Raw genomic sequence first — 288,358 nt, forward strand, 5'->3', positions numbered from 1 at the left:
GATTTCCAGCAGGTGCCCTGTAAATAGCCAGAACAATAACAGTTGCACTGTCTGCTGTTAACTCGATGCCACACACCTCAAAATGTTGTTCATCACAGTATTTGCTTAAACCTAGGGATTTATACACTATACTATTTTTTATTAATATTGCAACACCACCTTCCTCCATAACAGATCTACAGTAATGAGTAGCTAAACTAAAGTTCTCAACCTGTAGCATGTGGATTCCACTCATAACGTGATGTTCTGAGAAACACAGTATATCAGGCTCACTATCACACTCATCTTTTAAATTTATTAGCAACTGGCCTATTTTATTCTTGAGGCTACATATATTTTGGTGGAATAAAGACAAAGTTTGATTTTTTCTCACCTCTGCATTTGCGTGATGTTTGCTAGGAGTGGCTTTTTTCAGTACATTAGTTCATAGTATTGCTTGAGGTGTGGAAAATTCATATTGAACACATAAGAGAGATGCTTCACACAACTTTGAATCCTCATCTCTCATGTTATTTACCATAAAAAACGCTGAGTTTGTTTTCTGTTGCGTGTAGGACGGGCAATAGTTACCACTGAATATTTTGTTTTGGCTGTTGGTTCCGCCACTGACGATTCTGCTGCTTTTGCGGATGCTTCTTTTTCTTTTGCTGAGACTGGTCTCATACCGGTACATGGAATTTTTCTGTTCGCTGTCTCTCTGTTTGCAATGATTTCATTTATCATTTTACATACAAAGTTTTATTAACACAAATCAAAAAGGAAAGGAGGTAGATTAGGGTTTAAAGTCATGTCGAAATTGTGGTCATTAGAGACGGAACACACAAGTGTAGATACAACTCAGGTTTCTGATCACTACACAGAATCACTTGGATGCCATTTGGATCAGCTCGGATCTCTTAAACATGAGTAAGACCCCTACTGTCATCTTTCTTTTTAAATCATGAGTTTCAATGTTCACTACCATATATGGAATAGTACCCAAATCTTTCATATCGATCAGCACTGCCCAAGAAGCCTGTTACTTTGCAGCTCTGTCATCTGTGTCACCAGATATCACATGCATAACATCCCCCTCTCTTCACTTTGGATACACTAATACTGTCAGGGAAGTGTCAGAGACAACTACCACTTTTGCTCCAATTCAGTATGACACCATAACATTTCAGCAGCTGAATATGCTACATTTTTTTCTGCTAGAATTATGCTTGCTAAGTATCTGCTGAAAGAACTACTAATGCTCACATTTCTGTACTTGTGTTGACATAAATATATGAATTGTAGTCCCTATAGATTTGATTTGATTTGAGTTATTATTGTTCCTGTAGATCATACAATTTGTACAGCAAAGCACATCATGATATAGGACCAGTCAATTTGAAAAATTATGTTAAGATGGTATATGACGAGAGATGACAGTAGTGGCACATAACTCACATAGCAGAATACATATAGGATATATAGACAAAATATAAAAAAGGTGGTGTGTGATGAGATATGACAGTGGTGCATACTGCACATAGGAGAATACATATAAGAGATACGGACAGAATATGAGTAACAAACAATAATTAAATTATCTTACTAAGTAGAAATATCTACAAGTGAATATACAGCTTATTACAAGTAATTAAAATATTGTGGTACATAGTTCACATAGCAGAATACATATATGAGATACAGACAGAATATAGATGAGATACAATAATTAAATTATCTTACTAAGTAGAAACATCTACAACTGAATAAACAGCTTATTGCAAGTAATTAAAATTTTGTTTCAAGAAATTCATGTACGGAATAGAAACAGTGATTAGTAAATGACAAGTAGTATCATTAACTGCATCTTGCAATGTGTCACCTCTACTGGTTATCAGGATATTTGTGTCATGTGCATTCAGAAGGAGCTGGCATTTGGTATGTGTTCTGAGAGATCATTTATGAACAATATGAAAAGAACAGGGCCAAGGACAGATCCCTCAGGGACGCCATTTGTTGTATGTAGTATATCTGACATGCAGTGCCTGAATGTCTCTGAGTTTCTTATTTCTGCTTATTGCTTTCTTTGACTAAGGTAGCTATGGAACCAATTGTGGGCTACACTTCTAATCCCATACTTATGGAGTTTCATAAGCAACAGCTTGTGGTCGACCATGTCAAAGGCTTTGGACTGATCAAGAAATATACTGACAGCAGGTTGTTTATGGTCAACGAAACTTGAGCACTTTTCTAGAAATGCATATAGAGCATGTATGGTGGACTTATTTTTCTGAAATCCGTATTGGGAAGATGTGATTATGTTGTTAGAATTTAAACATATTTCTAATCTAATTAACATACAGTATTCAAATGTTTTTGAGAAGGCAGATAGTATAGCAATTGGCCCATAGTTTGTCATGTCTGTTTTCTCTCCCTTCTTGTAGAGAGGTATAATTTTAGCAAGTTTTAGCTGGTTTGGAAATGTTCCCTCTAGAAATGAGGTATTTATGATATTTGACAGGGAGTCCACTGATGTAATTTGAACACTTATGAAGTAAGAAGCAGGGTATCAGATCATGCACTGCAGAATAAATCTTTTTGACTCTTTTTTTAATAATATCTTCAATTTCATATGGTGTTGTAGGAGATAGGAAAAAGGAGTTCAGAGGAGTATTATTTTTGAGACGAGTGTGCAGTGTTTGGAGAGTTAGTCAGGAGATTTGTGAGAGAAGAGTGAACAGTATTTGAAGAGTTGGTTAGGAGATTTGTGGAAATTTCTGAAAAATAGCTGTTGAATTTATTGGCAATTTTATGTGCATTTTCAGTCTTTTGTCCTTCTATATTTAGTGTTATTTTATCCTCTGTCCTTAACTTTCTACCAGTCTGTTCATTTACTATACCCTAGATGGTCTTACATTTGTTGGAAGGGCACCTAATTCTTTTATCATTATGAGCTTTTTTAGCCCATTTGATAACTCTCTTGTATGTGTTTTTGTAATTTTTATAGTAGACTTTGAACTCTTTGGATTTTCCACTGTCCAGTTTGCTAAGTGTGTGCAGCACATGGAGATAAAAATAACCTCCATGGTGCAGCAGCCTCATCTTTTCTGATGAAACTTTTGAAACCTTTTGTGACCCAAGCATTTTGTTTTTTGTTAGTGATAGTCTTTGTTTTCTCTGGGAAGTGGCAATTAAAGTAATATTCAAATATCTGCAGAAAACTGTCATATTTCTCATTAGTCACGCACTGACCCTACATCATCGATATGCTGATTCCATGGATACATTGGGAATCTTCAAAAGTTCTCTGAATAGTACACATGGCTGCTGCTGTGCCCTCAGCATGTCTTCCACCTTCAGTCTCCAAGACAACTGCTATGTTTGCTGCATAACATGTGTTAAATTCAAACTGCCATGTGCATTTCTTTTGTTTTGGCTAATAAAATAAATACAGGGTGAAAGTGAAGCTAAACAGCATTGTAAGAATAAAACGAAATGTAACTTTCATTATTGGCATATTTAATTTTAATATTTATTTTCCCCAATTCAGTTTTCTCAGAAACTTCTTTTTGGACACAACACACTTCATGCAGCAAACACAGTGATTTGGTGAATTTATGAAAGATAGAGGCTATTGAAGGAGAATAAGTGCCAAATGTAATCGCTCAGTGAGCTGACACCAATTCAGACCCACTTCTAACTTGAAAATCGTCACTGTGTGACCAAGCTTTCATCTGAACTCGTTAGCTGACATAAAAAAAACCTGAAGAAAATGACAATGTGAAGCCTTTCAGGTTTTCTACACAGCTTATTATTAGCTAGTGGTGACTGCATTGGTGATCAAAAAGTCAGTATAAATTTGAAAACTTAATAAACCATGGAATAATGTAGATAGAGAGGTAAAAATTGACACACATGCTTGGATTGACATGGGTTTTTATTAGAAAAAAAAAAAAAAAACAATATTGCTAGAGGCGTGAGAGATCTCTTGCGCGCGTCGTTTGGTGATGATCGTGTGCTTAGCCGCCACTTTCGTCATGCTTGGCCTCCCAGGTCACCAGACCTCAGCCCATGCGATTATTGGCTTTGGAGTTACCTGAAGTCGCAAGTGTATCGTGATCGACCGACATCTCTAGAGATGTTGAAAGACAACATCCGACGCCAATGCCTTACCGTAACTCCGGAGATGCTTTACAATGCTGTTCACAACATTATTCCTCGACTACAGCTATTATTGAGGAATGATGGTGGACATATTGAGCATTTCCTGTAAAGAACATCATCTTTGCTTTGTCTTACTTTGTTATGCTAATTATTGCTATTCTGATCAGATGAAGCGCCATCTGTCGGACATTTTTTGAAAGTTTGTATTTTTTTGGTTCTAATAAATCCCCATGTCATTCCAAGCATGTGTGTCAATTTGTAACTCTCTATCTACATTATTCCGTAATTTATTCAGTTTTCAAATTTATACTAACTTTTTGATAACCCGGTACAATGGCTGGTGACTCGAGTAGTTGGTTGGTTGATTTGGGGGAGGGACCAAACAGAAAGGTCATCGATGCCATTGGATTATGGAAGTCGGCTGTGCCATTTCAAAGGAACCATACTGGCATTTCCCTGAAGCAGTTTAGGGAAATCATGGAAAACCTAAATGAGGTTGGCCTCCCGTATGTGAGTCCAGTGTGCTGAACATCATGCGACTTCATTTGTAGTGATAACAATGTTCTAATACAGTACCCAAAGACATTCTGTGCTCGTATGTGAAGTATATTAGTGACAAGAACTTCGACCATAAATATATTATATATATATATAGTATCTATAGTCGAAGCAGCAAGGCCAGTCTACTAGTATCTATGGTCGAAGGACAAGAAACAATCAATGCCTTCTCTGCGCGATAGGAATGGAGATACTATCGAAGACAGTGCTGCCAAATCAGATTTACTAAACACAGCCTTCTGAAATGCCTTCACAAAAGAAGACGAAGTAAATTTTCCAGAATTCGAATCGAGAACAGTTGACAACATGAGTAAAGTAGAAGTAAATATCCTCGGAGCAGTGAAGCAACTTAAATCACTTAATAAAAGCAGGTCTTCTGGTCCAGACTATATACCAATCCCAGCTAGCACTCAAGCTTATTTCAAGGTGGATATTGAGTTTAGGTTCAGTTGAAAATTCAAGATTGAAAAATCAACCTGTTACTCAGTTTACATCAAGCTGTAAAAATTTAGCTTGAATTAAAATAATTTTCCAAAGCTTGAAATAAACTGTAATTTCCCTGGAAGGCTGTACAGCAGATGCCCGCGCAGCATAGCTTCCATAGACGTCCACGGGAAGCGCCACAAGCGTTTATAAGCCTTGCACTGACTCTGCTAGGTTGGCGGCCATTTTATTTTTGTAACGTGCGTTAATGATTGTTGACTGTTGTGAAGTTTGTTTTATACTGGAAAATAGTTCGGAAAGTGTGTGGCGTCCCCTGCCTTACTGCTACACCGTGTCTGAAGAAGATATATAGTGTATTACAGGTACGCTGGTGCATTTTTCTCTAGTGGTATGTTAATATTACAAATGTTAAATATTATTACGTAACGTAAAGAAAGTGAAATGGATTACCAGTTAAAAAACATATTACAAGTTGTTCAGCAAAAAGAGGTCATTTTAAACTAGCTCTCTAGTACGTGGCACCAATAAATTAAAACTTAATGTTATTTTACCTTTTTAAAATCTCGCCTTTTTATATATATCGCCCTATTACATTTGTTTACTTGTAAATACTCGCGTGTGTCACACCATGAATGAATAATCGTGAAGTGTGAAAAGTTTCTTTGCGAATACAAATAGTAATGACATGGTGAACGGGAAAAAGTGCATCAAGAACCAGTCACTACATAGGTGTCAGTCTTTTTTATTTGCGTAGCTGTGACTGGTCTTCAATTGCTCTTAATTTTGTTGTTCCCTAGGTGAAATAATACTGCAAGGCCTACTGGTACGTCTTACTTTTATTGTTATTTGTAATGTGGCTGAAATCTAATAAAAGGCAATAATAAACCATGACAAGGAGAACATTTTTTTGTTCTTTTACATTTCGGTTCCACTGAACTGGTAATTTCTTAAATTCATTTCGATTTCATCTTTTATTTAATTTTGATTCAGTTTTACTCACCAAAAAATAATTGTGGATAGAATAAAAGTCTACGTTTTTCTAAACAGTAGTTTCCTTACAAGCTTACAGTATGAGGTGTATATGATTTCAAGTAATTGTTTCTTTATAATTCAGATTAAATGGCCCTGAAACTGTTAGAAATAGTGATGTGTAGCTTCTTCACGAAGTCATCGCAAAATTAAACAAATGTCATCTTTACTTTAAAAATTTCAAACAAAAAGTTATTTCAAATTACTTCAAAAACTCTTTGGAATGAAGTCACCAGAAGCAGCTGCTTACTCAGTGACGTTTATACTAGTTAATGATTCTTACTACATCAGTGAGTTTGAAGTTATTTTGCTAATCTGGGGCATAAAATATATTTAGGTTGATCAGTTTCAACTTTTTACATTTTTTATGTTTGGGTATGGCTAACATTTTCTTCTACCTGTTACAGGATCATTATACCAGCAGAAGTCAGCGATATTTGATCCTGCTCTGGTCTGTGTGCTGGGGCTGGAGGGGCTTCAGAATATTTAATTTTTAAAATAAAACAGTTTTAAACACTTTGAAAATAAAAATTTTGAAACATACATGTCTTGATAATTTTTTTACACCATTTTCATTGTGATATTTATTTAATTAATTAGGTTCAATAAATTCAGATTAATAATTATGTAGCTTAAAATAGGCTGTACATACCAGGCTGTATTCCACGTGTGTAGATACAGCTGGAGCCAAACTTCATACGTCAAGCTTGAAATATAGCTTGAACTCTGCCAACTTTGATGTTTGTTTCAAGCTTGAATCCAAGTAACAGGCATGAATATTCCAGCTTTGATCAAGTTTATATACTTGAATTTTACATCTGGAAACTAGTTTGAAACCGGCTTACTGTGCTATCTGGGATTAATTTCCTTTCAGAATATGCTGATGCATTAGCACCATACTTAACAATCATATACAACCGTTCGTTTGACTAAAGATCCGTACCCAAAGACTGTAAAGTAGCACAGGTCACACCACTATTCAAGAAAGGTAGTAGGCGTAATCCACTAAATTACAGGCCCATATCGTTGACGTCGACATGCAGCAGGATTTTGGAACGTATATTGTGTTCAAACATTATGAATCACCTCAAAGAAAACGGTCTATTGACACAAAGCCAAAATGGGTTTAGAAAACATCGTTTCTGTGAAACACAACTAGCTCTTCATTCACATGAAGTGTTGAGTGCTATTGACAAGGTAGTTCAGATCGATTCCGTATTTCTGGAGTTCCAGAAGGTTTTTGACACTGCACCGCACAAGCGGCTCATATTAAAATTGCGTGCTTACGGAATATCGTCTCAGTTAAATGACTGGATTAGTGATTTCCTGTCAGAGATGTCACAGTTCGTAGTAATTGACGTAAAGTCATCGATTAAAACAGAAGCGACTTCTGGCATTCCCCAAGGTAGTGTTATAGATCCTTTGATGTTCCTCATCTATATAAACGATTTGGGAGACAATCTGAGCAGCCGTCTTCGGTTGTTTGCAGATGAAACTGTTGTTTATCGACTAATAAAGTCATCAGAAGATCAAAACAAACTGCAAAACGATTTTAAAAAAATATCTGAATGATGCGAAAAGTGGCAGTTGACCCTAAATAACGAAAAGTGTGAGGTCATCCACATGAGTTCTAAAAGGAACTCGTTAAACTTCGGTTACACGATAAATCAGTCTAATCTAAAAGCTGCAAATTCAACTAAATACCTAGGTATTACAATTACGAACAACTTTAATTGGAAGGAAGACATAGAAAATGTTGTGGGGAAGGCTAACGAAAGGCGAAAATACGATTATTTTGTTGACACCGACCTACGTAGGGGGAAATGATCACCATGATAAAATAAGGGAAATCATAGCTCGTACGGAAAGACGTAGGTGTTCATTCTTTCCGCGCGCTATACGAGATTGGAATAATCGAGAATTGTAAAGGTGGTTCGCTGAACCCTCTGCCAGGCACTTAAATGTGATTTGCAGAGTATCCATGTAGAAGTAGATGTAGAGCCACATGACATTTCATTTTTTATCATCAGTAATAGATTCACTGAACTTTGTACTACTGGAGCCGTGGCATGCTACATAGGTCCTTTCCCCACAGCCAACGAAACTGATTTAATTTTCTATTCACACTGCAAGTGACCTAGCAGCACAGAAGACTCATGTCGTGCCTTTTTGAAGGTGATCGGCTACTCGAGTCATCCAGTCTCTCAGTATCTTGGTTTACAGGTACCTGGAGACCTGATTTGAGTATCCCCATGTGAATAGGGGCTAACATGCATACGTTACTGCAGTTCCAGTAACGGGTTAAATTGGCTGTTAAAATCACTTGTTTTTCTTTTATGTTTGACAGTGAACATTTTTTTCAACATCTCGTTCACTCAAGAAATTTCTTAAAGGTCGCTACTTGTGTCAATCTCTTATTATCTGCTGGACAAATCTGTATAGCTACAACATGAGAAAAGTTACGAGTGTGCATTGTTGTTAAAGCTTTTTCTTGATCTGGGATATGTATAGGAAACGCTCTCGTACAATATCAATCCATTTGACAAACTTTTCTATCGTTGTCAAATATTTGACAGTGAGTGCTGTTCGTCATGTTTGTCAAATGTAGCACGTAGGCTATCTGACGTGTTTACAAGAAATTTTGATTGACGAAAAATTTGACAAGTTGATGAGCATTGTATGTTTTTATGTTTCGCTTTATATGTTTAGTGAGAAAAAGTTTTATTACAATTTATCTCATGGTATCGAGAGTTTCCACAACTATGAAACTACGATCAGGGATAAAAACAAAATAGCACTGGCAATTACAAAAATGGTAGTGGTGCCGTATCTTTCCTGAACGTATACACTGAAGCACCAAAAAATTGTTATAGGCATGCATATTCAAGTACAGAGATTGTGTTTTCCGTCCATCTGCCTCGTTCTTCACTCTTGCGCTTCACGAGTGAGCTAGCTTTCCAGACCTTGGTTTACTATTTCGAATTACCTCATCTCTCAACTGTCTTAAATGTAAGTAGTCCCTAGACGGTCAGTATCACAGTACAATAATAATATTGTGCAATATTATCGAAGTTCTTCCTAGACCGATCAATGATACTGGAAGTTCACAGTAGAAGCGTATTTATGTTTAGACGACCTATGGGATGTGGTAGATGGGACAATGAAATCCACAGATCAGAATTATTCAAGTAAGGATAGGAAAGCAAAATCAAAATTGATATTACTGATTGATTCGGTGAATTATGTTTAGGTTGAAAAAGCTGCTACAGCGAAAGAAGTCTGGGACAATTTACGAAGTGCATTCGAGGATGGTGGTCTTACGAGAAAAGTATGATTATTACGCGAGTTAATTACCACTCGTCTGGACAAATGTAAGAGTGTAGACGAATACGTTAACAAAATAATAACCACGTCGAACCGACTGAGAAACATCAGATTCGAGATCGCTGACGAATGGATAGGAACATTGCTGTTGGCAGGACTGCCCGAAAGGTATGCACCTATGATTATGGGACTTGAAAGCTCGTGTATACCAATCACAGGCGACAGTGTTAAGGTGAAAATCCTGCAGAACGTAAAGAGTGCTCCAAGCTGTTGTACATTGGAGAAGGAAGGTGCGTCTGCTCTCTACTCAAACAACAAAAAGAAGAAATCGGTGAGGTGCTATAAATGTCAGAAGCTGGGACATATTGCGTCTCAGCGCAAAGAAAAAGTAAGCCCAAGATCAGACACTCAGCAAAAGAGGTATGTTACTGATAGCCCAGAGAGAAGGACCAATAACAAAGGTAAGGCACTCTCATGTTTTTATTCTTTTGGTGGGATGAGTAATCGTAATATGGAATGGATTTTAGACTCAGGTGCATCTGTGCATATTGTTAAAGATAAATCACTTCTTTATGACATCAAAGATAAGACTCATATGGGAATATCTACTGCTGATGGCAACAAGCTCCAGTGTCACCTGGCTGGGAAACTAGATCTACATGTAAGTGTAAATGGTGAATCAGATATGGTTGCAGCACACAATGTTCATTATGTGAGAAATGTGGCAACTAACCTGCTGTCTGTAGGGGAAATTGTCAAGAAAGGAAATACAGTCACTTTTGACATGCAGGGTGCAAGAGTAATCAGTGAAAGTGGTGAAGTTATAGCTACAGCAAGTAACGAAAGGGGCATTTTTAAGTTGGATACCATTGACAGTAAACATAAAAATGTTAGTGATTCAGTATATTCATCAGAAGGTTTTTTATGGCACCAGAGGCTTGGACATCTAAATAGAAAGAGTATGTCTATAATAAAGGATATGGTAAAGGGAATACAGAATTTTAGTGTGTCCAAGGATCCTTGTGAGACATGTGTAAAGGGAAAACAAGCAAGGTTACCCTTCAAGACTAGTAAGAGCAAATCCACAGAAGTCTTACAGTTAATCCACACAGATGTATGTGGCGCGATGGAGTGTGAATCCATAGGTGGAAGTAATTATTTTCTTACATTTATTGATGATTACTCACGATATACTCATGTTTATTTTCTTAGTTCTAAAGACCAAGTGAGAGATATATTTGAGGAATATTGCAATATGGTTGAAAGATGGATGGGAAAGAAGATCAAGATCATCAGGCCTGATAATGGGAGAGAATATATTAACCAGAAATTGTAGAAACTTCTGGCAGAAAAGGGAATCAGGCATCAAACTACCATAAGGTACAGCCCATCTCAAAATGGGGTTGCTGAGAGGGCTAATAGGACCATTGTTGAGCAAGCAAGGAGCATGATGACTGACACTGAATTATCCAAAGATTTTTGGGCAGAGGCAGTGTCAACAGCTGTATATTTGAACAATAGATCACCTACAAAAGCATTAAAGAATAGAACCCCTTATGAGATATGGATAGGAAAGAAACCTGATCTAAGTAATATAAGGGTTTCTGGGTGTGATGCAGTGGCACATATTCCAAAACAGCTAAGAGGAAAATGGGATCCGAAAGCTAAAAAGTATATTTTTGTAGGCTATTGTGAAAATTCAAAGGGCTACCGATTAATGGATCCATTGACTAAAAAGATTGTCACAAGTGGAGATGTAATATTCTTTGAACATAGAAAAGACTCAAAAGAGAGCAAAACCACTAAGTCAACTGGACCTAGTTCAGAAGGTGAAACCTTGTGTGAGGAAATAGAAAGTGAAGAAGAGGAAGATGACAGCCAAGGACAAATGGATACAATTTATGATGACAATGAGTTAGAGGATGAAAAAAAAAAAAAAAAAATGTAAGGCGTTCTTCTCGTGTACCAAAACCGAAGGAATATCCGGATTTTGAGATGTATACAGCACAGTCTTTTAACGATGAGCCAAGAACAGCAGAAGAAGCAATGAGTGGCCCAAACTCTCAAGAATGGAAAGAAGCGATGAAGAGAGAATTAGAATCTTTATATCAGAATGAAACCTTTGAATGGGTAGATATGCCAGGAGATAAGAAACCACTGCAAGCAAGACGGGTATTCAATTTGAAGAACCCTGAAAGCTCATCACCAAAATACAAAGCAAGACTTGTGGTAAAAGGATATTCACAAAAACAAGGGGTAGATTACGAAGAAACTTTTTCACCTGTAGTCAAGTATGCATCATTGAGATATCTTTTAGCCTTGGCAGTAAAACGAAATTTAATAATTCATCATATGGATGTTAAAACGGCATATTTAAATGGGAAATTGGAGGAGGAGATATATGTCATTCCACCAAGGGAAGGCATAAAAACCAGATCAGAAAGTAAAAAGATTTGGCGTTTGAGAAAAAGTATTTATGGACTTAAACAAAGTGGACGTTGCTAGAATCGATGTCTACATGAAATTCTAATAAATATGAATATGAAGCAATCCAAGGCAGATCCCAGCATTTACTATAAGGGGAGAAAAGAAGAAATAATAATAATGGCGATAAGGGTGGACGATTTCTTTAACCTGACTTAAAGTGAAGGCCAAATGAGAATTTTCAAGAAGCAGCTGCAAACCAAGTTTAAGGTGCATGATTTGGGAGAAGTCAAACGTTATTTAGATATGCAGATTACTAAGGATGAAGAAAGACAAGAATTGAGCATAAGTGAATCATCATACACGGAAAAAATATTAAAGAAATTTGGCATGAGTGATTGCAAACCCATAAGTACTCCAATGGAAGTAGGAGTGAAGTTAAGTGTAAATGAGACTGATGTGGAATGTGACAAGAATGTTCCTTATTTAGAAGCAGTAGGGAGTCTGTTATATTTGTCTCAAACGTCACGACCCGACGTTGCTTTTGCCACCAATGCAGTGAGCAGATACTGCAGAGACCCAAAGGAAAAGCACTGGAAAGCTGTAAAGAGGATATTCCGATACCTAAGAGGAACCTCAAACTATGAGCTAAAATACCATAGAGATGGTAACGCAAATCTAGAGGGATATAGTGATGCGGACTGGGGGAGTGAATTGGGAGACAGATACTCCACCACTGGCTGCTGTTTTAAATTAATGGGGGGCCTCACATCATGGTCCTGTCAAAAGCAAAAAACTGTTGCATTGAGCACCGTAGAGGCCGAGTATGTGGCACTATCTTACACCACACAGGAAGCATTATGGCTACGAACATTAATAAGTGAAATAGAACCAAATTTAATTGAGGAACCTACAACCATCTTCTGTGACAATAAGGGAGCCATAAGCCTAGCTAAAATGATGTTACTAGTCCTAGGACAAAGCATATTGATATACGGCACCATTTCATTCGGGACCACATAGAGCGACAGAACATTGCCGTGGACTATCTGCGCACAGAAGACATGTTAGCTGACTTTCTGACCAAACCCTTGGAAAGGGAGAAGTTTGAGAAGATTGTGGGACTATTTGGTTTATCTTGTGGAAGCAACACAGAAAATATAAGTTCAAGGAGGGGTGTTGGAATTGTGTGAACAATATATTTCGTGTGTGACGGCGCAAAGTGCACTGTGTAAAATAGACCTCTTTGGCATTGTCTAACACACTTTCTGTGCGCTAATTATTCTGTTGTGTTCGCTGTAAATTATTTGTTCTTGAATGTGCAAATATAGTTATTAGTAAAATGTCCTTTTTTTCTCCTTAATACTTATTCAGCTGCGCAAATTCCAATAGATACTAAGCAATGTTTAGCCTGGTTCCAAATGTTGGACGATCAAGACGTTGTTGCTATAGTAATTGGTCTCGTATGCTGCAAAGAAGAGAAGAAGAGGTGAGCAAAAAAAACTGGTAGAAGCAGCATCAAGAATTCACACACGAAAACTTGTTGAGGATACAGAGGTTGAAACGATGTAAAGGATGATCAGAAATTTTTACGTATGGGTCGTCTAACATTACATTACTGTAAATGGTTGTCCCTGTGATCAAAAAACAAAACGCTTTCTTTGACTCTCTTATCCTTCTATTTTCCTTCGTGAGGTTTCGTTTTAAATAATTACTTGAAAGGTCTACCCTTTGTGTAAACCAAGGATTATTTCATTATTCAGACGTTGGTGGAACTGCTTCGGCACGCGTGTATTCGACGTCTGTTTGTTTATTAAATCGTTTATGGTAACGTGATTGTTGTGGACTGTACTTCTTGTTGTGTAATAAATATTTCTTAAGGCCGTCAGTGGTAATGTGTCGCAGTGAGTATATGTTGGAATTTAAAAAAGCTTGTTAATGTCTCGTGGGTTTTTTGATAACATAAATATGTAATGAACTTCAGTTGCATTACCCTAAAAATATTACCACGCATGTCAAGAAATAACTAAAATGTTTAAAGTGTGCCAATGCCTCCACATACTCATGTTTGCCGTAGGATGGTTTGGTTGATTAGTTTCATGTTCCATGGATCATTTTGCACGATAGATCTTGTGGAATGAGTCATTTTACAGTCACATCCCAAATTCATATGGTTACATTCTGAACATTGTTAATTTTTTTCAAGAAGAGTAAAAGATTATGAATGTTGTGAGTTAGTAAGTCATACCCATCACTTTTTAGACTTACGATACTAAAAATTCTTCCACGGAATAGGAGGAGTTGTCAAAGGGAAACTTTATCAGGTATCAAATTTTACTTTGCTGTGTGCCAGGCATTTGTACATCACTGTGTAAGTGATCGAAAAATTTTGTTGCAGCATTGTGCACACTGTTTTGTGCTAAAGACAACCTTAATGTGGCGTAATGAATGTATCTTTCCTTCTGTTATTGTAATTATTTGCGTTATTGTTACTGTTGAACTGTAGTGGACTATTGACAACAAACTTCACGAGGGAGTAAATATACTGTGAAGCAGTAGTCAGAATGCCAAACTCCTTAAACAGATGTCTGCAAGACAGTAGTGAGTGATTGCGCCGTATTGTTCTTACAGCTCACATTTTTGAGCAATGAAGACTTTCTTTCTTAAAGAAGAGTTACCCCAGATCATTATTCTGTGTGACGTTATTGAATGAAAATATGTCAATTTAACAAATTTGTCTGTCCCCGAGATTTTCAACGATTTTAAGTTCAAATGTGGCTGAAGTAAGTTGTTTTAGGTATTTCAAAATGTGCTTTTTCCAATTCATTGATATGGACACTTAAGAATATTGAATTAATTATTTCCTTTATGTTAACTCTCATCATTGGTGTAGTACCCATAGATTGGCTGAACTGATTGTGTTGTGTCATTTTAAAACTGAGGGCGACACCATTTGCAGACAATTGCTCAATGATTTGTTTAACCCTGTGGTGCATGTTCACTGCAGTGGAAAACTTTAATGGTCAATTCTCTGGCGGTTTCAGTCATGAGGCTGCAAATGCATGCAGGACACAACACCATTAGGGAGTGCCCACTGCAGTGAACTGTGTGCATTTGCAGTCTCAGAACTGATTGAAAGTGTCAAAGAAGCGACCATTAACAGCTGTCCACTGTAGTGGACACTATGCGCCACAGAGTTAAGAACTTTGTTTACCATTTCTTCTGTTTATGCACAGATGCTTAGGTTCATTACAATACTAGTGTCATCGGCAAAAAGAACCAATTGTTCGTGTTATATATTATATGGAAAATCATTTTCTTATATTAGGAATAATAGTGGACCTAAGATTGAGCCGTGGCAAACCCTGTACTTGATTTCTCCCCAGTCAGAATTGTGTGTCCAGACTATATTGGTTGAATTACTGAGTACAACTTTCTGCATTCTTTTGGTTAGATATGCCGTTATCCATTGGTTGGCTATACCGTCAGTCCCATAAAACTTCTACTAACAAGGAGAATACTGAGATTCACACAGTCAAATGCCTTAGATAGGTCTCAGAAAAAAGTGTCTGGCGCTATTTTATTATTTAATGCTTGTAAAATCTGTTGAGTGAACATGTATTCTCTGTGAGCAACACTTCTCTGAAACACAAACTGTGATTTGCTGAGGGTATTATTGTTGCTAAGGGAAGATACTATTTGAGAATACATTCTTCTCTAAATAATTTTGGAAAATGATGTCAGCAGTGAAATAGGTCAGTAGTTATTGACATCTCTTGTCACCTTTCTTAAATAGGGGTTTAACAACAGCATATTTCAGTCTCTCTTGAAAAATGCCTTGAGTTAATGACGCATTGTGAATTTCAGATAAGACTGGGCTTATTATATGGGAACAAAGCTTTAGTACTCTTCTGGAAACACCATCAAAACTAGATGAGCTCTTATTTTTGAAAGAATGTATTATTTTCTTAATTTCAGAAGGAGAATTTAGTGATACATTCATATGATTGAATTTTATGAGAGTTACTTAATTTCAACCTACTGCTACGATTTTCCTCTTGAACTTCATGTCTGTATGGTTGTCTACTATGTAGGCCTATAAGAAATGATTAGCAAATACATATGCTGCCTGTGACTCATCATTTATAGCCCTTCCATTACGTTCAAAAGTGACATTATTCTGCTCTGTGGCTGATTGCCATGCTCTTTTTTCAATACATTTTATATCGGTATAGGCTTAAGTCTGTTGTCGGAATGATTTCTGAGATTATGTGCATGTTTCTTGATTTTTTAATAAACTTTCTTAGTAATTTTGAGTAGTTTTTCTCATGTGCAACTACTGCAGGATCCCTACTTCTTCTTGCTAAAGGCTATATTTCCTTTTTCCTTTCACAATATACTTAAATCCCCTCTGTGATCCAAAGTTTTTTACATAGCTGTTTAGTGTCCTTTTTTGATTAGATTCTGTGGGGAGCTGTTTTCAAGCAATGATCTGAATTTATCATGGAATAGATTAAATCATGTGTTAAGCATTTGGTTCATTATAAATTTCATTCCAGATCATCTCATGTAAATTATTCTTGAGCTACACCAAAGAAATATTATCAGTTAGGGTCTTTTTGTCTTTATCCATCTGTGTTAGAAAGTTAATTACTGAGATCAAATTTTAGGATCCAAATAAGGTTTCCAGATCATTTTCCTATCAGAATCCTTTAGAAAATCTGCATTTTAGTCGCCATTAATTGCTTGCTGCTGTGTGACAGATTCCTCATAAACAGTTCAAAATTTCTCATTGAAGCTCAGTATACAGTTACAATTAAAAGTGAGGGTCAACATTGTATTACGTATCAAAGGCTGGTTGAAACCAGAAATAAATAGGAATGAAATTTCGAACTCGTATTGGACAATGTTTAGGAAGGATAGGACTGATTCTATGAGAGGTGGTGTGCTCATTGCAGTTGAAAGCTGTTTAAACACAGTTGAGATCTTGACTGGGTCGGACTGTGAAATAGTCTGCACAAAGCTGTCAATCAAACAAGGATTGACAATTGTATTAGGATGTTTTTATAGACTGCCAGTATCCGCAACAAATGTTTCAGGGAAAGTCTTGAGTACATAGGAAATAAATATCCAAATTAGCCATTAGTTATAGGTGGAGACTTTAATCTGGTGTCTGTTGACTTCGAAAATTACATATTTATCACAGGGGGCAGAAGCAAAGACTCATGTGAAGTTATTCTAGGAGTACTCTCAACATACAACCTTGTGCAATTGGTTAGCAAAAAACCAGCTTAACATGGGAACATATGAGATATCTTGGTGACAGAACAGCCTGATCTTTTTGAGGAGTTAGTCTAGTAGAGTTTTCTTGTTTGGGAGTGCAAATAAAAGTGTCATTAATGAATATCTTCATAGTCAGCTCCAAGCATTCATCGCAGGACTCAAAGATATTGAGCATCTTTGGTCGGAATTTTAAGGTATTGTCCGTCACGTGCTAGAGAAATATGTGCCTAGCAAAAATATAGGGGAACATAGTCACTGCCTCACTGACAAACAGAAATTATGTCAGATGAAAGCAGCTGTCAAAAGGTCAATGAGAGATTCTTTTAACGAATTTGAAAGCAGTACTTTATCTGCAGATTCTGAAAATAACCCCAAAAAATTTTGGTCATACGTAAAATCTGTGAACGCTACAAATAATTCAATACCTTCTCTTGCTGACAGTACGGGTAATGTAACGGATGATGATAAACAGAAGGCTGAAATTCTAAACCTGGCTTTCAAAAACTCGTTTACGGTAGAGAACTGCAGCACCATTCCCCCTTTCAATTATTGAACAAACGCAAGGGTTGCTATCATAGAGTTTAGTGTATCTGGGATTGTAAAACAGTTAAGATTATTTGATGCCAGGAAGGCATCTGGCCCAGACAGTATCCCCGTAACATTTTATGTTGACTATGTCACAAATATAGCACCATTCTTATCCATCATCTATCAGAGATCATTGGAGCAGTGGAAAGTTCCACAGGACTGGAATAAGACCCAGGTCATAGCAATCTATAAAAAGGGTAGAAAATCGGATGCATGTAATTACCGGCCAATTTCACTGACATCGATTTGTTGTAGAATCGTAAAATGTATTTTGTGTTCAGACATAATAACCTTTCTAGACTCTGAGAAGCTCATCTGCAGAAACTAACATGGTTTTACGAAACAGCGGTCATGCGAGACATAGCTGGCCCTCTTTGTGCATGATATACAACAGGCTCTAGATACTGGCTCCCAGGTTGATGCCATATTCCTCGACTTTCGAAAGGCATTTGACTCAGATCCACACTGTCGTTTGCTCCATAAAGTGCCCGCTTACGGTCTATCTGATCACATTTGTGGTTGGATAGAAAGTTTTCTGACAGACAGAGAACAGTGTCATCCTGAATGGGGAGACTTCAGCAGGAACAAGCGTAACATCAGGTGTGCCCCTGGGCAGCGTAATGGGTCCGCTGCTTTTTACAATTTACGTCAACAATCTGGCTGATGACAGCAGCGTTAGACTGTTTGCCAATGATGCTGTAGTCTACAGGTAAGTAGTATCACATGAAAGTTGTGATCAAACCAATGAGGATTTGTCGAAAATAAATGCTTGGTGTAATGACTAGCTGTTATCTGTCAATATTAGTAATTGTAACCTACTGCATATAACAAAGTGAAAATCCCCATTAACGTAAGAGTACAGAATAAATGCCCAGTCTTTGGAAGCAGTAACATCCGTCAAGTATCTGGGTGTGACTATTCGAAATGATCTCAAATGGAACGATCAAATTACACAAGTAACGGGTAAGGCGACCTCTAGATTGTGGTTTGTAGGTAGAATCCTGCATTGATTCAGTCCTTCAATAAAGGTAATTGCTTACAATCCAGTCTTAGAGTATTGTTCTTCTATATGGGACTCTTACCAGTTTGGTCTGATTCAGGAGATTGAGAAGGTCCAAATACGAGTGACAAGATTCATGACTGGTACATTTAGCCATCGTGAGAGCATTACAAGTCTCATAGAAAGTTTGAAGTGGGACACACTTGCAAATAGACGACGCACTAAACGGAAGGGGCTGTTCACTAAATTCCAAATCCGATCTTTGCCGAGGATGTAGAGCATATATTATTACCACCAACTTTCATATCGTGCAATGATCACCATTCAAAGGTAAAAAGGTAAGGGAAATTAGAGCTCGTACTGCAGCGTTCCGACAGTCAATTTTGCCTCGCGCTATTCATGACTGAAACAGTGTGGGGGGGGGGGGGGGGGGATATGATGACTTTGGCGCAAATAGTGCCCTCCGCTACACACCGCTTGGTGGCTAGCAGAGTATGTAGATATAGATTAATTCACAAGCATTCATTTCCATGTGCTAATAACTACAGAATCTACGTCTCGGTGTTTTTGAACTTGTGTTCTGTCTTAACATATGTAACGAATACTCTTTTTCCCATTGTTAGCTCTGCATGCATAAGCTGCTGTGGTGTAATCTTTTATGTCACTTATCTAACCCTGTGGTTATATTGTGCTTATACAGGTGTAGCATGCCCATTTTTTCAGAACACACTAAATTTTCCTAACAGACAAGAAGCTGAGGGTGTAAATTCAAGAACGTCATGTAGAAACCTGTTCGAGAAATTGGAAATTTTAAACACTGCTTCTCAGTATATTTATTCCTTAATGAAATTTGTTGCAAATAATATGTCTCTGTTTCCAATCAATAGCTCAGTACAGGTTATCAATTCTGAGGATAACATTCTACATAAAGACCTAAAAATCACTTCCCTTGGTCCAAAAAGGGTCCAGTATTTGTGAACTCCCATTTTCAATAAATTGCCAGTAACCATTAAAAATTTGGTTTCCAATAAAGCACAGTTTAAACAGCACTTGAAGGACTTTTTGACAGACAACTTCTTCTACTCTATAGCTGAATATCTGAATAAGGACTGCTAGACCAGTTTAGGGTAGGTCCATGAGTAATGGAATGACGCTCAGTGATTGTTTTTACACTTTAAGCAAAGAAAAGACCAAGAATCACGATAAAAGACGAAAAATTTAATATTTTATTTTCTACATAAGCAAAGGAACACAATTTATTTAATTTAATAGTTTAAGTTTCATTGATATAATGAGACTTTGTCTTTTAATAAATGTATGTTGTAAGAATTGGGCTAGCATGTTTGAAAGAGCATCAAGAGACTGACCAACAGCACCATGAATCTCTTTCATAGCGATTCGCTGGTTCACTGTTTGCCATTGGGTCCATTTTCCATTTGATCACCTTTTTCCTCAAGTTCTCTTCGCTTAATAAAACTCCATGAGCAGCAGCTAATTCCAAGACAACTTTCTTGCACTTATAGATAAACAAGTTTCCACACGTTTAACTGCTTTCCTTAACATGCCGGGAGATTTATATGGACTGTTGGTGTAGATGAAGCAAGCATCTCCACCATTACCTTCACTGCCATCTCTAACTATGCAGTGACGTTTTCTGCACTGGTGATGACCATGGAATTGTTTGCACCTCATACCCAGCATGATAGACAGTCCATTGTGGTGGGGCTGCCATGTACCCTGTTGACTGTAGCCCCCCTGACTACACAGGGATCGCTCTGCTGATGCCTGCACCATTATTAACTCTCCTCGTATGCGAAGGAGTAGATGCTCTCACCCTGGGGCATTGGGACTCCTGGCAATGGCCATCCTGCCAGGTGGCTGCAATTGCCATCTTGCCAGGCAGCCTTTGCTGCAGCTGGGTGGGACCCTTGGGGAGGGCCCCTGGTCGGAGTGGGTGGCACCAGGGCGGATGACACACGGTGAAGCGTACCACGTCATCCCTTGCTGGTGATCAAACACCAGCAGTCTCTAAGTGTTCCAAGTCTCAGTACAATGAAAGGAAGTATGATCCTAAATCATTCCCCTCCCTGGCCACACCATAGGAGGAAAACCAGGCTAAGGATGGCAGCGAAACTTATTCGCCCCAGTACCTTGTATGTACGAGTGCTGATGGGGACTCCTTTATCTCGATGAAGCCTCAGTTTTTTGTAGAGCATTTAATGGACAAGTTTGGGGAGTTGGAGGGCTTGTCCGAAATGCGCTCAGTCGCTCTTGATAAAAACGGCATTGCTTGTGATAAGTTGGGGGATGTCTCCATTACCACCACACCTCATAAGAGCTTAAATATGGTCCAAGGTATTATATTCAACAGGGACCTTCTAACGACGAGCTGCGCGCCAACTTAAGAGTGACAAGGAGTTCATTACGTCTGGTGTGTCCTCCGGGGTCCGAGGGATAATCAGGTGCCACCAGTGCCTTCAGCTTGGCTTTCAAGGGTGACACATTACATGAGAAGGTCAAGGTGATGGTCTACCACACATTGATCTCAAGCCATATATCTCTCCCCCAATGCGGTGGTGGAAGTTCGGCCATGCACTTCCAGCATCACATGTCGAGATTGTGGACGTCTATCCCATCCCAATACTCCATGTACCCTGCCTCCCATCTGTGTCAACTGCGGAGAGCATCATTCCCCTTGCTCACCAGACTGCAGGATTTTACAGCGACAAAAGAAAATCATGAAACACAAGACCCTGGACCGACTGACCAAGAGGCCAAGAGGAAATTTGAGCTCATACGTCCTGTGGCTATGACCTCCTCTTATGCCGCTGCTACGAGAACAGGTGTAGCCCCATCAGTTCTGCGAGTTCCAGTTGGCTCCCAGAGCCGGAAGACTACACCTGCCCCCTTGATGGTGGGGGCATTTCCCTCCCTGTTGCTCCCGCACCACCTACCTCAGGAGCACTATTCCCCCAACCATCGGAGAAGCGTAAGTCTTCATCGGCTCCTCTTGCTAGGAAGTGGTCCGTTGGGTCACTCCCTGCTAGCGGGGAAGATGACACCCCAGTGGCTGAAGTGCCCAAAAGCAGCTGGTTGTAGGGCTTCACGATCAGCCTCAGTCTTGGAGACTGAATCAGTGGAGTCCTCCCAGCCAGAGAAACCCAAGGATCAGTGAAAGAAGTCAAGAAAGAAGACCCCAAGCCCAAGGGATGTGTGGTGGCACCCACATCACTGCTGGCTACAAGCTCTGCATCTGGGGATGAGGTGAAGATTCTGGTGTCCACTGAGGACCTAGATCTCACCAGACCCTCAGACACAATATAGCCTGTGCAGGAAATAAGTTGGTGGCAGCAGGTGACTCTGAGGCATAGACTGCCTCGTTCAATGTTTCGTGCCTTCCCAGCCTCACGATCATGTCGTCCTCCAGTGGAATTGCGTTGGTTTTTTCTGCCACCTTGCGGAGCTATGGCAACTGTTAAGCTTTACTCCTGTTTTCTGCATTGCCCTCCAGGAAACCTGGTTCCCGGCAATGCAGACCCCTGCTCTTCGCGGCTACAGGGGATATTACAAGAACTGTAGCGAATATAACAGTGTGTCAGGTGGAGTTTGCTTTTATGTCGTGAACTCGGTATGTAGTGAGCCTGTGCCCCTTCAAACTCCTCTTGAAGCTGTGGCTGTCAGGATATGGACGACGCAGAAAATAACTGTCTGCAACGTATATCTCTCTCCAGATGGTGCGGTACCCCTGAATGTATTGACTGAACTGATTGATAAACTCCCTAAAACTTTCCAACTTTTGGGAGATTTTAATGCCCATAACCCTCGTGGGGTAGCACCATGCTTACTGGCTGTGGCAGAGATGTCAAAAATTTACTGTCCCAACTCGACCTCTGCCTCTTAAATACTGGGGCCGCCACACATTTCAGTGTGGCTCGTGGTAGTTACTCATCCATTGATTTATCAATTTGCAGCCCAGGACTTCTCTCATCTATCAACTGGAGAGATCATTGTTGGCGACTGGAATAAAATAATAATTGGATCCTTTTACTGACCTCCCAGTTCAGATGATACAGTTGCTGAAAGGTTCAAAGAAAACTTGAATTTGATTTCAAACATGTACCCGACTCATACGATAGTAGTTGGTGGTGACTTTAATTTACCCTCGATATGTTGGCGAAAATACATGTTTAATTCCAGAGGTATGCATAAAATATCATCCGAAATTGTGCTAAACACATTCTCTGAAAATTATTTCGAGCAGTTAGTTCATGAGCCCACGCGAATAGTAAACGGTTGTGAAAACACACTTGACCTATTAGCAACAAATAATCCTGAGTTAATAACCAGCATCAAAACCGTTATAGGGATTAGTGAACCCAGGGTTGTTGTAGTGAGATTGAATATTGTAATCCCCAAATCCTCGAAAAACAAGCGAAAAATATACCTATTCAAAAAAGCAGATAAAAATTCACTTGACACTTTCCTGAGAGACAATCTTCACTCATTTCTTAATAATATTATAAGTGTAGACCAGATGTGGCTTAAATTCAAAGAAACAGTTTCAGCAGCAATTGAGAGGTTTATACCAAATAAACTAACAAACAACATCGCTGATCCTCCTTGGTACACAAAATGGGTTACAACACTGTTGCAGAAACAGCAAAACAAACATGCCAAATTTAAACAGACGCAAAATCCCCAATTTTGTCGATCCTTTACAGAAGCTCGAAACATAGCGCGGAGTTCAATGCGAGACACCTATAACAGTTTCCACAATGAAACTTTGTCTCAAAACCTGGCAGAAAATCCAAAGAGATGCTGGTCGTATGTGAAGTATGTTAGCGGCAAGAAACAATCAATGCCTTCTCTGCACAATAACAATGGAGATATTATCGAAGACAGTGCTGCCAAAGCAGATTTACTAAACATAGCCTTCCGAAATGCCTTCACAAAAGAAGACGAAGTAAATATTCCAGAATTCGAATCAAGAACATGTGCCAACATAAGTAACATAGAAGTAAATATCCTCGGAGTAGTGAAGCAACTTAAATCACTTAATAAAAGCAAGTATTCTGGTCCAGACTGTACACCAATTAGGTTCCTTTCGGAGTATGCTGATGCATTAGTTCCATACTTAACAATCATATACAACCGTTCACTCGACGAAAGATCCGTACCCAAAGACTGGAAAGTTGCACAGGTCACACCAATATTCAGGAAAGGTAGTAGGAGTAATCCACTATATTACAGGCCAATATTGTTAACATTGATGTGCAGCAGGATTTTAGAACATATATTGTGTTCAAACATTATGAATTACCTCGAAGGAAATGGTCTATTGACACACAGTCAATATGGGTTTAGAAAACATCGTTCTTGTGAAACACAACTAGCTCTTTATTCTCATGAAGTGTTGAGTGCTATTGACAAGGGATTTCAGATCAATTCCGTATTGCTGGATTTTCGGACGACTTTTGACACTGTACCACACAAACGGCTCGTAGTAAAATTGCGTGCTTATGGAATATCGTCTCAGTTATATGACTGGATTTGTGATTTCCTGCCAGAGAGGTCACAGTTTGTAGTAATTGATGGAAAATCATCGAGTAAAACAGAAGTGATTTCAGGTGTTCCCCAAGGTAGTGTTATAGGCCCTTTGCTGTTACTTATCTATATAAACGATTTGGGAGACAATCTGAGCAGCCATCTTCAGTTGTTTGCAGATGACGCTGTCGTTTATCGACTAATAAAGTCATCAGAAGATCAAAACAAACTGCAAAACGATTTAGAAAAAAATATCTGAATGATGTGAAAAGTGGCAATTGACCCTAAATAACGAAAACTGTGAGATCATCCACATGAGTGCTAAAAGGAACTCGTTAAACTTCGGTTACACGATAAATCAGTCTAATCTAAAAGCCGTAAATTCAACTAAATACCTAGGTATTACAATTACGAACAACTTAAATTGGAAAAAACACATAGAAAATGTTGTGGGGAAGGCTAACCACAGGCTGCGTTTTATTGGCAGGACACTTAGAAAATGTAACACACCTACTAAGGAGACAGCCTACACTACGCTTGCCCGTCCTCTTTTAGAATACTGCTGCGCGGTGTGGGCTCCTTACCAGATAGGACTGACGAAGTCTATCAGAAAAGTTCAAAGAACGGCAGCCCGTTTAGTATTATTACGAAATGCGGGAGAGAGTGTTACAGAAATGATACAGGATTTGGGCTGGAAATCATTAAAAGAAAGATGTTTTTCGTTGCAACGGAATCTTCTCACGAAATTCCAATCACCAACTTTCTCCTCCAAATGCAAAAATATTTTGTTGGCCCGACCTACATAGGGCAGAATGATCACCATGATAAAATAAGGGAAATCAGAGCTCGTACGGAAAGATATAGGTGTTCATTCTTTCCGTGCGCTGTACAAGATTGAAATAATTGAGAATTGTGAAGGTGGTTCGATGAACCCTCTGCCAGGCACTTAAATGTGATTTGCAGAGTATCCATGTAGATGTAGACATGATGACCTGTGTGGTAGTGACCATTTCCGCATTTTTCTGTTGCTCCCTCGGCATCATGCCCATGGATGCCTACCCAGATGGGCTTTAAACAAGGCAGACTGGGTAGGATTCACTTCTGCTGTCCCTTTTGAATTTCCCCCACATGGTGCCATCGATGTTTTGATTGAGCAGGTCACTACAACGATAATTTCTGTGGTGGAAAACGCGATCCCTCGTTCTCTTGGGTGCCCCCGGTGAAAGACAGTATCTTGGTGGTCGCCGGAAGTCATTGAGGCAATTAAAGAGCATCAGTGAGCTCTACAGCGACATAAGCAGCACCCTTCCTTAGATCACCTAATAACCTTTTTTTTTAAAAGAAAAAAAGTGGCTCTGTGCCCGCGTTCGCTTGCTTATAAAACGATGGAAATAGGAGTGTTGGGAGAGGTTCGTGTCGACCATTGGGTGCCATACGTCACCTTCCGAAGTCTGGACGAAGATCAGACTTCTTTTTTGGTACCAGACCCCAACATGTGTCCCTGGATTTAACATCAATGGCGTGCTCTCTACCAATGCAAACGCGATTGCCGAGCACTATGCTTGAGCCTCTGTGTTGGAGAACTACCTCCCAGCCTTTTGCGCCCTCAAATGGCAGATGGAAAGGAAAGTCCTCTCGTTCACTGCATGCCACAGTGAGCGCTATAACGCCCCATTTACAGAGTGGGAGCTCCTCAGCACCCTTGCACATTGCCCCGATACAGCTCCTGGGCTGGATCAGATCCACAGTCAGATGATTGAACGTCTCTCATTTGACTACAAGCGGTAACTCCTCATCATCTTCATCCAGATATGGTGCGATGGCGTCCTTCCATCGCAATGGCAGGATAGCACCTTCATTCTGGTGCTAAAATGCACTATTAATCCACACGATGTGGATAGCTGTCGCCCCATCAGCCTCACCAACATTCTCTGTAAGCTGCTGGAACATATGGTGTGTAGGCAGTTGGGTTGGGTCCTGGAGTCACGTGGACTACTGGCTCCATGTCAGAGCAGCTTCCGTCAGGGTCACTCTACGACTGATAATCTTGTGTCCCTCGAGTCTGCCATCCGAACAGCCTTTTCTTGATGCCAACACCTGTTTGCCATCTTTTTTGACTTACAGCATACGACATGACTTGGCGACACCACATCCTTGCCACGTGTATGAGTGGGGCCTCTGGGGCCCCCTCCCAAATATTACCAAAACTTCGTATCGCTCCTTACTTTCCATGTCCAGGTTGGTGCCTCCCATAGTTCCCCTCGTCTTCAGGGGAATGGCGTTCCGCATGTCTCCGTGTTGAGTGTATCTCTATCTTTAGTGGCTATTAACAGCCTAGCAACAGCTGTAGAGCCGTCGGTCTCCCCTTCTCTGTATGTTGATGACTTCTGTCTTTTGTACTGCTCCTCCAGTACTGGTGTTGCCGAGCGACACATACAGGGAGCCATTCACAAGGCGCAGTCATGGGCTGTAGCCCACGGCTTCCAATTTTCAGCCGTGAAATTGTGTGTCATTCACTTCTGTTGGCATTGTACCATTCATCCTGATCCTGAACTTTATCTTAATGACGATCCACTCACTGTAGTAGAGACGTATCGATTCTTAGGACTGGTTTTCGATGTCCGATTGACTTGGCTACCTCACCTTCGTCAGCTTAAATGGGAGTGCTGGCAGCACCTGAATGCTCTACACTGCCTGAGTAACACCAACTGGGGTGCAGATCGCTCTATGCTGCTGCAGCTCTACAGAGCCCTTTTTCAATTCTGCCTTGACTATGGGAGTCTGGTTTACGGTTCGGTGGCACCCTCAGTGTTGCGTTTACTCAACCCAGTGCACCACTGTGGCGTTCGCGTAGCGACAGGAGGTTTTAGAATGAGTCCGGTGACCAGTGTCTTGATGGAGGCCAGAGTCCCTTGATTGTGGATCCGATGTGCACAACTGCTCGTCAGTTATGTTGCACACATTCATAGCCCTCCTGAGCGTCCAAATTACCGTCTCCTTTTCCCACCTGTGGGAGTTTATCTCTCGCATCGGCAGCCCAAGTCAGGGCTCACGATCTACATCTACATCTACATCTACATCCATACTCTGCAAGCCACCTGACGGTGTGTGGCGGAGGGTACCTTGAGTACCTCTATCGGTTCTCCCTTCTACTCCAGTCTCGTATTGTTCATGGAAAGAAGGATTGTCAGTATGCTTCTGTGTGGGCTCTAATCTCTCTGATTTTATCCTCATGGTCTCTTCGCGAGATATACTTAGGAGGGAGCAATATACTGTGTGACTCTTCGGTGAAGGTATGTTCTCGAAACTTTAACAAAAGCCCGTACCGAGCTACTGAGCATCTCTCCTGCAGAGTCTTCCACTCGAGTTTACCTGTCATCTCTGTAACGCTTTCACGATTACTAAATGATCCTGTAACGAAGCGTGCTGGTCTCCGTTGGATCTTCTCTCTCTCTTCTATCAACCCTATCTGGTACGGATCCCACACTGCCGAGCAGTATTCAAGCAGTGGGCGAACAAGCGTACTGTAACCTACTTCCTTTGTTTTCGGATTGCATTTCCTTAGGATTCTTCCAATGAATCTCAGTCTGCCATCTGCTTTACCAACGATCAACTTTATATGATCATTCCATTTTAAATCACTCCTAATGCGTACTCCCAGATAATCTATGGAATTAACTGCTTCCAGTTGCTGACCTGCTATTTTGTAGCTAAATGATAAGGGATCTATCTTTCTATGTATTCGCAGCATATTACACTTGTCTACATTGAGATTCAATTGCCATTCCCTGAACCTTGCGTCAATTCGCTGCAGATCCTCCTGCATTTCAGTACAATTTTCCATTGTTACAACCTCTCGATACACCACAGCATCGTCTGCAAAAAGCCTCTGTGAACTTCCTATGTCATCCACAAGGTCATTTATGTATATTGTGAATAGCAACGGTCCTATGACAGTCCCCTGCGGCACACCTGAAATCACTCTTACTTCGGAAGACTTCTCTCCATTGAGAATGACGTGCTGCGTTCTGTTATCTAGGAACTCTTCAATCCAATCACACAATTGGTCTGATAGTCCATATGCTCTTATTTTTTTCATTAAACGACTGTGGGGAACTGTATCGAACGCCTTGCGGAAGTCAAGAAACACGGCATCTACCTGTGAACCCATGTCTATGGCCCTCTGAGTCTCGTGGACGAATAGCGCGAGCTGGGTTTCACACGACTGTCTTTTTCGAAACTCATGCTGATTCCTGCAGAGTAGATTTCTAGTCTCCAGAAAAGTCATTATACTCGAACATAATACATGTTCCAAAATTCTACAACTGATCGACGTTAGAGATATAGGACTATAGTTCTGCACATCTGTTTGACGTCCCTTCTTGAAAACGGGGATGACCTGTGCCCTTTTCCAATCCTTTGGAACGCTACGCTCTTCTAGAGACCTACGGTACACCGTGGTTGCGGTTTGCGTGGGAGCCCTTGTCTCCGAACTGGAGTCTGTCCCTTCAAGTGCACCTCTATGGTGTACACCTTGGCCAAAGCTTCATCTGGAATTTTTGCGTGGCCTTAAGGACTCCATTAATCCCACCGCTCTCCGCTGTCACTTTGTCTCAATTCTTGACATGTTCTGGGGCTCTGAAGTTTTTTACACCGACAGCTTGATGGCTGATGGTAATGTTGGCTTTGCCTACGCTCGCTGAGGCCATATTGAACAGCATTCCTTGCCTGCTGGCTGCAGAGGTTGTGGCCATATCTTATGCACTTCAGTACATCCGTTTCTTCTCTGTTCTGACTCCCTGAGTGGCTGGCTTCTCCTTTTTTATTCTCATGGTGAGCCAGCCATGATAATCTGCTGTATTGTTTTTTTTTGTACTGTTTTGCCCATTGTAGTGTTTGTTGTCCTTCTGTCATTCTTCTGGTTCTTCCTTTCTCCTGTTATTGTGCCGTATGTCGTCTTCATTTTCTTCTTTCCCTTGTGTAATTGCTCTACTGGGAACGAGGGACTGATGACCTTGCAGTTTGGTCCCTCCCCCCCTCCCCTCCCCTCCCCCACTCCCTTTTAAACCAACTTTTCCTTGTCCTTCCCCTTAATCTCATCATTAACCCTTTCTCATTGAGTTGCTTCCAGTATTCTCTCATTTTCTCAGCTGATGTGAGAGGCATGATAACAACTGTAAAAATGAAATATCTTGTTTGAGAATTATCGTGGAAACAGTGAAATTGCTAGTGATAAGCCAACATCTGTTTTAAATAAAAAATTCTATTCAATATAGTGATCTTATAACAATACAATACATAAAAATGTCTATTATTTAGGCGTAATACATAGTGACCTTCAAAGATAGTCGACACCCTGTTGCAGTACATAGGAACTCAGTAACTTCTTTTTTTATTAGCAATATTGAGGTTTTCTTATAATTTGGCATTGCTATTGTTTCCCAGAGAAAGAATGGGTTATGGGACAATAAATACTGTTTATCAAAATAATTAACTCCATTCTACATGTTGTGTGCAGCCATTTAGTCATTTCATTGTAATTTTTACTGAAGAAGCTTATTAACTCACCTTGCAGCAGTTACCCTTCAGACTCACTGAATGTAAATTTCTTCTCTCTAAAAAGTACATTGTTGGTTTGTAGGCCTTCATCATTTTCCCTCCATTATTTACTAACATTGTAGCCAACATATAGAATTGCAGTATAGCCAACATATAAATGTATTTGACGTACATCAGCTTAAGGAATGGCAGTCAAATACAGTTATAAAATTATTGTTATTCCATTACTCCATTTATGTTATTCCATTACTGCAAGTGTGTCATTCCATTACCTCTAAAAATGTTGTTTATACTGAATATTTTTTTCTCTGCTGTGAGGCTGTTATCTATCTCATAAATCTGTATTTGCATGCCTATTTCAAGCTTTCTGTGAAATTGCATTGACCCTAAAAGACAAATTTCAGGCTTCTTTTCAGTAACAGAATGACAGGAGATAAGAATAAAAAATAAATCAACCTGGGAACTTCACTAATTAAATAAAATCAATATAAGCTATCGAAATGGGTTGGTCGTAGCACTCCGCTGTCACTTTGTCTCAATTCTTGACATGTTCTGGGGCTCTGAAGTTTTTTACACCGACAGCTTGATGGCTGATGGTAATGTTGGCTTTGCCTATGCCCGCTGAGGCCATATTGAACAGCATTCCTTGCCTGCTGGCTGCAGAGGTTGTGGCCATATCTTATGCACTTCAGTACATCCGTTTCTTCTCTGTTCTGACTCCCTGGCCAGCTTACAACCTATCAACCAGTGCTAACCTCGCCATCCTTTGGTATTGAACATCCAGGAGTCCATTTCTGCCCCGGAACAGTCGTCATTCAGTAGTGCTTGTGTGGACCTCAGGACACATTGTAATCCCAGGCAACGAACTTGCCGACAGGCTGGTGAAACAGGCTATGCAGAAACCGCTCCTGGCGATGGGCATCTCTGAAACTGACGTGCATTCTGTCTTACGCCGCAAGTTTTTCGACTTTGGGAGACGGAGTGGCGTAACAGTATGCACAACAAACTACATGTCATTAAGGAGACCGCAAATGTCGTAGATACTTGTAAAGTTTTTGAGATATATTCTGTTAATAAATTACTTTACAGTGCATCATTGTAGTATTTTTGAAAAGCTGAAATTTTAGACAAGCTAAAAAACCATTCATTCAGTTCCAGCACTTCTTAAGATGAAAATGAAACTTCAAATTAAAAAATTTTGCATTTCATCCAACAGAACTGATAAGCAGATTTGTAATAAGAATATTTTTAGTTTTTAAGGTTTGTGTCCATGTTCTCATGGAACAGCCCCTTAAGTAAAAATGTCTATTAGATTTCCGTCCTGACAGCACTTGTTCTCATCAGTCAAGATTAGGTATTTTGTGTATGATAAATTTGTTAACAGTGCATCACTGTTTCTTTCTGATAGTGTGTTAATTCGTAGCAGTTCCAGTTTACATTAATGTATTCACATACTATGACAATATCCTGACAAATGGACAGGGAAGTGTGTATTATATTCAAATGCTGTGTGTTTCTTTTTATGTTATACATTCATCTCATTTTTGGGTGTATGGAATGAAAACTGAATTTGATCTAATCGTCTCTGAGCCACTGCTAATGCTAGGCATTTTTCATAATTTATAAATGACATTTATGAGGATAACTCAATTATTATCCGCAAAGCAGTTATAAAATTTTATTGTAATCAAATAGGAAACTTACAAGGACATCATTTTTCGACATAGTCTCCTTGCGTTTCAACACACTTGGTCCATCATTGTACAAGCTTCCTGACGCTCTCATAAGAGAAGGTTCTTGGTTGAGCTACGAGCCAGGAATGCACTGCTTCTTTCACTGCTTCGTCCAAGGCAAATCGACGGCCCCTTAGTGCCTGTTTGAGTGGAACAAAAAAGTGATAGTCAGAAGAGGCAAGATTGGGACTATATGGAGGATGATCTGGTACTTCAAATTTGAGTTTCTGGAGCGTTTTAACAGTATGGGCAGCAATATGCGGACGAGCATTGTCGTGGAACAACACAACACCTTTTGACAGCAATCCTCATCGTTTGCTTCGAATTGCAGGCTTTAGCCTGGCAGTAGCATCTCACTGTAATGTACACTGTTTATTGTTGTGCCCCTTTCCCCATAATGTTCCAGTACTGGACGTTGTGCGTCCCAAAAAATCGTAAGCATCAGTTTTCCTGCGAACGGTTGGGTCTTGAACTTTTTCTTGCACGGCGGCGAATGTGGATGTTTCCATTCCATAGTCTGCTGTTTACTCTCCGGCTCGTGATGATGGATCCGTGTTTTGTCACCAGTAATGATCCTGTCTAAGAAGTTGTCCCCTTCGTTACCATTGCGATCCAAAAAGTTGTTGCAGATGTCCAAGCGCGTTTGTTTATGCAACTGTGTGAGTTGTTTTGGGACCCATCTTGCACAGACTATATGAAATCCAAGTCCGTTGCGGATGATTTCGTAGGCATAACCTTGACTAATTTGCAGTCGATTTGCCACTTTGTCAATAGTTAATCGTCTAAGAGAACCATTTCACATGAATGCTCAATGGTTTCTCCATTTGTGGCGGTAAACGGTCGTCCGGCCCCTCCATCGTGCGTAACTCTTGTGCTACCATTTTGGAATTTTTCAATCCATTTGTAGACACCCTGTTGTGGCGAAACACTGTTCCCGTACTGTACCTAAAGTCTTCGATGAATTTCGGTCCCTGATATGCTTTCCGACCACAAAAAATGGATCACTGAACATTGCTCTTCTTTGGTGCAAGTAGACAGCGGAGCAGCCTTGGTTAACAGCACTGCAGCAATAACAAAACTAATCTAGCAGCTTGAAAATTGCAAAGATGTAACAACAAATAAAGCATGCGTCATCAACGTAAAATCACAGTACTACCAAAATAAACAAAAATACAACTAAATTGCGGATAATAATTGATTTACTCTCATAGAAGATAGTTGTGACGATTTCTGTCACTTCTCAGAAGATTTCTGTCACTTCTCAATGAGTTGAAGGCAAAGTCAATGAGAAGTGCTAGAAATCTTTGTGACTGTCATGCAAATGCCATTGATAAAGTTATGAAAAAAAAAAAACAGCATCAACTGTGGCTCAGAGAACCATCTGAAAAAGTGGATGAATGCTTATTTTTCTGCTTATTTGATTAACAGTATAAGATAAGATGTAGAATTTTGTACATCATATAATAATTTAAGCCTGCTGTCTACATAACATTTTTAGAAAATGTTAGTGTTGTAGTAGGACTATATGTTTCTCATCTTTTCCTGTACAATCAGTATGTTTTTCAGGTACTTTCACACAGAGCTCACAACAGTATGTTGATTAGTACCTGTTATACAGTGCATAAATAACCAAAAATTTGTTGACTTTTACAGAGAGAAGAATGGAGTCAGATTCTAGTGACTCAAGTGATGACTATGACAGTGATTATTCTGAAAGCTCAGCAGGTGATTCAAGTATGGGCAGTGGACATAGCAGTGAAGATGAACAGAACAGGGGGAGTTCCTCAGGAATGGCTATAGATGCATCTAATCCTGAAGAAGCTGCAGATGAAGAAGAAGAAGAAGAGGAAGATGATCTTGTGAAAGCTATAAAACGTGAAAAGGAAAAAGTTAGAGAACATCCTCCAGACATACAGTGTGAGGATTATGTAGTTGATATTTCGTTTCACCCTCAAGAAAACATATTAGCTGCAGGAAGTATAACGGGTGATGTTCTACTGTAAGTAATATTTCAGCAGTACTGTTAGATAATGATTGTATTCTGTGCAGAATTCACACTTTTATGCTGAATAAGACAGTGATATGTACTATTCGTGGACTTGTCATGTAAAAATAAATTTATTTGTGCACACAACATAACAGTTAATTACAAGTAATCATAATCGCAAGACTGCTAAAATTGTCTACATCAATACCTTGTTTTTAGCTCAGAGACAGTGAGGAGAATCAAAGAGTTTACACAGCACACATGAATTATTTAGCAGATGATTCACTATTCGCATCACTCCCCCCCCCCCCCCCCCCCCCCCCAATCCGCCACCCTCACCCCATGTGTCAACAGTCTCTGGGGCTGAAACGTATGCTGCACCCAAAATGTGTAGACGGTGGCAGTGGAAGACTAGGTGGGCCCAGTGTCCTCGTAGAGCTAGTCATAGATGGCATCTTGGTGTTAGCTCAGGTGAAGGGCAGCTTGAGTCAGTGAATGGCTATTGTGACAGAGGAAACATTGATATTAACGTCAAAACTTTTGTTGTGACTGCTAATAATGCTCTATGGACCATCATGTGGTGGTCAGAGAGGTTTTCGAATAGCAGCGTGCTCGATGAAAGCCTGTGTGCATGACTTTAAGGCACAGAAAATGAATAGTCAATGGGTAAAATGTTCTTTGAAATCACACGACAGAGCTTGTAGGTCTGTGAATGTAGATGTTGCATATAATCTGAGCCTTCAATTACATTGTTGGTAAACAGCTCTCGCCAAGTGACGTGGCACATTGCTTAGCACACTGGACTCTCATTCGGGAGGAATAAGGTTGAAACCCATGTCCGGCCATCTTGATTTAGGTTTTCCGTGGTTTCCCTAAATCACTTCAGGCAAATGCTGGGATGGTTCTTTTGAAAGGCCACAGCTGACTTCCTTACCTACCCTTCCCTAACCTGATGGGACCGATGACCTTGCTGTTTGGTCTCCTCTCCCAAATCAACCAACCAACCAAACAGCTCTCCCGGTAGTCAAAGTGTCCACCTGTACACTAATTCAACTGTTATTAGACGGCCTAGTAGAAAATAGGTAGACTTTCAGCCCAGTGCTCTGTGGCATGGTATCTGATGGAGGACTTAAACTGCTTACGAAGCCATTCCACAAAACCATTAGCAGCGAGATGGTAGATGCAGGGTTAAATACGGTTCATGCTGAACAATGCTGAGTGCTTTAAAGAGGTATTACTCGATTTGCTTGCCCTGATTGGTAATGACACGGGGAGGAACAGTGAAGCGTAGGATTAACTCATGGAAGAAGGTTGTGGCTACAGTTACTGTTGTTGTGTCTTTCGGAGGCTAGAGTTCAGGCCAACAGGAAAATGGTCAGCTGCTGTGGAACAATATTGGGAACCTTCTGATGGTGGCAAAGGTCCAATGATGTTGATGGGAACATGTCCAAAGCGTTGACTTGGAGAGGCAGGGGTACCGAGTGGAGTCGTTACGGGCTGAGTTACTTTGTTGAGAACTTGGAGACATGTTAAAGTGGTTTAGCATGTCTCCAAGTTTAGGTGAACCTTCTAAACTTTCATTGAGAGGTGCTGCCAACAATGCTTGATTACACACAAAAGTCTATGAAAGTATTTTAAGCCCAAGAAATGACATAATTCTCATACTGTAGTGGGCTGGGGAAGCTGAAGAATACCTTCCACTCTGGCTTAAGGTGGCAGTTTTCCTTGTGCATTGATAAGGTACCGTAGGAATTTTACTTCCATTGCTTTGAAGAAACATTTTTGCTGATTAATCACTAAAACAAGTTCTTGTAGTATAGTGAATAGTTGCTGTAGATCTGCTAGATGCTCTTCCATTTTCTTCTGAGGAACTGTATAGACTAGAGGCCCTGCTACTATTTCAAGGGTGACATATCCCTTGTGCTAACATAGAAGTTTTGTTTTGTGACCTTTAGTTTTTCCAGATGCAGATGATAAAGCTGTGAATGAACTGGCTGTCCTGGGTGTAGTAGTGTTGTGTGTCTTACTGGTAATGGAGTAGGCAATGGACTCGTGACTTCAGGATACTGATGAAGCAATTTTTTTGTATGGTGAATCATCTGCAATCACTTTGATGCCAGCATGGTTGGTATGGCATAGGTACCCATTACTAGCTGTGTTGTAGAACCAAACAGGACTCGATTGTCCCCCCAGGGGGCTCATCGCTCTTTGGTGAGTATGTGCTTGGTGACCACGGGGCCCCAGCCCTCGCAGCACTGCTTTTCTTTTAGTGCTGCTTGTCTCCTCTTCTTCTGTTACTTTCCCTCCTCGTGGGGAGATGTCTCGTGCCTCCATGGGCTCTTGAAACTCATTTGTGTTGGTTTACTTGCCGGACTCTTCTCTCCTGTACTGCCCTTTTCCTGGACTGCCCTCCTTTTCCTCCGGTGTGGCGTTTGAGGCCATCCTTTCTTTCTTCCTTTCCTTCTTATCTCTTCTTCTCCTCCCTTTGTGTGCCTGACAGCCATCCACGCGTTTAACGCGTAGCAGGAGACTGGGTAAAGGGTATTTCCCAGCCCCGGGTTGGCATGTAGGGCCTGCACATACCCCCTGGTACAGGCCATGCCCAGGGAGGGGTGATTACCTGAGCTGTTACCTTCTCTGTCGATTGGTCCCTCTGTCTGTCGTTCGGGAGGTGTGACCTGAGGTGTGGACAGACACCTAAGGCGGGCGGCTCCCCTTTGGAGGGCCCTTGCTGGAAGGAGCACGCCTTCGGAGACACTGGCAATCATGGGGTACTTCTTCCCAATGACTGATTTTCCTTCTCTTTCTCCGAGTCTTTCACATAAAAGAAAGTGGAATGAGGCTCCTGCCTCAATGTCTCTTCCTGTTGCACCTCGATATCTAGTGGTCTCACATTTAGACAAAAACCAGACTTTTGCTTCTATAAACCCCTTTGTTATACAGAAAGGTGTGGATGGCATCACCAGCCCTGTGAAGCCATGCTCTCGTCTCTGCAAGGGGACGCTGCTTTTGTAAATTGATAGTGTTCTCCAGGCCCAGAAACTACTCAAGGCCTAAATCCTCCACGAATATCCTATAAAAGTGGAGGCTCACAAGACACTTAACTCGTTTCGCAGTGTTATCTACACCTGGCTGTTGGATGGCTTGACAGAGGATGAAAGAACTAATTATCTATTGGAACAGGGCGTTACTGCTGTTCGTCGAGTTATGAAGAAGGAAGATAAAGGCAGGCTATGAAGTCGTCTCTGTGCGCCCTTACATTCCCAATCTGTTGAGGTGTAACAAATGCCACCAGTTCAATCATACTAGCACGTCATGTAAAAACGCGGCCAAATGTGTCACTTGTAGCAGGGATGCACACGAGGGCGCCTCTCCACCTCCTTCCCCCCCCCCCCCCCCCCCCCCCCCCCCCACTGCATTAATTGTCATGGAAAACACGCTGCTTCTTCTCATTCTTGTCCCGTCTATCAAGATAAGCGAGCTGTCCAGGAGATAATGCTGAAGGAGAAGGTACCTTTTCCTGTTGCCCGGGAACTGTTGGCAAGTCGTAAACCGAATGTCCCTTCGTCTGGAAGCTACAGCACCGTGTTAGCCTCTCCCCGACCCACAAAAAACATGGCTACACACACTTGTGTGAGATTTATCTTTACCAGGCGTAGGTAGGGGAACAATAATAGCTTCACGCCAAAGCGTGGGAAATACACCATCAGTCCAAATACGATTGTAGGTATTGAGGAGAAAGCATCTTCCCACAGGAGGAAGATTCTGCAGCATGAGGACGTGGATTGTATCGGGCCCAGGAGCAGAAGACCTGGATGATAGGAGAGCACGTTCGAGATCCCTCATAGTAAAAGGAGGATTGTAGCATTCTCGATTCAAAGAGAGAAAAGAAATTGCACGAGCTTCCTCCACCAGTTTCCGAGGAAGGAAGGCAGGATGGTAGTGTGGTAGTGGGTGGAGCTTGAAACCTCCACAAACTACTGGCCCAAAGCGTTGGAAACATCTAGAGGGTCGACTATGACTTTTCCCGCCACAGTCAGACCAGGGATTGGGGAGTGGGCGGTAGTCCCAGAAAGCTGGCGCAGGCCACCCCAAATGAGAGAGGACGGAGTAAAACTGTTGAATGAGCTGGTGAAGGAAACCCAGCATGCTTTCTTGCTTTCCTTATAGTGCGATGGCACTGCGCACGTAGTTACGTGTAGCAGATTCTGTGTATTGACGTATCCTGTCAGGTGGAAGTGTGCTTCATCTGTCCACAAAACCTTCCATGCGAGCAAGAAATTCTAAAGCAAAGGTCTCTCTTATTGGCAGATCAACAGGAAGCAACTCGTGCACATGGGTAATTTTGAATGAGTTGCAAAGAAGTATGTTTCGTAGCATTTTATGCACCGTGCTCACAGGTATCTCCAGTGTTCAGGCAATTCTCCGTGCACTACATGTTTGTACGCCACCACTCGTCTCCTCCTGCATTGCTGTGGCTACTGCTTCCACTGATGTTGAATCAATTTGTTTCGTCCCTCTACCAGGTTGCACACCAAAAGAACCCGTCTTTTCGAATTTCCGAATCATTTTCTCCAGGCCCACGGGAGTCATCGGACCAATGCCTTTTTCCCAACGCTTCAGTGTTAGGAACTTCCGCAGAGTGACGTGTACAATACAGCTTTACAAGAGAGTGCGATCCTGCATTGAGACAGTCACGGCGAACGTCGCATATGCAAAAGGAAGAAAAACCGTGTACTCTGCCTGTTTATACCAACTTCAATGGGTCATGTGCATGACAAATGTTTTCATTTATGTATTCTGACACATACAGCGCCAATCTATTGATCAATGTTCATACTATTTTTTTTTTTCTTCTGCCGTACGTTTTCCCCCTTCTTCAATGTTATTCCGTAGCAATTTGACGTCATTCTGACCAGTGGTGTTATTTCTATAGTGCTTTGAAAACTTAACTTTAATTGTAATCACCCTGTATATATTGTATTAGTATATACATAATATACTAAGGAGAAATGTTGTTATCAAAAATCTTGAAAAGTTCTTCATCAGTTACGTGCAATTTTTAGAGCATACTGTAATAAACATTCATAAAGACATAAGCTATAAATTTCTTTAGAAAACAATGTACAGGTTTTCTGATAAAACCAACTGTGGGAAATAAAATACTATGCTGTGCTCTGCCGTGAATATGCGTGGTTTTGCTTCCTTTCTTTTTGCCTTTCTTGCAGTTTTAACAAAGATAGTAGGGCATTTCAACCATTAGAGAACTTATTTCTCCCGCACATATTGTTCCTCAATATATATATATTTTTAAACAAAAATTGTATACGCAACAATGTGCTGTTATGTTTTCTTCCTTGCAGTCGATTTTCACAGGAAAGAGGAAAGTTGTAGTTGTTGCTTATTGGCTTATTATTATGGAATCTGAATTTCCAAAAACAATAACCGAGGCTCAAGGTCAGAGAGAGAGAGGGGGAGGGGTAGATGGATACAGTTTGGGGGGGGGGGGGAGGAAATGGACTGAGAGGGGGAAGGAAGAGGTGGACAGAGAGGGTAACTAGATGGACAGAGAGCATGTGGGGAAGGATATAAATAGGGAATGTGTGGGGAAAGGATGGACAGAGAGTGTATGGGGAAGGAGTTGAACAGAGATGAGAGTCGGGTGGTAGATGAACATAGTTGGTGTAGGTGGTGATGGACAGAGGTAAAAAGGAGGATGAGGAAATGGACAAAGAGGAGATTGAGAAATAGAGGGGGGAGAAGAAAATTAGAACAGATCTCCAACTCCCAAACAAGTTTAGCAATTGTGAAGCATTGCTGGGTTCAGTTGTACACTAGAAAACATTTTTCTAGTTAAGGAGGAATTTGTCCTATCTTCATTGAACCATCACCAGTGTTCAAACCATTGTTTCCTTTCAATACTGGAGGGAGCCCAACCATCACCAGTGTTCAAACCGTTGTTTTCGTTCAATACTGGAGGGAGCCATAATGTAACTTTTGCTTAGAAGGGTGTGGAAGCTCAAAAACTAAGAGATTATGTATATATCATCTTTTTAATTATACTTGTGGTGGTGAGCGGTTGTCAGCTCTCATTTTTGTATACAGCAAAGGTTTAAGATATCATCTGTGTACAACACAGTGGCTTGTGAAGTGTAAGTGTCAATTTTTTCACACTTATAACATTTATTATGCTTGTTATTGAAGACTCTTTTAATGTAATGTTTGATGACTTTTAGTTGTTACTTTGGGCATATTTCCATGGAATGATATTTTTTCCATAGGTACAAGTACACCAATGAGAATGTTGAAGTATCTGAGACATGTGAATTGCATACTAAAGGATGCAGAAGTATTCAGTTTAGTGAAGATGGAAACACAATATTTTCTTGTTCGAAAGACAAGTCTATAGTACTTACTGACGTGAAAAGTGTAAAAATGAAAAAATTTTATGACAATGCTCATGAGTAAGTAGTTTTATGGTGGTATTATGAGCATGCATCATGAAATATAGTTGTACAATTTGTAATATTTATGCTCATGTACTGTTTTTCAGAGATGCACCATATTGTTTATATGTGATGGACGAAAACTTATTTGCTTCAGGAGATGAAAGTGGTACAGTGAAGGGTGAGTACAGTTACATTAAGCATTTGAAATTTGGTGTATTATGACATACTTTCAGTTTAATTTTTGTTTTGAAAGAGGAACTGTAGAGATCGCTAAGAGATGTGTTAAATAGGTCAAGGATGGGAGTGAAAATAATATGCACCAACATCTACATAAAGTGATTTAGAGAAACCAAAATTTGGATGACTGGGAGAGCTGAGGAGCAAATTCATGTCCAAACACTTCTCAGTGTTCAAAACATAGCTCCACCTCATTTTGCAGATGCTTCATTCTGTTCTAACCACTGTATTGTGATGACTTACTGTCATGTTCCTAGACAAGTATTTATCATTATACAGAGTCCGCCAGGAAAATGTATACGCTCTTTGTCAGGCTCTATCGTGATATCGATATTGTTGTTCGATTTGAGTTACGAGTGTGTTGTAGTATGTTCTTTGGCTCAACAGATGTTAGTACTTTCATCTTGGTATTGAGAAAACAAGATGGCTGGAGCACACTTGACATTTGAGCAATGAAAATTTATTGTAAAGTGGTTTTTCGAGTTTGATAATGCCATTGAAATGCCACGTCAGTGGAGGCGTGAGTTTGAAACAGAATTGCCAACCCGCTTAGCAATTAAACGCGTCATTGAGAAGTTTGAATTGCATGGAACGATTTGTGATATTCACAAAGGAAGATCCGGAAGACAGCGTACAGCTACAAGTCCTGCTTTGTCGGCTCTTGTGTTGGAAATGTTAGTTAATTCTCCACAGAAGTCTACTATACAATGTGCACGTGAAGTGGGGGTTAGCAGTACAAATGTACGAGGCATTCTGAAAAGTGGAAACTTTACATTCCACAATTACTGAACACGATTAATGATGACGTTCCTGATCGGTGAATGTAATGTTGCGAATGGTATTAGCAAATGGTAACTGATGAACAGTGTGTGACGAAGGTAGTGTGAAGTGACGAGGCACAATTTAAACTTAATGGAACTGTGAATTGGCATAACAGTGTGTACTGGGCACTGGAAAATCTGCATGTTTATGTGGATAAAGCGGTCAATCTACCAGGGGTTCATGTGTAGTGTGGACTATTATCTAGGGCTTAGTTGGACCCTTTCTCTTTGATGCTATTGTCACTGGAGAAGTGTTCCTGTAAATATTATGCACATCAGTTTTGCCAGGTATATGTGTGCTTTATGGATCTGATGAAGAGCTCGTCCACCAACAGGACAGGGCCCCATCACACTACCACCTAGCAGTATGAGCTTTCCTGGATTACAAGTTTCCAGGGCATTGGATTGGACAAAGAGCCCCCATCGAGTTCCCTCCACGGTCGCCAGATCTAACACCAATGGACTTTTACTTGTGGGAAACTGTGAAAGATAATGTCTATCGATGTAAGTCACATACGCTGGAGGAACTTCACTAGGAGGTTACGGTGACATGTGCAGCGGTCTCCACTGTAACACTGACTGACGCAGTTGCTGCGACCGCTCGTCATTCTGTTATCTGTATAGCTGTCAACAGTGAACATTTTGAACATGTCAAGTAACCATGTGCTAAACTGAATGTTGTACAACATGTGTGATCAAATATTAAATATAAAATAAACACATAAGTAATAATTTTTGTTACTTAAAGTGTGTGTACATTTTTCTGGCAGACTCTGTATATATTCTGATTTAACCCATATGCTCTTTGCATTTTGCCTGTTTGCTAATTTATTGCAGATCTTTATAATTCATTTTCATGTGTTATTGCTCCAAGATTTTCTTGCAGTATTGTTCTAAGGTATTTAAGTTTCTGACCTTGTGCATTTTACTTACTTTTACATGTGCGTATTTGTGTATAATTGTGTATTATTCACAAACACACACACTTTTTTCATCTGAGATTCTGGAAAATGTATCACTTTTATACTGTAAATGTTTCTGGTGCCAGTACTCAGCATTTTGTCTCGTGAAGGCCTCTTTGTGATTTAGTTTTTGCAGTTGAATTTTCTGTTTCGTATATGCTGTTCAGAAAGTTGTGCAGTTACAACATATGTTGGAAGTGACGTCCATGGGCAGCAATACAAGCCTGAACCTACTTAATTCTATTGGAAAATACGTTCTGCAGATCCGATTGTGATACACTTTGTAAGTCACAGACTGTGTGTGGGTGATTGTGATACACTACAGATTTTGCTGCTTCCAAAAGAAACAAGTCTGGTGGATAAGGTCCGGTGAGTGAGGTGAACATAGGTTTTTTGAGTTGACACATTTCCCAAAAAACTCTTCCAGAAAGTGCATAGTGTTGTTAGCTGTGTGTGCAGTAGCACTATTTTGTTACTATGAGTAGATGATTTCACGTTCCTTTAGCTGGCCAATGAAATCATGGATCATTAAATGATAACTTTCATTGTTAACAGGTTTTCAAAAACTAAAGGCTCAGTAATACAGTGTCCGGAAACTGCTACCTACACTTCATTTTTCTGAGTATGGAATGGTATTTCAAGCACAGCACGTTGAATGTGAAAGTGTGTTCTATGTTTTTGTTTTATATGTTAACATTACCGTAGATGTGGAACCTGTCCATGTCTGTATAGAAGGTGACATCAAGAATATCTGTGATATTCTTCTCAATAAAGGATGTAAAGCATTTACAGCAATGCATTCGGTTTTCATGATCTGCATCTTTCAATTCAAGCACTGCTGTCACTTTATACAAGAAAAATTTTGTTTTTGACTAACCACTTTATGTACAGTTGTAAGCCTGATATGTTTTTTGTGCAAACTCGCACAATGATTTTGCTGGATTCTCCTTCATAGAGTCAGAGATACCCAAAAACTTCCTGCATTATGAAACTTCCTGGCAGATTAAAACTGTGTACCCGACCGAGACTCAAACTCGGGACCTTTGCCTTTCGCGGGCAAGTGCTCTACCAAATGAGCTACCGAAGCACGACTCACGCCCAGTACTCACAGCTTTACATCTGCCAGTATCTTGTCTCCTACCTTCCAAACAGGAGAGCTTCTGTAAAGTTTGGAAGGTAGGAGACGAGATACTGGCAGATGTAAAGCTGTGAGTACCGGGCGTGAGTCGTGATCCGGTAGCTCAGTTGGTAGAGCACTTGCCCGCGAAAGGCAAAGGTCCCGAGTTCGAGTCTCGGTTGGGCACACAGTTTTAATCTGCCAGGAAGTTTCATATCAGCGCACACTCCGCTGCAGAGTGAAAATCTCATTCTGGGAACTGCATTATGATGAGGTACATCTAACGGGGTCTTTTGGATGGACGAGTAAAATGTTATTGCGTCCATTTGCCATTAAGATGGGATGCGTGGGCGGTAGTTTCGGGTAGTGCAGAATGTGGAACACGGAAAACTTAGTTTTACCATTTATTAATAAAGATGGCGCGACAATGCATTACGCGCGTCTGGTAACTCGTCATCACTGTGTCGAGAGCAATACATGTTCGCAACTGGGTGGTCTCAGACTGCTCTGTGTAGCCAGTGGCTGTGTACACGCCACGTCGTGCGACTCAGATTGCATTTCCCGTCAGCATTCTGCGTGATGAGCGCACAGTGCGGTGGCTCTCCCGCTGTGCGCTACTGCCGTACAATTCTGCCGTTACAATCATCCTCTCTCATGAAAATGAGCTACCGAAGATTGTTCGAGACGACCTCCTGGACGTCATGCGTTTGTCTCGCCAATGGCGGCATTGGGGGGCACTTCAACATTTATTCTGTTTGTAGACACAGTGACGATGGGCACTGATGAGCGGGTTTTCAGGACAACAATTTCATACATTACATAGGCTGTACATACAGGAGCCATCAATAAAAGCACAAAGAACGCAACACTGACAATCAAATATGGATTAGCATTATTGGAAGATTAAATAGACTTAATTTTAGTTGCTACTTCTAAGAAATTTAACTGATTATTAGTATTTATTACACTTTCATGGATATCTGCAGTTAAATTGTCATCCTCGGGTAAGCTGGACAGAGAATGATTTGCATAGGTCAGTAAGTATGATTCATTGTAATAAACAGGTGCTAAAATCTTCTGATAATCAGCTGACAAATGGTCAATCTTCTTCCAAATTTTGTTCTTTAATTCAATTTCATTTTCAGCTCCTTGTTTCAATGTTTCAATATCACTACAAGAATCTGTTTCCGTGAATGCTACATCTGCTGCTTCGTTTGGAATCGGTATTACATCATCTTTACTTATGCCCGACACTTCAGCAACCTTTGTTCCTCGTGGCAAAATTACATCTGTATTGCTCATATTCGTTATTGTTATTGGGACTCTCGCCACGGTCGGCCTCACCATTGTAGCTACACCTATACTTCGGGCAACATAACAATGCATTGTGTCCAATAATTCACAGTTTTCCGACCGCTCGGTCAACAACAGAGCTCCTTTCCTGATCAGGGGCGACTTTACTTCAACATGGATTGTCTTCCCTGTTCCCTGAGGAACTTGCTGTGGCTGAGTAATTTGTGCTTCGACTCGGAGGGTTCCAACTGATGCGTCGGTCGGGCTGATCGGTCCCTCGACGTCAGAATTTTGGCTCCTTTTGAGTGCGACGTGAAGAATTATTTTCCAGGTTGTAATTGTTACAACCTAGTCTGAACCTTCCTTCTGTGACAAATATCTCTGCCCCGTTATCAGATAAGAAATCAAATAAAAGTACACCATCGTAGCGCGTTTCATTATTAGAAACCACTTGCACCATTGCTGTGTATTTGTCCTGGCCTAGGCACTATTCTACGTCAACTTCTCCATGGTTATGTAGTTTCCCACCGTTCAGCCCCCGCACATTAAACATTGGCGGTCTCAGCTTGTCTCTTTTGTCTATAGAACACCACATCAATGAGGTCTGTGCTCCTGTGTCGATCAATAATTTAATAATTTTTCCGTGATAAACAGCACCTATCACAAAGTCATTATTGAATTGATTTTCAGGTGCATTAACAGGAATCACTGTCTCGGGCAAGGGGCGGCTGCTGTGGTGGCATGTACGTCCCCGCACTCATTTAAAGATCTGCCGAGTTGTCTGCTGCTCACATTTGGTTTCTTTTTGTTGTGAAAGTTCCTCACTAAGTGACCCTGTATCCCACAGTTGTGGCAGGTCTCGTTCTCCTTACAGTCCTTGCGCTTGTGACTGGGCCTATTGCATCGGAAACATTCCGCGTTTGAGTTGAACACGCAATGTTCTTCTTTTTGCATGACATTTTTGCATCTCAATGCTTCGACAAAACCAACAGCTGCCTCTACTGCTTCTTGAAATCTTTTACAGCGTGCGAGTCTTACTGCTTTGTTTACTTCTTCCCCCATACAACCCATGGATGAATGTGTCAAGTGCTCTCTGATTGGCATCGAGAAGCTGGATCCGGTTTTCATTTTCGTCCTCTACAAGCTCGTAAGTCTGAGCATTTATGTTTCGGATTCTATCAACGAATTGCTTGATAGATTCGTCACACTGCATGTGCAAACTATGAAGTTGGAAGGAGAAACAGCCTTGGTCGTATTTTTTTTGTTTTATTATCCGCAAAATCGATTTTCGGTCACTTAGTGACCATCCTCAGTGCTGTAAGATACAATTAAAATTGGTAGACAATTTTAATTGTATCTTACAGCACTGAGGATGGTCACTAAGTGACCGAAAATCGATTTTGCGGATAATAAAATTGTTAGGCCTAACAATTTTAATTGTATCTTACAGCACTGAGGATGGTCACTAAGTGACCGAAAATCGATTTTGCGGATAATAAAACAAAAAAATACGACCAAGGCTGTTTCTCCTTCCAATTATATCCATTATCTGGTCGTGGTGCACAGAACACTCCATGGAGTTGCCAATCAACTATGAAGTTGTTCACGGTAGAATCTGGCTGCATTTTTGCGTTTGAACCTCTGAACCACTACCGTTTTAAAATCATTGTAAACTTCTGTTTTCACGCAAATTGGCTCCGTGCTAATGAAATCTTGTGCGGCTCCTTGGATTCTCAATTTAGCAACTGCTAGCTTATCTGAATCAGTCCACGAGCCCAACAGTTTCGAGTTTCTGAAAAAATACTTTCACATCTTCTTCAGGTTTTCCAATGAACACTGGTACAGATGGCAACAGTCATGAACTGGCTTAAACCACTCTCCTCATTCTGCAGCGTTGTTACATCATGTACTTTATTACTCGCTTTCTCACCATGATGGATTATACAACATTTTGAGGGAAGTATTTTTGATTTAGAACCCAGTACCACATCACATGATGAAGAATTTGGGCAGGATCTGCAGGATAACACTTAAATATTCAACACCTAAATATTCTTATGCTCGTTGGTGTTGCCACCTGTGATAGGTTCTCTGGGGAAGTGTATACTTGTTGTAGTGTTATGAATCAAAATGAAAATAAAAACACCAAGCTAATTTGAAAAGTTATTCTGTGTCTTTTATATGTCATTAATACAAAAGAATCGTATGTTTTCAAAACCATATCCACAGAGCATCAACAAAACGTTTTGCTGTTATATTATTCCTTGTCCCAAGTCAGAGACCACACAATGCATAATTTATATGGAACAAATAATGTGGAGAAAGTCTCAGAAGAATTCAAAATAATAAAAAGGGACAAAAATTTAGGGAATACTATAGGGTAGTGGCCATGTTCAAGACCCAGTGTGGTGTCAGTCAGACTTTACCTCGTGTAACCTACAGAACTTAATTGATAATCACCTCTGTTTACAAAGCCAACATTGGTCCTTATTTTGATGTTGTCCATTATTATGCTGTCCAAATATTCACAAGAATCCAAAATTAAACATACAGCTTTTTTTCAAGCTGTGTTCAGTGACCACTGATTTGTCTTTCTGCCCCATCTGTATGCACCTGGATTGCCGCTGAATGCAACATTGTATCTGTCTGGTGTACCAGAGCCCACACTCACATTGAATGCTGTAGATAATGCAAGTGCAGTCCCACTGAATCCTTGGCTAAGTCAACTAGATCTTTAACCTTCTGCCTCACCCAGAAGACAGTTGTAAGATCATCTTTCATCAGAATCTTTGCTGTCGGTGGTCCCACATATAGGGGAAAAAGCCAGTTCCATGTCTTCTTCCTGCCATTTCAGGGCAGCACATTGTATGCAATGCCTTCTTAATTTATGTGTCACTGTAGCCATGTCTTTCCAAGTCTTCCCTCAGGTGTTTCAGTTTGGTCCCGATGGTGGCAGCTAGATGTATGGAAATACAGATCAGTGCGTGTCAGTTTCCTGTATACATAGCGACATAGTGTTCCATTTTACTTCTTCCATACCAAATATTGAGGAATGGCAGACAGCTGTCTTTCTCTACAACCATGGTGAATTTTGTTCCCATGAGTTCTATTGATATGTTTCTGAGAAATTTTTTGTGTTTTTTCCTGTCATGTGGCAACACGAAGAGTCACCCATGCATCTGTAGAAGCATCTGTGTTTTAGGCTTGCAGTCTCTGAAGTCATTTCCTCCAAATATTTTGTATTTAGATTGGTTATAGCTGCTGCCAGGGGAGATCCTCCCCTCCTCCCCCAATCACACTGTCCACCTGCTTATAAAAATATGCATCACTCTGAAAGTCAGTGGTAGTGAGAGCTTGTAGAAAAAGTCTCATTGTCTGTGGCTCAAAATTTTATGCCATCAGTTCCAAAGAAACTTTTAGCACCACATGGATGAGCAATGTCATAATGTCAATGCTGACTAGCAGATTGTAAGTTTGAAGTTTAAAATCCTTGTTTCACAAACTCTTGGAAGAGTTCTTCACATGGTTGATACAGTGCCCTGCTAAAGGATTTAGTAATCTTGCCAGATATTTGTCCAGTTCATACATAGGTGAACTGTTTACTGGCAGAAGCCCATACAAGCAAGAAAGTGCTGATGCTTCCGAGGTTATAGATGTTTTACCCTCCCCATCGGCAAGTCAGAGTTCTTCAAAAGAATGACAGTCTTCTTTGTTGCTGCTTTGTGAGTTCCGTGTGTGCTGGATCCTGCAACAGTGCAGAGATTTTCTGATGTCCGCTGCCTTATAATTAAACCGCTGCAGTTGCAGGTTGCAAAATACTTCACATTCTTCTGCTGTTATTTTCATTTAGTACATTTCCCACCATATCTCTTCTACTGCCTCCACAGACAGGCAGACCTTGAATGGTCTGTTCTATACTACTGCTGATCTCATTTTGGCGTGCTTCTTGAAGTTGATGTGAAATGAAGGCTCTTTGCCAGCAAAGTTTACAGTAATAGTGTGGGCAGAAAGATATACTCTTATGTGACCCACTGCACTGCAGTAGCTATGTAAGGATAACAAAGACACCATCTCAACATTTGCCATTGCTATAAATACGTTGTGCCATTGCAATGAACTCACTCCGCTGAAACCCAAGGGCTGTGCAATAAAATTCAAAAGGAAGGGTAACGTAGAAAAACTTCACTGATAAAATGATTCCTGTACTAAAGGTGGGAAATCTAATTGTTTTAGAATGCATGTGCACGAAACTGAGGAATCCTACCTTGTCTGTAAGAAATTATTTCAAATGAATGTGATGCTTCTGTACTAATTGATTATAGCTTCCACTCAATTTAGGAATGTAGCAAGGGGGAGGAGAGAATGGATTGATATACATCACTCCCTGTAAGTCCCTGGTGAAGCAAATTCAGGATTATCAGTGAATAATCAAATAGGGCAAAACAGTTGGAGAACTGATATTGTATAGGAAAATAGGAATACAGGTGAACTACTATGAACAGCATAGTAAACAAGTTACCATGGTCAACATAAATCCAGTCCGCTCTTGCCACAGTGGTGCAAGTGTATACACCTTCCAACTCTAGCAGATGATGATGCTGAAAAAAAGGTATGATAAAATTAAAGAAATTATTCAGTTGGTTAAGGGTGATAAAAATGTAATTGTGGTGGGGGACTAGAGCTTAATGTAGGAAAAGGAACAGAAAGAAAAACAGTAGGAAATCAAGGACTGGGAGAAAGGTATGAAAGGGGGAAATAACCTTGTAATACTTTGAACAAAGTGCAGTTATAGCAAATACTTGGTTCATGAATCGTGGAAATAGGTTGTGTGTGTGTGGAAGAGACCAGGAGATATTGGAAGGTTTCCAGATAGATATTATATAATGATAAACCAGATTTATACTGCAAAACATTTTTAGGGTCAGATTCGAGCTCTGACCATAATTTATTTGTAATTTACAGATTGAAACTGATGAAACTGCAGAAAGGTAGGAAATCAAGGAGATGTGACTTGGATAAATGGAAAGAATCAAGGATGGCTCAAGAGTGTCAAAGGGAACATTAGGCAACAATTGACTGAAAATGGTGGAAAGGAGTGCAGTAGAAGGCAAATGGATAGCAGTGAAAAATGCAGTAGTGAAGTCACAAGCAAATAAAATAGGCAAATTGACAAGACACAGTAGAAATCATTGGAGAACACACAGGATATTGGATAGAACTGATAAAGGGAGAAAATATAAAAATTCAGCAAATAAAGCATGCGAAAGGGAATACAGACGCCTAAAAAAAATGAAATTGTCAGGAACGGCTAGAGTGGAAATATGTAAAGCTGAAGCCGTGTACATGGCTATGGGGAAAATAAGTGTCACATATAAAAAAAAAAAAGAAATCTTTTGAGAAAAGAGAAGCAGCTGTGTGAATCAAGAGCTCTGACATAAGCTGGGACTAAAAGGTGGAAGGACTATGTTGAATGGCAATACAAAGGAAATGAACTTAATACAATACTATGGAAAGGAATTGGGAGATGTGGCATTTGTGAGAAGAATTTGACTGAGCAGTGAAAGATCGAAGTCAAAAAACGGTAGTACTGGGATTCTGGGTATTCTGTCGAGTTGTTGTTCCTATTTTATGCACAGTATTTCGATGAATGATGCAGCCCTCTTCTTCAGGTGGTACGAGTTTTGTTGTTATGTGTACTTGCTGCCTGTACTCTAACCGTACTGCACTATTGTTGGTCTCTCACTACTATTAAAGAGCAGAGTTTAATTCCTGACGCTTGCTATGCCTTTGATCCACTTTCGTTTTGCAGAGCTTGCACTGATATTCCACGAAATGCAAATTCTCTCAGCATTTCCCAATGCTGGTGGATGTTACGGTCGACAAGATTGTAATAAATTGAGTGCCAGAACCCAGGCACTATTTAAATTGAAACCACCATCCCTGTTCATCAGGTTTTTTGACACCTTTATTTCCATTAACTTCAGAACTACAAATAAAACTGAGATGAAGGTGATGACTTTTCTCAATGAGACAAGTTTACCATGTAACATCATTAAGGGTCTTAAAACACGGCTTTCTTAAGGTACACAAGGAAAGAAGTCCTCTAAGACCCATAGTTACTAATGTTGGCAAACCTACAAAATACCTGAACTGCATTCTCAACAAATATGTGGGGAAGTTCAAACATCACATCCGCAACTCCACCACCTCAGTCAGGATACAGATATTATGGTCAGTTTTGATGTCATCTCCTGCTTTACGAGAGTTCCACTTTCTGATTTCTTTGAACTTATTATAGAAAAGTTTGATGATTGATTCACAGAACTTTTTCACACATGTTCTGACATCTACTCATTTTGTATTTGAGGGAAAATGTTATCTACAAATCAATGATGTGACTATGGATAGTAGTTATGACAAATTTATACATGGAACACTTTGAAATGAAGAGACTAGAATCTGCCAAGTTGAAACCACATGTTTCTGAAGCTTCCTGGCAGATTAAAACTATGTGCCTGACCGAGACTCGAACTCGGGACCTTTGCCTTTCGCGGGCAAGTGCTCTACCAACTGAGCTACCGAAGCACAACTCATGCCCGGTACTCACAGCTTTACTTCTGCCAGTACCTCGTCTCCTACCTTCCAAACTTTACAGAAGCTCTCCTGCGAACCTTGCAGAACTAGCACTTCTGAAAGAAAGGATGTTTCTATCGGTAAGTCAGTGACACATTTGTAGTGTGGTCACACGGAATATATAAGCTTCAAGAGTTCCTGGAACATTTAAACTCTGTCCATCGTTAAATATGTGATGGGACTTGAAAAAGATGACCAACTATCTTTTCCCAACATATTATTTAGAGAATAACAGACGGATTCCTGGGTCTGGGTGTATATAAAAAGCGTATACACACTGACCTCTCTGCATACTTGAACACTTTCAGATAAGAGGAGCCTCGCCGAATATTTACAGCACCTAAGAATAGTGTTATGAAGGAATGGGTACTCAGATCATCAAACAGAACGGGCAATGCAGAAAAAAATCAAGAATGTGGGGGAGATGCAAGGAACATCAGCGACATACCCAACTAAAACAATGAAGCAAATCAGCTTGGCTATAAATAGTGGTGTGAGACCAGCAGTAGTTCAGTCTGATTGTAGTCCAGGCAGCAAGTGCACATAACAGAAAAACTTGCAGCACCTGAAGAAGATGGCTGGGTCAATTCATTGAAATGTTATGCTTAAAATGGAAATAACAACTCGACAGAACATCCAGAACAACAGTATTAATCAATTGCACCAAGAAAACCTGAATGATCATGAAGAAAGGTATCTGGAGTAGATAATATTCCCTCAGAAGTGTCGAGCTCTTTGGGAGAATCAATTATGATAAAACTATTCTATCTGATAAGCATGATAATCCTAATTTGAAAGAAGGCTCATGCTGGCATATATGAATGTTATTGACCATCAGTTTACTAAGTCATGGTTGCAAATACTGGCACAAATTATTTATAGAAGGATGTAAAAATTGGAGGAAATTAACCTTAGCTTTGTAGCTCATCTGTTATTCAGCATGTACATTGGAGAATCAGTGAAAGAAACCAAGAAGAATTATGGAAAAGGAATTGAATTTCAGGGAGAAGAAATAAAACTCAATTTGTTGATGACATTGTAATTCTGTTAGAGACAGCAGCAAAGGGCCTGGGAAGATTTGTTGAACTGAATGGATAATGTCTTAGAAGCCGGCTATAAGATGAACCTATAAGATGAACATCAACAAAAGTAAAAAAATATTAATGGAATAAAGGCAAATTAAATCAGGTGATTATGAGGGACTGAGACATCTATGAGTAATAGATGAGTTTCACAAATTGAGCAGTAAACAACTGAGGATGGCTGAAGTAGAGAGAATAGAAACTGACAATTGCAAGAAAAGCATTTCTGAAAAGGCAAAATTTGCTGACATTGAGTATAAATTTAAGTGTTAGAAGAACATTTCTCAAAGTATTTGTCTGTAGTATAGTGTTGGTCTGGAAACAAAATGTGGTCACTAAACAGTACAGATACCAGGGGAATAGGAGCTCTAGAAGTATGGTGCTTAATGCTTAAGGATAGATGGGTATATTGGATAACTAATGAAGAAGTAGGGAATTGAACTGGATAAAAAAGAAACTTGTGGTAGAAATTGAGTGAAAGAAAGGATTTATTTAAAGGGTTACATCCTGGGCCATGTGTAAGATAAAACTTGTAGAGAGCGAAGAGGGCTTTGTGAAAGTCAGCAGGTTCAGGTGGATATAAGTAGTAATCGTTATGGAGATATGAAGGGGCTCTCACAGGATAGAATAATGTGGAGGACTGCATCAAACCAGTTTTCAAACTGAAGGCCACCACCACCACCATCACCACCACCACCAGCAACATAAAACAAACAGAGGGTCCAAGGAAAGGAAGTGTTCAAAAAGATGATGTTTGGTGGAAATGGACTGGCCACTGAAGGAAGAAGTCCATTGCTCAGATAGATGGTGCTTGGCCAAAGCAAGAATTGGAACTTTTTGAGTGTGGGGCACAAACAGAATACATGCAAATGGCTGTAGAACACTACAAGGAACTTTTGCGAAATGTGCCTTCTGGATACTACTGTGAACCAGCAGCTGAAGTATTTGGGAGGGAAAAAGAATTGATAAGGTTGGAAACTGTCTGACTAAATGTATTGATGTAAAAATAAATGATACAGCAAGTGACAGCTGGTGTAGTGTACTGTTTCTAAAAAATGTTTCCTGAGGGAGATGAAGTGTGGAGATTTCTCTTAATTACTATTTTTTTTTTTTTTTTTTTTTTTTAAGTGATATATTTTCAAAGTATTCTTGCTGATATTTTATCCACCTCTGCATCCCTTCAAACCATGAGGTGAAAGCTTTATGGTAGGCATCTCATGTGAGGTACTTTGGCACATATCATACACAGACAGGTGATTCTCAATACTCATTAGCACACTGAACTTGTATTCGGGAAGACGACAGTTCAGGCCCGTGTCCAGCCATCCTGATTTAGGTTTTCTGTGATTTCCCTAAATCACTTCTTGCAAATGCTGGGATGGTTCCTGTGAAAGGGCAATGGCGGATTTGCGTCCCCATCTCATCCTGATCTGATCCTGTACTCTGTCTGTAATGACCTCGTTGTTGATGGGATGTTGAACACTCATCTCCTCCTCTGAGTAGTCAAATTGATGGTTCTGAATGGTTTCTTTCAGATTGAGGAACAGGAAGAAATTGTGCAAACTTAGATTAGGGCTGTAATGTGGTTGAAGAAGTTCTGGGCCAGTTATCAATGAGAGAGGTGATTTGTACCATCTGGTGAGCTGATGTGTGTGTATGTTGGGGCCAATATCTAGCTCAGACCTGATTTTGGACTTTTTTTTGGGGGGGGGGGGGGGGACACACTTCAATAAATCTTGAAACTTCCAGACTCTCCAATTTTTTTTTATTTTTATTTTTATTTATTTATTTATTTATTTATTTTTTTTTTTTTTTGGGGGGGGGGGGGGGGGAGACACACTTCAATAAATCTTGAAACTTCCAGACTCTCCAAGTATTGAACTTTGTGACAAACATAGTATGTGGGACATAACTGATTTATTCTGCTTATACAACAGGAGTCTTTATTTTTCAGTGTGGGATGTACGAAGGTCTGATCCAGTATTCTCAATAAAAGAAACAGATGACTATGTCACAAGTATGATTACAAATGAAGATAAACAGTTCTTAGTTTATTCAAGCGGTGAGGGTACTATCACATCAGTGAACCTACGAAGCAGAAAATTGCACTTGCAGGTATTTATGAGGCAACAAATTAAGATGGTAATTAATTAAATGTCTGCTTGTGTTTGCATATGTGTGGATGGATATGTGTGTGTGTGCGAGTGTATACCCGTCCTTTTTTCCCCCTAAGGTAAGTCTTTCCGCTCCCGGGATTGGAATGACTCCTTACCCTCTCCCTTAAAACCCACTTCCTTTTGTCTTTCCCTCTCCTTCCCTCTTTCCTGATGAGGCAACAGTTTGTTGCGAAAGCTTGAATTTTGTGTGTATGTATGTGTCTGTTTGTGTTTCTATCGACCTGCCAGCGCTTTCGTATGGTAAGTCACATCATCTTTGTTTTTAATAAACAAAGATGTGTATATGTGTGGATGGATATGTGTGTGTGTGCACGAGTGTATACCCATCCTCTTTTTTCCCCCTAAGGTAAGTCTTTCTGCTCCCGGTTTGGACTGACTCCTCACCCTCTGCCTTAAAACCCACATCCTTTCTTCTGTCCCTCTCCTTCCCTCTTTCCTGATGAAGCAACCTTTGGTTGCGAAAGCTTGAAATTTGTTTATGTGTGTTTTTATAGTCTCTGTCAACATAGCAACGCTTTCTCATTTGGTAAGTTACAGCATCTTTGTTTTTATATATATTTTTTCCCACGTGGAATGTTTCCCTCTATTATATATTTTAATGTCTTTTCAGTCAGAACCATATGAAGAGGAACTAAATTGTGTTGGGCTTATGAGAAGTGAAACAAAACTTATTACTGGCACCTCTAAAGGCAAGATTTACATATTTAACTGGGGAGAGTTTGGTTATCATAGTGATGAGTTTCCCGGCCCTAAGCAGGCAATAAACTGCCTAATTCCTGTAAGTGAGAACATTGTGGTGACAGCTGGCGAAGATGGACTTCTGAGGTAGATGAAATTGTAAAAAAGTCTGAAAGGTTGCTGTATTACTTGACACTGTATCTAATCAAGCTTTTATTGACTTTCAGAGCTACACATTTGTTTCCGCATCGTCATTTGGGCATAGTTGGCCAGCATAAGCTAAATATTGAGGCAGCTGACATATCAGGGAATGGAGAACTTCTGGCCTCGAGCTCCCTTGATCACACAATAAAGTTCTGGAATATAAAATATTTTGAAGATGTGCAGGTAGATGAAAAAAAGAAAGCAAGAAAGAAGGAAATGAATCACAATCTACCATCATCAAAATTTAGGAATTCATCAGATTTTTTTGCTGGTCTGGCATAAAAAATGTGAGATTTGCACATTGTATATATTGTGATTTTTTACAAGTGTACAATTCATGAGTAAAGTTTATTTATTCTTGAGGTTTGTTTTAATTACATTATTGGAAAACAGTGTGCAGTCTTTAAGATCAATGTTTTAATTTTTTTTAAATCTGTAAGCTTTACTCTTTGAACTGATTCCAGCAACCCAGCCTCAGTTTAGATGTCTCAAGTTATAAAAATGGAAAAGGAATTGGCAAGAATCCCAAAGATGAGTTTAATTCAAATTCATCATTAGGTATATTAAATGTTGCTTTTCCAAGAGAGAGAGAGAGAGAGAGAGAGAGAGAGAGAGAGAGTGTTTAATAAATTAGACAACTTTTAACACTAGCCTTTGTGTTAAAAGCTACAGTAATATGGAAAAGGGCAAGTAATATCAGCAGCCAATAATGTTTGTTTCCAAAGAAGGGAAAAAATGTGTAAACAGATGTCTTGTATGAGGATAACAAAAACTGTTCTTTACCCACTCTATCAAACAACTTTTTGTTGTAAATCAGTAGCTTGCACTTGCTAGGTACAATATGCTTGAAACAGTCTCTGTCATTTCCCTTTCTAATCCCTTAGGTTTGGTTTCTCAACTTCATATTTTTATCCAGTTTAAAGATCCTCTTGACTCCGAAAGCTAAAATTTGTCTTGTTTGGCATGATTTCAATTCCTGTTATTTCCCAAACTGTGTTCTACACGATATTCACCTCATGGTGTGCTTTCTGGGATCCTGTATGTCAGTCGGTAAAAACTGACCCCTTATACAATGAAGCACCAAAGAAACTGGTATAGGCAGGCGTATTCAAATACAGAGATATGTAAACAGGCAGAATACGGTGCTGCAGTTGGCAACGGCTACATAAGACAGTTAATGTCTGCCGCAGTTGTTGAATCAGTTACTGCTGCTACAATGGCAGGTTATCAAGATTTAAGTGAGTTTGAATGTGGTGTTATAGTCAATGCATGAGCGATGGGACACAGCATCTCAGAGGTAGCGATGAAGTGGGGATTTTCCCATATGACCATTTCATGAATGTACTGTGAATATCAGGATCCGGTGAAACATCAAATCTCCTGTGGCCGAAAAAGGTCCCGCAAGATCGGGACCAACGACAACTGAAGAGAATTGTTCAATGTGACACAAGTGCAACCTTTCCACAAATTGCTGCAGATTTCAATGCTGGGTCATCAACAAGTGTCAGTGTATGAACCGTTCAATGAAACATAATTGGTATGAGTTTTCGAAGCCAAAGACCGACTCGTGTATCATTAATGACTGCAGGACACAAAGCTTTACGCCTCACCTGGGCCCGTCAGCACCAACATTGGACTGTTGATGACTGGAAACATGTTGCCTGGTTGGATGAGTCTCAAATTGTATTGAGCGGGTGGACATGTATGGGTCTGGAGACAACCTCATGAATCCATGGACCCTGCATGTCAGCAGGGGACTGTTCAAGCTGGTGGAAGCTCTGTAATGGTGTGGGGTGAGTGCAGTTAGAATGATATGGGACCCCTGGTGCTTCTAGATATGACACTTACAGGTGACACATATGTAAGCATCCTGTCTGATCACCTGCATCCATTCATGTCCATTGTGCATTCCGATGGACTTGGTCAATTCCAGCAGGACAATGTGGCACCCCACACATCCAGAATTGATACAGAGGGGCTCCAGGAACACTCTTCTGAGTTTAAACGTCGCCGATGGCCACCAGACTCCCAGACATGAACATTATTCAGCCAATGTGGGATGCTTTGCAATGTGCTGTTCAGAAGAGATCTCCACCTCCTCGTACTCTTATGGATTTATGGACAGCCCTGCAGGATTCATGGTGTCAATTCCCTCCAGCACTACTACAGACATTACTTGAGTCCATGCCATGTCATGTTGCGGCATTTCCGAGTGCTTGCACGGACCCTACAAGATATTAGGCAGGCGTACCAGTTTCTTTGGCTCTTCAGTGTTGGATCACTTTGTTGTATGTCTGTCAAAGACCCTTTTTCCTCAGTACAGGTAGACATATGAAGTTGAAATTTGTCACACACTTAGGTCTATGGTTTCTTGGTGGTGTAGAAAATGAAAGCCTCTTAAGTCAATGCAATCAAAAGAAACCGTCATTTATGTCCCATATTTTGACACTTGAAAACTAAATTATTTCATGTTGACCGAGAATCATGACATTTGGAAAGAGTATGGTTTCATAATAAAAGTAAAGGAAACGTCAGAAAATTGTTAATTTGTGATCATATCACACAAAATACTATTTCTTTTGTCATTTATTATCCAACTTCAAACATTCTTGAATATCATGGAATTCCTGGGACCGATATGTTGCCAGTATCAGTGTCAATAACAGGCAGAAATCATTGAGATTCTCGATTCCCAGGATTGGTGAACTGTCAACATACATAAGTAAGTTTGTACAGAACCCTGAGAATGTGAGTCGTGCTCGTACGTGGCCAGTTTTTAATCTGTTATATTCAGTCCTCACACTGCTAGCTAGATCACTCATAGTGGAGAAAATATTGGATATAAACCAATATGTAAGGGCAGCTTAATTTATTTTTATGTTCCATACATAAATACTCTTGATATTCGAATGAAGCTACTGAAAAATTAATAGTTCAGTTGTTAAAGGTCTAAATAAATACTCTGAACAATGTGTAGTTATAAATTAAGCTCATTTCTTTTATTAAGCTAATTATGAAATAATCACAAAACAGGATTCCCACGAGACAAAAAGTGATTGAAATGTGTTATTAATTGTTTGCATCCCCTCTCCCAGAACAGCTCAATAAGATCATGTGACAAAGCTTTAACATTAGAACTGCTGGACTTTTTGAATGTCTCACACCATGGTAGTGCTTAAATTGGCAGTGCTGTTTTTTCTTTTAACGCTTGTTAATTTAAAGGATGTATTATTTTATTTTCATTTATAGTTATCATTTTTATTTGTGTCAGGATTCATTTTGAGATAAAAAAATTGTTTTTTTGTTATAATCACAAGTCCTAAGTGGAAACAGTGCATTGCTTTAGCTTACTTTTGTACATTTTCGCTGGTGACACATATATTAGTTGCCTTGTTCTTGTAATCTGACCCAATGCTGATTACAAGAAATACTTTTCAGCATCTTTTTCACCAGTTCATGTCATAGTTCTTTGCTGGGACACAGCAGAAACTGCTCATAACGGTTGACTTTCCCTGTAGCTGCTGGCTAAAGAATTATTGCAGTTCTTCTTCATTGCTCTTTTGCCATCATCCCATACTTACCCTGGGTCAGCATGGTTCTTATCAGATTTGGCATTGTTAATGTTATAGTGTGGCCGGATGTCCTTCCTGTCACCACCCTTTTACCTCTGAGGACAGAATTTGTGTACTCCAACTGTCTGCATGTAGTGTCATCCACATGAAAGGGTGCGAACATTTTCTAAATGTTAGTGAATCTCATAATTGAGGCAGGATAAGGGTATTGGCCTGGTATTCACCTGCTCAGTGGAGAAACTGCCTCAGACTGACCAGCACACCAGCCCTCATTGTTAATCCTCTGGGTGGAGTCGATCCAGGACTGACTTGGCCCCAATCCCTAGAAGTGGTATGCTATCACGCAGTTATCCGAGCAAGTAAAGAACCCATGCATATATTCTGGCCTACTACAAAGTATTGTAAAACACATGTACTGGCGACTCCATGAAGCCTTTTGCTGAATATTTTCTAGTCATGTGGTCCAATATATCAATGTCGCTTTTCGTTTTCCATATCTTAATAAACATATCACGGTAATCAAAAAGTGATGCTTTTTACATTCTAACTGATGTTAGTTATCTCTATAGTAAGGAAAGTGCTGGCAGAATGTAAATAATTTAGGTGTAAAGGAGACACTCACCAAGTGGCAGAAGCATTGAGTTGTCAAGAGTCACATGAAAGAGAATGTAAAGCTTGCTGACTTTCTGAAAAATCCTCTCTCTCTCTCTCTCTCTCTCTCTCTCTCTCTCCTCTCTCTCTCACACACACACACACACACACACACACACACACACACACACACACACACAGGGCCAGGATTGCAGTTTGTCAAGTGGTCTAGGGAAGGGGAAAGGTTGTGTCATGTGGTCTGAGTAAAGGGAGTAAGAGGCAGAAAGTAGGAATAGGGGTTGGGTAGCTAGCAGCTCCGTGGGAGGCAGCAGCCCTGCCGCCTGTGAATCCAGGAGGGAAGAGATGGCAGATATGCAGGCTAGGCATATGGCACACAGTGAGGATGACACGGAAGTTTGGACTGGGAGGGGATGATAGGACATAGGAGAGTGTGTTGTAAGAATAACTCATATTTACGAGGTTCAGAAAAGCTGGTGCTGGAAGGAAGGATCCAGATGGCACAGGTTGTGAAGAAGCCATTGAAGTCCAGAATATTGTGTTGTGCCACAGGGAGGTCAACATTTTTCTTGGCCACAGTTTAGCGGTGGCCATTTATTCTTGTGGACAGCTGGTCGGTTGTCATGCTGACATAAAAAGCTGTGCAGTGATTGCAGCAGTACACCGTGTTGACATGGCTGTTCTCTCAGGTGGCTCTGCCTCTGAGATGGGACAAGTCTGTGAAACTCCAGTCCTGTCACAGGTTTATCCTATATCATCCCATGCAGGACCACGTGCAAAGCAGCCTTGTCATATAACTTTGCTACAATCACTGCTTTTTGTGTCATCATGGCAACCAACAAACTAACCACCAGAATGAATGGCCACTGCCAAACTGTGGCCAAAAACAAAGTTGACCACGCTATGCTGCTGAATGCGACATGTTAGAGTTCAGTGGCTGCTTCACAACGTGTGCCATCTGAACCCTTCCTTCCAGCACCAGCTTTTCTGAACTACATAAATGGGAGTCATCCTTACAAAACAATCCTTTGCTTACACAATTCTTCTGGCCACAGTCTCTGCTCCACCCTGTCCCTACACCTTGTTCCCAATGGTTTCCCCTTCTTCTGTCTAGTCTACCTCTCCAAATTCATGTCTTCACATCATTCTCATTGTGGTGTCACCGCCAGACACCACACTTGCTAGGTGGTAGCTTTAAATCGGCCGCGGTCCATTAGTACATGTCGGACCCGCGTGTCGCCACTGTGTGATCGCAGACCGAGCGCCACCACAAGGCAGGTCTCGAGATACGGACTAGCACTCGCCCCAGTTGTATGGACGACTTTGCTAGCGACTACACTGACGAAGCCTCGCTCCTTTGCCGAGCAGATAGTTAGAATAGCCTTCAGCTAAGTCCATGGCTACGACCTAGCAAGGCGCCATTAGTAACATTGCATGTATCTAAAGAGTCTCACTTGTATCGCCACAATCTCCAGATGTACCAAAAGGATGGATTAAAGTTAAGTATTCCAGAAGCTACGTACTTTTCTTTATAGCATTCATTACGTATCCTGTTTCAGACCTCACGCCATCCTGCTTTAACTTAGCGCGTGCCTTTCGGCTTCCTCTCCTCGTGTCTAGGCTGTCTTGCCTAGACACAACACTCATCATTTGCTACATATCACTGGCACAGGATGTGTGTATCACATGAATTAGCCCATGTACCTGAGTGCCGCCCCTCCCTCCTGCATTCGTAGCCAGCACACCTTCTGCCTCCCCAATCTCTCTTCGTACTTCCTGCCTCTTTCTCCCACCATCTATCCCACCTGACATAACCCCCTGCCAAACTGCAAACCCAACATCGTGTGTCTAGCTGGCACAGTGTAGGGGCACTCGTGTGTTTCTCTAGCTCATCAAATTATTCCCCCCCCCCCCCCCCCCCCAAAAAAAAAGGTAGCAAGTTTTCATTCCATTTTGTGTGTGCCTGTCAACAAGTCAACCATTCTGCTATTCAATGAGTGTCCTCCTTTACTCCTTAATTGTATATATAATGCTGGTATAGCAACGATACGTAAAGGAGTTTCTGCTGAGTTGTAGCTTCTCTTACTAGCATTCCATATGAGCAACCAACAGAGAGCTACCTTATTTACCTTAGCTAATTGAGCTATGCACAGCACTTTTTAAAAACAATAGCTCGATAATGGGGTGGGTCGAGCCACAAACATCTCCTTCTGTGCCCAATAGCTAACTTGCTGCAAATAGTCTACGCATTGGCTAGAATTGCGAATTAACAAAATCAACGGAAATATTAAATAAAAGCCACGAGAAGAATTAATAAAACAGGTTCTTTTCTAAAGTCAATAATAGGTGTAGATGATATCAGTGAATTTTGTTGAATAGTGTTTATCCATGAAAGTATATCCCATATAAATGGAAAATGGTTCAATGATAACTAGTTATAGACAGAATGATGATAAAATCCCTGAGCTAAATAGTCATTAAAGATTCACAAGAAACTAAGTCCATTTCGTGATCATAATACATGAAATATTTGCCAGCTTTTAAGAGTTCAATATGATGATTTACAAATTAACACATGTGGGATAATGAGTAGGAACTCATACTCTGTCAGTGCTCAATTCCGTAATGTGATGGGGAAAAAGTTAAAATTTCTGTTTTGGAGCATGTTCAGATGTTGGAACAGATAAAGTATTTTAGCAACCATTCATCATGCAGAATCTATTACACACACAACTGGATGACACATGTTACCACAGGCAGGTCTTCCTTCTTCAAGAACTCACCGTGAAGTACTACTCAAGACGGGTTCAACTCCACTTGACTCCAGCAGTGTTTTACCATTGTCTGAAGATTGTCCCCACCAAAACATAAATTGTTCTACTCAACTTGATTTCTTTCCGCATTAACTAATATAGTACAACAATATTTAAATAAATAAATGTTATAAATACACTCAGAACATTCACAATAGATATAAATAAAGTTTGTTCATAAATAAATAAGCTACCTATCTTGTGTAGGTGTGCTGACCTCACTTTGCTGCTGTGACTGAGAATTGTACAAAAAAATGCAGTATTCGTCACAAGTGATCACACAACTGAATCATTCATGGACATTGGCAGTCCTGTCAAGATGATCAGAGCACACATTAGTTTAATTGTGCTTCTGCTTGGTTGTGAGATTTCTTACTGCCATTTTGGCACAGACCTTCCCACGTGCAAAACTTTGGTCAAGATTTGATGTATGGTCAAAATGTTTAAGTGTAACAGGTCACCCACCATCCTTATTGTTAAACATCAGTCTAATCTCACAAGAGCACATGCACATTTGACGTTTTCGTTGGTTTTGAAGTGAAGGTCTCCCTGAGCGAGATTCATCTTCTGTGTGTTCTCGGACTTCATAAAAAGGTTTGTGCCAGTGAAAAACTTGTGCTCTTGATAAGGAATGTTCCCCATAGGCCTGTTTTTTTCGTAACACACAACAAAAACACAACTTCACTGATGGCACTCTCAAAAATCACGGGATAGCTGTATAGAGCACTGGTCTACAGAACAACAACAACACAGTGTTGCCAGATCGCTCAAAGCCTTGTGAGTCTCATTACTTTTCTCGCCCACCTTGTAAATTAACATACATGCCACGTTCTTCATTTTAAAGGTGCAGCTCTGCCACCATTGCCTCTCATAATGTTTATCTCCCAGTGTGAGTTCCTTTTGAATATCACTTTTTTTTTTTAAAGGCTGTTCAGATTTGAGTTGAGGCCTCTTTCCTTGTTCACCAATGGAATCTTTTGTGACTTCTGCTGGAACACCACTCTTTTGGTTCCAGAAAAGCATACTTACTTTCTTCATGAACATCGATAATTCCAGTTACAGGTAATTTCACCCCCCCCCCCCCCCCCCCCCTCCAAACACGTCTCTCTCAGAAGAACATTTTCAGTGTCCCTTCCTTTATCCTCCTTGATATACATTATAACTTCTGATCAACTCTTACTCTTATCATCTATTCCTAGACTCTCCTGACCTGCCTCTGAATTATCTGTAGCATTTAAATCACCCTCTAAATTCGTCATTTCATCATTCTCATTAGCATGTTTCCTTCCTCTGAAGTAACGATTTCAGTAGCTGCAACCCCCTCAAACTAACGACACAACTTACTTCCTGTCCCTTAAACATAATCTCACTTATTCCCACTGAAGCACTACTAAAGTTATCACAATTAGCTCCATTAACATCCGCTGATATCCCATAAACTTTATTACTTAAAATTTCCTTTACGTTGATTGATACATTATAAAAATTACCACTAATAACTACATCAACCTCTGCCAGCACACCACACAAATTGCCACTACTGCATCACACCACATCAGCATTGATGGTACACTTGAATTGTCAATTTCAGATCTGCCTCTGTCTCCGTAACATTTTTGCTCCTCTCAGACACCACCGTCCCTTTACATTCTGACCTACTGTCTATCACATTATTTTTCTTTCTACTCCCAATTATGTTCTCATCAAGAACCTTCTTTTCACTTTCATCAATAAATGCACATATTCCTTTCTCCAAGATATCTAAATCAATAGCTTCAACCTTTACAATTTCAGTACCTAAACTGCCACTTTAATCTCCCTTTAACAATATAACACCCACTTCTGTCGATGCATAATGAAATTTGTTACCAGCTGATGTGACTTCTGTTACACTGCTCTCACAATTATCGCCACATATTGCAATCAATATACCACATAATTCATCTCAAGCTGATGACGCTTTAGCTACACTGTCTGTACAGATATCATCACATATTTTTATGGATTCAGTATCACGTAAATTACTTTCACCTAGATTACTATAATTGTTAGTACTGACTAGTGCCTCATCAGAATTCATCACACATTCCACCTCCACCAAATATGAATTAATTCCATCATTCACTTCCCTTTCACAAAATAAATATTTTCAGCCCTTTATCATCCTTATCAAATTCCTCAACACATTGTACAATATTTCTTGCACCAGCTTGTGGTGCTTAATGTTATTCCTCATATTACTGTTACTTTTTACTACCTCCATTTCCAACATTTCTGACTTTTTTGCCAAATTTTCAAGAACCATAGAATTTTTAAAATAATGCGTCCCCTGGACCTGAGATGCGGTTATTACCAGTTTTCCAACCTCTTATGCTGATTGGTGTTGCATTTAAAGAGGTTCCTCAAATCTTAGTTCCTGGATCTGTTTCCTGTTGTGACCATTTCCGTTTCCCCTCCGATTATTTTTGTTATGATCATGATAATTATTTTGATGGTTATTATAGTTCTCGTACCAATTTCCCTGTCTACTGTTCTCAATATGCAGTTTGCATTTCAGTGCCTGTTCTAGTTTTTCTACAGACTCTAAAAATTCATCAATGGAATTTTTCGGTCAGTGGACCAGATCCCATAGTAAAAATTCTGGTGAGCCTCTCTTGAGCATTGTGATTTCCATTAACACTCTCAGAGGATTATTTACATGTGTTATAGTGGAAGTGAAAGTTTCAGGGAAGTATACCATCACTGGTGATAGTGCACCATCAACATATGCACCAACTTAGTCACTTCACACACACAAAAATGCCGCATCTACCCACTTCCATGTTTGAAACTTGGTCCATTTAGGAATTCATTCTGAATTTGCATTTGTTTTGCTTTATTACAGAATTTGGCCAGGAAAGAACACTTTATAGGTAGTGAATGAAGCACTCATTAAATTTGTTCTTGATTGCTCGCAAGAAGTCTTTTCATGTACTTAATTCTAACTTTTTCCAACAGCCCTTGCACAAAACTGTCTCTACATGCAGCAATGAAATCAGCTGGATGGCGTTTTCTATGATTAGCAAAATACATTGTCATTCCTGAATTAACCCATGGAACACCTATCACAGTCGCAACCTGATTCGATGCTAAAGAATTGAATTCTGCTTGTACGTCTTCAACCTGCTGTTCCCACTGCAAAGCTTCTTAATTAAATCCGGATTTCAATTGTTGTCTCTTTTTGACTACCTCTTCTTCACATTCTACCACATGACCCAACAAATTACCAACAGATTTAATGGGCACTACTTCAAGTGTATTTTGCCTCAGCACACTCAGTTTGTTTCCAGACTGGCTAAAATATGGTGAAGTTAAGCCTCTTTACAAGAAGAGGGATAAAGAGATACCATCAAACTATCGACCAAATCCTTTTTTGCCATATTTTTGAAAAATATTTGAAAAGGTTGTGTTCAAGCATCCCCCTTAAGCATCTGATTGTATATAATGTATTGTCCAAGTCACAGTTTGGGTTTCTTGAGAGTTCTGATATAGAGAAAGCCATTTACACTTAACAGTGAGAATGTACTTAATTCATTGGGTAATAAATTAGAGGCTACTGGCACTTTCTGTGAGCCGTCAAAAGCCTTTGTCTGTGGAACCACAGCATTCTCTTAAGTAAATTAAGATATTACGGTGTCACCGGCAATGCTGCTGTGGGATCCTGCCCACTCATCTCGGAATGCTATACAACAGTTCAAGCAAATCACATTAAAAGTTTTCATCACAGTAAAGAAGATAGACAATACTTAACTTTGAATTTTCAGTGGTGTTGCAAGCCATGGGCGACATGCAGACAATCAAAGTCCTTTGCCGTATACAAGGTCCTTGTAAGCCATTGATATGGATCACACATCACTGGTATCGTAGGGCTCACTTAGTACTGTGCTAATACTGCTAATACTGTCCAGCCGAGGCTGGCAGGAGCAGCACTTATATTCTCTTTGGCTAGAGGGCGCTTCTGTCGTGGTGCAGTCCTTGTCATCAGGCTATTAGCTGTCGTCATTTCATGCCTTCTTTGCTCTTGCGATCTTCATCTTCATACTGGCGCTTGTCAGTACACCAGGACATTTCCCCCCCTCCCCAAAGGGACAGATCATCATCGTGTAGGGAGCACAACCACAGTGGGGGAGGCAGGAGTGTGGGCGCATCGCCGGGCCTGAAGCTGTGGCTGCAGGGGACGTCAAGCTTCCAGCTGTACCCCGCCATCCAGCCTGTGCTCTGGTGGAAACGTCCCCCGGAAAACAAACAGAAAGGTACATGTCCACCGCCTGCTGCCATGAACTGGATGAAGAAGGCGACTGCTGTGGTGTCGGCAGGTCCAGCTCCATTGGTAGGATGAGGGGAGGTGAAGGTTATGTCTCCATGGGGTCATCCTGCGGTGTCATGGGGACACCCTCTGGCAGCTGCTGTGGCCGCGCTTTTCTCTGGACCCGTGAATCTAGGGGAAGAAACAATGAAAGATCATGGTGCACATAAGAGAGGCGAAGTGATTTTGATGTCTGCACTGCAAGTCATCAGGACCTGAAATAAGATACATGCAAGTGCCAAGTCAACAGACGATCTCGCCTCGTGGCCACCATCTGCTGCCGCTAAAAACCCTGTAAAAGACAATATCATGCGGCTTGAAGCGATACTTGTGACCTTCTTTCGGCGCCGGATGCTGAGGAGGGTGGATCAGTGTCCGATGGCAGTGGCTGTAAGGCAATTCCACCAGCGATTGTCCATCTTGTGGGTGCGAACTATATGAGGCGGCAAACAGATTGGCCATCAGCTGCTTGAAGGTTCTGACAAAACTTGCTGCTTCTCCGTTTGACTGTGGATGGAACAGTGCACTAGTTAAATGCTGTATACCATTGTGTTCACAGCATGTTTCAAATACATTTGACGTGAACTGAGGGCCATTGTCTGACACTATTACTTCAGGTAAAACTTTGAGGCAAAAAAATCGATGACAACACCTGAATTGTGCTATGCGATGTAGTCGAGTTCATTGGCACGGTAAAAGGAAACTTGCCATGCGAGTCAATCGCAATCAACCAGCGAGTGTTCCAAAAAGGTACTGCAAAGTCTATGTGTACACGTTGCCATGGCGATTGCGACTTAGGCCAAGCAAAGAATTTTTGTGGCGGAGAGGACTAATTTTCCACACATGCGTGACACTGTGATGTCATCTGTTCTATTTGGTTGTCCATACCCTGCCAAGTACAGTGTCGACGCACTAACTGTTTCATATGAACAATTCCCCAGTGTTCTTGGTGAAGTAACTGCAACACTTCTTTTTGAACAGCTTTAGGAATCAACACACGTGACTGTCCACTGTCAGTTCGAACAAGAATTACTCCTTTCTGTACAGCGAGTCTATGCCGATGTTCAAAGTATCGGCACAGTACAGAGTTCTTTATGCTATGCAAGGAACGTGGCCAAGATGTGTGAATGTATGTTAGCAAATTTTCAAATCTGAATCAGCTTCCACGGCCTGTACAATTTTCCTATAGTTCAGTGGAAATGACGGAAGCAATTCAGAATCCTGAATATCGATGTGACAACAAGATGCAGCAGAAGCGTCAAAGTCTATATCAGGGCCAATCAGAAGACATTAAAGTGCGTCTGCATTACCATGTTAAGCTGTCGGACAATACACAATCTCATACTGGTATTGATACAACAACAAAGTCCATCTTTGCAATTTTTTGGCTGTTTGTACCGTAACCGGTTTCGTCAGATGAAACAAGGACTGCAAAGGCCTATGATCTGTTATTAAGTAGAATTTTCTGCCATACAAATGGTGGTGGAATTTGGTGACACCATACACAATAGCAAAGCCTCTTTCTCAATTTGTGAATAGTTACACTGAGCTTTGGACAAAACTTTTGAGGCAAAAGCAATAGTTCTGTTTCATCACCAATTCTGTGCGAAAGCACTGCACTGATTCCGTAAGAGGAAGTGTCAACTTTCAATATAAGTGGGCAGTGCATCTAAGTTTTTGAAAAGCTACTTGGCACTCTCCTTTCCAAACAAAGGGGACATTCTTGCGATGCAAACGATGCAATGGAGGTGCGATATCATACATATGAACCTAATATAATAGTTCATTTTCTCTAAAACTGACTGCTATTCTGTGATATTGTGAGAAACTGGCAATTCTCATATGGCTAACAAGTGCGACTGAAGAGGATGTACACCATGACTGTTTGTGACGTGACCCAAGCTACTGCAACTCAGGTTTAAAAAATTTCCAGTCTACACTTTAGTCCTGCATCAGACAACACATGAAACAAAGCATGTAAATTTGCAATATGTTCTTCAGGTGTATGACCTGCTACTACAATATCGTCCAAATAGTTTGAACAGTTTGGTACTTTCTGTCAGCTGTTCCAAATACAGTTGGAAAATGGTGGGTGTGGAAGCACTGTCAAAAGGCAAACGGAAATATTTAAACAAGCTCAAACAAGTGTTTACTACAAGCACCTTTTGAGGTTGTTCAGCGAGCAGTATTTGAAGGTATGCATCGCAAAAATCAATTTTTGAAAAGTAGTTTCCAGTGCCTAATCTGTCCATGAGATCCTCCAGGTGTGGCAAAGGATACTTATCAATTACAGTGTGGTGATTGACTATATACCTAAGTCAACACAAAGGTGAATTCGACCTGAAGGGTTGGGGAGAAAAACCAGTGGACTTGTCCATTGACTAGCTGATATGGGCGCAATAACTCTGTTATCTTGCTATTCTTTAAGTTCAGCAGCAACTTTGTACTGCAATGCAATGGGAACAGTTCTGGCCTTGCAAAATTTCGGCTGAACATTGCCTTTCAGAGTAATATGGGCAACAAAATTGTTAGCTTTGTCCAAACCTTCAGAAAAGCTCATGGTCTTGCGGTAGCATTCTCGCTTCCTGAGCAGGGGGTCCCGGGTTCGATTCCCGGTGGGATCAGGGATTTTTCCTGCCTTGAGATGACTGGGTGTTGTTGTGTCGTCTTCATCATCATCCCCATTACAGTCAGAGGAAGACAATGGCAAACCACCTCCACTAGGACCTTGCCTGGTACGTCGGTGTGGGTCCCCTACGCTCCTCGGAGTATGGGACCTCATGATCATGATCATCATCATCATCATCACCATCAGAAAAGAGTTCTGGGAATTCTTTTAGCATGCTAGCTACACTGTCTTTTGCATTGAATGCAGACATTGACAACACACAGTCCTAGACAGGCGTGGGGAGCCCAACAGTTCATATTTGTGATAATTCAGCAAAGTGTCCAACTGAAATTTCACACATTTTCCTCAAAGAAGTAAATGAACAAAAAGTTTGTTTGACTGGCGTATTACTGAAGAAACTGCTTGCATGCCAGTTTTACGAGAATGCCTGTTTGCAGACTTTGAATATACTGCATTAATGACATGGGCCTTGTGGCTAAGAGTTTTGTGAGTGGGTCGAATTCTTATATTTGTTCTGTTGCAAACATATGGATTGTACATGTCCTTTGCTATCACAAGCGTAACACTGAGCTTGTTGGGACGGTCAGTCTTGGCATTTGTTCCGTAATAACACCGAGGGCAGGACTTAATTCTTTTCACCTGTGTAGCTGCCTGTTTAGCGAACTGCCTATGCAGCGGTTAACATTGTTTACTAGGCTTGGCTAGCGCAAGCCACCACGGAATGGGGCAATTGCAAGCGAGGGACTCAACCTGACAAATAGCTTTCTGCTCAAATTTATGAGCAAACAAGGTATCGGAATTGTACTGATCTAGTATTTGCACTACCTGCTGAAATGATGGATCGGACTGTTTCAAAATCTGATATCTGAGTTTGACATCAGGTACATTGTTCACGATCGCATCACACAACATCTGAATATAAAGTGCCACATGCACATTTGAATTTGCATTTCCTTGTCGTACCCTGCAAATCTGTTACCCACTTGTGATAAGTTAGTTCTGACCATTTTTATACAATTAAAGAATTGATACCTTGCTGCTACCACATTCACATGTTGGTCAGAATAGTCAGTTAATGGCTGTACCACCTGTTCATAACTAAGTTCACTCAGAGTGGTGTTAGGGAAAAGGTTTTGTAGGAGCCTAAACACTGCAATTTCTACTGTTGATATTAGATATGGAAGTTTCACAGTACCTGGTACATTGTGAGCGAGGGTATGGGCTTCAATCTGGGACAACCACTCGAGCCATTCCTCTTCTTGTTCACAAAGCTGTCGGAAAGGGTGCGGCACCGTGTTGAGTAACGTGGAGATCTGTTGCCTATGTCGCGGAGGCGTCTGTCTAGTTGGTATTCGCGACGGGTTGGCGTCGTTGTGTAACGTGGAGATCTGTTGCCTATGGGGGAGGGAGGAGACAGGAAGGATGGGCATTTTGGAAGACACAAATTTAACTAACAGACAAAGCAAGCAAGCAAGCTAAATAAAGGCAGAAAAAAATTCTGCAACGCCCGCCTGAAAACACTGATTAGCAGAAACTACAAGAAACTGTGAAAGCAAAGAAGCGCCGCTGCAAAGTAAAGATGAGAGAAAATTAGGGCGCCAGCAAAAAAAAAAAATTCCGTGGCCATCAGACGTGGGGATCAGCGGATACTTGTCACCAAATGTAAGGTCCTGCCCACTTGTCTCATATAGGATGCTGCGTTCTTGGAATGGTCTACAACAATTCAAGCAAATCACATTAATAGTTTTTAATACAATAAAGAAGAGAGAAAATACTTAACTCTGAATTTACAATGGTGTCATAAGCGATGGGCGACATGCAAACAATCAAAGTCCTTTGCTGTATACAATGTCCATGTAAGCAATTGGTATGGATCACACATCACTGATATCGTAGTGCTCTCCTAGTACTGCACTAATACCATCCGACTGAGGCTGGCAGGAGCAGCACTTACATTATCTTTGGCTAGAGGGTGCTCCTGGCGTGGTGTGTGGTCCTTGTCAGTGGGCTTTTGGCTGATGTCTCGCCTCATTCTCTGCTCTTGCGATCTTTGTCTTCGTGCCAGCGCTTGCTGATACACCGGAACAGCTGCCAAATGGTTTGAGACTTACCTATCTAACAGGAAATATAGGGTGTCATTGCGAAATATCTGTGCAGTAAGCAGTCTGTCTTCATCTGACTTGGACTTAATTACATATGGTGTTCCTCAAGGTTCCATCTTGGGTCCATTGCTTTTTGTTGTGTACATTAATGACTTCTCATCTGTTACATTGCCATATGCTAAGTTTGTTTTGTTTGTAGATTGTACAAACATTGCAATAAGCAGCAAGTCCAGTACAGATTTAGAAATAGCTACTAATCAACTGGTTTAAAAGTAATTCACTGTCATTAAACTTTGAAAAGATCCACTATATGCAGTTCAGAACCTGTAAGAGATTTCCTTCCAGCATGTGTATAATATATGAAGACATGCAGATCTAAGAGATTGACAGGGTTAAATTTCTAGGATTACAACTCGATAATAAATTCAGTTGGGAATGGCAAACCACAGAATTACTGAAGCGCCTAAACAAGTATGTATTTGCAGTGAGAATGACGTCAGATGTTGGAGATATAAAAAACTTGCATATTTAATTCTATTATTTCATATGGGATCATATTCTGGAGTAACAGAAGTGGCTCTTCAAGAGGAGTATATTTGTTTATTTATTTATTATTTTCATTTGTTCGGTGTCTAAAAACATGTGTGAATGTAATTGTGTGGTCCAATATGCAAAAATTGTTAAATGATTTTTACTTTAAATCTGTCATTCAAAGAGATTTAAATACACACTCTTATTTTTTTTTACTGTTGAGTTATTTAACTATTTTAGAAAATTATTTCAAAATTGGTTTTACTTTTACGTAACTCACAACTGAGCAGTAAAATCGTCAAACATAACTAACTGACTTACTTCCAACAATATTACTTGAGAATGAAAATATAACAGTATTATAATTAGCCTTTGCATATTTGTACTTTAGGAGCATGGACTCAAATATTGAAATTATTGTGGTCCCACACAATACTCCTCTTACCGTCATATTCAGGCTGTGGTAATCGAATCCTGCCTCTCATTGTAAGCTGAAAAGTAAAACCTTAAAACTAATGTTGGCTCTCTGCTGCAGCTCACTGCTGTGAAAAAATGTTTGTTAAATGTTAAAGCAGGCGATCTCTGCACTTCCACTATGATTTCACTTTTCTGGTCAACCGCAATGGCGTCTGTTGAAGCAGCAGCCACTAAAACGGTGGAGCTGTATAAATGTCTTAAGAAAAATTAATTCAGTGCAAGGAACATGGCAGAGGGCTCACTGTGCATCGAAATAACTCGCATATAAACTTTAATGTACTATATCAACAAGGTTAACAGTATAAATGCTTAAATTACTTTCACGGTACAAGATATCTGCTTCATGTTACTAGAAACAATCGAAGAAAGAGGAAGAAAAGAACAATCTAGGAGCTTTCTCCTCCCTTATTAATAGCTTCGAAGTTATTACATTTAACGAGTTTACTCCTTGATTATAAGATTAAATTTAATATTTACAGTAAAACAGGAAAATTTTACGCAGCCTACGCAGTTGGTGAAACACGTAAGGTTTGTGTACATTTATTTTGTCAAAAGATACACTTCTCGTTCCAAGAATTTTTTGAAAAAATGTCTTTACTACACAACTGTCGCTCGGATGGTGCAAACTCATCAAATCGAGCAAAAGTTTTTAGTGTGCAAAAGCGTGTAATAAGAATAATTTGTGGTGTAAATTCAAAAACCTGTTTAAGGAACTTTGTATTTTAACTGCTGCTTCTCAGTATATTTATTCCGTAATGAAATTTGTTGCAAGTAATATCTCTTTTCCAACCAATAGCCCAGTACGTAGTTCAAAGCTAGGAATAAGAACAATAACAATCTATATATAAGACCTAAAATCACTTAGCTTGGTCCAAAAAGGGATCCAATATTCAGGAACACACACTTTCAATAAATTGCCAGCAGCCATTAAAAGCTTGGTTTCAGATAAAGCATGGTTTAAACAGAGTGTGAAAGACTTTTTGATATTCAACTCCTCCTACTCTATAGATCAATATCTTTACAGGGACTGTTTGACCAGCCTAAGTAAAAATGTCTGTTAGTTTTCAGTTTTGAAAACACTTGGTGACAACAGTCAAGATTCAGTATTTTGTGCATTGATAAATTTATTAAAACTGCATAACAATGTTTCATTCTGACAGTGTATTAATTCTGTAAATATTAGCAGTTCCAGTTTACTGTAACATATTCACCTATTTTGACAATCTCCTGACAGATGGTCAGGATAATAAGTATTACGAGGGCTATCCACAAAGTACATTACGTTTTGGAATTAAAAATAAATAAAGTATTGGAAATTTTTTTTATTATATACAGATGAAAGCCACACTTAAATACTACTTTTCTACATAGTTGCCATTTAAATTAAGGCACTTATCGTAGTGATGGACGAGCTTGGAAATTCCTTCGTCGTAAAATTCGGCCGCCTGCGCCTTCAACCATGTGGCTACCTCTTCTTTTGGGACAGAAAAGGTGCTATTTTTGTGGATTTCCTGGAAAGAGGCACTACAATAAACTCTCAAAGGTACTGCCAAACTCTGCACAACCTCAGAAGAGCAATACAAAACAAGCGCAGGGGAAAGTTGGGCTCAAAGATCTTGCTGATTCACGACAACGTCCGGGCCCACAGGGCAAATGCCACTCGTGAAGTTCTCGAATCTTTTTAAGTGGGAGTTGTTTCCTCATCCGCCATACAGTCCCGACCTGGCACCGAGTGACTTCCACTTATTCCCATCAATGAAGAAGTGGTTGGCTATGCAGCGTTTTGATGATGACGCACAGCTTCAAGAAGAGGTAACCATGTAGTTGAAGGCGCAGGCAGCCGAATTTTACGACGAAGGAATTTCCAAGCTCGTGCATAGCTATGATAAGCGCCTTAATTTAAATGGCAACTATGTAGAAAAGTAGTATTTAAGTGTGGCTTTCATCTGTACATAATAAAAAAAATTTCCAATACTTTATTTATTTTTAATTCCAAAACGTAATGTACTTTGTGGATAGCTCTCATATATTCAAATGTTTTATGTTTTTTATGGCATACTTTCTGCCATGTTCTACACCCACGAGAATCGTCTCATTTTTTGGGTCTATGGACCGAGTCTTTTTCTATTGTGTCGACTCTGGTGTTAACCAGGACAACCTCCTCAGAAATTACACCCACATCTGCCCTTCTGGCCTCTAATCTTGAATCAATCACCCCATCAGTATCTGATTTAATTTTTCGCGCCACAGCTTTTACCCTTTCTACATTTCTATCTACATTCTCAATTTCTGAACCATCACGTTAGAGTTCATTGTCCCCATATTAGATCATAGTCTAACAAAATTTGCATCTTCTCTGACTTTGAATTGTCTGCGAGCTTACTTCCCCCCTCTGATTTTGGACTGTTTGCCTCATTAATATTGTTCTATTAACACTGCCATGTTCATATTTAGGACTGATGGGCCCACTAACATTGTCTAAACCACACAGACAGGGTGACTGCTTAATCGTTGTAAGCTCCATCACTGAAATCGTTGTAAGCTCCATCACTGATGATGATCCTTTGGATTTGCACATATTAACACTGTTAGCACATGTACTCAGCTTATCGGTCCTGCTGGCTGCTATTGCTGTGTTGCTGCTGCCAAAGTGTAGATGCTGCCGAAGTCATTCCTGACACTGATGAACTCGCCAAAGTCGCTACTGGTAGCCCCATTGCCGTGGCTGCTGTTGGTGCTCGCACCACAATTGAAGTCTCCACTGGTGATGGCTGCTGTAGACTGAACTCAGCACCTTCTGTCTAGAAATTCCAACTTCCCCACACCTAATTTCTGCTACCAATCATTATGCACACAACTGCTGCATAATCTTATGCTCGGACCCCTATGCAAACTATCTGTTGTGTAATAGATTAGGGACTTGGATCACAGAATATTGTAATGTGTTGGAATTATGATTTTAGTTCTAAAGGAATTAGATTCATATCCTAGACAATAAACTCACTGCAAATAACAACCTGGAGCTGTGATCCTCCATTTAAGTCTATGCATTGGACAAGGAGAATTAATAAAAAGGGTTCTGTTCAACCCCAGTAACTGATGTAGACAACATAAGAGTATTCTGTTGAATACTGTTTATCCATGATAGTGTATCTTAAATAAACAGGAAGTGGTCTATGATGACCTTATTAAATCCATTGAAAAAGATGTAAAAACATAATAAATCAATAAACAAAATAGACACAGATACATTGCTTTCATGGATGGTAATTATAGTGCTGTTATATCATGTGAGATACCAGTTGTTGAAATTGCATGAAGCGTTTAAAAGTTAATTCTAAGGTTTGTGTGATATTATTTAGTCATAGTAAATTATTAACTTTTGGAATTTTAAAGATATTGAAAATATTATTGCTTGTTTTCTGAGATTGCAGATGTATTTGATTTGCTTTATTATAAAATTCCTAAGAGTTATAAGGAGCCATATTTCAGACATGCTTACACTCTGCCATTTGTTGTACGTCTCCTGCACACTCAATGTGAGCAACAGCCGTCCAAATTCCCCTATTGCGAGATTTTTACATTTCCAGCCAAGCAAACAAATCCATCTCTCATCAGTACCAACCACAGGTAGCGAAATAACTCACCTACATACTTGTAATGTTACAGCATATCTCTTTCTAACTGATTCATTGTACCCAGTAGGACTGCACATTTCCTATGCAAGATTTTTCCAGGTGGAAAGATGTGGAAAAAAAAATCTGTTTTCAATGCTTGCCACTTGTAAGTGCCTGTTATGTTCCTTTTAGAGAACATTAAGAGTCCACAGAGTTACACAGAATACATAAATTCTATAAACCTATCTTGCCATCACATGTTGCATGGAACCAAGGGCAAGTTTGTTTGCTGATACAATGTTACAAAAACGCTGTGGATAAAAGTCGACACATCCACTCAAATGAAATTTGCTGCATATTAAGAATGTAGGCCTCAGATAAGTTGAGGAAATGGAAAAACAAAATAAAAACTCCGTGTTCACAGAATTGCTGAGAAAGACTTGTCATTGAGACCTTAGGAAGAAGTGATTGGGCAGTATGTTTATGAACCAAAAATGTAGTTTTTTTTCCTACAAGTCATCAGTAGCATGGAATGTCAATGTAGCTGACACCTTCTCAGAAGGCATAATTGATTTTCTCCTCACAGTCTCTTGCTATGTGTTAATTTTTGTTGAAAAAGATTCAATAGGAATTAGTAATTATTGTCTATCATCCTCAAATAATTTTGAAATAAATATTTGTCTTCTAAAAGAAGTTTTCATTTTTCAGAGGAATGTCAAGCTTCATCTCTGCTCGTGTCTTCTATAATCACCATTTTCTTCTTTTCATATCGGTATATAATGCAGTGGCCACAGAGAAAGCAAAAATTCCCTAGTTCCTTGAAGTTTTCGACACTATAGTTGCTTCCTCTCTGTGCATCCAGTACTGATGTATAGTTTGTGGTGTTTAACTACCCAGAACTTTCCCTGCTCACTTTGAGAAATGTGTCAATGGGCACTATGAAATGGTGCAAAGATGATCTTTATGAGAACATATTCAGAATGGGTTTGGTACTGTTTGACATTCATTCTTTCCCAGGTATGGAAAGCTATTTGAAGATGTTTGGTCCTACATCTGGTGCTAATCAAAATTGAGTGCCAAGATTCTTTGGGTTAATAGTCATGTATTGTGTAAATATGCATCTGGCCTTAGTATGAAAGACTTGTTCATCAGTTGTGGTGTTCTGTACTGGATTTTAAAGCAGGGGACAATATTCACCAAAACAATTCCAAACTATGATGAAGTCTTCTCAAATTATCATCTGAGTCGAGGCATCATTCTGTGAACATGTTTTGACAAGTTTCCTATTCATCATCTTCAGGCTAAGTGTCGGGTTCATGTCCATTTCATAACTGTACAGATGCTGGACCGCAGGCTCCTCTGCCTCGTATTCAACGGCTGGATCAGTCACGTGCTGCCAGAAGGTGTTTTGCATGCGGTGGTGGTGGTGGTGGTACCCTGGTGTGTTTGAGGGTTCTGCGATTGCATCCTGGTGCTGCCAGCATACTCCATCCGCTGCCTTCCGGAAACCACTATTGACCCAGCTGTTGCTGACGAGGCACAGGACGCTGCAGTCCAGTGTCTATATAGATAGAAATTCGACACTTCTATAGATACAAATCTGACACTTCACCTGAAGATAACAAGTAGGAAACTTGTCAAAATATTGCCATAGGACGCCTTGACTTGGCTGATAACCCAAGAAGACTTCATTGACGAGAAAGCTTGCATTCCCTAATAGATCTAAACTACTGATCCAAAGTAAACTTCTCTGTTTTGAGAATTAATTACCCTTGTTGCCTGATATCTAAAAAAAAAAAAAAAAAAATCATAATGTGTGTAAATATTTCTCTCTCTTTCTTGACAATGTATTGCGAAAGAACTGTAGACTGCCATTTTCTGATCAAAAAGCTATCAATTTTGATACTCTTGCAAGAATAAGCTGCAGACATGAACTGCAATGAATGCTTGTAGCCCAGAACGAGATACACTAACTTTTTTCCAAGTTTCCTGTTGGTTTCTGTCTCTCCACACAGGTTTGTATGTTTCAGCATTGTGTCATTTACAAATAGCCATCAAAACTAGCAGTGTTCTGTGTTTTGATGTTTCCCTGCTCAAGTTTTTGTTGGTGCTGCCATCTGGTGTAAAAACATTTGCTTATGTCTTTTCCAAATTCTGAATTGTGCACAAAAAATAGTAAAGGTAACTGCCACCTACCTCTTACTCCCTTTCACTGCTTTATCAAATGTCATTTCTTCCTGAATGATATGCTGGTGGTGTCTGTCTTGCAGATTTAACTTGTTTAGATACGTCACTGTCTGTAATGTCATCACTACTAGTTTCTATGTCTCTTTCAACTTCACTAACTTTTGGCTCAGTCTGAAACTCCTAAATGTTCCATTGCTCCTCATCTGGCAACTTACACATGGCGAGAGAGAATAATCAGCTCGAAAGTTTCGGCATTTTGTAGCATCATGTCACGAGCATTTGCAATACTTGCTGGTAACAAAGATGCAAAAAGTAACCTTAAGTGATCAATATGACTGGTCCTGCAGTTTTAGATAAGCTGTAATGAAAGTATATATATTTCTAGAGTGCAATCTTTCATATCACAAAATTTCACTGTGGTTAATTTGACAGTAATCTCAGTTCTAATGATAAACAATTTCTTTAATCGATTCATGAATAAAACTTTTATCGCTAGAAATAAACATTTTGAAATAGATGTGAGAGATCCTTGCCAAAGCATACTGAGCAGAAAGTGATCTGCAACTGTGAACACACATTGCAGGACCAATGTAAGATCCAAGCAGCTGCTAGGGGTGCCAAGCTGAGGGGGGCCACCACAGGCACCTGTAGTTCAAAACACACACACACACAGGACATATCATATGAGGTCTGTTCAAAAAATTCCGGAATATTCGTTATTTCACACCAATGGTGTGTTGGAGCGAATTGTGTTTGGCATCCTTGCACACGCCTGTGTTTAATGTGTAACCGCTGGAAGTTTCATTGTTGTATGTCAGTTAGTTATTATTCAGTGCTGTATTGAATATAATGTTGTGTTGCACAGTTTGGAAATTTCGAGATGTTACAGGAGCAATGTGTCTGCATTGAATTCTGTGTGAAATTCAATAAAACCTTTACAGAGACACACCAAATGATGCGGGAAGCCTACGGTGACGAGTGCTTAAGCCGTACTTGGTGTTACAAATGGTCAGATGGAAGTTAAAGATGACTCTTGTTGAGGGCAACCTTTGCCGTCTACTAACAACCCTCATGGCAGAAATGTTGATGAAATTGTTTGCTTGCCAATCGAAGACTAACTTTCCGAGAAATTGCAGAATAATGTAACATTGTAATTGGATCATGTCATGAAATCCTAACACAGCATCTTGGAATGCATCGTGTTGTCAAGTTTGTCTCATGGCTCGTGAGTCACGACCAGAATGATCTTCGCCTCAGTCTGTGAAGACCTTTTCGATCGTGCAAATGAGAATGAAATGTTCCTTAAGAGAATTGTTAACAGGTGATGAGAGGTGGGTGTTGGGTTATGATGTTGAGACCGAGGTTCAATCTTCACAGTGGATCAGGAAACATCACAATGGGCCAGGAAACAATCTCCAAGACCACAAAAGTCTTGTCAGGATAGGTCAAATATCAAAGCCATTCTGAGTTTTCTTTGAGTTTGGAAGATTAGTTCATCATGAATTTGTGCCAGATGACAAACTGTTAATCGATGGTACTGTCGGGACCTGTTGCGACGCCTGCGAGAAAATATGAGAAGGAAATGGCCTTAAATGTGGCAAGACAAGACAGTTTATGGCTCTTGCATCATGATAAAGCACCTGCACACTCATCCCTGTTGTTGCACAAAAAAATGAAATCACTGTGCTGCCTTGCCCTCTGTATTCTCCAGACTGGCCCCTGCAGACTTCTTTTTATTTCCAAAGCTGAAAACCTCATTGAAAGGATGAAGATTTGCAATGATAGACAAGATTAAAGAAAATCAGCAGATGGCACTTTGTTCAATCCAGCAAGAGCCATACCAAGACTGCTTTTGGAAGTGGAAATGGCATTGTGAGCAGTGCATCAATCGTGGAGTAGAGTATTTCGAAGGAGACCATGCACAATAAGTGAAAGGTAAGTGCAGAATAATTTCATGGACAAAGTTCTGGATTTTTTTTAAATAGACATGGTAATTAGTAGAGAAACACCCTATTACCCTGCTGATTAGATTTTTTAAGGCCTTGCCAAGAGCTCAAGGAATGGCAACTCATGGGAAATGATATGTTGCTTGGGTGGAAAAATGTTCTCAAACCACGTCTGACAAGTCGTACATCACCTTTACAGGTCTTCTGTTCCCACGCAGCAGTACCCAACACGTGTCTTGTGTGCAGAACATACTATAACTGGTTTGGGTCGAAGTTTTTAAGTGTACATGGCCATGGTTCAACATATCAATGATTCTCTGAGGCAAGAAGTGTATCTGCTTAATCACATCAATACTGTATCTTAATATGTGGAATATAATCTAAAGAGTATTGTTATTTTAGTCTCCTTTATCACAAGACATAAATATGAGTATAAACTGTTACTTGCTAGAGATACAGTAATCTTCTTCTTGCCTGAATTAATACAAAGATTGCTTAATTTCTTCATGATTGATCCCAGTACAGCTATCACCTTAATGAACTGGCCACAATTCTTACCTTTCAGTGTAATTTCTCCTATCAAAGTTGCTCATGCCCCACTGTGTAGACTTAATTGTGAAACATCTTTCTATTTCCATTCATTTATTTACATCCTCCCAAAAGATTTTTACAAAATGTTTTAAAAAAAACTTTAATATATTTTATCAAATATACAAATACAATAACAGGATAGAAAATGGCAAGTGGAATATATTTTTAAGCAATGTGATAGTTAATACTGTGTTCACAATTCAGTTCTGGAAGCAGTATGAACTTGTGCAAATGTGCAAAAGTGCACTGAAAACTACCAAACTAAACATAAATATTTTGGTTATAACATAGTACAAATGACATATGTCTGCTTGTCAGATGTCAGTTTCAACTGCATACAGACTGTGTGTGTTATCTTGACCTGTGATGCATATCACAGTATTTTTTTATTCTGGAATGGACCCAGCAAGTTTAATGCTGAACAGCCTGTCGAAGATGTTCTGGCCTGTAATAATGTGCTTGTGCAGCCAAAGAAGGATGTATTGGTGGTGGAAAACAACGGACATGTTCCACAGACATGACATCTGAATCACTTGACTTCAAGAACTTATTAAGCACTGCAAATATCTGTGAATTCAAAACTTGGAACCGCCGAATTCTGTCTACCATTCGCTTCAGTGCCTGAAAAATGAATTGCTGTAATTACTGTCTCAGCATTTTCTGCATATCCAAGTATTTTAAATGCTAAAACTTACAAGTTAGCTAACATAAAAGGCGTTTCAGTTGCATAAGTGAATACATGATCTTTTTCCAAACATGGGACATCTTTATAATGTTATGATATATCATAGTACCTGTGACACTCATATGTTTATAAGCACTTCATATGTATCAAAACATGTGGTGCGTGTTAGAAATCTATTCTGTGACAAATCTAAAGTGTTCAGTGAGAAAAATTTACATGTGGAACGATAAGAATGCAGTGGGAATGTATTCACATCTATTGGACGTAAACTATGAAAACAAACACTCCAAACCGACATTTCACGCAAGTCTTATCCAATGCAAATCTGTAACGCAACCATCTGTGTGGCGTGCTTATAATTATGCATTATGTATATTTTAGGACAATTAATATGTAAAAAAAAATGCACATGTTGTTAAGGAAACATGAAAATTGTAATGAAAGCATGAAAATCGTCTGAAGATGAATCATAATGATTCGAAACCCGTAACGGTACCTTTTGAATAAAGGAACGGAAAATAAATTTGTGGCTGGTTGCTGTCTCAACACCATCAACATTTATCTCTTGTTTTGTAGCTGTATGTGAGTTCACAAAGCATTAACCCTGCTTACTGGAGGTTTTGATAAATGCATTCCAGAGCAACAGTATACCACATACTCATGATCTAAGGCAGTGTTGGGCAAGTATGCAGCAGGGTCGCACTGCTTCCAGTTCCTCAGAAAAGATTTGGATATTCTTCCCACAACTGAACATGGTGTAGCTGTAGTAATGAGGGGTGTTCATACTGGAGTCAAGATTGCTTATTGCATCCAATGGCCTCCAAGTAATTGTCTTCTGTGTGTGATGCTCAGTCTTGCCTTGGCAGTCAATAAAGGTGGAGCTCCCACTCATGTCTCATGCCTGGTTTGAATTACATTTTGTGACTTGCTTTTTGTATTACAACATGTCCTTGGTTCCCTCCACTCACCTACCCTTAATTTACGTTAATTTCTTCTGTCTCAACATTTTTTCACAATAACTACTCCTTTCCTCACTCAGTTTTAATTTTCTACATCTTTTATTTTCTTACCTGCCTATTTTTCACGGCCCCTTCCCACCTCTGTTACGTACAATGCACTTAGCTTTTCACCCTTATTAACTCATGCATGACGTTTAAGCAGTAATCTCTGTCTTGCACATTACCCTGTCTTCCACCTTTAAGCTCTCAGGTTTTCAAATCTCATCCAGTGCAGTCCCCAATGATCAGTTTTTCCTTCTCATCGTGTCTGGTAAGTCTCCCCTGACCCATGGTTCTCGGTGACTTTCTCAAAATCTATTCCTAGGCCTCTCCAGTCCTTTACCTTCGCCCCTCTTCCTTTCCCTTCAACCCTTCTGCTTCAATGAGAGCCACTAGCTCTGAAATCTAGCCCTGATATTTCACCTGTCATAGCTGGCAGAACTTTGTGCCATTTGCTTTACAATTTCTGTTTCATTTCACAGTTCGGTGTAATAATAAAGTTCAGTGAAAACAACTTCTCATTTCTCTAGAATCTAAGTCACTTATTTCTGACATATTGTTCTACACTTTTTGAGCTTAGACCGTTCTTTCTAGATGACACATTTTTCACAAATACTGGTACAGAGCTTCTTTTATGTGTGTGTTCTGCTGCTGCTTGATGAGTAGATTTTTTATCTATCCAATTAATTTTTTTTTTTCAAAAATTGATTGATTTTGTTGTTGAAGAACTTATGTCACAGTGATCCAAAACAAAAGAAGAGGCATGCTCATGAAGGGAGTGCTTTACTATCAGGAAAACACTTGTCTGCTCATTGGCTGTAAACCAATCTCATCAACAAATTTGAATGAGATACTGTCACACACCTGCCCTACTGCACAGACATAGCTCCAAGTGACTTCCATCTCTTCCCTGAATTTAAGAAATGCCTGGGTGGGACACATTTCACAACTGGAGAGGAGCTGAAAAAAGAAGTTTTAAGCTACCTTTGTGACATGGCAGGAGAGTCCTACGATGCAGACATACAGAAGATGGTACACCAAATGTAAAAATACACCTATCTCAATGGCAATTATGTCAAAAAATAGGTAGAAGTTTAAGCTTTCCACACATGTATTATTCAGTACTGACAGACATGTTTTTCCATTGTGAAAAATAATTGGTAACCTTATTTTATGGACAACCCTCATAGTTCCAACCAAGAATCTTTTCCTGATATTTCATCTGCGCCATTTGCTGCTTTACAATTTCTGTTTCATTTCACAGTTTGGTGTAATAATGATGTTCAGTGAAAACAACTTGCCATTTCTCTATAATCTAAATCACTTATTTCTGACATATTGTTCTACACTTTTTGAGCTTAGACCATTCTTTTTGGGTGATTCATTTTTCACAAATCCCGGTATAACCAACATGTCCTATTTGGTTACAGACAGAATTTCATTACTGTGAGACTATGGTGAACAGACAGATGCCAGTAAAAAGTGTTTTCTAAAACAATAGGACAACAATAAATGTACTTACAATTCCTTTAACATTTTCATCCTTGTTGTCAACTCTTTGAACTCTCAATATATGATAACAAAAATCTAATGCCTCAAAGCGCCGCTGTTGTCCCAGTAGAACAATCATAGTGCAGCCAGCCCAGTTCAGACCTTCTCCAAACAGCTCCCTGGTTGCACAAGAGAGATGCCTTAGTGAACAATTTATGTATCTGTCAACTTAATAAAACTAAAAAAATACAAATTATTTCATTAAATTAAACTTCATTCTATGTAATCATTAATACATAACATTTTGATACTAAAAAATGTAAACTGTCTGAATACTTCTTAAACAATAGTAACTTTTTGTAATCCTTGTGTCCTCCTTTCTCTTGTCATGTGCTTATAACTAATTACACTGCTGGGCATTAAAACTGCAATACCATAAATGATAGCAAGCAAATAAAATGTTATGTATCATGCATATACCGTTCTGTAGGAAGAATAAATCATTAAATTTGTATAGGTGCAGATTGTGAAATTTACTACAAAGAGCTGCCACTTTTAGCAACACCGGCTGTAAACCAGCTCAACATAGAGTTGAACTAAGCTAGCTATGGCATTTCATGCCATGCTGCTTCAGGTCTTCGTAAGAATTCATCAGTCATAGCAGTTGGCACACCAGTCTCTTGTTAACCTGTGGCCAGATGTTTTCAATGGGTGAGAGATCTGGAGAACATTTTGGCCAGGTCAGTCATCTAACTCCCACTATATTGAGGGAAGGCAGGACAGCAGGGGCAACACACAGTCTTGCATTTTCTTGTAGAAAGGTAACATCTCAGAGACAAAGTCAGCGGTCTTAACGTGTCAGACGTGCAATGGCCACTGTCCAAATCAGGGCTGTGATAACCAAAGCAGCTCTCCAACTGCTGGACCCAAATGACAATGACAAAAGACAATTGCAATCTAACAGCATTTGTTCTCCTTGGAGCCCCTACACATGGTTTGTCTTTTATGATGCATACACAAAACCAGGACTTGTTTGAAAAGACAATACTATGCTACTCCTTCGCCCAGTGTTGTCATTGGGCACATCACTGTCAGTACGCCTCTTTGAGCAGCCGTGTCACGGGCAAACGCAACAATGATTATGGCGTTGACAATTTTTGGTGCTCCAGACATAATTATTGAACTGCCTGCTTAGATACTTATCTTGCTGTAAACAAGCCCGTTACAGGGCTGTATGATTCTGTATGGCCATGTGAGCAAACTGTGTCCACTCACACACTATTTGAGGACATCTTTTGAAATCCTGCATAGTGTTGAGTATAGCCCTCCCGATCCCATTGATTGCATATTCACAGCCACAGGATTCTGCCTAACGCACCAATACTGAATGAAAAATGAAATTCTTGATGAGTCACAATCCTTTTGCTGTCGAATTCCGACAAATGCTGATAGGTGTTTCATCTTTTTACCTGGGTGCATAACCTGATCTTTTCACAAACAACAAATATTCAAACAAAACCCACTGCGTAATATTTGCTAATATACAGAATGTATGAAGTAGACGAAGATGAGATATAGTGCAAGAAAATCTGACAGCACTGGATGACCTAATTTGAAACAAGGCCCTTGAAGTAGATGACAGTCCCTCATAATTATCAGAATGCTTGGGAGAGTCATTGAAGGTAGAACTATCTTACATGGTGTGCAAGATATGAAACATACAAAAATACCTTTAGATTTCATAAAGAATGTAATAATACATACTTCAAAGAAGACAGGTGCTCATAGGAGTGAATAATACCAAACCATCAGTTTAATATGTCATGTTTTCAAAATACTGACACAAATTATGTACAGAGGATTGGAATAACTAGTAGGAGCCAATCTTGGGGAAGACTGGTCTGGGTTCTAGAGAAATGTAAGAACTCGTGAGGCAATACTGAAATACTGACCCTACAACTTCTCTTAGAAAATAAGTGAAGGGAAGGCAAACTTACATTTATCGCATTTGTAGAATGCTTTTTGAAATTATTAAGATAGCAGGAGTAAAATACAGGAAGCAAAAGGCTATTTACAACTAACACAGAAACCAGACAACAGTAGTTAAGAGTTGCGGGGCACGAAAGGGAATTAATAGCTCAGAAGGGATTGAGACAGAGTTGTAGCCTATACCTGACACTACAACTGTACAGTGAGCAAGGAATAAAGAAGACCGATGAGAAATATGGGACTGAATCAAAGTTGAGGAAGAATAAATAACAACTCTGCAGTCTCTTGAAAACATTGTAATTCTATCAGACATGGGCAAGAACTTGAAAAGAGGCTATAAGATTACCATAAACAAAAGTAAAACAAGGCAATGGAATGTAGTCTACCTAAATCATGTGATGCTGATAGAATTAGGTTACAAAATTAGACAACAAAGGTAGAATATGAGTTTTTTTTTATTTGAGCAGCACAAAATACTGATTATGGCTGAAGTGGAGAAGGCATAAAATGCATACTGACAATAGTGAGAAAAGCATTTATGAAAAAGAGATGCCTGTTACCCTCAAATATAAATTTAAATGTCCAGAAAGTTTGTATATAGTTTAACCTTATATGGAAGTGAAAAGTGGTTGATACACAGTTCACACAAGAAGTAAACAGAACCTTTTGAAATGTGGTGCTACAGAAGAATGGCAGGAAAATAATTTGTAGATTGAACAACTAATGAAGTGGCACTGAATTAAACTGGGGGAAAAAGAAATTTATTGCTAAGCCATGCTAAAAGAAGTACTCTGCTGATAGGACATCCTGGACATCGCAGAATTGTTAATATGGTAACGAAGGGAAAAGAAAGAGACTGTGGGGGAGAGCAAAGCTTGAATAGAGTAAGCACACTTAAATGGAAGTACACTGCAGTAGTTATGTAGGGATGAAAAGTCTTTGGAGAGCTGTTCAGTCCAGACTTCTGACTGAAGACCACAACGACAAAATGTAGACTGAGTTACTCCTACCTACTTGTGTGGTTGTCCTGAAATGCTAACCATTTACACATCTAAGCATATGATACACTTCATGCCAATTAGACATTTTTTGTCAGTTGCCTTTATGGTGTTGCATTTTAATGACGAGCAGCATAGTTCAAAGAAGTTGGCTCTTCACACAGTAGCAAAAAGAGTTCATTCTTAAAAAATAAACACAGACTGTTTTTAATTCCATATATCAGAAACAAAGTTAAGTTTCGTGGAAAACTTACTCTACAGTGAATTCTGTTTCCCCAACTGGAATGCAGTACACAAACTGCAAAGCAGACCACAAACGATGAAATTCAGTGCATTCATCAACATTCATTACACCATTTGTTGGTGGTGGTCCCACCCAAATAGGATCATCAAGAAAGCTTCTGAGACGACTCAGAACCACTTCAAATATTGACAAACCACAGCAGAGACGTTCTCTTGTCAGAAGGTCTCCTTCTCTTGCTATTAGTGCTTGCTGAAATAAGGAAATAAGATAACTTGACAGTGATTCCACAATCTCATTTGTCAACATATTATTCAAAGTGATGTTTAACACAATGACTCTAAATCATGAAAGTTTAATACTTATGTTACACATTTTTTGTGCATACTTCTTAGGTGATGAAATTGTATAGTGTTGTGAAGCCATAGAGCAAGGGGTTGTTAAATGTTTTATTTGCAGTTCTCCCTCCATTTTACAGAAAAAAGATATCTTAATACTTCAAGGACACTAATTATGTTTGTATGTAAATGTACATTCTATTAATGGCATACAATCTTCATATTGGCTTCCTGTTTTCTAATCCACCTTAACAAACATAATAGCCCAGGCATAATTATCTAAAAGAGAGAAGTCACCACTCCTTTTTTAGAGCAAACAAGCTTGGGCCCCACAGTGATCAAATATTGAATTTTTAATTATAGGAAAGAAAACACAAATGCCAGTGATTTGGAATGTAACACACACACACACACACACACACACACACACACACACACACAATGACTGTAGGACAGGACACACACACACACACACACACACACACACACACACACACACACACACACTATCTTATCATCACAAACACCTCGTAATATTGTCAGACGCATTGGAGGTGTGTGCTATTCTGTTATGCTTCATGAAATAACTACGTACTTTTGTAAATTCTCAGGTCCAATAACCTGTGTTGAACTAACTGTACAGAAAAAAGAAAAATACTGTTTCCCATCTCGATTTATTTCAAGTAAAGGTGCTTCTGACCTTCACATTTAGTACCATTAAACACTAACAAACAATCCTGTTTTCACGTCATGGAGAAGCTCTTGATGCAAGGAGAGGCTCTCAATGCAACCGATCAGGATTTTCAGAACTCACTTGTTAATTGTTCCGTGAATTCGTGTGCCCAGATCAATGCAACTATGCTTCATTGGGAAAAAAGGGCATCTCAACATCAACTAGTCAAGTGATGTGACTATTTTCTTGGACTTCTTTCCGAATCCACTTCTAAATCATCTAGTTTAATCCTGGTTGAAACACTTGACTTTTTAGAGTTTTGTTTATCTTAACATAGATCCAATCCCAAAATTTCTTTACTAACGTATGTATTGGCAAAGCATTGGGAACTTGTACAATGGGAAATTTCATTATAAAGGTAATCTTAATTCGTCAAATGACAATTATTCTTTTACAGTTCATCCCAAGAAATACAGGGTGACACACGGGAGACGGACTGTTTTGAAATGCGTAGTACTGAGGGCGTGGTGGTGGGAGGTGGCCCTGGTGGGGGTAGTTCTGATCCACACAAGACGCCACTTTATTTACTCGGTCACTATTGAGCAGTGGAGCTTGCAACATCAAGTGTTTGTCTATAACAGTTTCGTGAAAAGTGGTGAGTCTATTATTGCAATGCAGCGATTGTTTCGTGTGCAGTTTAATGTCAGTCAACGTGGAGCTGTTCCGAGCCATAACACAATCCTCAGATGGGTGGAAAACTTCAGATCAACTGGAAACATACTGGATAAGAAGCATCCTGGCCCGAAACGCAGAGTAACGACACCAGAAAATGTTGAAAGGGTAAGGCAAGCGGCAGTCAGAAGCCCAGGACCATCAACTAGACGTCATGCTAGTGAGTTACGAATCAATTGTGAATCGGTTAGATGAATTTTGCATAAAGAATTAAAATTCCATCCCTACAAAATGCTCATCCAACAACTTAAGGAAACTCATTTCGCTGTACGAGAAGACTTCGCTTACAGAATGTAAGTGATTTTGGGATCAAATAAAAATGAAATTTTATTGATGAGCGATGAAGCTCATTTTCATTTAAATGGGACCGTAAATAAGCAAAACCTATGTTACTGGGCTCCAGAGCATCCACACCTTATCCACCAGCGTTCTCTACACTCAGAAAAAGTAACAGTCTGGTGTGCTCTTAGCTCTGTTGGCATTATTGGACCTTATTTTTTTGAAGAGAACGGGGCCACAGTTACTGTTAATTCGGTTCGATACATTTATATGCTTGAAACATTCTTGAAACCAGAACTAAGAAGATGACGAATCCCTTTAAAATGTGTTTGGTTCCAGCAGGATGGAGCAACATCGCACACCACAAACACTTCAATAACAGTTCTTAGACACACGTTTCCTCGCCGGATTATCTCACGGTTTGGCAATGTTCCTTGGCCTCCCATGTCTCCCGACTTGTCAGTATGTGACTTTTTTCTGTGTGGGGAACTGTGTCTATAACCACAAACCACGAAATTTGGACGAGTTGAAGAATGCAATCATTCAAGAAATTGCTGCCATCCCCGCAGAGATTTTAGTCTGTGTGATGGAGGATTTTGAGAAGAGACTTGAGTCCTGCATTCTAAATGTTGGACATCACCTTGACGACATTATTTTTCACAAATAACTTTTTTAACCAAAATGAAAAATAATGAGCTTTGATTTTGTGTAAGTAAACATGCATTAATTTTAAAGTTGGCTGAGTATTATTGCATTAAAAACCGTCCATCTCCCGTGTGTCACCCTGTACTTATTGAACCTTTGTCTATAATGCAATGAATGGAAATTACACACAACAAAGGAAACGAAGTATACTCAATCGCTCAGTAAATGAGCAACAACACTCTGTTAACCAAAGTGCCACCTGTCCAGCAGCATGTAGTGGCTGGACTACTTACGAGGGTACTGTTTCCTGCACAACACTGCAGACAGTGCTTGTGTAACATGTTAATCACCTTGTATTTTATTTTTCGAAACAAAACATGTTGTTAATAAGTAGCAGCAGGCACATGCACAAACAGAAATTTCCACAAAAAACACATACAAGACCCAAGATCTAGCAAACAAAACGGGAACTACAAAAGTTTGACATCATTCTTGAATATTGAAAAGAAAATATCAACCATCCTCTGTGGCTTAAAAAAATGTATATAAAAATTAAAGAATACTACAATACAGACTTGGCAGGTATCTTCAAAACAGAACTATTCTGTATGGCCCTGTCAATACACTCCCAATATACATCCTTTTCAGACTCCACTGCTTGCTTATCTACTGCTGTGTGTTCTATTCCAATAGTACTACTGTATGTTGCAGCCACAGTCATCATCTTCGCTAAATCATTATTTCATTTCAATTAATTTCATTACTTCCTCACCAGAGAAAGGACCATGTGCATGTAATCCTACAGGTTTAACTGTAATTCCAACTACTCTGACAGCAAAGTATGAACAAACGCTTACATAGAATGATCCTCCATTATCTTTTTTTCTTTTTCCCAAGCAGTATCCCAGACAAACAATAATCTCCACTATGAAACAGCTAAAAGTGTGCACACTCCCAGTTGCAGGCTGCCTATATAACAGCATACAGGAGCAATAAAAATTTGTTTTTTCAGTGCTTCATTTCATTATCGACCGAATTTAAGAATGTAAAATGCTGTAGTAATCTACTAATCAAGCAGTGTATTCTTATGTTCAAGGTTTAATACAACAAGAAAAACATTACAGTCAGAAACTGTGGATATATCTTGAGACAGCATACACATGTTGCACCAATAACCAGACGATATTCATTCAGTATTTGCAAATGAGAGAAAAAGACGGAAGTGGAAGAAACGAGAATGTTAAGGTGTATGAGTGGGGTGACACGAAAGGATAGACTAAGGAATGAGTACATCAGGGGAACAGTGAAAGTGGGGCCCATAGGGAAGAAGATCCAAGAAAGTAGGCGAAGATGGTATGGACATGTGCAGAGAAGAGGGGAGTACTACGTGGGGAGAGGAGTTGAAGACCTAGAAATCAAGGAGAAGAGGAAAACTGAAACCGAGATGGAAAGACAAGGTAGCAGGGGGCCTATGGGAGACAGGATGGCTCAGAGAAGAAGTACTGGATAGGCATTTATGGAAGAGAAGGATTCAGCAAAGCAATGCCGAGCCCACATGACATGGGAAAAGGCTGAGATGGTGATGAGATGATGATGATGATGATGATGATTTGCAAATGAAAGTGTTTGGTGACTTCCAACAAACTTTACACATAATTCCAAATTTTTCTTACTAGCGCCCCCCCCCCTCCCACCCACCCACATAATAACATAATAATGAAAGAAAAAGTTAATTGCTTACTACATTTTCGATGTTCACATCTGGTACAAGGCTTTAATTTATTACTTCTTTATTATTAACTCTATTTGCAGAGATTTCACGAACAGTATCAGTGTATACCATTGAATACAAAATTATAATGTTGCACGAAATATAGTTCATGAGATATGATGTCATAAATATTGAGATGCATGAAAAAACTGAGCACATATTACCCAGACTATAGTGTCAATTCAAGTGAAGTGATCCAATAAAAATTAGGTGGATTGCTTGACCATAATTAATTTTTTTGTGTGTGTGATTACCCTATAATTGAGCACAGTTAAAAAAAAAAAACCTCACAACGTTAATGAATGGCAGCTATTTTTATTTGCAAGCACATAATGACTTTTCAATTTAGAGATATTAGCATTAATTTGAATCTCTCTGCACTGGGTTAAGTCACAACACTGCAACTGACATGATCATTTATCACCCAAACTACCCTACAGTCAAATATAACCAGTCAAAATGATCTCCAAAGTTTGGTATTGAAAACTTAGAAAATCCACTTTTTAGACCCAAAAACAACAACTGAGGAGTGATTTATCATAGTGTATTTTTTTCTCTAGTTAGATATAATAAACTACTAGCCTTATATAGAGCAAGAACACTGACAAATGGTCCCTTAATTTTTTATAAATTTTCGAAATTTGAAAATATTTGTTTTTCGTAAAGTTAGCAGGAAGTTATCTGTGGTGAGACTGAATATATAAATTTGATGTTTGCACATTTTGTACACATATATGATGGCAAAGTTCTGCAAAAATTTCAGCATTGAAATTTGACTGAACCAATGATATGAATTTTTGAAAAATGAAGAAATAAATCACATTAAACTACAATTGATCATATGGCTCTTGCCTAATTCATGTGTGATGCTGGTTAGAAGTAACCAATTATTATTGAAGTTAAGGCACTGAATTATATGCAAAAACTCATAAAATTACTCAACTCAACATTTATATTATCCTGACAAATTTAAAATAAATATTTTCAATTAACATACTTTTGAGATGCAGTGCTTCCTAATTCAAGTTGTGATTGTTAAGAACACTCATTTCTTCAGACAGCTTTAGTGATATAGAACAAGATCTCCCTGTTACTGTGATAAGTTCAAGCACTGAAAGCTTCCTTAATATGTTTTTCATTGGTATCCAAACTTTGCCACTAATAGATTTCCTGAATGAAGTTCTTGGGTCAGCAGGATGGTAAAAATCCACAAAAACATCATTGATTTCCAAACTTATTTTTTCAACCTGTGCAAGCCACCATTGTCCATCATACCACTCATGCCACTATGTCATTCAATGTTAAAGGCAGAGATGTAATTTTACTGACAGAGTGATCCTTGTAAATTTTGGTTTCTGACGTTACATATCATCAAACTAAGTTTTCTGCAATGCCAAGGATTTTGTGGAATTGCTTTGCTCCTTTTATTGTTATACAGTTTTTAAATCTGGCCTAAAAAAGTGTTGTTTTGATATTAAGAACTACCTCTTCTTTCTTGATGAGAAAATAGGTGATGCTTTCAATATTATTCTTGCAAAAGGCATCCATGTCCTCTACTGGAAGAACTTTGTCTAGTGTCTTTCTTTGTAGGCCAGCTTCACTCACTTCATGTTTTGTTGTACCTCCTAAACCATCACATGCATTTTTACCAGGGCAAGAGCCAAAAAAGTGCCATTCAGCCTCCAACCCGAAATCTACTTTCCAGTTGCAAAGATTTGAAAATTTTTTTGTTCTTGTACTGACTACCACTTCCATTTGAAAAGTACATGAGCTTCTCAACCTTGGGCAACTTTTCTGTTATGTAATTTGTTACACACTTTTGAAATACACGGTCAGCTGAAGCGTTGTGCTCCAAGTAGTCGCTTAGAGTGCAAATTGAAGAACTGCCAATTCGTGTTTCTCATTTTTGAAGTGCAGAAAAAATGGATGCACTGTTGCCTGGTCATTGACCCAAGCTTGCTTTGGATTTTAGAAACATAGTGGGGACTTTTGAGATTTTCTAAGTTATCAATTAAAGATTCAAAGTTCTCTCCCAAGATTCAACCAGTAATCATTTTGGCCCTGTTTGTTGTGACCCACTGTTTGAAGGTAACATTGTCAGGCATTTCCTCCTCAGATTTGTTAAACAATTCAAGAATGATTTCTTTACCACGGCATTCATCATGCAAACTCATCATGCAGTCATAATTCTTGGTGTTACAGACCATTAAATCTAGTAACTCTTTGTAGTTAACATCATTGAGTTCGCACCCACAGTCATCAGTTTGACATTTTGATGACATAAATGAACAAATATGGGGTGTGTTCCTGGGTAGCCAGCCAAAATACATCACTTAGTGTGAAGGTCACAAAATTTTATCTCCCAGTTTTGCATTCAGGATGAGCATTTTTGAAAGCTACGCAAAGTTCATTTAATTTTACAGCACTAGTCGTTTCTGCTTTTTATAACAAATCATCTGCTATCTTTGCTACGTGGGCACATTCTACTGTTTTCACTGTCTTCAAAAAACTGCCGGACCTTTTCAACTGTTTCTTCACTTACACCTACTCCTTTCTTCTTTCCTAAAACTGATAGAATGCCCCTAATTTTCATGTTAGTCTAACCAAACAATCACAAACATTGAACTCGTGAACTATTTTTTCACTTGACAAAGAGTCATGGAACAAACTTACAATTTTAACTTTTTCCTCTTCAGGTGTCACTGAACACTTACTTTTTAATTTCTCAAGTGAGCTCACGTATTCAGTGTTGGATGATTCTGGAAGTAGGTTTTCTTCCTTTTAGAAATACTGTTGGTATCCGCATTATTAAAGCACGATTCTAAATCTTTTCTAATTTTGTCCGAAATTCGTTGTTCCTTGCTTACTATAGCTGCTTTTGTTTTTCTTTGAAGCAGGTGATACCTCTAAATTAGAACATGCAGAATGCAATTTGCTAATAGTTTCCTCATTAGGAATACAAATTTCATTTACAAGGTTACAGTATTCTGGTCCTGGAGTCATGATAAATATTTTTGAGTAACAGAATGAGATTTTCACTCTGCAGTGGAGTGTGCGATGATATGAAACTTCCTGACAGATTAAAACTGTGTGCCGGACTGAGACTCCAACTCGGGACCTTTGCCTTTCGTGGGCAAGTGCTCTACCAACTGAGCTACCCAAGCACGAATCACGCCCCGTCCTCACAGCTTTACTTCTGCCAGTACCTCGCCTCTCTGCCAGGAAGTTTCATATCAGCGCACACTCCGCTGCAGAGTGAAAATCTCATTCTGGAAACATCCCCTAGGCTGTGGCTAAGCCATGTCTCCACAATATTTTTGAGTAACAGTTTCCAGGAATCACATTAAGTTTCCCACGGGAAGCTGTTTTACTCAGATCTAACAAGGACAAATGTTCATGTTATATTTCCCTCAAACCTTTAATAACTGGCTTTTTATGAACTTTGAGTGGATCAGAGTTTTTCTTTTCCAAAAATGTGACTGTACTTCAGAATATATACACTCCTGGAAATGGAAAAAAGAACACATTGACACCGGTGTGTCAGACCCACCATACTTGCTCCGGACACTGCGAGAGGGCTGTACAAGCAATGATCACACGCATGGCACAGCGGACACACCAGGAACCGCGGTGTTGGCCGTCGAATGGCGCTAGCTGCGCAGCATTTGTGCACCGCCGCCGTCAGTGTCAGCCAGTTTGCCGTGGCATACGGAGCTCCATCGCAGTCTTTAACACTGGTAGCACGCCGCGACAGCGTGGACGTGAACCGTATGTGTAGTTGACGGACTTTGAGCGAGGGCGTATAGTGGGCATGCGGGAGGCCGGGTGGACGTACCGCCGAATTGCTCAACACGTGGGGCGTGAGGTCTCCACAGTACATCGATGTTGTCGCCAGTGGTCGGCGGAAGGTGCACGTGCCCGTCGACCTGGGACCGGACCGCAGCGACGCACGGATGCACGCCAAGACCATAGGATCCTACGCAGTGCCGTAGGGGACCGCACCGCCACTTCCCAGCAAATTAGGGACACTGTTGCTCCTGGGGTATCGGCGAGGACCATTCGCAACCGTCTCCATGAAGCTGGGCTACGGTCCCGCACACCGTTAAGTCCGTCTTCCGCTCACGCCCCAACATCGTGCAGCCCGCCTCCAGTGGTGTCGCGACAGGCGTGAATGGAGGGGCGAATGGAGACGTGTTGTCTTCAGCGATGAGAGTCGCTTCTGCCATGGTGCCAATGATGGTCGTATGCGTGTTTGGCGCCGTGCAGGTGAGCGCCACAATCAGGACTGCATACGACCGATGCACACAGGGCCAACACCTGGCATCATGGTGTGGGGAGCGATCTTCTACACTGGCCGTACACCACTGGTGATCGTCGAGGGGACACTGAATAGTGCACGGTACATCCAAACCGTCATCGAACCCATCGTTCTACCATTCCTAGACCGGCAAGGGAACTTGCTGTTCCAACAGGACAATGCACGTCCGCATGTATCCCGTGCCACCCAACGTGCTCTAGAAGGTGTAAGTCAACTACCCTGGCCAGCAAGATCTCCGGATCTGTCCCCCATTGAGCATGTTTGGGACTGGATGAAGCGTCGTCTCACGCGGTCTGCACGTCCAGCACGAACGCTGGTCCAACTGAGGTGCCAGGTGGAAATGGCATGGCAAGCCGTTCCACAGGACTACATCCAGCATCTCTACGATCGTCTCCATGGGAGAATAGCAGCCTGCATTGCTGCGAAAGGTGGATATACACTGTACTAGTGCCGACATTGTGCATGCTCTGTTGCCTGTGTCTATGTGCCTGTGGTTCTGTCAGTGTGATCATGTGATGTATCTGACCCCAGGAATGTGTCAATAAAGTGTCCCCTTCCTGGGACAATGAATTCACGGTGTTCTTATTTCAATTTCCAGGAGTATATTTTCTCATAATGCATACAGATGATACAGAAGATTCTTCTCATAATTTAAACAAAGCTTGCCTATCTTCATCAAAGTCATTAACATTTTTTAAGTTTTTTGAAACTGAACCATAAACTGTTTTGTGACACACTTCACTTACTACATGTCCAATACAGCACTGTTCATCCATTTTGTTGCATCCAAATTAGCCTTTCAAATTTATTTATTATTAAATTTTAAAATTTTTTAGATAATTAAAAATTACACTTAAGACAAAATCACATAAAATATTTTACACTCTCAACTAAGTATTTACTTCCACTGTAACAGAGGTTTCTGAACAGACTGACTACACCAGTGCCATACCCAGCAAATGTAGTGGGGGTACACAGCACATGAACAGACTCGTCCCTGACTACTGGGCTCCAGTGCAGACTTGTAACTCTGTACACTGAGCTGCTGTACACCCTTGTCTTGACGACTAAACTCATGCACAAAACTGTAGCCACCTCAACAACAGAGAAATTTCACGTGTTTATTATTTCACTTTGCTCATTTTGAACATGTAGTAATGTGCTACTTAACTGAGAATAGACCTAGAGGTAAATGGAAATTTTTTGAAACGTAGAACTAAAGAAATGCTCCTATTGTTTAATATTTTATTATTAAAACAAATAATACTAACAAAAGTAGGATGATAGTGTTATCCAAATATAGGTCACAACTAAATTTTATTACAATGAAACAATAAACTATTTAAACAGGCAACAACCATAAGATCAGTTGCTGTGTAATGTCAATTATTTCAATTCAGTCCCACCAGAGATTGTTGTTGTTGTTGTGCTCTTCAGTCCTGAGACTGGTTTGATGCAGCTCTCCATGCTACTCTATCCTGTGCGAGGTTCTTCATCTCCCAGTACCTACTGCAACCTACATCCTTCTGAATCTGCTTAGTGTATTCATCTCTTGGTCTCCCTCTACGATTTTTACCCTCCACGCTGCCCTCCAATGCTAAATTTGTGATCCCTTGATGCCTCAGAACATGTCCTACCAACCGGTCCCTTCTTCTCGTCAAGTTGTGCCACAAACTTCTCTTCTCCCCAATTCTATTCAATACCTCCTCATTAGTTACGTGGTCTACCCACCTAATCTTCAACATTCTTCTGTAGCACCACATTTCAAAAGCTTCTATTCTCTTCCTGTCCAAACTATTTATTGTCCATGTTTCATTTCCATACATGGCTACACTCCATACAAATACTTTCAGAAACGACTTCCTCACACTTAAATCTATACTCGATGTTAACAAATTTACCTTTTTCAGAAACGCTTTCCTTGCCATTGCCAGTCTACATTTTATATCCTCTCTACTTCGACCATCATCAGTTATTTTGCTCCCCAAATAACAAAACTCCTTTACCACTTTAAGTGTCTCATTTCCTAATCTAATTCCCTCAGCATTACCCGACTTAATTCGACTACATTCCATTATCCTTGTTTTGCTTTTGTTGATGTTCATCTTATATCCTCCTTTCGAGACACTGTCCATTCCGTTCAACTGCTCTTCCAAGTCCTTTGCTGTCTCTAACAGAATTCAATGTCATCGGCGAACCTCAAAGTTTTTATTTCTTCTCTATGGATTTTAATACCTACTCCGAATTTTTCTTTTGTTTCCTTTACTGCTTGCTCAATATACAGATTGAATAACATTGGGGATAGGCTACAACCCTGTCTCACTCCCTTCCCAACCACTGCTTCCCTTTCATGCCCCTCGACTCTTATAACTGCCATCTGCTTTCTGTACAAATTGTAAATAGCCTTTCGCTCCCTGTATTTCACCCCTGCCACCTTTAGAATCTGAAAGAGAGTATTCCACTCAACATTGTCAAAAGCTATCTCTAAGTCTACAAATGCTAGAAACGTAGCTTTGCCTTTCCTTAATCTTTCTTCTAGGATAAGTCGTAAGGTCAGTATTGCCTCACGTGTTCCAATATTTCTACGGAATCCAAACTGATCTTCCCCGAGGTCAGCTTCAACCAGTTTTTCCATTCATCTGTAAAGAATTCGCGTTAGTATTTTGCAGCCATGACTTATTAAACTGATAGTTCAGTAATTTTCACATCTGTCACCTGCTTTCTTTGGGATTGGAATTATTATATTCTTCTCGAAGTCTGAGGGTAGTTCGCCTTTCTCATACATCTTGCTCACCAGATGGTAGAGTTTTGTTAGGACTGGCTCTCCTAAGGCTGTCAGTAGTTCTAATGGAATGTTGTCTACTCCGGGGGCCTTGTTTCCGCTCAGGTCTTTCAGTGCTCTGTCAAACTCTTCACGCAGTATCGTATCTCCCATTTCATCTTCATCTACATTCTCTTCCATTTCTATAATATTGTCCTCAAGTACATCGCCCTTGTATAGACCCTCTATATATTCCTTCCACCTTTCTGCTTTCCCTTCTTTGCTTAGAACTGGGTTTCCGTATGAGCTCTTGATATTCATACAAATGGTTCTCTTTTCTCCAAAGGTCTCTTTAATTTTCCTGTAGGCTGTATCTATCTTACCCCTAGTGAGACAAGCCTCTACATCCTTACGTTTGTCCTCTAGCCATCCCTGCTTAGCCATTTTGCACTTCCTGTCAATCTCATTTTTGAGACGTTTGTATTCCTTTTTGCCTGATTCATTTAATGCGTTTTTATGTTTCCTCCTTTCATCAATTAAATTCAATATTTCTTGTGTTACCCAAGGATTTCTACTAGCCCTCGTCTTTTTACCTACTTGATCCTCTGCTGCCTTCACTACTTCATCCCTCGGAGCTACCCATTCTTCTTCTACTGTACTTCTTTCCCCCACTGCTGTCAATTGTTTCCTTATGCTCTCCCTGAAACTCTGCACAACCTCTGGTTTAGTCAGTTTATCCAGGTCCCATCTCCTTAAATTCCCACCTTTTTGCAGTTTCTTCAATTTTAATCTGCAGTCTAAACCAATAGATTGTGGTCAGAGTCCACATCTGCCCCTGGAAATGTCTTACAATTTAAAACCTGGTTCCTAAATCTCTGTCTTACCATTATATGATCTATCTTATGCCTTTTACTATCTCCGGGATTCTTCCATGTATACAACCTTCTTTTATGATTCTTGAACCAAGTGTTAGCTATGATTAAGTTGTGCTCTGTGCAAAATTCTAACAGACGGCTTCCTCTTTCATTTCTTACCCCCAATCCATATTCACCTACTATGTTTCCTTCTCTCCCTTTTCCTACACTCGAATTCCAGTCACCCATGACTATTACATTTTCGTCTCCCTTCACTATCTGAATAATTTCTTTTATCTCATCATACATTTCATCAATTTCTTCATCATCTGCAGAGCTAGTTGGCATATAAACTTGTACTACTGTAGCAGGCATGGGCTTCGTGTCTACCTTGGCCACAATAAAGCATTCACTATGCTGTTTGTAATAGCTTACCCGCACTCCTATTTTTTTATTCATTATTAAACCGACTCCTGCATTACCCCTATTTGATTTTGTATTTATAACCCTTTATTCACCTGACCAAAGTCTTGTTCCTCCTGCCACCGAACTTCACTAATTCCCACTATATCTAACTTTAACCTATCCATTTCCCTTTTTAAATTTTCTAACCTACCTGCTCGATTAAGGGATCTGACATTCCACGCTCCGATCCGTAGAACGCCAGTTTTCTTTCTCCTGATAACGACGTCCTCTTGAGTAGTCCCTGCCCGGAGATCCGAACGGGGGACTATTTTACCTCCGGAATATTTTACCCAAGAGGACGCCATCATCATTTAACCATACAGTAAAGCTGCATACCCTTGGGAAAAATTACGGCTGTAGTTTCCCCTTGCTTTCAGCTGTCCGCAGTACCAGCACAGCAAGGCCGTTTTGGTTATTCTTACACGGCCAGATCAGTCAATCATCCAGACTGTTGCCCCTGCAACTACTGAAAAGGCTGCTGCCCCTCTTCAGGAACCACACGTTTGTCTGGCCTCTCAACAGATACCCCTCCGTTGTGGTTGCACCTACGGTACGGCCATCTGTATCGCTGAGGCATGCAAGCCTCCCCACCAGCGGCAAGGTCCATGGTTCATGGGAGGGGTGGGGGGTCACCAGAGTTAACTAGCCCCAAACTTTACAAACAATAAAAATAGTCAAACTTCAAAAAATTATAAAAAATTAAGGAGACTTTTTCAGTGTTCTTGCTCAATATAAGGCTAGTAGTTTAATTATATCTAACTAAAGTAAAAAAATACACTCAGATAATTCACTACTTTGTTGTTATTTGTGGGTCTAAAATGTGGATTTTCTTTGTTTTCAATAGCAAACTTTGGAGGTAATTTTGACTGGTTATTTTGGGTAATAATCAGTGTTGTAGAGGAGACTTTTCTAAAAACAATCATGTCAATTGCGATGTTGTGGCTTAACCCAGTGTACAGATATTCACATTAACACTGACATCTCCAAACTGAAAAACCATAGTGCATTTACAAATAAAAATGGCCGCCCTTCAGTAACTGTGCAAGGCAAATTTTTTTTCAGAACTGTTTTGAACTTCCCAATTATAAGTTAATCATATGTAAAAAAAATCAAAATATTTAAAAATGGTCAAGCAACCCTCATTGGATCACTTCATATGGAATGACCCTATACTCATTAGCCTAAGAGTGAATCATATGAAACTAAAAACCAGCATACAAATTAGAGTTTTGCATCTTCATCCATAAAGGTTTTAGCTGCTTAACAACAACCAATAACTCATTTTTAAAGAAGGATTTTTGAAGTTATTTCATAAATAGGAGTTTGATTGAAACTTCCTGGCAGATTAAAACTGTGTGCCCGACTGAGACTCGAACTCGGGACCTTTGCCTTTCGCGGGCAAGTGCTCTACCAACTGAGCTACCGAAGCACGACTCACGCCCGGTACTCACAGCCTTACTTCTGCCAGTACCTCGTCTCCTACCTTCCAAACTTTACAGAAGCTCTCCTGCGAACCTTGCAGAACTAGCACTCCTGAAAGAAAGGATATTGCGGAGACATGGCTTAGCCACAGCCAGAAGTAAGGCTGTGAGTACCAGGCGTGAGTCGTGCTTCGGTAGCTCAGTTGGTAGAGCACTTGCCCGCAAAAGGCAAAGGTCCCGAGTTCGAGTCTCGGTCGGGCACACAGTTTTAATCTGCCAGGAAGTTTCATATCAGCGCACACTCCGCTGCAGAGTGAAAATCTCATTCAGGAGTTTGATTCTTTAAAGAATTGGGACTGGGGCATTGTTGTTACTGGTACACTAATCTGGTAAAGGTTCAGTCTCACACTATAACAACTTTAATAACACTGATAACCCAAAACAGGAAAAAATGTAAGTTTTGGTTAAATCTTTTGCTTCTGCATGTTACTTAGGGCAATAATATTAACTCTGTTACAAGAGATCAATAAATTACCTTTGGTGTTCCCAGTTTTTCTACTGAAGGTACTATCTGAAGTGAAGCATACTTTGCTTCCAGTCTCTTCTGCTTAGTTTCTGGCTTTTCACCATCTGTACAAAAAAAGTTTCAAGATATCCTTTAAGCTGCAGATTTAACATAAAACAAGAATAATAGGTCATTAAGGTGCGTTACCCTTGCAATAAGGCCGAGGCAAAATATTTTGGAATGTTGCAGCATGTAAAAGATCACAGACTTCTTCTTGTGAGAGTGCTTGTTCCATCAGTAAACAGAACAGAATAGTATTTCCAAATTCCCTAAAGCTATGGAACATTTCTGTTCTTGCATCTGGATATTGCACAATATCATTCAACTGTGCATGATAGTAGCCAAGGACACCTAAAACAACAACAACAATAATAATAATAAAAGATCAGACAGTCCAAATAAGAACACTGTAGGTAACACACACACACACACACACACACACACACACACACACAAGATGCACTATGAAGGAATTATCTTAATGGGATGGCAAAAGGTAGATGTAACATACATGACAGAGAAACAAATTACTACACTTTCATAAAAATTGAATGATTTATTTAGGAGAAAGAACAAAAAGGCACTGGTCCACCTCTGGCCCTTATGCAAGCAGTTATTCAACTTGATATTAATTGATAGAGTTGTAAAATATCCTCCTGAGGGATATCAATCAAAATGCTGTCCAACTGGCACATTAGATCATCAAAATCTAGAACTGGTTGGAGAGCCCAGCCCATAATGCTCAATTCCAGGCCGGGCTCATCACTGAAGATAATACTGTTCCAGACGACGAGATTCAAGGTCTAATGATCAGTGAAGACGTGTCTGGAGACACCCCAGTCAGCAATGAGATACCAACCTGACTGTCGCCCACCATACAGACAAACCACCAGCAATGGTGGTCTGGGACGCCATTTCATTTCATAGCAGGAGCCGTTTGGTTGTCATCCATAGTACCCTTACAACACAGCAGTACCTCGATGATATCCTAGGTCCTGTTTTGTTGCCCTTCATGGCAAGACATTCTGGGCTTACTGTTCAGCAAGATAGTGCCCTTCCACATATGATGAGAGTTTCTACTGCTTTTCTTTGTGCTTGCCAAACCCTACCTTGGCCAGCATGGCCACCAAATCTCTCCCCAATTGAAAATTTTTGTAGCATTATGGGCAGGGCCCTTCCACATATGATGAGAGTTTCTACTGCTTTTCTTTGTGCTTGCCAAACCCTACCTTGGCCAGCATGGCCACCAAATCTCTCCCCAATTGAAAATTTTTGAAGCATTATGGGCAGGGCCTTCCAAACAGCTCAGGATTTTTACGATCGAATGAGGAAATTAGACAGAATTTGGCATGATATCCCCCAGGAAGACATCCAACGTATCTATCAATCAATGCCAAGCTAAATAACTGCTTGCGTAAGGGCCACAGGTGTACCAACACATTATTGACTTGCCGAATTTGTGAAGCTCTTTCTCTTGAATAAAACATCCAATTTTCCTAAACTGCAATTAATTGTTTGTCTGTACATGTATGTCACATCTTCTGATTTCACATAATTCCTTCACGGTGCATCTGCAATGCAAGTCTCTATGACTCTGAAATATGAGAGCTTTACTTCACTTTTCATATCTTGTTACACAGGGTGTTTCACATATGATGCAAGCACTGCCTCTGGATTCACACAGCAACCAATACCTGAGGTAAGCTCTGTTCATTTGTAATGCTGCAGTCTGTGCTTGGGCTCTTGAGACATGGGGAATCAGTTTTAACACAACCAGACAAGTCAGAGCAGCCTTGGGAGGAGCTCTTTGATAACTGTTGCTTCATTTAACAGTTCACATTAATGTGTCATTAACATCTGCCCACAAGCTGGGTACAAATGCAAATGCGACCTTACAAAGCAATGATAGTTCACTGACTGATCAATTAAGATACTCTTGCTCAATGTCACTCTTGTGACTGTCTACTACAATTTGTGCATAATTGCGAGGTTACTGGGGTAAATGAACTTGGAACACAATCAACGTTGGAATTAGCCTATAATTAAAAACACTGTAATACTGTCACTGCCACATTGTCCTGCAGGAAATTAGTTGTTAGTTCTCTGAAAAAAGATTGCAGTATTTTGTTCATATACCCTTCAGAAGTTCTGTTTTCTTGGAAAAAGATCGGTCAAGTTGTGTGTTGCTCTAAATGCATACCATGGTCCTGTTTTCACGTACTGCAGGAGTTCTTGCTGTATCTGATGAGAATTTTCATAATTCCAGTGTCAACTCTTCTGTGATTTCACATATCCTGGCAAACACATCACATATCCTGGCAAACCCAGCCATGCTTCATCTTCTCCATCATGCACAGATAGCAACAGCCAATTGTAGTACTGGCACAAGAAGTGGACGCAGTTTCATTACTTCGTAAAGTTTCAGTTAGCTTTTGTGCACAGCTAGTTGACCAGATACTATTGGCATATCGGTATGAAGTGCTAAATGCTGCAACAATTTTCTTGAAACTCCTCAGACAGCCTCCTAGGACTCGTCTAGTTTGGCTAAGACCAATAAACCAACTGCCTAAGACTGAGGAACGATCCACAATGCTGCTGGTGATTGGAACGTGGCCCTCTGAAATGGTTGCCATAACTCCAGGCATAACTTGTATATGAAAAAGAGGAATGTAACTTGTATATGAAATAGAGGAATGGGAAGGAAATAAAAGCATGCGTGGGAAACTAGTGACTCCCAGCTGCACAGGGCAGTGTGAAAATGCAATAGCAAAAGTTGATAATTCATGCAGGACTGGGACTCGAACCCAGATTTACTAGTTTTTATGAGCGTCGCCTTAACCACTTCGGTCAGCTGGACACGGCCCTGACCAACTCAAATTTCCAACTTATCACATGCTGCAATGCAGTGTCTCTCGTCCATTAATCCTCTGCTCCCAATTCCCGTAGGAGTTCGGATGATTTTAGTGCATCTGCACTGAAGCAAATATCATGGAGCCAGCAGACAGAACAGACACTACCTCTATATACACACATTTCTGTGATAGTGTGATGGACTCATGACCTTTGCTTAAATGTGGATGGACTAAAATCGTTCAAACTCCTATGGGAATCGATAATTTGTGAGTATGGGGTAAATGGACGAGGAATGCTGCATTGCAACATGTGGTAAGCTGCAAATTTGGATTGGTCAGGGGCTGTGTCTGGATGGCAAAAGCAGTTAAGCCAACAGCTCATGAAAAGCAGTAAACACAGATTCAAATCCCAGTCTGGCACAAATTTTCAACTTACGTCACTGCATTTCCACAATGCCCTGAGTAGCTGGAAGTCACTACATTCCCACACAGTACTATATTTTGGGTAACCCTGTGCATTAAAAGCCAAGCCAAGAGTAAGGCTGTCATAATAATCTGAAGTTTCAGTTCATGCAGCTCACTGTTAAAGTGTCTTGGAATCATAACTCTGCTATGATTTCACATCTGTTGCCTTGTGGGAATTGTAGTTAACACTATGGACTCATACAAAAGAAGTGTCACATTAACTGAATGAAGGCTGGACACAAACCACTTTTTACTTGGGTAACTCTTCCTTAACCACTGAGAAGAAAGGACTGTACTATTTTTGAAGTTTTAATTTTAATGGGCTTTCAACTGAAATGGAACTTTGAGCAAGATACACTATATTTTAAAATCTATATTAATGAAAGACTTCCTTGTAGCATATTCCTTCTGTACGGAAATTCCTGACAGCTGTTTAGAGTAAAACCAGCCACAGTGTGCCAAACTTCACACGTGTTCAGTGTGTGTGGGCCCAGACCCGGCTCGTCACTCAGTCCTTCTCGGAGGTACCAGGAACAGGGCGACATTCCATTGAGTATTGCAGTGTGCCATTTTTCGGTCAGCAAACGCTGAGTTTGGCAGAATCATGCTGTCAGCACTGTTTAACCTCTGCAATTTGTGGTATGAAGAATATTCACGGGTCCCGTGACTGTTTGCACAAAAGAGGCATTGTAGCTATCTATCATCACAACTTTAACCTCTGCAATTTGTTTGTTGTATGAAGAACATTCATGAATCTGTTTGCACAAAAGTCTATCGTCACAACTTTAATGAATGGAAATGACAGAAGAGAGGAATGAGAATTCTCAATTCGCATAATACCAGGTACTGCTTATTTGCTATGCAACATTACAGAATGATGTAGAAGTTGACGATGAAAGAGCAGAAAATTACAATGATTGACAGACAGGATTCATTGTTCTGTACGTAAAAAAGCACTTTGTGATAAATTTGGAAGCCTGGAGTATGTGTAGAAATTAGTCATATGAACAGTAAAATATCTGAAGTCGCACGCGTTATTCCATTGTCAGTCGCAACTGTTTTTGATGGAACTGAACGAAGAATAGGGAGACTTCACATATTGTTACAAATTATGTTGGTTAAGTCAAGGGCCATGGCTGGAATGATTTTTCAATTTATAACTCACTATTGTTGAATTTATGAAGGAAAAAGGAGTGCAGGAATGAAAATTAGAACACATGGAATGGATTGCAGACTTTGCATTTTAAGTAGACTTGACTGTACACTGCCCACAGTGAGACATTGCAAGGTAACTTATTTTCTGATTTGATGGGGATGTATTAAAAAGAAAATAGCATAGTAGAATGGACACATTCTGACGAAGACAGTCCACTTCCCTAGGTTCACTGCCGTTAAAGAAAATGCAAGGTTTGAAGAATTCATTGTGACCTTGAAAAAATTATGAGGACAGTTTTATAAAGATTTTGAGTACAGTGTCAGTCTTACATCTGTTTCTGTGCTGTTTTTGAGACCATTTGCCATTTCAGTTGAGAGGCCGTCGTGCCTGGGCCGACGTAGCAGATTGACTTGCAAGGTAACTCCAGTTTTACTGACAAATCTTTTTATGTTAAAACTGTCCAGTACATTTACTTTACTTTCCTCAGGTGGAGTTTCCAAGTCTCCATAATGAAGTAGCAAAAGTGCTACAATATTTTGATCGACACATTTGGGTGAAAGATCTTTTTTTAATTATGAAACTAAATACGTCATAATTACATGACAACTTGCGTGTGAATCTCTGTGAAATTGTCTGCACCTGTCCATATGCCGACAGTCTGTACCAGATAAAAATTATATTATGTCTCCAGTGCACCAAAAATAATTAAATAATACTGAAAATTTGTTTTGTTTGTGATCTATGTTGGTGATAAATTCGAAATATAAAACCATAACATAGGCAGTGCGGCTACACTGCCATTTAAATGTAGCGCATTCACAGTTTTTCCCTCTTCCTCTTCTTGCGCTCAGATACTGTTGTGTGGTGGTGGGGGAAACATGAAGTGAGTTGGAGTGCTTGGGCACTGGGGCCCGGGCAGGGCCCGCAAGCCGAAATCTTGGTTGCCCCTAGTTTATAGCCCTGAATGTTATTATTTATCACACACACTTAAGCAAAGATTTTCCGGCCCGTTTTGAAATTCTTGTAGACTTATTTCTTGAATTTTAAAATTTTCTATCAGTTTTCTGTAGATTACGTCTTTAGATGATTCGTGTCCAAGTACTTTGGCTTGCATGGCACCATAGAACCTGATGAACTAAAAACAAAACTAGTGATGCTTTTGATGTTAAACTTAAAAAGTTTTTTTTTAAGGACATATCTGCCATTGACTGTAGAATTGGGATTGAGTCAAATGCTTTTTAGAAATCAAAAAAATACTACATCTACCTGACTGCCTTGATCCAAAGCTTTCAGTATGTCATGTGAGAAAAATACAAGTTGGGTTGCACAAGACTGATGTTGATGGAATCTGTGCTGGTTGGCACTAAGGTCATTTTGTTCAAGATACCTCAAAATGTTTGAGCTCAGAATTTATTCTAATATTCTACAAAAAATCAGTGTCAAGGATATTGGACAGTAGTTTAGTGGATCACTTCTTCTAACCTTCTTGTAGATAGAAGTGGCACGCTTTTTTCCAAAAACTGGGCATGTTTTTTTGTATGAGAGATCTACAACAGATTAATGTTAGAAGAGAGTCCACAAATTCAGCATAGAATTCCAGGCATTCCATTGGGCTCTGGAGTTTTAACAATTCAGTCGTTTCTCAACATCACAGACACTAATACTTATTTCTTTCTTTTTCCAGTGGTATGACAATTAAACTGGGGCAATCCTCCTGGGTTTTTCTTTGAAAAGGAACATTTGAAAACAAAGTTAAGCACTTCAGCTTTTACTTTGCTGCTCACAATTTCAGTTCCTGTCATTCGCTAGGGACTGGATACTAACTTTGGTCCTACTAACACACTTTATATACAACCAAAATTTCTTTGGGTTTTTCAAAAGATCATTTGACAATATTCTGCTACGGTAGTCACTGAAGGCATCATGCATTGCTCTCTTGACAACCAAACGTGCTTCATTCAGCATGTCTCTATCTTTAGTCCTACACTTTGTTTTCCACCTATCATGCAGTTGTCTCTGTTTCTTCAGATGTTTCTTTACAGTGACCATGGAGGTTCTCTGGGCACAGATCTATCCAGTGCAAGGTGACCTACTTTTAAACTTGAGCCGAGCCGTAATTCATCTACATGCTCCTGACCTGTGCTGAAAGTTTCAAGTTCCTCCTTTAGAAAGACACTACTGATTTTTTATCTAGTTTACTGAACACAGATATCTTTCTGCTTGCTTTATTTGTCCTTTGTACTTTGGAAATCATTGCCACCACAGTTGCATCATGGTTGTTGATACCAGTTTTGACGTGGACATTCTCAAAGAGGTCAAGTCTGTTTGTTTCCGCTACATCAAATATACTTACATCATGAGTGGGGCTCCTAACTATCTGTTCTAGGTAGTTTTCAGAGAAGTTATTTAGTAATGTTTCACAGAATATCTTATCATGCCCAACACTAACGAAACTGTAATTTTTCCAGTTGTTGTACGATTAAAGTTTCTGCCAATGAATACAGTATAATTGGGAACTTACATACAAATGGATTGAGTTTTTCTCTAAAGTTTTAAGTTACATCAGGAGATGAGTTTGGTGGGTGACAGAAGGATCTGGATATCATATTAATGTCCAACCCTGATACTGAGTCTTGTCCAAACGATCTTACATGCAGCTTCAATTTCTATCTCCAAGGATTTGAGTTTCGAGTCGACAAATACACCACCTCAGCTTCCCATTTGCATATACTTTCAATATAAACTTCAATTATCCCCAAAAATCTCACTGCTATCAATTTCAGGTTTCAACCAACTTTCTGTACCTAATATTACGTCAGCTGCTTTTCATGAACACTTTGAACTCTGGCACTTTGTTGTGAATGCTTTGGCAGTTTACCATTAGGATTTTAATACTCTCACCTGTGGGAGGCAATGTTACACTGATACTTCTGGGTTTCCTACAGCAATAAATATCTGGATTGGATGGAGAGTCATATAATCTAAAAAAAACCTACCTGAGTAGCAGGCTCTGATATGTAGTGCACACCTGACTTATTTAGGGGGACGCTACAGTTCTCAGCCCTATGGCGCAACTCCAGGAAGTTGCAGCCTAAATTGTCACAGAACTTTCGAATCTCTGGTTCAGTCCTTCCACTCGGGTCAGAAACAAAGGGCCACAATCAGTTCTGGGGACAATGTTGCAAATTGGGAGCTTCGTTGAAACTCCATGCACAAGGTTAGTCTTCTAAACCTTCTCTGTCAATTGCTGGAATGACCCGAGTATGACCTAAGAGCCCAAACAGACATCATGTGTTCCAATGTGTGCCACAATCTGCAGTAGGTTGCAACCTATTCCCTTAATGGCTGCTCTAATATACCTCTTCAACATATTGAATGAGACCCCCAAGCATACACACTGAGTGCACCTGGTGTCCTTTCCTGTCCCTTGCTGCCATTTCCCTAAGAGGTACCATCATTTGCCGTATGTATGAACTGCCGGCAATTAAGAGATCCTTGCCCTTTGCGGTTTGACTCCTCTTGAAACCAGACAAAACAAGTTTCCCCGAAACAGATGAAATGAGTCCCACTGGCTCAGTTTTAGTTTCAGTGAGAGATAGCACTTCAAATCTGTTGGTTGGGGGATACAACAGCCCGAGTCCTCCTTAGTCCCTGTCCACCCCATACAGGACACCTAGATCTACCATTGACCCACCCCTCATAGTCAAGTTGACGAGTAATGTTAGATCCTGTACTTTCTGCAGAGAAGACAGTAAGCACAGGAGATGATAGTATTGAGGTACCTCTCGTACTGGTATCACAGATACACAACTCTTAGGAGCTCTTCCAACACACAGATTCACAGCAGCTGCCACTTGTTTGACAGTAGTCGGAGCCATTTCCAGTTGCTTGTGAATGTCAACCAACTCACCCAGTGTTTGAGAACAGCATTCACAGTGGAGCTGCATTTTGGCTGGTGCAATGTATTATAAGGCAGTGAATAAATAACTAAAAAGTTGCGAATTTCCTGTAAGAACTGAAGCAAACTTCATCAGAATTATTTTCGTAGCACGGAGGAAGACTTGCGAGTGCGTACGCGCGGCCACTATCATTGAGCACAACATAAAACCACTCTCATGGTGGGAGAGAAGCTCTCTTTTCTGTCCCACTCTAAGAGAGCAATGTGTATTACTGGTTAATCACAGCAGGTTGCTAATGTTATAAATTTTTCCTTGGTTAGACCTCAGAAGGTTTAACACAATTGGCTAAAGAGAATATGGTGTTGGCAGAACCAGCAGGGTTTTGAGAAGCAGAGCACATGGATACTAAGCCTTAGATCTCCAGAAAAGTAGTAGTTCATTTTAGATCTGTTTAGGAGGAGTTGCTTTGTCTCGGACAATGCCCTGGGCTGAAATTATAACTTTTAGCTATCACTGTAGTTATCTTCTGCACCCAAGATTTAGAATGATGACAAGCAAGACCTGCATTTGCATGGGTCTTTGTACGGGGACTGCAGAGACGTTTGTTACAAGTTAGGGCTTTGCTTTTGTAAATTAATTCACGCAGTCAGCTAGTTACACACTGCAAGTGCTTAGCAAGGGAACTGTTGCTTGCATCTACATTTTTGGTTCTGCTCTTTAATCTGAGTTAGGTAGTAGCTTATGACCCTGCAGCAAAGCCCACTGATTCAATAGTGAGTTGACACAGCTTCTAATAAAAAGCGACTTAACTTTGATTTCCAGTGTCCTTTTTAAATTCATACTGTAAATTATTTGCATGTTTCCACATTTTAACAAATTTCTAGTGCATATTTCTATCATCTTTAGTGTGGATAGGAACTGTGATTACTTAATTCTGATGAGAGCTGAGTTGATGACTGTTTGGTCACAGCCCCAGTCGGTGCTGGCTTTAATCACGCAGCTTGAGGCTGTTGCCAATGGGCGTCATTGTGTGGGGCTGAATGTGGGTGAGGAATATCCAGCACTATCACCTGTTGCCCAATCGATCCACTACTATGGCCACCCTGGTTACTGCCCACATTGAGATTGAACCCTCATCTCTGGTCGAGTGGGAACTCGGTTCCAACGTAAGGCAGGCAGCAAAAGACTTTCCAGGGGGCCGATTGGAGGGCCTCCATGATTTTCTGTGAAACAGGTTTCAGTTGATATCTGCGTCTGATAAAGATCTTCAGCCAGATGCAGTCACTTGCCCTGTTTGAGGGGAAGTCTTGGCCTGCAAGATCTGGGGAGTTACAGAGAGTGGGATTACTGGTAGTTGGGAGCTCCAATATTAGGCTTGTAATAGGGCCTCTTGGGGATATGACTGCCGAGGAGTGGAAGAAGTCCATTGTACATTCCATGTGCGTACCAGACGGAGTCATCCCAGATGTGGAACAGGTGGTTCCAAATGCCATGAAGAGCAAAGGGTGCAGCCAACTGCACATGTGTGCTGCTTTGAATCAGAATAGATTCTCTCTGGCTTCAGGTGGTTAGCTGAAGTGGTAAAAACTGCCAGTCTTGCTTGTGAGATGAAGGCAGAGCTCACCATCTGTTACATCACTGACTGGACCAACTGCAGACCTTTGGTACAGAGCCAAGAGGAGGGTCTGAAGCAGGTGCCCAGATGATTCTGTTACCATGTAGGCTACAGATCCCTCCACTTCTGCCATATGGTGATGGGGTTTCAGGTTCCGCTTAATAGATCAGGGATCCATTAAACACAGGAGGTGGCTACCATTACACCCAGGAGTTGGCTACATGGGTACCAGGCCCTCATCGAAGGGACTGAGCAGATTTTAGGTTAGTGCATCTCAGGAAATTACAGAAAGGGCATTAGTGTAGAAGGGCGCACAGCAAAAACAGGATGAGCATAACGTAGCAGCAGTCAGTGTTATAGTAGTAAACTGTCAAAACTGTGTTGGGAAAAAACTAGCTCCAAGTGCTAATAGAAAACACTGCAGCTCATATCACCATGGGTACTGAACGCTGGCTGAATCCAGAGATAAGTTCTGCGGAAATTTTTACAAAGCATCTAATGGATTTCAGAAATGACAGATTAAATATAGTTGGTGTTGGCATGTTTGCTGCTGTCACAAGTAGTTTATTTGTCATAAAATTGACATCCTGTGAGTTAGTACAGGTAGAGGTTAAACTTGATAACCTGAATAAATTAATAATTGGTTCCTTTTACTAAACACTAGACTCAGGTGAACAGTTCAAAGAAAACTTTAGCCCAGTTTCAAATAAGTACCCCACTCATACAATTATAATTGGTAGTGACATCAATGTCTCCTCAACATGTAGGCAAAATTACATCTTCAAAGGTGGTGGTAAGCATAAAATATCACCCAAAATTTTACTGAATGCTTTCTCTGCAAATTACTTTGAGCAATTAGTTCAGGAGCCCACTCAAAGTGCGAATGGTTGCCGAAACAACAAATAAGACTGGGCAAATATAAAGCTCATGACGGATACACAGAATCGGAGGCTAAGATAGTTCTGTGACCATGTAGCCTGCAGATTCCTCGACTTGCACTATAGGGTCACCAGGTCATCGTAACAAGACTGAATATTGTAACACCCAACTCAAAATATGTCTATCTAAAAAGGTAGATAAAAATTCACTTAATGTGTTCATATGGGAGCTACTGAGAAATGTAAAGCAAATACATTAATAAGGGATTGTGTTGATCCCCCATGGTACACAAAACAGGTGAGAACATTGTTGTGGAAACGCCAAAAAGGCATGCCAAATTTAAAAGAAGACAAAATCTCCAAGATTGGCAATGTTTTTCGAAATTTAGCATGGACTTCAATGTGAGATGCTTTCAATAGTTTACACAAAGAAACTCTGTCACGAAACCTAGCAGAAAATTCAAAAAGGTTCTGGTCCTGTTTAAAGTATACCAGCCGCCAACACAATCTATACCTTTGCTGCACGATATCAATGGTAATGTTACTAAAGACAGTGCCTCTACAATGGAGTTACTAAAATCGGCTTTCTGAAATTCCAAAGAAGATAAAGTAAATGTTTCAGAATTCAAATCAAATACAGCTGCCAATATGAGTAACTTAGAAATAGATATCATCAGTGCAGCAAAGCAGTTTAAATCACTTAATCAAAGGAAGTTTTTCAATTCAGATTGTATACCAATTACAGTCTTACAGCTCCATCATATGCAACCGCTCGCTCAACAAAAGAACCATACTTAAAGACTGGAAAGTTGCAGAGGTCACACGAATACTCAAGAAAGGAAATCTAACTGAATTACATACCCATATCACTAACAGATTTTTGCTGTAGAATTCTGAAATATATGTGTGTTCAAACATTATGAATTACCACAGAGAAAACAATTTATTGATAAACAGTCAGCACAGATTCAGAAAATACTGTTCTTGTGAAACACAACTAGCTCTTTATTCACATGGAGTAATGAGTGCTGTCAACAGGGGGGTCTCAATTTTATTCCATAATTCCAGATTTCCAGGAAGGCTTTTGGCACCATTCGTCACAAGTGAATTCTAATCAAATTGCATGTCTCAGTTGTGCAACTGGATTAATGATTTCTTGTCAGGAAGGTTGCAGTTTGTAGTAACTGTTGAAATGTCATGAAGTCACACAGAAGTGACATCCGGCATTCCCCAAGGCAGTGGTGATAGGATTTCTGCCATTTCTAATCTATATAAATGAACTGAGCAGCCACTGTAAGTTGTTTGCAGGTGATACTTTCATTTGCCATCTTGTACAGTCATCAGATAAGCAAAACCAATTGCAAAATGATTTAGACAAGTTAGCTGTATGGTGGAAAAAGTGGCAACTGACTCACAGTGATGAAAAGTGTTAAGTCATCCACATGAGTACTAAAAGGAATCTGCTACATTTTGGTTACACAATAAATCACAAAAATCTAATGGCTGTGGAGTCAACTGAATACTTGGGGGATCACAGTTGTGAATAACATACACTGGAATGGTCACAAAGAGAAAACTAACCGAAGACGTATACAGGATCTCCCATTTATCTTGGCCACCCTAAAAAACTGTTTGTCCAGATGCAAATTACAAAATGTTTCAAGCAAATGTTCTTTAGCCATCAGGGGCCATCAATCAGCATGATTGCCTTCATTGTAGCTTTGGTTTTTACAAAGATATGAACAGCGGTATTACTTTTTTAAATGGCACCCTGTATTTTTTATTCGGTAATTCATTTCGTCTCCTAAAGACCTAAGATGTATCACAGTGTACCATTCACTGAAACACAACGTTATTAATTACATAACACAACACTGATGTTGATGCTCCCAGCACTTAGTGCAGGTACTCGGGGTAATGGAACAGATCCTTGTGCTGACGTTGACAGAGGATTAATGTAAACATAAGTAGAATGCACACCTGTCATTCCATCAACCATTGTCAGTTGAAGAGTTGTGCGAGTAGAAAGTACACCAACGAAGAGAAGGTAGAAATGCTCTACTCATCTATGGGGAATTTAAGTTAATAGAACAGTATTTGCAGTACTGTTTTCTTATGTATGGGTACATTTAGTACAGTAGTTTAGTCCTTTCAAATACTGTTGCATAAAGTAGGCATACAGTAAAGGCTGTCCTTCCTACAAACTGCATCAACAGAACGTTTCTTTTATTGTTGTTGTTGAAGGTCGGCGAAATGTTATGCAGGCAGTGGAACTATACTCCGAGCGATATCCTGACAAGAACCCACCTTCCCAATGGATGTTTTCTCATCTTGTTGCAACGCTTCAGGAAATCGGAAGTTTCAGCCCATGATAACGCAACCATTGTATCACTCGCACAGACAAAGCTGCCGAAGTTACTGTTCTCGCTTCCATTGGTATAAATCCACATGTGAGCACACGGCAGCTTGAACACAAGATTGGCATTCCTAAAACCAGTGTACATCGTATTCTTACACGTCACTGGTTCCATCCTTACCATGTACATCTACATTAAGAATTGCATGGGAGTGATTTCCAGAATCGTGTACAGTTGTCAGTGGGCACAGCAACAAAACCTCGCCAACCTGAACTACTTCTCCAATGTTCTATTTACTGACGAATGTTCCTTCTCAAACAAAGGACAGGTAAATACAAGGAACATGCATTATTGGCCCAGCGACAGCCCAAGATGGCTTAGACAGGTGGAACATCAGCGTCAATGGAGAGTTAACGTCTGGTGTGGGATGCTTGGTACTACAATTATTGGCTCTTATTTCATCAATGGTAGTCTAAACAGCACAGTGTATGCCATCTTCCTCAGACAAATTATTCCTCCTCTTCTCGATGAAGTGCCGCTAAGAACCAGACTCTTATGTGGTATCAACACGATGGATGTCCAGCACATAATGGCTCGCGTGAACATCATGTTCTGAACCAAAGCTATCCTGCCAGATGGATTGGTTGAGGAGGAACAGTTACTTGGCCTGTTAGGTCTGATTTAAATCCACTGGACTTTTTTCTTTGGGTATGCATTAAAGACGTTGTCTATAGTGATATTCCAACAACAGAGGACATGCAGGAACATATCATGCTTGCTGGTAATTCTCTTCAGCAGGCAACACTGGAAGCAGTAAATAATTCTTTCATTCAACGAGTGCACCAGTTTATCAGTGTCCAGGGTCACCACTTGAGCACCTTTGAATGTTCTACTCCTGGGCAATGGTACAGGAGAGTCATAGTCAATTTTTTTACTTGGTTTTCACTTGTTTTCTGACAACTTCAGCAAGTGGACAAGTCTGTGATCCCGGGCTCAAAGTCTATGTTGCGTTATGTAATTAATAACATTGTGTTTCAGTGATACATTTTCGAATAGGTCTTTAAGAGAGGAAATAAATTACTGAATAAAAAATAGACGGTGCCATTTAAAAAAGTCATACCGCTGTTCATATCACTGTAATAAACAAAGCTACAACAAAGGCAATCATGCTGATTGATGTCCCCCTGATGGCTAAAGAACATTTACTTGAAACATTTTGTAATCTGCTTCTGGACAAACAGTTATTTAGGGTGGTCATGATAAATGGGGCATCCTGTATATTGGTAGGCTAACTAAAGACTGTGGTATATTGGTGGAACACTTTTAATTCACAACAGGTCTACTAAAGAGACTGACTATACTACACTTGTCTGTCCTGTTCTAGAGTAATGCTGCACATTGTTGGATCTGTATAAGATAGGATTGATGGAGGATATCGAGAAAGTTCAAAGAAGGGCAGCTCGTATTGTATTACTGTGAAATAGGGGAGAGAGTGTTACAGATATGATACATTAACTGGCTTGGCAATCGTTAAAACAAAGGCAATTTTCATTGCAGGAGGATCCTTTCACAAAATTTCAGTAACAAACTTCTCCTCTGAATACGAAAATATATTGTAGGCGACTACCTACATATGGAGAAATGATTGTTGTAATAAAATAACAGAAACCAGAGCTTGCACAGAAAGGTTTTACAGTTTGTTTTTCCTGTGTGCTGTTCAAGAGTGGAATGGTAGAAAAATAGCTTGAAGGTGGTTTGGTGAATCCCCTGCTAGGTACTTAATAGTGAATTGCAGAGTAGTCATGTAGATGTAAAATGTTGACTAATTCATGAATCATTGGCAGTTTACATGAACATAGGTAATTGTATCATGTCCTTTCCAATTTCATCCATCTGTGCCAAGTGATTATCATGTAGCTTTTGTAATTCATTCAGACCTTGTGCATTTTATAATTATTTATTTTGCCAATCAGTGATTGGAATCAAGTTAATGCATCTTAGTAATAAACAAGATGTTACTGCTATCTTTGGTTTCATTTTGTAGTTCGATGAAACCTACCATTATATGGAAGTGAGCTACAGTACCCATATCTCATGTTTAACTGACCACCCCTGTTTGAATTCAGATGTTCAGTAGTTTCCACTGTGCAACTTTCTCTTCATAACGTTTCACACGATCTTATGGGAAGCGGTCTGTTCAATGTATGGGCCACTGGGTTTAGATCTTATTAGCATATCAAGGGTATGCCAAATGTTCAATCACAGTCTCACACATATCCTGCAGGTAACTGACTCTATTATCAGTACAGATTAATTGAAGTCCTTGTGTGTCCTGTACCTAACAATGGGCAGCACACTGAGTCACACCAGTTGACAGCTGACCATGATGTGGTTAACTTGAGATACTGTGCAAGCTCACAAAGCTAGAACGCTGCAGTTTGGCTGTTAATATAACAACTCACCACACTCAACAAAGAACACGCTGCTAGTGTGAATTCTGAACATACATGATTAATTCAATGGGTTGACTGATGCTAAGATTTCAACTACTACAGAGAGCTTCATGGACTCTGGTAATGCAGATTGGTAGATACCAATTTTTCCCCTTTCCATGCCATAATGAAGGACTAGCATTGACAGTTTAAAATATATCCCTGCGTTGTCATTATTTCATCTGAGTATTTATAGTTATACAGTGGTTGGTCATTTGGAGAAACATTATATGATAGGCTGATACATATCTATAGAAACACTGAATACCATGTACGTGTTATTAAATGTGTATTCTACACTAACATTACAGAGCTATGTACTATTCCATTTCTCCTTCCTCCCAACTGTTGGGTTTTCCTGTGTTTCTCAGCTCCCTCTCCTTCTCAGCACTACCACGCCTTCTCCTTAACTTTTTCATCTATCTATTTTATGAAGTTGCAATGCCAGACATGAAAGTTCAATACAGTATTTACTTTTAATAATATGGCTCCCTATATCAGGAGACTTAATGTTTAATATCTTGCCAGATACTTACAGATGAAACTCAATACTTTTTCAAGTTCATTTACTCGTCAGATCTTTTCCAAATAATGACTACTACCAAAGCTTATAGAAAACTAACATGAAGTACATACCTGGAGATCCATAATCATATCGAGGTAATTTGCATACTTTAGGCATTGCATCCATCAGTGTCTTTGTGAATTGCAATAAATTTCCTTGTATTAAGCTCTTAACAATTTTCAGAAGCTCCTCCATTACTACAGCTATTCCTTGATATCCCAGCAAGGCACACATGGTACGAAAATGGTGTGGCCCAACAAATCCTGCAATCAAATTGTAAATTATAAAATTTTTTTTTTTTCCAAATTCTCAAGTTTATGATTATGAAGTGTTGCCTTCACATACCATTGTTATGTTGCATGATATGCGCACTTACATTAAGATTTCCCCCAAGCAAAATAGACTATTCATTACTGAACTTTTCAACTAACAAAATAATACTTACAAAAAATGCACTCTTGCATTTTGTACCAATCTTAGTCACTCTACATAAACTGCTAACAAAACATTTTGCACCATCCTCATGACTAGCACAGTTCATTATTTTTTGATCAGAATTCTCTTTCTAAACGCTCTTTTGAAAAAATGGATGTCTCTATGTACAGATGAGTTATGTAATAGATGTAAGAGTAAACTTCCCCTCCATCAGTTTAATTCAGCAGAGTCTCCAGTCACGAACGAGACACTGTGGCATGTATGCACTGCTCAGCCTGTCAATATGCTCTGAAGTGACATTTCAAGCTTAAGCTGGGCACACACTAAGGCTTCATGGCGTAGGAAGTTACCTGTCAAATTGGCATTCAACTCAGTGATACAGTTCAAATATTCATCCACTATTTTGAGACATAAAAAACACTGAAGGTTTGCCTCAAAATGATTATCCACAGTCATAAACACTGCCTGATAACTCACGAACACCACCTGATAATGACTACATACAAATTAGATCATAGATACCCTGAGTAGAATTCAATAAAATTGTCAGTGTCTTTTAGGTGGCAAATGAGAGATTGTTTTGGTACAGACAGTACGCAACAGTCTCCAATGATAACTATTGGCTTCCAAGCATCGATCCAATTAGATGCAATCATAAATGACACCTACCATATAATAAAAGGTTTTGTGAAAATTTGTATGACATAGCACGCACTTCAGCTCCAATAGTGAGAAGAACACGTCACAAATATAGTGAGAAATTCAAGCAGATCTCTAACAAAATGTATGCTATACATGGAGCAGATGACACATACAGTGACTAAAATCAAGAATTCTTGTGTTATACCCTAGCATAGAACCTCCAAGCTGATACCCATTCCAAGAGGATGGAGCCTACGGGCTTCTTTGGAAGCCTTGAGAATGTCCAGTCAATTACAGGTAGATATGGTGCTGGTGGCAATCATCTTAGCAAGACTGGACCTGAATAATACAGACAAGATACTTTGTGAATATAGTCTGGCCCAACATGTGCAGCCTTTCTGGAACGCCCAGCTTCTCTGTCTCATTGTACTTCTGAGTATTTATGGAGGCAAATACATGTGTCACCACTCTCCTCAAAAACTGAACAGTTGATGACTTCCACACACAAAAAAAGAAATAACAGAAAGGACGATTAGATTTAATGAATGACAAGTTCACTGGAGATGGAATGCTAGCTTTGATTGGGGAAGGAGAGTGACGGTGTCCTTTTTTTAAGAAACCGTTTGCCTTAAGGTATTTAGAGAAACTACAATAATGTAAATCATTGATGTTGAATGTAGATTTGACACAGGATTCCCCTAAATGAAGTCCAGCATCTTAACAACCATGATATCTCACTCAGTCTTGGAAAACAGGAATGTGGCAGTGGTAGACCAAAGCTGTGAAATAGGCGAAAGGCATACTAACCATACTGTCACCAGTTACCCATGTCTGGCAGTCTGCTGGTGTCTTTTATGTAAGATCATAAATGTGTCAATGAGAACAAATAACATCTACTTCCTTAATATTTCTTTACAAAGCTGTTAATTACACTTAGACTGAGACACAGCATCTCCGATTACAGATGGTAGAGAGGTTAAAACTCATTAAATTTAATATAGTGTCAATGTTTTAAAGAGAAGACAATTAACTGGAGTAGAGAGTGTTTACCGTATTTACTTGAATCTAAGCTGCACTCGAATCTAAGCCGCACCTGAAAAATGAGACTTGAAATCAAGGAGAAAAAATTTTCCTGAATCTAAGTCGCACCTGAAATTTGAGTCTCGAAATTCAAGGGGAGAGAAAGTTTTAGGTCGCACCTCCAAATCGAAACAATGATGGCCCATTGTAATATGAGACACAATTTAGGTCGAATGAATGACGATACAGCTACAGTAGTTTGGTTCGAGTCGTAAGCTTAGCAGTTCAGCTATACCAGGTAGCCATTGCTATGCATCAGGCACTCCGTCCATATTTATACGGGTATGCTTCCTTTTTCATGTGCTTCGTCTGGTTTGAACTGATTGCTTATTTTTCTTTGATATGATAAATGCTGTTCTCTTTGTTATAGGTGTTTATGTCACTCTAACCTAAATATGTATTACTATACTGTGTCATTCATTGTTTGTTGCATTCTGTGTTTACGGCCTCTCGCCGCTCGTGGCATGGCATGGCTTGCTTTTGTACACGCTACCGCCGCTTGAAAAAAAAAATTGGCAAGAGACTACTATTTGTTATTACTTACACTGCTGCTTTCTTTTAATGATCAACAAGAACCAAATAATAGAATACGTATGACAGAAGATGTTATGAACGAGAGTTAAGCGAAAATTTTTCTCCGTTTGAAAATCTTTGCAGACGCCTCTTTAGTACATTACATTCTGCACAGAAATGAGAGTCATCTTAGATTTAAAAATCTAATCAATTGCCGTGCTTCATTTCTGACTGTATCACTATTAGGCACAAGAATAATACGAATATAAACATGACATGGTATGTATACTCTTCCACGTTTGCTGTTGTCTCACTCTAGTTTTGTAGTTTATTAGGCAGACAGGTTTTAAATGAGATAGCAGCAAACACGAAAGAATACATGGCAAAATGTTTATATTCGTCTTATTCTTACGGTGAAGAGAATATTGCATGTGATTCACAATCTATAAAAGTTCCTATTAGCAATCATCTCTTCTCACAGGTAAGAAAAAATTCAGAACATAGAGTTGGCCATATTGACAAACATCCCAAACAGTCTTGCCAATCGGATTTTCGTAGTACATTGAAATGCTGCTAAATTCGAAGATGAAAAATACTTAATTTGTATTTACTTCGTTGGATAATGTATGAAAATGCAGTGGTCGAAACTCGGGGCGGAGAAAAAAGCTTGTCTTCCACCTTTTTTTTTTTTTTAATTTATTTACTGATGCAGAGGTTTTGGCGCCAGTATTTATCTTTGTGCCTGCAAAGCATGCCTGTGTAGCACTACATATATTCGACGGCAGAAGTTAGTTGTGGCGGCACCTACCAACATTTTTCAGAACTTCCGCTTACTTTTCACTCGATCCTAAGCCACAGGCGGTTTTTTGGATTACAAAACCAGAAAAAAAGTGTGGCTTAGATTCAAGTCAATACGGCAACTGTGCTGATTGATTGCATCCCTTATGAAATACTGATTGAGAAACTCAATTTTATGGAGTACAAACTACAGCACTAAAATTAACTGCTTCATACTTAAGGCACAGAAAACAATATATTTCAGTTAGAAACAGACATTATCTAATGAAAATGGTAAAGACAGGGGTACCACAGGGATCAGTGCTTGGACCATTCTTTTTCATAATTGCCATCAATGATTTGCCATGACAAGTTCTTCAATCTGTGGTCTGCTGTGCAGATGACACAACAATAATTGCCACTCACCAGGACACATCAGCATTACAACAAATGCACTGGAATCACTAAATGCTGCAGTAAACTACTGCCTCTAACAGACTACTGTATAATCCTGACAAGACCTATAATCTTTTTTAGGACTATTTAATCATATAGAAGCTAGAACAGTTAAAACTTTTAGGATTCCATATTGACTCCAAATTGAGCTGGGTAGAATACTTCAGTCACACCAGTCACATTATCAGAGGTAACACACCTAATGTGGAAACTGAGAGATTTAGTTACTCCCAACTATCTAACAATGGAAACAATTAACTCTGCAGAGTTTCTCAGAACTCCACAGGTGGGAACTAGCACTACAACATGTCCTTGGTTCTCGCCACCCACCTGGCCTTAATTTATGTTAATTTCTTCAGTCCCCGCCTTTCTTCACAGTAACTACTCTTTTCTTTACTCCGTTTTAGTTTTCTACACCTTTCATTGTCTTACCTGTCTATTTTTCACTGCCCCCCCCCCCCCCCCTCCCATGTCTGTTACGTACAATGCACTTAGCTTTTCACTCTTATTAACTCAGGCATTATGTTTAAGCAGTAATCTCTGTCTTGCTTATTACCCAGTCTTTCACCTTTAAGCTCTCAAGTTTTCAAATCTCGTCCAATGCAGTCCCCAACAATCAGTCTTTCCTTTTCATCCCGTACAATAAGTTGCCCCTGACCTGCAGTCCTGGGTGACTTTCCCGAAATCTACCCCTTTTCCTAAACCTCTCCAGTCATTTTCCCTTCACTCTTCTTCCTTTCCCTTCAACCCTTCTGGCTGAAGAAGGAGCCACTGGCTCCGAAACCTGCCTAATTACAACCCTCTTTTATGTGTGTTCTTCTGCCGCTTGGTGAGTAGATTTTTTACTTCTTACGGACTGCTAGTATGGGGCCACTCTTCACATATAGCTGATACATTGAAGATACAAAAAAAAGTTGTAAGAGAAATGTATAGGGCTAGACCATGAGATCACTGTTGACCTCTGTGTAAAAAACTCAATATACTTAAAATTGTAAATCTGTATATATCGGGTGATCAAAAAGTCTGTATAAATTTGAAAACTGAATAAATCATGGAATAATATAGATAGAGAGGTACAAATTGACAAACATGCTTGGAATGAGATGGGGTTTTATTAGAATCAAAAAAATACAAAAGTTCAAAAAATGTCCGACAGATGGCACTTCTGATCAGAATAGCAATAATTAGCATGACAAAGTAAGACAAAGCAAAGATGATGTTCTTTACAGGAAATGCTCAATATGTCCACCATCATTCCTCAACAATAGCTGTAGTCGAGGAATAATGTTGTGAACAGCACTGTAAAGCATGTCCGGAGTTATGGTGAGGCCATTGGCGTCGGAAGTTGTTTTTCAGCATCCCTAGATATCACAATACGCTTAACCCCATGTCATTCCAAGCACGTGTGTCAATTTTTACCTCTCTATCGACATTATTCTGTGGTTTATTAAGTTTTCAAATTTGTACTGACTTTTTGATCACCCGGTATATGTCTCATCACTACACATTAAGACATGTATAAAAGAATTTCATGTAAGAGAAGGTATACCAGCACAACACCAGAGGTAAAACTGAAATGTATATTCCGTGACACAGCCTAGTAAAAATCACATCCACAGTCAGCTCCCACTCATCCACAGTCAGCTCCCTAATAATTTTTAACAAATTACCACCTTCAGCATGGTCCATGCCTTCTAAACTATTTCAAAGAAAACTGTACAGCTGGCTGACTTACAATCCATTTTATAATGTAACAGAATTTTTTGATGAAAAAAAAGGTGAACATGTTATAAATTATTGTAATTGTGTATATAATTAAGTGTATATATCTGTGACTGAGCATGTAATAAAATATATGAAACACATGTTAAAACTTTGAATGTATGGTAATTATGTATAGAACTAAACATATTAGTATCATGTATAAGTCATAAAGACTATTCCATTATGTTAATGAACAGAAAATAAAGATGAATAAAGAATAACTTCTAGTCTATAAGTCAGTTTCCCGGTTGATCATGCTTGTGTAACAGTGTGTTAGCAATATAGGCCCCAAGGCTTAAATCTGTTTAATTTTGCAATCATATTCTGTAAGGATTCTTTAGTTAGGAATGAGAGCTGAAGCTTCTTTGTTGAGTGCATTGCTTCACTATAAAACAGATAACTACCACAGGCAACAAATCATCATTTATGTAGCAACCATTCCATCTTTTTATTTACCTGCTATTTTCAAGGTTCTTCTCCAATACCATTCTCACTGACAACCCTGCCCCTCCCCCCCCCCCCCCTCCCTCCACTCACACTCACACTCACACTCACACACACACACACACACACACACACACACACATGCACTCTACAAGACACCTGCTTACAATTATGTGAATACGGACAAGTAGAAAATTAATAATAAAAATACTCTCACTTCATTCTAGAACAAAACAATCTATTTCTCACCTGAGTACTGTCCAAATATGGTGCTATATGCCAAGTTGAGCTGTTTACTACCCCATAGATAATGGTGACCCATTTGTGGTGGTTTGTCCCTGTGCACTGGCTGTGTAAATACCAAACCTTTGCATTTCACAAACCTAAAAATTGGGATTATGTATTACAATTTCAAAATTGCAAGTGAATGGTTTGAAAGGACCCATAAAATGCACCTGTGTTTTCTACCTGTTCGTGGCTGCATTGTAGCAATAATTTGGAAGAAAATCATAATTTAGTTCCCAAAATACATGGAGGGTAATTCGTCCATATGGAGCCAAAACATTATGATTTGCTTCACGATACATTGCATCATATTCATCAAGTGCCAAGTATTTTGACAACAACTTATGACATAATCTATTTACTTGCAGTAAACCATCCAACTCCTGAAATGTATAAATTTACACTTAGAATTAGATGCAAAAAGTCTGCAAAACATTTATTATATTTGAAACAAATAAAAAATCATGATAGATTACTAAGCATTCATTCAGAGTTATTGTTTGTCATTGCAAAATGAGGTTAATGGTTGATGCACTGTTGGAAGACTTGAAATTTCTTAAATTAAAGAGGCTTTGGTTACACAAAGTAAAAATTGAAAACTTCATGATATGCATTTAGTGATGGTAATACTACAGACATATCATCAGTTGGATACAAGCAAGAACAACATTCTCAGTACTAACGTATGTCATAATGCTGCTGTTGAGTCTGCAACATGTTAATTAATCATAGCACAAACCACAAAAACAATACAGAATATTTTACTTCAATACTAAACTTGCCAACATTAATAGCAGATGGTCAAATAATGCAAAGAAGAAGAGAAGGGCAAGCACAACATTTTCTTATAGCTGCAATAGAAAACACTGCTCCTCTATACAAACCTTCGGTGCAACAGTCCTCGTGAATATTTGTGCGAGATAATAGGAAAAGAGAATGCAGAGATTGTGAATAGTTGGTTGGTTAAGCTAATACATGATGGAATAGTGAGTAGCTACGGCTCACTCAAGATGGAATTCCTGTTATAGATTGTACAATGGCTAGACCGTTATTATGATGAAGTCAGTTAAGAACTACCTATACTTGAGCGAAGTCCCATCAATATCTGTTAGCTCAGTAAATGGGAAATGAAAATCAGAAAGATAAATGAGCTTGTTTCTTCAAAATACGAGGGAAACTACAGAAATCATATGCACTATTTGTGATCCTTGACTTTTGCATTAACTGTATTTCAGAGCATCACTTATATACAAGTGGAATACTAAAGCTCCCCTTAAAGCAGTGATCATACCTGATTTCTGTGTAAGGAGTTCTCTGTGGATGGGACAGTGGCCATTTATGACAACTGTAACAATTTCTTGAAAAGTAATTATACTGTACTGAGCAAATATTTTAGAGCTTTGAAGGAGAGATTTCTCTCTCCAGATTTGACACTGTTTTATTTCCAGTCCATAAGAAAGACATTAAATTAATTCAGACAAAGGAGTTCCGCATCAGAGTAAATGCAAACAGTGACAGTTCTAGATAATGCCATCATAAAATGGTTCAAATGGCTCTGAGCACTATGGGACTCAACATCTGCGGTCATCAGTCCCCTAGAACTTAGAACTACTTAAACCTAACTAACCTAAGGACAGCACACGCATCCATGCCCGAGGCAGGATTCGAACCTGCGACCGTAGCAGTCTCGTGGCTCCGGACTGAGCGCCTAGAACCGCTAGAATGCCATCATAGATTGTTCTACAGTGGAGGGGCACACTGAGGAAAATTAGTGTTGCCCTGTCAGATCACAATATACAAAATTAACAGTGAAAGGAATTAATGTAGAGTTATAGCTCAAGGTAATAAACAAAATATTGGTACCATCTATCACATACAGCAGAAAATGCTTTGTTATTACACAAGCCAAAGATTTTTACACCAGTTTTCTTAAAGAGAGAAGGTAATTTTATATCAATATTCTTAAAAACTATGTCACTATTGCCTAAGTCAGAAAATTCGATTATATGGTAAAATGGGTGTATCAGTAGCCAACTACAATCTAAATTTTGGAGTTGCCAAAGGGCATGGACAGAGTAGACAGTGGTAGTTCATTTACTAATAATGTTCTTAAAGCTTTGTGTCTTGTGATGCGTAACTTTCCTTTGCATCTGGTGTTGCATTGGTGTGTCTATTCTGGTACCACACTGGTTTACATCTACATCTACATCTACATCTACATTGATACTCCGCAAGCCACCCAACGGTGTGTGGCGGAGGGCACTTTACGTGCCACTGTCATTACCTCCCTTTCCTGTTCCAGTCGCGTATGGTTCGCGGGAAGAACGACTGTCTGAAAGCCTCCGTGCGCGCTCTAATCTCTCTAATTTTACATTCGTGATCTCCTCGGGAAGTATAAGTAGGGGGAAGCAATATATTCGATACCTCATCCAGAAACGCACTCTCTCGAAACCTGGCGAGCAAGCTACACCGCGATGCAGAGCGCCTCTCTTGCAGAGTCTGCCACTTGAGTTTATTAAACATCTCCGTAACGCTATCACGGTTACCAAATAACCCTGTGACGAAACGCGCCGCTCTTCTTTGGATCTTCTCTATCTCCTCCGTCAACCCGACCTGGTACGGATCCCACACTGATGAGCAATACTCAAGTATAGGTCGAACGAGTGTTTTGTAAGCCACCTCCTTTGTTGATGGACTACATTTTCTAAGCACTCTCCCAATGAATCTCAACCTGGTACCCGCCTTACCAACAATTAGTTTTATATGATCATTCCACTTCAAATCGTTCCGTACGCATACTCCCAGATATTTTACAGAAGTAACTGCTACCAGTGTTTGTTCCGCTATCATATAATCATACAATAAAGGATCCTTCTTTCTATGTATTCGCAATACATTACATTTGTCTATGTTAAGGGTCAGTTGCCACTCCCTGCACCAAGTGCCTATCCGCTGCAGATCTTCCTGTATTTCGCTACAATTTTCTAATGCAGCAACTTCTCTGTATACTACAGCATCATCCGCGAAAAGCCGCATGGAACTTCCGACACTATCTACTAGGTTTACATTGCTCTTTAAATATAAATTAGAGCAACATAATCAGAAAGATTTATGGCTTAAGTGTGGTGTATGTTACAATGAAAGTACAGTGATCCATATGTTAAAAGTTTGTAGTGCCAGTATTTGTATAAGTCTCTTGACTGCAAGGGGTTTTAATGTATTTTTTAATTTGATTACTATATTAGATCAATAATGGTGATCTTCAGATCAATCTGGGTTAATAAAACAAAACATCATAATGTATGAGCCATTCTCCAAAGCATAAATGTGGCACCAATAAGCAACCAGTTTTGATAACCAATGGAGTAGGAGAAATGGAAGCTGTTTAATAATACGAAAGACAGACACATCCTAGTTATAGAATGTTGCCACAGCCAATGTTACAAAATGCTGCAGAATGTTATTACCCAGGCCAAAACAATTTATTATGGGGAAAAAAAGGCAGTACTCAAAACAAAAATAAAATTATTCAGTTAAAGAAATAACAATGTATGAGGTCAGTCCCAAAATATTACATTTCTTCTACAGAAGAATGAAACTGTTAGAGGTCTGCCAGAGTTGTGCAAGATATTTAACAACTTCTATGGTTTTAAGGTTAAATCAAAATTTTACTGGTTCAGGTAAGTGTGCAGAACTTTAAAAAGCTGGCGCTCCAAGACAATTATGTCATAAGCAACTACAAGAAACAAGAAAGGAGAGTACTCAATTAATCAATAAATCACTAGAGGGTAGACAGTAACTATGATGAAATAATTTAAGTAGAGTTATAGAGACACGTGAACAATGCATAGCCCTGTACTCTTGTCAATTGAGCAATATGTCTCTCAGGTAAAGTTAGTTTTTAGATACCTTCAAATACTCATTAGTAAAATTGTCTCACACAAATGGAGAAAATAATAATGTAGACAATTATAGGACAATTTACTTGCTACTAGCATTTTCGAAAGCAATACATGAAAAAGTAGTACCACATCTTAAAGTTGGCAGATATGTAACTCGGACTCAAAGAAGCATTAACAGAAAATTAAATTTACTCGTTTGCGCAAGAGGCACTTTCAGGTTTAAATGGTAAGTTGCGGACAATGGGTAACTTCTCCGTATAACAAAAATGTTCAATTGTGGGATCATTCTATACTTCTCGATCTTTATGGAATTTGGCAAAATCTAGCAAACAGGAGACAAAAGTTTTTCCTCTAGTGCAAAGAACAGCAACAGAACTAAATGTGACTGGGATGCTGCAAAGTGGGCGGTGACACAGGGTTCTATCCTGGGTCCACCACTTTTTTTACTACACATTTGTCACTAAATATTACAAATGATTAAAAAAAATTGTTTCAGATATTACAAATGCTATAAAAATGTGGTATGCATGTAAGAGAATGAGGCAATAAGCTAGTAGGTAACAGAAGCTTGTGGCATATAGAGAGAAGGTTGTTGTGTAATCGTACACTTTCCTGGCAGATCAACAGTTTATCTTGGTGTCCAAAACATTTACGTAACATGATATTTCGACAATGTACCTAGCCATCATATTCAGACGATACCAGTGCAATGAGCATCTCCACTACATTGAACGTCTTTTATACTCTTATAACACCCCTCCAATCCCCTCACTACACAGTTGCTCGCGCATCGTGTGGACTGGTGATGGGATGCAATTTCTTAATGCTACGCACTAACTCTGGTCCCTCAGTGCTTCTGCTGACCTGTCAAGCGTGAGAACTGGTCTCACCCAAGGTCGTGACTTCAGTTGGCTGAGAGTTGGACCCATGCTTTACTGAGAACTGAAGTTGTTTTGGGATAGTGTTCTCATGGAGGCTCTTGAAATATAAGTGGCTGAGGTTTAACCAATCAGGACAGAGACCCCTCAGTAAAGCGTGGAACTCAGCACTCAGCCAACTGAAGTCACAGCATTGGCCAAGAGTGACTTCCACATCCAATGGGGGTGGCAGAAGCACTGAGGGGATGCAGCTCAGGCCCAGCATTGATAACTTCTTTCCACCACTCCACCCAATATGGTATGTGTCTGGGTAATGACAGAAGGGGTGGGGAGCGATAACAGTATGATGGGGGTGCAATGTAGTGAAGACACTCATTCTACAGGCATCGCCTGAAGATGGTGATAAAGTATGCTGACAAAATATTCTGTTACATAAATGGCTGACCTGTCTCGGCACCCGAGAGCAACACAAAGAGAAAATTATTATTGAACAGCAAGAAAACACAGTACACAATGTGCGATCTGTAATTCTCACAATGTGAAATGTTACAGAAAAGGATAATCAAATAATCATAAATCTGATATTTTTAATACTTAGCACTGAAAACACACAACAAGTGTACTGGGAAGTTTACCTTCAGGGTCTTGTACAAAACTGAATGCTGCTATCTTAACTACAAGCATAATCACTTGTTTCACTCTATTATTTCCTACGGCATTTTGTTTTAGAGAAATTATGTGCATTCACAAAAACATGTTAGTTCACAAATTTAGGGAACCCTGTTGGAAAAGCATTTCAGAATTGTGGAGCCTTGTACTCCCTGTACATAATTCTCACTTAGGAACTCAAAATTTGGGTATAACATCCCATCAGCAATGAGGTCACATGAGAGAGAGAGAGAATATGCTCAGGTAGGACAAGGATGGGAAAGGAAATTGGTTAGAACCGACCTGGTATTTACTGTAAATGATTTAGGAAAATCCCAAATGTGGGTGGTCAAACAGAGGGCTGAAAGCGCCACTCCTTCTGGAAGCAAATTGGATGTGTTAATCACTGTGCCACTTTGCTTGGTTCCCTCTTAGGATTAGTAGTTAATATGTTCTCATTCAGAAGGAATTACAACATTCACTCAAACAAGACTCAACAGAAAACAATTTGCATTCGGAACCATTTCTCTGACCATTATACAGAAAAGTGTGTACAACCTGCAGGTTCAATTGTCAAAAGACATGAAACAAACCTGAAACACCCTTTATTGTCTACAGGGATGGCCTTGGCCACAGTGGATACACCCATGAGATCACCGAAGTTAAGGGCTGTTGGGCGTGGTCGGCACTTGGATGGGTGACCATCCAGGCTGCCATGTGCTGATACCATTTTTCAGGGTGCACTCAGCCTCGTGATGCCAATTGAGGAGCTACTCGACCGAATAGTAGCGGCTTCGGTCAAGAATACCATCATAACGACCGGGAGAGCGGTGTGCTGACCCCACGCCCCTCCTATCCGCATCCTCCACTGAGGATGACACGGCAGTCGGATGGTTCCAGTCGGCCATTCGTGGCCTGAAGACTGAGAGCTTATTGTCTACAGGAGTTTATTGCAATAGCTTAAAGTCTTTCACTGTGATATGTTATTTATTTGCACATACTATCATAAATCTTTTGTTTTATTGTTCTTTAACTTATTTCTAATTTTAAGATTTGTAATCAGTGTTTTGAGGAGTACGCAATGAACTGTTCTATTAATGATTACCTTTCGTTCATATGGTCACAAGGAATCTGGGAAGAAATAATACATAATGATAGATTAACATACAAGTAGTGCATAAAATCATACAAGCAGTTGATGAGATTTTGTATTAGGGCAGCTGACAACAATGACTGGATGGGCAACAAAGTCAGTAAACAGAAAGGTAGAGATCACCTGGGATGTTTTTAGTAAGCTATACAGTGTCATCAAAATTTAATTTGCAGTCTGTCTGAAAAGGAAAGTTTATAATCTGTGTATATTACCATTTTCATATTATGGCAGAGAGACATAGAACATTAATGTGAAAAGCATTCAAAACCTGAAATTCCTCAAGCAATGGAGAGTTTTATGCTGAGAATTACTAGGAGATGCAAGAAAACGTAAATTAGATAAAGTGAACTGGAAGATGTCATTAAGACTGCAATGAAAATGACATGTAACTTCCAAGAGATAAGATCAAGTCAATAAAAAAAATGTTCAGCGCAATGGGGATGTGTAAAGCTTAAGACTTTAATGCAAGGAACGTTTAGAGGAAGCTTTTATCCAGACGATGATGATGATGATAACCATTGTAAATTATTTGGAAACTCATTCAACAAGAATAATGTTTAGCATTTCTTGGCACAAACTCTTACAGCATCAAGGAATGTACATGTACTCACCACTACTCCTGTAATATCGCCTGCTTCAAATTTACTAATAGCAAGATCAAGTGATTTTTGCATATCTGCATTTATCCTTTGTGTTATAAGCTTATTAAGATCAATGGAGCGGCCCAATAGTTGCACATGTCTCTGCTTTAAGAGTGTCTCATAACGATTAGCACGAGGATATGGCAAGAGATATGTGCCCTGGGCAACACATTCAACACGGAACCTCTTATCCAACAATATGCTGAAAATTAGAACAAAAACAATGAGCTGTTGCACACTGCTTGTAGGTGCATAACTTGATATACAGGGTGTTGACTTTAACTGAAGACACTGAAATATCTTAAAAACTACATATCCGATCAAAAAAAGTTATAATTCCAATTTGTCTCGGAGGGGGACATCCAACAGTACCACACTTGAGAATCCACCCTACCCTGAGTGTGGGTGGTGGGTGCAACTTTGAAATACTCAATTGAAACCTCGCAGATGGCACTGTAATCAGAGGAACAGAAATGGGCACACAATCGTAATTTACAACATGCTACTCAATGGCAATTGAATATCCAATGGCATGTAGGACCCCAACTCCATGCTGCAACGGTAGGACAGGCCAGTATTTCATAACTTCTACTTGGAAACCCCATTTGTTGTCTTCCTCCAACGTATCATCATTTCAAACAGGGGACTACTCGATGTGCCACTGTGGCCGAGTAGCGAACTACACGTATCATAACAAGCAGTACACTGCAACTGGACCTCGCATATTGTGCAGATGTAGAACAGGTAGCGGCTCTAAACATTATAATACTTGTGCAGTGTTTACTGCCTGCACACCTACCTCTCATTTGGAAAACAGACATGAAAGTACACAATGAATGTTGCAAACACAAAAGAAAAAATTGAAATGATACTGATTTATGGAGACCATAGGAGAAATGTTGAGGGTGCTGTTGCCTTGTACGCTGAGTGTTTTCCTCAGAAAGCTCACTCTCACTCATTTTGCCTTTATGTCTCATGGCAGCATACACACCAGCAAAAAGAAACAAAGTAAATGTGTTAGTGTTACAAGAAAATCTAATGAAATAGCTGTACCAGTGGCGGTGCACCACAACCCACAGATAAGTATCTAGCAATGACACTGTGATTCCAGTAAGTCTGTAGGTAGTACTGTCACAATACTGCATTATCATAAGTATCATCCTTACCAAGTGTCACTGCATCAAGAACTTCATGGTGCCAATTTCCTCAATCACATAGTGTTTTGTGAATGGGCACGTCAACAAATGCAAACAACTCCCATGTTATTTGCCAAGGTACTATATTCCAATGAGTCTACATTCACAAAACATGGTAGTGTTAACTGGCATAACGTGCATTACTGGAGTTAAGACAATCCCCACTTGTAACAACAAGCTGGCCATCAATGTTGCTCAGTTAATGTATGGTATGGCACCAGGGGGAGCAAACTCAGTGGTCCGTATTTTATCAATGGCACACTGAATGGACACAAATATAGATGTTTGTAGAACAGGAACTACTGATACTACTGCAGAACCTTGTCCTGGACATTCCACAACATATGTAATTTCAGCATGATGGCTGCCCAGTGTATTACACAATTGAAACATGACAGGTATTAGACTGCATTTACATGGGCTGGTGGATCGGCAGAGGTCATCCTATTAACTGAATCTGATGTTGTCAGATATCTTTCGGTGAGGTTATTTAAAAGATAACGTGCGCCAACAGGCCAAGAAGACATGGTCATCAGCATCAGAAACGACTGTGCTACCATTACCACAGATATACTTCTGTCCTGCCTACGGTCATTTGAAACGCAGATCACTAACGGTATTGAAGTTGGCAGTACTACATTTGAACATATACTCAAACTGGAAAGGTAAAGCAGCGTTTGCCTCGAGCCACGGCCACAGTAGTGCATCAAGTAGTTCCCTGTTCACTATGTTGGAGGAATACAATGTTGCAAATGGAGTTCCCAATTAGAAGATATGAAATACTGGCCTGTCCAATCCATGCAGCATGGAGGTGGTGTCCCACATGCCATTGGATACTCAAGGGCCATTGAGTAGCATGTCATAAATTATGATTTTATACCCATTTACACTCCTCATATTACAGTGCCATCTATGTTGAAATGAAGAAAATGTTTTAGAGAAAACATATGTCAATTTGCCATAGAATTTTAATCTGCAATAAAAAATGGAGGTTCCCACTGAAGATTTCAAAGTTGCCCCATGCCACCCGTGTAAGGAGGAGGGGGAGGAGAGAGGGTTGAGTGTGGCATCACTGAATGTCTCCCTCCAAGACAAACAAATTGGAATTATAACTTTTTTTGATCCGATGTGTAGTTTAAGACATTTCACTGCCTTTGGTTAAAATGAACACACTATATATTATAAATAGCATATTGACGCACCTTGCTGCAAGCTGCTTATAGTGAGCAAAAATCTGTTCACTCAGTTTATAAACAAACTGATCAAAACACAGATTCACTTCAGCTTCTACCTCATCATAGAGGAACTGCTTACGAAATACTGTCAGTGCATAAACAGCACTATCATTATACAGATCCAATGGGTACAGAACATACCTGAAACAACAACAAAATTACTATATTCCTAAACTGAACTTGAATGTGAAATGCTACATCAAGTATAGTAGCATTATCACATGAAGAAACACAAATACACAATAAAAGTAAATTCGCCTACCTATTAATTAAACATGAATATACAACACAGGAAGTGTGGTAGCAAAAAAAATTACTGTTTTACACAGAGCACCTGCAGCATTGAAAATGCAGTCAATAAAAACATTGTATTTATGAAGATACCAATTTATCACACCAACTGAAGATGGGAGGAAACACAATGCACCTTACCATAAGTAAAACTATATGAGAAGTGGCTAGTTGCTGTAGTCCTTCAGGTAATTTGATCGGCAGTCACGAGCTCAACCACCATTAACATGGATAAATTAAAACTCTGCCATCCGCACATCTCGTACAAATTTATTCGCTTGGCGCCGGCAGCGTTAATTCCGATCACTTGGCTTGTTGCCGGCCGCTTGTCACCTTTCCGTTGATGACAAGCTTCATGCATATTGACTTTTGCGCACTTTAATTTTTCGGAAATCCTCTATTTTGCCGTATCGTTCCACAAACTCGAATGTTCTTTTCAAGTAACTTCTCTGCAAGTTCTACATTGTTATAATAACTGTCCATGCAGAGGTGATGCCACTTTCCATCAGAAGGTGTCAATAGTTTTTTGACGGATTGTAAACTTTAAAATTCAACCATCCATGCCATGGTATCATTCCTTCATCAATTGAAATGTTTTAACTTAGATTAAACATTTCTTTAAACTTTTTGGAAAAATAATCAATTACAAATTGCTTTTCAAAGCCTGGCGGCATTATATGGTTTATTACTATTGTCAGAAAAATGTAAAACTGATAATATTTGTCTGTGTTGGTTGCAGGACATCATTTTGCAAAATATCGGTGTGTCTATCAACAGATTCGTTGACCAATAATCATCGGTACTTGTTTTTTGTACAATTCCCATAAGGATAGCAAGACCAAACCATTTTCTAAGTTTGGGCTCCCTAATGTCAACAAATTTGGCATTTTTTAAATCCAGTTTCCTTCTATTGCAATTTTGACTGTAGTACTTGTTGGTTTCATTGCTAATATATTAAAACAGATTGTTCCCAATATATAATTCTACGATATCCTCAATGCTCTGTGTATCTTTGGGAAATATGTTTGGACCCAGAGATCCTTCAAATTTATTATTGGTCCTCGGTAAATCACAGTCTGACCACTGTGCATTGTCTTCTTCGTCTGATTCAGTCGAATCAGTTGGAACCGTAGAGTTCGCTGAATTCTTCTTGGATGTATTTCACTATCTTCCAAAGATTCTGCTTCACTTTCATTTTTTTGATATCCCATGTCTTCTTCCCAATCAGCCAAGTCGTCCGGAATGTCAGACAAGACGTCTGCACATTCATCGAAAATAATCCTATTGTCTCTTTCATCTGCCATGATGAAAGGGCACAAGTACTCATAAAAACAAAAACTTGTTGACATGTGTATAACGTACTGTTACCTAAACAAACCACAAACAGAAGGCAAAAGATACTAAAGTGCTGTCGTCGGCCACTGCGCAATACTATGCTCACGACACCACTGTGGTGTCGCCGGCCACTGAGCAACACTATGCAGACAACACCGGTGTGGTGTTGCCAGCTGTTGACCGCTATTTCGGGCATGACACCACTGTGCTGTCGTGACAGCAGAGTGTTAATAGGAACATTATAGTAGATGTAGCTGTTGCTGTGTCAGTCTTAAGCTCAAAGACTGGTTTAATGCAGCTCTCCATGCTAGTCTGTACTGAGCAAGCGTCATCGTCTTTGCATATCCACTGTAACCTACAGCCATGTGAACCTGTTTACTATGGTCTCCCTCTCCAAACTCCCCCCCCCCCCCTCCCCTTTCACCTCCACCCAAAAATTCTACAATTCCTTCCACTACCACACTGCCAATTTTTTAATGCCACAAGAAGTGTTCTATCGATCAACCACTGTTTCTAGTCAAGCTGCGCCATAGATTTACGAGGGCGGTTCAGAAAGTAACCTCCGATTGGTCACAGTGCGGGTTTTGGGGGGAGTAGCGACGCCATCTGTGCGTTCACGCACTCAACAGGTCAGTCGGCATCAAGCCGTGGTCGAGTAAACGTCGTACCTGCGCTAGTTTAGTTTTTGTGGCAGTTTGAAATGTGTGCTGCAATAGAAAACCCCGCCAAATGTGAAGTGCGTGCTGTCATAAGGTTTTTTACAGCCAAAGGATATTCTGCAGCAGCAATTCATCGTGAGCTTTGTGCCGTGTACAGACCAAGAGTTATGAGTGAAGGAGTTGTCCGTGAATGGGTACGTTTATTTAAAAGTGGGCGAGAAAACGTTAATGATGAAGAGAGGAATGGTAGACCATCATTGGTGACTGACAAACTCGTTCAGACAGTTGATGCAAAAGTTCGTGAAAATCGACGTTTCTCAATGTTGGAGTTGTCTACTGGTTTTCCACAGATTTCTAAGACTCTCTTGTACGAGATAGTGACAGCAAGATTGGGTTACCGTAAGTTCTGTGCACGATGGGTGCCCAAAATTCTTACCGACCACCACAAAACTCAAAGAATGGCCTCTGCATTAGACTTTCTGTCACGTTATGAGGACGAAGGAGAACCATTGTTAAACAGAATCGTGACCGGTGACGAAACCTGGATTAAGTACGTGAACCCTGAGACAAAAGAACAATCAAAGATGTGGGCACATTCAAATTCGCCTACCAAACCAAGAAAAGCCTCGCAAGATTTTTCTGCCAGAAACAACTGATGGCAACGGTGTTTTGGGATGCCAAAGGGGTGTTGTTGGTTGAATTAATGGAACGTGGTACGACCATTAATCAAGACGTGTACTGTGAAACAATAAAAAAGTTACGATGGGCTATACAGAACAAACGCCGTGGTATGCCGACTTCCGGTATCGTTTTTTTGCACGATAACGCCCGTCCTCACTCTGCTCGCAGAACAACGGCCCTTCTTGAGTCCCTCAAGTGGGACGTTATCAACCATCCACCTTACAGCCCAGACCTGGCGCCAAGTGATTATCACCTCTTCATGCATTTGAAGAAATGGCTCGGGTCACAGTGGTTTGATGACGACGAAGAGCTCAAAGATGCGGTCACAGGCTGGCTCCAGGCACAAGCGGGTGATTTTTATGCAGAAGGAATTTCAAAGCTTGTGAAGAGATACGATAAGTGCCTCAATCGCTATGGAGACTATGTAGTTGTAAGATGTATATATTAAAATATTTTTATTTAACTTGGTGTATTTTTTTTAAATCAACCGGAGGTTACTTTCTGAACGGCCCTCGTATTTTCACCTCAATTCAATTCTCTTGTATTTTGCCCAGATAACATCAATTCCGCCACTGAAAATATCGAATCAAAGAGGTTGTGGGACATGGGAATTCAGGATAGGTGGTGCACTGCTGATCTACATCATCCCATCACCTAGAGGTCAGAATACCTTATAAGCAATGGCCAGGAGCTCTGTGGGTGAATAATTTGCTGAGTGAAGAGTGTTGACTTCATCTTCACGATGTGCTACTCTCTACTGGAATGGATTACAGATTGCTGTACAGAATCTTAATTGCTGTGCTGATAATCACTTTGTAAGGATTTGCAGATTTTCTGGTACCAAAAAAATGTGTACAGAAGGAGGAAGAGGATTCCAGCCACAGTTCAGGGGCACACAACTCCAACTCAGCACTCACTGAGTGAAGGTGCACATGGACCCAGAGTTTCTTAAACTTTGGCAGCAGCAGTTAATGCTGAAACAGCAAAACATCAACAGCAACAATGTCAACAGTAACAGTCCCACTTGAAACAGTGGCTGGCTTTGCAAGCCAAGCTCAAGCAGCAAATCCTGCTTCGACTAGCAGAGCCACTGCTATTTCCATCTTTTCAGTCAGAAGCTGAGTAATGGGACAGCTGTAACTGGCACCTCTCCCTGCACTTCCAGGCAGTTAACATTTCTGATGTAGCATTCAAACGTGCATGTCTTCTGTCTACTAATTTTAAATTGTTGATTTTGTTTTGCAAACTTAAAGCCATAGCAGACACACAAACTTCAGAATTTTCAAATATTTGTAAATTATTTTATTCGTATTATGAACAAAAGTCATACACTCTAATAAATTGTACACAGCTGAACTTCAAGGTCTTTCCTACAAATGCCACTTAACATGCGCTAACTCCAGTTGCCACCAATTGTATGGAGATTCTTTTGCACGAGGTGTAACCATATGGTTTGCTTCAGACCAAAAGTATGTTCACAAGCACTACAGTTGGGCAATCCAACACTACAAAAGGTTCTTAAACTTGCTGCAGCTCATGAGACTGCACGTCAGGCATAATGCTTATTTAAGGAACAAGATGTGTCTTATATCAACAGCTCATCCTGTTCCAACATAAAATTGCAGAACTAGGACTCAGATTACTCAACTTCTAGTAGTGATAGCACCATTCAAAGTTTATCCCATTTCCATCCATCCCAATCCCAGAACCAGGAATTGAATCACTTATTCCCTAGCAGAGAGAGTCAAATTAGACAACAACAAAAAAAAAAAAATCACACTATCCCAGATATCTGGGAAAAAAGCTTAAAATTGGCCAAAAATGATGATGTCCAAATCAAAATCCCATATGTCCCCAAAAATTCACTCTGAGGAAAATCTGCTATCTTGGAATTTTTTTTTGAGTGTCAAACACCATAATTGGCCAAGGATCCGATTGGCTTCATTTCTGAGCCAAACTGTTTGTTTTGCCATCTACGTCAACTAAAAATAAAGATAAAAATACAAATGCTAAAATAATCAATTGTACTTCTTTAAAATGTTGTTTTAAATTTTGAAGAAGTCAGAAACAGTTAATATTCCATATATTTTGGCACAATATTTGTTTATGGCGTTCTTTCATTAGAGTGCATCGTTCAGACAGCAGATTAATTTGATGCAAAACTAAAACACCGTATGTCATGTGAACAGCGCACTGCAATGCTTTGAAATGGAATCATGAGACAGGTTATCAGAGCAGGACATTCAGATAGATTTGGCCCTTCACCTGTTCTACATCCAAGGCGTGATTCCATTTTTCCACACTGCTTGAGACTTTAACTATGCAAAATATTCTTACAATCATTTACAGCAAATGTTGCAGGTTGGAAACATCATGACTCCCTTGGAGTACCATCAATTCGTCAATTGAGGCTACTTCACTGTCCGACAATCTGAAAAGTTATGGTCAAGCATGTGGACAGACATGACTATAGAGCAAGTCTTGATGAGAAATATGAACATGGTGGGCGAGCTCATGCATGGACACTTGTTTGGAAACGTGTGTGCTCAATGACTGCACGTACACATGTAATCAATGTCATGAAATATTTCTGTGGAGTGTTCTCTGAAATCTCTGACCAACATGTGGAGCTACAAGTGCCTCACAAAAGTTCGGGATATGCACATTTAGGGACAACATTGAGCTGGCTTCATTTACACAATCCTTTTTACGGCCCAAACAACCTTCTATTGACTGTGTCTGCTGGGATGGTAGCTAATGACAGTGTTTCCTGTGACGAAGCTCTTTCACCTGGTCTGCGTGCAATGAAACTGACTGAGTGTCAGCGATTCAATGACGTCTATTTACAGAGAAAAAAATGGAAGTCACAACTCTTGCCTGTGTGTCTATAATGGTTAAGATCAAAGACACTGTCATCAAAATAAACCCAAATAAATTTCTTCATCGCCAGCAGTGTGCTGTATGCAACATTGATGCCCTTGGAGTATACCTGAAATATGAAATAACAGCAAGGATTTCTGCAGTGTTTAACATGCTGTTGATGCAGAAAGACTTTAAGTCAACATTAAATGACATCCTTGTAGAGCTGGCACCACCCAAAAATAACTTTCCATCCAATGCAGAGATACTGAGTCGCAATAGGCACAGTAAAAAGATTCACACACTCATACCTTTCGGCCATTAAGGCCTTTGTCAGCAGTAGACACACACACACACACACACAAACAACTTGCACACATGTCTGCAGTCTCACAGAGCTGAAACTGAGAGTAGTTTCAGCTCTCTGAGACTGCAGACGTTTGTGCCAGCTGTGTTTGCGTGAGTGTGTGTGTGTGTGTGTGTGTGTGTGTGTGTGTGTGTGTGTGTGTATACTGCTGACAAGGGCCTAAATGGCTAAAAGCCATGAGTGTGTGCATCTTTTTATTGTGCCTATCGCGACTCAGCATCTCTGCTATATGGTGAATAGCAACTTTCCTTCTCTGGTATTGTTACATTCCATCCTGGATTTTCCATTGTTTGATTTCCATCTAATGCAGTGTTTATAGTTGTTGGGTTCCTACTGCATTGGGTCATGCTGTCATGGCCAGCAAATTACAATCAATTCTGCGTCCATTATGTCAACCACATCAATAATCACTGTAGTCTGGTTGTCACTTAGGTCTTCAATGGCTACAACTCTCCAAGTATCAAAAGTGAAGAACACACCCTCAACATCTCATCGAGAAGCCGTTTTGATTTATGTGAAAAATGAAGTGCGCTTCATCATTCTGTTATTGTGACATCTGACATGAGGTAGGATCGAGGCAATTCAAGCTCCTGGAGACATGAATATTGTGAAAGTAATGACTGCTGTGCATAATGCCAAGAACAGTGCAGCGTCGGTAATAGTGGACAAAGTCATCGACCTTCTTGTCCTAATAGCTCCTATACCCAACGCTGTAGTTAACCTCCAAATGCTAATACCAGGAAAGAAAATGCTGAATGCTATGTTTTCAGCAGTGAACAGATCTTTGTAACAACCTTCTTTTTTCCCATGCAACAACTTCTGCCATGTTCAGAAAAGGCAAAAAGGGATCGTTTAAGAAGTTCAAAGAAGGCACTTGTTTAAGGGAAAGACTTTCTGTCTTCAACAAACCAGATGCTACACACCAAGAAATCACAGCAGCTGGAGAATATTTCCTTTTAGATTTGAACGGCTATCGTGTTGAAGACAACCTAGACAGTGCCAGACATCAGCTGTTCTGCAGGACTGTTGCAAAGCAATCCATCAAAACAACATTTGATTGGGTCACACTTCTGTCAACATCTGCAGTGAATAAACAGTATTCGTACTGAGTTTATCAACAGGTAAGAAAGATACTACCTTTAACTGATTTTCATCATTACCTACAGGTTCAAGTATGCATGGGGGGAAGAAATGGGGATGAGTCACGAATGCTGGTCAGCGTAAACCAATTCTGAATGAAGACAAACCAACACCAGAGCAAGTGCTTCACATTAGATCTTGCAACTGTAAATCTGGCTGTGAAAACAAGTTCATATGCAGGACAAGTGGCTTACACTGAACAAGTAGAGGTGACTGCTGTGCTGGCCATGGATGTACAAATTGGATAAACTTCACAGTCTCTGACATCACACAAGACATTGAAACACTGACTGACACATAATGCAAAAAGTCATGTCCATCGTTTTTTTCATCTTTATAAAAGCAATTCAAAGGTGGTTTTTTTCCCACATAACATTTTCTTGTCATTAGTTTTTGGCCAGTGAGCGAGCATTGATTCGGTGAACCAATCAAGCTTACAACAACTTTGTCCATTTTCCATAAAAACAATGTATTATTGTTGCCATTTTTCCCATCTTATGTAAATTATTTAACTCACTGAGCTAAGGGATTTTGTGCCCTGCCCGGACAACAACATTAATTCTGACATTCTGTATACGGACATTATCGAGTCAAAGTAATTGCGGCGCACAGCGACTCAGGACAAGCAGTGTACGTGGTGACTCAGCCAGCCCTGCCACCTAGAGACCAGAATGCCTTTATAAGCAGCAGCCACGAACTCCACAGACATACTGCTCACCAAGTAAAGACTGTGAATCTACTCGAATCTGGCCACCACAGCTGGGATGGACTGTGGATTGCTAAATAGAGTGTTGATTGCTCTGCTGATAATGGCTTTGTAAGGACTTACAAACTTTCTGAAACCTAACAAGCAAGCATTAAAGATTCAAACCACCTCTTTAGTTATTGCATTTATTCACCTAATCCCCAGCATTATTCTGTAGCATCATAAATCAAAAGGTTCTATTCTCTTATTGTCTGAATTGTTATATTCCACATTTCACTTCTGTACAAGGTTACACTCTACAGAAATACCTTCAGAAAATACTTCCTAACATTTAAATTTATATACAGCGTTAATAAATTTCTCCTATTCATAAATGTTTTTGCTATTGGCGGTCACCATTTTATATCCTCTCTACTTCAACTATTGTCAGTTTTTTGGTGCCCAAAAAGAAAAACTCAATGACAGCCTGTAGTGGCTCAATTCTCCAACTGAATTCCCTCAGCATCACCTGGTTTAATCCAACTACATTCCACTAACCTTGTTTTGCTTTTGTGTTGTTCATCTTATAAAACCTCTTTTACGACACTATCCATTCTGCTCAACTGCTCTTGCACGTCATTTTCCAATCTCTGACAGAATTACAATGACACTGGCAAACCACAATGTTTTTACTTCTTATTCATGAAACATAATTAATTTATAAAATATCTCCTTGACTTCCTTTACTGTTTGCCCCATGTACAGACTGAATTAACACCAGGAAGAGGTTACAACACTGCCCCATTCCCTTCTCATATGATACATAAATTACTCACTCCATCATAGAGGGCTCCTTAGTCTTCAAAATGTGATCTGTGAGTATCCATGGCATTGACATTTCAATAGGAAACTGGAAAAAAGAGAGATCATTAACAATTGCTGAATGACACCACAATCCATACTAAGAATGTCCATCTTACAAACAGTTCCAACCTATGATACACATATCCATAACCACACAGTATGGGTAAATCAAAGCAAGTAACGCACGAACAGCGAGCATAAGATACAAGCCAAGTCAGTTAGTTTTTCACGTGTTAAATGACAAACCCTAAAACAAAATCATGCAAGAACATACTTATTTAATAAAAAGAAAAAATAGTTTTTGCTGTACTATTTTGAGGATGCAAGTAATTATAAAGTATATAAATGTTTTTGAGAATATGTCATTGTTATTGCAAAATATGAATAGCACTTATTCAATTGCACATAGACATAATCATAAAATAATTAATTTTATGTTACTAACAACCAGTGTATTAGATGGGTTATCAATTAAAAATTGTAATAAAACTGCAATGATGAATGAGTAAAATCTGTAAAATGCATTGCACTTGCCTGATTGTTTTCTTCTTTTTGTCAAACAAGAACTCCTGAACTGAGAAGCATATTTGTGTTACATTAATTATCAAAGATTACTTTTACAGATTTGTACAAGCTAAAACAAACATTCAAATTTTCTCATCACATATATTTGCTACAAAAATATATTAAATTAATGTCTCCGAATAAAGATAGAAATACGATAAAAGAAGCCAGTAACTAACTAACTAACAAAGAAACTAACTAACTAGGAACTATTGATGACACTTCAAAAGCATTTTTTCCTACTTACTGATCTAATTTTTAAATTTCATGTTCTATTAAACTACTGCAGCAGAAGACTACTCAACATTACATATTATTTTAATTAAAGTGAAGTGCTCTTCCAGGTTGAAACATGGATTCTCCGCAAATTTTCAGCAGTAACACTCACTGTCATCTTCATCTTCAAGTTACTGTTTATTAATGCTGGGTTGGCCTCTCACCGAGACTTCCTCATTCAGCCAGCAAGGGGTGTTGTAATACGGGTTGAGGGATTACTATATTCCTGTCAAGTTTGATTCCTACTGCTGGGTGATTTCATCTCAAATCATACAGGTCATGTCAACTTGTGGTCGTGAATTTCTCTGGAAAAAATATAAAGAGTGTCCGATTTATCATTGACCACCCTAAATAACTGTTTTTCCAGATGCAAATTATAAAATGTTTCGAGCAAATGTTCTTTAGCCATCCAGGGGACAACAATCAGCATCAATGCCTTTGTTGTAGCTTTGTTTATTGCAAAGATATGAACAGCGGTACGACTTAAATGGCACGCTGTATTTTTTATTCGGTAATTCATTTCCTCTCCTAAAGACGTATTCCAAAAGTAACACAGTGTATTGCAGAAATATCTTCATACTCAAGTAACGGTATTAGCATCACATCCATTGTGCAGGAACTCACTAGAAGAATAAATTTAGTGACAACCCGCCCAAACAATCACCATCACACAAATCTGAAACTGAAGAAGATAAAGCAGATGTTTATATTCCTGGGTGTGAAGTTGTTGGCAGATTCAAAATTGTTAAGGCTTTTGTGGCCACTTGTTGAGAAACTGCTTATTGGCTTCTGTCTCGGGTTCTTCGGCCGACATTCATCTAATGATTTTACTGACGTTTCGCCAGCACGAATGGCTAGCATTGTCAAAGCTTCACCCTCCATTGCCGGTGGTGAACTGGAGCCGAGCTCGCGGCTGTAGACTATATTTACCTGGCACGCCAACGTCAGAGGGCTTGTCAGCGGTCATTTCCGGTGCAGTTATCCTCTTGCTACCTGCGACGGTCATTTGTTGCAGTACGGGAAGCCAGGATCCGTTTATCTTAAGGCTTTCCTCTTTCTTGTTGAAGCTGTTCACGTGTTTTTGTATTTCTACAGCTTCTCTGAACAAGCGCACGTGATAGTGCTTCTCTACAGCCAGAACTTCCGTGTCAGCGAATTTTATCACATGGTCGGTCTCACTCAGTGCGTGCTCTGCCATGGCCGATTTCTCCACCTTTCCCAGCCTGCAATGCCGCTTATGTTCTTTGATCCTGCTGTTGATTGATTGTCCAGTTATTCCGGCATAAACTTTTCCGCATATGCATGCTATATGGTATATTCCCGACATTGCAAGTGGGTCCCTTTTCTCCTTTGCTGATCTAAGACACTCTTTGATCTTCCTTGTCGGTTTGAAAATCGTCTTTACGCCATGTTTGCGCAATATACGGCCGATTCTGTCTGTCACTCTGGGAATGTATGGCAGAAAGGCCATACCCGATATTTCTTTTTCTGATTCCTTACTTCGCCGAGTGTTTGGCTCTGTTACACTTCTAATATAATTTGTGAAGTACCCATTGCTCCTCAGAACACTTTCCAGGTGTTGCATTTCGCGTCTGAGGTGCTGTGGCTCACATATTCATCCTGCTCGCGTTACGAGCGTATTAATCATGCCTCTTTTCTGGCTCGGGTGGTGGTTTGATAGTTTGTGCTGGTATCGGTCCGTGTGTGTCAGTTTTCTATAGATGCTGTGTCCCAGGTTGATAGATTGCATGTTAGCAAGTCTGCTGTAGCCCGACTATATCCCCCCTTAAATGTCCAGGAAAGGCAAGAAGCACAAAAAGAAAGCAGTATGTAAAAAGAAAAGCGGAAAAAATTGGAACAAGTTTTAGACTAGCAACATCTTCTCAGAACTTCGTGAAGTGTATAATGTAGATGCACTTCATGTAAAATCTGAAGATAGTGATAAGTGTACACAATGTGATGTGTGGTTTCAAAACCTAAATACTGCTATCTCCGCAGCAACCTATAATGAGATGGTAAAGTTACTGACACTGATACCAGGTAGCTACTCTTAGCAGCAGATACCAAAATACCTACCCACTTCCTCACATCATTTGATTTCAAAAACTCATAAAATAAAGAATGAGAAGAGTATTTGGGCATTGTAAGATGCCTCTTACATGAGGAAGACATTTTTACCAGACTTAATGAATTATTGTCTCTTATTGATGTATTCATGATAGTTGGGAAGTGCTGTAGTCCGTAGCCGGCCATGAATCGGAGAGCATTTCCCACGCTGGCTGGCTACGTGACGAAGCGACCATATGTCGCGCATAGTGGGGTGGGGCTTGGCGCTGGACCGTATTAACAAGCGTTAGCCTGGGAAATATACACGACGGGATGTACCGCCATCTTGGAGCCAAAGTCACCGATTTTGTTTGTTTATATTTAATAATTAAAGTCATTTATGACAACATGAATATTAGGAGGAGCCTCTGGATGTTTAAAACTATTTATCATAATTTTGCCTTGTTAAAATTCACACCCGTTTATTAACAAATGCATATCTTAGTAAGTACAAACTTGATCGGAAATCCACGAACTGTGACGAAACTAGTAAGAGATATGGACTGAGCGCCAAAATCGGCGGTCAGCGTTAAGAGCTCTTCCTGTCATGTTCGATGGTAGCCATGCTCTCAGTTACGAGTTGTTTGTGACAAGAGTGTTTCATTATTGATCTAATAGGAATACAAGTGATATTACGGCATTCTGAATGTTAATTTCGAGTAAATACATACCCCAAAGTTCATCGACAGCAATTTCAGATAATTAGCTTCCACCGACAGAGACAACCAATGCGCCAATGAAGAATCTGCATGGGACGACATTTACGAGAGGTAGGAGGAAATCCGACGACACGACCCACCAAGGAGGATCAAGAAAGGTCCAACTTACACTCGGAAATTCCAGGTGGAAATGCTGACCAGTCATACTGTACGTTACATATACCACCCTCTACGGACTCGCGGCTAAGCTGAGTAATAACAGTAACAGTTTAGAAGTGAGGGGATCCTGCAGCATGCCCAGACTCTTACTGTGGGCATCTAAGTGATGGCAAAGATTGCAGCAGGCAAAGTCCTAACCAGGCTGATGTTATCTATGTTAGTGAAAATGGTGAAAAAGTTAAAAAGGTACAAAGATATGTGACAAGATCAATAAGAGAAGCAAATCTCCTAACGAAAAAGGAGAACCTGAATTTAAAAATTGGTCTCACAAAATTCTACTCCTTATGACCAAAATAGGTAAAATGTCAACCAGTGAAGGAAGTATGCACATGTATTTACTGCACTAATTTGAAACTTGTCTGTTTTTCCATAAAACAGTGTCACAGGAAAAAAGTACACAGAGATGGACCTGATGCTTCTGTGTATATGTCAAGAGCTGCACGATAAATGCTGGTTGCAGGACTGTCCAATGAGTCCTGGTGCTGAAGTGATGACCGTTGAAGCATTACACCTTCAGGATACTGACAATGATGTTACCTATGCACTGGTGGGGGTGGGGGGGGGGGGGGGAGGAGGAGAGTTGGTGAAGAGCACAGCAGAGCCAGAGAAGTTTGTTACAGAGGTAGTAAAATCAGCCACATCCCAGACACATTAATTTTTCGTTTCGACTTTGCTAAGAACTAGTCTGTTGCTTTGCATAACAAAATTCAAAGTCACCACTGGCACACATCACAGGTATCATTAGTCACATGTGTTGCTCACTTCCTTGGAACATCACACTGTTTTGCTGTTGTCAGTGATGATCTCATTCATGACAATGCACATACATGCTATGCTGTCAGCCTGTAAATTGATGATATGGCATCTAGAGGCCATGCGTTTCCTATTTCCTACACATGTGTATGTGACTGATGGTGCAGCATCTCATTATAAAAACTGCTTTCAACTTTATGAGCTTGGTCAACACTGTGGTAAAGGAATTAAGACCAAAAAAATGGATATTTTCAGCAACAGGTCATGGAAAAAGTACATGTGATGGGGTAGGAGGTATCTGTAAACATCTTGCAACAAGATTTAATCTCCAGCAGTTACAAGAGATGCTATTGGATCTGTACACACCATATCAACACTAATAACAAGCATGAAACTCTTAATTTTAAATGAAAGTACATTAAGGGAATTCCATTTAAAAATAAGAGAGGAGTGTTCTGCTATGAAGCCTGTGGTAGGAATTCAATCAAGTCACTACTGGGTTGCATCCCAGAGTGGCACATACATTTCAACAACGGTTCTCCATGAAATGCAGCCTGTTACTATATGTGAAATGCAAGACCACAGTATACATTAGAAGACTTTGTAGAGAGCCACTTCATTTCTTGTGTGTATGAGAATCAGTGGTGGGTGGGGCACAATAGTGTCTCTCATGAACTGCAAGATATAACCGTCTCCTTTAGGACTCCTGATAGTCCTGTTAATGCTATCAAATGGCCACCATCAAAAGATCAGCAAGCAGTTTCCGTTTCCCAAGTACTTTTCTCGCTGGATCATCCTTGTCTATGTGCAAATCCAGCTTGGCTATACAAGTTCAGTGAGAAGCAGATGAAAAAAACAAATGAACCCTTTTCAACAGTGCAGTGTTGACTGTAGGCAATTATAATTCATAGAAAGTCATGAAAAAGTAAAATCATGACAGAAGACTACAATAATTTGTGAATAATATCATAAAAAGAAAAATGGTATATATATTCTGATACTTGTTATAAAATGTTCTTTAACAAAATTATGAATTGTTTTCCCACTCACTTGTAATGTTGTAAGTAATTATTTTGATTCAGAAATACCAGTTTTGCATGACATTTACTTAAAATAAGCGATCAATTTAAATATTTAAGCGTCACATTTTATACAGCCAAGTATTACCCACACTGATTGCACATTCCCTATGTACAATGACCAACTAACGTAGCATGACATTTCAGAACATTTACAATGAGGTTTTTGGAAAAAATAATCTCTAAATAACAAAAAAATCAGATCCTCTCATATTTATGTATGAATATTTTGACAGCTTGAGAATTTCATGCATTAATGTCATAGCTGACAGTTCCTTCCACTTCATCATTTTTCAAGACAATTAACGTCCTCCCCCCCCCCCCCCCCCCTCCTCCAAAAAGAGCTCAGAAGCGTGTATGTATTAATCACGTGTCATAGTACTGTGAACAAAGTATTTATTGAAAATAAATTCAGATCTCTATCACCTTTGGTTTCTTTATTACAATTTTTCCTTTTGTTATGACATTTTCACAAATACTCTCATTTTGGGAGGTCTGTAGCATCTTAAAGAATCGTCATAACATCAAAATATTGTAGTTTTCAAGAGGTATCATGTGGAACTTCAACATATATTTTATTTAGCAAACTTTGAAATAGTGATGTAACACATTCACTGTTGGCCTGAATGCTCTGAGATCACCCTGCTTCTGTATGTACACTGACCCAGAATCAAGATGATTGTTGGGTAACTGAACCAGCCCAGCATTCATCAGGCATCTGAAGATAGCAAGATAACTCTTTGGCAAAAATTTATGGAGGACCTAAGGTTCAAACAAGCAGAGTTCTGGATGGATTAAGTTTTAACCTTGTATTCAGTGATCCCACAGGACATTACTGATCATGTAAGGCTTGCCACAAGTCACATTTTAATCGCAGCCAAGCTTCCTCAATCAAACAGCAGCAGAGCGTACAGAGAGGGATTCTATGCTTTGTGGAGAGATAAGATCTAGTTGTACTTCCGGTTGACAAGGGAAATACCACAGTGGTCCTTAATGCTATAGAGTATTGTAGCAAAGTATTATCACTGTTGGAGGATAATACATACAAATCCCTAAAATGTGATCCTACACTGTGATACAGCAGAAAAACAGCAGTATTGCTGAAGAATTCTAGTCTATCTGTATAGCTTAACCAATATCCACAAGGAACACATTCCACTGAGATCTACTGTTAGTGTTATTGGTTCTCCCACCTACAGGTTTGGTGGGTATTACACAACGATCCACCGCAAACAGTACTGGTCTAGGGTGACAGCCATCTGGCGGCAGAGTGGGTGAAACTACAAAAATTAGCAGACATATTATCCGTGCGCCAAAACAGAAAGCAGTTCTAAACTGCCATCAATCCGTGCATGCACACTAGGTAGCGACAACTGACACATGCCCAAAGGGAGTACCTCAGTGCTTTCTGCTTGTTATTTGCTTACTGTCGGTGGTTAGTAGCTAATTTCAATATTTGTATTGGGGATTTTCCGTGCTTTTTCAGTAAGTAGGTTTTCACAAATGCAGAAAAAAAACTTTATTTTATACAAGTTGTTTGTGAAAGCATTCTTTATTTTGATTACTTCGTATTATAGAAATGAAATGGAGCAAAGATGCATTAAGCGTCTTACTTCAGGCATACAGCGATGGAAGGTGTCTATGTGACACGCTGTATCATAATACAGTACATTGGCAATCGTTTCTTTCTGAGTAATATGCGAATAATGTTACATGGTAATTTTTGATTTGTATCGTCATGCCTTAGCTTACGAAAGTTCATGTTTGCTTTAATTGCATCTCTTGCTTTATTTCAGTATGCCAGAAAAGAGATACTAGCAGTGATGGCGAGAAAGTCAGTGCAGTTTCACCCAATGCGACAGACGATGAGTGCGAAGCTCTGAGTAGCACATTGCATTCCATTTTCCAAACTTTGAAAAATAACACAAGTGCACCTTCAAGTATTAAAGAGTTGCAAATTGCAGTGCGTACACCCACAACAACTTCTGAAATGGTGGGCTGTGCTATTCTTTGGCCAAAAACCAGATACTTCTGATTCCTCAGTCACCAGGAAACGTAATGTCACAACCAGCCTGCATCATGGGCATGTCCTGGTATTTTATCAGTGACCTAGGTTGGTATGATCACAAAACATATAAATATATGATTTCATTCTTATTTTCGATATGGTGAGATAGCCTCCCTCATGACTGTGTCACACTTGCTCATTCCATCTTCTATTGTAGACAGCAGCTTCTCAAAACTGACCATGCCCATCCTCACAAAGTTCCGAAATTCTTGCAGATCTTCAGGCCTCAGTTCTCTCATAAGCAATATAATCCCCTGCCTTCGTTTCTTCTTTTCAGCCAATATCGAACTCAACAACATCTGGGTTTTCGTTTTTGTTGTTGCTCTGCCCTAATCCAAAGATTTACTGTCACTGCCAGAGCAATAGCTCCAAAAACAAGTGGGTCCTCCACGTGCAAAATGTAAATTTAGATATAGATGTACCTGTGTAATCAAGTATCATAATATAAAACTAACTGTTGAGTCTGTAATTCAGATCAGTAGTAACCTACGTAGTAGAATAACAATTACTTAATAAATAATGATAAAAAATAATTTCTTATTAATTAGGAACTTTGAGATCACATAAATAATTTGAATGAATGACGTTCCAATGTGTCACACGGACCCTCTTGAGCCTCGCGCGGTAGAACGAACGACTTTACAAGAGATCAGATGGTTCTATTTTTGTTTCGCGCATTATTACCATCCACTGCGCATGTGCATTAGGTATATCCTGCATGGATGGTATAATAGGTCTACGTGAACCAGCTTGGAGTCACAGATATGCACACTTGGGGGTGCTAGTACATAGGTGTACAGTTTATGCACATAGTGTAATAGGGGCTTTAGCCAAATGTTTAACAAAACTATATTTTCATCTTGCCTGCAATATATTGCAATTTAATGTAATTTCATACTCCAAGCCTATATTCAGTAATCAAGATATTTAGAAGGTGCATGTTCGTTATAGGTAATCTGTCCCTCTTGTGCAGATGTGGTATGAAAACAACATTTCTGTTTTAGCTTTATTCTGAAAACTGTGATGACAGATGAGTCTGTCACACCACATAACTGACCTCACTGAAGCAGAAATTCTATAATTTTAGTTGACAGGGTTTAGAGCAATAAACATTGAGGTTTGTGAGTTTTCCAGCACCTACTAAAGATGTTTTATGACTAATTCCTTGGCTGAGTCTATTACTCGACGTACATTAGACCCTTAATGGCTAATATTTGATATACACACAGTTTCACATCAGGTCAGGGTGGAAATATGGTTTTATAATTTGTGCAAAGAACATATCTAGGAAATTATAAATAATTTATATTTTTCTACTAACACACACACACACACACACACACACACACACACACACACGGCAATAAACCATAAAATAAAAACACATATCATAAAAGAGGAAACAAAGCCAAAATAAAAAAACTACACGGCAACTACCAATACATGAGGCTAGTTAAAAACTACAGAAAAAATTGATGATACGTTCCTTAACATATTGAACTACCCACCTCCCAAGCTTAAGAGTTTACACACCATATGAGATATACAAAAGCAGAGAAAAATAATACAATAGAAGCTCTAGTTTAAAATATTTAATTCCATGGTCTGAAAATTCAGTTTTTTTTTTTTTTTTTTTTTCATGCACAATCCTGCTACATCTGAAACTGTTTCACCAGCTGTTAATGTATACCTTCTGATCAAAAAAATATCTGGACATCACTATAGAATGTGGACTTGACCACTAGATATCATGAGAGGCAGACTTGCTAGTATAAAAAGAGGCAGAGAGTAGTGTGTTAGCAGCAGAGAAGCAGTAACAGCATACTGGGTCAGTCAGCAGAGCTCAGTGACTTCGAATGTGGACTACTCACTAGATGTCACCGGAGTAACAAATCCACAAGGGGCATTTCAACAATTCTGAAGATGCCCAACTCAACTTCTGGTGATGTGACTGTGTAGTGGAAATGTGAAGAATGAAGGACAGCTAAGCGAAAACGAGACTGTGTTCACAGATTAACGGACAAGAACCACTGAGCATTGCAGAGGGTGGTTGCAAAAAATTGCACGAATCAGTGGAAGGAATCACTCTTGATTTCCTAAGTGCTACCAACAGTCCAGCTAGCACTATTGCACATAGTAAGTTAAAAAGCACGGGGCACAACCGTCGAGTGGCTCCTCATAAGCTTCACATTTCCATAGTCACTGCTAAGCAACAGATTATGTGGTGTAAGGAGTGACACCACTGGGTAGTGAACAATTTGAAATGAGTGATGAATCACACTATAGACTGTGGCAATCCAAAGGAAGGGTTTGAGTGTGGCAAATGCCTAGACAATGTTACCTGTCATCATGTGTTGTGCCGACAGTGAACAATGGATGAGGTGTTCTTTGGTACGTGGGTGTTCTTCATGGTTAGGGTGTGGTCCCTTTATTGCACTTAAGAAAACACTAAATGCAGAAGTATATGAACACATTTTGCAACACTGTGTATTGCATACTGCAGAGGAATAGTTCAGAGATGACAAGTGTTTGTATTATAAAGATAATATACCTTACATTAATTTATCAATTTTACTGGTTACTGAACTCTGTGGCTGTGGACTAGAAAGACAGTCACTTTTTTATTTATACTAACACACGCTTTGAGCTTTTCCCCCATCTTACATTTTCCACTAGCACATTGTTAAAAAAATCAAATGCAGTTTGTATGCTGCAGCTGCCCTGTGCAAAATAATGATCCTGTTTAACTACTACACTTCACGAGTTGTGCACTATGTGATCTAAAGTATCTGCACACCCCAAAAACATAAGTTTTTCATATTAGGTGCATTGTGCTGCCACCTGCTGCCAGGTACTTCATATCAGCGACCTCAGTAGTCGAACATCATGAGAGAGCTGAATGGGGCACTCCGCGGAACTCACTGACATCGAACATGGTCAGCTGATTGGGTGTCACTTGTGTCATACGTCTGTAGGTGAGATTTCCACACTCCTAAATATCCCTCGGTCCACTGTTTACAATGTAATAGTGAAGTGGAAATGTGAAGGGACACATACAGCACAAAAGTGTACCACCTCATCTGCTGACCGACAGAGACCGCCGACAGTTGATGAGGGTTGTAATAGGCCAACATCTATCCAGACCATCATACAGGAATTCCAAACTGCATCAGGATCCACTGCAAGTACTATGACAGTTAGGTGGGAGGTGAGGAAACTTAGATTTCATGGTCAAGCAGCTGCACATAAGCCACACATCATGCTGATAAATGCCAAATGATACCTCGCTTGGTGTAAGGAATGTAAACATTGAATGATTGAACAGTGGAAGAACATTGTGTGGAGTGACAAATCACGGTACACAATGTGGCGATCCGATTGGCAGGGTGTGGGTATAGCAAAAGCCAGGTGAACATCATCTGCCAGCTTGTGTAGTGCCAACAGTAAAATTCGGAGGCGGTGGTGTTACGGTGTGGCTATGTTTTTCATGGAGGGGGCTTGCACCCCTTGTTGTTTTGCGTGGCACTATCACAGCACAGGCCTACATTGATGTTTTAAGCACCTTCTTGCTTCTCACTGCTGAAGACCAATTCGGGCGTGGCGATTGCATCTTTCAACACGATCAAGCACCTGTTCATAATGCACGGCCTGTGGCAGAGTGGTTACACGACAATAACATCCCTGTAATGGACCATCCTGCACGGAGTCCTGACCTGAATCCTACAGAACACCTTTGGGATGTTTTGGAACACTGACTTCGTGCCAGGCCTCGCTGACCGACATTGATACCTCTCCTCAGTGCAGCACTCCATGAAGAATGGGCTGCCAGTCCCCAAGAAACCTTCCAGCACCTGATTGAATGTATACATGCGAGAGTGGAAGCTGCCATCAAGGCTAAGGGTGGGCCAACACCAAATTGAATTCTGGCATTACCAATGGAGGGCGCCATGAACTTGTAAGTCATTTTAAGTCAGATGTCCAGATACTTTTGATCACATAATGTATGTTTACAATATACTACTCATTAAATGCATGTACTTTCTATTCTGCTTGTTGCTGCACCAATTTTCCACACTTATCAGCATGGCACACATCATCAGAAAAATAGCACTCGTAGATGACCCATTATAACTAGTTACTGTTCTCCCACAAAAAGAGTCTCTGCTCTTTAGCCCACCTACTCATATTAAAGATACAAACCACTTTCTTCTCCAGCTCTCTGCTATCAACATCCCATTAATGCCTCAATCTCTATTTGTCACTGTTGACGCCATTTCCTTAACACCAACATTTACCATGCCCATGGCCTTACTGCTATGGACCAACAACTTACCAATGCCCTTTCCACTCCAAACTGGCTACCACAATACTTACAAACTTAACCAATTATATCTTCACAATTAACTTCCATCTCTTTTGAGGAAAAGATATATAAACAAATCTTTGGCCTGACCACATGCCCCTGCATGGCACAGTCCTATGTCAATCTCTTTATGAGCTATCTAGAGGACGTTACAACATAAAGTCAAGCACTGGCACGCCAGTCAGGAGTGACAAAGAAGAGAAGGCTGTGAGAAGTAGTCAGCCAATCGCACGCTGACTGGACCTCTCTCCAAAACAACAACGCGACATCAGCAGCCCCTTTATGAAGAGGACATAAGCACCACGACCAACTGGTGATGGCCCAGTTCAATAGCAGTGTCAACTCTAGTCACTTCACTTGTATTCTCTATGTAGCACAGACTTGGGATTGTTTGTACTGACGAAGGTTAGTTATTTTGTGTGTTGCCATTTGCTTGGGACACATCTGTTAATTGCCAAAGTTAAGTATTGCGATTTTCTTTTTTTTAATAAAACTCATTAATGTGACTTGTTTGAATATTTGTCTAGCAAATCGAGTAAGCAGGCTTTCTAGACACTACAAAGGAAACCTTCCTAACCTCTCAAAATACCAAACTCCTTGTCTTGTTCAGATATGCAGATGATACCTGCATTATCTAGAGCCAGGGCCAACACACCCTATCCTCATTTCTCCACAGCACCTTCCCTCCCATTCGCTCCGCCTGGTTCTCATTGGCCCAACATGTCGCCATCCTGGATGTTGACCTTCACCTTTGATGGCTTTATCCACACTTCTGTCCATATCAAGCCCACTGAACATTAACAGTACCTGCATTTTGACAGTTGTCATCCCGTCCAAACCAAAAAATCACTCCCACATAATCTGGCCACCTACGAACAGTTTTGAAGTGACAAAAATTCCCTTATCCCCTACCTAAAGGTCTCATAAAAGCCTTTACAGACAGGCACTAACCCCCAAACCCATTCTGTGGACAGGTTTCCAAATTCAGCCACACATCAAAGCCTACTCTAGTCCTGTGACAGGCTTATCCTATCCCATCAAAGGCAGGGCCACCTGTGAAAGTAACCATGCCATCTACCAGCGTTGCTACAAGTTCTGCACAGCATTTTATGCAAGCATGGCCACTAAACGACTGACCACCAAAATAAAGGGCCCTGCTAAACTGTGGCCAAGAGCACCCAGTGGTTGTGCTGTTGAGCACAAGCAGCTCAATATCAAAGGCTGCTTCACAATTGTGCCATCTGGATCCAACACCAGCTTTCTGAACAAAGTAGATGAGAATATCAACAAAAATTACAAAAAGGACAGATTGCTACTCACCATAAAGATGGCACCTTGAGTTACAGAAAGACACGAAGAGACTGTTACGCATTATTAGATTTCAGCCATGGCCTCCTTTAGCAAAGAAAACATGTACACACTCACTCACACAAGCAAGGACACCTCAAACACACGACCACTTCCACCAGCAGCTCCTTACGGAATGCTACTGTCACTGATTAGCAATCTGGAGAGAGGTGGGGGCAGAAGGGTATCATTGGGAAGAAGGGAGGGGAGGGGAGGGGAGGGGAGGGGAGGGGGGAGGGGGGGAAGGGTGTTGTCTGGCAAGCACCAGCAACTTCCAGGTGCAGCATCGGGAGATGCAGTGTGGGAAGGAAAAATGGGGAATGGAAAAGGAGAGGAGCAGGGAAGAGGAAAGGACAGGTGACTCCATTGGCAGAGGGCAGCACTCTTAAGAGGGTGAGGGAATCTGAAAAGGGAGAGGGTGATAGGATGAGAGGCAGAAACTGTTGGGTGGAGGGTATAGGGGACAGTAGGTTAGCATAGATTGAGAGCAGGATAATTTTGTAAGTGGAGAATGTGTTGTAAGGATAACACCCATCTGCACAGTTCAGAAAAACTGTTGGTGGAGGGAAGGATCCATACGGCCCAGGTCATGAAGCAGCCATTGAACTCTAGCACGTTATCTTCAGCTGCATGTTGTGGCCCAGGGTGGTTTACTTTGCATTTGGCCACAGTTGGGCAGTGGTCGCTCATCCTAGTGGACAGCTGGTTGGTAGTCATACCAATTAAAATGCTGTGCAATGGTTGCAGCAGAGTTGGTATATGACATGGCTCCTTCCACAGGTGGCCCAGACTCTGGTGGGTGCAGGATAAGCCTGTCACAGGACTAGAATAGGAAGTGCTGGGTGGATGGATTGGGCAGGTCTTGCAGATAGGTCTTCCACAGGGATATGATCACTGTGGCAAGCGACTGTGATTAGGAGTGCCATATGGATGGAATAGGACATTGTGGGAGTTGTGTGGGAGACAGAACACCACTTTAGGAAGGTTGGGAAGGATCTTGGTAGATGTCCCTTCTTTAAGGCATGATGACTCACAATGAAAGCCGTAATCAAGGATGTAGTTCCAGTTTAAGATAGCACTGGGTGGCGGAGGTGGCACTCTTTTGTCACTGGCTCTTGGGGGTGGTGGGAGGACTGGGGATGTGTGGGGAAATGGCAAAGGAAATCTGTTTGCAAACTAGGAAAGGGGATAGTGTCAGTCACTGCAGGCCTTGGCGAGACCTTCAGCACACTGTGAAAGGGAGTTCTTGTCCCCCAGTGGCAAGGCTGTATGCAAGCCGATGTGGAAGGGAGGGTAGCTGTCAAAATGCAAGTGCTGAGGTGCTGCTGATGGTTGGTGGCTTTAATGTGGACAGAGGTGTGGATGGAGCTATCATGGGTAGGAAGTCAGCATCTAGGAAGATGGCACACTAGGTTGAAGAGGACCAGGTGAAGTGGCTGGGAGAGAAGGTGTTCAAGTTGTGAAGAAATGAGGATAAAGTGTCTTGGCCCCTAGTTGAGATCATGAAGATATCATAAATGAGCCTGAACCAGGCCAAGGGTTTGGTTTTGGGACCAGGGGTTTGGTTTTGGGAGGCTAGGAAGGTTTCCTCTAGATGTCCCATAAACAGGTTGGCACAGGAGGGTGTCATGCAGGTGCCCATGATTGTGCCACAGAGTTGTTTGTATACCTTCCCTTCAAAGGGGAAGTAGTTATGTGTTAGGATAAAGTTAGTTTGGCGAATAAGGTAGCAGGTTTGGAGTCTGAAGGACATTGGGAAAGGTAGTGTTCAACTACAGCAAGACCATAGGCATGAATAATATTGGTGTATACGAAAGCGGCACCATCAGTGACCAGTAGGGAACCAGGAGGTAAAGGGGTGGGGATGGTGCAGAGTCATTGAAGGAAGCGGTTGGTATCTTTGACATGGGTGGCTAGATTACGGGCAACTGGTTGGTGGTGCTGATCAATTATGCCCAAAATCCTTTCAGTAGGAGCACAATAAAAAGCTACAATCATATGTCCAGGATTGTTGGGTTTGTGAATTTTGGGGAGCATTTAGAAGATGGGAGTGCGGCATGCCATAGGGCTGAGGAGGGAAATGGAGTCAGGGAAGTGGTTTTGGGGAGGGCCTTAGACTTTAAGCAGGGACTGGAGGTTATGGTGGACTTCTGGAAAGGTATCGCTTGGGCAGAGTTTATAGGTGGAGAGGTTAGACAATTGGAACAGGCCTTCCACTAGATACTCATTGCAGCTCATCAGTAGAGTGGTGGATCATGTGTTTGCAGGAAGGATGATTAGCTCAGGACCTTCCTAGCCTCCCAAAACCCCAGACCTCTGATCCAGTTCATGTTCACTGATGATATCTTTATGATCTGGGCTCAGGACCAAGACATCCTATTCTCATTCCTTCACAAGCTCAACACCTTCACTCTATCTGCTTCACCTGATCCACTCCAATCCAGTGTGCCACATTCTTAGATGCTCTGATGGCTCCATCCATACCTCTGCCCGTATTAAATCCACCAACTACCAACAGTACCTCCATTTTGACAGCTGCTATCCCTTCCACATAAAAAAAATCCCTCCCATACAGGCTTGCCACATGTGGATGGCAAATCTGTAATGACAAGAACTCCCTTTCCCAGTATGCTGAAAGTCTCACCAAGGCCTTCAAAGACAGGCACTACCCCTCCACCTGGTCCACAAACAAATCTCTTGCCATTTCCCCACACACTCCCAACCCTCCCTCCACTCCCAAGAGCCAGCTACAAAAGTGTAACCCTCCTCATCATCCAATACCACCCTGGACTGGAACAACAGAACCACATCCTTCATCCACCCACCCAGCACTTCCTATTTCAATCCTGTCATGGGCCTATCTTACCCCACCAAAGGGTAGCCCACCTCTGAAAGAAGTCATGTTGTATACAAACTCTGCTGCAGCCACTGCACAGTCTTTTATATTGATATGACTACCAAGGAGCTGCCCATCAGGAATAATGGCCACTGCCAAACTGGCCGAGAGCAGAGCAGACCACCTTGAAGCACAACATGCAGCTGATCATAACATGCTAAATATCAAAGGCTGCTTCATAACTTGGGCCATCTGGATTCTTCCCTCCACCACAAGTTTTTCTGAGCTGTACAGATGGAAGTTATTCTTACTCCGCTCCCGAAATTATCTCTATCTCAACCTACAATAACCTACTGTCCCCTACACCCTCCACTCAAGTTTCTGCCCCCTAACCTATCACCTCCTCTCTTTTCATATTTCCTCACCCTCTTTGTGTGTTGTCCTCTGCCAATGCATCCAACCGCCCTTTCCCCTTCCCTGCTCCCCCCCCCCCCCCCCCACACCACCTCCTGGTGCTATGGCTGGTAGTCTCTGGTCCCTGTATGCCCCACCAGACAGCCCTCTTCTCTCCCCCGCCCCAGCCCATACACTACTATACCCCCACTCCAGATTCCAAATTGCTCTTCACGTGACAGTCATGTTCTGTTCAGAGCTGCCAGTGGGAGCAGTCATGTGTACATGAGGTGTGCTTGCTCTCGTGTGTGTGTGTGTGTGTTTTCTTTGTTGAATAAAGTTTTAGCCCAAAGTTATTAACGTATACCATTCTTTTTATTGTGCCTATTTGCAACACAATGGGGCATCTTTATGATGAGTAACGGTCTGTCGTTTTCCTAATATTATTGATATTCCAACTGGAGTTTCTAAGTAGATGGGAATTATTCTTGCAACTTGTCCATTCTTGTGATCCTCCTGGCCTCAATCTCTGTGAACCCACTGCCCCACACCATTATCCATCAGTCTTGTCTTCCTCTGTCCTTTCATCCCCTCCCAAAGCCACTCCACCACATCACTACCACACCAAAACCCATAACCATAACCATCACCATATGCTACACTTAATCATCAGTTCCTGTGCTCATATGTCCCTTCCTATCTCAGGCACCTGCTGCCCCTCTCTCTCTCTCTCTCTCTCTCTCTCTCTCTCTCTCTCTCTCTCTCTCTCTCTCTCTCTCTCCCCTTCACTTCTAACCTGCACGCCTGCTGCCTCCCTCCACACTTCTCCAACCTTCCATCCCACTTCCTGCCTTTTTCTCCCTCTACCCACCACACACTACACAATCTCTCATTAAAGGATCTGTCTGAAAGCTAGTGAAGCTTTCATTCTTTCTGTGTTCCTGTCAACAATTTAACACTACTACTATTTGAGAGACAATTAAAATACATTTATTTCAAACGGTAGTCAAAATATACCTCTTCAATAATGTTTACTATGCAATTAAGGATTAAGCAAAGAGTTAAGTGTAGAGCTTGATAAAAAAGATGACACCTGTGTCGTATTATAATATACAATCACAATGTAATGTTTTATAGTAAAATGAGTCAACCAATGTCTGTAGTGATTCAACCAATATCTGTTGTGCAGAACAGAAATGTCTATCAAGTCTGACAACAATTGGCTCATAGAGAGGGGATGCTGACTTAGATTTTCAGACAGGAAGAATGGAAGATAGCTGTAACAGATATGTGGCAGTGTGCCAGTTGTGGCACTCTGATTGAATGTTGGCACTACGCTATAGGTAGAAGGTTTTTGCCTCACTGAAGTGTTGGCAGAGATTGTTATTTCTTCCAGACAATGTGTGTATGGTCAATGGGAATGGCAGTTACTTCTGGATGGTCAGGTGGGGTAGGTGCCAGGCGGCAATGTTGTGGACTGGGACTGTGTACCAGTAAAATGGCCAGTGAAGTGAAGATTTGAACACTCACCTTGTGCAGTGTTTGTTTACAGTTTGTGAAGGTTGCTATAAGCAGCATCAAAGCTTGCACTGCTCTGTGTGGAATCCAGGGCAATTACTACCAAAGGTGCCTTCCAATAATCCTCAGAACAATCCATAGTCCTGCTGAATGCATGTGTAAGAAAAGTGGACTGCCAAACTGAGACATAAGCAGCAATTGGGGATGGCTGCTTGGCTATCAGGCTGGGTAACAGAAAAGGTAATGTTGCATTGGACTGAATATGTTGTCTAGTTTTTTAATAATGGCTCGGGGCAAATGTTATTTGTAATGGGTTAATGAATTGCTCAGTTTGATATATGAGTTGTATTTGTGTTACCTTACCAGAGCCAGGAAGTGTTACCTGTTAAATGACTGAAGCACAACTGGGTAAATTATCTGTTGTCTTGAGTGTTGCATATTATTTAGGATAAAGGAAGATGTTAGGCTGTTAGTTTTGCTGAGCCAGCTAGTGGCTGACGTTAGTTAAGAAAGTAATAGTTATTAGAAAATTTTCATTTGAGAATTCAGTAAAATGTAAATTTTGGCTAACTGTGTGTGGTTGTGTTTTAATTAGTGAGGGACTGTTGTAACTGTAAAACAGCTTTTATGATTAGCTGTTTTCTGTAGTCAGCAAGGGAAAAGCATTAGTTAACAAATCAGTAGTGAAATTTCATAAAACTAAAATAAAATCGTCCATTAAGGACAGAACTTTAAAGGTTACACAAAATTCGTTGCAATTGAGTGTGTTTTTAAATTAAATTTTAATGCTAAAAATAAACTGGTCAAACTTTAGTTGTACGTTTTTTGCTCCAGTAAACCCACTACACCAAGAAAAAAGCCCAGTAAGCACAACAGTGGCCTGGCCATGTTCCCGAATTAATCTGGAAGTGTATGCAATAAATGTGGCGATTTGACTTTGATACACATAATGAAAACTGTTTAGGCGTATGCCATCTTACAAAACTAAATTATTCCAAGTATATACAAACATAAAAGTATTGTACACTGAGTACAAACTGAATGAGGCAGTGTGTTTGTTAAGTCACTGAGCTCAGGTCTTGGAGGAGGGACACTTATGCTCTGTCTGCCAATCCTGATTTATGTTATATAATCATAAAAAATCCTCATATGAGTAGGTTACTATACTACACTAAAACCAAACAGAAATATTAAATCCCCCCAATAATGAATACAGCAGAAATTTTCATTAGTCCTGGTCCATTAATTCGTTCTGGATGTTATGTATATTCAGAAAATCTTTTCACTCTAGCCGAGGAATTACTTCCATACAGTTTTCCACAAATAATGAACAGTCTATGTAAAAATGGATGTGGCCATAATCAGCAGCTAATTAGGTTGAACAATGCTATCAGTGACTTGCACCAGTCAACAAGTAACATCCTACAGCCAAGGAAGTGACTTTAAGGGTGTAAACATGAGCTTGAGCACACGCGTGTTCACACACACACACGCACACACACACACACACACACACACACACACACACACACACACACCAACTGAAATAAAGTTGTGTGGAATCCTGTATTACTACAGCTTTATTTGCTTCCAATAATAATAATAATAATAATAATAATAATACTTTTATCAAGAAATGGACTATTGTAAGCCTACACATCAATATACATATCTTTGCAGCATTGATTTACATCAAAAGCAACTTAAGTTAGTTCGACACCAGGGAGAATACATCCCATCACAACAATAGAGGCAAACTGGACTCAAATATACCAAGGCAGAAACCACAGACTCATTAATAGAAACATGCTTAAAATTCTATAATAAACTTTCAAAATATGTTCACTTCTTGCCCTATAGTATTTTCAGAGTGAAGATTTATGACCAAAACTCTCATTCTATTAGGTAACACAACTATTTGAAATAGACATTGTCAATACTAGTTTTTAAAAACATTACGAAAAGTGGAATTAAAGTATAAAAAGGTTTCTGTACAAGTGTTTTTAATTTTAATGTCTGAACCTATTCCACTGTAAGAGGTCAATAGCTAATAATAAACTGAACTCAACTGAATAAGCAAAAAGTGTGCATTAAAACTGTCAACATGGGATAGTAGAAGTAAGGATTAGACAATCTGAATAATTGCATATTCCAAGATAAAATCAATCTGCTTTATCTACAATACATTTCTCATGAACGCTGGAAAAAAAAATCAGTCAAATATTTTGTGGAATGATTTGCCTAAAAGTAAGAAATAAAACAGATTACAGAAACATTTGATGCACCTTTGAATGATGCTTCAAATCATGACAGAAGCTAAGATGCTCATACATTACTGACGTAAATAGACCACTGAATGAAATTCTAAGAGACAAATTCCATCCTAATATTCTAAATTAAACACTGAACTTCAAATTTTCAGTTGGCACCTCATTTTCTCTACATGATCTTGAACATGATTCAGAGATGTGTCATATGTTTCTCTATTCTACTTTGTTTCTTACTTTTAAACAAATATTTCACGGAATAACTGACCGTTTTTTTCCAAGATTATTTTTATTTTCAGGTTTTGTTCAGAAAGCATGAAAATATTTAAATATTGATCAGTATTTTGTTACTATTAAGAGTAAATAGATCACAAGAAATCAAAGCACTTTACATTTATGTTGTGATTTGATATTTTTTTAACCTTTCAGCATCTGTTTGAGAAATTTTCAGTTTTCTCTCAAATCACTAATTTTTTCCTGTATTACAGTGATTATTTTTCAGCCCCCCCCCCCATTTTCTTTTCTTTTTCGCATGTTTATAGACTTCACACTGGGCAATTTGATGGGCCATTTGGACAAAAATTCATTGTTTAATTTCTAGGAAGTCTTGTTTTCAGTCTGCTCATACTTTTGACCAAAACAGAAAAGAACTAAAGTCACATCTGCAGACCATATTTTGTTCCTTGGTTATATTCACTTTACTTACCTTTCCCTCCGAATCACTTTTTCGATAATGCTCCTTAGCTACTTGAAAATGTTCTCCACATTTATTGCCAATCAAACTCCTTTAACAGCTGTTAACCTAAGAGCATATGAAATGGAAATTGTTCGCAACACGCTGAATTCACCATCAAAAATATCTGTACCCTTTTTCTTCTTAATGTCATGCATACATTACAGTTGTGCTGAACTTATTGGGCATCTAGTTGACACTTGTAAGCAAACATCTAAAACTCTATGTTTTACAGTGTTATATTGTGAATCTAGTATCATCTAGTAGTGGCTACCATGGAAAATGGCCATCTTTTACCAAACACAACAATTTTGTCATCTGTATGCAACTAGTTTTTGTGAGTCATTAGCATTCAATGCTCATTAACCATATGATTTTTTTAAAAACTTACATACTGATTTAGAAACAAAAAGAACAAAACTAATTTAGTTATGATCTTACTGTACAAGCATGCATTTCATACCCTACCAACCATGCATCTCTGCTCATCCTTCATGATAACTTCGTAAAATTTCTACACACTAGAAAAAATAGCTACAAACTTATGAGAGCTCTAAATTGTGCCATTACAGGAAACTTGGGTTTGATTACTTAGTTGCTATTTCATATCTCAAATTAAGGAAGAAGGAAATCAGCATTCCAGTAACAACAAACTGTAAAAGAACTAAGAACCTAGCAAATAATTCCTCAACATGCCAGAAAAACCACAAACCACACAGTAAACAGCTGGAGACAGATCACAGTCCTGATTGTGCAGTATTTAAAGTTTTTAAAGCTGTCTGATAACTAGTTCAGACAAAACAGAAAAAAATTAAAAGAAAAGTTATGCACATTTGGGTGAGTAGATTGTGCAATTAACCAAATCCAATAAAGTTTTGCCTTTAAGTGCCTTCATAAAAGTGCAACAATTTATGTTCATGGAGTGTAGTAGTGTATCAAAACTTGCTTCAAACTGTGTTTGGCAAAGGAAGGTCACGTTCTACACAGGACTATGTTCTAGTCTCAGCAAGTTTGGTAGGGTTTTTCTACCTGTATGCGCTTCTCCATGGTGATGAGGTCACTGCATTCTTCATTGTGTTGGTGTCTCACGGTACATTTCTAAACAAGAATGGAATAGGACACCAACACCATTACACAATACAATTAAGTCTAAAGTAGTTTCAATGTGCCTGCACATATGCAATTCTAAAATGTGTAGCAAAGCAGCAAACTTGTCTCAGAGAAGAATACAAAATTTAATGAGGTACAGCAAATTGGTTTTTAAACAAAATTCAATACTTTTCAACTGGAAAGAGAACACATGGAAAGACCAATGCATATGTTGCTTCTAGATGAAGTACTTTTCATGTTTTCTTTCTTATATTGGCTTGAGATTTTATGCTATCTACATCAAAATCCACTACCATACAGTCTATAAGAATTTCCGACAATGTATATCTCCACGAAGAATTCACCCAGGTACTGACTAAGTATTTCCTTGATTTGCTATCAGTACGTAACAGAAGATACACAATAACCAGAAATAAGTCCTGGATACATTAGATGGTCATTAAAATTACAATTAGTAGTGGGGTAAGGAGTGACAATGAGTGCTTGGGAAATTTACAATTTATTAATCTTTCGCCCCAGGAAGACCTACAGCTCTCAGAATCTGGGACTGTATTATTACCAAAGGACTTAATAAAAGTTGCCACTAGTGCAAATATGGTGTATAGGCTACTGCAGTTAAATAAAGAAGTCTTCTACTAAAAGAGACCAATATCAGTAATCTTACGGTATCAATAATGATTATATAAACATCTAAGTGCCCATGTCATTCATGTGGATTAAATAGCTGGCCTCAATCCTTGAAACATTTCTGTGCCACTGCTATCCATCTAAGGTGAATCTACAACTGCATTTTAATACAGTGGTTTCAAGGAGAAGATCTACTCCAATTTCAAATACAATGGATACATTAAAAATAAATTAAAGCACATGAAGAAATTATAAAAATTGTATTTCAAAGTGTATTAAGTATGTGCAAACAATTACTGAAACACAAATTCTTAATATAAACTGCAGTACAATATCACTACTTTTTTATGCAAAATTATTAAATAGACCATTGTCTGAAACAAAATATTTTTTTGGAAACACTACAATTCTCATGAACCATGAATTAGAAAATGTTCACAAGAACAATTCACATTTGCAACACAGACAGTATAACAAGGAAGGATACCATTACAGACCACCATATTAAGAAATTGATATGACATATATTTACCAGTGTCTAATTTGGAGGATGAATGCATTTTTATATATAATACACAGTGTGTCCCAGTTCCATTAGAACTGTGACTATGAAAAATAAAAGCCATGGATTTTGTTCACAAAATCACTGTATTCATTCTAAATAGTCTCCCCCTGAACCAATACAAAGATGAAATCATTTTAAAAATGTTTTGAAACAATCACTGCAGTCCTTTTTTTGGAATTGCAGGAGGTACTGCAGAACAATTGTTTTGCATGTCCTTAATTCCATCTTAATGGTGTCCTTTCAATTTGGGGAACAATTGGAAGTTGGCTGGTGCCAAATTCAGTGAATATGGCAGGTGGTCAAGGACTGTTAATACAATTACTGGTGAAACACTTGTGCACGATCTTCACTTTGTGGATTGGAGCATCGCCGTGAAGGAACAACTAGGAATTTGCCTCTCAAGTGTTCAGGTCAAATGAGACAAATTCACTGGCTGATATGCCTGATTCAAACAAAATTTGATGCTGCGACACTGCTCCACCACCAATTTCCATTGAACACGAGACATATAATGTTACTTTGCTGGCCAGAATGCTTCTTGCATTTAGACTACTGCGTTGACCTTTTACACAGTTGTTGCTGAAGCTTCTACGGATCTCATCGCCGTAACTTGCTACAAGGTAGTATTGCAGTTTGGAATTTCACACAAGCAACCACAGCAGAGCTAGGACACACTATGTACTTCAATACCTGGCTTCATTTAAATACTGTACACCTAAATGGAAGCATTATTCTAGCTGGAGAGGAAAATGTATATCTTTTAAAACCATGCTCAAAAAATCTCAAGAAACAGCTGTCAAATTGAAAAAAAAAGACAAATGATTCACTTTTCTAAAATGAAGAAAGATTTTCACCACATAAAGGTATTTGTTTAATTACAAGGTAAACTGATGAAGCTCCTTCCCATTTTTCTTATGACTGGAAACATACAGAAAGTGTTTGAGAAGGGTTTCACTGGAGAAGAAAGTGACAGGTAGATGACAGCTATGTGACAGCTGTTTTATATAAAAGTTAAGACAACTTAAAGATCAATGGAATATACAATGTGCAGCAAATTCATGAGATTAAGTAATTAAAGACTTGCAAATACTAGCACAGACAGGAGGGAAAGTTCCAAGTGCCAATTGTCATAGGCATAGCCTGACCATCAACATCACCTAATGTTGGTTGATACTTGAAAAGGGTAACAATGTAATACACTTCTCTAAGTAATGTAGATAACTGGAATGCAAATATGAGCTGGAAAGAGCCTCCCAGCCTCACATTGGCAGTCTACTTAGACATGGTTCAAAACAAATAAAAAATACAGTTACTTGAGGTTCATTAGGTCAATGTTAGTACAAAATATATGCACTGTCCTAAAGGGCAAAATTTACAACTATACAGAATAGATTGTGAAAAGAAAATGCATATTTGCAAATATCTCAGTATAAGCAAAAATGTTCTAGACTTTATTTGAACATCATCACTGGAATCTTTAGCATGTACAAAGTCCAATTTTCAGTAATTCAAAGGCAGTGCAATATTTTCACCCAACACAACTTAGAAATCATACTGGATATTAAATATTACTGTATACTATTCTCACCTGAATTCTTCTCCCCATTGTCATTTCTAAATAGAATTCTCTATACCACAGCTGGGACAAATCACAGCACTCTTGAAGAGAAGCTGAAAATATTGAGACTCATCAGTTAAAACAGTGAGCCAAAACAGGATCTCACAAAATCATATTACAATCACACAAACAGAATGTTACCCAGACTGACCAGTGTGGAACACAAATGGAACAAAAAAGAAGAAAGGCAATAGAGAAGTATGTGATTCTGCCCCTCTGCTTTGACCTGTGACATCATCGAGATGGCGGATGCCCCCATTTCCAGCACATACAATATAGTGACCATAACATCACTAAATATACCCACGAACAAAGTATAACCAACGTGAAATATTTCACTTCAGCAATAAAATGAACAGGACACTGCAAAAAGTAAGAGTTTTAGGACTAGGACAAGCTAAATATGCAGCAACACTAAGAATAATGGCACCATTCCAAAACATACAAAACAGAAAAACCAAACAATGGAAAGTTCAGGATGGAATAACAACAATATTATGAAAAGGAAAGATTGCTATTCGCTGCGTAGAGGAGATGTTAGGCCGCAGACAGACACAACAAACTGACTGCCATACACCAACCAAAAAATAACACAAATGACATTACTGAGAATAAACTGAATAAACAATAAAAAAACAACAATTGGACTCGAATGTTTAAGTTAATCTAAACAGCTCAAATGAAAACAGTGATACCCAAATTTCACTTGAACTATATAGCTAAAGAGAAGACAGTTTATACTGAAAAATGCCCAAGACAACCATGAAAACCAGTACCGCAAATTGCACTTGACCTATATGGGTCAAACAAAGCCCATGATATCACGAGCCAACAACTAGCAGAACTATAGGTTAGGGATTACTAATTAGTAATATTTCATCATCAATTACACATTTTTTACTTTTTAACTGGTGCCCTACATGTTTCGAAGCTACAGCTCCATTTTCAAGGACTTGGGCATTAAATCCTCTTAAATTTTTCACCTAACAGTTACACAATGAAACACTTGTTAGATTTAACACGACAAACTATACCTCAATTGGGACTAATTAGAAAATATCACATTTACATAATAGTAAATCTGAAACTCTAATATTTCACTGTAACGTAGTTTATATTTATAGCATTCGAGGCTTGTACTAACATGATAGACTTGTTAAATGGTTTCAAGAATATTGCTATAACTCTGTGCACAACAGCTGGATATGTGCTGCGACACCACGCCGCCAACCTTCTATGCTCCACATAGCCTGGCGATGGCAGCTGCCTACGCCGACCAACATAGGACATCCAAGCTGGGTCACAAGAGTAGTGTGTACAGCATGACATCTGCCGCACCGCCTACTGGAACCCTCCTCTATGTAAAGAAAGTGAAGCCTTTGCTCCTTCTGAGTTTGTGTTCTACTGCTTATTGTACTATTTTATGTATGTAGTTTACCTGAATGTGGAAAAATAAACCCTTGTTCTTAGTGATTGCACTACTGGTTGTGTCTTGCATTATGACACAACTGGTGACAAGTATGGTGTTCACATCCATGTACTTATTCTATCTGGTTGTTCCTTAGGTTCTCATGTCTATCGAGGCAGTGCTCAAATCTCTCCTCAAGCAGCAGCACACTCTTACGTTTGCTATCAGGAATTTGTCGGCCACATTGAGATGTGCAGTCTTCTACGCCAATGGCGACCATCTGGCAGTTGTCAACTGTGCTGATGGATGTAAAAGTAATGCCTTACCAAACTTGTGGCCAGCATGAGAGCACTTTGCAGAGCATGCTTTGCCATCTGTGGTGATCACACATCCTACTAAAGACGATGTTTCCCTTTTGCAATGTTCAGGGGAACAACATAAATTGCGGTGACTTCACTTTGAATGAAAGCGTCATTTCTGTTTGCCTCATTACTTATTTCTTTCAGTTACTATACTGTAGCGCCGGCCGGTGTGGCCGTGCGGTTAAAGGCGCTTCAGTCTGGAACCGCGTGACCGCTACGGTCGCAGGTTCGAATCCTGCCTCGGGCATGGATGTGTGTGATGTCCTTAGGTTAGTTAGGTTTAATTAGTTCTAAGTTCTAGGCGACTGATGACCTCAGAAGTTAAGTCGCATAGTGCTCAGAGCCATTTGAACCATTTGAACTATACTGTAGCACTTCTTTCTGTGAATGGCCCCAAGTTTCATCGAGCTATATTACTTGGCAAACAACGTTCTTTTGTTATCTCTATACTACCTAGAATTTTTATAAAAAATATAAATTACTGAAGTTGTGGAAAACACATTATACAAGAAAATTTTATACTCTACAAAAAAACAACTATGAAGCAGGAACTGGCTGTGCTTACACTTGGGCACAAGTGAACCCAGAATTTGTCACAACTCTCTGATTCTCTCTCTTCACCTTCCCCGTCATGGAAGAGTCTCTTAGGATGTACTACAGATAAAGAAATATGTTAGGTTACCCATAAAAGCATAACGGTAGGAGGAGAAAGGGTAAACACAATTAAGTATGCGGAGGATCAAGTATTGTTGTCAAAATAAGGGAAGGACTACCATTTATGATGGAGAGGGTTGAAAAAGTGAGGAAAGAATATGGAATGAAGATAAATGCACAACAAAGAAACTGATGAGAATCAGCAAACAAGATGAATGAATCAGAAGGAAAGTACTTGGAACAAGTAAAATTTTTTAGGTCCTAAGGAAGTCTGGTGATGGAAAATGGAAGCTGTCTCAAGAAAACAAGAAGAATGTGTATGGGTAAAAATAGTTTTTGAAAAGGAGAAAGTTTTTTTGATGGCAAAAATAAATTAAATACAGCTAACAAAGAGATGTAAAAACTGACGTGTATTATTATGTGCCAATGAACCATGGTCAGTCAAACAGAAAGAAAAAAACACACTTGGTTAATTTTGAATTATTGCTGAGGAGGACACTTAAAGTGAAATGCATTGAAGGAACAACAAATAATGAAATATTTTAAAAAATATGAAGAATGTTCGGTGGAAATGGTAACAATGAAGAAAACATCTACGGCAGACATGTGCGAAAGAGCATTGAAGGAAAGATTGCAAAGAAGAGAGGAAGAGGAACAGAAGGAGGTGGAGGAGGTTGTGAAGAAGAAGAAGAAGAAGAAGAAGAAGAAGAAGAAGAAGAGGGGGAGGGGGAGGGGGAGGGGGAGGGGAGGGGAGGGGGAGGAAGGAGGGTTAGAATGCTGGATGGCAGGAAAAATGGATAAATTTACCAGTAGACTAAGGAAGAGGCACAGGATAGAAGGTAGTCAAGAGATTCCTGTCAGTACCTGTCACAAGGTACGTCAACTGAAGAAGCGGACAAGTGCTGGAAAATAATTTTTATGTACTATAACTGTGGAGATATATTTACCACTTACAATAACCTTTAGCATTAAAATAAGCATGTAAAAGCAGAACCCAAACATTCAGGTAAGTTAAACAACATACAACCAGTGCACTAATCTCTTAAATTGCATCTGAAATGTTATGGAATCCTAGTTTCCTCCCTTACACCTGTGGGCAACTTTCTGAAGACTTTTTCAACATAATTCTCCTCTTAACTTAAATAAATGCTGGTGCTAAATCAAAGTGGAGGCTGATTTTTACTCTGTGAGAACACTTCTCCACTTATTCTGGGTCCAATGAAGCGTATTGCACTGCAAATTCATCCTCCCGTGTGGAAAGGCAATGAGAACTCAACTCATTTCAATGTCTCGCATACTGAACTGGCTACATATACTGGCTCACATTTTGGAAAATTCAAACATCTGACGTGGTTGTAGCCTTGGAAGACAGTTGCCTTACAGCCACAATCAGTTTCATCACACAGTTAATGCCCATAATAGTCTTGCAATACCTTTAAATTGGCCAATAACAAACATCTGCTCCATAGGGGAGCCACTTCTTTGTATCGTGTTCATGTTACATAGAAAAAGTATATTGCTGGTCTTTAAAATATGAGTACATCCAGACTATAGTTCATTGGAATAACAGGCAGATACACAGACAAGAAAAAGTTGCAACACCAAAAAGTAATTAATATAGAGTAACGAAATTTCGGGAATACATTTGTCTAGCTAACATATTTAAGTGATTAACATTCCAAGATAACAGGTTAATGTAAGTGCAAGACAAGCCATTGCAAATGTGAAATGCTATTAAATTAATAAACGATGTAACCACCAGAATATTGAATGCAAGCATGAAAATATGCATGCATTATGTTGTACAGGTGCCCAATGTCAGTTTGTGGGGTGGAGTTCCATGCCTTATGCACATGCTTGCTCAATACAGTGGCAGTTAATGCTGGTTGTGGATGACGCTGGAGGTTTCATCTGATGATGTCCAATATGTGCTTTACTGGAGACAGACCTGGTGATCAAGCAGGCCACAGCAACATGTCAACCTCAGTAGAGCATGTAGAGCTACATAAGTAGTATGTGAGGGAGCATTATCCTGTTGGAACATTCCTCCTGGAAATCTGTTCATGAATGGCAGCACAACAGGTCGAATCACCAGACTGACATAAAATTTGCCGTCAAGGTGTGTGGAATAACCGTGAGTGTGATCACAGTGTCATATGAAATTGCAAGCCGGCCCATAACACCACATGTAGGTCTAGTGTGTCTACCATGCAGATAGGCTGGTTGCAGGTGCTCAACGGCCATTCCTCCAAACAATACACGGTCATCACTGGCACCGAGGCAGAACCAGCTTTCATCAGAAAACACAACAGACCTCAACCTTACCCTCCAATGAGCTCTCGCTTGACACCACTAAAGTCGCAAATGGTGGTGGTTTGGGGTCAGTGGAATGCGTGATACTGGTTGTCAGTCTTGGAGCTGTCCTTGAAGTAATCCATTTATAACAGATCATTGTGTCACTGTGGTGCCAACTGTTGCTCAATTTGTTGCTGCAGATGTAGTTTGATGTATCAGAGTCATACGCCAACCATGATAGTCTTCACTCTCAGTAGTGCCACATGGCCATCCGGAACCTGGTCTTCTTGTGACCATACCTTCTTCTCACCACCATTGCCAACAATCATTTACACTGGTGACATTCCTGCTAAGTCTTTCTGCAATATTGCTGACGGAACATTCAGCTTCTCGCAGCCCTTTTACACGACTCCATTCAGACTTAGTGACGCACTGATAATGGCGTCTTTTTTGCCTTAAAGGCATTCTTGACTAACATACATTCACCATTTCCAATCTCAAAGGTAACTAACACCCATGACTGTTACAGCATCTGCATACTCATAGAGGCGCTACTAGTGCCACTCTTTTGCAACTGGTGCGAAGTCTGAATAGGCGTCATCTTTCAGATGTAGAAACATGTCTATCAATTTTCGGTTATGTAGTGCAACTCTGCCTTGGTGTTGCGATTATTTTTTTTTTTTTCTGTCAGAGTATTGAGTGTTTAACCTTTCTTTTTAAAATGAAGTGTGTATTACAAGAGGCATAATTAGTTTACAAAAGGTCTCAGAGTACGGACACCACTTACCACTAAATCCAAGCAAATAGTTCCAATAAAATGATGTTTTATGAAATTGATCAATCTGAACAAGGTACTGTCCATCAATGTCCTTTCTCAATGTTCTTTTACCACCTGATTTATCAGCAATTAGTGACTCAAGCATTGTTCGAACCATATACAGTTGTGTAGAAGAAGGACCTGAAAAAAGATGAAGAAATCTCACTGACATACGATTATTTTATACATAAAATAAGATAAATTAGTAATATAAAAATGAACAAGTGTCACTACTTACACAAAGAGGCAGTCTCCCCAAAACACACACACACACACACACACACACACACACACACACACACACACTCCTCCCTCCCCACAAAAAAATCATCTTTTTAAACTTAACCTCTATCCGAACTTCTCCCTCCTTTGGATAATTGAGTTATATTTCTGCATTTTATAAGAACATAAAGTACTCAATAGTAGTGCGTTTGAGTACCACAAATACACTTTCATCTGTGTCAAGTTTTGCTATTGAGGATGATCCATAAAGAATACAAATTTTACACTTGGATACCCTTGGTACCTCCCCCTCAACCTGGCACGACAAGCAGCTGCTGTGAATTGTGACACATCCTGTACAGAAACCTTTCAGTTGTGGTGCCTCTCAACTTGGCACATCAGTGGTGGCTTGTGTCACTTGGGCCTTAAACCTGCCCTGCTCACAATTTAAAACGCTGGATTTTTTGTTATATCCCCAAGGCAATTTGCTGTGTACTTGTGACTTACTCGCTTTGTCAGAAAAGTTCCTGGAAAGTTTTTTTTTTTTTTTTTTTTGGCTGCACTACTGAAAAGGAACAAACATTGTTTTTATGTAACCTGGTACTCCTCCCCTACTCTATTCAATACCTCCTCATTAGTTACATGATCTACCCATCTAATCTTCAGCATTCTTCTGTATTACCACATTTCGAAAGCTTCTATTCTCTTCCTGTCCAAACTATTTATCGTCCATGTTTCACTTCCATACGTGGCTACACCCCATACAAATACTTTCAGAAATGATTTCCTGACACTTAAATCTATACTCGATGTTAACAAATTCCTCTTCTTCAGAAACGCTTTCCTTGCCATTGCCAGTCTACATTTTATATCCTCTCTACTTCGACCATCATCAGTTATTTTGCTCCCCCAAATAGCAAAACTCATTTACCACTTTTATTTTGCTCCCTAAACAGCAAAACTCACCTACTACTTTAAGTGTCTCATTTTCTAATCTAATTCCCTCAGCATTGCCTGATTTAGTGGTTTCAATTAGTAATATAGCAGAGAAAATATCATTAATTATCCTGTGTGCCCAATTAAAAATTATATGTAGCTGCAGTTGGGGAACAATAGAATTTTTGTTTTAATATATAAGAAACACTAAATTTTCTTTTGTAATCCCACATTACAGTGATTGAGATCTTATTAAAGCACATCCTAATGCAGTACATTCAAAGCATTTGCAAACTTCATATGATGGCTGCACATTTTGAAAACATTTACACTTCGTTTTCTTTCTACAACATAATTATGACCAAATTTCCATCATTTACCTCCCCGCCCCCTCCCCCTCCCCCCCCCCCCCCCCACTCAGGCACCCTACTCTTCAATTTATGTTTTTGTCACAATTTTCATTACCACGAATAATAAGATTGTGATTATTATCATCGTTATATGTCTAAAACAGAAGACAAATGTGATTTATGTTGCATCCTGCTTCTCACAAAGTTTTAACGATAAGCGCTTAACTACAATGGTACTCACCAACATTTCTTCTTGGTACTTTTATTCCAAAGCCATTGTCGGGATCTTTCTTGCCTTTTAAAGCTGGGTCCTGTTGAGGTTCCACTCCTCGTTGCCAGTCAGCGCATGTCTCCCGTACAGACACTATTATGCTGTGCATGGAATATCTCACATTCAGGACCTTCTTCGATCAATAAAACCAAATTCAAAAAAACTAAGAGTAAATGGATTTTATTTAAAGGGAATTTACTACAGTTTACAGAATACTTACAGGTGAAAACAGAATTGAACCACGAGGGGTGTGTGTGTGTGTGTGTGTGTGTGTGTGTGTGTGTGTGTGTGTGTGTGGTGTCATGTTGGACATCATGAGGGAAGGGAGAGAATGAAACCTGGTGCCTGTACATATCCTACTCCTCTTGAACAGCTCCATGGGGCCTGCTGAGCTTAACATCCAGATGAATGGATCACCATCAACAGTGTAGCATGTCTTCACTCCACGAGACACTGGAGAGATGTTTGGAATTTTATTCACGACATCAGTGCAAAGACTTGTGATCAGAAACTTTACACCACCACCCCATATGTCCTCTCTGCCATCAACTCAAAGGGAAAATTGTCAACATAGTGCAGCATACCTTAACTTCAGTGGTCCGATATGAGCCAGAGTATCCACCTTGCCAAGGCCATTGACATATTAACTTGCAAGAGTTCTTAAAAGAACAAAACAGGTTGTGTAGGACAAAAAAATGAAATTATCGTATGGCATTTATTGGCCAGGATATCCCCTTCGGGGTGCGGCTGCCATATTGCAAGTCTTTTTAGTTGACGCCACTTCGGCAACTTGCGTGTCAATGATGATGAAGGACACACAATACCCAGTCTCCTGCCGGGAATCGAACCCAGGCCCCCTTGCACGGTAGGTGGTAATGCTACTGCTGCGCTATGGAGGCAGACCTTTGTGGGACAACATACACCCAAAGAAAACAGTGCAGCTTGCACCATGTGATGTCTTTGCTGAATCCTAACATGAAACACTTTATTTCAGGTTCATGTTTATTTTCCCTCGGTGAGAGCTTAAAGATATAAACAGAGCCTTATCTACATCCACATCTATACTCTGCAAACCACTGTGAAGTGCATGGCAGAGGGTATGTCTTATTGTACCACGTATTAAGTTTTTTCCCCATTCCATTTACCATACAGAGCACAGGAAGAATAATTGTTTAAATGTCTCTGTGTGCATTGTAATTAATCTAATCTTGTCCTCATGATCCCTATCGAAGCAATATGGAGGGGTTATAGTACATTCCTACAGGTATCATTTCAAGTCAGTTCTTGAAACTTTGTAAGTAGGATTTCCCAGGATAGTTTGTGCCTATCTTCAAGAGACAGCCAGTTCCAATGGTACGCACTAGTGATTTGTACGCAATCTCCTTTGTAGATCGATTGTGACCATTCCACTTCATGTCCCAACTAAGTGTTACACCCAGGTATTTGTAAGAATTTACCAGCTCTGAGACTCCCTGATATTATAATCATATGATACTGTGTTTCTTTTTCCATTTTGTGAAGTGCACAATTTTATATTTCTGAACATGTAAAGCAAGTTGCCAGTCTTTACAACACATTGAAATCTTATCAAAGTATGACCGAATATTCGTGCAGCTCCATTCAGACTGTTCTTCAGTGTAAATAACTGCTTCATATGCGAAAAGTCTGAGGTTACTACAAATATTGTTCGCAAGGCCATTAATATACAAATTAACAGCAAAGGATCCAACTACTTTCCTGGAATACACTTGAAGTTACTTATACACCCGCTGATGACTCTCCATCCAAGATAATACATTGCATGTTCCCTACCAAGAAATCAGCAGTCCAGTCATAAATTTTGGCTGATATCCCATATGAAAAGACTTTTGATTATAGGCATACGTGTGATACTGAGTCACGTGCTTTGCGGAAATAAAAAAAAAAAAAAAAAAAAAAAAAAAAAAAATTACTCCAACTATCTCATTGCTTACAGGATATTGGATGGTAGTTTTGTGGATCACTTCTATTACTCTTCTTGTAGACAGTTGTGACATGCGCTTTCTTCCAATGACTATGAGTGGTTTTTTGTTAGAGGGATCTCTGCCAGATTGTGGTTAACCATGGGCTAACTCATCCACAAGTTGGGTACAGAATCTGATAGGAATTCCATTGGGCCCTGGTGCTATGTTCAATTTTAATGATTTCAGTTGTTTCTCAATGCCACTGACAGTAATGTCTATTTTCCTCATGTTTTCAATGCTATGTGGATTAAATTGGGGCAATACTCCTGGCTTTCCCGTTGTAAAGAAATATTTGAAAACAGAGGTACGCATTTTTGCTTTTGCTTTTCCGCATTTTTCTCTTTGACAGCCAAGATGTTTCATTTACCATCTCTTTACCTATAGTCCTACATATTGTTTTATATAGATTATGCAGTAGTCTCTGTTTAGAAGTTCCTTTACAGTGACTGTATACTATGGAGGGTATCTCTCATCACAAACTTTCCAGTGGGTACATACCCACACAGCAGACAGTCAGCTATTCTTCTGAACTTCAGTCATAGTTCTTCTATACTTACTCCTCTCGTGAGCTAAAAGTTTCTTCCTCATCGAGATATGACACTACTGCTTCTTTGTCTAATTTACTGAACATATAAATCTTTCTGCTTGTTTTAGTTGTCCTTTTTACTTTGGTATTCACTATCACTATAATAGCCTACTGTTCACTGACAGCAGTTTCAATGCAGACGTCCTCAAAGATGACAGGTCTGTTTGTTGCAATTAGATCTAACATATTTCCATCAGGATCCTGTGGAGAATAGCAAACAGTAACTGACTGTGGGAATTTTGTAAATCGTGCACTCTCCATAACAGTAATGTTGGAAAGTAACCATTTTCATGAGAATTTGGTTTTATACAACACTTTCTCTATATCGACATCAATCATGTAACACAAAGGAGAGACTCCTACTTGATACTTGTTTGGAAAAAATATGACTGACTGCAGATCAGCTTCCACATACACCACCCCCATTTTTTTCTTTGTGTTTTTAATTTGCAATTTTCTTGTGTAGTCTCACTTGTTTACCTTGACATTCATCAACTTTGTAGAGTTCCATTCTTTTCTGTCCATGTCCAGTAACCTCTCAGCCACTGCCAATGTCTCTATAAACGGAATTTCTCTGTCATTTTCCTCACATCTTATCCCAAGTCTTTCCCTTGATCTGGAGTCTTGGGTGACTTTCCTTACGATCACATTTACTCCAACCCTTTTTCTTAACTCTCCTACTAAATGAAATGGCTTCTCAGCATCAAAACAGGCAAGACAATGAAGACAGTAGTCAAGAGTTTCCATACACAACTAGTTACTGTTACAAGCAGGTGAGTTTGGTTTTCTTTTTATTATATTCCACCAGAAGTTTCTACTAGCATTTTGAAAACCAAGAAGAATCAATTTACCACATACAAATAAGGCTGTGCCATACTCAACATTTCATCATTAAGGTGGAATAGAAAGGTCTGTTATAGCATACATTAACTTTGCCAGAAACATTGTAACCACCTGGATAGCCACTGTGTTAGCATGCTGCTTCTGGAATTCAGGCAAGTGAACCAGACTCAGATCAGATCCAACAGGTGGATTCACAACGAGGGCCCCTTTGCTGGCCAGCCCAGATGTGGTTTTTAGGCAGTTTCCCAATCCAAATAGCTGAATACATGGCTGATACCCATGTCCCAACTCAGTTACATGGTTCGCATTTAGAAAACATTTGCACACTATCACATGGATAACACTAGTTGGGGTACTCACTAGTTGGGATACACAACTTGCATCTGGGGGGAGGAGGGGGGGGGGGGGTAAAGGATAAGGATGATGATGATGATGATGATGATGATGATCGGTTTGTGGGGTGCTCAACTGCGAGGTTATCAGCCCAATCTCACCACTTTCATGATGATGATGAAATGATGAGGACAACACAAACACCCAGTCATCTCGAGGCAGGTGAAGGGAGTAAAGAAGTGGCAACAGGGAGGGCATTTGGCCACCATTTAACATTAACATTGCCAAACCTGATAATAACCATGTGACCCACTGTGGATACAGGATGAAGGCAAAATAAGATGGAGCTAAGAAGCATTGTAGATGATAGTTTCGTATGGCATACTACTGCATATACTTACCTTGAACTTCAAAACAATGTAGGCCTAACAGGAAAATGAGGTAAACAAACCTACAACAACAAACATTATGTCTCAAGCTGTCTCTGATCTAATCTAATCAGTCCTGATGCTTTACTCCTTTATAAATGGAACACTCAATCAGTTGGAGAGAATTTCTGTAAAGTAATTGGGCTCTGTAACCAGGTGTCATATTGCTGTTTAGTGGAGACAATTCCAGTCACACATACAGGCACCCAAGACCCATCCACCTATTGTTCTGCAGAATATTCTGACATTAATCAACATGAAGGATTCCAGAACTTTACAGTGACAATGCAATTCAATGTCAAGATGATTTTATGAGGTACACTAATGTGTAAGATAATGGATATTGTTTGCCTTCAGGGGTAATGATATACTTTAGAATTTTAAATGGAACATGAGCTGACCCCCTGAACCACTATCGTTTTAAACCATAGAGCCTCCTTAAATTTTAATATAGCCATGACCAGAATCAAGCCCTTGTTAATTAGTTCTACCACATTATTATGTATCTATGCTTTCCTAGATGATGTTAGGTTAATGGCATGTTTAATTTCTCTACATAAAAACAGGTCTTTTCTTGGTTCAGTTGAGAATAATCTCTAACCAAGAATCTGGCCCACACACCAGCACTTTCTGCAGTATTTACCCAAAATTATTCACTTCTTTCTTCTCAAATAAACTTTTAAAACAGATTATGCTTATCCATTACGGATATTTTAGAACCGTGACTGTATATTGAATGTAAATAAGTTATACAGAACTGCAACCAGTCACTTTTTTGAATAATTATGTTTTATTCCATGAACCGGTTTTCGAACCTTTTCAGGTTCATCTTCAGATGGTTTCAGGAAGTTACGTCATTACTGGTAGTAGGATAATGCTGGGTGCTGGCTCTATGGCAGAAAGATGGGTCACACTTTAATGTATCGCCATGACTACAGCTTATCTGTCGATACGGATGTAAATTTAGTTCTTACTTACTGCGACAGTATAGGCACTTTACAACTGTTGCTTGCAACAAATATGCTGGATGCTGGAAAAGTCTCGCTGTCAAAGTGTAAATTAATATAGTTTGTGTGGAAGTGTGTGTCCTTATATAACTACTGGACATCAAAATGGAGGCAGACAGATGGACACTAACTGAAAAAAGCCGCCTATACTGTCGCAGTAAGTAAAAACTAAATTTACATCCGTATCGACAGATAAGCTGTAGTCATGGCGATACATTAAAGTGTGACCCATCTTTCTGCCATAGAGCCAGCACCCAGCATTATCCTACTACCAGTAATGATGTAACTTCCTGAAACCATCTGAAGATGAACCTGAAAAGGTTCGAAAACCGGTTCATGGAATAAAACATAATTATTCAAAAAAGTGACTGGTTGCAGTTCTGTATAACTTATTTACATTTTAAAACAGAGAAAAAATTAGAGAATTTCATGTAAATAACAAGATGGTGAGTACAATTAAAGAGACTCCAGAAAACACAATTTTCACACTGAAGTTCATGGACAACTCTCCCAACTTTTCAAAATCCAGACATAAATAAAATAAGGATGATGTGCTATTGCAAATCTCATTTAATTTTATTCCAAGAGAAGAACATGATAATTGCAAACACAAAATGAGAAGGACCACAAGGCGCCCTAAGTGTGCATATTCAGGGGCCGCATCAACATGTTGAAGAGGCTTTTCTGGCAGCCACTTAGGGAACACAGTGCAAACAACTACAGGTTGTGGCACATGTTGGAATGAACAAAACCTGCCATCTAGGTTCTGAGGTCATACTTAGATCGTTCCAGTAACCGAAAGAAAAGGTTGAGAAGACCAGCCCTGCCCATGGAATTTCAACAAAGCTCATAATCTGCAGCACTGTCCCCAAAATGATTGTGGCCATCTCATCCTGAATCGACTACGCGGCTCGAAACAGAGGTTTCAAAGGTTCTGTGACAAGCTAACCTGCATCCTCTAGAATTGCACCATAGGGCTGAGAGCTGTAGGGTGCTCCTGAAAGGATCAGGACTGCACTACAGATCAGAGGCAGTGACTCTCCATATAGTCCAGATAAGAAGAGCTGTAGGAGACCCAGCAGTATCAGCGTAAAATTCAAAGAAATGTCCCCCAAAAGTGACAGTATTACAATACTAATTATTAACTGCTGAAGTATTCACATCAAAGAGCCAGAATTTGAAGTACTCCTAAAAAGCAGTGATCACTTAACACCAGGTACAGAAATCTGATTAAAATCCATAACTGATAGCAGTGAGATTCATGGGGAAAAATTTGTGTGTATACTGAAAGGATGGGCTAATGGGATATGAAGGTGGTGTATCTTTCACAGTGAACATGACACTCAAAATCACCAAGGTAGAAGCTGAAGCTGCACATGAGATTGATTGATTAAGACAGTAGCAAGAGTGCCATAAACTTAAAAATGGATGTTTCTATCAAACACCACTCACCTGCAGGTGTAACTAAAAACTTTACAGAAAATCTGAGTTCACTAATACATTAGTCGCTCTACGATATCATCATGATCGAGATCAACAATCACTAGGGATAGTTAAAGTATTGTAAGTGATGGACATGATAAGATATCCTGCAAATCATTACTAAAGCCTTCTCTTTGAAAATTGCCTAGAACAGATAATTCAGAAGCCCGCTCATGACAGATATGTATTAAATCAAATGGTAAAAAATACACACGAGCTCTTTCAAGATGATTACTATGAAACTGGTATCACTGACCATGACACACTTGTAATAATAAACATGAAGAGAAGCTAAAACTAGTAGGAAGATTTGTATGTTCAGCAAACTAGTTTGAGAGGCTTTAGTATGACATCTCACTGAACAACTTGAAACATTTAGTCTTTGTCAGGAGCATCCAAAAGAACTGTGGATCAAGTTAAAAAAAAAAACACCTTTCTTGACGACACACTTGATAGATAAGCATCTATTAGAACAGTTCATGGTGGGAGCAATCCTCTATGGTATACAGTCATCGTAAAGACTTCTAAGGAATATATTTTAAGAATGTGGTGGCCCACAGATTGTAAATATTTGAAGAATGTTATCCCTTACTGCAAACAGCTGCTAGTAAAATTCCTTTACTGAACAACCAGTTTCAATCTACACACCATTATCAATCATCTGTGCAGTCAGCAGTATATGCGATGCCTCTGTTCATAATGTTAATGCTGGTGGTTAATGCATGCACTGTTTTGGACATATTTATGACTGACAACGGAATGATCAGTTTACACAAGTAACGGGTAAGGCAAACTCTAGATTGTGGTTTATTGGTAGAATCCTGAAGCGATGCAGTCCTTCAACAAAGGAAATAGCTTACAATACGTTAGTTCGTCCAGTCTTAGAGTACTGTTCATCCATATGGGACCCTTACCAGTTGGGTCTGACTCAAGAGATTCAGAAGATCCAAAGAAGAGCAGTAAGATTCATGACTGGTACATTTATCCATCGCGAGAACATTACAAATCTGATAGAGAGTTTGAAGTGGGATACACTTGCAGATAGACGGAGCACTAAATGGAAGGGGCTGCTCACTAAATTCCGAAATCCGATCTTCACCGAGGATGTACAGCATATATTATTATCATCAACTTTCAAATCACGCAATGATCACCATTCAAAGATAATTAGAGCTCGTACTAAGGCACTGAGACAGTCGTTTTTCCATCGTGTGATCTGCGAGTGGAACAGAGGTGGGGAAAGATGACTCTGGCGTGAATTGTGTCCTCTGCCACACACCGCTTGGTGGCTAGCGGAGTATATTTGTAGATGTAGATGTAATTTCTTAGTATTTGACAACAGTGATTTATTCATGGCTTTCATTATTTGGCACCATTGATTTTATCACCTAGTGTGAGCGTGTAAATGTTTTTATGAAAATAATCTTATGAAGCAGAAGACTGTTTGTGAACCACAAGTGATTCTTCAAAAATAAATTTTATCAGTAGCTCTCAGAAGTAAATCATGACATTCTTTGAACTGCATAATAGGTGTAAACTACAGCATAGCGCTACAGACAGAGAGGTGCTGAATGAAAAGCATTTGGCCAAAGAGGGCAATTCAGCATAACATCAATGACTACCATAGTAGAGTATTACCAAAAGATCTCTCCCAAAACCCAAAGAAATTCCAGTAATTTGTTAGGCACCAAAGTTAGTGTCCAGGCACTGATGAAAGAGACAGGTGCCAAAGCAAAATGCTGGAACTCCATTTTCAAATGTTCCTTTCCATAGGAAAGGCCACGAGTATTGCATCAATTTAATTCTCAAACCACTGCAAAGAAAAGTTTAGTGTCAGTGGAATTGAGAAACAGCTGAAATCACTAAAATTAAACTGAGCTTCAGTGCCCAGTGGAATCCCTATCAGATTATATACCAATTTTTTGGCCGAATTGGCCCTTCTTTCAATCATAATATACTGTAGATCTCTAACAAAAAACTGGGCCCGATGGTTGGAAGAAATTACAGTGGGATATCTGAACCCACACTCTGATTGGACTGCAACCGCACGCACACCCATGTCCCACGGAAGCCTCAAGCACCGTCTGCTATCAGCACGTGTGTATGCAAGCCAACTATGAAAACCAGAGTTCCACATAGCAAGCCATCCCAACAATAACAATGTGGTTTGTTTTTGGTGAGAACTCAGAATGCCACCACTGCAGGCACTACTCTTGCCTTTTGGCAATACTCCAATTCATGACAGGAGGCACATCCAGTGCAGAACTATTTCCATCCATAAGTCACATGCACAAAGGTAGTCCACACAGTATACTTCCACCTCAGCAGCACTTAGGCCAGTGCAGGCCTCCAAGAAATCAGTCACCATTGGGAGTTACACCAGGCAATTGTGCCAACTGCTCTGCAGTTCCTTATTCAAAACAACTCCTGAACAGTGCTGAATTCCACCAACATGACATATCCTTCCCTCGGTGGATACCTACTTACAGACTTACGCCATGGATTAAAACTCAGTGTTAGGGCCCCATTGCACACTTCAACGGAGTTACCAGACTGGTACTATCTCCTCTAGTAACATCCTAAGTGCTTACTTCCTCAGTGCTATGTCTTCCTGTAACCCACATACACCATACAGTTGCTTGATAGTTTTATTTCTTCCTGTAACTGTCTTCTTGACTGCTGTTTTATCCATAACTACCAAGCCTCGGTACAAAACACATGTCACATCCGCTACAAGGATAGCAGAAGTGATCCACAAAACTACAGTCCAACAATCTTGACATTCATTTGTTGTGCAGTCTTAGAACATATTCTGAGCTCAAAAGTAATGAGGTATCTCAAACCTCCCCATGCCAACCAGCACTGATTCTCAAATATAGACCATATAAATACAACTCAAGCATTTCTCACTTGATATCCTGAAAGTTGTAGATCAAGGCAGTTAGGGAGATGCAGTATTTCTTCACTTCCAAAATGTGTTTGACTGTGTACCACACCTTCACTTATTAACAAAAGTATTATCATATGCGGTATCAAACAAAATTTGTGACTGGATTGAAGATTTCTTGGTAGGGACGGTCTTGGATGAAGAGTTATCGCAAGATATAGAAGTAACTTCAGGTGTGTTGCGACCATTACAGTTCATGTTGTATATTAATAACATTGCAGACCATAGTAACCTCAGAGTTCTTGCATAAAATCTGATTTCTATAATAAAGTATTGTCTGAAAAAAAGTTGAACAAATATTCAGTCACATATTGATTAGATATCAAAGAGGTGCAAAGACTGACAATTTGTTTTAAATATTCAGAAATAGAAAACTGCACAGTTCACAAAATTAAAAGCTTAGTATCCTATGGGAATCAGTTAACTCACACAAATAACAGGGTGTAATTATTTGTAGGGTTATGAAATGGAACAATCACATGCATTCTGTCGTAGGTAAAACAGGTGGCAGGCTTCAATGCATTAGTAGAATATTAGGGAAATGTAATCAATCTACAAAGGAGGCTGCTTACAAAACACTTGTATGACCAATTCTAGAATATGGATATTGAATGTAGAGAAATATCACATAGCAGAAATGTATTCTGGAGAAATGTGAAATTTTCCTGTAGTCCTCTCCAGCCAGGGGCAAGCCAGCCAATGCCCCATGTCACAATCAAAATGACAAACAGGTAGAAAGCCGACATAATGGACAGCCGAACAAATCTGGAAGAGATCACACAGCCTCACCTTCAGAGTGAGGAGGTTGAATGAAACTCGGCAACAAGATCTCAGTGAAGACAAGATATCTCATCACTGTAGCCGAACAGCTGGATTTTATAAAAGAGCAAAAGTTTCACAAGAGAAGCTATCAGCTTGCTGATATGGTGGAAAAGCAACAAGCTGAAGTCCTGAATGCCATTCTTATGAAATAGAGGGGTGGTGAAGACCACTGATGAGCGTGGAAGTAGGCCACATTCCATCATCGCCAGCTCGACATAGCGTCACTGTCACAAACTAGTAGTAAAAAAAAACATACACTTTTGAGCCTTAGTGTCAATCATTATATTGCAGCACATCAGCTACAAGGCCAAACCTGTGATGTGCTGCTACCATTCACCTCGATGACTTTCACCTCGAAGGCTGCTAGCCGGCCGCGGTGGTCTCGCGGTTCTAGGCGCGCAGTCTGGAGCCGTGCGACTGCTACGGTCGCAGGTTCGAATCCTGCCTCGGGCATGGATGTGTGTGATGTCCTTAGGTTAGTTAGGTTTAAGTAGTTCTAAGTTCTAGGGGACTGATGACCACAGCAGTTGAGTCCCATAGTGCTCAGAGCCATTTGAACCATTTTTGAAGGCTGCTACATGTCTGATCTACCAGACTCTGTCACTGTGAGCTGCTGACCTTGCAAACACTGATGAGTAGACTTGAAGACTTCTATCTATGGCTTGCTGAGCCAAACTGATGGTGCTTGACGCACTGTCCACCTGTCACAGTATTCAGGACACACACTAACCTCTGCTCCCCCCCCCCCCCTCGAATAGTACCTGTAAGCAGTCATTGACAATGTCTGCCTTCCTTGGGGAAGTAATATTCTGTTGTTCATCTACACACCATACAGAGATGTGAGGCATTACCCGAGCACACCTCTTTGAGGTGCTCTCGTAATTTGCAGTCTCCATTCTGGTCAGTGACACCTGCCATACAGGCAACATCATTGGCCATTTGCCCATGAGGCCTGTCTCCCACCCAAGACCACGATTACGTGAGCCAGACGCCGAGAGCCACATCCTCCGCATTTTGCTAACACAACGTCAGAAAGTTCTGAGTTCCAAGGCCACATGCTGTATCACTGCCGGCCTAGGCACAGAGAAAGAGGAGAATACATGATTGCAAACTTTAATGAATAAATTCTTGTTCCACTAATGTTGTATCATTACTGTCCAGCACACCGAGTGGCTTGCCTCACAACACTCCATGCTCCATCATCCTAAAAGCAGACAAAGCAGACAAGAATGGTCACATGTTTGTTTGACCCATGGAGACACTGAAAAAACAGAACTGGAAGATGTTTGAAGATGATTTAACTATCCCACAAAAGCCAACTTACAAAGCAGAAGAACCAACTAAGAATATTGGCTATTACTACAAACCACTACATGTCACTGTCACAGGGATTGGGAAATAAGATTAGACTAACAGCAGCACACACAGGTGCATTTGAACAATCATTCTTCCTGCACACCATATGTGGTACTATGGAAGGGACACTCTGCCATCATTTAATGGTGGCTGTAGAATATGAATGTAGATGCAGAATTTTAAAGTCAAGAAACAATTAAATATGCTTAGGAAGAAAGTCAGAAGTGATTAAATTCTTGCAAAATCCTTTAACACAGCTCAGCAGACATGACAATGCAAGTCAATCTCTTGGAGATCACCAGGAACAAAGCAAAAGATCTCAAGAAAAGGATTGAAATGGTCAAGAAATTCAAGTACTTGGAAGATTGAAAGCCAGAATGGATTGAAAACAAATGTTACCAACAATACAATATCAAAAATGGAAAGATTACTTGCTCTGGGAAAACCTGTTCACAATAAGTGAATTTTCAATACAGCTTAATATTATTATCAAAACAAAATGCTTATACATCAGTGAATACCTTTTAATGAACTACAACATGGAAAAGTGAGAGGTCTTGGGAAGGAGAATCTTAAGAAAATTTGTGGGCATGATCCAGCATGAGGACAGGTGGAAAATTCAAAAGATCACAAGAGTCTGCCACAACATATGCAGAAGTTTGAAGAGCATGAGGATGAGGAGGCGGAAGACATTTGTATGGCATGACACTGACTGGACAGACAGTCATGTATCTATGGAAGAAGAGGACCACAATAGGATGAATTAAGGAAGCTAAGAAATCTGAATCAAAATCTAATATTTCAGAAGTTCCAAATGACAGAAAGAATAGAGCACAAAATTTGGAATTTTTGAAGGTCAAGTCTGTGATCTGGAATGCTTAATTTACTTGTGTGTGTGTGTGTGTGTGTGTGTGTGTGTGTGTGTGTGTGTGTGTGTATATATTGCTTGCCAAACATGATTTGTTTTAATTTCAAAATTATATTTAATGGACTTATTGCAATATCACAACTCTCAAACAATATTTTTGTAAGACTCAAAAATGTATAATATTTTAGTAAAATCAGCTACCACCATAACCAATGATGGCACACAGTTGCAATGGCCAAATATAATACAGTTTGCTCAGAAATATTTGTTAGTTATGGCAGAAATCGTTTGAAAATTGTTTTATAGAGCTATCCTTTGAAAAACAAATGGGATAAAATAACAGCAGAGCACAAACCACTTCATCAAAATCCCAGTAGTAACAAACAGAAAAAAGTAGTCACTAAACTGACAGGTCATATTCTTACCTCCTGATGAGATCCTTTTTGTTTTTTATTGCTTTCCTCAATGGTTCTCTCAAAACAAGTTGAACAAAGTCTTGTAATTCTGCATATATATTACGTCGTATTGCATCAGTGAATACTGTCTCCATTCGGGCCATTAGCACCTGCAGTCCTTTTATCATTGCTATTACTTCAATAAGTGCAAATTTCTCTTCATCTGTATAATTGTAACGTGTTGCCTAAGGCATAAATTTGTTGTAAGTGAGTTATTTTACTAGCATATGAAGGAAAGCTTTTTTTTGGGGGGGGGGGGGCTACTTACCCTCTCATATTCTTCTGCTTCTGGTGGGCATTCTTTATTTTGATGGTGGTCGGTCGGATGAAGAAGTTTCCACGAATACAATTCAGTTACAACGCTAGTCCACTCTGATAACAGCTGCAAACCCCTTAATGCTAAGTCTGCTGTTTCCTTATTTTCTGCATCACTCCTTGTTTCTTTGTATGTTGTTGTTACCTATAATGAAAAAGTCCTTTGTTACCTAGTAACTGCAGATATCACTTAGCAGGAGAAATTAACTTCAGATGAGAAAGATCAAAGCCTAAACATAATTGATAAAACACAAGCGGTGCTTCCTGATACATGGAAAGTATCTCGCAGTCTGAGACTTAAATCTGGACATGTGCCTTTCATGGGCAATACAGTACTATTAATGTACATTTCTTGATCTATTTTCAAAGCTCCAGTCTTACAGAATATCTGAAGGTTTGCAGATTAGTGTTTAATGCCCTACCTGACCACTAGATAGTCAGCCACTGGACAATGGCAGGGCGATCTCTGCCGAAAATGTGTGGACAGTTAACCACTTGATGCAGCTTGGAACCCGCGGCTTATTAATGGATATCGTTGTGAGAACATGCATTCATACTATATCTATTTAGCTTCTCATTAGTGCTACTGCTTCACAAGACATTAATTTCAACTGACTTTAGTTAACTGCAGCACATAACAACTTACTGCAAACTGTAACATTTCACCTGGCTTCAGTGTCTGATATCCATCAAAAGTTAAACAGTTGTCACCAGTCAATGACAAATTAAGATAGGCACACATTGTGTAAAATTTACAGTCTTCCACAATCGACGAAGCCAATATGCCACAAAAAATTCTCTCTCCAGCACTGCCTATCATCAAACTCACTGCACAGACTGTGACACAAAACTTTCACATCTTACTTATGAAGTGCCACTGATGTCACACTGCCCTGTTTGTTCAATCAAAATCACCACCAATAAAACTTTAGAACTATACACGTATAATGACAATCCCCTTTCTTGCAGTCATTTGCCACCCACAAACTATAGTATAAGTCTATTGCTTCCCTAGTTACTGATAAAATAGGTATTCATATAAAACTACATAGGCCCTAGTTCCCGAGATCTTTTCAAGTCTCAAATAATTGTAAAACAGATACATCATAAATGTTTGGGACTTGAAAAGTTCTCTGGAGCCATATAATTTCATTTTATTAAAGCACTTATGCCAGGGCTTGAGGGAGAATCCCCACCCATTTCATTTGACACCGAGTTCCTTTTCCAGTATAGTTAGAGTGCCTCTGCAATACTATTCAAGTTCAGGGCAAATACCAAGTGAGCTGAGACACGAATGGGAATTTGGATTGAGGAGGAAGGCATGCTAGCATAGCACATGCAGTTGTGCAAAGCCACTGTGCTAGATTGGCCTAGAGGTTAGTGCATCTGCCTAGGGAGCAGGAGACTCAGATTCTAATCCCGGCCTTGGTACAAATTTTCATTTGTTGCTGCAGTCTACACATATACAAAATACATATTGAAACCTTTCTGCAACAATGATTTACACAATGAAATCCCATTTACAAATTAACACAAAAATTAAGTGGTCAGTTATTCCGAATTGCCTTTCAATGACCTTTCACCTAGTGCCCTCAGAATGTACAATATATGCACAATAATCAAAGGGCAAAAGCCTTTATTAATGGGCTATTTAAATAAATTTAACATTACTATTAAAAATACTGAATATTGTAAAAGCACTATGACAGGAAACAGGTAACAGGTGGGTCTAAACTGTGCTGGTATCCTAACACCGGTTACTGTGAAGAACCACTTATTCTGGCTTACTTTAGCTGTATAACTGTTTGAGTTCAAACTATTTACTGTATTAAAGCATGGTGCTCACAGGTTATACTACAAAAAAGGACATTTCTTTTGATACCTCATTTGAATTCACAGCACAAGTTCTCCAACAATTAATTTGTGAAGGAAATTACCATAAATGCCAATTACTAATATTGCTGTAAACTACAGTTTTCAACATGTAAAAACATTCCAAGTAGTGATGGACTCATCATCATGCTCAGTTTGGTATTAATGTAGCATTATTAGACTATGTGACACTAAATATCCAATATTTTTGGGTAGACTTTTTTATTTCAGCAAGCACTCTGACCTTTCATTCCACAGATGTGGATGTGATTTATCTTTCTAGTAGGGAAATACACAGCACGTTGAGTGTCATATGCACCTTGACAATCACATGGCAGCCATGAGCCATGACACTTGGGTTGGACTATCACCACTTAAATCCACAGAAGGTGGAGACTTAGGAAAGGACATTCTACTTTTGCAGAAGACCTGCTTAAAGAACACCTCAGTTACAAAGTCTTACATAACATCCACAAAGGGATAAATAACTACACTAGAGCACCAAAGAAACTGGTATAGGCATGTGTATTTAAATACTGCAGTTGGCAATGTCAATAAACGATAAGTGTGTTGTGCAGTTGTTAGATTGGTTAACTGCTGCTACAATGGCCTGTTATCAAGATTTAAGTGAGTTTGAATATGATGTTACAGTCGGCGCACGAGCAACAGGACAAAGCATCTCCGAGGTAGCAATGAAGTGGGAATTTTCCCATACAACCATTTCACGAGTGTACCAAGAATATCAGGAATCTGATAAAACATCTCCAATACTGCTGCAGCTGGAAAAAGATTCTGCAAGAACAGAACCAACGGCTGAAGAGAATCGTTCAGTGTGACAAAAGTGCAACCCATCTGCAAAATGCTGCAGATTTCAACGCTGGGCCATCAGTATGGGCTTTCCCCTTGATGACTGCACGACACAAAACTTTACACCTCGCCTGGGCCCATCAACGCTGACATTGGACTGCTGCTGACTGGAAACATGTTGCCTGGTCGGACAAGTCTTGTTTCAAATTGTATTGAGCTGATGGACATGTACAGTTATAGAGACAGCCTTATGAATCCACGAACCCTGCACGTCAGCAGGGGACTGTTCAAGCTGGTGGAGATTCTGCAGTGGTGTGGTGTGTGCAGTTGGAGTGATATGGGATCCCTGATATCTCTAGATACGACTCCGACAGGTGACATGTACGTAAGCATCCTGTCTGGTCACCTGCATCCATTCATGTCCACTGTGCATTTCGACGGACTTGGGCAATTAAAGCAGGACAATGCAACACCCTAAACATCAGAATTTCTACAGAGTGGCTCCAGAAACACTCTTCTGAGTTTAAACACTTCCGTTGGCCACCAAGCTCTCCAGAAATGAGCATTATTGAGCATATCTGGGATGCCTTGCAACGTGCTATTCAGAAGACATCTCTAACCCCTCATACGCTTACAGATTTATGGGCCGACCTGCAGGATTCATGGTGTCAGTGCCCTCCAGCACTACTTCAGACATTAGCTGAGTCCACGTCATGTCGTGTTGTGGCACTTCTGTGAGCTCGCAGAGGCCCTGCACGATATTAGGCAGGTGTATCAATTTCTTTGGCTATTCAGTGTACCTTGGAATAATGGAAATTAATAAACATGTGTCTACTTGCTACATATCTAAATTTTTCAAAGTTCTGCCATGCGAGCTCAGAACAAAGAAGGGTAGCTATGCGGCAGTGTGCCAGTTGGAACGTCAACAAGGCATACCACCAATGTAACAGACTGAGGAAGGAAGGAATGCAAACATTGCAGTGCTGCATAACAAGGCACTGTAAAGCAACACTAAATAACTTCCAAACTTCAATGCCGGTGCGCCACTGCAAAGTCACATGTAAGCAGAAGCTCACTGATGCAGAGTAATTACTGAATTACCACAGTGATGCAAGGAGCTCTGACGGGACTGATAAATGAAGGCATACACACTCATGCACTCAGAGCCACTGTATTGTAGACATATGCTCGACCCTTTAAATAACAAGGCTTTTGGAGCTCCAAGACACATTGTCACACTGCCATTCTGGCTGTATCACTAGAACCAGAGGGAATGACAGAATGCTGAGTTTCAGTGACACCATGACAAGTTGACTGATGATGAGTCAGCAAGCTACCTGCAAGTGAACTTCAGTACCAAGACAGAACCAAACTGATGTGTACAACAGCTGTGGTCTGCTGTTGCTGGTTACTAGTTATCACAGATGATGTGCAAGCTATTATCTCCAGACCAATCAGGCATGGCACTTTTGCACAGGACCCTGGCTTGAACCCCTTATAACTCTGTAGATTGAAAATTATAAATAAATGTTACTGAAGATATCAACGTTTCACTGGCATCTCCGGGTGCAAACTGGAGCACTCATCCACAGTCCGGGCTTGGCCTCCTGGTCACAATGCAACCTCAACTCCCCAGGTCACAACAGTACTGAATGATTAGGCACAGTTACCTTAATTGCAACTTCTAACTGCGGATACTGCTAATAATGCCTTCCAAGTTGCTTTGTAATTTTCCCCCTCTACTCAAATTCCCCATTTTTCCTTTATTTCAGTTTCTGTAGCTTCACTTGCTGGGTTAAAATTTTACGTTTTATAATTACAGTCAATTCACTTGCCTGTTTAGTCTCATTTGTAATGTTTTACCTGTTTCTAATACTGGAGCTGTTACGGACAAGTTATCTTGTTCAGTCACACAGTTGTAACATGTTACCAAAGTTTGCTATGTACTGTTCAACTTATTTTTCTCCTCAGAACATTGTTGTAATTTGTCACATAGTCCATTATTTAATGTGCCACATAGTGTACCTAAGCTAAATAGTTTTACATCACATTCTTCCTCTTGTTTTAGTCCAAAATCAAACATTAGAATTGTCATCTTTGAACATTAAATGAGACTCTCTGTAAACAAACCAAGCTTAAAATCTTCAAGCTGAAAATATGTTTGTAAAATAATAAATATTGTGGAATGTTACACCAGTGTTATGCATTTTTCATTCATAATGTATAAAATATTCTGCCAAGAACCAACAGAACAGTCAATTAATGCAGTTTGTGCCACAGTTCACAGTAAAGGAAAATGTGTCTCCACTGCCCACCACATTGGCATATGGATGTTCTGAATTAACACATACCAGGCTGGTGAATTGGCTGCAAAAAGAGAGAATATATGCTGCACCTTGACAACCCACTAACCCCATATTTCAGCATGTGATTTCTACTCGCAGTGTTTTGGCAAGGAAAAATGGCTCATCATTCCTCTTACACTAAAATATTACAACTGAGAAGGCACATTATTGTAGTCACCAAAAATTTAACACCACCTTCTTGAGAATGTTAGCTGAAATAGGACTACTATCTGCTTGTCTGTCACATTTACACTTTGTACAGAAATCAAATGTAATGCCTCTCCAGTTAGTGCACAAACTTCACAGCCTGTGGTATCATCAAATACTTAGCAATCATCCTGTGCAGTTTAAGAAGCATGTAGCAGTAATGGAAATTCCTAGATGAAATGATATGTAAAAAAAGGGAAAGGTAACCACTCACCTATGGCAGACTGATGTGTGGCGCATAGACGCACATAGCAGAAAACAAGTGTTCACTTGCTTTCAAGCTCTGGCTCTTTTCCTAGTAGAAAAAAATGATGCTGCAGCTGCTACAGTTTGTGTGAATTCATGTACTTCCTACTACAAAAAGACTTGAAAGCCAGTGAACACTGTTTTCTGTTACATGTATGAATACAACACTTATCAGTCCTTTAATAAGTGTGTACCACTTGTAAAAAAAACACACACACAAAATCAACACGTACCAGATAATAAGATTTGGCAAAAAAGTCTCCTCAGATGGCACCTTAACCATAGCAGAAAAGCCAATGAAATGTTTGTCTTACCATTCATAATACACTTCATTGCCAATACAGCCTTCTTTCTGTCAATATTCTGTACAATGTTAATGTATGTTATGTTAATTTATGTTAATTATGACCATTAATATAACAAGCAAAATGAGGCATCTACACATCAATAATCCAATTAAGATCTTGTGATAATTACTCTTACTTCATTGCTATATCTTGCAAGTTCACTGATGTATTTAACATGGTCTTCTCGTATCTGGGGCAGGTGCACCATTAAATCAGCTTGAGGACTTATGCTGTTGGAACTGGACAGAGGCCACTTGGACGGATCAAAATGCTTGCTACGCTTTATATAATTGAATGGCGCTATCTGCATATCTCCAAACAGTGGCACAACTTCCAGGTTCTGAAATCATTCACAAGGTGTATAGCTACAGATATTAAGAGAGAATGTATTTGGTAAACAAAAGAATAATTGTAAAAACATGGAATTTTAATCTCAAATTTCTTTACCTTAAATATCCGGTCAATCTTCTCTAGCTTCAGCTTCTTCTTTTGATCAAGTTTATTGATATTACACAGATCACTATCCATGAGAAACAGTCCAAATCCCATCACCTTGACAAGCATGTGCTTCTCATGTGGTGTCAAGTACATTTTTGTCTCAAACATGTGAACACATATATTCACTACATCTGCTAAAAGTTCCTCATACCCAGGAATTTTTTCCAAGTTTTCTTTAACTGTATCTCTGATTTTATTCTGAGTTGCAAGGAACATTGAAAGGTTTTGAGATTCCTGAAGTGTCTGTGAATCAGCCATCACTTTTAGAAACTGGGCTGCCCTACAAAGCAAACAAATACATATTTTGCAGGTTATTAATAGCTCAACTGAGAATAAAATAAACAATCTGTTTTCAAACGGTGATACCTTCTGTAAGTAGAATAGTCATTTTTCACACTTGATTTCATATTCTTTAATTCATCAAGAACAGCAAACATGTTAATAAATTTTCCAAGTGTAAGAAGGTATGCTTCTGAAACAAAATCTTTTCTTTTTTCTTGATGGCATAATCTCTTCACTTCAGCAGAAAATCTTTCTATAGCTTTCCTCTGCAAAGAACACAATTAATGAGCAAATTTACACAATCAGCATTTGTATGTATACAAGGGGCTTTGAAGTTAATAAAAGTGGTTTACCTGAAAATACATAAAATTCAAGAGTTTATTCACTTCTGGTGCAAGAACTTCTACAGTTTTCTCATATATTTCAACCCTATTGGGTTGTTCATTTGATTTTGGCTGTGGAATAGCACGAGAACAGCACCTCCATGTGTACAGCATTACAGCGTGCACTAAACCTTCCTCAAGCAGTTCGTTCTGCAAAAACAAAATTTGTTGATGAATTTCATACTGTAAACTCACTCTGCAGAAATTGAAACTGACTAATCATTAAGCTGATGGAAATTTCAGAATAGATACAACGAAAAGTAACAAAATACTGTATTCTGTGAGGTTGCCTTCAAGACAGCAGCAAAAGCAGTATCTGATTGTAGATCCAAGAAAGAAATTTAGAAGGCTGCCTTTGCAGAAGAATCTGCTTCCAGCACAGATTAACAGTACTTATTCCTATGCTAAGAATACTAGTACGTAAAAATACAAAAAGTTTTTCTACATCCACCTCAACTATTTTTTATGACACAAGCACATGACCATTTCATGATAACATAACCTGTTTCTGTGAGCCTATCGTCATCTTCTTCAGACTGACAATAGAATGAGGAGACAAAGAATTATTAAGGAATACATAAAATCTTCCAAGTAACTATCTGCACAATGATAAAAGAACAATAAAATTATACCTAAAGGCACATACTGTTAGTGGCGACAATGTTCCCGTTGCATTATCAACAGCACTAAAGGCAACAGTCGGTAGAGGTCGAGATTTTATAAGCAAAATGAAATCTCTTTGTTTATTTGTATATGTCTGTATTAGCTAAGGGAGTAGCTACTTCAATCAATCATCTAATCACCAAGGACAATAGTTCATTTTTTTCTAGCTACTGTGCCTGCTGATATTGTTGTACTGGTTATGGTAGCCATTTTTAACAATAAAGGAAAGGAAAGGAACAGTGCACAAACACAAATCATCCCTACAGTTGAGAGGACGTGAAAGACACTCACTTCCATGAAGGCCATGGGACACTGTAATGGTCATCATCATCATCATCATCATCATCATCATCATCATCATCATCATTTTTCAACTCCAGGTTCGAGGGTGTGGTGTACAAGTGCTCGCCATCTAGTTCTGTCTATTCCAAGAGAGCTTCCCATGTGTGTCCTTCCTCCTGCTCATCTGATCTTACAGTCTCTATCCAGAATTTTCTTGGTCTTCCCCGTGGACTTCATCCTACGAGGCTCAGTTTGAAATACTTTTGGCAGGTCTTTGGCTGTTTATTCTCATTATGTGCCCATACCACTGAAGTCTGCGTTTCTTTAGGACACAGGTAACTGGAACCTCAATACCAGCTACTTATTTGTTCACCTCATTCCTGAATTTGTTCTTTGTAGTTGTTTGATTCAGAGCTCTACTGAATCTCACTTTTGTTGCCTGAATTCTGTTGAGGTCTTTGTTTACATGTTTCTAAACCATACGTTAGGACAAGTACAAAACAGATGTGGTACTGGTCGCTTTTGCTTTTCGTGGCATTTTATCATCCCAGAGAAGATTTCTGACTCGGATGTAAAAATTGGGTGCTTTCTGTGGCCTACTGAGTATTTCCTGCTTAATGATGTTGTCTTTCGAAATCATGCTTCCTAGGTACTTGAAATGTGAAACGGATTTTACTTTGACCACTTCTAGAAATATATTTGAGGTTGTTCCTTGCCTGTTGATGGTCATTCCTACTGTCTTTGTTTAACTTATTTTTAGCCCAAAATTTTTGATTGTGTTGTTCCAATCACTATGTTTCCTCTGTGTTTCAGCTTCTGTCTCTCCCCATACTATCAAATCATCAGCAAAAACTAGGGCATTTGGTTCACTGTCTATTTTCTTGACAGATTTTATGATCTTGTCCGTTACTGTTAAAAACAGGAGTGGTGATAGGGCACTTCCTTATTAGACACCTCTCTTTGTTTCAAACCATTCTGATCATCCATTGCCTATCTGGAGACAGCTGTAACACTTTTGGTACAGCATCTCGACTTTGCTGTCATTCGCTTTTTCGACGTCCACAAATACAATCACAAGATTTGTTCCATATTCCCAGTACTTTTCTGTCAACATTCTTATTGCAAAAATAGGATCCATAGTATCTCCGGCTTACCTGACACCACATTGTTCTTCCTCAAGTGAAGGTTCTACTATCTTTCTGATTCTCATTTCTATGATCTTTTCTAACAGCTTCAAGGTGTGTGACAGCAGTGTGATGCCTCTGTAATTTCCACAATTTCGTTGTTTGCCTCTTTTGAGCAGATGGACAATGACTCCTTTACTCCAGTCTTCTGGGATTTTGTTTTCTTTCCGAACCACTGATAACACTCTATATAGCTGATTTACGCCTACTATATCAGCTGCCTTTATCGTGTCTGAATCAACTTCCCATTCCACACGCTCTTCAATGCTGTTTCTATCTCCGTGATGTTAATGGGTGTCCACTAGTTTGGACTTCATTAATTACTCTACAGTCGTCGATGGTTGTGTTGTCCCCATCTCCATTTAGCAGCATGTTGAAGTACTTTTTCCATTTCATCCCTGATTCCTTCTTCTGTTCGTATTAAGTTACCGTCATCTATTTCAAGGACAAGGATTTTTACATATTCATTTCATTTGCTCTTTAGTACTCTGTATTATAATTTCCTACTTCCCTGACATTCTTCCTCTATCCACCAAGGAGTTTCCTTCTCTTTTGTTGCGGCACTCATTTTTCCACAGATGTCCGTGGCTTCTCTAACAAAGGTTTCTTTGAATAAGGACCATTCTTCTTCTATTCCCCTTTCTCAATTTTGGGTAATTTGGCTGCTATTTGTGCTTTATACTTTCTATTTTTCTCCATGCCCTTCAACAGCCAAGTCTTAAACTTCGACATTCTCTTTTCTTTAAACTTTGGCACTTGAACACCTTTTAGGTCAGCAGTTAATAGCTGGTGGTCGCTATCTAGGCACTCACTGGGTATGACTTTAACATCCATAACATACTGACCAGCTTTGCTACCAGAGATGAAGTCTATCATAGTCCTGAGCTTACCATACCAGCTGTATCTCGTTATTTTGACTTTCCTTCTTCTATACCACGTGTTCTTCATGGCTAAGTTGTTTCGCACACAGAAGTAGATACTAATAGGTATCATTTCCAAAATTAAGAAAATATTACGCTTTATCAATACACCAACACAGGACTGTGTGCTTCTTTGGTCTGGCTTAGTTTGCCAGACCACCATGGTTTAGTCCACAGCACAAATGCTTAATAATTTTGTTATTATAGTCCAATACTGTGATGTGATTAGTCAGTTATTATGTTACAAGGCAGTATTAGTAATTCACAGTGACTTTCATTATTTATAACTGCAGAGTCAATTTATAAATAATCCATCTAAAGATGAGAATAGTCACCACAATTACTGATATTACTCCTTTCATTCATTTTCTAGAAAAAAGATGATAGAGAGAGAGAGAGAGAGAGAGAGAGAGAGAGAGAGAGAGAGAGAGAAATATTTCAGCTACCCAAGATACAGGGGTACATATGAATATGGCTTTCTGTAAACATTCAACAAATGGGAAGTGCTGAAGTATCTATCAGGTGTAGCTCCAGAAGAATGATGCATATTCAAATTGTGTGACCAGTACTGCATTCTCTACGACCTCCACTGTGAGATACGTACCTAATAAATAACATGAGACAGTGAAACATCAGAAGGAAATGGTGGAACCAAGACTGGCTCTTATTACCAGTGCCATGTAAAAACCCACAAGAGAGAAGGTTGGGGGAAATGAGCAAATCCATAAATAATAACAAATAACATTAAAACACTGCTGACATTCAAATTGATGTGGACCACACTTCTTTGAAATTTTTATTGTATTATATGTTAAGGTATTTATCATCCATCTTTAAGCATTTGCATGCATTTGCTATCGGGTCTAATTTTAAAAATAACTTCTACATTAGAGATTAACATGTTAGAGAAAAGGAGACTACTTACTGTACTGTAATACACACTATATTCCAAACTATACACAATCAAATAAACAAATGCATGTACTAGGTGTCCAGGAGAAATGGTCAAAATTCAGGGATATGACAGGAATGATTATTTGAAGCAAAAAAAAAAGTCTAAAATACTGACCTTAAGAGCTATAAGCATTACTTCATCTTTGATACTATGAAACAAATCTCTTCTACCACTGTCTATTTACCTTCCATGTTTTGGGAGGAAATAGTATGGACCAAAAGAAAAAATTGTCTAGTAACCACGGGCTTTAAAATGCACATCTTAACAGCTGTGTTCAGTAGAGCGTATGTGTTTCACAGTTGAAAGGCTATAAATGTCTTCAGACTTGGAGCAGCTCAGCTCAGTTTTGTCACAGATTTTTTAAAACCGTGTACTTCTACTTCCGTCCAGATACAAATTATTACAGTGTTTGCAAATTTTTGTAGAAACTCATTAACATAAGCAGAGTTAGAGTCAGGCGTGGGCTTTGAATATCAGGAGTTGGGAACTGACCTTAGCCTTTGACCATTTTTAAAAAAGTCATCTGCAGTAACATTAACATAATCTGTAGTGTTTTGTCACACGTTCTACCAAGTTCTGTGTTAATGATACTCTGAGCATTATATTTATTATGAGAATTTTGAAAGTAGTCATCATTTGTCCAACAGCTGGCTAATCTAATTCTGATTTATATTGCCTTGATTCATACAATGAGCGAATTTGTAATAATCCACTTCCGTTTAATCAAAGAACTCATTAAACTATCCTTAAGACATTTTCACAAACAACAAGCAGAATAAGTGGCTAGTGCCTTTCTTGATTTAAACTGAGCTGATAAAGAAGAGCTGATGGACATTAGCGTAAGGGCTCATTCTCATTTAAGGAGAAAAAAACAGATGAAGATCCTCTATTCAGATACTTGAACTGACACCAAAACCGAAGTCCATTATCCAAGATTAAATTGCAAGAGGGCAGCTGTCTGAAGGCAAAAGTCAGCCAAAATGTAGTTATCAAAGGAATATATATTTTTTATTGTTACTGATGGGCAACTATTGCTGCTTTAGTGACGTAGTTGAATGTACGGAATACATAAAGCCTCTCACACTGGCATATGGCCACTGTGAATGATACACAGAAGACTAGTTAGTAGGTTCCTTATGTTCTGGCGTAACCAGAAGCACTGGAATGAAGAAGAAGAAGAATGCAAGACCAGAGAAGGCGGTGAAAAGACGTCGGCCAATACTGTGCTAACCAGGACACGACAACCATAGGAGCGACATATAGCCGAAGTGAATATAAGCATCGCTCCTGCCAGCCTCGGCAGGACATTAGTGGACTGTATTTGCAGAGCATTAGCATGGCCTAGCAGAGTGCTACGACATCAGATTGCAGTGATCCATATTCATTGCTTATTTAAACACTGTGTAGAGCAAGGACTTGGATTTATGTTGCATGTCACCCATCACGTCCAACACCATTGCATTCCGAGAACGCAGTATCCTTCAGGCACCCTATATGAGACAAGTGGGCAAGACCCCACATTTACTGACAAGGACTCAACATTATTGGCGACGAGTATCCAACCGAACTCTGTGCCTGGCAGCCATGGAATTCTCCTTTCCATTTTTTTGCTGGTGCCTTAATTCTCTCTTGTCTTTACTCTGCAGGGGCGCATATTGCTTTAACAGTTTGTTGTCGTTTTTGCTAATTCGTGTTTTCAGGTGTGTGTTGCAGAAAATTTCTTTGTACATATTTTTGTCTGTTTGTTGCATTTGTATCTTCCAACATGACCATCCCACCTGTCCCGCCCCCTGCTCAGGCACCACAGCCGCAAGTGTTAGATGCAACACAGCTAATGCAGATGTTCAGTTTCACACGCAGCAAATATCAGCACTACTCAACAAGGTGCAGCAGCTACTCGTCAACACTGTGCGCCCGATGGAACAGGCACTGCCTACTACAGCTGCTATACCACCATTTCGACAGTTTTGTGAACAGGAAGACAAATGATTCGAGTGGTTGGCCCAGTACGAGGCCCATATACTAACCCATAATGTTTCAGGTACTGTGAAACTTCCCTATCTATTATCCACAATAGGAAGTGCAGTATTTGCCTCATTCAAAAACTTTTTCCTAATGCCATTCAGAGTGAACTTAATTACAACCAGATTATTGCTTCGCTAGCTAACTATTATTACCAACAAGTGAATATGGTAGCAGCTGGGTATCAATTCTTTAATTGCAAAAAATGGTCAGAACAAACTTATAGTTAGCGGGTAACAGATTTGCAGGTTACGACAAGTAAATGCAAATTCGAATGTGCTTGCGATGCTTTGTATTCAGATGCTATGTTGTGTGATGTGATCGTGTACAATGTACCTGATGTCAAACTCGGAGAACAAATTTTAAAACAGTCTAATCCATCATTTCAGCAGGTAGTGCAAGTATTAGATCAGTACGATTTCGGTGCCTTGTCGGCTCATACATTTGAGCACCCACCTATTTGCTGGGTTGAGTTCCGTAGTTGCAATCGCCCCATTCCACACTGGCGGCGTGCACAAGCCATGCCGAGTAAACAACATTCCACACCCGTGTAAGCAGTTAGTTAAACAGGCAGCTACACAGACAAACAGAATTAAGTCTTGCCCTAGGTGTTATTCACGGTACAAATGCCCAGGCGGCTCCTCCTGACAGGCTCAGTGCTACGCTTGTGATAGGAAAGGACATCTGCAATCTGTATGTTTGCAACAGAACAAACATAAGAATTTTACCCACTCCCAAAAATTTAGTTCCGAGGCCCATGTCATTAAATGTAGTATATTCCAAGTCTGCAACTAGCAAGAGTGCAGTTGCGTCAGTGATACACCAGTCAAACAAACTTTTTGTTCATTTATTTATTTGTGGGAAACGTCAAATTTCAGTTGGACACGGGTGCCTCTGTCACATTGCTAAATCGTCACACATATGAACTGTTAGGCTCCCCACACCTGTCTAAAACTAGCACGCAACTGACAACTTATAATGGACAAGACATTCCCGTTCTCAGAAAATGTACTTTGCCCACCATGTACTGCTCTCATAAGCGAACAGTGACTTTTACAGCGCTACAATCATGCAAGTGTGAGGACATATTTGGTCTTAATTCATTTGATTTGTTTGGCTTTAACATTCACAACAATGTGTTGTCAGTGTCTACATTCAGTGCAAAATACAGTCCAGCTAACTTTCTAAATTACTTCTCTTAACTCTTTTCTGAAGGTTTAGGCAAAGCTAACAATTTTGTTGTATGTTTTACACTGAAAGAGAATGCTCAGCCGGAATTTTGCCAGGCCAGAACTGCTCCCACTGCGTTATGGGACTAAGTCACTGCTGAACTTAAAGAATTGCAAGGTAGCAGAGTTATTGTGCCCATACAAGGTAGTCAATGGGCAAGTCCATTAGTTTTGCTCCCCAAACCCTCAGGTCGCATTTGCCTCTGTGTTGACTTTAAGTCTTCAGTCATCCCACAAACTGTCATTGATACTTGTCCATTGCCACAACCAGAGAATCTCATGGACAAATTAGGCGCTGGACGCTACTTTTTGAAAATTAATTTGCATGATGCATATCTTCAAATACTGCTCGATGAAGAATCTCAAAAAGTGTGTGTACTAAATACTCATTTGGGCTTGTTTAAATATTTGCATTTGCCTTTTGGCAGTGCTTCCACACCTGCTATTTTCCAATGGTATTTGGAACAGCTGACTGCACAAACTGTTCAATTATTTGGACAATATTGTAGTAGCAGGTCATACACCTGAAGAAAATATTCAAATTTACGTGATTTGTTTCATGTGCTATCTGGTGCTGGACTAAAGTGTTGACTGGACAAGTGTGATTTTTTAAAACCTGGGTTGCAGTATCTTGGTTATGTCATAAACAGTCAAGATGTTCTCTTCAGTTGCACTTCTTAGTCATATGAGATTTGCCAGTTCCTCTCAATGTCACAGAATTGCCGTCGGTTTTAGGAAAAATGAACTATTATATTCATTTTATACCTAATGCTGCGCAAATTGCAGCTCCTTTGCATCACTTGCAATGCAAGAATGTCCCCTTGTTTTGGACAGAAAAGTGCCAGGAAGCTTTTCAAAACTTTGAAGCACTGCTCAGTTGTATTGAAAGTTGACGCTTCACTATTGCTTTTGCCTAAAAAGTGTTGTCCAAAGCTCAGTTTAACTATTCAGTGAAAACTGAAAAAGAGGCTTTGGCTACTGTGTATGGTGTCATCAAATTCGACCACTATTTGTATGGCAGAAAATTCTACTTAATAGCGGATCACAAGCCTTTGCAGTCCTTGTTTCATCCAACAAAACCGGTTCCTGTAGGAACTGCCCAAAAATTGCAAAGATGGGCTTTGTTGTTTTCTCAATACAAGTACGAGATTGTGTATTGTCCAACAGCTCAACATGATAATGTGATCGCACTTTCACGTCTTCCGATTGGCTCTGACAGAGACTCTGACGTTTCTGGCATAATCACAAGTGCTGGAATGAAGAAGAAGAAGAACGCAAGACCAGTGAAGGCGGTGAAACAATGTCGGCCAACAGTCCACTGACCAGGACGTCACAATGATAGGAGCAGCACCTAGCTGAAGCAAATATAAGCACCGCTCCTGCCAGCCTCGGCCAGACATTAGTGGACAATATTTGCAGAGCATTCGTGTGGACTAGCAGAGAGTGCCATGATATCAGATTGTAGTGATTCATACCCACTGCTTGTTTAAACATTGTGTATAGCAAGGACTCGGATTTATGTTGCATGTCACCCATTGCTTGCGACACCATTGTACATTTAAGTTAAGTATTGTCAACCTGCTTTATTGAAATAAAACCACTAATGTTATTTGCTTGAACTGTTGTACAGCATTCCAAGAATGCAGCATCCTTTAGGCACCATATACAAGATGAGTGGGCAAGACCCCACATTTGGTGACAAGGGCTCAACATCTTACGCTTTCAGAAGCCTATAAATAGCTATCAGATGACTATAAATAGATAAATAACCTCAGAAAAGCTAACTGAGAAACACAACTAAATCAAACAGGATGAAATAACAAATACATGGTAAGGACAGAATGCTGCTCACCACATAGAGGAAGTGTTGAGTCACAGACAGGTTGCCATGTAACCACCCTGCTGGGGATAAATGTTGTCAACAGAAAATAATTCTAAGTAAATATTAATTCTGTCAATAGTAGCTGAAACAATTGTTCTTGAAATTTGGTGGGTGTAACACAGATTGTTCAAAATAACAAGCGTTGACCAGAACTTATCTTTATTTCACTGTTTTGTTGTGGTTGATGTTTCCTATTCAGTTCCTTGTGTGAAAACAGGGCAGATAACGGAACGGCTCTCACATAACGGGAAAAGTCTGTTACTTCAGGTGTACAATTTATTACATCACAGAGTGCTGCTCACGATCTTACATCGTACTGGGCCTCCCACACAGTTCCTTGCAGGCCTTACACACTCTCGCTAACAACTGTGTACTGCTGCGTAAAGTAAATTCACTAAATAAAATCATGGAAGTTGTTTATAACTACAAAAAACATTATCACCTGGTGGTTGCAATTTGAAACACATGGAATGTGGTACAAAGATGATTAAGTATCTCTTGTTTTCATAGAAAAAAAGTGAAATGATATGAATAAATAATGTTAATTACACTTAAACTACATTATCCCAAGCACTCATACCATGTTTCCTGTTTCAAGTGTAAGTACATAATTTTTTAATGTGAACAGAGTTTCAATAGACAGGATATTCATTTTAACTGAAGACAATGAAATATCTTGACAACTACAAATTGGATCAAAAAAAGGTATAGTTCCAATCTGTTTGTCTAAGAGGGGGACATCTAATGATACCAAACTCAATCCACCACACCACCCCACGCCACGCAGGTGGTATCAGGGGTAAACTTGAAACCTTCAATGGGAAGCCCCATTATTTACTGCAGATTACAATTCCACGGCAAACTCTACATACATTTTGTCTGAAGCATTTTCTTTGTTTCACCACAGATGGCAATGTAATCGGAGAAATAGAAATGGATACACAATCATAATTTACAATATACTACTCAATAGCCCTTGAGTATCCAACGGCATGTGGCGTCCCACCCCCATGCTGCAAGGGTAGAACAGGCCAGTATTTTGTAACTCCTAATTGGAAACACCATATTCAATGTTGTATTCCTCCAACATTTTGAACAGGGGACTACTCGACATGCCACTGTGGCAACGGCTCAAGGTGTACGCTACTCTACTTCTAGAAGGGAAAACAAGAGCTTGTGATACAATATGAATCAACTGAGGTCCCCCTAAGTGTCTACAAAGAGATGCCAAATCTGTAAAGAAAGGTGACACTACATTTTGAAGACAAGGTGACATGTTGCTGCAGGTATAGAAAGATAAAAGGGAGGTGAGAATGATAACAGTTTACAATGCATCCACACATACAACAGAAAAACGCAAAAAATCAATAAATGGACAAAGAAAGTAGTTTTGTTTCTAATAAATCGAGTTTTGATTGCATACAAAGTGTATAAAAAACTAAATCCAGACATTAAAAAACTATTAAAACATTCCTAAAAGAAGTTGCAAGAGTTTGGACTACTGATCAGCAGCCTGGCGCAGCAACTATGGTGGAAACTGAAGCAATTCGACCCACAAAATCAGCATCTGCTAAGGATCCACCCTGTTGATTGTCAGGGAACATGAAAGAATATACTATTCCGACTATTGTGGGAAGTGGAAGAAAAAAATATCCAACACAACCCAGCAGAGTTTGCGCAACACATCATAAAAGAAGTGAAACAAGATACTACTGCAAATTTTATGTTGCCAATTTTATGAAGTACTGTGTGTGTTTCCAGAATACTGCCCTTCAAGAATATTAGAACATCACACAAAATGTCTGCCAAGTTTCATCAGCATCAGACACTGCTAGGCGCAACTACATTCAAATGAAGAAGGTGCACTTATTTCTCACCTGTCTTACAAAAGTCACTGGTACCTGCAACAATAACCGCGGTGCGGCAGCCAGTATGCCTTGTCTTAAATACAATATGTATTTCATGGCTACATTTACATCCCTGATCAAAATCCCCTATCTTTCCATTGTGGCCTGATCTTGTCAAGTTTTCTAATGTGTATGACAGTGTTAATAACAAGAACAAGCCAACCCAAAGCCCCCTGGTCTCCAGGAGATCCAATGACTTTTCAGATTTTATTTTGCTAATGTTTTCATGTTATTTGTGATACCAACCATCAGCTGTTTTGTAAGCCACCTATCACCTTCACATTAATGACATCATCAGTCAATCTGTTTGCTTATCACATCGTTAACCCACACCACTCTCGTTAAATATTTACAGGGTGTATACGAGGACAAGGAAAAAAATTCCCGGATTTTTCCCGGGTTTCCTGGTTAAAAATACACTTTCTCCCAGGTGAAAACACACTATTTTCCTTGTTATTAAGTGACAGTATATTTTCCCTTGGAACTGTAAAACTTAGCAATCCTTTGAATGGGTACGTTTTTATACATGGGTGTAGAATTTCTCGGAACTTTAGAAAATGAAACTCAGGGAAGAAAACTCCTTTTGGAAAGATTTTTGGTGTGTTGCAACATGTAAGCTGCATATTTTCGTATTACGAAAGTATAAATTCGAATTCCACCAAACACAGCACGTTACTTTCTGAACCATTGTAATCGAGATTGCGATGCACTTTTGAAAGCCAGTCATAACTCATGTCACGTGATCCCGCCAGCTGATGACAGCAGATATTCCGACCACAGGACACGTGATGTAGTCAGCTAATAGCAACATCACTGTTAAGTAGTGCAGATACACAAACAGGAAAAGTTAATGTCTTAAATTAATGTACATAGTGTTGCTACAAGAAAAGCAAAGCTTTCACATATAACAGTGGTCTCTAAGGTTAATAAGCTGCAAGAGAAGCTAAGCTTTCACATATAATGTTGATATTTTTTGCAAGTGTTACATTTTAAGATACACTCCTGGAAATTGAAATAAGAACACCGTGAATTCATTGTCCCAGGAAGGGGAAACTTTATTGACACATTCCTGGGGTCAGATACATCACATGATCACACTGACAGAACCACAGGCACATAGACACAGGCAACAGAGCATGCACAATGTCGGCACTAGTACAGTGTATATCCACCTTTCGCAGCAATGCAGACTGCTATTCTCCCATGGAGACGATCGTAGAGATGCTGGATGTAGTCCTGTGGAACGGCTTGCCATGCCATTTCCACCTGGCGCCTCAGTTGGACCAGCGTTCGTGCTGGACGTGCAGACTGTGTGAGACGACGCTTCATCCAGTCCCAAACATGCTCAATGGGGGACAGATCCGGAGATCTTGCTGGCCAGGGTAGTTGACTTACACCTTCTAGAGCACGTTGTGTGGCACGGGATACATGCAGACGTGCATTGTCCTGTTGGAACAGCAAGTTCCCTTGCCGGTCTAGGAATGGTAGAACGATGGGTTCGATGACGGTTTGGATGTACCGTGCACTATTCAGTGTCCCCACGACGATCACCAGTGGTGTACGACCAGTGTAGGAGATCGCTCCCCACGCCATGATGCCGGGTGTTGGCCCTGTGTGCCTCGGTCGTATGCAGTCCTGATTGTGGCGCTCACCTGCACGGCGCCAAACACGCATACGACCATCATTGGCACCAAGGCAGAAGCGACTCTCATCGCTGAAGACGACACGTCTCCTTTCGTCCCTCCATTCACACCTGTCGCGACACCACTGGAGGCGGGCTGCACGATGTTGGGGCGTGAGCGGAAGACGGCCTAACGGTGTGCGGGACCGTAGCCCAGCTTCATGGAGACGGTTGCGAATGGTCCTCGCCAATACCTCAGGAGCAACAGTGTCCCTAATTTGCTGGGAAGTGGCGGTGCGGTCCCCTACGGCACTGCGTAGGATCCTACGGTCTTGGCGTGCATCCGTGCGTCACTGCGGTCCGGTCCCAGGTCGACGGGCACGTGCACCTTCCGCCGACCACTGGCGACAACATCGATGTACTGTGGAGACCTCACGCCCCACGTGTTGAGCAATTCGGCGGTACGTCCACCCGGCCTCCCGCATGCCCACTATACGCCCTCGCTCAAAGTCCGTCAACTACACATACGGTTCACGTCCACGCTGTCGCGGAATGCTACCAGTGTTAAAGACTGCGATGGAGCTCCGTATGCCACGGCAAGCTGGCTGACACTGACGGCGGTGGTGCACAAATGCTGCGCAGCTCGCGCCATTCGACGGCCAACACCGCGGTTCCTGGTGTGTCCGCTGTGCCGTGCGTGTGATCATTGCTTGTACAGCCCTCTCGCAGTGTCCGGAGCAAGTATGGTGGGTCTGACACACCGGTGTCAATGTGTTCTTTTTTCCATTTCCAGGAGTGTATATCACACAAATGTACCAGTAAAATTTTTAGCCGAGTCTAGTGACTTGTCCTCAAAGTTTTCCACAAATTAGCTACTGTAGAGGAGAGAGCTTCCCGTAGCGCTACATCAATTTGCTAATAATAACGACATGAATGTCTGATCTTATGGGCTAACTTCTAAGCAGCTCGTCATCTAATGCTCTGTGATTTAAGAAATTCATCATACATTCTCGCACATAGTTCAACTTGCGCAAAAGGAAATTTACTTTACATTATGTCATAAAAAAAAGACATTAGAAGATACTCCAAGAGCATCGGGATTTCGTGAACCATACTACAATGGCATGTGCATGTACTCTTTAAGTGCATACTTAAAAGAGCACATTGGTATCTCCAGATTCCCAATGAAGTAGGCCTCAACCTGATATTAAGCTTTGAAAAGATGCACTTGAAATGCAGTGAGCAGTTGAAATTAGACAATAGTGTGGAACTAAACACTTCGTTTCTAACACACTGACTGTCTCAGCATAAGAGAATAATAAAAACCCAATTTCTTTAGCAAACCGACAAAAGTAACTTCATTGTTCTACAAGGCAATTAATGCATGGCTGTCAGAAAATTGGAAATAAAATAAAATCTGAAACTAATAACATATATTAGTCTTCCGTAATAATGTGAATGTATTTTAATTCACTTGATAGCTCTTGGCCACAGAAATCCATTTTGTTTTCATTTGACGTGAGAGCAATAACCAAAGAGAAAACAGTAAAATCACTAAATGTAAACATGGGTCACGTGGAGACTACACAATTCCTCACCATAAATCAGATTGCTCTGCTCATCAGCCTTGGATCTGCAATATTTCCGAATCGGGGCAATACTAAGATAGTGGTGCCCCCCCCCCCCCCCCCCCCCCCCCGAGCGCTTAAGATACGACGTCAAAAATTTAAAAAATCAAATTTTCAAAAATATGTCCATTTTGTAGCGCACATCTTTCTGAAGAATCTGATGCATAAAACATATATGTTTGAGGAAATGTAAGACATGTTATTTGGTATTAAGTGTGACAGAGTGTAGTACCACCCCGCTTCACACAGCATTCTTCTACCACACACCACTGTATGTCGCCCCATGGAATTGAAACATGTATATTTTGTACTGGATGCCATCAAACTACATTCAGGACAGTGTAAATTAAAATGTCCTGTGGTGCCTCTCCTGCTTCCAGTCGCCCAGTTTGACGTTCGGTCCCTCTTTTTTAAAAATAAAAAATAAATAAAACTTGCAATTATTACTGGGTGGGATTATTTGTAATCGAGAGAACAAGAACTCTTCAGAAAATTTGCACTCTTTATTGCCTGTTAGTTAATAACTTTCTGTTTTGGGTGACATAAAATTAAATATAGGATACATAAAACCAGTAAAGACAAGAGACAAGCAATAGAGCACACATTTCTTCAATTCTTAGCTCCTAGCATTGCTTTTTCTCTAATCTTGCTACAGCTTTACATGGTGTGCATTCCTTTCTGCAAAGTTCGTCAAAGTTCATCAAATGTTATGCTACATGAAAAATTAAAATATCGTAGTCTAATACCGCGTAAGCTGTTAATACAAATAGTACCCAAGACTGGTGTGGTTCCCCGATCTGATTATGTATATTTTGTCAGTCTGCTAGATAAAACAAAGCAGACCTTTCTAAACACTGCAGAAATCGTAACACACATCAAATAAACGAGACTGTTTTGGCACAAATGGTCATTTTTATAACATGACAGAATATAATCGACAAAGACCAACATAAAATTCCTATTAAGCCTACTACAAGCAAAAAGCTTTATGTTAAAAAATAGTTTAACATTTCATTCATATGCTCCAGTTTCTCGAGCATGAGATCGAAAAACAGTAGTATGAATGAATTTTATCCATAGTGGATGTTATAGTATGAGATTTTTATATAAATTTGGAATCGCCATATTCTTCCCTAATTTGTGTGATGTCCCCATTTCTTCTCCTTCCTCGTTCTAACAATCTTGTCATGACTAATTCTGAAACTATTCCTGCCTTTGTCAAAACTTATTTGACGGTTAATTTCACTAGCCCTCCCAGAATCACCGGTTTAGTTATCCCTGATTATTCTCTGGTTAGGCGTTGTTAGAATGTTCATATAAACCATTTTCCGCACTACTTCCAGAATAGAACTTAAGCGGCTGCTAGATGGGGACTGTACAACTGACCCTTACTAGTGTAGCGATCTGGCCAAAAATTTTCTGACAAAATTTCATTTTCCTGGATACACTGAGAAGATAATACGTAATCTTTCTTACCTGTTATTCATGTTAGTCGTTTATTTCCACTCTGGTAGTCTGAATCTATGGGTTTCCTTAGTAATTATAACAATGCTGATCATTCGCAAACCCAAACAACAACATAATCAGACAGCGATTGGCGTTCAATCATTCAGCTTTACTCCGCTCAGCTTGTGTAGCACGGTCCCCTTTTGCCTGCAGGAAAGTTTATTTCCAGATGCGATGGGCATTCCCCTGACAGAGACATCACGTACACTATGCATGCACTCAAAAATCAACTTGTGTGGTTTTTTCCTTTTTTTTTTCCCTATGGGACCAAACTGCTGATGTCATCAGTCCCTAGGCTTACACACTTCTTAATCTAACTTAAACTAACTTACGCTAAGGACAACACATACACCCATGCCCGAGGGAGAATTTGAACCTCCGATGGGGGGAGCCACGCAAACCATGACAAGTCACCTCAGACTGCACAGCTACCCCACGCGGCTTATGATTCATTCAGAAATCAACTTACAGAGAGTGTTCAAAAACCAACAGGGACGTGCATCAAAATCATATAAGTAATCTATATACAATGTGCGCTGAATGCTGGGCACATCATGAAACAAGGTTTTTCTCCTCAAGAATTTGCTCCCCCCCCCCCCCCTTTCCCCTCTCTCCATCATGGATCTGGGCCCGCTGTGCATGCGTGAATCTGGCAGCTTGGGCACAGCAGTAAAATTTTTCCTGGTTGCATCTAGCTGCTTGCAGCAACTGCTTACACAGCCAACAGCCACATTTCTGTAGCCAGAAACAGGAGAAGGCACTACTCATACGCCACTCAACTGCAACTGCGCATGTACATGAGCCCACTCGTAACTGCTAAATCAAATCTAATGTAAACAGTTTTGACGTCACGCTCATCGGAGGCAGTTTGTTGTTATGAAGCATTTCATAGTCTTCCTAAAGCCTTTGACACATTTTGCTGTTGGCAAACGCTTGTATGAGCACTGTGTCTTGTTGTTGTATATGGCACATTTCCTTTGCAATTTATGTTTTATTTTCGTTTTGTTTTCTCATTCACGTTTTATTGTTGCAGTATTATTCTGCAATAGCGGGATACAGTAGTATCCTTTTGTTAAGTATTGATTCTTACCAGTCAAAAATACAAAAATTTAACTGAAAACTAAAAGAACAAAAAATTCCTGGGTTTTTCCTGGTTTTCTCCCGGATGAAAAAATTCCCAGGTTTTTCCTGGATCTCCCAGTTGTCTCAGGTCGTATACACCCTTATTTAAGAAAAAGGTTTGCATAGAGGCAGGACTTGGCACAAACCATATTAGTTGGCATAAATTTTCATAATCTACCACATACATCATTCCAATATGGAAATCATCAAGGACCTTAACTTCAAAGCTTCTTGGACAATGCATCACATGTTGTTATGGAAATTCAGTTTCCACGACAACTTCTGTTGAAATGCCTGAAAACCATTCAAAAAGTTACACTGGGAAAGCCTTTAACAGCAGAGTGGGTTTCTTTTTCTGTTGCCTCTTCTTTGACCAAGACCACCTTTTCAGAATAATTATTATGATCACTAGTTCACCCAGTATTGTTAGATACAGAGCAACATTCCTGGTCATACAGGAATGGGACAAGGCCACAGGAGAAGGCAACTGCCCCAGTAGTCATCTTTTAAGGTCATAGGACTTTGCAAAAAATCTACACCTGAATAGCCAGCTGGGCATTTGAAATCCATTCCTCCAGTGCCTTGAATACTGGTTCAACTAGTTCAGCTACATTGTACTTTCGGTTGTATTTATATACAGGTTACAAATTATTCACTATTGAAATGATATAATAAATATTTCTTTAAGCATTTCTTGACTTACAAGACTTGCATGAACTGTTGCTTCTTCGATGTATTTTGCTATTCCTGTAACAAATCCATTACGATCTTCAAAGTTTGTATCAAAATTTGCTTGGTATAAAACAGAGCATGGTTGAGCTTCGATGCACGGTTGCTCATCAGGCAATGTCAATTCATCAAGAACATCCACATTAGACAGAGCATCTGCAAGAGTCACTTTCTCAGTTGCCATTTTCGTCCTAAAATTTGAGTATGTTCACCTGAAATAAAAATTCACACAGCTGTGTAAAAAGTTTCATTAACTACTAAATTAACTGCAGTATCTGGTACAGAAACCAGACTCATCATATATAGAGAACTGAACACTGGGACTGACAGCTTCATCTTAACAAGAAATACATTTAATGATCTTACAATTATTATCTAATAACTGTGTTACTAATGAAACAAGTTGTCAAAGATGTTTAAATGGTAATTACAGAGAACATTGTTATGCAAATATCTTCAGAATATATGTAACATGCTTACGAGGTATTCCATGCATGTGTGAAGATCATGTTGATGTACTGACCACACTACCTGGTGGAAGCACCCTATTTGGTTGAACTGCGGGACTTGATAGTCCAATAGAGTTGCTTTGGTGATAGGCATGCTCTGTCATCTTTGATTAGAGCAGTCCATTGAGAGGATAGGATTCCACTCATTATCCAGCTGGTAGCTACTGTCGCGGTTCATTAAGTTTTCCGCTGTGTATTTCCGTGAATTCTTTAGTAATGGAGTACCAAAAAGACATCTGCAGCTCGTGGTCTTGCGGTAGCGTTCTCGCTTCCTGCGCATGGGATCCCACGTACGATTCCCGGCGGGGTCAGGGATTTTCCCTGCATCGAGATGACTGGGTGTTGTTGTGTCATCTTCATCATCATCAATCATACCCATTATGGTCAGAGGAAGGCAATGGCAAACCACCTTCACTAGGACCTTGCCTAGTAGTCGGTGGGGTTCTCCCACATCGTCCCCTACACTGCTTGGAGTATGGGACCATCTCATCATCACCACCACCACCAACACCACCCCCACCACCACCAAAAAGACATTGATGTGGCCGTAATTATTGTTTTATCACACTCCACTGAATAACTAGTGGAGATACAATGTTTTGGAATAGCCAATTTGCTTGGTTTCAAAAGGCAAGTGCAGTGGTCTAGCCTATGTAAGACACTAGCAAACCCAGCAATGCTTTGCAATTGCTGAATATGTATGGAAATTGGGTACACATCCTTAACTCCTCCTCCCGTCCCCCCTTCCGCTCTGTTTGTCATCTCCCCCCCCCCCCCTTTTCTCTGTACATTAACTCTTCAACCCTATCTCGAGCCATCTCCACCTTCCCCCTCTTTCCGTCTGGTTCCTCCTTCCCCTCTCTGCGTCCATTTCTCCCCCCCCCCCCCTTTATCCATCTCCTCTTTTTCCCTCTCTCTGACCTTTATTCAAAATGAAACCTTGATTGGGAATTGAAATCACTCAAAATGAATGAGTAAACTGATTGGGATTATTGGTATATAAGAGTATGAGAGAGGCCTTTCCAGCAGTTAGATCTGTGGGGGTAGTAGCTTCAATGACAGTATTCCACATAGTTTTAATAAGCAAATGGTTAGGATCACAAAGTTTTGGACAATCCGTATTCTTTAGCAGTATTTTAATCAAAGCCATAAATTAAAGTTGCCTGTTTTCTGTAAAACCAATGCCAAAGAAGAAAACAAAACACCACACTGTTGTATGTAAAATATTTTTAAAATTTATATATAAGGACGAAATATAAACATGGGAGAAACAGTTTGTCTAATGGTTTACATGCCCTGCTACTGTAATTAAAACTGATGTAAGAAAGAAAACGAAACTGCACATTTTCACAGCACAGCATAGCATAGCAATTTCTTTCTCACAATCGGTTTTAACAGAAAACCTCTACACTGCCATTTAAAGTAATATGTCTGTCTGAATCCTAATTACCGACTTGTGTAAAGATCTGAGGTAAATAAAATGTTTATTAGAGCATCATGCAAAAATTTGAAATAAATTACTCAATCACATTTCAAGATTTTTTTGGTAACAACGTTAAAGATGGACTTGTCTTTATATAGTAGTACAGATATCACACTGGCAGGGTATTTTGTGAATTCCAGATTCTCACAGTACACTGTCCTTCAACAGGTCAGCATACTTAGATGGTGGCCAGAAAACCACTTTCACCTGAAAATTACTGCTGCCCCCCCTTCTACAAGACTGCAACCTGCAACAAACTCATATCCCAACAGTGGCCACACTTAAGGCTTCATTGCTGCAAAAGATACAGGGCATCTGCAATCCAAACACCAATCTGTACTCATCTCTTATTTTGGTAAATGTTCCAGACAACAACATGCAGACTTGTTGTCCTCAGATTCTATGCCACCCTGCACAAAGGGCACCCTGGCTGCTACCAACCACATGTGCTTCCGTGACCATTACGCCGTAATTGCGGGCACTATTTTCCTACATGATGTCACATGGCCGCTAGCATCTCGCACTGTATCCATGCACTATAACGGTATTTATGTCGGTGCACAACCATGGAATGGCAGTTCAGTCTCAGCTAGCACACCAGTGATTCCTGTGAGTTCTCTATACCAGGTGCCAACCACATGAGTTGTCCATCAGAGCTCTCCCTAAGGAAACATTGCTGGACAGTTGGTGTCGTCTCTAACTTCTAATCCCTATCAAGCTTAGGTCAGTGTCTTTACTTTTCCAGATTGGTTGGTTGGTTTAAAAGAGGGGGAGACAAGGGGGGGGGGGGGGGGGGACAAAACTGCTAGATCATCAGTCCCTCGTTCCGATTAAAATAATTCCACAAGGGTGGGAGTAAAATAATCGAGACATACAAAACACAGCTGGAAGAAAGGAGAAAACCACAAGAATGACATAAGGGCAACAAACAGTAAAATGGGCAAAATCAGCCAAGAAAACCACAGAGAGACGCAGGACACATGTAGAAGAGATCAAAACAAGAGAGCAGATCACCATGGCAGGGTGATAATGAGAATAAAAAGGAGAAGACAGCCACTCTGCAGCACATTAAAACTTCCACCCTAAAAACCCTACAGAGGAGGACACAGAGGGACAAAGGACATGTACTAAAACTTAGGTCCTTTGATAAAACCCACCCTCACAAATAAAACATAAAACTAAAGCTGCTGTTGAGGCACTGTCGCACAGCACTAAAGGTAGGGTGCTGGGAAAGTTAGAAGTCCGCAGCAAGAGTGGCGGAAATTGGGCAGTCCAGCAAGAGGTTGATGACCATCTTTTGTGAGCTACAGTGACACTGAGGTGGGTCCTCGTGACGGAGGAGGTAACAGTGCGTTAGCCACATATGCCCAATGCGGAGCCAGCAGAGGACAACTGATTCCTTGCGAGAGGACTGCATGGAAGACTTCCACACATTCGTAGTCTCCTCAATGACACACAGTTTGTTGTGCATACTGTTATGCCATTCCGTCTCCCACAGCCGAAAAACCCTGCGGCATAAGAAAGAACGCAGGTCAGTTACAGGGATGCCCATCTCCAGAAGCGGTTTACACATAGCCTGTTTGGCCAGCCAGTTGGCAAGTTCATTGCCTGGGATTCCGATGTGTCCTGGCAAGGGTAGCACTGGTCGATCGCTTGTAGGCTGCTCAAGGAATCAGTACACAGGAGAAATGACTCGCCAGGGCATGAGCAGATGAGCTCAAGAGCACGAGATATGGCCCCCAGATCTGCAGTGAAAACACTGCAGGCACCTGACAAGGAGTGCTGTTCATTATTTCCTCCATCAACATATGCAAAGCCTACGTGACCATCAGCCATCGGTGTAAACCACTCCATGGGCCCGGTACAATTTGAGAATCGAGAGGAAGTGATAGCGGAGAGCCGCAGGGTTAACGGAGTCCTTAGGGCCATGCAAATGGTCCAGAAGAATCCGCAGCCTAGGTGTACACCATGGAGGTGAACATGAATGGACCTCGAGGAGAGGTGGTAATGGGAAGGACTCCAGTTCAGACAGAAGGGACCGGACGCAAACTACAATCGTAAGCCCTGACTTGGGCCGCCAATGCGGGAGATGAACCGCCATGGTTGGGAAAAGATGGTAATTCGGATGCACAGGAGAACTACTAATGTGTGCAACATAATTGGAGAACAGTTGTGCATGCCTAACCTTCAATGGAGGGACTCCGGACTCCACCAGGACTCGTTCTAAAATCTCCCGTCGCTAGGCAAACGCCACAGTGGGCACTGGGTCAAGTAAATGCAATGCTGAGGGTGCTGCTGAACCATAAACCAGACTCCCATAGTCAAGGCGATATTGAACAAGGGCTCTGTAAAGCTGCAGCAGCGTAGAGTGATCAACACCCCAGTTGGTGTTGCTCAGGCAGCGGAAGGCATTGAGGTGATGCCAGCACTTCCGCTTAAGCTGACGAAGGGAGTTAGCCGTGTGAATCGGGCGTTGAAAAGCAGTCCTAGGAATCGATATGTCTCCACTACAGTGAGTGGATCATCATTAAGGTAAAGTTCTGGTTCTGAATGAACGGTGCGACACCGACAGAAATGCATGACACACGACTTCGCAGCTGAAAACTGGAAGCCGTGAGCTAGAGCCCATGACTGCGCCTTGTGAATGGCTCCCTGTAGGTGCCACTCAGCAACACCAGTACTGGAGGAGCAGCACAAAATGCATAAGTCATCCGCATACAGAGAACGTGAGACTGATGGCCCTACAGCTGCTGCTAGACCTTTAATAGCCACTAAAAATAGAGACACACTCAATATGGAACCATGTGGAACACCATTTTCATGAATACGGGGGGAGGGAGGAGAGGGGAGGGGGAGGGGAACTCTAAGAGGCACCGACTTGGACACGGAAAATACGAAACGACAGGAAGTTTTGGATAAAAATCGGGAGTGGGCCACAGAGACCCCACTCATACAAAGTGGCAGGGATATGATGTCTCCAGGTCGTGTTATATGCTTTGCATAAGTCAAAAAAGATGGCAACTAGATGTTGGTGTCTGGAAAAGGGTGTTCGGATGGCAGACTCGAGGGACACAAAATTATCAGTGGTACAGCAACCCTGGCTGAAGCTGCCCTGGCATGGAGCCAGTAGGCCACGTGACTCCAGGACCCAACCCAACCGCCGACACACCATATGTTCCAGCAGCTTGCAAAGAAAGTCAGTGAGGCTGATCGGCAGATAGCTATCCACATCAAGTGGGTTTGACTGGGTTTGAACACTGGAGTGCTGGTGCTCTCCCGCCACTGCGATGGAAAGACGCCATCGGACCAGATCCAGTTGAAGACGACGAGGATATGTCGCTTGTAGTCAGATGAGAGATGTTTAATCATCTGATTGTGGATCCGATCTGGCCCAGGAGCTGTGTCTGGGCAATGTGCAAGGTTACTGAGGAGCTCCCACTCTGTAACTGGGGCATTATAAGGTTCACTGTGGCGTGTACCGAACAAGAGGACTTTCCTTTCCAGCTGCCATTTGAGGCTGCGAAAGGCTGGGGGGTAGTTCTCCGATGCAGAGTCTCGAACATAGTGCTCAGCAAAGTGCTCGGCAATCACGTTTGTGTCAGTAGATAACACACCATTGATGTTAATGCCAGGGACACCTGTTGGGGTCTGGCACCCAAAAAGATGTCTGATCTTCGTCCAGGCTTGGGAAAGTGACGTATGGCATCCAATGGTCAACACAAACCTCTCCCAAAAACCTGTTTCCGTTGTTTTATAAGCTGGCGAATGCAGGCACGGAGCCACTTAAAGGCTATTAGGTGTTCTGGGGAAGGGTGCCGTTTATGTCGCTGTAGAGCTCACTGACGCTCTTTAATTGCCTCAGCAACTTTTGGCGACCACCAAGGGAGCTCTTTAATTGCCTCAGCAGCTTCTGGCGACCACCAAGGGCCAGTCTTTCTCTGGGGGTACCCTAAAGAATGAGGGATCGCGTTTCCCACCACAGAAACGAGCAGTGTAGTGACCTGCTCAATGACAACATCGATGGTACCATGTGGGGGAGATTCAGCAGTGACAGCAGAGGTGAAGGCTTTCCAGTCTGCCTGGTTTAAAGCCCATCTGGGTAGGCGCCCACGGACAGGACGCCAGGGGAGTGACAGGAAGACGGGGAAGTGGTCACTACCACACTGGTAGTCATGTACTCTCCAGAAGGTAGATGGGAGAAGGCCAGGGCTGCAAACTGAGGGATCAAAGGCTGAATATGTGCCATGTCCCACACTGAAGTGTGTGGGGGCATCTGTATTTAAGAGGCAAAGGTCGAGTTCTGACAGTAAATTTTCAACCTCCCTACCTTGGCCAGTAAGCATGGCACCACCCCTCAAGGGGTTATGCGCGTTAAAATCTACCAAAAGTCGGAAAGGTTTAGGGAGTTGATCAATCCGTGCAGCCAATATGTTCAGGGGTACTGCGCCACCTGGAGGAAGATATATATTGCAGACAGTTATTTCCTGTGTAGGTCTTATCCTGAGAGCCACAGCTTCAAGAGGGGTTTCAAGGGGCACAGGTTCGCTACATACTGAGTTCAGGACATAGACACTAACTCCACCTGACACTCCATTATAGTCGCTACGGTTCCTGTAATACGTCGGGAACCAGCTTTCCTGGAGAGTAATGCAGAAAGCAGGTGTAATGCTTAACAGTTGCCATAACTCATCCAAGTGGTGGAAAAAACTGCCGCAATTCCACTGGAGGATTACGTGATTATGAGACTGGGAAGGCATGAAACAATGAGGCATTCTACGCCTCAGGGTCACCTGCTGTCACCAGATGAGCACCTGTGCGATCGACATCCATTGTGTCTGAGTGCCCAGCGAGATCTAGGTCCTCGGAGGACACCAGAATCTCCACTTCATTCTCAGACACACAGCTTGTAGGGAGTGGGGGTGCGGGTGCACCGCAATGCCTTGGTTCTTGGGAGTCTATTTTTTTTTTTTAGGTTTCTCTCGCTGCTCCTTAGGTTTGTCCAGCCGGGAGGGCTTCACTGATTCAGTCTCAGGGACTGAGGAGGACCATAAAGCCCTTCGACCAGCTAACTGTGGTTGCTTCAGCCACTGGCAGGTGTCAGCTTTGCCACTGATAGGAACCTGGGAAGGGAGTGACACAAGGGATCCCTTCCTGGTGAGAGGAACCAAAGGAGACTTATGCTTCTCCTGCTGAGAAGTGGGGACTGATGGCTCCAAATGGTTGGGGGGGGGGGGGGTGTTGCTCCTGAAGTAGGTTGTGCAGGAGCAACAGAAAGGAAAGTGCCCCCCACCATCAAGGGGGCAGGTAGAGTCTGACGGCTCTGAGAGCCAAATGTACACAGTGGACCGGAAGATGGTAGAACTGTTATCACAGCGGTGATGTAGAAAGACGTCATAAGCACAGGATGTAGTCACCCATATTTTCTCTTAGCCTCAGAGTAGGTCAATCGATCCAGGGTCTTGTATTCCATTATTTTTCTTTCTTTCAGGAGAATCCTGCAGTCTGGCGAGCAATGCAAATGGTGCTCTCTGCAGTTGACACAGGTGGGAGGTGGGGCACAGGGAGTATTGGGTTATGAAGGACATCCACAATCCTGACAGGGGACACTGGAAGTACAGCAGGAAGACATATACCCGAACTTTCAGCACTTAAATCACTGCATCGGGGGAGGAATATATGGCTTTATGTCACAGCGGTAGACCATCACCTTGACCTTCTCGGGTAATGTGTCACCCTCAAAGGCCAAGATGAAGGCACCGGTGGCAACATGATTATCCCTCGAATCCAGGTGGATGCGCCAGATGAAATGGACACCTCGCCACTCTAAATTGGCGCGTAGCTCATCGCCAGACTGCAAAAGGAGGTCACTGTGAAATATGATACCCTGGACCATATTTAAGCTCTTATGGGGCATTATGGAAACAGAAACATCCCTCAGCCTTTCACAGGCAAGTAGTGCCCGTAACAGGGTAGAGGATGCTGTTTTGATCAAGACTGACCCTGACCACATTTTGGACAAGCCCTCTACCTCCCAAAACTTGTCCTCTAAATGCTCCACAAAAAACTGAGATTTCATTGACAAGAAAGATTCCCCATCAACTCTCTTACATATGAGGTACCGGGGTGAATAAGCTTCACCCTCAGCCTGGTGTCCCTCCCATGGTGTGGCCAGGGAGGGGAATGATTCGGGGTCGTATTTCTTAGCATTGAAGTAAGACCTTTATCGCTTGGAGACTGCTGATGTTTGACCACCAGCAAGAGATGGCGTACTACACTTCATGGCGCGTCATTTGCCCTGTCACCCACTCCGACCATGGGGCCTCCCCATGGGCACAACCCAGCCGCAGCAAAGGCCATCTGGCAGGATGGCCATTGCCGGGAATCCCAATGCCCCAGGGTGACAGGCATCTACTCCTTGACATATGTGGGGAGTTAACAGCGCAGGTATCAGCAGTTCAATCCCAGTGTGGTCAGGGGGCTACAACCAGCAGTGTACATGGCGGCTCCACCACGATGGACTGGCTACTGTGCTGGATCTCAAGCTTAAATGAGCTAAGAAGTCCATTATCATCAACAGCACAGAAAGCGATACTGCACAGAGGATGGAGGAAAACGCACCCAGGAGGATGACCTCGCCCAACACCTGGAGAATGAGCAGAAGTGCAGATCCACGCCGATTAAGTATGCGAGAGGTCTCAGCACACAATGGACACTATGCACCATGTAAGGCGCCCTTCCCCAATTGGATCGTTCTTCGGGAAAATTTTGAAAAATGGAGGTCAAACCCTACAGTGGACCATCACATAAAGGCCGAAACATATGAAGCTTCTTTTAGTCACCTCTTACGACAGTCAGGAATACCTCGGGCCTATTCTCACTCCTGGCCCCACAGGGGGAACTTTTCCAGACTTTTGCATACGTCAAATAAGTAAATGTGGCATCCCTTTGGTGAGACCATTACTATTTGTGTTTTTAACTGTAGAAAATTCCAAGAGAATCTGGACTTTAACACTTTAGTTACTCACTTTGGGCTTCAGTCCTTAATCATTATTTACCTTCCTTCAAAGTCCCAAATTAACTTTCATTTGTATGTAACTTAAAGCTTAATGAATGAGGCAAATGTTCTTGAATATTTAATAAACTTGTTCTACACTGTCTACTTGGGCAGCGTCTCACTGCAGCTCCATCGGTGCGGGAAATATCAACTTGGTAACAAGGATAAAAAATTTGTGAATGTTTTGCCCACCAGTGGTATTGGCTTCTTCATTTCATCCCATCATTAGGTGACATCTAGATGTTTTCACCAGCTCCAGCACCACCTCTCAAAGTTCTGTCTCTTATCCGTCTCTTAACAGTTGGTGACAAGGATTCCTCCTGGCCCCAGTACTCCTCACCTTCCAAGTTTCGTCCCACATCAGTCAGTGACAAACATTTTTTTCTGTCCCCAGCACCTTCACTAATCCAAGTTTCATCCCAGAACATTTGTCGACACAGTATTTTCTTAGTTTCTCATTCATCCCAAGAAAACGGTGTTTTTTTTATTTTTATTTTTTGTCCCACCATTAGCAACAGATTTTATGTTTCTCACACCATTTAGTGATGGAGGTAAACATTTTCATTGGTTCCAGCGTCACAGCTCAAAAGTTTCATCCCACTGACAGGTGACAAGCAAATAGAACTTTTCATCAGCCCCAGTGCCGCCATTGACTTCTGCACCATTTTGAATATTTCATCCCATCAACTGGTGACGAGATAGAAGAATTTTGTATAGGCTCAACATCCTCCTCCACCTCCACCACCACCACCACCACCACCACCACCACCACCTTTCAACATTTTGTCCTATCAACTGGCAATGAGTATGTTTCTCCCCAATGTAGAAACAACTTCTCAAGCACTGTCCTTGTACAATCTTACACCCCAAATGCTCCCCACCCATCTAAGCTCTCCAGGCACAATGATCTTATATCCCCAGTGCTCCTGCACCAATCTATGCTCTCAAGCACAATAATCTTACATCCTAAGTGTTCCCTCACCCATTTAGCCCCTCCAGGCACAATAATTTTTCACCCCAAATGTTCCCACACCCTTCTATGCCATCCTGGGACAACAATTCTACTTCTCAATTGCTCCCGCACTCATTCATGCCTTCCTGACACAATACCTTTACTTTTCAGGTGTATCTGTGCTCTCATACATCCTCCAAGCACAGTTTTACTATCTTTGGGTGCATTCACACCAACATCTGTTCCCCAGGTGCACTGTATCATGTTCTTTCCCTGTGCTCACACACCACTCTCCACGCTCCAGGTGTTGTCATTACATTTCCATGGCATTCTTGCATCACTATCAGCCACCCAACGACAACATATCTCTTACCCTATGTGGTATCTCGCAGATTCGCTTCAGGTGGTCGCTCCTTGGCCGCTGCCAGTTTTGGCAGCCGCTCCTGGTCTGTCCACGCCACCGGTGGGTACAGGACCCAAGCCTCTGGACATCTCTGATTCCACTTTCTCAGGGTCAATGCTGCAACAGCTCCTCGCCCTACACCTCCAGTTGGTGTCACCATCATTTTCTGAGGGGGGAGAAAGGAGGCTTGATTGTTACTTTTCACTAATATGGCTCTGCCATCTCTTTCCTGGAGGAAGGGATGCTGTGTCCCTCCTACAAGACAGCAGTCTGCAACATATTCACATCCCGCAATTGGCCACATATCAGGTGCTGTTTGCCGCAACGGGCACAAGCATCTGCAAGCCAAACAACAATCTGCACTCGTCTCGTACATTGGTAATGTTCCACGCAACAACAACAACAACATACCAATTTCTTGTCCTGTGAGTGTCTGGCAGCTGCCACAAGAGGTGCCCAGTCCACTGCCAGCTGAGCACACTTCCACAACCATGGCATTATGATTGTGGACACTGTTTCCCTACAAAATGTCATGTGCCTACTAACAGCTTGCACCATATCCGTGCACCTCGACAGTACTTATGCCGACACACAAACACGGATCAGTAGTTTGAGCTCAGCTATTGAAACAGTTGTTCCTTCGAGTTCTCTTCGCCACACACCAATCACAGTAGTGGTCCACCACAGCTCTCCCTAAAGAACCATCAGCAGACAGTTGCCATGCTGTGTTTAACTGCTACACTCTACCGAGCTTAGGACAGTGAGTTTGCTTCTCCAGACTTGGACCTTAAGCCAACTAAGCACACACAGCCTCCATCTGCTGAGACCACAACTACTTGTGCTCTAACTCCAGAACATTCCAAGTGATTCTGGACTTGAACCTTTTCATTACTCACTTTGGCCTTTGAGCACTTAGTCTTTATTTGCCTTCCTTGTTGGAACTCAAAGTTCCAAATGAACTTCCATTTTTACATAACTGAAAACTCCACAAAGGAGACTTGTGTTCTTGAATACTTATAAAACTGATTCTATAATGTTTGTTTCCCTGGCCAGAGTTCTCATTATGCCTCAACTGATGCACACCATATCAATAATGGACGATTCTTGCTATTTTAAACAAAATACTGCCAACAAACTGAAGAAAAGCTAGAGAGCTTGCTAGTGTGTTGTTCTCTTTATCCACTTCTAGATTGTTGGTTTTAACTGCTAGTGCCCTGTTAATCTGCCAAGTAGAATATCTATCTTTCCTGAACACTGTCTTTAGATGGGTGAACTCTCTGTGCAACCTATCTGCATCAGAGATTGTGACCTCCGTATACTAGTCTTTCAAGCACATTCATCTATTGTGACGGGTGATGATGACTCGATGATTATAAATACGAATCAGTAAGAGTATTATTATCACAAGTCATTACCACAGATGATAACTACATAACATTGCACTGTCAACTTCACAGAATAAAAATGTGAACAATCCATCTCTATCTGTATTAGGTACAGAACTTAATTTCATACCTACATCTAGGGCACAACCCACTTTTAGAAGTTTTATGAGTGGAAACTCCTCCTCAATGCAACAACTTAACTAACGCACACGTGGTGGAGTCTACAAAATCTCAAAGAGGTTCGTAACATTGTGGCACAAAGGCCAATAAAGGTAATGAAACAACACTGTTCCCTCACAGTTTGTGTATTGATACAATGTACAGTCTAATAAGTGATTCTACCTATATGAAGATTGATTACAGTCCTACAGGATGTGTGCAATGGAAGACTCGTGCACTCCTGAGTTCTTCCTCGTTACCTCAAGAGACCTTCAAAAGGTCAAGACTGCATGGTTGTGTAGCACCAATATTGTATGGCCTTCTTAAAATTCATAAAGAAAGTCTAACTTTACAGCCAATAGTAAGCAACATTGGTGTCCTAGTATTTGATGTAGCCAAATATCTTACTCCTTTGCTGAGATCATTGGTGAGCAAATTTTCACATTATATATGAAACTCCGCCAATTTTATCAACAGACTGGGGCTCTCCGTCTAAGTACGTCAGATGTTTAGATAGCTTCGACATGGTATCTCTTTTTACAAAGTCCTTCCAGCAGATTCTTTGGCTATAATTGGTAACAAGTTTCAGGTGGACTAAACTGCTTTGTTTTGGCACAATCCTTCCTCAACCAGTTTTATGTTTAACCATGAAAATTTTGAGCAGACTGATGGTTTCACTATGGGTAGTCCCCTGTGTGCCTTACCCTTTTATGGGAGGACGATGAGAAGAGCGCATTTGAATCAGCAGCCCATAGACCAACTTGGTGATACTTTCATAGTGTGGCCTCATGGAGAAGATGAATTAATGGAGTTTTTACATCACCTCAACTTGATTCATAAGAACATCTGGTTAACTACAGAATTAGAGAAAGATAGCTGTCTGCCTTTCCTCGACGTTTTGGTTAGGCAGAAGAAAGACTGCTCTCTGGGGCATTCAGTTTATCGTAATCCCTCTCATTCATATTTGTATTTACTATCATGGAGTTCTCATCAACCATCACAAACTATGAGTGTGCTTAAAACACTTGTACACAGAGCTCACACAGTCTCAGATGCAAAGAGATTGCACACAAAGCTCGCTCACCTCAAGATAGGGTTCAGGGGACACAGATATTCTATCCACAAGATTAACAAATCACTAATAGTTAAAACCAAGAACTGTGAAGTAGTTAAATAGGAGGGTACATGAGCAAAATCCCTAGCTTTTCCTCTGTTTGTCAGCAATATTTTGCGAAAATAGCATGAGTCTTCCACAATTTTTAGGTGAAAGTGGATTTCTGCTGACTTTAATATTGCTAACCTGTTGGGATCAGTGAAGAACCATTTATTATTATGGAAGGGTGGAATTTACAAAATACCTTGTCAGTGTGGTAGGGCTCATATAGGCCAGAATACACACCACAGAAGAACGCTGCACCAAACATCAGTGCTGTACTTGCCTTCTGCTATGAAGCAGGCTTGCTATTGTACCTCCACTGAAAATCCAGCAGAGTATGATAAAACAATAATTTTGGCTATGGCAACATCTTTCAAGTACTCCATTATTAAAGAATCCATGGAAATGTACATGACAGAAAATCTTATGGACCATGACAGTGGCTACCAGTTGAATAATGCATAGAACCCTCTGATCTCCTCATTTCCACAATTTGCTCTAGTCAAAGATGAGAGAATATGTGCCAATGGCCATGGCAACACTGTGAACAGCCGAGTTCCACCAGTGAGAGCACTTTTGCTGGGTAGCGTGCTCAGTCTGTCACCATGATTTTGTTGCACGAGTGGGATACTCTCAGCGAACAACATGTTGCAAAATGGAGGATGTCTTTGTCAGTCTTTGATGGCTCACCTGTGGATGACTGGCATATGCCCAATTGAAATATCATGGAGTGTAGTATATGATGCCCAATTGCAAGGCAAAATTTCTTCAAAAATCATTTTTGATGATGAAGGCAATGCCATAATTACCAATAAGTTACCACTGCTACAGTTAAGCAGAGACTTTGACACAATTAAAGTGTACGAAAACAGTCAGGAAAACACAGTAAGCCTTAACCTAAATCACACATGCACAGGTTAGCTGAACCTACCGATAGCAGATATCTGCTTCATCATGTGATGTAACATATGGGCAAATCAGAAAATAACAGAACAGTGATAACTTTTTTTTGTGACTACACTATTTTTTTAGAATACAGTTTGTGGTGACAGATCGCACTGTAGCATAGCCCAACATATACGTCATAATGAAAGGTAACAATTTGGTTGTCAGTTGGCAAAGCCAATGAATCTAAATACAAAATCTTAGTTGTGCTTAAGCGTTCAATCTGTAGCTTAGCCCTAGTCTTAGGTTAGGTTGAAAAGTGACAGCTTGGTTACGTGTTGGCAAAGCAGTATCGAAGGTTTCAGTTAATCCCCACACAAATACAAATTTTTGGTGATGAATATAGAGACCCTTCTACTAGAGAGATACAATCAAATTTTCTTATTTAGTGTTCTGGCCAATAGGCACGTTGGATAGAACGTAATGGTGTCCCACCTCCATATAAAAAGATGATAACCACCTCAGCTTTGGTGACAGACTGAAGGAGGTGACATCTGAAGGAGGATGAGATTAGTGTTTAACATCTCATCGACAACAAGCTCATTAGAGACGGAGCCCAAGCTCCGATTACGGAAGGATGGAGAAAGAAAGCAGCACCTTGAGGGCACCATCCCAGCATTTGCCTTAAGCGACTTAGGGAAATCACAGAAAATGTAATTAAGAATGGCTGGACGAAAATGTAATTAAGGATGGCTGGACGCGAGTTTGAACTGTCATCCTTTCGAATGCTAGTCCAGTGTACTAATCACTGCAGTACCCTGCTCAGTACATTGCCTGAAGTCTAGATTAGGTTTAAAACTTAAAATTTGGCTGCAAATTGGTGAAGTCAATGAATGTGAATACAAAGTGAAATCTGATCTAACATACTGATATGTAGCGTAACCCAGGGTAAACATCCACCATCAATAACATTTTCTTCATATTTAACACATCATTACGACAAAACTTGAACATTGATTTTCAACTGATTCAGTCATTTCCAATTTCAGCATGAAGCCCTCATGGCCAACATTCGCTCCATATTTAACTCACTTTTGTTTATAAATAATTAAAACCGCAAGGCAAATTTAAAAACACTATACATCATACACAAACTTTCAATGGGAATTCTGGTGCATATTATTTAAATACGTTGCACATCAAAATGAAAAATTCAAAAAGGAAGGCTACAAAGATCACTAGGCACCTCTTACAAGCAAGTCTTTCCTCAACATTAGCTCTCCAATTTTCCTTGTTCTCTGTCAGTCTTTTTGCTATGACATAACCTTTCTTAAGATCCACTTTGCCTATCAACTTACATATTTTCCTCCATCTTCTTTCTTTTTCTTTTGCCATTTCTTCCAAATATCTTTTAATAAGCATTGTTTTCTTGGGCATTTCTCCTACTATCAAATTACCATATACCATAATACAGGTCTACCTCAATCAAGAATTCTACATACTACTTCTTTCCCTACACTGTCTGTCCAGATTCACATTTTCAGCTTCTCCATACCATAATCTCAACAATCTCTACTCTGTTTACCTTCCTTCCTTATCATTTATTTATGACACGAAAATATAAACCATTTAGTTTTATTTATTCACTAATTTTTAAATTTGTATCAGTAAACTGTATGCTGTAAAATTATGTGGAGCCATTCCAACTTGAAAAAAAAAAAAAAAAAAAAAAAAAAAAAAAAAAAAAAAAAACTAAAGTCGTAGCCTATCTATCCAATTCTAAAATTCTAACATAAAAAAAAGAAATTCATATAGGCCTATTGTATCCATTAACTTGAGTTGCTCTATATTACTGGCACACTCCTTGTAAAATGAGTAACAAATCCACCCCCTGCCCAATAAAAAACTGCATGACACAAAACACTTGACCCAGTTTGTTCCTTGCTACAGGTTCAGTTTCCTAGAGCCGAATGGTCACATGGCCATTGCAATCCTGGCTTCTATTTATTTAGAAACATTTTATGTTGATACTAACTAATATGTTGAAATGATGGCAAAATGAATGTCACCTGCACACTATGCCCAGATATATTAGCATCGGTGTGTAGCAGTACTTGCCTCCAAATAACTTACTGTGTACATGTAGGCATAACTCATTACAATTTTTTGGTGAAGCACACAAACAACTTTTATGTTATAGAAGAAAGCACTCAAAGAAATAAAAAATAGAAACAAAATGGATCACTGCTTTCAATTATTTAAAGGGCTACAAATTTTAACTGTTACTGAGAATATAAATTTTTAAAATTCTTATGTAAATCCATCACTATGCAAGGAAAGCATTATACACAAAAGAAATGACTACTAGGTGTTGCAGCTAGGTTGTAAACACACATGATGAATTCAAAAAAAAGTACACAACATAAGGAATTCAATTTTTCTGGTAAAATATCTTCACAGTTTGAAAAGATACATCAATGAGCAGCTTTGAAGAAACTACTAATGAATATGTGCACAAGAAAAGTGAATATTAGGATAAAGTTTATTCGAATAAAATACAGTAAGCACATTAGAAGATTTTTTTTAAAAAAAAAAAAAAAAAAAGAAAAAGCAGCAGTTAGTACCTACTGCACAGTTTCAACTCATGCTATATTTAAACAATGTAATCAATTTCTTGTGCTGGCCGTGAAATAACCACATACAGCGCTGGTCCACTTGGCATATTTTGTTAGTGTGTAATGTATAAAATTTATTTATTGTCTACACCTGTATCGTAGAAGAAACTGATGTGTAAAATTTATATAACTTATTTTATGTCAATCACAACGTGTACCATGCCCTATCCACTGTTCGCATTTAATTCGAGTGTAATACTTTTGCAACGTTAAATACAAAGAGAGAAATCAGTTGCGGTTGTTATTACTACTGCATCAGCTCGATTGTATACACACTAGTAATTTCTTTTAAAAAAAGTAAGCAAATAGACAAGACGTCTATTTGCTGTTGTTCAAATGTCAGCAGCGTGTGTAGTATTTCGATCTGGTACAATACTGTCAACAGTTACCACAACAAAGCAAACCAAAACATAAGTTGACAACTCTTGTATGCAAACAGTCAGTGCGCAGAGGTGGCTTTAATGGCATAACGATCTACGAACGGAGGACATAAGATGTGTATCCGGTAAGGGTGGCAACAATGTTCACTAAATTTGGTACCTTCAAAATTATTAAGCAACCACACCCAACACAGCAATCGCTCACATCTTCCACGGCGTCGCCCACTCCCGCTTTGCGCTAATACTCTGACAGTAGCATACAATTACAGCCCAAAGTTAATCGTGTGTGCATATCCTCCGACCATAGATACTGGCCCTATCTTCAGCTTTCCATCTGAGATCATTCGCTTGCATCGGCCGCCACACTGCAGTTGGGCAAAAAGTATCTATCAGTTTCTACGTTATTAATAACTACCGGAACGGTGATTTTCTGAACTACTTTCAACTGCGTGAATCGGTGGAATAAGAAAAGTGATTTAAGCACGGTTTCACTGGGGATGTACGATATGCTATACGATACGCGATGCTACTCACGATACGGCGCTGAAGCAACCCGCATTGATGGTGCACATAGCAAAGTAACTGAATAACCAGTTCACATAGGTATACGAAACTGACACGTATCTCTATCGTATTACCTGACGCAAGAGGGAGTGCTGGGTGCTCCACGCAATTTTGTTGTACTATATCAATTTCGTGTCTTCGAATGTGCATAAAAAAACTGTTTTATGCTTTGAAGCAAAGCTACATGCGTCTTTCAACTCAGTTTCTTAGAAAACGCCAATTCAAACAGTTGACTTTGTTTGCGGATACGTTACGAGAGGTACTGTGGCTGCGCTCTTTTCAAAGATATATTTTGACTGAAGCACATGGCAGAGGCCATTTTGGATTCCATCAAGCTCGTATTCAGTGTCTTTTTATATTATAACCACGTTATAAATCATGTCCAACAAATAAATGCTGTTCCAACACACTGGTACACTGATAAACTCACGAAAAGATGCAGGTGGTTGGTATTAAATGTCACATAATGAGTTATCAGCATGTAAAGGTGTCAGAACAGATATGACGCAGGACAAAATTCAAAGTTGTGCGGTACCTCTGTTGTGTAATGGGCAAAGTCGTTGGCACACGGGACGAGACAGCTATGTTCAAGTGTACGCAAACGAGATATACCACGTCACGACACATAGCACCGTCGGCTGCCCAACGTGATTTTCTTCCCTCGGCATTAACCAGCGTCGGATTTTGGCTTTATTTGGCTCGCAAACGATATAATTTGTCCACGAAAATGGATGCGCATAGCGTTTCTTCGTTAGATTTATTAAAACGCACATTTTCTTTCTTCGATCATATGCTAGTCATGTCGTTCTGTCTGCGGTACACATTGTAGTGTTATAAAAAATATAGTGTTGAAGATATAATGAAATTCTGTGTGTAGCTTGGCAACAGAAACCGAGATTGATTGTTCTGTCTTATCGTAACAAGTCACTATAATGATTATTTCACCCGATAAATATTTTTTAAACACCTGACATTCTTTGGACATAGATCAGCAGATTAATTTATTTGAGATTGGTAGGAAGCAGCATTATCATTTCCGTGCGTTTTCATGACCTCAATGCAGTCATACCCGGATCGACATTAAGGGACCAAAGGATTTACTGACTTATAAAGAAAAACAACACTGCACAATTAAAAAAAAGGATTGAATCGGAAATCATAGGAAATCGATAATGTTCCTCCTGCCTCAATGCTGCGTTCGGTCCATCAGCGTGATCGTAAGTTCTGGAGATAAACTGATACAAAATGATTAACATTCAAGTAATGAGGAGATGGAGATACTTAAGGATAATTTGTCTAAATAAGCACACGTCATATACAACACACATTTTTAATGCTATGTACCTTTTTATATTACAGTTACAATAACTGCTGCACATTAACAAAAGCTTTGCACATAACAGGCTATACTTGAGACTTATGTCCTCTTGATGGCGCCTGCTCGTAATTAATTACATAAACACATACGTTCTCTGATAGAGAAGACGATTAGCACATTTACAAAATATTTTCCACAAATTATAAAACACAGATTCCGGAACACAGCCAAGTCCGTATCCACCTTTCATGGAGTAGAAATAGTAAAAGATGAAGCGCTCAAGGCCTCATTTGTCTTGAACAACAGAATTCTTTGTAATAACTGTAAAAGTGAAAGCGAGACGCTGAACGTACGATTACAAATCCTTCTGTGGCGAGATATCAGTAATCTTCGAGATGAAAACCACCAGCTACAAGCAGCAGCTTCAAGTAACATCCAAAGCAAATTACCCGGTATAAACGTGATACGGAAAATTGAAGCAGATCGAAAACTCATGTGCACATCTGGTTACAATGCATCAGTGCGAAATAATAGTCAAATGCGTAAAAAAAAAAACACTCACACTTCTGAGTGAAAATAACGGCCAAAATAAATCAAATAGACATACTATGAGGCCTACCAGTGTAAATAACAGTGGACAATGAGTAATAATGTCTAACACAGAATCAAACGTAAGGAATATATTACCCATAGAAAATGTGCAGAAACATAACATGGTTTCTGGGCAAATACATGTTTCATAACATCGAGTGCAAAAAAGTAAAAAACTATCTTTGTGTGTTAGGTGAGAGCCATGGACGTGGAATTTCTGCACTGTTGACAGAAAAATGTAATTTAAAGGTATCAGGCTTTGTCAAACAAGGAGTGCCGTTTCGTGAAATAGCAAAAAAAACAAATTCTGCTCAGATTTCCAACTTAAATAAAGATGATTTTGTCGTACTTTTAGGTGGCTCAGACAATGTTTATCAGAATGAAACGTACAAGTTAATAAAAGAACTGTTTAAACAAATTAACACACACTACTATTCGCGTTGTAAACATACCACCGCGATATGACTGGCCTATCTGGTTGTGTGTAAACCATGAAATTTGTGCTGCTGACAAACAAATCTCTGAAATATGTTTTGACTTTCAGAATGTGGAAGTTATTGACATACATGCCTTAGGTCGAAAGTTTTTCACAGCTCATGGACTCGATTTAAATAAATTAGGAAAAGTATTTTTAGCAGAATAAGTATTTACCAGTACCTGTGTCATGAGGATACATACACCAAGCTTAAAATCGCCAGAAAAACACGAATTACAGATTGGTTTAAACCAAAAACTTCAATCTTGTTAGCAGAAGGAGATCACTCTCACCAACTTGAAGACATATTATGTACTGATGGAGCAGGAGAAACCATCCCACCGTCAGCAGCCAGCCCAGCAGCAGAAACCAATCCACCACCAACAGCCAGTTTGACAGCAACCACTCGACTCCCAAATAGAAAAATCAAACAACCATTGCACTTAAAGGATTTTTTACTGCCAGTGAGCCTAAGGCAAATACAAAGGTAAGAAACGTTTTTATTCATGATTGTACTGGTTCCCAAACATTTCCAACAAAAGCTGTAAATAAGGAAAAATAGAATAGGAAGTGTAAAAATCCTATAAAGAAAGCTTTTCTTGAAACCTTAGGCAAAACGCAGCACTTTTTTAATGCACTTGAACATAAATGGCATGGTTACATACCATCAAAATGAAAGAATGAATGAAATTGATGAACTACAAATTTTACTCTCGAAATGTAAAAATATTAAAACTATTTGTTTAAACGAGCATTGGCTTACAAAAGATAGTATCATAATTTTAAATAAGCTAAAAAATTTCAATCTAGTCTCAAGTTTTTGTAGAACAAATAGTACTCATGGGGCCTCATGCATACTTGTAAATACCTCTGTAGAGTATAAAGTAAAAGACGATTTCAATTTTCTAAATGAAGAAGGAGTATTTGAAAGCTGCTCGACTGAATTAGAAACAAAAAATATTATTATTGTTTAGAATCCTAGGTGTAGAGATAAAAAATTATTTTTATCAAAATTAAAAAATCTTTTACAGAAATTCATCAATGAGAAAAAGAAAAAGGTATTACTAGCAGCTGATTTCAATATAAATTTATTAAATCAAACAAATGACTAAATAAAGTTTATGGACTTGATCCAAAAATTTGGTTTCAAGGTAAACTTCATGGAAATCAGAAGAGAAAACGAAAATGCAGGAAGCTGTATTCATAACATTTTAACAAATTATAAATTTGATGATGCAAAGAAGTTATGTGTGGAATTATGACACTAAGGCCACTGTGCTCTGTTCATTGAAATGGCAAATGCAGATGCACCAAGCACTAAAAATACTTATAGCAAAAGACATTTTACTGCTGAAAATTTAAAACAGTGCTGCTCTAAATCAGCAGAGGTGGCGTGGCAAGTTGAAGATGACACTCCAATCTCTGTACAATTTAACAGGTTTCTAGAAAGTTTCTTACATGTATTTAATGAAATATATTTCCACTTAGAGTATTCAATGCAAAGGTGTCAAATAAGCTAAATTGGATCACCACTGGAATAAAAATATCCAGTTGGAAGAAAAGATAACTGCACAAGGAGTTGAAATACAACAAAGACCCTGTTTCCACAAATCATGTCAAACGGTATAATGGCTTATTTAAAAGGGTAGTGAAAGCTGCAAAAGAAGTGGTAAATAATAAATACATCTTGGTTCATGAAACCAAATCAAAGGCAGTCTTTTCTGTCGTAAAATCAGAACTGGGGATGAGAAGTAACAGCAAAGTTATCTCCAAAATTAAGGTGGGAAGTAAAACTATAACAAATCCTGCTCTGATTTCAGAATCTTTTAGCAATTTTTTTTAAATGAATCAAAATCAGTTGCAGATGTGGATGATTATACTGAAAAAGTACAATTAGGTCACAAGGCGGAAGAATGCTTTAACAGGTTTTTAAAAATTCAGCCAAAGATGTAAAGAACACTATATTACAGCTCAAAAACAAAAATTCCCGCAGGGTGGGATGGCATACCTACTAAAGTAGTTAAATCAGCTGCCACGATAATAGCTCAAACAATTTGCTCAATAATCAATAAAGCACTCGAAGAAGGCCACTTTACAGACGCCCTGAAGCATGCAGAGGTAAAACCTTTGTTCAAAAGAGGCTCAAGAGAAGATATGGGGAACTACTGCCCAATCTCTATTCTCCCAATTTTCTCAAAAATAATTGAAAAAGTGGTAGTAATGCAAATCAAAAATGTATAGAAAAATCAAACATACTGTCAGATATTCAATACGGATTTCAGAAAGGCAAAAACACAATAGACGCCATAAATGAGTTTGTGAAAAAAATTTGTTCTGCCTTAGACAAGTCTAGAAAGTTGCAGGATTGTTCTATGATCTGTCAAAAGCATTTGATTGTGTAAACCATCAATCGCTCCTGTATAAAATGGAAAAATACGGAATTGGAGGTTGTGCTTTAGAGTGGTTCAGGTGATACCACAAAAAGAGAAACGAAAGAGTAGTTACATCATCAAGCAAGGGAAATTTCTTCTCTGAATGGATGATTATTTCACAAGGTGTTCCACAAGCCTCAATTCTGAGTAGTCCAATTTTAATCTTACTTTACATAAACGACTTGCCACTAAACATAAATTCACACTCAGTTTTATTCACTGGTGATACGTCTGCCCTCATTGAAGACAATCATTCAGAACAAATTCGCTCAACTGTCACAAATCTACCAGACAGTTTAGAAACCTGGTTCCAACTAAATGGGTTAAAATTTATTACAGTTTAAAAATAAAAACTCTAACATAAATGAAATTCATATTACCTGCATAAACCAGGAACTGAAAGAATCAGATCGTGTTCAATGTTTAGGAATATGTTTGGAACAAAATTTATCCTGGTCTTCACATATAGAATACTTAGCAAATAAGTTGAACAGCCTGACATTTGCTGTGAAGATTGTGTCATATTCAACTAGCATGGAGATAAGAAAAGTAGTTAATCACTACTTTGAAGATGTTATAAGGTATGGCATTATCTTTTGGGGTAATACAAGCAAAATCATTAGAATACTAAAATTACAAACATCAGTTGTTAGAAATATGTGTAACGCAAGACCAAAAGAATCTTGTCTCCCACTGTTAATAAATCTAAAAATATTAAGTGCCCCCTGTTTTTACATCTATGAACTGATTATTTTTGTATATAGTAACCCTACGTTATTCACAGACAACAATTTTAAGCATCAATACACCACTAGGAATAAGACAAACTTTATGCTTCCTACTCACAGGTTAAAGTTATATGCACAAAACCCAAAATACATGAGCATGAAAATCTACAACATGCTAAAAAAAAAAAAAAAAAAAAAAAAAAAAACAAATAAACAGCATGGAGCTAGGGCAACTGAAACCAAAGCTGAACGAGTTATTAGTGGAGAAACGTTATTACTCCGTAGAAGAATTTATGGATGATGATGTGGAAGTCTGAGCAAGGGAACATCACCTGTAAATTAAGCTTAACAGGTTTGTGTCAAATAAATGATAGTAAAAATATGTTCACTAAGTAAATGCTGTTATATATTACTTTGTAATACATGTAAACTGGAGTGTTCATATATTGTTTTTGTAATATTTTATATACAATTGGGGGATAATAAAAATTATGGGATAGTAAAAAGTCTCATTCTGATACGTGTACATAGAGATTTCCAGCCGCCGTGCTGGAGTGTCAAAGATACAAAATAATAGACTGTGTTGCTGCTATGTGATAGTTCATTTCTTTTACATTTCAATTGTCTGATAACTTCAGGCCATCAGACGTTTACTATTGAGCGTATACTAATGTTTGTGACGCAAAAATTATCAATATTACAACATAAATATAAACTTCAACATCCCTGAACATGTAATAAGACAAAAATGAAAGATTAATGACAACTCATGAAAGACATCACCTTAAAAAAGTTCACCAAATTGAACAAACTCATCTGCGACAAAGAGTGCACTTATATTTACATAACATCAAGTATTAGGAAACTCCCACGTCCTTTCAGAAAACGCAAGGGTGGAAAAAAATTACGATACAACAGAAGGCCAACTCACAACCAATCCACAGCTCGGTTCCCTAATGAGATGCTTCAAAAAAATACACTATGCTCATAAATCAGCTTGTGCTTTCTTGGATCTTATATTATAGTGCACTAAAAGCTTCAATTTCCAAAATGTTATTGATATTTATTTATAACAAATCCCAGTAGGAATAACACGTTTTCATGAAACTTCCTTCAACAGGTCGTTGTCTTTTAACAGCTTTCTCTCATAACAGGCGACTTATAACGCGAAAATAACTAAATACAAAAATTCTTCAACCATCATTTCCCATCATTTTATTGTAACAAATCGTACAAATAACGTTTCGTTCTCGAGACATTCAATGGGCTGGTGCTCAGAAACAGCATACATTCATAGGTTTTAACGTATAACATAAAACCCACCGAATATGGGCTTCTACTGAACACGACAAATATAGTGTGAGGTCTTGCTTTCTGCTTGTGACGTAGAGAGCGCTCTCGATTCCTATTCGTTCTATTTTACGTAGCATGTAACCGAAATATCGCTGAACTTATTTTCTCTTTTACGTGATGAAATGGTTCATCAACGAGAGATAGCAGGAAGTGACGTCAGAAAAGTCGCAGAGCGCCACGTCAGCTTAAGGTAACTCGTTCCGTGGTTCGACAGCTTAACGTAGTGAGACTGCAGAATGAAGGATGGAATTGCTAGAAAGGACAATTTTGGTTCGCACTGTGCCATCGGCTAAAATTTTATTATTCATCTTGACATTTCTGGGAGGTTCTGGTACTTGTAATTGTCAATAATTTACAAATCAGGCGTGAAACACAGAGATGCAAGCTAATATTGATAAACTGCTAAAAACAAACGACCACTCATTCTCAGAGCAAAAAACATTAAAAGGACTGATAGATGTGATAAAGAATTAAAAGGTCAGTTAGTCTTACTGTCAGCTGCCTACAAAGTATAAAAGAGAACTTACAAGCTAGTTTTTTTAGGAGATTTCTGTTTCAAACAAGAACGTCTTCTAATAAACCAAATATGCAGAAGAAATTCATTGTGGTCCTCGTGCAGGCATATTCCTGTTGGTATTTTTTAAATCTTTGTTTCAGTTACTTTCAAGAGGAAAGGAATATTTTATTTTCGTTGCAGTAATTTTTCTCAGAAATTAGAACATACTTCACATGACCTGCACATTTATTTAGCTGGGGGGCGCTTCCCTAAGTACTTTTGGTGATACATACTACTATGTAAATAATTATAAGTGGTTGACAGGCTCTCACTTTCAAAGGAAGGAAATAAGTAATAACTGTAATTTTTGGCAGAAATTACAAAGCACTTCACACAAACAGTACATGTACTTCCCATTGGTGAAACTTCTTAAGTGTTTTTCATACTATGTGCTAATATGTAAATAACGAGAATGTGGTGGACAGCTTCTCACTTTAAAAGAAAGAAAAGACAACAATAATTTCTAAATTTGCGGTGAACGAACCAGCTGAACATATAAACAGCTTCTGCTTTAATTCGTCTGCTTGAGATATCTATCAAGAAATCGATAAAGTCGAAGGATACCTTTGAAGGGAGCGCAGCCGCAACCCATAGTACCTCTCATGAAGTATAAACAAATAAAGGCCTGTCAGTTCACACTTGCGGACAAGTCATGTCAAACTCTTTCACAATGATTTTCAAATGGGGGTATTCACACAGGGTGTCAATGGTTTGGAAGTCAAATTACGCCACATCACACAACCATCAAGGTTTCTCGACAAGTAAGTTTTGCTGGTGACTTTGCGAGGGGGAGGGGGAACAGTGTTGTGATTTGATAACAAGCAAAAGCGGGGGTTAATCTACTTTGAGCCGGTTAAGCTCTATTTTCGAAATAGCGCGAGAAACGCGGTGTACGAACTCGGAATAGCGCATAACTCAGAATAACTTAACCAGCAATTTCTGCCCATTTAGTGAACTTAATGGGAGAATAAATTTTCAAGGTGGCTGGAATAGTGACAGATTCAGAGAGCAATGACGAGATTTTGGGTGGGCTGTTCATGAGAATGACGAAGGAGAAAATGAGTATCCAGATTTCGTTAATCAAAGGGAGCCATATTTCGTCTTTTCCCTCTTGTACTTGAGAAGCTGGAGCATATGACGGGCAGGTGAGACTATTCTTCTGTTTTTTTTTTTAAATAGCAGTGATAATTTGTAGTAATATGCTTTTGATTTCAGTACATCGTGAATTCCATCATGTTATTTATGTAAATTAAGCATATTAAAATGACAATTCATGCCAAAATAGTCTTGTTTACCTGGCATGTGTTACAATTGGTGCAGTAGTGGAAAGGTGTGTTTCGTTTTATTCAGCTGACAGGGCCATAATAGACTTGTGGGTGTTGGAGAAAACAATTCCTTTATTCCCACATATATTTAGCAATAACTTAACACTAGACACATGAGTGAATTGTGTAGACATGAACATCACGGAATAACTAACAAAAGCTAAATCAGAGAATAACTATATCACTGCACGTAAATTAACACTTCACGGAATGTTCATGAAGCACTCTACACTTGTAGGGATAGATTGTCAGAAATAGGTCACTATGGGTGTTGGAGAAAACAATTCCTTTATTCTCATATATATTTGGCAATAAACTAACACTACACACATGAATGAATTGTGTAGATATGAACAGCACGGAATAACTAACAAAAGCTAAGTCAAAGAATAACTATATCACTGCACATAAATTAAAACTTCACGGAATGTTTATGAAGCACTGTACACTTGTAAGGATCGATTCTCAGAAATAGGTCACTACAGACTTAACCAAACCGAAAAACCACACCTGTTATGAGTACTATTTGTATTAACTGCGTTTTCGTTTTAGACAAAATCATTATAATTCTTCCTGTTGCAAAACGTTTTAATGAAACAATAGTGTTCCACTTTCACTCATCCACATTACATCAGTAGCAGAAAATATTGTTCCACTCTGTTTTCTATTGGGACTGCCTCTTTTTGTAAACAGACAGCAGTGCCAGAACAAGTTTCCACCTTTTAGTGAAAATATTACAATCACAGGCCAATTAATGCTTTAGAGAAACATTTTCTCCCACTTGCCATTAATCATTGAAGCCTGTGAACTCTTTGCACTTACTCCAAATTAAAACAGTAAGATTAACAGCAAAGCTAGCATTTTTCTTTTCTTTTTTAAAAAGAAGGTGATTCTTTCCCAGCTAAAGAATGTAGTTGTTGTTTTAGTACTGTTCACATAAGGACACTCATATTATCATGAAATAATAGCTATATATATATATATATATATATATATATATATATATATATATATATATATATATACACTCCTGGAAATGGAAAAAAGAACACATTGACACCGGTGTGTCAGACCCACCATACTTGCTCCGGACACTGCGAGAGGGCTGTACAAGCAATGATCACACGCACGGCACAGCGGACACACCAGGAACCGCGGTGTTGGCCGTCGAATGGCGCTAGCTGCGCAGCATTTGTGCACCGCCGCCGTCAGTGTCAGCCAGTTTGCCGTGGCATACGGAGCTCCATCGCAGTCTTTAACACTGGTAGCATGCCGCGACAGCGTGGACGTGAACCGTATGTGCAGTTGACGGACTTTGAGCGAGGGCGTATAGTGGGCATGCGGGAGGCCGGGTGGATGTACCGCCGAATTGCTCAACACGTGGGGCGTGAGGTCTCCACAGTACATCGATGTTGTCGCCAGTGGTCGGTGGAAGGTGCACGTGCCCGTCGACCTGGGACCGGACCGCAGCGACGCACGGATGCACGCCAAGACCGTAGGATCCTACGCAGTGCCGTAGGGGACCGCACCGCCACTTCCCAGCAAATTAGGGACACTGTTGCTCCCGAGGTATCGGCGAGGACCATTCACAACCGTCTCCATGAAGCTGGGCTACGGTCCCGCACACGGTTAGGCCGTCTTCCGCTCACGCCCCAACATCGTGCAGCCCGCCTCCAGTGGTGTCGCGACAGGCGTGAATGGAGGGACGAATGGAGACGTGTCGTCTTCAGCGATGAGAGTCGTTTCTGCCTTGGTGCCAATGATGGTCGTATGCGTGTTTGGCGCCGTGCAGGTGAGCGCCACAATCAGGACTGCATACGACCGAGGCACACAGGGCCAACACCCGGCATCATGGTGTGGGGAGCGATCTCCTACACTGGCCGTACACCACTGGTGATCGTCGAGGGGACACTGAATAGTGGACGGTACATCCAAACCGTCATCGAACCCATCGTTCTACCATTCCTAGACTGGCAAGGGAAATTTCTGTTCCAACAGGGCAATGCACGTCCGCATGTATCCCGTGCCACCCAACGTGCTCTAGAAGGTGTAAGTCAACTACCCTGGCCAGCAAGATCTCCGGATCTGTCCCCCATTGAGCATGTTTGGGACTGGATGAAGCGTCGTCTCACGCGGTCTGCACGTCCAGCACGAACGCTGGTCCAACTGAGGCGCCAGGTGGAAATGGCATGGCAAGCCGTTCCACAGGACTACATCCAGCATCTCTACGATCGTCTCCATGGGAGAATAGCAGCCTGCATTGCTGCGAAAGGTGGATATACACTGTACTAGTGCCGACATTGTGCATGCTCTGTTGCCTGTGTCTATGTGCCTGTGGTTCTGTCAGTGTGATCATTTGATGTATCTGACCCCAGGAATGTGTCAATAAAGTTTCCCCTTCCTGGGACAATGAATTCACGGTGTTCTTATTTCAATTTCCAGGAGTGTATATACGTGTTATGTGTGATGTAAGAGGAGAACAGGAATCTAGTTGTTGAATCTGTATAGTTGTAGCATGTGGAAGGAGTGTATAGTATGCTATATTTTTAACTTTTGTTGAGTATCAAGTTATTTTCAGTGTCATTCTTTACATAAAATTGTAGCTAGCTGAAGATAACTTAAATTGAATTGTCTCACATTGTACTTGTGCGAAGTACCATTTTTCTGAAACTGATGGCTTATTATGATTCCTTCATGTAGAAAATTTTGATAGTACAGTAATATCCGAAGTTCACTCAGGCACATCTGTAGTAGAAAATATTGTTCACTCTTATCCCCCAATGGGACAACAACTTTCGTTCTTTTAGCGAATGCTTCAGAGCAACAAAATTGTCCACCATCTAGCATTACTCCTGTGGTGACTAGGAAGCCTGCATACTCGGTTCGCTAGACAAACATTCAAACAAATCATATTAATGAGTTTTATTACAAAAAATTACAATACTTAACTTTTGCAATTACACAGATGTGTTGCAAGCAAAGGGTGACAGCTGAAATAAAAAGTCTTCTTCAGTACAAACAATCCCAAATCTTGCTACATAGAGAGTACAAGTGAAGTGACTAGCATTGATTCTTCTATCCAAGTTGCTCATCTTGAAGCTGCTATTGAACTGGGCCGACACCAGTCGGTCACGACACTTATGTCCCCTTCACAAAGAGGCTGCTGCTGTCGCATTGTCATTCTGGAGGGAGGTTCTGGTCAGTGTGCAATTGGCTGACTTCTTCTCACAGCCTTCTCTTCCCTGTTCTTCCCTGTCATTCCCAACTGGTGTGCTGGCGTTTCACTATATGTCATAACATTCCTCCCCCCCCCCCCCAAAGCGACGGACTGCCGTCGTATAAGGAGCATGACAACAGGAGGGGAGGCAGGAGTGTGGATGTTCCGAGGGATTGGAAACTGTGGCTGCAGGGGACATCGGATTTCCAGTTGTACCCCGCCATCCAGCCTACATTCTGGTGGAAACACGCCCCAGAAAACGTCCAGAAGCGTATGTGTTCACCTCCTGAGGTCCATACCCAGATGTAGAAGGTGTCGGCTGCTGCAGCATGGGAGGGTCCAATTTAATAGATAGGAAGAGAGGAGGCGAAGGCTGCGTCTCCATGGGGTCGTCCCGCAATGTCGTGATGACACCCTCTTGTGGCTGCTGTGGCTGTCCTCGCGGTCCATAACTCTGGAGGAATAGATACAGAAGGATCATCGTGCACATGATAGTGGCGAATTTGATTGTGATGTCGGCGCTGCAATATGTCTGGGCCTGAAATAAGGTACATGCATACACCAAGTCGACGAAGGATCTCGCCTCGCGCCCACCATCTGCTGCCGCTAAAAACCTTGAAAAACACAATATCATGCTGCCCAAAGCGATACTTGCGGCCCTCCTTCGACGCCGGATGCTGAGGAGCGTAGAGCTGGCGGAGTTGTGTCGATGGCGGCGGCTGTGAACCATTTCCGCCAGCGATGCGAACGATAGGAGGCGAGAAACAGTTGCAATGCTTCTTGATTCCTGGTGTGTAGGGTGCGAAGATAAGCCATCTGCTGCATGAAGGTTCTGACAAAACGTTCCGCTTCACTGTTGGACTGTGGATGGAATGCTGTACTAGTTAAATGCTTCCCGAGTTCGAGTCTCGGTTCAGCACACAGTTTTAATCTGCCAGGAAGTTTCTTTAGTTAGATGCTGTTTACCACTGCGTTCATAGACGGTTTCAAATTCATTTGAGATGAACTGAGGGCCGTTATCCAACACTATGGCTTCAGGCAAACCTTGGAGGCAAAAAACAGAGGCCAATGCCTGCACTGTGTTACGTGACATTGTCGAGTTCATTGGCACAGTAAAAGGAAACTTGCTATAAGAGTCTACCACAATTAATCAATGAATGTTCCAAAAAGCTCCCTCAAAGTCTATTTGCACATTTTGCCTTGGTGACTGCGACTTAGGCAAAGCAGAGAATTTTTGTGGTGGAGAGAACTGATTTTCAGCCCATGCGTGACACAGTGACCTCATCTGTTCTATTTGGGTGTCCATACCCTGCCAAGGACAGTGTCGACGCGCCAACTGTTTCGTACAAACAATCCCCCAATGTCCTTGGTGAAGTAACTGCAACAGTTCTTTTTGCAAAGCTTTGGGGATCAACACACATGACTATCCACTGTCATTTTCAACAAGAATCTCACCTCGCTGTATAGCGCGGATATGCCGACGTCCAAGGTATCGGCACACTTTAGAATTCTTTACGCTACGCGTTGAGCGGGGCCAAGATGTGCGAATGTATTTTAGCACAATGTTCAAATCTGAATCATCTTCCGTGGCCTGTGTAATTTTCCTATAGTTCAGAGGAAAGGACTGAAGCAATTCAGAATCCTGAGCATTGATGTGACAACAATTTGCAGCAGAAGCGTCAAAGTCTGTATCAGGGCTAATCAGAAGATGCGAAAGTATGTCAACATTACCATGTTGAGCTCTCGGGCGATACACAATCTTTTACTGGTACTGAGAAAGAACCATAGCCCATCTTTGCAATTTTTGTGTAGTTTGTAGAGAAATCGGCTTCATCGAATGAAACAAGGATGCAATGGCTTGTGATTCGTTACTAAGTAGAATTGTCTTCCATAGAAATAGTGGTGGAATTTGGTGACACCATATACAACAGCCAATGCCTCTTTCCCTATTTGTGAACAGTTACACTGAGCTTTGGAAAACACTTTTGATGCGAAAACTATAGGCCTGTCTTCATAACCAATTCTGTGTGGAAGCACTGCACCAAATTCGAAAGAAGAAGCGTCAACTTGCAACACAACCGCTTTGTAAAGATCAAAGTGAATTAAGCATAGATCACTGAGAAATGCATCTTTAAGTTTTTAAAAGCTACTTTGCTCTCATCTATTCAAACAAAGGGGATAGTCTTGCAGCACAAGCGATACAATGGAGCTGCGATTTGTGCAGCATTTGGTTTGAACCGAATATAATAGTTCGTTTTCCCTAAGACTGACTGCAATTCTGTGACATTGCGAGGAACTGGGAGTTCACGTATGGCTAACAAATGTTATTCAAGAGGATGTTTATGACAGAACATGACATGACCAAGGTACTGCAACTCAGGTTTTAAAAAATCACACTTGTCCAGTCTACACTTCACTCCTGCATCAGATAACACATGAGACAAAGCATGCAAATTTGCAATGTGTTCTTCAGGTTTATGTCCTGCTAAGACAATATCGTCAAATAGTTTGAACAGTTTGGTAGTTGAGCAGTCAGCTGTTCCAAATACTGTTTTGAAAAGTAGTGACCAGCGCCTAATATGACCATGAGATCCTCTGGACGTGGCAATGGAAAAATATCAATCACAGTTTTTGGGTTGACAGTAGACTTAAAGTCAACACCACATGCCAGTTTTAGACAGGTGTGGGGAGCCTAACAGTTCATGTGTTATGACTGAGCAATGTAACAGAGGCTGAATAACTGAAATTTCACACATTTTCCACTAATATGCAAATGAACAAAAGGTTTGTTGAACTGGCGTAGCACTGAAGAAACTGTTCGCTTGCTAGTTTTGCTAATGCCTGCAGCTGGCTTTGAATAGACTACATTGATTTCATGGGCTTTGTGACTAGAATTTTTTGAGTGGGCAGAATTCTTATGTTCATTGCAAACAAATGGATTGTACGTGACCGTTCTTGCCACAAACGTAACACTGTGCTTGTTTGGATGGGGAATCTTGGCGTTTGTGCCTTGAATAGCATCAAGGGCATGTTCGCCTGTTGAGAGAACTGTTTATGCGGCGAGGTGCGTGTGTGCTGTTGCTGCCTAGTGAGCCACTCATAAGAAAGGGGCGAATCAAACCGACAAATTGGTGGCTGCTCAGATTTATAGCCCACTATGGCACCTGAATCTTATTGGCTGGCTCTGAGCACTATGCGACTTAACTTCTGAGGTCATCAGTCGCCTAGAACTTAGAACTAATTAAACCTAACTAACCTAAGGACATCACACACATCCATGCCCGAGGCAGAATTCGAACCTGCGACCGTAGCGGTCGCTTGGCTCCAGACTGCAGCGCCTAGAACCGCATGGCCACTCTGGCCGTCCTGAATCTTATTGAAGTAGAATTTGCACTACATGCTGAAATGATGGATATGACTGTTTAAAAATCTGTTCTCTAAGTCTGACTTCAGTTACATTGTACACAATCGAATCACGCAACATTACATCAGAATATAAAGCACCACAAACACATTTGAATTCACATTTCCTCGTCATACCCTGCAAACCTTTTGCGATGAGTTTGTTCTGTCATTTTCTCGCAATGAAAAAATTGGTACCTAGTTGCCACCACATTCACTTGTTGGTGAAAATAGTTAGTTAGGGAATCTACAACCTGATCATAGGAAAGTTCACTCGGAGTGGCGTTAGGGAACAATTTCTGAATGAGGCGAAAGACTGAGCTTCCTACCACTGACAAAAAGTAATGTAGTTTCACAGTACCTGATACTTTGTGAGCAATGATGTGGGCTTCATACTGTTGTAACTACTCGAGCCATTCCTCTTCTTTTTTGTTAAACTGGTGAAAAGGCGGTATGGCACTCGGAGCTACAGTTGTTGCCTGTTGCGCTGCATTAGGTGTTTGGTGCGCCATTAATTGCTGTACTGTATTTAGAAGAGTGGCGATCTGCAGCGTCTGAAACTGAAACATTCTTGTTAGTTGCATTGCATCTACCGCTTGTAGTTGTGGTGTCTGAGCAGGGAACGGGAATGATAGGTTGATCAGTTTGAAATAGGCAAGTGCAATAGTCAGACAACAAAAGCAATAAAAATTGGAATACAAACAAAGAAAATTTCTGCAACTCTCACCTGAAAACTCTGAATTGAAAAAAAAAACACTATAACAGACACAGTTAAATCATGTAAACACACCCCTGCAAAGAAAAGACAAGGTAGAATTAAGGTGCCAGCAAAACATAAAAGGCCATGACAAAACAAAATTATGGTAGCCATGCTCTGGGTGCGAAACGTGAACAAGGTGTCACGTGTGTCGCAAGCAGAGGGCGAAATATGAAATAAGTCTTCTTCGGTACAAGCAATTCCAAGTCTGTGCTGCATAGAGAGTACAAGCGAAGTGATTAGAGTTGACGCTTCTGTCCAAGTTGCTAATCTTGAAGCTGCTACCGAAGTGGGCCGTCACCAGTCGGTCGCGGCACTTATGTCCTCTTCACATAGGGGCCATTGCTCTCGCGTTGTCGTTCTGGAGGAAGGTCCGGTCAGTGTGCGATTGGCTGACTTCTTTTCACAGCCTTCTATTTCCTGCCATTCCCAACTGGCGTGCCACAGCTTGACTTTACGCCGTAACAACTTCCTTAAACATGTAAATTATTTGTGTTTGCTCAAGCTAAGTTTAACACTGTAAAATTAACAGGGAAGACAGTTTTTAAGGAAAGCTATAGGATATAGCGGTTGTGTTTCTCAGTTATTAGTGTTATCCACATAACAACATCCATACTTATCACAGAGTAATTGTTATTTGTTTGTTATAATAACATAGGTACTTGTCATTCAGCTAACAGGAGTCTTTAGGTTACTGAATCTACATAATCATAACAGTAGAATGAGTGGCTGGCCACTTTATGTTCTTAAATTTCTCTTGAATTGTCACAGAAATTGTTTCATGTCATTTGTTTTTCTTTCCTTTAGAAATGACTCTGTTGCACCAATGAGCCAGCTGCTATTGACACACTGGTATTTTTCCTCTGGTTATTTCTTTCTGTCCATTGGATACTTCTTTGGTAATGGCAAGGAACAGCCACCAGTATTATTAAAAAGGATGTGTATGACACTGGAAGACATGTATGAGAAACAGTTTTATCAATTGTTACAGTTCTCTGATGTAATCAAACGAAAATAAAATTAACAAAAGTATATGGATTAATAACTTTTATTCTGAAATCATTTGTTTTTATTTTTACTTTCTGATCACGATTTTGAGTTTTATGCTCTTTTTTTTAAAACAGTATAGTTCTTCCTTCCTTTCTTGTTGTCATGCTACTTTTGAAGAAACACAACTCTGCTAATTCTTTCGAAATTGGGAACTAGTATTTTTATTCTGAAAAAAAACCTGACGTTTATAAGCTGAGATGACTGTAGAAAAGAAGAAAGAACACAGTGAACGTGTCACGTGTTCAGTTACTTCACCTTCCCTCCCACATTACATGTAACTGCTAGAAATGATTGCACAAGCCAAAATTATGTGCAAAATAGTTACTGTTGCTCAAACATTTTTTACAATAATAGCCCCCAAAATTGTAAAAAAAGATTATGATTGTTTATTGTAAATGTTGGCATCTTATTCTTCACTTATGCCTTCAATATAATTTTCGATAATCATCATATCACAGAAACTGGATTTATATAGATATGCCCAAGAAGTGAGAAAGTTGATGGACAAAATAATAGTGTTCAATAATTCATCACAGGCGCTTTCTGCAGAATGCCCATTGCTGTTGTAATGACTTTATCACTCTAAGATGTAAATACAACAGCAAGCTAGGCAATAACACCTCTCAGAACTGACTGTAAAATCAATCTCCATGATATCTGTCTTGTCACAGTTTGTTGGAGACCTTGTAAAGGCATACTATTTCACAAAGCAGACTGCATTTAACAGTTGATTCTATTTTCTGTTCCTACTTACAATTAACCATCTACCACAAAGCTACATTTGATGGAATACTATCCTGTCTAGAAATGTTGCATCTGAGTCAAACTGACTGTGACATTCTTCTGTCGACAACTGTATCAAGTCGTTTATTTCCTTCTGCACGGCCTGAAACTTAGATTCCATATATGGGGCGCCACCAATCTATAGCCCCTGCTACCTTTTCTGGGAATAATGTTTATGTGTTTCTTCCGTGAATAAAAAAAAGAATAAAAATATTGTACGTCTGCTGTAGTTGTTCTGTCAATCAATATGAAATTCTTTGTGAATGGAAACAATTGCACACTTTTTCCTTACTTTACTCGGCAGTTTATAACTATCTCTTACTGGTCACATAACAAATAGCTGATCCATTAACTAATTTCATGATATATTGTTATATGTAAGAGTATCCTACAAACTTAGTTAAATGTTTCACACTAATATTTTCATTAAACGAGACTGTTGTAGTTTCCATGTTTTCTACCACACTCTTGAACTCATTCACAGTTACTACCAGCCTCGAAGTACCCTCAAGAGAATATTTTAGCGATCTGTAACGCTTACTGCTGATGCTGGAACCTTTATCACTCATGTTAGACACACTATTTCTGCAGATGACGACTAAGTAAATACGATATGACATATGCGAAAATACCCAGCTTGCTCTTCAGTGGTTGCCAACTTAGCTGGATGGGAACACTAATCTGGGCATAGCTAATTGGGGAATAGAATGGCATCATACAATGCGCACGCCACGTTAAATGGTGATTAGCCTATTTGTCAGTTAGCTTTCCCTGGATTTATCGTGAGATTGTACAACTGGCCTTTCTGTGGACTCACTCATGTTATAAACATATTGAAATAAAATGTGGTGACAGAGAAACATTGAGAGTTAGTCTTCCAGATTCCTTGGATTACACATAAACAACAGTCTAAACTGGTCAGTTCACATCAGTGACCCATGTAAAAAACTGAATTCAGCATCGTTTACCATTCGCTCAATTTACTGGAAACAATTAAAGCTGCATACTAGGATATTTCCATTCACTTATGACACATGGCATCATATTTTGGGGTAGCCAGTAATGAGCAAACAAAGTCTTTATTGCACAGAAAAGAGTCATCAGAATTATGGCTATAGTGCACGTCAGATGCTCTTGCAGAAACGTATTCAAACAGCTCGGGATCCTCACCTTGCCATCTCACTACATTTTCCCACTAATGTGCTTTGTGAACAATAATCATACAATTTACAAAACAAATTGTGAATATTATGTTCATGATACAAGAAGTAAATATGATCTTCACAAAGATATAAATAATCTCAGCATGGACTTGACCAATTCCAGCAGGAATCCTGAATTCCTACGTAATGGCTCTAGGAACACTCTTCTGAGTTTAAACACTTTGGCTGGGCACCAGACTCCCCAGACATGAATATTATTGAGCAAATCTGGATGCCTTCCAACATGCTGTTCAGACGAGATCTCCACACCCTCGTACTGTTACCGATTTATGGACAGCCCTGCAGGATTCGTGGTGTCATTTCCCTCCAGCATTACTTAAGACATTACTCAAGTCCATGCCACATCGTGCTGCTGCATTTCTGCGTGCTGGCAGGGGCCCTGCACAGTATTAGGCAGGTGTACCAGTTTCTTTGGCTCTTCAGTGTATATGAAACGTGGACAGTTTTTCTTGAAGTCCCGTTTCATTTAACGTATGTTAAACACCATTTTCACATACAGTTTTCCTTACACGTATTTGTACAAGAGCATAAAATTTTACATGATGTACATAAAAAAGTTAAAACATAATGTAAATTTGCTCCTTCTAAATACACATTAAAGTCATCTTAATATTCGCTGAAATGCAAGGTCTAATATATTTACCTTATACTCAAGTTTATACATAAATTAGTCACATTCTTTTCAAAGTTTGCATAACAACAGTTAAATACAAGAAAATAACATTGAAAAAGTCGTTTTCACCTTCAAAATTCATAAGACAACATTTCAGTGACCTGCTATTTCATATAAACCCTCATCATTAATAAATCATTTATATTTATAACGTTTATGATGAGCTTATACTTCCTTTAAATTTTAAACTCATGATATAACCTTTTTTTACATGAATACTTTGCAAAATATGTTACATATCAGCACTGACAAACAATATACCTATATGCAATCTAATGATATGCATGAACTACTACCATCATCGCATTTAACCCAAGTGTTTGTAATTCCAGATCGCTAGTGAAGGGAATACAGAACTTCACATTCTCCATTCTAACATAAGCAAGCATAACTACACATAACCACAACTCTCTCAGTTCTACTAGGAGGCAGTCTACAAATCTATGAGGCGTTATGATAGGGAATGGAAAGAAGTATTTATCATCTCCTGCTGAAATCCATTGTGTACGCATCACACAATAACTGATTCTCTGCGATTGCTTCTTTTTGTTTTGCGAAAAACCAAGTACTTAACGTTGCATCGCTATAGATAAAATTCTAACATCATTGTCTCACACAAGTTTATAAATGTCATTTGCTTAAAAGTACCTGTAATGATTGTACTTCCATGTACTTCATTTATACTTTTCTCTGTGGGACATATCTCATATGTACTATAATGTGTATATGTGTAAATAGCTTGCTACGAAGGTTGTGTCAAAAGAAATGTTCTTGGAAGGACATTCAGATAAGCCGTGATCATGTGTAACTGTTTCTGGAACGCTTGTATTCAGCATTCATATCTGTTGCATGCATTCTTCAACATACAGTCTGACCCTTCATTTTTATCCTGTGGTAGTACAGTAACTCGACTTCATTTCAACATTTCACTTATTTATATTAACATGTAACATTAACACACATATTTATATAAAAATTATTACTCATATTGTGATGTGGCCCATTTCTTTTAGAGCCAGCTACCTAAATTCTCTTTCTTCTCATTATAGGGACATGTCCTTGCATCAATCCCTTGGAAGAAACTTAATATTGACTTGTAAACTAAGTATGTAGTTGCTCCAAGGCCAACCAACATATCATTTACACTTATAGCATATATTTATTTTCATTCAGTATGCGAATATTTTTCGTTCATTATTCTTCTGATTGGTTCTCAGAATTTAACCCTTTTTTGTGAAAAGGCAAGTATTTATAGTTTTCTCTCGTTTCGACTTACCTTTTCTGTCTCTTCCATATTGATTCAATGAGCACACATGAAACAAATAGATATCTTTCTAGACTAGGCGCAGTGTCACTACCCCCTCTCATAGCTTATACAGAACATGAGCATATCCCAAGAATTATTCACTCTTTCATGGTGTACGCAGAGTTCCTATACTATAGTGCATAGTTTATTTTGTATTAGCCATAATGTACATTTTTGTATATATATTGTAAATAGTAATCTAGTCTGTAGACATCTCCTTGTAGTTTCTTCATTGTCTTTCCTCCCATGTAAATATTTCCCTATCTTAGTTCTCTTTTTCATATTAATTTTATTCTTATAGTGCAGATCTCAGTACTTATTTTAGTAACCAATTTATATTCATAAACTTTTGGGTATATTCTATTTGATGTATAGATACTAATGTTAGCTGAGTGTCAGGCATTTTAAGCAGCATGTTGGATTTTTTTTGTCTTTGCATATGTGCCAAGGTCACTGTCGTGCAATGCAAATTTCTACTGCACTGTGGGTTGGCTCTCGTCATAATGCTACACCATTTATTTCTCCCCGCAACATTTGTCAGTTTGCGGTTGGAAGGTGTATGAATTTTAGTAGTGAATTTGCATCATTGCAATTAAATTCAAATTATTACTTATTTCACAACATACTTTAGCCACTGATCAAAATCTTAAATAACCAATGACTTATCTTATTTCTGTTTACATGCATGGAAATAACAAGAGAAAAACTTATTCTAAAACTAAGTGAACATCTTTCAAAATTTATAGTGAAATATTTTCACTATTCTTAAGCACAACAAGTTCACGAGTTGGTTTAGCCTTTTGTCAGACCTATTCAGTGTACAAATTCCTTTAGATCCTTGTGTGAAGAAAAGCCCTTGCCCTTTCCACTTATAGGGTAATATTCTCTACATGATTGTGAATTAGGGACTTGGGTAATTACAAATGGATCAGTGTATAAGAGTTCCCATTTGAGTTTAAGTTTTCTGTGTTTGAAGGACTTTGGGTACATTTGCGGGAATACTTCTTGTTCTATGTGGAATAGTAAAGTGCACCATAATCTTTTGTCATAAGACCTTTTCTCTCCTTGGCCTTTTCTCCTAGATTAATCAAGGCTTGCCATATTTTTTCTTCAAATGACATGTACCAGTATGTGTTTTATCTGATCTGTGGTTGTGAGTTCTAGGCGCTTCAGTCCAGAATCGAGCGACTGCTACGGTCGCAGGTTCGAATCCTGCCTCAGGCATGGATGTGTTTGATCTCCTTAGGTTAGTTACGTTTAAGTAGTTCGAAGTTCTAGGGGACTACTGGCCTCAGATGTTAAGTCCCATACTGGTCAGAGCCATTTGAACCGTTTTTGAACAAACTCATCTACTAACTTTGTCTGGTATACATACAGTCCACTGTTCTTGGTTAGCAGTATGACGGTGAAACAGTACTTTTTTTATAACAGTATAAAAATTTTTAAGTCGTTGTCATCATCTCCTTCACATAGTTTGGGTCTTACTTTTTCCCAGTTGGATCTTATTCTTAGATTTGCTCCAGACAATTGCACATTTTTGCATAATATTGTTTTGCTGTTTTTGTCTTGCTTAGACAGAGTGCACATTTCAGAATATGTTCAGAGTGTTCAAACAATTCATTTAACCTTTGAGGTAGCCTTGACAAAGCGTCAGAAATAATGTTTTGCTTACCTCTGATGTACACTAACCTCGAAACTGAATTCCTGCAAGTACAGACACCATCTGGCTATTCTTCTGTGCAGCAATTTGTACATTAAGAGAAAAGCAAGCAGTTCATGGTCACAGTAGACTTCAGTGTACATCCCCCACAAAGAATATTCGAATTTCTTAAAAGCCCGCCATAGAGAGAGCTTCGAGCTCCGTCATTGAATATGATTGCTCACATTTGGTAAGAGCTCTGCTTGCAAAACTAGTTATCTTGGGTGTTTGTTGTCCATCTATCTTAGTGATTTGTGATAGGCATGCCCCCAGACCCTGCGAAGATGCATCAGTGGTGCAACAAAACTCTTGTGACATGTCTGGGTGATGCAACATGTTAGCACTGATTAGAACTTCTTTTATGTTTTCAAGGTTGATTTGACATTGACTGGTCCATACATATGAGTTATTCTTCTGTAACAGGTTTAACAGGGTATTGCTGTTCAACAAGTGGTCAGGAATAAATGTTCTAAAGAAAGACACTAACCCCAAATAATCTTTGAGTTGTTTGTTGTTCTGAGGAGGGGTAAAATGCTGATTGCATCTAATTTCCCTAGGTCTGACAAAATACCTTGTGGTGATATGATGTGTCCTAGGAATTTGACCATTTCCTTCCCAAATTCAAACTTCTTTAAATTTGCTGTAACACCATATTCTGAGACTTGGTATAGTACATGTCCCAAAAGTCGCAAATGCCCTTGCCAGGTAGGTGTTGCTATTAGCAAGTCATCCATATAGACACTCACTTCATTAGCTAGTTCTGGGCCTAAAAAGTTATCTAATTCTGAAACGAGGCCACCTGCACTCACATTTAAGCCGAAAGGCAACGAAAATTCATAGTTTCTGCCACACATACAAAGAATGTGTACTTCCTACTGTTTTCATGGAGAGCTATCCGCCAATACGATACCCTTAAATCGGTTATAGTAAGATATTTAACTTAATGGAACTTTAATAACTGTTCTCCTAAGTTTTTGGGACGTGTTCTAGCAGGAACAATGACCATGTTCATATTCCATGCGTCAGTACAAGCCTGATGCTATCATCGTATTTGGCGACAGCTAAAGTAGTATTAAAATATAGCAGATGTGAGCACTGTATGACACCCCCAATCTATCATACTCCCAATTTCCTTCCTTACTGCCTCCTCCTTGGACCAGGGTATGGTATGTGATGAAAAACAGGACGTTTTGTGTGGGTAAAGGTCCATTTTATATGTGTAACATTTTATTACTCCTGGGCGTTTTTCAAATACATGCGAATACCGAAGTATTAATTCCTGTATATCCCATTTCTGGTCTTCTGACAAACACACTGATTCACTTACCTTTGCTTGTGCTAGTGCTAGATCCCTACTTCTTTCATATAGCTGTTCGTCTTTTTGTGTATTGCGGAACAATACATTTGTGTAAGACAACTGTACTCTAATGTCTATATTTCGCAGAGGTTTGTTTTCTATTGTACTGGTTGTGATTAAATGTACTGATAATCCAAGTTCGTTATTTGCAAAGAAACACTTTACTGTCCTTTGTCAATCTGTACCTTGTACTGTCAGAAAGTATTCATACCAACAAGACAATTAACTACAAGTTTTTCCACCGCTAGAAAAATACATTTAATGGAAATTTTTCGATTTTCTCCTTACTGCAGTCAAGATCCGACAATTCTGCACAGGGAGGGTTGGTACATGTGTTTGCCTGTGCAACTCATTATATAAGCATTCCGAGATTACATTTGTTGATGCACCTGTATCCAATACTCCGTGCATATCTAAATCAACTGTCCTTGCATTTACTAAGGCCTGTAGAGACTCCCTTCTTTTCTTTTCCAAACTGTCCACATTTTCCTCTTTGATAACTACTTCTTTGTCATACCTGTCCTTAAACCTGATTCAATCCTGGCAATGGAAATCCTTTTTTAGCTGCAATGAGTGTCTGTGCACTGCATTATTTTCGGCTGTTTAAGCGTTGTGCACATGTTTTCAGAGCATTATACATGCATTATTTTTGAACAATTTTATGTATGCGAATGTGTTGCATTATTTTGTGAACATGTCTGTAGGGTGTACAATGCATTATTTCGACAGTTTACAATTAGTGAGCGAGTTTGCAGAACGTTATACATGCTTTATTTTGATAATTTTACGTGTAGTGAACGTGTCTGTACATCAGTGTTATTCCGGTAATTTAACAGCAGATTGCAGGTCTGTAGGGTATGTACTGTGACCCCAAGCATTTCAGGGTGAGTGTTTTGTAATAGTATAATAAATAAACTACGTGAAATCCATCGCTAAATAAACTGTTCCAACTTCCCACTGAAAATAAATAAAGTGCATTCCTTCCACTCTCCAGCTGTTGGACACAGACTGAGTGCTTTTCTCACCAGTTCCAAGGAAGAGGTGGTAGTCAGATCACTTATGTTTGTGTAGGTAGCCAAAATTACCTATTTTCCCGCCAAAAATTTCCCACCACTTTATGTTAGTGGAGGTAGCCTAAGTGACCTTTTTCCCTTCAAAATTTGAACTTCCCACTATGACATCATTGCGACATTGAAACATCTATCGCCGACATCTTGTATCCGCGATCTTGAATAAATTTGGCAACAATGTAGAGTTGGGCCACACAGGCCTTGTTACCCTACTCATGTGGCTACATCGCAAACCCTGTTATACTACCTAAACCACATTATGCAAATACTGTTTCTTAGAACTACGTTCCTTAGCCAAAACACTTTATGAATTTGCTACGATTGGTCTTCTCTCCCTGTGTGGATGGGAGTCACAAAGTATCCTTGCATTTGTGGATCCTGAGCAAAATTCGAAATGTTCTCGCTATGCATCTTGTTACTGTTCCTCCATCTTTAACCAACCCTCCCTGCAACATTGTCTCTGATTTAATTTTGCACTGACTGTTACATTTGACATCTCGTTAAGGAACAGAATGAGCCGAGTTCCATGTAATAAATACACTTCGACATTTTGCTTTGTGAAAGAGCACAACATGTGTTCCAAAGTTGCACAACTGACCGATGCCTGTAATATGGACCAATATTCTCATTCCAATACCATAGCTATCATCCCACAATAGCACTATTCTGTACCAATCTTACTCACGTCACCTATCCAATTACACATGATCTCTCTAGATGCTTGCATGTGAGGAGGTTAGCACTACTTACTGGTATATAGTACATGTGAGCCTATTACATTTGAGAGTGATATAACAGACGAATAAGAAGAAAAAGTAATGTATTGTTTATGTGATCAAGAGGTGCAGATGGAAGTTTTCTGAAACATTTTACGTAAATCACTTATATCAATTCTTTAGTACTGTTGCAGTGTTTGAATTCTGTAGCAAGAGTGTACTAGAAAAAGGGAAATGATTGTAGAACATAAACACACACTCCTAAGGCTACGCAGCTCTGCAATTAAATATGTTATAATATTAAAGCAGTGTGATTTCTGGTATGTTTGTCACGTGGAGTGAAACACTGTTAACACTCCAATGCAGGAAATATACATCCAGCACCTACCATGCATACACCCTGCAAATTTTCTGTCCCTCTACCTCTCTACGTCACACGCAGAACACGCAATTGTATACGAGTCGAATGCTGGTTATATCACAGAACTGATATTCCCCAAGAGAACAACGGAAAAAATGGTTAAATGTGTAACTAATGACCTGCTGCGATATCTTAATTTCTCTAGAATGCATCATCAATCTACCATTAATTATACTTCATTACAATCCCTCTCAACCGGTTTCTCCATCTACTTTTTATCATTCTTTAACGCAAATCCATGTCAATTTAGATGGTTCTCTCTTCTAGGAAAGCATCGAAGAAAGCAGTCAAGTTGTAGGTATCCCTGGTACCTCAATAGACATACAGCGGAATGTTGTTAAAAGCCATGCAGCAACTGTTCAGTAAGGAATTTGTTAGCTGACACCGCATGGTTATGATTGGTAGAGAGTACAGAAAAGCACATTCTAAATACTGTTTGTAAGAGTTTAAAAGACGGAAGCAGTCTTGCACAAGGCCAAACATGCGATTCATTCTTTAGTTGTATACTGTAGCCTCAACCTAGTAATACAATGCTCTTAAGCTAAGGACACTTTATAAAAATCTGTAAGCTGGTTGCTTCACGCTCACGCCTAGGCTTGTGATCTGACATATATAAATTTGTTACTATACATCTGGAGGTCATCCACGATAAACAATTTCCCAGCTGTAGTATCGCTGTTCACAAAAAAAATCTCCCTGGTTCTTGGTGCTTCCATGTCAACTTTTTCTCATGTTCCTCCCACTGTCACATACTCGTTCTCATATACAAGAATTTATCTGCACCAAGCAGACATGTAACTACTCCCTCATTTTTCCTCAATTTCTCTGCAATTTGGAGTACTTTCCCCCCAATTTCTATACATTATCTTCTGCTTTTCGCTGCACAATCTAAAAATGCTTGTAAATGTAGTAGTGCTGTGAACACTTAGTGCAACTGCTCTATTTTTCCTGTGTGGGTGTGTGTGACTGCATCGGTTTCACATACCCCCCCCCCCCCTCTGAACATCCTCTGAACTTAATGTTGGGCAATCTACCTTCAGAAGAGATCACCCAAGATTAGTTACAAAGAATACTCCGAATTGTCGGCTCTTGCCTGCGACTGCAGGGGCAAATCCCGGTGGCGGCGCTGTCTGACTGAAAAACGAAATTAGTAACCAATGCACTGGGTGATCAGCGACAGAAGTGGATATGTGTATGTTGAGTTAGAGGATTTAATATGACTGTTGTTTGCGCTGGACGATTTTCCCCATGTAAATTGATCGCTTGACTGCTTGGGGACAACTCTCTGACCTCTGAGCATTCGGTATGGGAGGCATTGTGGACGCTGTGGGCTGTGCATGCAGCTGCTGGCTTATGGAACTTTCCACGATTTCCGACGTTTAATCACAGCAACTGCTATGGAACGGATCATGGCTTAAGTGTATGTGTTTACAAAGTGCCCTATCCATGTGGTGATGACCACCGTGTGTGATGATGAGTGTTTCTCAGTGCATCCCAGTGGACTCTGTCTTGCAGCGGAAGGAGTGTATTTGTTTAAATAAATGTGGATTCGTTGTCGTTTCTAAACTATCATGTGGTACGCGCCTTCCCATCCTTCTTCCTCTTGGTATAGCAGAGAGAACCAACTTGGGAATTCTATACTCGTTTAAGGATACAGGCTACTTATAAATGGTGGAAAAATTTAAAATTTTTTATGACTTTATTAAATTCTATAGTCTTTCATGATTACATTGATATATACATTATAGGGTTTCAAATGAAAAATGAACTATTAAAGTAACGTTCATGTACGCCGCCACGCCCCCTTTATTTCTGTTACAGAAACCAGTATTATTTCCATAAGAGCTGTGAACTTTCTGTTTCCAGCGATTATTTGTATGATACATTGTATATGTTGTTAACAGTGCAGGTTTCCAGAGTTTGTAAATGATTATCTTTGGTAGTATTTACTTTTGTTTCACTGAAACAGTTTGTTCACGTCTTACTGAATGTTTGTTGCCAAGTGCTACTTATATTTGTGGAAGTACATATCCTTTAGTCTGCAATAAATACGAATTATGCTCCACATCAAGGAATTCAATAAAACGAAATTCCATGGTAACCATTTCACAAACAAATCAAGCCACACTGTTGAAAGTAACCTATGTATAAGTTCTTCAGGGAAGAAAGTCCCACATGGCACACCTCATGGTGATTCAAATTTTTGTGTTACGAATGACGCTGTTTGCAGTTGATTTGTTGTTGTCGATGTGGCAATCTTATCTTCTTTGATAAAGGAAGTGGCGCAATGTAAACAATGTGATGGTGTAGGCTGTCTGGAAATAACTGAACAAGAAAGTAGCAGGAAGGGTTTAGCGTCAAAATTAGTTGTTCTGTGTAGATCCTGCAACAAAGCTACCTCGAAAATGACTTCGAACATTGTGCATAATTCATATGATGTGAAATTGAAGTTAGTGTATGCAATGCGTCCAAAGGAAAAGGAAAAAAGGCTGTTCAAATGTTTTTGGTTTGATGGACCTTCCTCCTCCTCCCAGTAGGTTCAGCAAGTATGTAAAAATACTTTTAGGTGCCTTGAGGGTTGTGCCTAAAGCATCTATGAAACATGCAGTAGAAGAAACTGTAAATATTATTGGAGCCAGGGACATTACTGTTGATCTTGATGGAACATGGCAATGTCGAGGACATCGTTCCTTGAATGGTGTTGTAAGTACTACTTCTCTGGAGAATGGTAAAGTTGTTGATGTTGAGTGCTTATCTAAGCACTGCCACACCTGCCATGGTAACACTAAAGAACATACTGAACATCAGTATTCTAAGAATTATGATGGTTACAGTGGAGGTATGGAGTGAGATGGAGCTCTGAAAATATTCCAGAGGTCGGTGGCTGTTTATAAGGTTAGCTGTATGAAGTACCTAGGCGATGGGGATTCTAAATCTTTCAATAAAATTAATGAGTTCATCGGGGCACTCAGAATACAAATGAAAGTTTCAACCACTGCATATCGGAAAGGTTACCCAAGAATGTTTTTGTAGGACTAAATACATTAAAAGGTGGTGTACTAGATGCAATGATATGTTTCAATGATGGAGTGGTAGGAAGGTTGGAAGTCCTGAGAAATTTAGGCATAAAATATGGCTCTAATATGTAAGATCAATTACTTGTGTGTGACAGACAACGGGTGAATGAAGCTGAAAAATTCACTCTTCAAGTTACCAAATAAGTAAGAAGTGCCAAAAGGAATGCCAAGAGGAAGCTTGAAGATGAAGAAATGCTGCAGGATGAAGAATATGCTTCAGGAATGTTCTGAGGCACAGCTTAATTGGATTCATACCTTCATTTGCAGTTTCCCGCAAGTTGTATTTTTCAGAATTCAGGTATAAATGTTTTATAAAGTTTATAAAGCATTGCTCTAATTTTTTTCTGTAGCTTGCAATAGTCCATGCTTATGTAGTAGACCTAAGCTTTATGGCAGAATCAAATAAATTACAGAAAAAATAACATTTTTACTAGGAAAAGATATATTATGTGATGTTTTTATCCTTATAATACACATAACAGGTGGAATTAAATAGGTCTAGTACCTCAGCCATCATGTGAAGCATATCTGGTAAACATTTGGTTTCCTTCAAAGGTACAACACTGCATCAAATGCTACCTCAATTTCAGGAAGCATCTTGGAAAAAAATTACATCAATTTCTTTGTAATTTTTTTTCATAACCCTAAGCAGGTTCAAAAATATTCAAAATAGTGCTCATTTGTTAATAAAGTGTGCTGCATTACCTGAGATAAACAAAAAATCTGTAAAACATATACATTATAAACAGTGCCTGTAAGAAATAAGTGCTGATTTTTACATAATATCGAGCAGGGAAAATACCCTGTATCCTTAAAAACTACACTTAGCAGACTTGTAGGTCGTTGGAAAGTATACAAACATGGTGGCATAAATTCAGGACAAAATTTGAAATTAAAACTATATTTTTATACAGCACTACTTCCAATCACAATGTCAAATTCCTGATTGATCAATAGCAGTATTTCCAGCACACTTCAGTCAATCCCTGCCCTGTCTCCTTCAAATTGGTTAAGGACATAGCGCAACTGAAATGAAATTTCAAATTCTCGCTACCATTTCAGCCACTTCCAACATAAAGAATTTCCCACCAAATGACGTACCTGTTCCAGCATCCACCAACAGAATGCAAGAAAAAAATCCGGAAGGGGGAATTTGCGAGATCGAATATCGAATTCCCACCAGATATTCCAGTGCTAGTATCAAAAATGGCTCTGAGCACTATGGGACTCAACTGCTGAGGTCATTAGTCCCCTAGAACATAGAACTAGTTAAATCTAACTAACCTAAGGACATCACAAACATCTATGCCCGAGGCAGGATTCGAACCTGCAACTGTAGCGGTCTTGCGGTTCCAGACTGCAGCGCCTTTAACCGCACGGCCACTTCGGCCGGTGGTGCTAGTATCGACCAATAGGAAGCAAGGAAAAACTGTCCCACACAGAGGATATAGATTTAAGTAATTAGTCAATCAATTTGATTGAATGGGGATAGTGCAAAAATACTATTTCCAAGATATCCACAACCCAGCATTTTGGGGAGCTCTGGGGATTTACCAAATAATCATTGCTTTGATCAGGACAAAAGATGGGTTAGTGTGGTTTCCACTGGCATGTGACAGACTCTCACTGAGCAGGGGGTAGCCACTTGAGAGAGAGAGAGGGAGCATGTGTTTTGACAGGATTTTCCCAGGTGTCAATATCAAAGAGTCGCCACCATCTGATGCTTTGTCTGACAGGAAATAACTAGAGGTGCGTGCATGAGGGGAGGAGGGGACTGGAGGGAGCTGGGGTGGGGAGATTGCTTCTCACAGCGTCCTATGTTGGTGGTATTGTGAGCTAACTCAGTCAGTATCTGCACAGCAAGGCCAGCGCATAGAGCAGCTGCTTCCACTGACCTCGTATGGAATGTGGTTGCTTGGGAGCAAAACAAGAACTGAGTCTGGTATAAAAGGGATAAAAGGGAAACCAACACCTGATGCTTTGTTGAGGGATTAAGTAGCAGTCTACTGGGGGCTGCTATCGATGGTAGGCAGGCACTCCTTCAGTCGCTGCTCCCTGTTCTGTTCGAGTCCGGCGCGACCGTGTCATCGACCAATCGGTTGTGGACAGCATGCACAAAGAAGTAAGTGTGTACAATCGGAAAGTAGTTCTTACTCCAGATGTATTTAGCATGATCTGTAACAGTGTAATTACGGATTGTTAGTTATCTTGACGTCGATTTCGTGACAATATTCCTTACACGATGGGAAAACAGTGATCTACTTATGTATTTAATTACTTTTTCGATGTATATTACTAGACCTGGCTCCTCAAAAACAGCAGGGAATGATGAGCTGTTCTCGCCAAATAAAGGGGGATCCAAACCGTGGAAATTGAATTTCATAAATAAACAATATATTATTATTATTATTTGCTCCTCAATGTAAGTGATTTCCTGTCACGGGATTCTTCCAGTCCACCAGTTCACCGATTTTTCCTACCAATTTTTTTGGAAGAAGTGGGCAGGGTGTGAGTGAGGGGGTGGGGTGGGACGTAATATGGTGGTGGCATTGTGCAATAATTCAGTCGATCCGTGCATCTCATGATGAGCACACAAACATGACAGTATCCTATAAGACAACACCTCCAATGTGCATCAATGTAATTATGTAGTTACAGTTTGTAGCTGCTGGACAAGATAATACACACATCTTCGAGTCCAATAGCTCAGAACAGACTCGCCATCTCCCGCCATTTCTCTAGGTGGGGTAAGTGGGGGAGAGGAGGGGCTGAACTTTTCCTGCCAATTATCAACAGGGTAGCACTCAAAATAAAAAAAATCTACCCAATGTCCTTCCTTTCCAGCAACTCAGCACAGACTGAGTCTTTTCCTGACAATTTCAGTGGGCAGTGGGGGAGTGGGGGAGGGGAGGACTGGGTGATTTTCCAGAGGGGGAGGGGCTAATTAATTGATCAATTTAATTAATTAGTAAGTTAATTTGATATCAAAAGTGTGCTTGTATCGGTGAGGGGGTGGGGAGAGGGTGCTGTGTCATCATGTAACATCATGAAGTCATAATCCTTTAGTCCTTGTGGATGAAAACTTAAGGCGCTGAGTGTGGAAGAGATGGAGGTATGCAAAGCTGGGCAGTGAATCCCTTAACTAGTGAGGCCAGTTCAGATAGATCTGGAGGCATAATTGAAGATTCTTGGAGCACAAAGTCCAATGGCAGGGATAGTACTTCACTGTATAGAATTTCAGGAAGGGAGGCTCCAAGTTCAATTTTGTGAGCTATACGGACATCCAGAAGTACCCACAGTAATGCCTGCGTCCAAAGCCCACCATACCAAATGAAAGCCACCTTGAAGGTGCAGTGCCACCACTTGACAATCTCATTGCTCTGTGATTAATATGCGCCAATTATGAATCGCTGGGTGCCAATCATATTGCACAGTTCAAGGAAAATGGCAGATTCGAACTAGCCATACCTTTAAGCAGTACAGCTTCTACCCATTGAGTAGAGTGGTCGATATCCAATAGGAAGTACCAATAGCTGTCAGAGATAGGTAGTGGTCCCAAAAGGCTTACAAGTCATACTGGAAGCATCATTTTGGAATTTCAAAGAGACCTGGGTGTGGCTGAGCATGGCATGAACTTTGGTCTTTTGGCACAGGACATATGCACGAGTTCATAGCTCGTAATCCTTTTTTCACATTAGGCAGTACGAAACTGTTTGTCACCATAATTGTAGTTGGACATACACGAAAACGAACCGACTGAACGGATGGGGAACAACAGGGTATGACCGTTTTTTCGAAACATCACAGGGGAACTGGATTCGTCAAGCCTGAGATAGATCGAAGTTCGTGGAGGGGTCAAGCGAAAGAGCTTGTTACTGCTGGTCTTGCTGTCGCGCTTCGCCATAGTTAAAGTGGGATAACATGGATGTGATGGATGAGAAGTAATCTGCCACGACGTTTTACGCCCCTTTTAGATGACATATGTTGGTAGTGAACCGTGCAATTTTATCCATGTGCTGAAACCTTCAGGGGCAAGGATCCTTTGAGTGGATTCAGACAGAGTCAGCAAGCGGATTGTGGTTTGTTAGCGTCCTTGTATGTCTTATCAGAAGTAAGAGATCGCTTTGTAAACTGCTAGTAACTCTCGATCATATTCCGACCACCTGCACTGCAAAGATGAGAGCTTGTGCAGGAAGAAACGAAGTAGCTCTTGACCATCCCCCACCTCTTGTTGCAGGACAGCGCCAATAATGGAATCTCTCGTGTCAGCAGTTATGATGAGTTGGCGGCGTGCCAAAGTAGTGGTACAGACAAGGCAGTCTCTATTGCATTCGAAGGTGTATATTATCCCCTGATGTCCATGTGAGATTAAATTTGCACCTGCCTGTGGAGAGTGCCTTTGATAAAAATGTATCATGCCCAAAAACCAATATAGTTCTTGGTAGCACTGCAGCAGTGGCAGATATTATGGTCCACATGACCGAGGAAAACGATTTCTTTCAGAGCTGGCATTTCTCTTTTTTGATCACAACTCTGCTGTCAGAAAACACGTCGAGAACTTATTTGAGATGTGAGTTATGGGAGTCATCCTCCACTGAGAAAATTAGGATGTCTTTGAGATGGTCGTTACAGAATGGCAGCTTCAGCAGTACGCTGTCAATAAAGTGCTGACATCTTTGGGAGGCAGTCTTAAGACCATATGGCATAAACATGAACTCAAAGAAGCCATAAGGGGTAATTATAGTCGTATTGTGAATATGGTTCGGCCGCAAAGGGATTTGCAGGGATGCTGACTCGCAGTCAGTAACACTAAACACAGAGGCATTCACCAGATTATGAATGAAATCCTGGATGTTCGAAACTGTACAGCTGTTCAGTATACTGCGAGAAATCTGTAATCACCACACAACCTGATAGATTCATTTTTTGGGAAACAATTTCATGGGTGAAGCCCAGGATCTGTCATGGGTTGTATGATGGCAGTTTGAAGGCGTTCATCTACCGCTCCCTTCGCAACAAGGAGTAAATTGGTCACTAGTCTCTTCAGTCTGAGCACTGGGGGACTGAGCACAGACACAATCTTATAAAATGTTCCGGTTTTAATGGCGCATTGCACAAACTGGTGTTGTAGGAACGGTCATGATGGTACGTTAGAGGGATGGAGACGGTGCTGTAGGTGTATCCATAGATAACAGAAGAGCTTTAGAGCCAACTCGGTGCAGAGATACAGATAGGATATCAGCTGTTATATGCAAATCCTACCAACTGAATTGACGTGATTTCGAAGTAGCCCAATTTGTGAGCAAAGTGGACTGTATTGCAAAATCACAGAGTAGGTTCTCCAATGAAGTTCATTGTGCAGCACCATTGTTCACTGTTGGAGTGCTGACGTGAAGGGTGTCACTATCGATTTTAATAACTTTAGGTGTGTGGAAGGTGTTGTCCATAGCCTGAGAACTGTTGTCCAAATGTGTAACTGTGCAGCACAACAGGGGCATGGCGGCATAACTGCTGTTGTGCATAAGCATAAATGTACAAATTAAGCGTAAACACAACCGTCAGAGTCACCAGTGCAGTGCTACACTGTATGGATGATATGTGGGCTGTACAATAATACGACCAGAGTCCGTTATAGCACAATTTTTTTTCATTAGAGCTGTACAAGCGAGATACAACCACACACTCTGAAGTTATTAAGTGAACAACTGGTCGAAGATCGCCTGTGTGGTCTTGGTCAGCCACCAGCGATGTTCTTGGTTGCCAAGGAGTTCCCACACACACGTTATGGTTGCACATCTGGCATGTTATTGTAATGCCTCGACTTTATTGTGGTATTTTTTATTTAATTTTACATATTAGATATTATATTTTGACTTTAGATCCCATCTGTCCATATGAACAGCATTTTGTGTGATTTTTTATCTTACAGCTCATTGTACATTCTTCTTCTGACAGAGTACTTTAAGTCGTGGAATGATGTAACTACCACAGACGGGCTTTATGTGTATCCAACTTTTTGTCATTGAGTTTTTGTGTATGCACTACAGTGTTTTTACACTGCTTTAAGCCTATAACCTGCGCATATTGTCTTTTATTAATCCAAAGATGCCAATTTATAAGGTAGAAAGTAGTAAACGACTAACATGTTAACATAGTGATCATCGGCAAATAAACAGAAGTTTCATAAGAAGTGTCCAGTACAAATTTGTAGAACGCTTCCTGGATCAACTCATTATGTCAGGCAACCAGTGAATATCCTTGCCCAGATAAATATGGCTAGATGAAAAACATGAACCTAATTGTCTTTGAAACACAGGGAACTAGGTTTGTGATAAAGTACACAGGTTAACAAGTTTCATGTTTCTTTTTGTTTTTTTTTTGTTTTTTTTTTGAGAAAGTAACATAAAGATTCAATTTTGCAATGTATTGGAGTAGCATTTTGTTTTAAATAAAATTATTATTTATGTATGTAACTTAATTGTTTTTGAGATTCCTTTTCAAGAACATCAAACCTATGATATCCTTGGAAAACAATCGATGAATGCTTGCAGCAAAGGTGTTTGGCAGAATTTCTGACAATTTTGAAAGGAAGAAGGAATGTTGGTGAATTGCAATATAGTAATTTCGTGTTCTAAGATTCGAAATAAATAACTTATGGAGATTTGAATGATCTGTTGCAGAACTGCAACATGACGATACAAAGGGTTAAGTTTTGCTCACCAGTATATTTGTAGAGTGTTGCAATCTATTATGTCTAAAAAGTATGTATACTAGAAGCCAATAATAAAATAATTAATTGCTACTGCCTGACAAAGGCAATTACTGTGAAGATGTATCGATAATAAACGCTAAGAGTGATGATTAGTTTATCCATTCATTGCTTCACTAGGAAAAAGTCAGGATATCTTGCAGAATTAAGAAAACATTCAGTCCAGTTTCCAGAATGAGACTTTCACTCTGCAGCGGAGTGTGCGCTGATATGAAACTTCCTGGCAGATTAAAACCGTCGGGCACACAGTTTTAATCTGCCAGGAAGTTTCATATCAGCGCACACTCCGCTGCAGAGTGAAAGTCTCATTCTGGAAACATCCCCCAGGCTGTGGCTAAGCCATGTCTCCGCAATATCCTTTCTTTCAGGAGTGCTAGTTCTGCAAGGTTCGCAGGAGAGCTTCTGTAAAGTTTGGAAGGTAGGAGACGAGGTACTGGCAGAAGTAAAGCTGTGAGTACCGGGCGTGAGTCGTGCTTCGGTAGCTCAGTTGGTAGAGCACTTGCCCGCGAAAGGCAAAGGTCCCGAGTTCGAGTCTCGGTCGGGCACACAGTTTTAATCTGCCAGGAAGTTTCATATCAGCGCACACTCCGCTGCAGAGTGAAAGTCTCATTCTGGAAACATCCCCCAGGCTGTGGCTAAGCCATGTCTCCGCAATATCCTTTCTTTCAGGAGTGCTAGTTCTGCAAGGTTCGCAGGAGAGCTTCTGTAAAGTTTGGAAGGTAGGAGACGAGGTACTGGCAGAAGTAAAGCTGTGAGTACCGGCCGTGAGTCGTGCTTCGGTAGCTCAGTTGGTAGAGCACTTGCCCGCGAAAGGCAAAGGTCCCGAGTTCGAGTCTCGGTCGGGCACACAGTTTTAATCTGCCAGGAAGTTTCATATCAGCGCACACTCCGCTGCAGAGTGAAAGTCTCATTCTGGAAACATCCCCCAGGCTGTGGCTAAGCCATGTCTCCGCAATATCCTTTCTTTCAGGAGTGCTAGTTCTGCAAGGTTCGCAGGAGAGCTTCTGTAAAGTTTGGAAGGTAGGAGACGAGGTACTGGCAGAAGTAAAGCTGTGAGTACCGGGCGTGAGTCGTGCTTCGGTAGCTCAGTTGGTAGAGCACTTGCCCGCGAAAGGCAAAGGTCCCGAGTTCGAGTCTCGGTCGGGCACACAGTTTTAATCTGCCAGGAAGTTTCATTCAGTCCAGTTATTTAATATCAAGAGACTTTCTTATAACACTGTCACAATAGTTGGAAGTGGAGGGCAAAATCTTTGTTTTGTTATGCTCCATGTGCTGGTCAACATTAAGGCACTGTGCTCCATCGCTGCTTTGTATAGCTGTTGTTTGTAATTCCAATGTTGTACACAATGACATTCAAGGGTTCTAATTGACTGAGACATGTTAAGTCGCAATTGTAAAGAATCAAATAGGTGCCTTCTTCATGTAGAACAAGGTCATTCACATGGACCCTTGGACAGGGATCAGAAACTACAGTTCACATTATGGTTCTTCAAAATGTGACCAGTCACAAACCTATGTGTTTACATTACTCACCCAGCTGAGCAGGATATATGTGTGAAGGAGAGACTGGGCAGTTTGGTTTAGAGCATGTGACTGTGAGGATGTATTGTATGTAATGTGATATAAATAAAGAAATTGTATCGCACCAGCATGTTGTCTTTACTAACAGTACATTCCCTGCATACAGTAGGCAAATTTACAAGATATCCATTTGCGCTGCAACTGTTGAGCTTTGGGAAAACAGTGACATTATTTGTCGTCTTTCTAACACTTTGTCCAACAGCATAATTATAATAAGCCTTGATCATGGAAAACGAAATATATTTGTTGAATAAACACCATAACTTCAAACTTGTACGAGATCTGATTCAGCAGTAACGCCAAAGCATTTAATATTGTATGTGAACCATTCATTGGCAGCATATATTCATAAAGGTTTACAAGGAAGTTACAAAAGTTGTCAGTAGGTATCAGCACTGCAGTACATCAGCACTATGGCGAATCAGTTTCAACTGTTTGAACTTGTGACTCACTATAGTCATAAGATCAACAACAAGTTACTGATTTTTGAAGTGGTGTGGCTAGAATGCCTATAGACGGTTTCCCATGTATTGATGAATACTGTGTTAATCTGGGCTTCGTTACCTACTAACATTTGCGTATCTCATTTAAAAATTCACTGACAAAACGTTGTAATCATTGTTGTTCTGCACGGAAATTATTCACTCTAAACAAAAAGCAAAAGTAATGGAATAAGCAAGGGCAAAATTCCACAACTGTACAACCAACTTATATCAGAGAGATAGATCTGTGGTTACATTCACTTGTCCCTATATCATACTTGTAGATTTGAGCAACCCATGTACTTCTTCAGTTGCTTGTTCTACTGTGGCCACTAGATTCTGTAGTAAACTTCTCTGTGTTGGAATGGATAACACTCAATTTATCCACAGTGTGTGACTTCATTTAATGATAATGAGAGTGCATTAAATTTGTCTGCCAACCCTTCAAAGCAGAAAAGGCCAAATCACGTTGATGTTAAACACTATTGTTTAAGGGAAGTTGTGTGTAATGAAGTAGTAAAGACAGCGTATTTTGAAACACGTGATATTTCAGCAGATATAATTACAAAAGAATAACTAAAGGAAAAGATTATTAATTTAATAACTGTAGCAGCAGTTACGTTTTTAATGAAATAATTTCAATATTTTGAAGTGGGACTGTTGAGCTTAGTGAAAAGCATCCAAATGAACATCTGTGGACTAGTGCGAGCCGTACTTACAGTATGCCTTTGTTTTTATGTACTAGTGTCTTTGCTTAGTCTCAGTGCATGCGCACTTGACTGTCTGTCTACTTGCTAGTGTGTATTTGCTGTGTGTGCTTTTTTATTGTCATATGTCATGTTCATCGTACAGTATGTCATGTAGCACTCAGTGCAGTATAATGGGCAAGTTTGTTTTAGCAATTTGTGGTCTAATAAAATGTACAGCATTACGTTTATAAGTGTTCTAAATAAAAGTAATCAACTAGCTGTATCCACAAGTATATACACATACGTTAGAACTCTTAACTAATACTTCGGTACAAGAGGAGAACAAGAAGCACATAGACTGGGCATCAAAACAGTAGAGAGAGATAAATAGGAGCTTTTAAAACATAGAACAGTTTTGGGGAGGCCACTCCCTGGAATTGTTACAGAAAGCAAACCTGTATCAGTAAAAATTATGTTAGAAAATTAAGACTTGTTAAAACACTCACACATAATCAGAGAAGTAAATATCATGAATTAATTGATTATTTGAACACCACCATATAGACTGCAGGCAGTACACTACCGGTAACGAAAAAGTAGCACAACAGTTCGAGAGCAAGAAGACAATATTTCACAAACAGAAACACAAATAACGACAAAAAGCAAGTAGCAGACTAAATTAACCATCCATGTAAACAAGACAGGAACACAGGTGAGAGTAGTGGTACTAGAAACAGAAGTAAAATACTAAGAAAGTGAAACCAAGACAACATCAGTAGCAGAAGGATGAAGTGTGCAGATAAGATCGCCTGAAAATGAAGTGAACAAGACAAAAGAAACTATTATGGATGCTGTAATATTTGAAAGTCACATTGATGAAGAAATTAATAGTCCAAATGTTAACAGGAAGGAACTTCCCCTTAATGGTATAGTGGGTTATCCTGTTACACTTTATGATGATAGTACAGGAGCTGTAACTAAAGAAGAGATACAGTAAACACACGAATGTTGTTCCTCCTCGACAGCACAACATGAGATCAAGATGCAGTTAAATCACATCAGTGTTATGTGTGTTGGAGTAGGTGGAGTGAAAATAGCTGTAAGTGGATAGTTGGTTAATTTTCACGTTTCAGAGAGTGGAACTAGTGAAATTACAGATAATAGATTGAAAATAAACTAAGGATCTAGTGAGAAGGAGAAAGATGTTGATGCAGACAGAGAGGCCGTCAGGATTGCTCATAATACCCGATGATCAAAAAGACAGTATAAGTTTGAAAACTTTTAAACCATGGAATAATGGAGATAGAGAGGTAAAAATTGACACACATGCTTGGAATGACATGGGGTTTTATTAGAACAAAAAAAACAAAGTTCACAAAATGTCCGACAGATGGCGCTGGCCAGAAAAACGTCAGTGACTGAACATGACAATCGTGTATAAAAGGAGCTGTAATGAGGGAGAGAATCAGATGCTCCAGCAGTCACAGCATGTTGACTTTACCTGAAAAAGTGCTTTTGGTGAAGCTGTATTATCAGACGCGTGAAAGATCTCTTGCGCACGTCATTTGGTGATGATCATGTGCTCAGCCGCCACTTTCGTCATGCTTGGCCTCCCAGGCCCCAGACCTCAGTCCGTGCGATTATCAGTTTTGGGGTTACTTGAAGTCGCAAGTGTATCGTGATCGATCGACATCTCTAGGGATGTTTCCAGAATGAGATTTTCACTCAGCAGTGGAGTGTGCGCTGATACGAAATTTCCTGGCAGATTAAAACTGTGTGCCCGACCGAGACTCGAACTCGGGACCTTTGCCTTTCGCGGGCAAGTCATAGAGCACTTGCCCGCGAAAGGCAAAGGTCCCGAGTTCGAGTCTCGGTTGGGCACACAGTTTTAATCTGCCAGGAAGTTTCATCTCTAGGGATGCTGAAAGACAACATCTGACACCACTGCCTCACCATAACTCCGGACATGCTTTACAGTGCTGTTCACAACATTATTCCTCGACTACAGCTATTGTTGAGGAATGATGGTGGACATATTGAGCATTTCCTGTAAAGAACTTCATCTTTGCTTTGTCTTACTTTGTTATGCTAATTGTTGCTATTCTGATCAGATGAAGCGCCATCTGTCGGACATTTTTTGAACTTATGTATTTTTTTGGTTCTAATAAAACCCCATCTCATTCCAAGCATGTGTGTCAATTTGTACCTCTCTATCTACATTATTCCGTGATTTACTCAGTTTTCAAATTTATACTGACTTTTTGATCACCTGGTACATCAGAACTTGAAAATAATACTATGACTATAATCAAATATTGTGTAGCATAAAGAGTAACCTACCTGGAGCAGAAATGAACAACCTTGTTGAACAGCCAGAGTCGTACAAAATAACAAGAATAAAACATTCAAATACCACTAAACTAACAGACAGCGAAACAAATAAAAGCTGCAGAAAGGAACAAGCCAAGAAACTGAAAAAAAAATTAGAGTCAAAGAAGATATTTTATTTTACGAAATGGGGACAGGAAGAGAGGTGATGCTGTAAAATCCACTAGTTGTGATTGCACTCGGTTTGGGGTATATAGTGTAGCGTGTATACATGACGATGACATAAACAAAAGAGTAAATAGCGTCACAAAAAATGCAAGATGGTGAAATACAAGCGAAAACAAAAAAACAGATGTCTAAGGAAGACAAAATAAAAGATTCATGATCTTCCTATGAACATCAACCATGTAGTAAGTAGGAATAAAAATATAATAAGTATTTTGGACTGAAAAGGAATGGAAGGAAGAAGAAAAAAGAAGACTAATTAACAATTCCAGCAGCATCGTGGGGTGATTAAAGTGAAATATCCTAAAATTTTATGTGGGTGCAAAAATGAAGACATTGACCAGATACTGAATTCCCAATACTGGAAACTTAAGCATGTAGCAATGTTAGTTTTGCAAACAAGGAAAATAGGACATGCTGTGGTCTATTGGTGAAACAGAAAAGAAAAAACAGCAAGGCGACGATACACGCAGTCCAGTGAGGAGCACTCAGATAATCACTAAAACAAACAACCTTAAAATAACTCCAATATAAGGTATATTAAAAAAAGAGAGTAGGAAGTTATTGTATCTTGTATGCAACACGAGTGAAAAATTGCACAGTGGCATAGGGATTAGGGTGTTACATTGTCCACGTATAAACCACAGTGCAAATGAAAGGGTATGGACAGAGCAGAAAGAGGAGTAACGACACAAGTAGAGCAGTAGAGCACAGTGGCAGAGTTGTCAATGGCATCCACAATGAGAACCAGGGTGATGTCCATAGTTGTGGCCCTGGTTCACTCCGGCCAGAACATGAGAGAAGGTCGGCTTGTGACAACATGAACTACGTGTCACATACCAGGATCGTAAATGACCAGTGGATGAAAGGACATGCCGAACGACTGTGAGTCTAATGTCCACCAACAACATTGTGGGCCTGTTTTATAGCGCCAATCATAAGAGAACGAAACAGTAGATGTGTGTCTTGCACATCCTAACTCCCAGAATTTCACTTGACAGTGCTATCATAAGGTACTATAACGATTCACCACAGGATGTGATGTCTCTAGAGTCAACACAAATAATGGAAGTGTTGTGAAAAATGTTGTGCAAAGCAGTACTTGGCGAAAAATAAGTGATTTTTTTATTATTTTAGACTCGCCCTTCATGATGGTGACTATAAATTTATCTTGTCATGTGTAATATTCAATGTTCATATGAGCATTTACAAAGATATGTTAACCAATGATAGGAAGATTTGTGTTGGAACTACACAATTTTCCATTTTGGGTGATTTGTTCACCTTCTACATCAGATATAGTTATTACACTTTTTTTGTTTGGATGCAGACTGAAACATAAATGATATTTCTCGTTTCTCTGTTGTATTTTACTTCTGATAGCTTTTATATTATATCATTGTGAATTAGTCTATGTTTTCACACTATGATCAAATGTTCTGCATTCTGTATTCCTTATTTTACATTCCTACATTAGCTTGTTCATTAAAATGTCTTAATGCCTTTTCAAAGAAAAGAGTATACTGTAAACAACCTTTGTAAATTTAAGAGGAAAGAGTGAATGTGGAGTAAAATATGACTTCCATCATGTTACCAGTAATTCAAATGAGCGTAATATATGTCCCAGTGGCAGAGGATTTAGCATTTGGTTCTGAGAAGGTTTTTTTGGTATTCTGTCTCAGGATAATTGCTGAAACAAGTTATTGTGAGGGTGTAATAATACAACTCACCTTACCCAGCAGTGGTATACCGTTTCTTCAAGTATTGGTTCAGTTGCTGGAGTGAACAGTGTGTAGTTTGTGTAGTCTGGGGCCAGAATATGGTCACGGGGTGTGTGATCATTGTAAATTCATGAAAGAGAATATAGATGTGAGCTCCACTACTGATTAAACTGTGTGTTTGCTGAAAATTAGTAAAATCAGGGTATCTGTATACTAGTAGAGAGCTTACAACTTCAGTTTCACAAAATCACTAAGTCATTTAAAGAATTTTTTAACAAAAACTTGGCTGTTTGATGTTAGTTCGATTTTCATGAAAGCTGATTTCTTCAATACCTCATTTCATCCAAACAAATATTTTACTTCCTCTTGCCATACAGGGATTCCTTTAGATCTTGAGGCTCATAAAAATAATTTATTTGATACCATTATTTCTTAACAAGATATTGTTTGAAATGTTCAAGACAACAAAATATGTTTTTTGCTCTTCTTAATATAAATTAAATAATGATGTTATTACCAATTGAAAACAACTCCAAACAATTGTGAAGCAGTCAACACGTTGTTCTTCGCTGCTTTCAAACCTGTTGTACAGTGGACCAGCTCTCTGTCACGTCCATGCACAAAGTCCAAGCTGTAGTAAATAAATTACACATGGTTACACACGACACATTCATTTACTCACACAAATATACGTTGAAAAGATATAATAATTACACTAGAAATGTCGACATGGGTAATCCCCTGACCATAGTGAGCAGCTCGATCACTTATCCCGGAGGGTATACACTCCTCAGTGATTGAGTGCTTAATAGAGACGTGTGGCCACAGAACAGTGAACACATATCCAACCGAGTGTACGAAAGTTCTCTCGTGTGGCAAGAGAAACGTAGCAAACGAGTAGCGGCTGTCTGATTTGCGAATGTGATGGTGGGGAGCACGTGTTGTGTTCGACCCACTTGGAATGGACTGCGGCTGGCGACATCACAGAACAATGCAGGCGTCCGTCGTGTTACAGTGGTTAGCTCATACTGTGCCTCTCTCTTTGTCCTGCGCGCCCATCGGCGCAAGATAGTTGCCGTTTTTTGGCCTAACAGTACTTTTATCCAGGGATGCGTGCAGACGGATGTCAGCCCATTGACTGTGACTTCTGCTATTGCTGTGCTGCTCCCTGAGGCTGTCACACAGATCCCCCCTTGGGGAGCGGAGCTTCGTAGGCATGAGAGGCGAAAATGTTCTGTCTGTGCTCAGCATTGTTTGTGCTTCGAGCATTTGTGGTGACGTCAGCCTGAGCACGGTGTCGGCGACCGCAGTTGTCGTGGTGTGTTATATCATGAGGGGCTGGTGAGCCACATGGGGGTGTGTTCCCACGCAGCCCGCTAGAACAGTAGTGCCTGGTGGCGCTATACAGGAGCTGTCTGTGGCAATGAGTGCCTGCAGATCAAATGTGTAGATGTCGAACACTGGCAAACAATCGCTGGTTAACTGCAACAAAGGATAAGAAATGAAAAATGAAGCTTTGGTAAAGACACGTTATTGATACCACTGAGTTCATACACAGATAAGCAAGGTCTCGTTGACTGTGAGAAAAGAACTAAACAAAAAGTTCGCAGGGTGGCACTGTTCATAAAAGACAAACCCAGCGTGGAAGGGTGATGCGGCACTCGATCCGGTCCCAGTGCTCCCGGTAGCAGAGACTATGGATAGCTTAATTTGCGTGAATGTGGGGTCGCCGGGGCTCGACTGCCACTTCTGGAGCTGCGGCGGACATACTCGGCGGCGTGCGAGGTGGTGTCCAGAGCTCATCAGGGGCGCGACACAGGAACTGGCTCAGAAATCGAGCTGACCTCGACACCCGACGTGGTGGAGGCGCAGACATGCGACGGCGATTCCAGGAACTGTGACTGGGGAACAGCTAGTGATATGGGCAGCAGTGTTAACTACAAACCTGTTGTCAGCTGGTGAGGCGGCCTGCCGGAGAGAGGGTCTCAACAGCAGGCAGTGGGTGGTGTGCGATCGGGCTGATGTGTGCAATATGACGTCATTATGACACAGCACAGGCGTTTGAAGTGAACACGGTGGCCAGCGAGGGTGATGTAGTCTGTTGGCTGCTATGGTTGGACTTGCTAGTATGCCAGTGTGGGGTGTGGTGTGGGCAGCTGTCTTGGTGGGGTTGGGGCAGGCTGGGGGGCATGTGGCTCCTCAATGACAGCCGGTGGTGCACGTGAGTCACCTGCAACTGCTGGGGCGGGCTCTGCCTAGCCAGTTGTATGTGGACCATCGTCTGTTACCAAGTCTTTTGGTGGACAAAGGTTTTGCCAACACCATGCCACATCAGTGGGTGCTGTCAGAGGCCAGCCGGCACCATGTGGCCACAGTATTTCCTCCACGAATTCTCCAGGGATGGCAAGTGACTGACTGTAGACGAGGTCAGCATGTGAGATGCCAATCTCTTCCTTCCATGTCACTCACAGGTCGAGGCGTACAAGCAGAAGTGCTTCCATCCAGTCAGAGTTGTGGCATGTCAGGGATGCCTTCAGCATATGATGAAGCCACTCGACCACACCATTATACACTGGGTGGTAGCTTGTCGTGCAGTGTAGCCACATGCCACAGAGTCGGGTGACGTGTTTGAACAGCACGCAAACTGGCCACAATCTATAGTTAAATGGCTGGGGCAACCGAATCGCACCAGCCAGATGTCGACGAAGGCAATAGCGACTGTCCTGGTGGTAAAGTACACTATGAGTGTTGCCTCTGGCCAGCAAGTGAAGCGGTCTACGACTGCAAAGCGGTATCGCTTGTCTTGGAATGGAGGAAGCAGGCCTACAATGTCCACATGGACATGTATGACGCGGCATGTCGCATTGGGGTAGATGTCAATGGGTGCATGAGTGTATCTCCCGACTTTAGTGCGCTGACACGCCACACAGGCGCATTCCAACTGGCGACAGTCCTTCCAGAGTCAAGGCCAAACGAAATGTGTTGCCACAAGTGACATTGTGGTGTTTGCACTGGGCTGTGAGAACCCATGTACAGAGTCAGAAGGGCTGTGCCAGAATATTTTCGGGTTAAACGGGCGAGCTGGGAGGAGCTGGGTACGGGTACCAGTTCTAGAAGTAGGCTGCTAGAGGAATCATGTCGGAACTGTCCAGTTTTCCATCGCCCTCATGTTTTTATGCAACATCTTCGAAGTTCACTGGGGAAGAAATTACTGCACAATCGCAGGAGAAGCAGTGAGCGACGACGTTATCCATCCAGGAAATGTTTTGGATGTCTGTTGTGAACTGGGACACATACTCCAACTGCTGTAGTTTATGTGGTGGACAGTTGGTGTTGTTGATCCAGAGAGCGTGTGTTACAGGTTTATGGCAAGTGAAGACAAAGAAGGGGCAGGCTTCTACTGGCGAATGGAAGTATTTCGCCACCCGATACACTGTGAGCAGTTCATGATCGTACGCTATCCAAGAGCGCTGCGTTGCTGACAGCTTCCGTGAGAAGAAGTCGTGTGGTTACCAGCTGCCTTCAATGCATTGTCAAAGTACTGTGCCGACAGTGGCCTGGCTGACGTCCCCAGTGATGTCTAACTCTGCATTGTGTATTGGGCGAGCGAGTACCGTCGCTAAGGCGAGGCATGGTTTATCTGCAGTAAAGCTTTGCTCCATTTCGTGAGTCCAGGTATTGGGAGCCTTTCCTTTCACCGTGGGGCCAAGTTGTGCTGCAGTCAGAGGTTCAAGCACTGCAGCAGCGGTACACAGATGGCACCAGTAGAAGCTGACCATTCCAAGATAGGCCTTTGTGAGTTTCTGGGCGTGATATATTCAGGATCCCCTGCACTTTGTCCAGCAGAGGTGTGAATCTGGTAGTGGTGGTTAGGTGACCGAGAAACTCAATCTCACTGACCCTGAATACACATTTCAATGGATTGAAATGCCACCCTCACTGAGGCGCCGGAAGACGGTTGTTAAATTGCTGCAGCGGAATTCAGGTGTTTACGAGACATGTGGGATCAGCAAGGTAGGCGAAGCAGCATGGTAACCCTCGCAAGACGCCATCCAGGAAACAGTGCCAGATTTGGACAAAATTCCTAAAGCCGAACATCATGAACATGTTCTCAAAGAGCCTGAAGGGAGTGATAATCGCTGTTTTTTCTATGTCCTCTGGTACCACAGGGAGCTGTGTGTATACCTTCACTGCACCAGTTTTACTTAACACAGTCGCACCTACCAAGGCATGGCAAAAATCCAGCAGATGTGGCTCTGGATATCCATCTGGCACTGTCCTTGAATTTAGCATTCAGTAGTCTCCAAATGAGCGCGATGAATTTTCCTTTCTGGGTACCAAATGCAAGGCAGAAGACCAAGGCTGCTCAATGGTCAGACGACACCTTGTCACAATATCGCCTCAAACTCGGCCTTTGCCACTGCGAGCCTGTCGGCTGTGAGGCGACGTGGGAGGCACGAGTTGGGGGTACCAGGTGTAGTTATGGTATGGTAGCACATTGAATGCTTGACCCCCACAGTGCCCCAGATGGGCGAGGTAGTTTCGATCAACTGCGCATTTGCGATATTAGCAAGCAACTGGTAATGTCCAAGGAAATATGCACCCAGGATCGGTTCATTGACATTGGCCACAGAGAACCTCCACACGAATATGTAGTGCAGTCCAAGATCCAAATTCGGAAGATAAGTGTCATACGTTTGTATGGTGGAATTCTATGCAGCACAGAGTTTCAGCCTTCCTACTATCTTTTAACATGGTTCTGGAAAAAAGTGATAAATCTGACCCAGTGTCTACCAGTGCCAGGTGCTCCCACCCAGTTCTGCCACAAATAGGTGCTTCAATATGGCACCGTAGCCAGGTGTGTCTAGGCCCAGTGGCAGATGGTATTTGGGTGCAAAGAAGGGGCATGGCACTTTGTTGCATCACTGTTGAACTGGGTGTGATACCAGAAGATGCTGCTTGGAGTCTACTGTGACAGGTACTGTTAGAGTGGCTATTGCTGTGGTGCCACCGCTGTGAGCAACACTGCCTGTAGCCTGGTCTGCTGCCACCACAGTGCCTGCTGCCCTCTTGCGGTGAGCACATCAACCGGTCGACCTGTGTGGTGCATGCTGCTGACTGGGTGGCCAAGTTCTGCATGAGATGCTGAAGGTCAGTGTCCATTGCTGAGGTTGGGAGCAGTGTGTGTTGCCACAGAGTGAAGGTGGCTGATGGGGGTAAGGGCTCGTAAATGTCTGCAGATGCCGTTCTAGCCGCCATTGCCAGCATGTCGTGCACCTGTCTGCCAGGTCCTTCTCCTCGGACAATGCAATCCGGTGAATCAACTCATCCTCAATCCACTTGTAGGAGGACTGCATCAGTGGGGCGTTTATTATGTCCTGTACTTTGTCTGTGAGGTTACTTGTGATACTATTGCTTAGAAAACTTCCTCCACTTGGCTAAACCACATGAATAAGTTGCAGGGCCAAAAGGCACAGGTGATGGTAATTAATTAAACATGGTTATGCACAACACATTTATTCACAGCAATATACATTGAAAGTTATAATAAATGCACTGGAAATGTCGGTATGGGTGATCGCGTGATCGAGGTGAATGGCTCGACCATTGATCCTCAGTGAACGAGCATGCAGTACAGATTCGAGGCTGTGGAAGACAATAGGCGGGTATTCAGCCGAACTTGTGAAAGTTCTCTCGTCTGCCGGGTGCCGTTAAATTCGTGGGCGCAAGAAACGTAGCGAACGAGTGGCGGCTGTCCTATTTACATATGTGACGGTGGGGATCGCGCGTTGTGCTCGACCCTGCGGACCGTGGTTGGCGAGATCGCAGGACGATGCACGTCCGTCGTGTAACAGCGACTAGCTAGCACTGGTGTCTAGAGGTGGCAAAAAATAACGTAACTGATAGAAATAACCGGTTACTGAGAAGTAACGGTTACTGCGATAACCGTTCCTCTGATTCTGGCAGTTATTTCAATAACTGTTTAGTGTCAACAGTGCCTCGCGCCATCTGTTGACCGAAGATCGTACTGCGCATTTGGAAGGCGTTCTATAGACCATGGGAATAACTGTGAGACTGCGCGCCATCTGTTGATAAGAACTGTGTACTATTTCGTGGGCCTTCGTTACTTTTAGCATAAACAATTAAATAAAGTTAATGTCCAAGCCGTGGCTGATAGGAGCTGCAGTACAGGCATTAACAAGTACGGTCGTTCCCGTAAGCCACCTCCTTACGTGTTAATTTAGCTTGGACGGGTAGTACAAGGAAAGTTACTTAGGAATTCGAGCGACTATGGAAATAACTGTCAGAGACCTGTATTCTCCTCTGGCAGTTATCGTTATTGGCTCGTAGTTCTAGTTCTCTGGTAGTTATCGGGCTACCACCACAGATAACCTGAAAGCTGATAACGGAATAACTGTGTGTTTAGACGTTCCTGACTCGGTGACTCCAGTTAAAGGTCGTAGTTCCAGGTGATATTTCCAGAGAGGATAGTAACTGGAGCGAACAAATATTTTCGTACTGCTACGGAAATAGCCGCTGGCCATCGCGAATGACAAATAACATGTCAGAAAGTATAACATAATACAGTGGAATATAATAATTATTATCCTCATCATTTGTCAGGAGATCGTCAAAATATGTGAATATATCACAGTAACTGCTAATATTTACAGAATTGGTACACTGACAGAATAAAACACAGTTACGTACTTTTAATAAATTTATCGTACACAGAATACCCGATCTTGACTGTTGCAACCAAGTGCTGTCAAAACTGAAATATAGCAGAATTTTTACCTAAGCTGGTCTATCAGTCTCTGTTACGATATTCATCTACAGAGTAAAAGGAGGGGTCAATGGAAGCGTCTGATTCCACCCGTCTGCTTCGACGTAAAGGTGTTGTGGTGTGTGAATGTCATTACGGCACGGTGTTTATGAGTTGGTTTTTGTGTGTCTGTGTGTGTGTGTGTGGGGGGGGGGGGGGCTGTCGATCTAGGTTGCAGTGCCGGAATTTGCTGGTGGTAATTAATATTTTTTTTTTTCTAGCTGTGATGTTTTGTGTATTTATGAAGTATTGAATGTAATTTAATTTATGTAGGGATGATTGATTTGTGGACTTTTGGGATTGTGGTTTTATTTTTCGCAGTTGTAGGTGTTGGTTTTTTGGCATCAGTAGCTGTGGTGGACCTATATAGGTCACCGGAAATGACCGATTCCCATTTTCATAGTTGTGTGTGTTGATGTTTTAGTATCGTCATCTGAGGTTGACCTATGTAGGTCAAGGGAAATGTCTGATTCCAATTTTCGTACTTTTAGTTGTGGGTATTGGTGTTTTGGTATGGTCACCTATAGTTGACCTATATTGTTCAAGGGAAGTGTCCGATTCCTGCAGATTTTTGTTGGTGTAGCAGAATGCTGTATTTTTTTTCTTTTTGTTCTTCATTTTGTGTTTTGGGATCATGGTGTGTTTTTTTTACTAGCTTGGCCTCACCCTAAAACCCCCAACTTCCCGCAATTGTCCCATTGGTTTGATTGTATTTTTGGTGGGAGATGTTATTGTATTATTTATATGTATCTTCGTGTTTGTTGCCATGTGTATGTAGTGACGTCATAGACACACTTAAAATAGCCATTTCCGGCATATTGATGACGGGTGGAATCAGACACTTCTGTATCAAATAGTCTTTCAAACACACTGTAAACCGTGCCTTATCTGAAACCAAGTTTTTAATGGTTGCTGACTTGCTGGCAGTTTATTGAAAATGCATGTTCCTGAATATTGGACCCCTTTTGGACCAAGGCAACTAATTTTAGGTCTTTATGCAGATTGCTGTTCCCATTTCTAGTACTGATATTATGTATTAAGCTATTGGTTGGAAATACTTGAAACAAATTTCATAAAGGAATAAATATACTAGGAAGCAGTGGTTAGAATACAAAGTTCCTTGAACAGGTTCCTACATGATGTTCTTGAATTGATACCACAAACGATTTTTATTACACGCTTTTACATGCGAAAAACTTTTGCTACGTTTGATAAGTTATCACAGAATATGCTCCCTTATGAAATAATAGAATGAAAAAATGTGTTATGCCCTTCCCAACTGAATTTATTATCGAGTTGTAGTCCCAGAAATGTAACACTGTCAACCTTTTCGATCTGCATGTCTTCATATGTTATAAACATGCTGTCGCTGGAGAAATCGAGCAGTTTGCAAATCTGACATAAAACTTGGATTAGCGTACTCACACTTTCCCCAATAGGACTAGCTTTTACAGCACAGGAGTAAACGAATCTGTCACATTACGTATATATTTTGTTGTATTATAAGGCTGTACACTTTATTCTATTATGTGAGCAGCACAAGAAATTAAGCTTCGAATTTAACCTACAGTACTCAGTTTACATATTACTTCATACTTAAAAACGCACGTTGTTAACATTTTACTTAAACAGTGCTTTGGTGAAGTTCCGCGTACTTTATGTCGCAGCTGCGAAGATAATATTTCTAATAGCGACCGATAACCTACAAACATATAATATGAAACACTAATAATCATTCTAACATCAACTAAAATGTACCCGGAGTTAATAAGCTAAGGTTATGACACGATTCATACGACATTCCTGCTATTTCACACTACTCGCAGTTATACTGATAACTAAACTGATGGATTCCAACTATGTCGTTATTTAACTGTCGGAGTTATCGGTATTCGCTAGTGAAAAATAACTTGGCAGTTATTAATAACCGTTAACGATAACGGTTATCAAAGAATAACTGGAACTGTGATAACGGTTACTCCAGAATAACCGTTTGGCCCACCTCTACTGGTGTCTCTCTTTGTGTCCTGCGCGCCCGTCGGCGCTGGATCGTTGCCATGCTTCAGCCTAACGGTACTTTTACCCAGGAATGCGGGCAGACGAATGTCGTCCCTTCGACTAGGTCGTCTGCAATTGCTGTGCTGCTGCCCGAGGCTGCCACAATTGTAAACATCCTTATTACAGCTTTATGAATAGTGGTGGTTAGCTCTGCCAATCCAGTGTGGTACTCAGAGCTCTGGTGGTAACTTTACACTTCGCTGTAGGTGAATAACTGCAATCTGGCATCACAGTATAGCTTTCACTGTGTATAGACTTCTTTATAAGGTTCGGTACTTTATTTAATGGAATGATGCAAAACAAAAACTAATCATGTTTTGTAAGTGATCAGTAATAGCTGTTACTAGTTTTAGAAAGTGTGTGACATACACCTATGTATATTTATTTTCTTAAATACAGAGAGTTACACATATTGCACCTCCTAAAATACAAATTAATCGCCATAGAAAGAAACAGGACTTGTTTAAATTGCATCAGTTCATTAAATCATAAATTTTGTACGACTAGAACATTAAACTTAAACGCTGTGTTATAGGCTTTTAAGACAAAAATTTCTAAAACTACAATTTTTGGGATTTTAGTACCTGCTATGAACTTCACAACTGGCGATGTCATTGTGTTCAGTGGTGTAGTGATGTGTGTGTTGTCTGTATTAACAAATGGGTAGCAGCTGTCACGCAGTTTCTGCACTAACAGCGAAGGGTGCTTTGTTTTACAATAAGTTTTATATTCTTTTATATTGTTTATTCTTTGACACGTAAATTTTTATATGGTTTTGTTTATTCCATGTTTTTATGTTACGTTGAGTACCTGTCTCTCAGCAATGCAGTGTCACCAATCGTTTTTCTATTGCATGTCTTCCTGAGTTATAGGGACATTCAGAGCGTCTCACCTGCAAGTTAAACGTTCGGATTTGTAGTCAACTCAGAGAGTAACCGCTAGTCTAATCTATTAGGCAGGCACTATTACCAAAATAAAGAATTTTGCTTCTGTGAAACCCCAAGACTAAGTTTCGTTCACACCAAGCGAAGGCCAGTTAGCTCATATCGTGCTAATCCTGACAAGTAGTGACCCTAACGTCACCTGGGCTGAAGAAAGTTGAGCGACTACCAACGAATTTAAATATTGTGGAAGATACAGACGCTCTAAGAGTGTCTAGATAGTGGACCATTTACCTCTGTTCTGGCCGAACAACCCGATCTTATAGTTTCCTCAAGTCAAAGCCAGTTATAGCTATGCAAGAATTACAGCCGACTCGACAAAATTCGCCCTCGTTGAGGGCCAATTTGACCATCGCTACACTGCAGAGGCACAAGAAGTGATTACTTCGACTCCGCACATACGAGCTTTATATGAAAAGCTCGAATTGGCATTAATCTGGAAAGTTGCAACGATGCATGAAGAGTGGATCAAGCAGGTACTGACGCGGGAAGGCATCGGCGATCGTAAGCCGTCGCAATATCTGCATCATCTGCAGAGTAAAGTCGATACAGTTACTGTCCCTGACATTTTAGTATGCACCCTGTGGAGCAGCCGATTATCTCCACAAGTCAAAGCGATCGTGACGTCGCAGACGGAAATGTCGTTCGATATTGTGGCAGACATCGCTGATCGGATACAAGAGGCCATCACACCCGCACAGGTTAGTGCAGTGTCAGTGACACGCTGCAGTGGGAGAGAGGCACCAACAGTCGCACGCATGGAATTCGACTCGCTGGCGGCGAAAGTAGACATGCTATGCGCATCACTCTACTGTCTCAGGGCGGTGCTTGAAATGAAAGATGACGCAATCGCCAGAAATCGAAAAGCCGATCATCAACTAATGCTGCGTCGTCGAACACGGAACACCATATACGCTGGAACCACTGCAGCTTTGGCGAACATGCATGTAAATGTGCAGCACCACGTTTGCGTCCAAATGGCAGCGGGAGCTGATAGTAGGCACAACCGACTGGTTAACAACTTCAGGGCGCCTGTTTGTTAGTGATACAAGATCTAGTCAGAGATATTTAATAGAAAGATCTGACCTTACCATCCTGCTAAGAATTTCAGTCCATTGCTGTAGACCATCGACTGCATTCCGTTTATCTGCTGCAAACAACTAATCCATCTCTACGTATAGAATGCAGCAGATACATTTAAATTTGAGACTGTGCCATCTGTTTACATGGGACTTTACCATCGCTGACGTTACAGAGCGGATAACGGGAGCTCATCTTCTGCCACATTACCGTATTTTTATCACATTTAGCAAACGCCAAGCTGGTTGACAGAGTTACAGGACTGACAGCAGCTGCTTTTCATCTTGACACATCGGTGCATAGTGCCAAGCGAATACAGGTGTGTGACAAGAAGTACACTGCACTGTTGGGACGATGTCCGACCTTGACCAAACCACCAGTTGCAACTACACATGTGGAACACAACATGGTACACCATATAGGTGCACTGTGTAGAAACCACAGATGGTCCATCTGTGTCTTGCAATGCGCAGGAGATTGACACCTGATTGGCTGGCCATCGCTAAAGTGGTATTCAGTGTGATGTATAAGGAACACATACTCTGGCCATTGTCGACCATGTTGCACCCTGTCCAGAAGGAAGGAGGAGGTTGGTGCCCATGCTGTGAATATCATGCACTCAACACATGAACTGTGCCTGATCAATATTCTTTGCCTTTGTTGCATGACTATAATTATGCACTACATGGCACAATAAAAAACCCAACATATATATCACAGATACCTGTGGCAGAAGAGGACATTCCCGAGACATTGAGAATCACTTCATTCGGACTGTTTGCGAGCAAATTTATGACATCTGGGTTACAGAACGCACGTGGAAGAGGTTTATTGACTGTTCTACGAGGACTGCCGCTTCACTTTGCAAATCTGGAAGGCATACTGGTGTTTTCTGCCACCAGGGAGCAACTTCACCTACGTCTAAAAGAAGTATTTAAGCGTCTAAAACAATATTGCGTAATCTTTATTGTGCCCGAATTCTGTTTGGACAGCCTGAGGGGACGTTCCTGGGCCACCACATTTCTTCTAGCGACTCCCTACCACTAACAGAGAAGGTGGAAGAAGTCTTGCAGATAGCACGACTGACGTCAATCGAGGAGTTAAGCCACTTTTTAGGCATGCTAAACTATTACCACTGACACTTACCCTGTGTAGTGAAACTGAAAGAGTCATTGAATGCAGCACTTTCCAGCCCCCAAAGTTCGAGGCGGCGGTCCAGTGCATTGGACTGAAACAATCTGCTCCACTTTCGAGGCAATGAAAAACAGCACAGCAGACGTAGCACTGCTCGTGCACCCTAAGCTGCATGCGCCTTTAGCATTAGTGGTAGACATGTCAAATGGCTGTCGGAGTGGTACTGCAACAATGGTCAGAGGATTCGTGGGAACCGCTGCATATTTTTCCTCCAAATTGTCGCCATCTCAGCGGAAGTGTAGTGCATACAGCTGAGAACTCCTGGCAGTGTACGAGACAGTTAAATACCTTGGTCCACAAACAGAAGCAAGGATGCTTATGACATTCACGGACTATAAACCACTCATCTACACATTCAAAAGGAATGGCGTCAATTGCGCTTCCTGTCAGTTCAACCATCTAGAGTTTGTAAGTCAATTCAGTATGGGCTTAAGGCACATTTCTGGCATCGATAATGTAATAAATAAAGTAATTTCTCTCACATGTCAGCAGCATCATCAGCAAGGTTTCCTTGGCAGGGTAAAACAAATTCAGTCTTGGTGTCAATAGATGCTAAACACAGCCCTGGGCGAAACATATGTGAATTTGATTAAACTGTTACAAGCTAACGTTGCTGCAAATTGTTGTCCAATTGTAAAATAAGGTTCTTGATCCTTATCAACGATTTTCGTCCTCTTCATTGTGTGTGAATTCCTAAGGAACCATACTGCTGAGGTTATCGGTCCCTAGAATTACACACTACTTAAACTAACTTATGTTAAGAACAACACACATGCCAATCCGTGACATGGCGCCTCTAACCGCACTGTATCACTTTGCATTGTGGCATATCTTACACTGATCGTAATGCCTTATTCCCACAATTAATGAAAACTTGCACATGCACCGACCAACTATCATATGTGGTTCAAATGGTTCAAATGGCTCTGAGCACTATGGGACTTAACATCTGAGGTCATCAGTCCCCTAGAACTTAGAACTACTTAAACCGAACTAACCTAAGGACATCACACACATCCATGCCCGAGGCAGGATTCGAACCTGCGACCGTAGCGGTCGCGCGGTGCCTGACTGAAGCGCCTAGAACCGCTCGACCACACCGGCCGGCTCATCTGCCGAAGCCAGTAAATGTTTCCACATGTGTGGTCTGATTTTCTAGATGTTTTAATTGGCATTTTATTCAAGATGACATCTACTGAAATACGCTGTGGTGGCAAAAATGTAATTCTGCAGAATATAGCTCAAGAGCTCGCAGAAGCGCTAATGAATTGGACATGGACCCACACTGTCAAAAATGCTAATAAGTCTTTTGTTGAAAGAGGATAAACTGTCGTTCGAAAAGTAAATGAATGAATGAAACTACTTTTGTACACTCAATTGGAGTAACTTTGTAAAACTTTTTACCATTTTTTTTGCAAATACTGGATACAAAATAAATTATGCATCACGAAAGACACGGTAAAACTTTGCGTCTGTAGTTACTGAATGTTTGGAAAAGTGAAAATGTATACTAACTATGTCTTATAGAGTAAAATTTCACTTTTAATGCTGAAAAAAGTAGCGTCGTCGTTCAGGATGACCTTAGATCAGTCTTTTTTTTCTATATCTAATTTTGTGTGTAAATTTAGATCATACCAGAAGAACATCAGATGTTAATAACATGTAAAAACAAAGAATATTAATTCAGTAGTTCAGGTTTACTCTGAAATTTCAA

General features: G+C 40.2%; 2 protein-coding genes and 1 non-coding gene across 4 annotated transcripts; 2 read left to right on the forward strand and 1 right to left on the reverse strand.

Moving 5' to 3' along the window:
- The first annotated feature begins 13,690 nt into the window (after window positions 1-13,690).
- LOC124622078 (WD repeat-containing protein 55 homolog) lies at window positions 13,691-55,626 on the forward strand. The gene is made up of 7 exons (XM_047147652.1): window positions 13,691-13,823; window positions 33,280-33,625; window positions 39,895-40,077; window positions 40,167-40,240; window positions 54,162-54,322; window positions 54,995-55,209; window positions 55,290-55,626. Exons 1-7 carry the CDS (start codon window positions 13,814-13,816, stop codon window positions 55,546-55,548), a joined length of 1,248 nt encoding a protein of 415 aa, XP_047003608.1. The 5' UTR covers window positions 13,691-13,813; the 3' UTR covers window positions 55,549-55,626.
- Window positions 55,627-80,799: 25,173 nt separating this feature from the next.
- LOC124621852 (cytoplasmic FMR1-interacting protein) lies at window positions 80,800-230,949 on the reverse strand. Of its 2 annotated transcripts, XM_047147299.1 has the most exons (23): window positions 230,818-230,949; window positions 213,591-213,828; window positions 195,937-196,116; window positions 195,668-195,849; window positions 195,251-195,581; window positions 194,940-195,143; window positions 188,933-189,124; window positions 188,635-188,849; window positions 175,505-175,635; window positions 173,726-173,896; window positions 168,190-168,272; window positions 165,329-165,397; window positions 143,091-143,164; window positions 134,205-134,378; window positions 131,777-132,008; window positions 124,768-124,967; window positions 124,549-124,682; window positions 118,260-118,451; window positions 102,057-102,260; window positions 101,880-101,974; window positions 87,101-87,339; window positions 83,891-84,038; window positions 80,800-81,306 (listed from the first exon to the last, which is right to left on the reverse strand). In XM_047147299.1, exons 2-23 carry the CDS (start codon window positions 213,798-213,800, stop codon window positions 81,097-81,099), a joined length of 3,870 nt encoding a protein of 1,289 aa, XP_047003255.1. In that variant the 5' UTR covers window positions 213,801-213,828; window positions 230,818-230,949; the 3' UTR covers window positions 80,800-81,096. The 2 variants fall into 2 exon arrangements, with proteins under 2 accessions (XP_047003255.1, XP_047003256.1); XM_047147300.1 differs by lacking the exon at window positions 165,329-165,397.
- On the forward strand, window positions 101,532-101,606 carry Trnal-caa. The gene has a single exon. It is a non-coding gene; the product is annotated as a tRNA-Leu (tRNA).
- Window positions 230,950-288,358: the final 57,409 nt, after the last annotated feature.

The sequence above is a fragment of the Schistocerca americana genome, chromosome 7 (assembly GCF_021461395.2).
Source record: "Schistocerca americana isolate TAMUIC-IGC-003095 chromosome 7, iqSchAmer2.1, whole genome shotgun sequence".
Lineage (NCBI taxonomy): Eukaryota > Metazoa > Arthropoda > Insecta > Orthoptera > Acrididae > Schistocerca > Schistocerca americana.

Excerpts from the sequence above, each read along its gene's own strand:
- LOC124622078 (XM_047147652.1), top strand. Across the intron at positions 54,323-54,994 it reads GCAGAAAATTGCACTTGCAG|TCAGAACCATATGAAGAGGA; the intron begins GTATTTATGAGG and ends ATGTCTTTTCAG. Across the intron at positions 55,210-55,289 it reads GGCGAAGATGGACTTCTGAG|AGCTACACATTTGTTTCCGC; the intron begins GTAGATGAAATT and ends ATTGACTTTCAG.
- LOC124621852 (XM_047147299.1), bottom strand. The coding sequence starts at position 213,800 with ATGGCAACTGAGAAAGTGACTCTTGCAGATGCTCTGTCTAATGTGGAT. Across the intron at positions 195,582-195,667 it reads GACTATTCTACTTACAGAAG|GGCAGCCCAGTTTCTAAAAG; the intron begins GTATCACCGTTT and ends TTTGCTTTGTAG. Across the intron at positions 195,144-195,250 it reads AGATTGACCGGATATTTAAG|AACCTGGAAGTTGTGCCACT; the intron begins GTAAAGAAATTT and ends GAATGATTTCAG.